The sequence below is a fragment of the Equus quagga genome, chromosome 3, assembly GCF_021613505.1.
Source record: "Equus quagga isolate Etosha38 chromosome 3, UCLA_HA_Equagga_1.0, whole genome shotgun sequence".
Lineage (NCBI taxonomy): Eukaryota > Metazoa > Chordata > Mammalia > Perissodactyla > Equidae > Equus > Equus quagga.
In genome coordinates, this window is record NC_060269.1 from 137589621 (window position 1) to 137877978 (window position 288358).

Below are 288358 nucleotides of genomic sequence, written 5' to 3' on the forward strand. Positions count from 1 at the left end.
AGCATACCTGTAGTAGGTCACAATAATGGCTGCTTTCCAATGTCTCATTCCCTGGGGAGGTGGTGCCAGACACCTTCTGCCTCCCTGAGATGTGCACAGAGCTCATCAGGTAAGTCTCTTTTCTCCAAAGGGCTGTACACCTTTCTTTATGGTGATTTTGTGTTGCTTTCTGAAACAGGTGAATTTGTGCTTGGGCCCTTTGACAACAGGTTTTTCGTTCTCTCATGTTAGATAGCTTTTCTGGGGGTATTCCTTGTCATTGTTAATAGCCAGCAAAGGCAGATATTATGACACTCATCTCGTTTGTGCTGAGTTCAGAAGCTGCTAATTGTGGGATAGTGCTCCCGTTCAGATCCCCCACTCCTCCAGTGAAAGCTCATACCTTAAGATTGCACCCAGGGGCTGGCTCCGTGGCTGAGTGGTTAAGTTTGCACGCTCTGCTGCAGCAGCCCAGGGTTCGGATCCTGGGCGTGGACATGTCACCACCTGTCAGGCCACGTTGAGGCAGTGTCCTACATCCCACAACTAGAAGGACCTGCAACTAAGATATACAACTATGTAGCAGGGGAGTTTGGGAAATAAAGCAGAAAAAAAAAAAAGATTAGCAACAGTTGTTAGCCCAGGTGCCAATCCTTAAAAAATAAAAAAGAAAAAAAAAAGGAAGATTGGCAACAGTTGTTAGCCTATGTGCCAATCTTTAACAAAAAAAAGAAAAAAAAAAAGATTGTACCCAGCCAGCTTTTATGAAGTGCCGTAGCTAAAATGTGGCATCTTTTTTGTCTCCAGAAAGGAATTTCTGCCTCTTCCACCTCAGTCAGCACTGTCCTTTATTGTGTGGGTTCTTTTTATCCAGTTTTCAGTTCTCTTTCAGGGACAATTGTTCCAAGGGTAGCTGTAAATTTCTTGTGTCTGTGGGAGGAGGTGAGTTCAGAGTTTCCTACAGTGCCACCTTCCCAGCAATCTTGAGCAAATTTCTTAACCTCCCTGTGCCTCAGTTCCCCCATCTATAAAATCAGGATAATAATAATACCTAGATCATGGAGTTGTTATGAAGATTGAATAAGATACAGAAAATGCAAAAGATATGCTTCAAACTTTGGAAGACCTCAGTAGATATTATCTAAAAAGTACTGTCATTTATCTTTTATTCCCTTAGGATAGTGCTGGATACAAGGAAAGATAGTCAATGAAATATGATCAGAGTCATGAGTAAGATCCTTACCCTGCAGAAAACTTAACTTTTCCTTAAATTTTCCCCACTGCCTTCTAGCTCTAGACTCAGAAATATTTTGTTGATCTGCAAAGCAACCAGGACCTGGTCAACCACAAACAATGACTTTTTGGTGTCCCAGACAGGACAACATGGGGGATAAAATAAATTATGTCATACTGAGATGGAAATTAAACATGATCTAGAAATCAGGAGATTCTGGTTCCTAGAGCTACTTCTTTATCACTGTGTGGGACTTTGAGGTGAAATAATTAGAACTTGATGACAGTCTGAATGCAGGGATTGATAAAGAAAGAGAAACTAAGTCATTCTCAGTTCTTCTGATTTTGGCCAAACCTGTTAATGCAATAGGCCTTGATTTTTCCATCTGTGAAACAGGGAATAGCATCACCAGCATTTCTCACTGAGTTGTTCTAAAGTTCAAATGAGCTTCTCATTTAAAGAATAGTCTTCAATGGGAAGAAGCTAACATAACTATTTAAGCTGAAAAAGCAGCAGTAGCTCTTGCAGTGTCCAAGAAGGCAGGGTCTTGTACTTCATTTTAAAGACTAGGGATGTTATCCTAACATGATGAGAAAGCACTGGAGAGCTGAATGCAGTAGAGCTGTATTATATTTGCATTTTAGAAATATTTCTCTGATTATAGTTTGGTTAAAGATTGTGGAAAGGTGAAAGTGGTAAAACCAATAAGGGGTTATTGCAGAAATCTGGGTAAGAAATAATGGGAGACTTGGCTTGGGTTGTAGCAATAGGAAAGAAGAAAATATGAATAGGAAACATGTTTGGGAGGTAAAAATCTATAGAACTTGGTGACAGACAATGAGGAGACTGTTGAAGAAAGAGAAATGAAGCTCATTCTCAGTAATTCTATCAAACAGGGTGAAGACAGTGCCACTTTTTAAGATGGGAAAACTAGAAAAAGATTGGGGTTGAAAATGATTATTCTTTTCAGAAATTAAAAGAAGACATAGAAGACAATCTTACCCACTACATGTTAGATGTGGACTCATAGATTTCATTATAAGGCAGACATGATTTTATAGAAATCATTATAGGATCCAGTCTAGGAACTAAATAGGTGAAACTAAAAGAAATGTCAAAAGAAGAATTTATCAAGTCCATTTATTCATTCAGCCAATATGTTGTACTATTCTAGGAACCTGGGCTGAAAGAGAGAAGAAAGTCCTTGCTCTTAAGAAGTTGATATTGTAGTGGGGGCAAAATATATAATAAACAAAAAACAAACAGGAAAAAATCAACTAGCAACGAGGATTCTTCAGAGCATTAAGATAAGTGGATGTAATAAGTGACAGAAGGGACAGGGTCTGTCCTTTAGAGGCAATAGAAAGAGAAGACCTCTCTGATGGAGGAGAGATTTAGGCTGAGACCTAAATAACAAAGGGACCAACCACGCTTATTTATCAAGAGAAAGGATATTCCAGGTGGAGGAAACAGCCAATGCAAAGGCCCGAAGGTAGGAAGAAGCCTCTGTTGTTCAGGCCAACATAGTGAGTGCTGGGGAGAGTGGCACAAGAAGAAGTTGGAGATGTAGGCAGTTGATGTGTGGCTTGTAAACTAAGGTTTGGAGTTGCTTTTTATTGTAGGTGTGAAGGGAAGCCATAAAAGGGATTAAACTAGTTTGCATGTTTAAAAGTGCCCTGGTTGCTGGTGAAGAATAGACTGTAGGGAGCCATGAGGAAAATGTAGTCCAAGTGAGAAACGCTTGGAGCTTGGTGATCAAGGATCACCAATAGTATAACCATTGATATAGCAAGTGAAGGGCCCACACACAGAAAAAGTTACAATGAGGAAAGGAAGTACACACAATGCAGGGGTGAGAGAGAAGGTCAGCAGGGGAAAGGCTGCCCCCATGAATTGAAGGAGGACTCCAGGGCTATAGAACAAGGGAGAGTGCCATATTCCCCACCAGGCACAGGGCAGCCAATAAAAAACAGCCCATCGGAAGAGGAAAGGAAAAAGAGAAAGAGGCAGAGAAGCTACAAAGAGTCTATTTGAATTTAAGGATGTAGTTATGTTTGGCATCACTTTAAAATATATATTTGCTTTGTTATAAGCCTTGCTAATAAGGCTTTTATTTTGAATTATCTGAAATGAGGGCTAGGTGTTGGGACACCATGATCTCTGAGGGTGTACTGTGAAGTCTCTAAAGGTCTTCACTCATCTCCAAAGAGTGAATGTGGCAAGACTTCATGAGAGATGAGAGGGAAAATAAAAAGAAGACACATCACTGGCTTTGTTGTGGGGTGGAGCTCAATGAGAGGAAGCTTGAAATAAAGAAGTAAAAGATGTTCAAGATGCATGAAAGGGGGAATATGTCAGCTCTTTGACAATGAAGGAAACAAAGACAGGCCTTAGAAAACCCAATTTTGTACGAAATGTCCAGAAAAGGAAAAGAAGAATTAGAAGGGACGCTGTGAATAGTTGAAGGAAAGTGTTAATAATGTTCAGTGAAAAACAAAATCTAAATGCAGAAGTGATACACTCAGGGAAAAGTAGCCAAACAATCAAGATAATGGGGGAAAAAAAGAGTGTGAGGTTAGAGTACTTTAAAGAGAGACTCTGAGTAGCAGTGTCCCTGGTTTCTGGAGTCCAAAGGCAAGTATGAGCCCAGATTCTGCTCCCTTTTCACTGCGTGAGACATTGAGAAGTTCCTTTAACTTTTTAAAGCATCAGTCTCCTTATCTATAGATAGGGTTGATGGGAAGAAAAAGTAACAGTATGTTTAAGAAAGTTTTGTGAACTTTAAGGAATTATAGTAGAGAAATAAGTAATTCCAAAGAAAACTTGAATAACACAAGCACACATATATAAATACAAACACATAGACACATGCACATTTTAAAGATCTCTCCAGCTGCTGAGTGGAGAACGGTTTGCACAGGAAATGAAAGTAAGGAGACCAGTTAAAAGACTGTTAAAGCCAGTGGAATAGAAAGTCCAGAATCAACCCACTGCATAATGGAAATTTGGTAAATGACTGAGTGGATGTTGTAGATCCATGAGAAAAGAGAGGACAATTAGTTATCTATTTGGAAAAAAATAAAAATGAATATGCACCTCACACAATATGCAAAAATTGGTTAAAGTAAAAGGCAATATTTAAAACTAAAAAAAATTGCATAGAATAGCATTCTCATTTTAAGGGAAAATTTTTGAATAAGACACAAAGTGAGCAACCTATAGAAAAAGGGAACGACAAATTTGGCTATTAAAATTAGAAACTTTAGTTTATCAAAAGAATCCTCAAAGAAGGGGAAAGATATAAACACACACACACATCCTTAATTTCATCCACCTCCCACCAAGAAAGCCACTATCCTGCAATTTGTTAATTATCCCCTTGCCTTTTTTACAGTTTTATCACACATACATGTGTTTCTACATAATATAGTTTTGCTTGGTTTTGAGATTTAAACAAATAGAATCATAATATGTTCTTTGGACCTATGAAAACCATGGAATTATGGTTTCCAGCTCTATTCTTGTTGATTTAGGTAGCTACTCCATTATCACAGTCGTAGTGTGTTTCATGGAATAAGTATACCACAGAATGGTTATCTATTTCTCTTTTGTTCATCCTTTGAGTTGTTTCAAGGGTTTTGCTCTTATAAACAAAGTTATTGTGAACATTCTTGGACATGCCTCCCAGTGCTCACAGACAAGATTTCTTTATTGCAAGGGTTGGTGAACACTTTCTGCAAGGAGTCAAACATTTAATATTTTAGGCTTTGCAGACAATATGGTGTCAGTTGCAATTACTCAATTCTGCCTCTCTAGTATGAAAAAAGTCATAGTTAGTATATTCCAATAAAACTTTATTCATATAAATAGGCAGTAGGGCAGATTTGGCTCAGGGGCTATAGTTTGCCAACCCTTGTTATAGATAATAATCAAAAAAAAATTAGTACTGAGGAAAAGAGCAAGCTGCAATAAAACATGTTATGATTCCATTTGTTCACATATATATAATATAATATAATGCAGAGATACATATATGTATAGCATAACTATAAAGAAAGCAAGGGGATCATCAACAAAATGCAGGGTGGTGGTTTTCTCAGGGGATGGGGAGTGAGTGCAATCAAGGACTCTTCAAAGATGGTGGCGATCTTCTGAAACTTAAACTGGGTGGTGGATATAGGGAGGTCATTTCACTATTATTTTTTAACTTGTACGTTTAAGTCCTGCAGACTCCCTGATTATACAAAATAAAATATGTATGCATGCGTGTGTGTGTGTGTATGCTTTATTTCCAAATAAAAACAAAGAATTAAAAAAGAGTCTATTACAGTGGTCCCGGGGATGGTGGTTTGGTCCAAGCTGGTGGAGACTAAGACATGGGGTCAAATCTGTGATGTATTTTGGAGGCAGAAATGACAAGACTCTGTGATTATTTGCTTGTAGGTGTTGAGGTAGGTGGTCAAGGATGACTCCCAAGGATTTGGCATGAGGACTGGGTAGACACAGCATTGTTTCTTGAAATGGGAGGACTTGGGTGGGGTGAGGCAGAGTTTAATGTTGAGTAAATTTGTGGTGCCCGTGAGATGCCTGAGAGGAGATAGCTTTGGGCAGCTGAATGTATAGATCCTATTCCGAAGACAGACCAAGACTGGAGAACTCAACAGGGAGTCGGTAGCGTGAAGATAGCATTTCATGCTGTGGGAGTAGTTGGGATAAGCGGTACTGAGCACAGAGCGGGGCTGTATGTTTAGTGGTAGCGGTAAGTGCTTAGAGTCAAATCCATAGTCTGCCACCCACCTGCCAAAATGACCTGGGAAAGTTGCTAAATCTTCTCTGACTTAATTTCTTCAATATATGAAGACAAACACAGTAAGGTGCACTACACATCCCAGCACATAGTAGGTGCTTGACAAAAGGTGGCTCTTAATTACTATTATTATATCATCAAAGTCACAGAAAATGCTGGCCCAATGAACAAGCAGGGACACATAGGAAAAGTTTCATCTTCAATTCTGCCCTTTTTCATTCTCGCTGGGGAGAAATATTCAAACTTCTACCAAAACTCTATCTTTTATTCCCAGCCTGAGGCAAGTAGAAAGCAGTGGGGAGAAACCAAGGAAGGAGAAAGGAGGGAGGGAACGCTGATTTACCAGATTATACTGCGTTTTAACACAACATAAATCTCACCGAACTTGTTTCTGCCATTGGCATCGCATCCTGCTCTCCCTCTAAGGAGTCTGCCAAAGTCCCTAAATGTCTCTGGACCACGTACAAACTTTGTTTTCCTTTCCTCTTTTCTTTACTTTTCATCGAGCTCACCCACCCACACCATTTTCCCTCCATGAAAGCCGCTATGCTCATCTGGAAAAACATGAAGCTCTCAGTTCTGTCTGTCACTGGGAAACGTTTTCAGATATTGGGTACAAAGATTGCTGAAGAAAAAAAATTGTGCTCTCTCCTACCTGCCGGAGTGGCTGCTGCTCTACCAAATTTAATGAAAGATTGCCATCAGGTGTCTAAATGCTTAAGCGACCCAAAGGTCAGAGGATGCCTCATGTGCTGTTGCACAACCTAACGCAAATCACAGACTCACAAAGCTGACAGAGAGGAAGTAACAGATATAATCATGAAACTCCTTTTCCATTGTCTTGTCAAGATTTTTACACAAATCTTCAAAAATATTAAATGATTTAAAATATTTTCTATGAGAAAACGTGAAATCAAAACCTCACCTTTTTCATAGCTCACTGCTGTATGTTGTTACAACTGAAATTCAAGCGTTATTAGCCATGATCTCTTTATTAGGAACTGTTAGGAATGATCTCTTTAATTGTAAGTGTATTAACCAAAAACATTATTCCTTTTGAGTGAAATGATATAAAATACTGAAGTGGTCTCAACTTTCAGAAAATTGCAAAGCTATAGTTCAGTTTCAAACACAATAATTCATTCATTTATTCAACCACTATTTAATGAGCAGCTACTAAGTGCTAGAGACTGTTCTAGATTCCAGAGAGAAGCAACAGAACATGATAGACAGGGTCCCTACACTCAGAGTTGTGGGAAGTTGAAGTGGGAGAGGCTGATAATAAACAAAAATATAAACCATGTGATTACAGAGTATGAGAAGTGCTTTGAGGAAAAATAAACAGAGTGGGTCAAAAGACCCAGGAGGCAGTGTTGGGGGAAGGGGCAACCCCACTAAAGAGGGGATATGGGCATCAAAACCAGAAGGATAGGAATGACCTAGTCAGGTGATGATGGTGGGGGGTGGGGAGCAGTAAAGTCTACAAGGCAGTGAGATTTGCAAATGCAAAGGCCCTGGCTGGGAAAGAACTGGCATGTTTATGAATCACAAAGGAAGCCAGTGGATGGGTGTAGAGAGGAAAGAAGCGAATGTAAGATATAAGTGCATCTGCAAAGCCTTATGGGCCATGCCAGGTTTATGTCCAAACTAATCAATTACCTTTACACCCAGGCGCTCTTCCCACGTGTGCTCAATCTGACCACAAATCTGGTGGCTTTGATTTCTCCTTTGTCAGCTGTGTCCTACAGTTGCTCAGGTTTACCTATGCAACGTTTTACAAATCCCGCTCTAAGCCCCTGGCCTAATTTAGGCCCTCAATATTTTTCACCTGGCCCATTGAAGAAGCCCGGGGCTCTGGCTTCCTGCTGCCACCCTCTCCTCCTCCAGCCTAAAGTTTTTCCACTCTACTGCAAAGTTAGCTTGTTAAGGTACCTCTGACCAAGCTACTCCACCTCAAACAGCTTCAGAAGCTCCCCACTGCTCGACACACAATTGAAGGCCTCTCACAGTCTCCCCTGAATTTACATTCCCTGCTTCACCTCCTGCGTTAGCTTCCTAGAGCTGCTGTAACGAAGTACCACAGACTGGGTTACTTCAACAACAAAAATTTACCGTCCCACGCTTCTGGAGGCTAGAAGTCCAAAATCAAGGTGTTGACATGGTTGGTCCCTTTTGAGACCTATGGGAGAAGGATCTGTTCCAGTCTTTTCTCTTTGTCTTATAGATGGGCATCTTCTCCCTGTGTCTCTTTACAACATCTTCCTTCTCTGTTTGCATCAAAATCTCTTCTTATAAGGACACCAGTCATATTGGATGAGGGCCACCCTAAGACCTTGTTTTAACTTGATTACCTCTGTCAATATCCTATTGCCAAGTAAGGTCACATTCTGAAGTACTGGGGATTAGAAATTCAACATAAAAATTTGGGGGGAAACACAATTAAACCCATAAAACATCCCATCTCCCATGTAATACTCATCCTATGCTCTGATCTCTTAACACTCAGTTCCCCAAACCATTCCAGTACTCTGACACGACTGGGTGTTCCCTCATTCTTTTCCCTCTGCATATGGAATTCCCTTCATGTCTTAATTTGGTAAAGTCTTATCCACCAAAAACGTTAATCTCAAAAGTTATGGCCTCTGTAAAGTCCCGTACCTCCCCGATACACACAATTCTATAATAGGAAGAAATGGCCTCACCCACTTGTGTTTTTCTACCAGTTTTTCTACAACTAGACATGACTTGTGATGCATTATATTAATTAGTTTGGGGCAGGTCCATCTCCCCAGATAGAGGGTAGTGAGCTGCTACATGCCCAGCATGCTTAGTCAACCATGCTGCATAGCATTGCTTTCACTGTTAGACTGTTGGTTTTCTTTTCAGAAACATTTTTGTTGGAGACCTCTGACAATGACAAATGACATTATCAAAATAATGATGGAGACAATGTGATGGATCATGTTGTCAGACTCTGCAATTTATTTTATATATGAAGTATTGACCAGCTGTGTGATTGAAGGAAAATAAAAGTATTATCCATTGGATGACTGGTTGGACTTGACAACCTTTAAGCTCTCTTCCACCCCTGGCATGTTATGACGGAACTTTCAGTTGGATTTTAATAGCTGTTTAATTGCTAGCCCATCCTATCCCCCACCCCATAAACAATACTTCATTACCCAGAATTTAAAAGTGCATTGCAATGAATACTAATCCAAAGCATTAGTCAATGAATAAACGCGTCCCATGATCAAATGAGTTTGTCTAAAGCTAAATTCCAAATCTCCTTTGTGAAGATGACAATGACATCAACATATTAAAGACTCTGACCTGACAAACCAGCAGCAGAGTTTTTAAATGTGTTCCAACATTTCTCCCAAGTATTTGATTACAGAAACTTTTATATATATAAAGATATACACACATATATAATGCATAAATTTATAAAATATTTCTTTCATATCAATGTATATACATATATTTACATACAGAATAAAATATATGTTTTGTATATAAATGCAGATAGATATATAGATGACAATATTGCAAACAAACATTTCATCTAAGAAATTAGTGTTCCATGGAAGCTACTTTAGGAAAAGTGGACCCAGTAACAATCAGTGAATCTAATAACAAAGGAGTATGTTTTATTAGACGTGGTTATTCATATTTCTATTTTAATACTAGATACTTGTATTTTTCTCCCACTCTATACACACGCAGGCTAGAGGAAATAAGACAAAACCCATTTCTCCGTCTAATTCCTCCCTAAAGACATTATAGCAGCAAGAGTCCTGAACCTACGGTAGAACTAGTGATTATAATTTTGTGGTTAGCGCTTTAGGTGACAGATTCTCTCAGTATTTGCTCACCAGACGTTGTCTGTGGTTTTGGAAGGGCTCTACATTAGATCCCTGACTCATGACGATTTTGCAAATAATGATTGTGATGATCAGCCTTATGTGTCAATTTAGCTGGCTCTAGCCTGAGCTTATTCAATCAAACACTAATTTAGGTGTTGCTCTGAAAGTATTTTTTAGATGGGATGAAAGTCCATAATCCGTTGCCTTTAAGTAAGAGACATTGTTTTAGATAATCTGGGTAGACCGGATTCAATCCATTGAAAGGCCTTAATTGCAGGTGGGGCTTCCGTGATGAAGCAGACATTGCACCTCTGGGCATCAGCTTCAGCTTGAGTCCATGAATTCCGGCAACCCCTTCCTGATGACTCACCCTATGGATTTTGGACTTGCCTAGACAGTCCACAGTTGCATAAGCTAATTCCTTACAATAAATCTGTTAATATATATCTCCTGCTGGTTCTGCTCTTCTGACTGAGCACTGATTGATACCAAGGTGATGCATTTTCTATGACCACCACCCTACACTTTTTTCTTTTCTTGGTCAGGAACCTCTTAAGGGAAGGGAGCAAATCTCGTTCATCTCGATGGTCCCAGTACCCAAAGGACCTGGCAGAGTTCAGCTCAGTAAATGTGCACTGAATGAAATAATTAATCAATACAGACTGAACCCATTGCAATGGCACATTTAAATAGGCTTTTTTTGTGCTTCTGTATGGTTTTTATAATAACCCATTGAGGTCATATTTTTTGTGGTTTTGCTGATAAAGGAAAAGAATTCTATTTTTCTCTATCCTTCTATAGAATGAAAGAGAAATATAAAAGCACCATAAACTCAAGCCTTGGCTAATTATTAGGGAAATTACATGGAGCAAGCACAGCAAACAAAATAGTTTCAAGGATAATAACACTGTGGCATTTTATAGAACTGTAGAATTTTGTAATGAAAAAGTTTCTTATCAATCTTATGATACAATCCCATAATTTTGCAAAAGAGGAGACTGATTTTTTTAAACCATTTTTATCACACGTTAAAATTCAGGTATATCATAAGAAAAAACCTAGAATTTCAATGGGGCTATATTGGTAAGGAGAAAAGAACTGTATAATTTTCACTGAGTGTATATGATAGATGTTCCACTGGGTCGTTTGCATTCCCAACAAGCATGTTCCTCCCTCAACAATAGGTCAAGTGATTATGATAAAGTGAAATAGGGTTATGATGTGTATGTGTAGGGGTGGAGAGGGGGGAAGATAAATAAATGTTCCTTGTTCAGGAGAAGAGAAATGAGGAAAATAACTCACAGTAGAGTTCTACTATATGCCAGCCTTGGTGATATAGAGAGATAATGAAGTAAGTTGTACATCTTATATCATTTAATCTTTACAATCTTGTGAGATAGGTTTTGTTGTCGATATTTTACAGAGGATGCTCAGATAGGATGAGAAATTGGGTTGATAACTAGTTAGTCAAAGAAGCAGGATTTGAATTCAGGGCTGACTCCAAGGTTGATGTCGTTTTCACTACATAAATGCTTCCCTTGCATTTCTCTCACACTTTATACTGGATAAACTCTTTAATATATGTTTGGGTTTGGGATTGTAAATAATCACACTTCTTTCCCACACTCATCTTTTAAGAAAGGAGCAAAAACATTAGATAGATGGTGGACAACTATCCCCTTTTTTATAGGTAAAAGCAGAAAGATGAAGTCAGCTTCAATGTGCAGCCAATTAGGGCTTCCTAATACGACGCCCCAAATCGAGGCATTGGGAAAACCCCCCTAAGGGAGAATGGAGGCCTGCAGATCATACACTGTTGCTCAAAACCTTTGGATGACATGCTTTTTTCCTTATTATTAGGAAAAGTTGGAACTCTATCCCATCCTTTGGAAACGAGGCTTAGGCCCTGATCCACACGGGCTAACTATGAGGAAAACCAAAGCAGAAAACACCCACGCTGTAGGCAGGCACATCCAAAGGGAGAAACGGGAAATGGATTTAGCTATGCACGTTCAGCACCCTCTTCCCAATCTCACCAGTCAGAAAGGTCACGCTGCTCCACGTGAGAGGAGTGGTGAGTGGTGGAGAAAGACCAGAGGCACACCTTCTAAACTTTTCCCTCCAGAAAGTGTGGCAGAACCCACTCCACCATCACTCCTCACCCTGCTGGTCAGGGAAATTTAAGGAGTGGGAATTGGGGCCCTTACTGATATTTTTCAACTACGTCAATCGGAATGTACCTCCCTCTCTGGATGGAGATGGGGGAGGAGTAGAAGATTAGTATTTTATTTGGGACAATCTTAATCCCACTATCACGGGGTGGTTCCCCCAGACCACTGCCTCTTTGGAAGAGCAAAGAGAGGCTGGGCTTTTCCTAAAGAAGGCTCTGAAATTGCCAAAACACCAAGATTAGTTAAACACCAAGGCCAAGTTCTATCCACGTTTGCAAATTCATTTCGTAGTCTACTTACCATCCAAAGTTTTGCCCAGTAAATTATCCTACACGGCTTATCAGAGCTATACAAAGTATATTAATTTCCTGTGGCTGCCGTAACAAATTAGCACAAACCAAGTGGCTTAAAAGAACAGAAATCTATTTCCTCATAGTTCTGGAGGATAGGAGTCTGAATCAAGGTGTTGGCAGGGCCGTACTTCCTCTGAAACGTGTAGGGGAGAGTCTTTCCTTGCTTCTTCCAGCTTCTGCTGTTTGCTGGCGAGCCTTTAAGTTCCTCGGCTTGTCACTGCCCGACTCCAATCTCTGTCTCCATCACATGGCCGTCTTCTCACTTTGTGTCTGTGTCTTCACATGGTGATCTGTGTTTTGTAATCTCTCTCTCTCCTTTTTATAAAGTCACCAGTCTTAGATGAAAGGCCCATCCTACTTCAGTATGACCTCTTCTTAACTAATTTCATCTACAACAACCTTATTTCCAAACAAGGTCACATTCTGAAGTACCAGGAGTTAGAACTTCAACATATATTTTTAAGGGACACAATTCGATCTACAACACAATCTATAATCTATACCTACATAAAGGTACTAAAACAATACAACATCAGCAACCTAAAAGAGCTCCAGATGTAAATGGTTACATCTTTACATTCCTAGTGAAAAATTAAGGTCCAGAGATTAAACCTTCTTGCCTCTTAAGTTCGTGCCCAATGACATTCCAGTCCAAAAGTCCTGAAATTAAGGTCCCAAATTTATCTCATTCTGCTGCATCTCAACCAGAACATCTCTCTGTGATGTGCTCCTCCAGAAGCTGTGCTCCTGGACTGGAGGCAATGCCCTCAGGAATTAGTTCAATACAGTTTCCTTCGTGTCTTTTTCTCTCAAAATACTGAAGAGTCAACAGGACACACAAGATTATTACAGCAATACCCCCACATTGACACAGTTTAGAGGACAAGCCAGTCCCAGCCCCGAGAGCAAAGTTAGCCCTCTCTAACCCAGCAGTGGGTACAAGCCAAGTGAAGGAGGAAATATCCAAATAAATGAGCATATCCAAGTGAAGGAGGAGAGACACTGCTACAATGGTTACTTCTAGATTTTATGCTTTCTGTCAGGTCCACCACGAACCATTTGTGGGGTCGGGAGCAAGAATACAAATGGAAGCCTTCATACCAGTGTCTAAATACTCAAAAGCTACAAATCAAGCTAACAAACTGTGTTACAAAATATGTTCTACCCTCCTATCTAGACAAAAATACAACCTGGAAGTCACATTAGAATTTAGAATTCTCAAACTCTTCCGTGTTCTTTTGCTATTGACGTTTTTAAGGACAGTTAGACCCCGAGGACATGGCTTTCTCTCCTGTACTCTGATCACAGAGCTCTTCTCCATTGCCCCCTTTACATTTTTTCACTATTTGGTTCTACCTAAGTTTTCTCGCTGCTGTTTCCAGAGCTAAACCCATTTCCTGAGTTTTGGCTCTATGTTCATCTAAAATATCTTGAACTTTGTTTATCTATTCTCCCAGGTTTTTGCACTCTTTCCCTGTTCACCTGATTCCTGAGAGAAGGCATTCCAGACACAAGCCATCTTCGGTAAACTTGTGGGCAGTGGGTTTGTAACCATCTCATGCAACTTTTTCTCCTCCTTCATTCAAAGAAGCTTTTCCAATGAATCAAGAGCACCATTAATTTCTGCTTATTAACAAAATCCACTACTCTTCTATGATTGAAGCCAGTGTCCGGACATCTGAAATATAAAACTGTTGTCCGAATCTCCATAACTGACAACCCTAGAGCCAAAGGGAATAAATGTAATAGGGGAGAGGAGAATTAATGACTCTAGGACTCCATGAGCAAGCCATATGGAACCAAGAGGTTGGCCCCTCCAGAGTCCTGTCATTGACCCTCTCTATAAATCACAGAAAAGAGGGAAAGGAGAGAGAGAAAGAGAGAAGAAACAGAAGTGTGGCAGGTAATCTATTGTTTTTTCTACCTAACAGAAATAACTTAAACACTCAAGTCTAAAATACTAATTTTTTTGTACTCCAGTGGAACTGACCTGCCCCTTGAATTTTCAAATCCTGCTCTGATGTTCTAGAGAGAACACAATAAAAGCAACAACAGTAAAGATATTGTTATACATACTGACAGGTAAGAAGTCAGCATACTGCAGATCTGTTCATTTTGAAGTGAGTTTTAACTGGAAATAAAAATACTCCTCTCCTTATAATCTCATCACTGTCTCAGTTGAGCCTGTGAGGTCAAAGTCAGCTTTAGAAGTCCATTCATTCACTCCCAGGCTCCATACTCTCAGCACAGCCCAAATGAGTTTCAACAACAAAAAGAACAATGACAAAGCTACACGATTAAAAATTCTGCATGTTGCTCTCCCCAGTCCTTACTGTCACCAAGAGGGGTAAATTCCATCCAAAGGAATTAAGATAAATTGAAGGAAGAGTCACGATTTCCCACTTACAAGATGACGTTGTCTCCATTTTACAGTTGAGAAAACCACAAGCCTTTGCATCATGTGCTGAACACACACTGATTATACCAAGACTGAGCAAAGATCTACACTGGTAGATTTCTGCCCTCAAGGATTATAGTATCTTGTGGGAGGGAGAATACTTCTAAATCATAGCCCATTGGGGTCCTTTTGATTCTGAGAATCTTTGAATCTATAAGTTAGCAATTTTTATGAACCAAGACAATTAAAAGTAGATTATATTAGAAAGTTCCATATGTGTAAGAGAAAACATTTGACTGAAGGAATGGAAAAGATTTCAGGGAGGAAATGACATTTGAAATAGGATAGAGTGGGTTGAAGTTTACACACTTTGATTCATGTAACTATTTTTCTATAACTCAACTCAATTTGCTCATGAGCCCTGATTCCTACCTTTTGGGGATTAACAGACTCAATCACGCCATTTCAAGGTTATTCCATTATTTTTTATTGAGACTCAATTTCTTCCAGTTTAACTCTTTCATTTGGTTTGAACAAATCTCCAGAGTATTTTGTCTTGTTGTTTGTTGTTTTCTTTTGTTTTCAGGATCCCTGCCCACCCTTTTCCGTTTTCTCCCTTTAGATCTGATCTAAAGTCCCAGAGGGTCCTGCCTATCTCATGGTATCACCAGGAGGAGCAGGTGTCAGGTCTGCTTTCCCCAACAGGCCTCACTGGCCTTCACTGTGGTCTAACTGTTCCACCAGGTCATAGGATGTCCTGCACCAGAATCCACTAAGGTGTGGCCAGATATACCTGCATCCTTTGGGTATGGCACTAACATGCACCATTACATTCCATGGTCCCTTTTGTGGCCTATACTCACAGACTGCCCATCCTCATCCCCACTCCAAGTCTCTCCCACTCAACCAGTCTTCTCAATGTTTCATTGCAACCTGACAGGGCCTGGGAATTTTAAACTGCTGTCTCCAGACCTCACTGAAATTTAGGGGCTCTGTGAGGCTGCCTTAAGTCCCACTCCTTCAGCATTTTTATCAGCCACAACTATGGTACTGCCCTCAAGAGGAAAGCCAACAAACACATTCTGAACTCATGTCTGCAGTTCTTTCTCTTTTTTCTCCCCTCTCCTCCCTTTGCTTCTTCCCCTTGTCTTTTCTCTCCCTGTCTCCCTCCCTCTCCTCCTCTTCCCCCTTTCTTCCTTCTCTCCTTTCTTCTCTCCCTCTTCCTCTTCCTCTCTCTGGTTCAAAAACCCTGGAGTCCAGAAGTCTTTGTTTTCCTTCCTGGGTGGCAAAACTTCTCTTAGGCTCTAAGTGATAATCTGCCTTCTCTACAAGCCATGGCTTCAATCACCTCTGACAGACAGGCAGAGGCTGTGTCTGGCTTGTGTCTGGGATGCCTTTTCATATGTAAAACCCATCTTTGGAAGAAAAGGAAAAAAATCATTTCCTCTCTCAGCACAGCCAGGCTCCTGGAAACACTGACCCTCATTGGGGGCAGGAGAGACCAGGAGAACAAACGAAACCTTTGGAGTTGTGTGGTTGTTCGGGGCTGTGTAGAGGTTAGGAAGCTTGGATTGGTGCGGGCTTCTGTGGATGACTGACCTAACAGGCTCAGCAGAAACAAGGATTAGTTATAAAACACTTTTTCATTCCAGTTAAAGCTCCCCTTAAAATAGGCAGAGCTGCAATATGTTGACTTTTTGAATACAGGTTACTTTAAAAAAAAAAAAAGCACCTTTTATCACACTTCTTAAACATTCCTTGAAGCCAGTACTTTAAAATGTAAAGGGTAAAAAGTTCCACTGGCTACAGACCACTGGCGCTTGAGGTTGGAGCCTTTAATTATTATTTTCAGGAATAAAGAAGTGGTGTTAGGCTTGCTGCCTGAAATTCTAGGTCTTTCCACCTCTTTTGAGCTATCTGTGTACAAGCTCAATGAGAGGACTGTGGAGTGGCTACCTGCTCTTTCCGTGTCACCAATCCACTCCCCTCCTTGTTCTCAATCACCACATGGCTTCAAGTTGGCCCTGACTAGTCTTTCAAAATGTCTTCAAGTCACACTATTAAAGGGCTTATTCTAGGCAGAAAAAACAAGAACAATAACAATGAGCATACAGTGTGTGGAGTGGGATAAGAGGATAGCGAGTCCTAGAGTCTGACTTAAGTTAAGATTTAGGCCATACACTGAAGAGCCATGCTTGTAGAGTTCAGATGCAATAGACAAGGAAGAACCATTAAAATGCTTAGGTTTGTGAGTAACGTAACTGAACCAAGTCTAGAAAAACACTTAATGATCTGAAACAGCCCTCCGTAGGAGCTCAGAGTAGATGTGACCTCGGGGAGAAAAGTATAATTTACAGACACAATATATGGGCAGAGGGGTACTGTGGCCTATAAAAATGCCCCTTTCCCAAATCCAGAACCAATAACTTTCACTCAAAAGACCATAGAACTATCTTTAGTGAAAATACTTACCTATATCATTAGGGCATAGACATAATCTTAAGAAGTGCAAAATACATCAAGACAATTTTTTAAAAGAGTATTAAATATAGGTCACTCACAAAACCCCCTGGTTGATCACACCAAATGCATTCAGATTGTGTGCCAGCCTGGCGTGACTTCCAAGTGGCAGCAGCTGAGATGTGCTTTAAAAATAGGTTTTCTTTAATTGGATTTGAAATCAATTAAAATCCCATTAGAAACATAATTGTAGTGATACAAATCATAAAACGGTATCTTTATAAAATAAACTAAAAAATGGGCGGCTACTTACATAATTAATACCCTGAACTGCGTAGCAAAACCTCCATCATACTTCTCAGTCACCACCTGCCCAGATGCACATAGATGCTTCACTTACTGAAGAAGGGACAACTGGAAGAGAATGTTGAATGCAAGTGTGGACACCAATAAAACATATAGATCCCCACTGGTTCTCTTCTGAGGGAGCCAAAAGCCCCATAGATATCCGAATATGGGTTAGGATATACTCTACATCTTTTCTGCCAACTAGTTAACCAGTCAGAACATACTAAACAATGGCCTCCCATCACTTACCTTTACAATTATTCAAGACCCAACTCAAATGCTGTTCTTTTGAGAAAGCTAAGCTTGACTCCCTCAGTGGCAGTTACTAATTGGCTCCTCAGAACAATTTTGACCCCTTGGCCTTTGTCACTTCAAAACTGCTTTCAGTATAGACTCTGTCCTTATTCTCAAAGTGTGGTCCTCAAACCAGCGGCATCAAAATCTACTGGGAGCTTGTTAGAAATGCAGAATCTCAAGCCCTACCCAGACCTGCTGAGTCAGAATCCACAGTGTGACAAGATGCACAGGTGGTTTGTCTAGACAGTGAAGTTTGAGAAGCAGTGCACATTTTCTTGTTCTTAAGAGATGCTTTGGGAAGAACCAAGTCTCAATAAAGATTTTTAAATAAATAAATGCTTTTTAAATTTTGAGGGTATTAACAGAATTATATTAAAAAATTCAGCACATTTTTCTATATTGGGGGCACCCTTTGCTTCTGAGTGGTAATTAAATGAGACAATTACTTATCAAGCACTTATTCAAAGCAATTGCATTTAAAGCACTTAGAGTGGCTGTCATAGAGTTGACATTAAATTTTAGTTAATATCATCATTATCTAAATTGTTAGGCCAATTGGTTTCTTTACTCACATAGGCATGATCTCTGTGTTTTGGTCAATGTATTCCAGTATAACTTGGTTGAGTTTTGCTTCCATTGTAGAGCAAGAAAATGACACAGTATTATAGAGCCATTATTTAAAAAACAGTAGGAAAGGCTATGGAAAATGTGAACTTTTTCTCTTGTAGCAGAATGACTGTGAGCCTTAATATGAGGAATATAATTATTATGATCATCACAGAGAACATTTCTTAAGTAGCCACTGGTGTCTGGAAGAATTCAGAGCCCACAGAAAACATATGTTCTATTCAGCATAGTATCACAAGAATGAAATTTTTAGGGGAGAATGAAAGAAATCTTCCTTCAACCAGAGTAAATTTCAATTTTCATCCATTTCTTCATCAATTTTACTTTTAAAACTCTCTTTAAAAGAAGATGATAAAAAAATCTCTGCGTTGAAAAAGTAGACATTTCCAGTTCTTGAACTAATACTTGAAGGGCCCATATACAAATGAAGTAGGTAGTTTAATTGTCCTTTTATCAGATTGGGGGTGAGGGCACCTGATAAGATTCTCTTCAGCAGCCTATCGACTCTTTCAACCTTGCCTCTTGAAACCTTTCTGAACACAGGAGCTGATACTGCAGGTTTTATATTTATAATGATTAATTAATTCTGCACTAAGCAATGTTCTTGACTGCAAGAACAAAATCCACTTTAGAAAGCCTAAATGACAGCTTGCCTAAAATAATTAACACCCATACTGATAGACTTGAAATGTTCTTACTCTACAGAGGCAGATCTCAGCAATTTAATTACTAGTATTTCTAATTGTTCCAGAATTATAATAAAAATAAGGAGAGTTTGACTAAGCAATGGTGTAGATGAAGAAATCAAACAAGGGCTATAAAATGAAGAAATAACATTTATATGTGGATACACCTAAATTATTACATACAACCTAGGCACAACCATCGATTTTAGTTGGTTGAACTAGGAGCATAAAGATGGCACTGATTATGGCCGAAGTTTTAGGAGGAAGCTCTGAGAACATCATTGCAGCTCTCTGGAATTATTAAACACTCCAGTGAAGTACTATGTAACTGCGACTTCTGAATGTCAGAGGTTTAGCACTTTCTTGAAGCTCCTTGGCCCTTCCTGTCAACTTTAACTATTATCTAGTTCACTGTGGGACTTAAAAATCTCCAAATTTAGGAGTTCTGACATCTGGTTCACGTGGCATAAGTAAATAAAAGAGGCAGAGGCATGTGATATTGTCTCTTGCCTTTTCCCGTGAATTTCTGAGTAGAGTTCATAAAATTACCTTACAAGTGGAAGCTCTCAACCAAAGCAAACTCAGTGCAGAGCCTGTCAGATTACGTCTCTATAAAGTGGCAGCTTTGCTGATAAGAGACTTTTGATGACATCCTCATGATTCTCATTCTTCCATCCCCCTGTTTGGTATTCCCTAAATATCTAGTCAATGGATTCTAAATATTTTCTTCTCTCCCACATGAAATACTAACTACTTGTTTAAAAATTTGCTTATAAAAAGGTAAAAGCAACAGAGGTCCTATTTTGAGTGAACATTTTTTTTCTTAAGGGCAAAATAAGTTAGACTCTTCTTTTCTTTGTAGATTTCACAAGTGTAGTCCAAAATTTCATTGACAGAATTAATTCAGAAAATCTTTGATCACATTTTTCCGTTTTTGTTATACTGCTGAAATCTTGCTGTGGCTACTAACTTCAATGCCTTCCATAGCTTGGAGAATCATCCAAATTGACAGAGCAGTTGTGTCAAGCTCCACTATCGAATGGTGTAGCCACTAGCCACTTATGAATTTCAAGTGCTTGAAATGTGACTAGTCCCCATTGAGATGTGCTGCAAGTGTAAAATATATACTAGATCTCAAAGACGCAAGCACAAGAAAAAAATGAAAGAATGTAAAACACCTCATTAGTATTTTTCTATTGATTACATGTTTAAGTAAAAATATTTTGGATATATTGGGTCCAATAAAATGTATTATTAAAATTAACTTCTCTGGCTTCTTTTTACTTTTTTTTAAATGTTGGTATTGGAAAATTTTAAATCACATATGTGTCTCATATTTTTAACTCACACTATATTTCCATTGGACAGTGTTGGTCTGCAGAGAGCAATACTCTTAACCATTTACAAAATACTCAACTGTATGTTCTTAAGGCGGAAAGAGAGTGGGCTTTGGACTCTGGGAATTATGGGTTTAGATCCTTTTTCCAGGATTTTCTATAAATGAAAGCAGAATACTTACCTCTCAGAATTATTGTAAACAGTAAACGAATAAACTCTTAAAGGGCCGAAGGCGGTGCCTGACAATCTTGAAGGAGGAAGAGCATGGACTTGTCTAACGAGACAGAATAACATCTTTGAATATGCCCCTCTTCCCAGCAGCATGGTTGTGGGTCAAGAAACCTTAAACCATGATTTTTTTCACCCAAAAACTGAAAGTGATGGTCCAGCCTTGCCAGGTCATGATGGTGACAGCATAGTGTTCAATGAGTAGAAGCCATTATTAATACAGTCTCAATAAATTTTAATTATATTCCTTTTTCTTTCTATCTTTTACTGCTTACCAGGTGCCAGCGATTGTTTTTAAGAATTTCGGATACATTTTACTATTTAATCCTCATCACTATCACCACCACAACAATAGTAATAACCACTAAAGATCACAGAGGTTTGACCAGGTGCTGAGAGAAGTGCCTTACCTGTGTTGTCTTACAACATCATGATGAATTGTGCACTCTGGTGAAGAAAGTGAGACAACAAGCATTGCAGCCATATTTTATGGATGAAGAAATTGAGGCTCAGAGACGCTAAGTAACCTCCCAAAGTCACAGGATTAGTAGGAGACAGAGCTGAGTCTACTCCATTGGTTCCAAAGTCGATCTCTTAGTCACCCCCACACTGTCTGCACCCTCTTTCCCCTCATGGCTTTATTCCTCCTCATCTTCTTCCGTCTCCTGCCTTTTCCTTTCTTCTTCTCATCCTATTCTTCCTTCCTTTATGTCTCCTGTTTTTCAATTCTCTCTTCTCTCCAACCATTTTTAAGATGCCAGCTTATATATGCAAATATTCTTTTTTTCTCCCAGCAATGTCTAGTTCAGTGCATTAAAGAATTGCGTTTTTCAACTTTCTTTTTAAGCATCTCCATCAAAATTGTCTCTGCCCCTGATGTTGTGTCTGCACTTTCATCTAGGAATTAAGGTCTGGTGTGTTCCCTTTTGGGTTACTGCCCCTCTAATATATTAATCAGTGGACCCAGGCCGCCAGAGGGTGCTTCTTGGGATTTGCAGTTGAGGACTGTCAGATATCTAGGCAAAACAGGGTCATGATCGCCCTGCTGCTAGATTCCAAACTGACAAGAATATACAAGATGCCACATTAGAAGTTGTAGGATTAAGTGCTCAACATCTCCTTGGACATTGTCTAGGCCAGCTCCCTACATTTTACAAATAAGGAAATGTGATCCCAAAGAGAGTGTTACTTGATTTTGATTTTCACACAGCTATGTAGCCAATTGTTCTTTATACTATACTAGTCTATACCCCAGACATTTATTTTTAATAAATAGCTAAAACTCTAGTATTAAATACAAAGCTCCATTTGAGAAAAGAAAATTCAGGGAAAGCAATGTAATGTTAACATTTTTGTGGCTGAATCCCATTATTACTTTTTTAATCTGTTTATCTCTATCCCTTTACCCTGTTTTAAATTGTACCCATGTCCCCATAGTCAACCCATCCTTGCCTCAAAGCTTCAGTGCAGAAGAGAGCGACCTGCCCTCTTCCCCATACTTGACCTTCCAGCATCCGATGGAAAACTAAACGCTTAGTTTCAAGAGTGCAAATCCAGCCTGCCTGCTGTTGTACAAATCAAAACAAAGATACCAAGTTTTGGTGGATTTCTCGGTTGCATCATCTCTTTCCACAGATCTAAGCCCTCAGTACATATCAGGAGTCACTGTGATATGACTGGAGCTTTACCATTTTAAAAATCACTCTGGGAAAGCATGCAAAGCTAAATGAAACTCTCTAAGCATTTCTGATCCAACCTTACTAATCATTTCTCTATCCACCTCTAGGAAAGCTTTTCAAACTTCAGAGCATCACTTCCTGTTTATCGACTCTCAATCACAGTGAGTCACTGTGCAACACCAGGGGAGGGTAATTATTTGAAAATGACTTCACAAGTAGTCTTCTCAATCAGAGAGAACATTTGCAAACTCCTCCTTGTGGCAGCGTACTCCCACCATGTTTTATGCAGTACCCCCCACCACCATTACTTGTCACATTCCAGAATCAATTATTGCTAGTATACCTACTAAGAAGGTGGCAGAAATGGTCGTTTATTGTTCTACATCTTTAGTATGCCAATGAGAAATGAACTACAAATTTAACCTTGACCAGACTGTAATAAATTTGAATGAAATAATGTTAATTTGTAGCAACCACAGCACGCGTTGACATCCCTGTAATCTCTGAGGCTGGTTACCAGTCCTTCTGATCCATATCACTAGCAGGGGAATCTAAATCTTCCCCATCTCATAGGCTCATTTGTTCTTAGGAGAGTTAGGTATATTTTCCAGTTTTGCTTTCTGGTGAGTGAACAGAAAGAAATCACCAGCATCGATATCTTCAAAAGACATCACTGGAGTATCCATCTACACCCCACAAGACTCTGGGCATCACATAATACCAGATAAGCAAATGTGGTCCTGCCCTCCAGGAGCTTAAATAGATACCCAGACTGTGGATACAATATAGGCTTCAAGCACACACTTCTGCTCCTGTGTTGCGTGCGGGCACATCACTTAGTTATAGAACATAAAAATACTGGGGTTTAACACCACTTACCTCTGCAGTCTCTATTCATGAAGCAAATCCTGTAGAAAGGCATTAAGTGCATTCCTGAGAGAGTATGTTTTCCAAATTTGTGTTGACTACCATTTTGCTTCAAGACTGAGCCATAAATTGAACTTGAATAATAACTTGGTGCCTGTCTATAGCTTCTACCTCTCACATCAATCAAACTGTGGTGCAAGGATGCAGATTTCTGAGGGATGTGGGGTGGAAGTCCCAGGGAATAAAAACTATACAATACATCAAGCATATCCTTTCTATAATATAGAGAGAATGCTTCAATTAAAAGGAAATAGATTCCCATTTCTCCTATAGCACCAGACCTAACAGACTGACTTTGAATGTGTTCCCATTGAGAGTAATCACCCTTGGATGTCTGTTGCCCTCACCTGCGTGTTAAAGGCAGCTGATTTCCCTCCTCTGAATTCTCCCTCGGTTATTTCTAGAGGTCTCCGCGTGTGTAACATGTCCTCATGAAGGGTTTTGTTGTTTTACTCCAGCCCATGGGTTGAAATCCTATTCTTCTAGAAGCTTCTTCCACTCTCACTGTCTCCAGGCTCCTCAGTGGTATCAAAGATGTCCACTCGGGTTTGGGAGGTAGGGCATCCATCCTCCCCAAATTAGGAGCTGAGGGGCTGAGGGGTGCCCAAAGACCGCTGTGATCCTCTCAGACCTCACAGAGGGGGAGGTGCCATGTTCCACCCGGAAATGAAGAGAAGCCGCACTTCCCCAGGCAGTCCACACAAATAGAGGCTGAAATAGTGCTGCTTGGACCTCAGACATCCCAGAATCCGTTCACAAATCAACAAAAACTAGTCCATGAAGCTGAACCTACCAGACACCAAGAGTTTTTCCCCTGCCGCCCTTTACCCTCTCCCTACTGCCTCTTACAAAAAATCAGATTATTAAAAATCGATGTCTGGCTCCTGAACCAGCAGATACAGCCAGGCATGGGCTTCCTCGATAATAGCAGAATTATATCTAACCCTTGTTGAGTGCCTCAATTAAGCCAGGCATTGTTCTAAGTGCCTGGGGGGTTCAAATCCCGACTCTCCCACTTCTAGCTGTGTGACTTTAGGCAAATTTCCAAACTTCCTATGCCTCAGTTTCCTCAGCTGTGAAAGAGGGATAACAATAATACTAACAACAATATCTACATCATGGGGTTGCTCTGAGAACTAAAGGATTCAGACCTAAAGTACTTGGAATCTGTATATGTCAGACATATAATAAGCACAACATAATTTTTAGTTGTTATTAACTCTCACAATAACCCTCCTAGGACTAATGTTATTCTCAGTTTGCAGATGAGGAAACCAAGGCACAGAGAAGTAATGTAACTTGTCCAAGGAACCCCAACCAGTAGGTGATGGATCTGGGAGTCAAAGGCAGAGAGTCCAGAACCATAGGTTTCAACCAGCATCCTCTGGACCTGTCAAAGGCAACAAAATTCAAATCTGCCGATTACCTATCAAGAGTCTTGCAAAATTCTCGTTTGAGCCTTCTACTTGATTTTCTCCAGTTTTCTGACAGGGGGTGGCAACAAGGAATATAAGCAAAGAGCCCCCAGACCTGAAAGCCACCAGCAGTGCCCTCTGCAAAGATGCCTTCTCCTATGGAGTGCATCCGTTATCAGATTTTAAACAACTTGTGCCACATCCCTCTAACACCTATAATCCCCAACAACCATCCTTTCAGAGTTTTTTCTCGTTTTGCTTTGTTCTCCTCCAGTGTTAATACTGCCTTCACTTCCCACTTCACTGTAGCTGGGCATCTGCTCTTCGCTGTCTCTTTTGCACTTTATTCCATCAGATAACCTATAACCAAAGCTCTGAAGCAGAAAACTTGGGCAGTGCAGCCCTCCCCCTAGTGGTGATGCAGGGAATATCCTAAAATTGCCTGGTTACAAGTGAAGTACTTTTTGTTAAAACCCACCTGCTTCCTTGAAACTTATTACAAAAAGAAGCAGCAGAGTGTGGAATGTCAAATGAGGAGAATGAAACAGGTCTCTGATGCCCCTAAAAGCTTAGGCATGCCAGTCATCTGAAAAATGAGTAGAATTAACAAGATGGAGTGGTGGGAGGGCAAGAAAACCCAAATTTACAGGGGTGGCCCTTGTGGTGAATTCGAAGTCCCTGAGGCGAAAGGGAGCAAGTCTTGTTGGGAGGGGAGTGGGAAATAAAGGAAAGCCAGTGAGGCTGGGATGCAGAGAAGACAAAGAATTAGCAGGACCGGCACATGCAAGCTCTTCCAGGCAAAGTTTAGAATTGAGGTTTTTGTCTAAAAGCAATGGGAAGCATTTAAATGTCTTTCATCAAGGAAGTGACATGATCAGACTAGAATTTTCAGTGGATTCCTCAAATCCTCTCTGGTCGTGCCTTGTCAGAGGTGAGCGCCTTCCCAATCCAGTGATTTTGTTTTCTCTGTCATCTTCATTTCATATTCTGGGTCATGGACGAGACTGAACCAATAGCAGTAGGGAGCTACTCTCTTAACAGAGGCAGTAAGAGAGATGCTTTTGCTGGGAGCAAGGGATATTTCTAAGTCAGCATTCCCTACCCAGTAGATGTCAGCTCCATCTGGAAATGGCTAAAGTTACTTATCAGAATCACAAGTTTAATAATTTCTTGGTGCTCTTCCCCTCTATGAAGGGAAAAATAATAAATGCTTCTCTGTGGTTATAATACATTTGCTCACGCATTTACTTATCTAAATGGTGTGGGAATCCCTTATTTAATATAATCAAAAGAAAAACTGGGAGCTCCCCTCCCTGCCCCTCAACCTGCTCACGCCGTGTGGAGATAGATGCAGAGACGGAAGTGATACATCCACAAGCCAAGGAACGCCAAGGATTGTCAGCAAACCACCGGAAGCTAGGGGCCAGGAATGGGACAGATTCCCCCTCCCAGCCCTCAGAAGGAACCGTTCCTGCTAACCCCTTGATTCTGGATGTCTAGGCTCCAGAACTGTGAGACAATGAATTTCCATTGTTTAAACCACCCGCTTTATAGTACTTTGTCACAGCAGCCCTAGCAAACTAATACAGATTTCGATCTCAGTCTTCCATATCTGAGGACACATCACCACTATTTCCCAAAAGAACAAGGTCAGGAAGTTAAGCGTCATCTTTAATTTGTCAGTTTTCTTCGCCACCCCCCATATTCAAACCATGAATAAGCAGCTCGTCAATGAATAACATGGCCCTCTTCCTCCCATTTCTACCACTATCCCCTCAATTATTTCTTGTCTGAACTATCGTAAAAGATTGCATTTTCCTGATTTCCTACTTAAAAACCTCCCAGTGGCTTCTATCACATTTAAAATAAAATCCAAACTCTACCCAGTGGCTCCTGGACCTAATGTGACTTTGCCCTGCCCATCTCTCTGGCCTCCTCTCTTATCTACCTCACTGCTCAGGCTTCAGCACACTGGCCTCTTTACTGTTGCTAAAAATCACCAAGCCTATTCTTACCTCAGGGCCTTTGCACCAGCTCTTCTTTTCTGCCTGGAATTCTCTTCATCCAGATATTTGCATGGCTGGCTTCTTCTTGTCTTTCACACCTCAGCTCAAATGTCCAACTCTTCAGAGAGGCACTCCCTGACTACCTAACCTGACTAATCCCTCAGGCCCTCTCTACCACATCATCATTTTATTTTCTGCTTGGTACATTCTATCACTTGCTATTTTATTTTTCATCAGTTGAAAATGTTGATTAAACTCCTACTCTGTGCTGAGAACTCTTCCAGGTACTGTGAAATATAGTAGTGAAATGACAAAGTCTTTTTTCTCAAGGAATTTACGTTCCAATGGGGCAAGACAGAAAAATCACTTATCCTTCCCTGATCTTTTTCTGGTTGATTCATTTCTTAATTGTCTGTCCAACTCACCCCTTCTCCTACTGGAACGTAGACCCTAAGACATCAGGGCGCCCTTCTACTTTGCGCATCTCAGTATCTCCAAGGCCTTAAATCGATCCGGCAATGTTTTTATTTGAATAAAAATGGCATTGCAAACTTAAATCTCAACTCCGCCATTGAGAGCACCAGTTTGCATAACTGAGTCTCAGTGAATACGGGAGTGAGGATAACTAACTTCAGGGTTATTATGTGTATAAAAGAAGATTCTGTGTGTAATATTTTATACAATGTCTCTCACGCAGGGGGGCGCACAGTAAATACTTAATGAATTAAAATTTATGAAAGTAATCAGGAGCCTTTCTTCAAAACCTAAAATTCCTGACTGGGTTCTAGGTGAATTTTTAGACTTAACTAGTACCTTAATTCCACAGACTTCTTCCCTTCCTCTGCATTCCTTTAGTCTCTTTCATGCAGGACTTGTGATTTTCTAGTTTAAAACATAGATATTCAGATACACGCTCCATCTGGAATAAACAAGATCCACTTATTTTTACAAAGAATTACATACCACCTTGTATTAATTAACTGTTTCTGTTGGTTATAGGCCATCTCTGCAACTCCACTGCAATCCTCTTGGGAGGAGGAAATGACTCACACCCATCTTTTGGCTGCCATAGAGCCCACTCATCACTGCCACACAAAACCTCCTCATCAGTTCTGGGTACCATGTTGGTCCTCAGTCACCAAATACTTGTCAGTTGAGTGGACTGATTGTGATAGTCAGCCTCTCAGATAGCTCTCAATGCTCCCCACCTCCTGATGTTCCTGAACTTGTGTCATCTCCTCCCCTTGAGTGTTGGCTTGACTTAGAGACTGCCTTCTGAAGAAAAGAATACTGCAAAAGTGATGGTATTCACTTCCAATAACAGGTTATGAAAAGACTAAGACTTCCATCTTTCTCTCTCTCCCTCTCTTCTGCTCTCTCATTAGAACTCTCATTCTGGGGAAATAAGCTGCCATGTTGGATAGCCCTAAGGAGAGGCCCACATGGCATGGAACAAATGTCTCCAGTCAACATCCAGCTAGGACCTGAGGCCTCCTCATAGCCACGTGAGTGAGCTTGTCAACAGATATTCTCAGACCTGTCAACAGCCATGTGAATGAATCTGGAAGTGAATCCTCCTCCATTTAAGCTTTGAGATGCCTGCAGCCCCAAAACATATCTTGGTGGCAGTGTTGAGAGATACCCTGAGCCAGGAGCACCCAGCTAATCCATTCCTGGATTCCTAACCCCAGAAACTCTGAGATAATGAATGAGTGTGATCTAAGCCACTAAGTTTGGGGATAACTCATTACGCAACAAGAGATAACTAATACACTGATGTAGGGCACTTGGTACTTGCTCAATAAACATTCTTTGAGTAATTAGATCAATATATTCTGACTCTTTATTGACGATTGAGACATATGGATTCAGAGATTTATAAAAACAATTTATTTTACTTCACTCTGCAATCTGAAACTACAAGAGCATATGTATAGACATGAATGATTCTTTATTCAGTTAACAATTTTTTATGACACTAGGTGTCATAAAGTGAATATGATACATTCTCTGACTCAAAAATGGGCCTTCCAAACTAGAAGGCACACACCAGTCTTCCTATCACTCATAAGTGTGCCCATATAGTGTCTCCTTTTATAGAATTCTGAGTGAAAGAAATATTAATAAATCTGATAATTATTTTCAAAAGAATATCGAGCCAGACAGATCTGTATATAAGCCCTGGCTCTCCACTGACTAACAAAGACATCTGGATGAAGTGAATAAATCTGTCCAAAGCCTCAATTTGTTCAATAGTAAAACAGGCGACATGTATCTGTCTTGTTAAGGATCTGTATGGGCCAACCCCTAGGTTTAGAATAACTACTCCAAATAAACTAAAAAATATTTATGTTCTCATTTGCCATGCTTTCAAAAACAGGATCATCAAATGGGAAACATGCAGAGGTCAACCACAAGGATCCCATAGAAAAGCAAGTGACTCATGTTGGAAGAATGGAAACCGAGATGCAGGAATTCCTGACAGCATGACCACAACGAAACCTACAAAATCAATTGGGGCATACAGATTTTTCTCCACATCCCCCAAACACATATGGAACAAGGTATGACTTACAGTTTGTGGAAAATAAACATAAAGTATGACCTTGTAAAACACATAATAAACATAAAAACTTGTAAACCTGAGAAATGGGATGGTATGAAATGGATATATATATATATATAAGAGCATAAGGGGCTTTCAAATCCAGAGCTTACCTGAAAACTTAGAAGAAAGAAGAAAAGCTAGCAAGAGGCAAAATCAGAGTTACAAAATTTATTCATCAAAATTTGTGTCTTTCAGATTCTTGGTGCCTATTTACCTTTAGTTTTCACACAATTCTAACAAATACGGAGATTTAATTTTTCAGTTTTTCCCTAGATTTACGCCCAAACACGTGATCAGACAAGCTGGAAGTACTGGGAAGCACTAGTGTGACAGAAAGACGACAAATGACCAAAAAAATAGACAAAAAGCCAAAAAAAAAATAGCAATCTGAGCCCATTTAATGAAGAGGAAGGAAGTCCTACATATGCCAATAGCATCAGTGTATGCATCTCTATTTTATAGAAGTGCATAAGTATTCTGATTAAACTGCATCTTTCCAAAGATGCTAAAAATTATGTTGTGTTTTATCACCCTAAACTTGGAAGTATGCCATAATCTTTAAAAAACATTTCTTGTTATTTGGCAATAAAAATTATATATGATGTCACCTTTTAATCATCCGTTGAATTCAAAATAAATTCTTCTAATTTAGTGACCACAGGTAAGTAAAGTATTAAATAAATGCATATAAAGGGATTACAGACACCTAGTGAATCCCGGGGGAGTGAAGTGAAGTAGACCCTAACCTTTGATTGTGGCATCCAGAAAGACAGGTATGCCTGTGCTCCACATGTACCTTGGGACATCAGACCTGGGTTCTGCAGTTGAGCATAGAACCATTTGAGAAAGAAGGTGCAACATGCGGTACCTGGTTTTTCTTTCTATGTGTAGTGATGGGAAATAGACAATCCTGGCTGACTTTTTTACAGCATCACACTGTACTTTCCTAATATAGACAGGGTCCCTCAGTCAATTTGCCCTGCATTGTCAATTGTCCCATTTGCAAGTCTTTCAACCAAGAGGTACTTTCCTACCTAGTATTTTTCTCCCTGGTGGTTCTTTAAGGGCCTCACACTGCATGGACACATTCTGTGCTGGATATTCTCTGCTTGTTCCTACAGATCCACTCTCCACTCTGCTCCGGGCCCCAGGAGGCTGACCTATAGAGCCTCAGACAGGCCTCCTTGTCCTCTGGCTTCTGGGTAGGGTAACTGGGAGGGACAGCAGCAAGATAGCGGGGCGCGGGAGGAAGGGAAGATTGGCATTTTATCCCCCTAGTTTCTTATCTGCTGGAACAATTGTTAGAAGTGATTTCTCTTTTTCTGTCTCTCTCTCTCTCTTTCTTTTTATTAACTTTATTTGCAGGTAGTAAAATCCCTTTTACCTGTTGAATGGATTTTCACCAATGTACACACCTGTGTGACCACCACCGCAATCAAGACAGAAAATGTCCCATCACCGCAAAATTTTATGTAGCCTCCCCGTGAAGTCAGTTCCCACATCCCCAGCCCCAGGCAGCCACTGATCTGATTTCTGTCACTAGAGATTACACTCATACACTGCATAACAACATTTCGATCAACGATGGACCGCATATACAACAGTGGTCCCATTAGATTAGTACCATATAGCCTAGGTGTGCAGTAGGCTATACCATGTAGACTTGTGTAAGTACACTGTATGACGTTCACACAACAATGAAACCACCTAACAATGAATTTCTCAGAATGTATCCTCATAGTTAAGGGACAAGGCATTCCTCAGAATATATTTTGTCATTAGGTGATGCATGACTGTAGTTTCACCTTGATTAGAATTTAATAGAAATGGAATTATAGAGTATGAACTCCTGTTCAACATAATTATTTTGAGATTTATCTATGTTGTTGAGTCTACCAATAATTCATTACAATTCATTGCTTTGTAGTATTCTATTGTGTGCCAATGACAACAAAGACCAACAGTGGCTACTTTCATACAGGCCTTGTCTACAACTGGTGTTCTCCCCACTTCCAATATCCTTGTTGGTTTCCCTTAGTCTGATGTCATCTTTGCAAATAGCCCCTTCCAGAAACTCTCATCAATGATCCTTTGTGGATATGACCCACCATCATCACTTGGGAAACATAATATTAAGAGTATATAAACTTTTTGTCCTCTAAAAAGTTGAATGTTTTTATAGGCATCACTCTGTCATTCTTCATTGTGTCCCACTGTGGTATAGAAATGTAGATATCAACTCTTTTTAACTGCAAAGAGAAGGGAAATGTGGAGATAGCCAGCTCCTTGCCTGAGGTAGGTGATGAAATAACAGACAGTAAAAAGGATGTGGGGATAGAAAAGCTTGGAGATCTTGACTTTCTAAACCTTCAGTGTTCCTCTAATTATTTAAAAATAGTCTATTCCTTCAGATTATAACAGATAAGTGTATTAAATGACTATTTGGAAAATGTTGGAAAAGATAAAATAAAACCCACCCATAAACCCACTTTCCTGAGATAAACATAGCCAATTTCTTCCAGTCTTTTTTTTCTGATGCTCCATGTGCAGCTGTTTTACATAAAATCAGATTCCCAGGGTAGTTTTGTGTTCTCCCTCTTTACAGCTCACTATATATTACTAGCATTTTCATTATCATTAAATATTATTTGCAGACATTATTTTTAATGGCCATATAAATCTTACATTATATAACACATGTGTTCAACTACTTTCCTATTGTTTATGATCTTTTGCTTCTAACAAGGCTCTAAATTTTGCAGAAAGCAAACCAAACTTCAATTCACTCATTGGCCATTAGGATGGTGTTTTTTGACATTTGGGGCCAGCCTAGCTCCTAAATAGAATTTAAAATCAAAGGATTTAAAATTGAGAGAAAGCTGCTTGACAGCTAATGGAGGCATTTGGGGAATATTCACTGGGCCTAACAAGGAAAATAATGGGGTTCTCAGACTCTACCTCCAGGTAACTTCTAAAGTCTGCCCTGCTAAGGTTCAATTAAGATGAAAAAGATCAGGTAAATTCATGGGAAGACATAATTCCTGCAATAACAAATGTCAAATGTTGCCATTTTAGCTGTTCTGAGTTAGTGCCTTGTTATTTCTAAGGGTTTTGAGGGTAGTATTTGTCAATGGCAGTATCACTGACTTTTCAAAGTAATTAACTTTGTATCCAAGAATAAACTTAATTGTTTAACCGCCGGTGTATTAGGCACCATGCGAGGGATGGATGTACGACTTCCTTTGGAAATAAATCTGACCCCTTCAGTCTCTGGATTTCTTTCTCCAGGAACCATGTTATTGTCTTGTAAAATTGTCCACCCCTCCCATTATCTCTTAAGCAGCAGTTAGGCTGGGGAGAAAACAGTTATATTGATATATGAAGTTGGAGGCAGATGCCAAGCTAATTGATCTGAGTAGGTTAAATGGGAGAAAATACTTCCAAGAATCAATAGAGGTGCTAATTCAGCTAATTGTTGGATAGTGTTTCTTTTTTAAGTGAGCGATTTTCCCAATTACTGTTTATCACGTTGATTTTTTTTTGTTACCCTGAGTTGATCAGTTTTAACTTTACTAAACCTTCTATGATATTGGTTTCTAAGTGTCTTTGTCCCAAAGTTTTTAATGCTAACCTGGTGGCAAGTAGTTCGCCTGGATATGCTGATCTTATAGTTCAAAAACTAGACTTGGCCTTTTACCAAGACAGCTCCAGCAAAGGTAATTTTCTGCCAATGGTATCTAAAACAAAACAAGAGTGCTTGTCTTACTAGAGTTGATGGAACAAGAAGTTGAAGCATATTATTTAAATTCACAAGGGTAACCAATGGACAAACTGAAGATTACTATCCTACTAATTAAAAAACTTGGAAGAGGAATGCAGAATGAGTGGATAATGAACTAATATCTTACTTTTCCATGGGTATCGGGAGAGGGTGTCAATACTTAGCGCTTAAGATTGATAATTCAAGACATAGTCAAGAATGGATATGAGAAGTTGACATGGGGGAAGGAATAAGAAGGCAAGAAGAGAATCTATTCTTTCTTTTCTTTAACCCTTCTGTATAACAATTTTAAAATATTAGTAACATAAACATAAAGGTGTCAGGAGTTTGGGAAGAATAGTGAAGAGATAAGAAGGAAGAAAGAATTCTAGAATCTTAGAATGTAAGGACTAAAAGAGACCTGGGAGAATAAAGTCTTCTTCCACTTACTCCCTTTATAAAAGACAGACTAAGAGACAAATGGTTGAATAATAGAAGATTTTACAAACATTGAGACTCAAAAGACAAAGCAGTGTATACTCTATTGATATGCATGATATTTTCTTGAAATAATACTTGGAAAGTTTTCCTTGCTGACCCCCACCCCCAAGCCTGCTCACTAATGCCTGAAATTCTTTTAAGATGGGACTAAGCCTTTCATTCCAAAATGAGGGATACCCCAGGGAAAAATTTTCACATTAACTCAGGGTTCTGCTTGAGCAATTTTGACCTAAACTGGAACAAAGGTTTAAATGTCTGATATTAGAAGAATACAGAGCTCTGAATGCTGAGACAGAGGAAACTCTGTCAATATGAACTCAAAAAGGGATGACCAGAGGCATCGGATACAAATATTTTACTGTTTCCTGCTGTGTCTCCTGCTGTACAGTATCTTTCTCAGGCCTCTTTCTTCCTTTCTGTGCAATGGTCCCTGGTGTTAGAGTTGGTTTTATAGCCACCATCAGCATCAGATCGGGAATTTCAAATAGTTACTGTCAGATTTTGGCTGGACTCTTTGGCAGAACCCTCTGCTGGAGATTTCGTTTGTTAAATCATGGTGGTGATGATAAACTTGAACCAACACATCAGCTCAGCTGGTGGCTAACTTGGAATAGAGACAAACTTTTCATGGTCTTTCCCAGGGAAGCTGGAGTTCACTGGTTCAAAGAATTCACACGATCATCAGGGCACCAAGAAGTGTCTTGCTGCAAGTAATGTGTTATCATCATCACCATCATCATCATCATCATCATCAACACTACACTTTGGTTGCCCTGTGACATAGAACAATTTATTTCACTTCTCAAATGATCAGCCTGCTCATCTGAAAAATGGAGACATTGAACCTTGCCCTGCTCACCTTGTACAGTAAGGAACCATAAATGTGGAGAAATAAATGAGGCAAAGATGCATAGGAAAGCCATTAGAAAGCACTAAGCAAATATGAAAATAATTAGAAATGATTCCGAAGTCACGAGCTCTTTGAGGTCAGGGACCCTGCAGAGCATGTTATGGAGGGCTGCACATCAGAGGTGTTCAAACGTGTAATATGTACATGTGACTGAGAAAACAGGGCAAAATAGACAAAAATGCAAATGACCGTATAAGTGATTTCATAAGGCAACTCACGATTAGTGAGAGGGATAGATAGTCAGTGCTATGATTTCAGAGGACACCGAGGCCTCCAGAGGGACTCTGGAGTGAAATCGTGGAGGAGAAACTTCAGCTGGGTTTTGAAAGGGAGACCAGGGTTAGCTAGCTACTGAAGAAAAGAGAAGACAGTCAAAGATAGGGGCAAAATATAATTGGTAAATGTATCAAGTGCTTGCAACACATCCAGATGCGATTTTCTGGCAGCCCTTCACATGTATCCTTCAGTCTTCCCAAAAGCTTTGTGAGGGATGAGCATAAATATGAGTATAAGTTCCCAATAATTTATCTTTTGTAGAAAAGCCATGATTCAAAGAGGTTGAATTGCCTGAGATCACACAGCTAATCATGAGGAGGCCTGTGTGACTGACTCCAAACCCCACACTGTGAATCACTCTGGAAAGTGCATACACACGGTTTGGAGAGTGTAGACCACCCCTCTCTGGACAGCAAGATTCAGTGAGCCTGAAAAGGCGTATTCGGTCCTGATATTCTAGAAGAGATGCTCCTTTTTAGCCTGAACTCTGTGAAAATGTGTCTACAATCTATCCTCATTATTTGCAGACTCTATATTTGAGAATTTGTACACTTGCTAAAATTTATTGGCCAAAATCAGTACTCATGGTGCTTTCACGGTCATTTGCAGATATGTGCAAAGTGATAAAAACTTTGAGTCGACCAACACGCATGCTCCCAGCTGAAGTCCAACAAGACAACGCTCTGCCTTCTTGCTTTAGGTTTCATCCTATAAATAAGTGTGCTTTTCAGGGTCTATTTGGTGTCATGCTTTTCACATTTTTGTGTTTTTTGTTGGTGATTTTGCCATCGAAAATGGCCCTCGAGTATAGTGCTAAAGTTCTGTCTAGTGTTCCTAAGCACAAGAAGGCTATGATGTGAGAAAATACATGTTAGATAAGCTTCGTTCAGGCAGGCATTATAGTGCTGTTGGCATGACTTCAATGTGAATGAATCAGTAATGTATATTAAATTAGGTGTCCTTAAACAGAAACACACATAAAACAAGGTTGTGTACTGATGAGTTGACAAAAACGTGATCAGAGGCTTGCAGGAACATAAGCCTGTATTTTCACTAGGAGCAATGGTTCAGTATTCTCTAACTCAGTGTTCACAGTGACTATAGAACACAACTACTGCCAATAACAAGAATCAAGTCTGTTTCCTTGAAGACATAACACGTGTGCAGTATCACTCATTAGTTACATATCACAAATTAATTTGTTGGACTTACTAACTCCTCTTGGGGATAGTGGTGAAGTTAGAGGCAGGGACAGAGATGGAGAACGGAATGGATTGAGAGTGTCCTGAACTAGATGGACAAGCATAGACCGGTTACCACAATAGTGAAGAAGACAACATCGGTCTTGCCAGCTACAGACAGCTGGGTGTATAAGGTTCTGAGTGTGAAAGACTAAAAGGAGGCAATGAGGGAGCCAGTGAGCACAGGCTTTAGCTGCTCATCATTTTGTCTTTAAAAGCACTGCCACTGTATACAGCTATGTAGCCAGTGCCCATTGTAGTCAATAGGAATTATCCGACATGACTGCCCTCGCTCTGAAAGACCTGGTTAACCTTCCAGTTAAAGCCAGGGAACTCTGCAGTCTCCTCTTCAGTGTTTTCAGTTGTGATTTTCCCACCCTAGTCTGTGCTTCTAAACCATTCCATGGGAGCAGTACCTATCAGATCAGAGAAGAATGGATAGGGTCCAGGCCCTGAGGCCTATCATTACAGGTTCAAAGGTTCTTTGAGCGTTTATGTTTTATCACAGAAACTCAGGTGAATTTTGTACTACACTCTATAATGTACCTGTGCCTATGAATGCAACAAAAAGTAACATAAAATTAGCACCTTAAGAATAATAGTTAATATGTCTATAACAGTGCCTGTGAGCCAGGCACTGTTCTCTGTGCTTTACTTTCATTGCCTTTTTTAATCCTCACAGCATAAAATAGTATGATTATTATTGTCATCATACCCATTTTACAGGTGGATAAACTAAGGCTTGGAAAAGAAAGTTACTTTGCCCAAGCTCCCTCAGCCAATCAGTGCTGGAGGCAAGGTTCAAACCAAAGCTGGCTGACTCGAGGGCTCTGCGGGATCCTTCAAGGCCCAACCACAGTTCCTCTACCTCCACAGATCTCTCCATGTCCCCTATAAGTGGCTTAGTGTCCTCTGAAGTCATAGCATTCACCATCCATACCCCTTCCGTAATCATATGTTTCTAAGGATCATATATTTCTAGTGAGATCAGGGATATCATCATTCACATTTTTACATTTTACAACCTACCAAGAGTGGAGTTTTAGTAACTCTCAATCCCAGGGTCTCAAATTTGAGGACAGATCTACATGATTAGGCCTGCCAGGGAAATTCTTGGCATTGTTTAAGCTAAGCAATAGGTTTTGCCATGTGACACAGATAGCCTTCAGCCCTCAAATGGGGGCAAAGAGAAAAAAGAGGCCAAAAGACAGTGGTGGAGAGAGAACAAAATGGAAGAAGGTAAAAAATAAAATAGCGGAGGGAAAGGAAGAGGAGTTAGAAAGAAAAATAAGTAAAAGTTATGTATGAGCCCAGGCGTGGTAGAGAGGGAACAACATGACAAAGGTGTCTATAATTGTCTACAATTGCACGTGTCCCATTGGGTTACCAATCCCACATAGATTGGGACAAACTCAAGGCTAGCAATTAGAAAATAAGAGCTCTGACCCTGTGTTCGCTAATTAGTTAGGAAATCTTGAGCCATTCAACCAACTTCTAATCAACTCACTTCACTTAATCTCAGCTTCTCTTGCTCCATTACCTCTCCTGACCAATCCTTTAGATGATTGAGAGAACAAAATAAGCTCATATTGTATGAAAACATTTTGGAGAAAAAAAATGCATTAGGAAAAATAATCCATCATACTTCTAGAGAGTATCGCGCATCAAACAGGCTCCATGTTGGGTATTACAGATCCACAGATGAGCAAGACCTAGTCTCCACCTTCAAAGAACTCACAGGCCAAGGATGAAGACAAAACATGTTAACAAATGCATTTCAAAACAGTATGACAAGTGTAATAAGAAAAACACATTCCAAGAGTAGGGAATGGCAAATTCTATCAGAGAAGGCCAGGGAAAATGTCATAGGAAGAAAACACAGGTGTGAGTATTTTTTTACGGAAAAAAAAAAAATGGAAGATGATGAAAGGTAAGACAAGAAGAAAATAAAAATGTCCAGCTTTAAACCCACCTGATTCAGTATCAGAGTAACAATGTATTTGTTAATGTTCAACTTCTTTTCCCTGCAATTTTAATCAAGTCCAAAAAGACACTTGTAAGATTAAATCACCACCCACAAGCCCTTGATTAATCCAGGGAAAATGGACTATTTCAGCCTCTGTCCCCTGAGCAGAACAGACAAGCCAATTTTGCCTTTAAAAAATCAACAGGTAGAGGCATAACAAAGGTCATATATTACGAGGCTGCAGATGGAAATTCAGCCCCAGCAGTTACATCGACACAGTTATTACTGTTATTACAGCTAACCCTCCTCATTCCGCTGACATTATTAACCAAGACAAACGTGGCCCTGCAGCTTTATTTCATGGGGTAGATCACCTATTAAACCAAGAACAATATCATTGTCTTTTGCAGCACTTCCAAAATTGCTTCCTTCCTCTGAGAGGTTTCCTGGGCTTTTTTCCCCTCACTATCAAAATAGACACCATCCATCTTGTACATGCTGTTGCACGGCCTGATTCTGCTTTGTGTATCCTCGCAATATGCATTCAGGTAAAAGACGTGCAATTGTTGTGGTCATTTGTGAAACCCTCGACATGCTCTCTGCTGATCACATTTAGGTGCTTACGGAGTTAATCCACTCCTTAAAAAGCCCAAAATTTATCATGGTACTTTTTCCTCTAAGGAAAAAGGCATGTTTCCAGATCCATTCGTCAAACTCATCCCAGAATTTGGGAGTGCTACCTTCATTTGGAGGGAGAAACCAAGTCTCAGACAGTGTAAGTGATTTGATTAAAGTTACATAGCTACATGTGACTGAACAGGGATTAAAACTGAGGTCAGAGAAACTTTATTTTACCTATTTATAGAGAGAAAATAGCTAATGTTTTAAAACAGGGTTGCAAGTCGCATTATTTGCTATGTGGTTAGTAACTAAAATTCAAACTACCCTCATTAGGCTTATGGGTTGGGCTGATTTTTGAGTGAAAACTTCCCTCACTTAATTATACCTTTCTTACCTCAATTAATTTACTGAGTAAATCATTTCCGTGTTCTATATCATGTGCTTTGATTTGTTCAATTTGATAATATTCCCTTCCTGTCAAAGGGGGAACAAATCTCCTCTAAGCACTGATGATTCTGGAACTGACAATATTGACCACTTCTGACAGAGCCCTAGGTGTACTATGTAATTACAAATAAAAACTCAGGCAGAAATAATTATGGTAATCGCTCAACGACATCCTTGGTTCTTTTGTGAACGGTAACCTCAAGAGTCAGAGTCCAGCAAGAAGCTGAGGACAATCTAATCCTTAAGAAAGTAGAAATGTCTTTTAGGTTTTGTGAAACTCTAAATGATCAAAGTTTTCCCAGGAGGTTTGCCATATGGCTTGGGCTTTTGCATGTCTTTTCTTGAATTTTCTTCTCTAATAAAACGCATCAACATATTGCTGTTGAACAACAACAAAATAGCAGGACTTGATGTTCCAGTGGCGCCAAGGTCGGAAGCCTGACCTACGAGGGCCTCTGCGGGCTGTCTCTCCCTTGGCCTCCACTCTCCCGGCCAAGCTAGCCGATGGCAGACAAGCACCATGAGTGGAGGGCAAGTCCCATTATCTCGGTGGTTCCTCTGGTCTGTGGGCAGCAGGACGGATCCTGGCTCCAGACCTGGCTCCCCAGCTCTATCCCTTTTGGCGACCAGCCACCTGGAGTCTGTTCAAATGAACAAGCTGCCTTTTCTTCCTACATATTGGTTTCTCCTCCATTTGAAAACAAAACTCTTCCCCATCTGCTTGCTTCTGGGATCGCCATAATTGCATGGAGGATAATTGGCGGCAACTCAATCTAAGGAAAACCCTGTTGATTCGAAGCACAGTCTCAATAAACGTTTGTGTTTCATCGTTTTGCTAAATGGAGCCTGTGTCCCAGCCAGCTTTGCTAACACAGGAGTGGAAATTAATGGGAGCATATGAGGAGGAGGGGAAGCACTGAGCAACGCGCCACCATGACCCTCTTTGTTTCTAAGAATCCTCTCCTGTCAGAGGATCTATTGATTTGTCTGGATCTTGTCCCCCCAGGCCATAAAGCACCAAAGTAAATGATATTAGAATGGAGCCCTAAAACCGATGGAACTGCCAAGGATGAGGGCATTTTCCTGACTCCATGCACTAAACTGTGGCCCTGGATCTGAGTCCCGAGCTAGTAAACTCCCATAAAAAAGAAAAAATCATTGCCTAAATACCTAACATTTGCTTTCTGAAATGGTCATTGCCTGCCGTGAAAGAAGCAACTCCAGTTTGTACACAATCTCAGCAATGAGCGTTCGTGCAAGAGAACATGCTTGTCATTCACACACTTGGGTTCGAGTCCTGCCTCTGACACTCACAAGCTGTGAGACCTTGAGCATGTCCTTTAATCTCAGCCTCAGGCTCTCATCTTTAACAGAAGGGTTAAGAATCATTTCTAACCCACTGGGTTGCTGTGAACAAGATCGTTCATGTAAGGATTACATGAGCATCTGATGCACAGCAAGCTCTGTAAATCTTAGCTATTATCGCTTATTACATTTAGTAACAATGTTCATTCAACAAATCTTTTCTGAGTGTTTACTATCTATCAGGCACTCCTTTATGTTCTGGAAATGCAGCATAGAAAAAGATTGACAAGTTTTGGCAATCATGAATCTTACAGAGTTGTAACGGAGATGGACAATAAATAAGGAAATAAGTTAGTAAACAAGATCACTTAAAAGAGTAACAATTTCTGTGATGAAAATAAAACAAAGTAGAAGGATAGAGCCAGACTGGGGTGGGGACTACTATTTTAGGTAGGCTATTCAGGGAAGGCCTCTCTAAAGAGGAACTGACTTGAGACTTAAATGCTTAGTCATAGGAAAGAGCTAGAGAGAAGGCTGTAGTGCGGATGGTCTTGACATGTTCAACGGAAAAAAGAAGACTGGTGAGACTGGAAAAGAGTGACCAAGGGATAAGAGGGACGTGAGATGAAGTCGAAGGATTTGGCAGGACCTTGTAGTTCAAGGTGAGTATCCTTTCTTTTGTGCACAATTATTTGAGGTATTGGTGGTGTGTGATTTATATGTTTAAATGCTCATTCTGGCTGCTTTGAGAACACTATTATGGGTAAGGGTAGGAGCAGGCCAACAGGAGGCTGGTGCCACAGCCTTGTTGAGAAATGATTAGAACTTGGACTAGGGTGGTAGCAGTGGAGATGGAGAGAGGTAGACAGCATTCAAGTCATCTTCTATCTTAGCAAGGTCAATCACCTGGCATATGCTTATTTTAACTGATCTGATTAAGCTCAAGTTCTTACTTTCAGTCCTGAGTTCACCTGTCCAGCAGTGTAAATACAGGCAATTGTGAGAATTGAAATGAGATATGTTCAAGAGACTTTTCACTACACAATGTAGGCAGGATGGGGTAGTGGAAAGCGCCCTAGGCTTTTAGTCAAAAGAACTAAGAATGAGCTGGACTCCACCACCCACTTGCTGTGTCACTTTCATCAAGTTATTCAATATCTAGCCTGAGTTACCTCATCTGTGAAATTCAGTCGGTCATACTAAACTCATAGAATTGTGAGGATAATACATGTGGAAACTGTTCTGTGAACTTCAATGTGGTATTAAAATACAAGGAAGTATTTCCAAACAGAGAGCTGGAACAGATGGTTTCTGCTTTTCTTGATGCTCAGCGCCCAACCACAAGGCCAACTGGGCCACATCTTGTTTGAGTTTCTAAATTAGTTTCCTAGGGCTGCTGTAACAAACTGCCACAAACTGGGTGGCTTAAGGAAAAAGAAATTTATTCTCTTGCAGTTCCAGGGGCTGGAAGTCCAAAATCAAGGTATTGGCAAGATCATCCTCCCTCTAAAGACTCTAGGGAATTCCTTCCTTGTCTCTTCGAACTTGTGGTAGCCCCAGATATTCTTTGGCTCACAGCAACATTAATCTTTGTCTCCATCTTCACGTAATCATCTTCCCTCTGTGTCTGTGTGTCTCTGTCTTCATATGGCATTCTCCCTATGTTTCTATTTTCTCTTCTTATAAGGACACTAGTCATATTCGATTAGGGCCCACCCTAATCGAATATGACCTCATCTTAACCCAATTACATCTGCACAAAACGTATTTTCCAAATAAGTCTAGCAGGTAACAGGGATTAGGACTCAACCCATCACTCCAAGGGACGCAACAAAGGAACTACTCAGATTTGGACTGTTCTGGTATCTTGCTAAACAGAAGAACAATGACCAGTTTAAGTTTGAGATGTCTTGGCAAGAGGGCAAAATCAAGAATCCAGAGAATAAAACCATCAGTAGATGGAATAAGATGGGACGAGTTTGATAAGTCTAAAAATTAATCTGGAGCCATCTGGTGGTCCCAAGGGGGTATGTCAAGTGGAAAGAACTAAAGAAAAGAGTGACCAGAGAATAAATGAGTATTGTTAGGAGGGAAGGAAGAGTTAAATTGGTACAACTGGGGGCAGGGGAGGCAGTTGCCACGTATAATTGATACTGCCTGGGCATTCCGTTTGCCAGGCAAAGAGTCGGTTACCCAGCAAAAACCAAAGAAAGTGATTCAAAGAAAGCAGGTTTCAAGTTCTGCAGTTCGTTAACTGAGCACAGGTGGAAGCCCTAAAGAAATTAGACTGTAAGTCATTCTGAATTTTATGTGTGTCCGATAGTGTCTCAGTCTGGCAGATAGCCATGTTCCTAGGAAGATGAGTTGGGGACTTAAAAAAAATTCTCCCTTTGTCGGTTTCCTTTTTGTTTTTTTTGTTTTAATAAAACTTCAATTTAAACCTTTCGTGAATATACACTTAAATTCACTAAACAGAGATAGTAAGCAATAATCCCAACTTATTAACATTTTTTCTTTCTTAACTGGGGGAGGAAACTCTAATCCCGGAATTAACCAGGTACATTAAAAATATTCAAATGAAGCTTCATGGGATGTCTTCTGAAAGAAATTAATTCAAGGAATATCGAATTTTATGTAGAAAGGAAAGAATCAGAATATTCTCTTTCCACAAGAAATCATAGCGACTTTCGGGGATCAAAGCAGTAGGCAAATCATTATACCAGTGCTGGTGAAATGAAATGTGGACTTTGAATCCATAAAGTGGAACTGACGGTGTTTCTGTCACACATCAAGTACTGCCATGTGAATTTCACTATATATCATTTCACCCACATAAGTCATATCAAAACACATTAGCAGACATTTATTGGCACCAACACTGTAGCAAATTCTGAGATATATATATAAATATGTTAGTGTAACTGTGTGTCTCTGTGTTTATATATTTACTTGCCTATCTTCCACACTAGACTGAAAACCCCCTCAAAGCAGGGGCTATCTTCCATCTCCGTATCTGTGGACCACTGTCTAATCAAACCCCAAAGAATGAATTTACCGAACATACAAATATCTCACTTCCCCCCTAACTCTGTGAGAGGAAACCATCTGAACTGAGGCTGAAGAAAGAATAAAAGGACATTCCATGTAGAGAAAATTAAACGAGCAAAAGCACGGAAGTAGGAAATCATGTGAAAATTAGAAGATGGCAAATTTGAAGTTAACACAAAAAATTAACTGTAGGCACAGTGGTCCCAAGCAAGTCATTCCAATGTGCCTTTCCAGACTTCAGTCTCATTTGGGGTTCAATCTAGAAATAGAAACCACCCTAGGTGTTTTAATCAGGAAGGGATTTAACACAGGGAATTGGGAGCTTACAGGATTCTTGGAGCTGCTGGCCAAGTGGGTTCTGGGTTGGACCTCCAGAAACATCTCCCAGATCAATATAGAACTTATCCACCAGGAGAACTACTATATCTGAGACTGCTGGAGCTAAGCCAGAATTAGGAAGCTGCCCTGCCTCTGCTCATCCACCAGGATTGGCTCCAAAGTGCCCAGGAAGCCAATGGTGGACAATGGAATGCTGCGGCAGAAACACCTACCTATCCTTTCCCTTGTCTGAGGAGGGCAGAAAGATGGCACCTTCTAAATATAGCACAAAATCACTCGTTGGTAAAGCCTAATTCAAATCCAGAGCCCTAGCCATAAAGAATTCCAGGAAATGTAGTTTAAAAGTTGTTTTCAGCTTTTTAACCTCTCCGACTAGAAGGAAGATAATGATTCGAGTGACTCAAAACACAGTATTCAGAAAACCTACTATAGTATTAAAGTGTGGGTGTAACAGGGATGGTTTGAGAAATTTTACCTGGTGGCTATATGCAGGATGAAGTAAACAGAGTCTGAAAACAGAGACCCCCAACATAAACAAATGAAAAGATTTATTTTATAATGTGAACCAAATATTAATCAGAGATTTATTGGTGACAAAAGTCTTTTTAAAAAATATATCTTTCCTGCTTTGGTGTGTGTGTGTGTGTGTGCGCGTGTGTGTGTGTGTTTAAGAAAACCACTTTCTGACTGATAAGGGCATTTATCAGTAGGGAACAATGAAATTCTGATAAGGAAAAAGCTTCCCTCAGCTCAGAAGGACTGCCTACAGTTGTCATCTTACGCTACGGCTTGCTGAATCCTGGAGCCATCCACAGGATTTCCTGAATTCATTTGGCATTTCAAATATCAGCTGCAGTTTTAGGTCAAGCATTGGCTTAAATTTCTGTGGGGTTTGTTCAATATGGTGCCTCGGGTTTGAGTATTGGCGAACTGTCATTGTAATTGTGCATCTAATTTGATGTGACTTCTCTATGTACCTTTCACTAAAACCTCCTGAGCAGCTTTTAGAATCCCTGATTAATTTAGGAAAAGAAAAAAGTTTCTCCATTAACGGAAAGAAATAAAGATGGCCACATCAGTAGTGAGGTCTTCAAGATCTGCCACCGCGAGAGAACAAAGTCTCCGTCATTTCACAGCTACATCCCAACTAAGCTCCTCTCCAACTCCCCATTAGGGTGACAAGGACATATGTACTCAACCTGAGCTGAGTCCCAATGCTGCTGCTTACCAGCTATGTGACCTTCTGCTAGCTACTTAACAGCTGTAACCCTCAGTTTCATCTTCTGTAAAATGGACATGATACTTATTTTGTAAGACGGTTGAGGGGACTAGTAAGATATATAATTTCTGGCATATAGTATAGTTTAAATAGATGTTAGTGCTCTCCCTCTCTCTCTCCTTTTCCTTTCTTTTTTTTTAAAGGTATACTTTTTGGTGAGGAAGTTTGGCCCTGAGCTAACATCTGTCACCAATCTTCCTCTTTTTTTTTTCTCCCCAAAGCCCCAGTATATAGTTGTATATTCTAGTTGTAAGTCCTTCTAGTTCTGCTATGTGGGATGCTGACACAGCATGGCTTGATGAGAAGTGTGTAGATCCACATCCAGGATCTGAACCAGCAAACCCTGGGCTGCCAAAGCAGAGCATTCAAACTTAACCACCATCAGGCCAGGCTCTCTCTCCTTTTCTACTTAACTGCGTGCTTAAGGAGTATATTATGGATCTCTTAGTTCCAATACCTATGTGTATATGGTACATAGTAGGTTTTCAATTACTGTTTTTTTGGAAAATTAATTAACGTTAGGATGGATGGATGGATTGTTTGCAACAGTCACTCACTATGAGCCATTGCTCGTTGATCATCTGGGCGGTACCTACATCTCTGTAACACTGGATAGTAAGTTTATAATGTAGGAACCAGACTATGCCAAGCAGTAAAGCAACAGTCATTCTCCCTCCTGACTAGAACCAAACAGGACCCTCCCTCTTATTGCCACAGGAGACTTGACTTGCATTTGAAGCCCAGGAGTAATTGTCCTTTCCAACAGGCTTATTTCACAGTCGATTATGCTGTGGCAGCCCCAGACATCCCATTTTAAACACGTATAGCATGTCCTTGGAGAGCCCAGTCGCTGCAACAAGAGGCAGTCACTCAAAATATTAAATATCACTCAATCTTCAAAGCAACTTATCATATCAACCAGCCCTGCTTGAAGTAAGACTTGCTATTATCAAAAAATAAAATAAAAATAAAAACTACGAGTCTTGAAGACACAATCAGTCAATTATCGAGCCATGGTATGCACAGCGCTGGACATCATCAAAAGAACATCTGGTGAAAGGGTCAGACATAGCCGTTTGGCTACCAATATCCAAAGAAGTACTTTACACCAAATAAATATAGGGCTCTGATTCTCCACAACTTGCAAGGACCTAGGCGTGCAGCTCCCATCGTCCTGGTGAGAGTCCCATGGCTTGCTCTCATCTCTCAGTGCCTCCAAGTGGTTATTTATCTTGGCTGCCAAGGCCATCCCTGGTACAACTGCAGAAGGAAATCCTAAGTGTTCTCTGCTTCCAACTCACCATGGACAACAGAGACAGGGTGATTTGGATAACTTCTGGGGAGTAGGCTGCTAGAAGTGGTTTTCTTTCACTCTGAGAAGTGAAATCATATGAGCCTTTGATCTTACTTTTATTTTCCTTCTCTGAAGTGAATTTTATGCCCGTGGAAAGTGCCAAACTAGCAAGCCAGGAAAATGAAGGGCTCTACTTGCCAGTGAGAAAGGTCAGAAAGGAGAAACAACCTTGCTCTTAAAGGTCATTTTTGTCCTCTCTTGTCTAGAGCTTTAGGAGAAAGCAGTGCAAGAGGCAGATTGTTTCTTGGCCCTGCTGCAGTCTAATTGGAAAGCTCAGCCAATATCCTTGCTCCACCTCAGTTTTCCTCTCTGTTGAGTGGGCAGAATCACCCAGAGTTTTCTTCTTCAGAGAGCTATTGGAGAACAAAGGTGTGTTCAGATTTGAAGTGCTTCTAAGTTTATTAGAGCATGAGAACTATAGCAACTCAGTCAATAAGAACCAAGTCAGCTTCTGGGCCACGAGGAATGTACACAGGGGAACCGTTCATCTCCACATGCTTATCATGTTCCCACCATGCTCCCCAGACTGTGCCCACCTCTGCGAGGAGCAGACAGAGGTGTAGAAATGGGATCATGCTCTCAATCAAAGATTGTCCATGAATTTTCTTGATTTCTCTGAAAACAGAAACACAGATCTACCCCCAAAAATAAAACTAAGCCAATGGATAATTGAGAAGAAAAAGAAAAAAAGTTAAACCAAAAATAACTTAGTGTAACCTAAGTATCAATTGCACCAAGTAGCTACCACCCTAGGCCTGGAAAAATAAAAGAAAAGATTGGAATCGTTAAAGCAGAACAAAGAACCATAGAGGCTGAAACTCAGACTTTCCAGGAGGGAGTGTGGCTTGGCTGGAGCTGGTGTCTCTGAGGGTACATGATGGAGTTGGTTCTGCCAGTGTTGGAAAAACATCAACATACATTCAGCTGGGGTGAAGAAGTGCACTCTGAGTAATACTGACAGGAACCAGAAGTGGAATAAAGCAAACAGGAAGAAAACAGGAAGTTGCAATTCCCTTCTCCCCTCCAGCCTTGCCTACCGTCTCCCTCCAGCACTTCCTGTTGGCAGGATTTAACAGAGAGCAGAGGGCAAAGCAGAAAGCTGATCTCTGGGGGCTGGCCCTGTGGTCCAGTGGTTAAGTTTGTGCGCTCTGCTGCAGGCAGCCCAGTGTTTTGTTGGATCGAATCCTGGGCGTGGACATGGCACTGCTCATCAAACCATGCTGAGGCAGCGTCCCACATGCCACAACTAGAAGGACCCACAACGAAGAATATACAACTATGTACCGGGGGGATTTGGGGAGAAAAAGGAAAAAAAATAAAATCTTTAAAAAAAAAAAAGAAAAAGAAAGGTGATCGCCGAGCTCCAGTGCCAGCATCACAGAGGAATAGAGAAGGATCAGTTTCGAGCGGTGAGGCAATGCCTTAGTAACTGGCACTGGGGAATAATCAAGGAAAGAGATGCGTATCATTTTGAGGTTGGTGCTATAAAGACACAGATTAGAGAATAAAGATCAGGAGAAGGAGAAAATTGGAACAAGACGTAACTAGTAAAAAAAAATATAAACTCTTGGAATTCATAAGCAAGATTTGAAGAGGAAGTAAACATAACACAGACGTAAGATTAGGATGAGACGCTCGGGGCAGGGACAGGTGCTAGTGAGCCAGAGAGATCTTAAAGGATTAAACCTCAGGGGCACAAACCTTGATGTAAATACAAATCTTATCAATTATTCAATGCATGGCCTTGGGCAACTTGCTCAAACTCTGAGTTTCACTGTCCACTCCTGCAAAATGGGGATAAAAATGCTATCTATATTGTAAGATTATTGTGAAGAGTGAGTGAGATAATTTTGTAAAAGAGCTTAGTGGAGTGGCTGGCGTAAATCAAGTACTCATTGACATTTTTTATATTTTCAAATCTATTTACACCTATTATTCCCGTCAGTGATGCTATGGAAGAAACTGTTGTTTATTCCCCAATTTCTACTTTTTCTTTCAAACATAATAGTGGAATTTTAAGCTGGACACATGACTATACAGAGTAAAGACTTCGTTTCTCATCTATCCTTGAACCTGTAACCAGTAGATTAAGTTCTGAACAGTGGGATAATAAGCCAAGTGATGCATCCAGTTTCTGGATGGTATCTTTAAAGAGAAAGGCCCCTCTCTCCTCTTCCCTTTCCACCTTCTTGCTGGCTGGAATGTAGACATGGTAGGGAGTCATCTTAGATCTTATGGATGAGGCCAACATCTTAGGGATCGCAGAGCAACAAGAAAAAAGGAGCCTGTTCACATGAAACATCACACTGCCATTATAGCAGCTCAGACTTTGTGTAAGAGAGAATAAACTCCCATTGTGTTGAAGTCACTGCACAGTCATATTACACACAACGACGTTTCAGTCAGCGACAGGTGTGCATATACAACAGTGGTCCCACAAGATTAATACCATATAGCTTAGATGTGTAGTAGGCTATCTAGTTTTGCATAAGTACGCACTATGATGTTCACACAATGACAAATCACCTAACAATGCATTTCTCAGAATGTATTCCTGGCCTTAAGCAACACATGACTGTAATTTAAAGTGAACTAGAATTCATCCCTATCTTCATGGAGCTTGCATTCTAAAATGAAAGTGTAGCTGTTATAAAGTTATATGAGCCATGATACTTTTGGTTTCAAGAGACAGAATAACCAGAAACTAAGACGTCTCGAAATAAAGTTTTGTCCCACATAAAAAGGAATCTGAGTGGTTCCATGGTTCTTCCAGCAGCTCAGTAATATCAGGGCTCTGGGTCAGCTTCTCTGTGATGCTCTTGATCTTACCCTCAGGGTCTGAAGATAGCTGCCATAGCATCAAGCATTACACCCTCACACAAAAAATATGTAAAGCAAGAAAAGTGGGGAAAGATGTGTTCCCTGTTTGTCTTTCTCTTTCTTCAGGGTAGAAACTCTTTGGCAGATGTCCTTATCAATTTTGGTCTCAGGTCCCATTGGTCAGGATTGAAACACTTGCTGATGCCTGAACAACGTGGGAGGCCAAGCAAACAAGGAACTGACATTTTCAGCCTCTGTTGGCTTTGAGCCGTGGGCTCTGCAGGAAAGGAAGAAATAGGCTGGCAGTGCTGTTAGACAGTAATCTTTTTAGGAACTCTTATTCACTTTCTGCAATTTTCATGTGGGCAGGTTAGTGCTGAAATTCTTCTCTAAATGTGCTTATTTATATCCTGACTTCTTGTTGAGTTGTCCTCTTGTATTAGAAAGGAAATAGAGTAGGGCTAATTAATTGTTGAAAAAATTGTTGGAACTACTATTTAATTCAATTCACCAGAATCTGTGTTGAGTGCTTAATACTCTTTATATCACTTAATAAAACCTGGTTTCTGAAAATCGCTGGTCATCTGCTTGTTACCTTCCAAAGCACTGCATTTTAGTAGGAATAAAAATAAAGCTGATGATAGAAGGCACTGTGAATCAATTTTCAATATGCTCAAGAATCAACATTACAGAAAGCAGACATCTTATTATCTTGGCCAAACTACATAAAGTGTTGGCTTAGCTTTTAGCTATGGCTTCAGATCGATTGTGATAATGGTCACAGAAAACACAACGAAAACCTAAAATATATCTAGCATTTTCCTGTCAAATAAACTAACCACGTCTTGGGAAATGAGACATTGGTCAAGAATTTAGATTGATTCACCAGGGCCATTCCAGGACTTATCAAAAAGTTTCAAAGTTCTAATTTGCTTAAATATTTGCTGCAGGAGTCGCGCACTCTGGCAGTTATTTGCAATGCATAAATTGCTACACATTCCACTTTGGGCTCGCCTTTAAATCTGCTGAGTTAAAGGAACTAATGTTTGGAGACTTTATTAAAACTGTCACCATCACATCCCATCACCCTCAAGCAAATGGTCAGATTGCAGATAAGGTAGAAGCTACTATGGAAGCAGTGAAGAAACTTATTGAAAGAGTTGTCCAATGAGACGAGACAGATTCCTCATCATGGAGCATGGCTCAAGGGTGGAGTCAGGTCCATGGTTTAGCCAATAGCTCAAGATCTCATGTCTTGGCTACATCTATACTTCTAGATGCATAAACTCAACATAAACATAGCCTAGAATCATTTGTTCTCAAACTGGCATAGTCATAATAATCGCCTAAGGAGCATGTTAAAAATATAGATTCTTGTATTTTATCCCAAAATGGGTATTGAGTAGATCTGGGCTAAAGTAAATGAATCTGCAGATTTAACATGTGCCCCAGGTGGTTCTGATGCAGGTAGACTGGGCCACAGACCATAATTTGAGAAACATTGGTCCAGATGCTCCTTGGTTGGCATCTACTTTTGCAACTTTAAGTTATAAAATTTAGTTCTTGCAAGTAACTGTGAAGTTGGCCTAAAAGAGGATTCCTTTAAAACAGAGATCACATAGGCCAAGTTATGCAATGGCTAGATGTCAGAAAAATCAACATGACATTACCATGCTGACCAGCATGAGACCAGTGACTTGACAGGGCAGAGCTATTAAAGCATTGCATCTCGATCCTTTAACAAGTAAACTATCAAGTATACCACACACCTAATGTAAAGAAAAAATAACTATTTTAATACTACCACAAACTGCTCTAATCAGGTTCCCTGATAGATTTATACCTACTGATATTACCGTTGTTAGTGCCGTCTAGTCAATTCCAGTTCCTAGCCACACTGTGTACAGCAGAACTGAATCTTGCCTGGTCTTTTTGTGCCGTCCTTAGTCTGTCTTAGTCTGGAAGCTCTGCTGAAACCTGCCCACCATGGATGACCCTTCTGGTATTTGAAATATCAGTGGCACAGCTTTCAGCATCACAGCAACACGCAGCCACCACAGTATGACAACCGACAGACAGGTGGTGTGGCTTCCTGATTGGGCAACAAACCTGGGCAGATATGGTGAGAGGGCTGAATCTTAAGCACTAGGCCACCAGGACTGGCTAGCAACTAGTATAACAAAGATAATCAAATGATAGACTTTAAGGATAAGTCTTCCGGATAAACACTTAGACTAATGTTAGAGACATTAGGTAAATGTTTAATGGCCAAGGACTTATACAATCTCACATCTTACCCTAATAAATATTCTTATCTTCCTATAAGGTCCCCAAGAGAGATACATGCAAAATATAGGAGCAGGATGTTTAAAATTAAAGAACCACTAAATTAATAGCAGCACAAGGTGCTTTTACCATTTTACTCTGTTACACGGCAGAACTGAAGCAAGTTTGCATTTGTCTGGAGACCTAAGCAAATAGAGAAGAGAGAAAAGAAAATGAATGAGGAGTAAATATGGAAAGTGTGCCCTGGTCTGAGTCACCTACAAAGTCACGTGCTCAGAGACATTGGAAAATAAGTAACCATGGTTGTCTAGGACGGCAGGCCCCACATCTGCTTACTATATGGAGAGAAAACACAAGGGAGAGTGACAGATGCCATTCCCACCGTTAAGGACTGTAATAGTACCTGTAACAACTGGTGTGGCTCCAAGGAGTACTTTGATCTGATCAATCACATTAGCAACTGCTTCTTTAGCAGCTAGTACAAAAGACATGGGTAGTGTCAGTGGAAGAGAAGTCCAAGTCTGCTCTGGCTATGATCCATTTGATAACTGGTTTCAACACTGAAATGGAAGGGGCAATCTGTTCCCTCGCCCCTACCCATCTTTCTAAATCTTACCCATCTTTTAGGGTTCAGCTCAAACACATTCTTCTGCCTGACACCTATGCAGGCAGTTCTTCCCCTTTGATCACATGGCACACATCTATACCATTCGTTTGCCACCTCACCCATTGACAGACCGTAAATGACGACACTTATGAGGAAGTAATCTAACCCTTTCATGAATTCATAGAATAATCAGGAGCAATCTTAGAAATGTGATTATGCCTTGTCTTCTTAACTGGAGTCTCCATTCCTTGAATATGACATTTCTGTTTTGAATATTTTTGTAGTCTTTTTGTCACCTGTAATGTATAATCCAGAAATCCCCTCGCTTACGAACATTCAATTTATAAACTTTCGTAGTAACAAAGGTTTTCACTTTGGGACAAAAGTGAAGCAATCTGCCAGCCATCAACAGATGGTTGGGTACGGTCCCCCGAGATATGATGATCAAGTCTTTCATTAATTAATTGCATGTCTGAAGCAGTATCATGTTATCAACTTACTTTTGATAAAACAGGAAAAAATGAAAATGCAAGGATATTTGAGAAAAATGTTTGAGGGTTAAAAAAATCAAAACTGTCCAATAGTAACAGTTCTTTTATAAAATTACATAAATATGCTGACAGAGATTGCTTGTTGATTATCCTAGGAATTTTGAGCAAATAAGGTAATGAACGGCCTTGTGGATCCTAACTCAGTCATAAAGTGAAGAAGATTTTGGACCATCTCACCCATGTTGTAAGTACTCAGTAAATTTGCATCTGATTTTATTTTAATTTCTCTGACTCCACAACTAAACTTTAACCTTTCCAAAGGCAGGAACCACATCAACTGCTTCTTTTACATCCCCCTCAAAAGACCAAGCATGGTGCCAAACAGCATTGTCAGCCATAGAAAGAGAACAAGTTAAAAAACCATCATCAAAATAAGCCCATAGCACATACATGTGTGTATAGTTTTGCACGCCAACCCAGACATTTTTCCTCCAAGAAAGTACCCCACAAGATGACTGGAAAGGAAAGAATGAAGTGCAGATCTTCAGACACTCGTGTGCAGGAGAGTGTGTAGCTCGGGTCAAATAGCCTGGTTTACTCAGATGGAGGCACTCAGAGGTATCTGACTTCGGATAAGTTCCCTAGCCATTCTGTGCCCCAGTTTACTCTTCGTAAAATGGGGGTGACAATAATAGCAGGACCTATCTCATATAGACACTCTGGGGCTTAAAAAAGTTAGAGATTTGAGAACGACACCCCACGGCCCAGATCTGGCTCACCACTTGTACTTACAAATAAAGTTTTATTGGAACACACACACACAAAAGAGTGAATGCATGTGAAGTGCTTAGAGGTTTGCCGGTCCCCTAGCAAAGGCTCAGTGAACATTAGCTGTTGTTTTTCTGGTATCAGAGGACAAAGACTATAGTCCTAGTTCTGCTACTGAGCTCTGTGATTTTATGTTTCCTTGTCTGAGAAATGGAAATATTTAAACTAGGTGATCTCTAGTGCTAATTCTAACTTGGATTATTCAGTAAAAAGAATACATATGGTTTTTGGAAGAAGAATATAGACAAGAGAAAAAAGAAAACCACAGAGCAGAATAAGTTGTTTGACAGAAAGGATTCTGCCTCCCTCTCCCATATCCAAAATAAAAAGCAGCTGAGAGAGGGAACAGGATATAAGAAGAGATAGCGACACTATAAAAAGCAACAAGAGGCGATATTTCACTCAGGGCTCTTTTGCTTTTATTAACTGGGAGACAAATTCACTCAAAACTTTTAATTCTTCAAATAACAGGCATCATAAACACCATTATCTGTTTGCTTGTGCCTATAACGTTGACTGTAATTCCTCAGATTAAAAGTGCAGCTTCTAATATTACAGGACAAGGACGGAGTGAGAAAGGCTTAATGCAATTCAAGATATTCAAAGGTAGAAAGCTGCAAATGAAAATTATCACAATGAGCAAGAATAAAATTATTATAAAACTGTCACATTTCTAATATTTCATATCACTTCTGACCATAAGCTCTGCAGCTATAAAAGCAATATCTTTTACTCCCCAGTGTGCAGTGGTGATGGTTCGCATTCTTCAGGGCTTATGATGTTAAAATGCCTTTAATTATGTTCCGGATAGCTATTCGTAAGGCATTCTTAAACCTCTCCAAGGTCAGCGTCTTCCTTCTCGCTGATTCTCAGATCATCACTCTATGATTCTAGCTTCACTGACACAATATTCATTTTATCTTGGGGAAAGACACAATTGCTGAATTGGTCACACTGGCATCCGGGACGGGAGCAAGAATTGTCCCGGAAGGTTCCTTTGCTGGGCACTTGATGTCTGCATTGGTCTCCTCTGCCATTCTTTAGAGGTCAGCCAAATGGAAAATTCAGACTGTTACTTAATGCAATTCAAAAGTCCGAGCGCTGCAAACAGCCAGCACCTTTTGGGGCCATTTGGAGACCCTGAGTATCAAGCAGATGGTAAAGGACAGAGTCCCTTATAGATTTGTGTTTCCGGTGACACCTTGTAATGGGGAACATGAAAGCAATGTTGACTTGCCAGTCGCAGTGCTAAGTGGGCACCTGGAAAACTGGAAACCTAAATCTCTCCATAGTTCATTCTGAATTTCAACAAATGCTGGCTATGCTGCATACACTAACAGACTTTACTCTCAAACCATTAATGTAAACACTCAGACACCAAAACCCAAAAAAGAATCAACTTCATGGACCGCTGGCCTTGTTAACAAGTAGTGAATGGGGTAAGTTATATTTCAGGAGCACTGGCTCACCAAGTTCTTGGTAAGGTCATTGCAACTTTGGAAATGTCCTTGTTTTCAGGATTTTCTCTTCATTCACACACATCCACTCACACGGACCTACACATCTGTTGCCTCTATATGAAATTTCTGAAAGGCTGAGAAAAACAAGTTGGGGCGAGGGGAATCCAAAGCCCAAAGCCATGTGGAAGGAAGACCAGTACAGAATGGGATATGAAATCATTTCCGGGAGCCACCCAGGTAATAAGGAATGACTTCATTTTCTCTTAATAATTTTTAATAATAATTTTACTGTGGTTTTTCTGCTTATTGAGAGAAATCTACATCCTTTATAGGAAATTTGGAAACTTTTTGGAAAAAACAGAGATGTTATGGAATACATTTTACTAGTTAGAGACCACCATTAATAATGTTTTGATGTATTTTTACCTCATCTTTTTTCTAAGCATTGTTGTATTGTCAATTTGTTTTACACCTGTTTGTTTCCGGCCCAGACCTAATCACAACCTTTAATTATTTTGCTTATTTACTTGTTTATTTTCTGTTACCCCATCCCCACTCCAAAACCCTCCTTCTACCCTAGAAAGTATGCTTCCAAAAGGAAAAGAGTTTTGTCCCATTCTTTGATTTCACAGAACCTGGGACCTCTTGAGCACTCAATAAATTATTGAATATACAAATTAATTGAGATCCCATTGAGCACATATCTTAGATCTTATATTTCTCTCCCAACCTTGTAACACTATAATGAGCACAGCTTGTGTATCACTGCATAATGCCCTCAGTCTCTCCACTCACTCCAAGTACTGCAGGAGTGGCTAGTTCTCTGTAGGTCTTGATGGGCTTCACGGAAGAACAGTTGGAGAATGGCTTACGAGGACTTTTGCTTCTAGCCTGAAGAGCCCCCTCATTCCACAGAGAGTGACACCCATGGCAACTCTATGCACAACCTGGAGTTGTGTACATGAGGCTACCCTTAACCAATGAAAGACAGGAGCCAGCGGATAATGTTTCCTCCCTCCATTCCTGAGGAAGATGGTTCTGAGATGTATTTTATGAGACCACCTTTGAAGGTCCTGGTAGGCCTGAGTTCCAATCAGCCATGGACAACATAGAAACACGTGCTTGATTTGGTTCTCCCTGTTTCACGCCTCTGTGTTCGGCAAGCTTGCTCCATGGAGTCCCATCCTAAAGATACTACCTGCTTACAAGCCTTCGTCTCAGATTCTGTTTCTAATAAATCAACCTAAGAAAAATAGAATTCTTATACGTTATTATAAATTATTTAAAACATCATTTTAATGGCTCTATAATATCTACTAATATGGATTACTATATTCTGTGTAATAATTTTATTACTGGAAGTTTAGGTGGTTTATAGTTTTTAATCTTGCAGATAAAGCTCTGATGATCATCTTCACATGTAAACTTTTTTCCTTATTTAGAAAAAGGAATTAGTGAGTCAAACATAAAAATTTTTTTAAGCTTTAGATCATATGGACCCGTTACTTTCCAAAAAGGACTATACTATTTTACAGTGCCACTAGCAATATATGAGCTTGTTCCTCTTATTGCAACCTTGCTGGCACTGAGATTTATCTTTATTTCTGTTTTTTGATAATTTGGGAGGTTGCATACCATTTTTCATTTTAATTTGCATTTCTTGTATTTCTTGAATTTCTGGTCCACCTTAAATATATACAATTTTTGTTTGTCAATTACACCTCAATAAAGCTGGAAAAAAATAAAAATGACTTTTTCCTGCCTGCTCATCAAAACTAGATGTTATCATTCCTTAAATTTTGACAGAAAAATTTGTGAAAATGTATTTAACAATTGTTTTAATTTTCATATTTCATTACTAGTGGGGTTGAAGACCTTCCTCACATCAAAATAATAGAAATATTCCCTTGAAAAACAATTGTTGCTGGACAATTCTGAGATGTAATCCTTCTATATGCAAAACTATTACCAAAAGAACACCTGCATGATGGATGTGTTAATTAACTTGATTGGAGAGTCATTTCACAATGTATACATATATCAAATCATCACTTGGTACGCTTGAAGTATATGACAATTTTACTTATTAATTATACCTCAAAAAAATTGGAAAAAAACAAACACCTCCGAAAAACTTTGCTCTACACATAGTCTAGTACTAAATGTGTTAATTAAATATATATATATGGGTTTAAGATTACTAGCAGCCCTCTTTTCTTCCACAGTTAGGACTGGTTTACCGAAAAGATGTGTTAGATTAAGGAATAAAAAATTAAACATATACCTAAAATATTTTCATCTACTAATCTTTGACGTGATGTCAATGCTTTCTCTTAAAGGGAAGTTCTCTCTGTTGGCTTCCCTGCCATCTTTCTTACAAAAATCATACTTATAATGCAACATTAATTTTCATTTTGGTTTCTTTAAAGTGGAGCAAGAAGTTGCAAAGTAATCTGAGTACAGAATTCTTCTAGATTCTTACAAATTTTTACAAATTTTTTACTGTTGTTTTTCCCAGGTTTAATTTAATGCTGTTTTATTAAATGACTCCTATTTATTGAAACTTGCCATCATTATTTCATGACAAACAAAAGCTCTCTTACTAAATTATTTAAACAGGATACTATTTCTAGAAATTAATCGGTTATACTAAAAAAAATCTTTAGTAAGCAAGTTTGGTAACAGACACCTGTAATTTTAGTAAGTGTACAACTTAACTGGTAGAGGTATATGTGCATGAGTACAGTTCTAGAGGCCTAAAACGACTTCTATTTCTAATAGTATGGTAGGCTAGATAATTCTAAACAAGCCTCTTGACTGAAGCAGATAAAATGGTAGATAAAACATGTATACTCAATCTTCTAAAAAACATTGCTGAGTGGGCACAAAAGGAAGTAATTCATAGATGCCAACGAAAAAGTGAAAACAGGAAGCTTGAAAGATAGGAGGATACCAAAATCAGATTATATGTAGAGGTTTCTGATAAACCCTGGGGTTCCCGAGCTTCTGCTTTGATGCTGTGAAACGTGCAGGGGACTGGACTGAAAATCTAGGATCTGCCCAAGGATGGAGCCTGTGAAGACAAACTCCATAAGGCTCAGCCCTCAAGGACTACTACATACTCAAGGTAAAAGAGATACAAGAAAAATTGCATTTATCAATTAATTGTATTTATTGATTCTATGCGAATTGAAGAGAGGAAAAATTTCATTTGAGAATTTGCTACCATTACACAATCATTATAGAAGTATACAATTCAAATGCATGCTTTCTTTTTGGTCAAAAAAAATCCCAAAGTGAAGTAAAGTGATCCTGGCTTGGTAATGTTGCCAAGTAGCATAAACAAATACAAATGTAGTTTGGAGGAATCCAGCTACAACCTAACCCTCATGAAATTCTCACAGATGAAGTGCCAAGGAAAATGAGCAGATCACAGCCAAAAATCACAAAACACAGAAGAAAACACAAAAGTGACAGCCAGCAGGAATAGAGAGATGGCAATATCAGAACTGAAATTCTTCAGTGATTGCAATGTCAGGTGCAGAGTATAAAATACACAAATTTGTTATATTTAAAGAAATAAAAGAAAAGCTTTAAAATATAAGCAGAGAAAAGAGACAATAAAGAGCAACTAAGTAGGTTTGGAAAGACCTAAATTATACTCCCAGACATGGAAAATAAATTAATTAAAATTAAACACACAATGGGTAAATTAAACAACAAATTAAAGACAACAGACAAGAATGTTAGTGAATTGAAAAATGGATCCAAATAAATTATCTAGACTGCATCCCAGAGAGGAAAGTGATTGAAACCATTAAAGAGGGTAAGAGACATAGAGGATAGAGGGATAATGTCTGGCATAAATATAACTGGTGGTCCAGAAAGAGCACATATTAGTGAGAATAGACTAATCTATGATGTAGCAACCAAGTAAGCCCCAAATTTCAGTAGCTTAACAAAATAAGTGTATTTCTCATTCACAAGTCCAACGTGGATCAGGCAACTCTTCAGGGAAACATTCTCTCCTGCAATGCCCCAGGGATCTTGTGAATCTTCCATTTCAACAAGTGGTCTCCATAGTCACTGCCAAAGGGGAAGAGAAAGCTGGAGGGTCACAGAATAAGCAGAAACTATATAGTGAATGCATGGCATTATCTTTGCCTCTGTTTGCCCTTCAGTCATCAAATGATTCACTGAAATCCACTGGGCAGACATTGTGCATGCTCCTTACTCAAAAGGAATTTTCTTTGGTTAAATCCTGATTCTTCTCTTTGGAAAAATCTTTGTCCATTGGTTTCTTGTCTATGATGCCACTCTCTGTGAAGTTACTCCTTTTTAATGACTATCCTTGGCAACATCTGAAGTGGGCTTTAGGAGTCAGTCATCCTTGTGGTCTGCACAGGTTTCACAACTGACTTTTATTTTTACGGAAAGTTGGAACCCAATGGTTGTTTTAAATCTTAAAAATCATAAGCTTTTTAAAAAATGCAGCCTCATAGTTTCTTTGTCAAGATAGGTTTCCTAAAACCTTATTAAGCTTCTAATGAATTTGCTTCCAGTCAGTTACGTGTACCAGTAATGATTCCAGAAGTACTATTAGAGACATTGTTTTCAGATATGATTTATTTCTTTGTTTCCTTGTCCCACACACCTCACATCTTGATGCAATGGCAGATATGGTCTTTCTGGAACAATGAGTGGAGTGACCAAAACTATAATGTGATTTTATCCTAGATCATTTTATCTATTGATAGGTTTTGCGAGTTGCCACTTTTAGATCTTTTGATTTTCCCAATTCTACAAAGTTCCGAGCTTCCAGAATCTCACTACTTCCTTTTATCATGCTTACTAGCTAGCCCCGTCTCTCTTGAACAAACCTCATTTTCATAATGTTATCACAGGCTGGATTTTCCAGAAAGCATATTTCAATATGGAGTTTAATGTACAGGATTTTTATTAAGGAATGTCCTTGGGATCAACGCCTGTGAAGAGGAAGGGAGGGTAGCAGGATTAAACAGAGGGAGAAATTGAGATGTGAAAAAGGTGCATAAAAGCCACAGCCTACCCCACAGGGAACTCTGAAACTAAAATGGTCCAAGAAAATTACACATGCTGGGCCAAAATGCCTGGGTGTTTATACATCTGTTTTGATTAGTCATTGGATATAAGTCACAGCACGGAAGGTTGTGACTTTGGACAAGGAGCTCATCTGCAGGCAAGGAATTCTGTGAAGAGGCTATTATCTGAAGGACCTCTGTTAATACAACTTCCAGAAACAAGGGATTAATTTTCTCTATGAAGAGGAATTTAGGCAAAACATTTCCTTGTCCATGACAGTCCACCCCTTGTGGCTCTCAACTACACTTCTTAACACATTTGAGGAGCAGCTTCTCCACAATTCTAGTAGGCCTCTCTTCCTGGGGGAAACTTAAAAGAGGAAGGTTAATGGAACAAAAGATAACTCCCACTGCTGCAGATGATCTCTGGGCCACAACTGATATTCAATGTCTCCATCCTCCACTATATAATATAATCCATGGATATCTTGGTTGTAGACCCGTTTGCTTTACTATAAACTGGGTCCTCTGGTCTGACAAAATATTATATGGGATGGACCAAAGAGTCAAAGATCTGTAAGCCCTTTAGTAGTGGTGCTGGTTGAGGTCTTCCAGGCAAAAAAGGAAAATGCATATACAGAATATGTATCCATTCCTATGAGAATCAATTTCTGGACCTTCAATGGTAGAGAGAGCCAAAAGTCAACTTGCCACCAACTGGATTATTGGTCTCCTCAAAGACTGGTGCTGTTTCAGGGGCTCATCATTGGTCTCTGTTATTGATGCATTAGAGATTCAGCAGTGGCAACAAACACTCCAGCCTTGGTGAGCCCACATTGTTGAGGGCATTCATAGCCTCTATCTCTGTCACTATGGCCATCTCATTCATGTGTCCATCATACCAGCATCGGGGTGACAGATGCTGGCCACTGTCAACAAGCCAAGTCACTTTGATTACTTGGTTGTTTAGCACGTCTTCCATGGAAGATGCTCTCTGATGGGCATTAATACGTCTTATAAAGATCTTTATACCCAGCATCCACTCCCATGTATTCACCCACATGTCTCTATCCTAGATTACCTTTTCCCTAGTCTTCTAAAATTTCCTTGCCAGATGTCTAACCAGCTGTTCAGGATAGTCATGTCTGCCCATAAATCAGCTTTTATTTTAACCTGAAGGGGTCACCCCTCTGGCCACACAAAGTTGATGACCAGGTACACCACTTGTATGTCTGTCAAACCTGGATGGGACAGGCATCCCTTTCACCCACATTCCATTGTCCATAACTCAGTGACATAGTTCCTAACTGAAAGAGAGACTTGATAAAGTAGATAATCTTTTTTGTGTGTGTGTGAGGAAGATTGGCCCTGAGCTAACAACAATTGTCAATCTTCCTCTTTTTGCTTGAGGAAGATTGTTCATTTTGTATGTGAGATGCTGCCACAGCATGGCTTGATGAGTGGTGTGTAGGTCTGTGCCCAGGATCCAAACCTGCAAAACCCAGGTGCCTGAAGAGGAGTACGTGAACTTAATCACTACCCCACTCGGCCGGCCTTTAGCTAAAGTAATCTTATTCCATGCCTGGAATGTTAAAAGCATTGCCTCTGTCACAGAGATAATAGAAAATGGGAATAAGGTAATTTCCAAATCAAGAATTGTTGAGAATTTTCCAGAACTGTTGAAAAATACCAATTTTCAGAACTAGGAATTGCAATAAATCCAAAGGGGATTAAATAAAAAGATATCCACTCCTCAATCATCATAATAATACTGAAGAACACAAAAAGAAAAAGAGAAGTTCCTAAAAAACAAATTGCCCACAAAGAAATAGAAATTAGATCAATTGATGACTTATCAATATGAAACCCAGAGAGTATTGGAACAATATCTTTAATGTTATGAGAAAAAAAAGTTGAACTATTGTTCAAGAAAGAGAGTAAAGACATTTTTAGATAAAAAATATATCAGAAGCTTAACCTAGCACAGACCCTGCCTGCAGTACTGTCTGTGGGCCATACGTTAAACAGAAAAAAAATGATCGCAGATAGAATATCTGAGACAGAATGGTGAGCAAAAACCAAGAAAAATTTAGAAATATATAGGTAAATCTAAATCAACATTTACTACTCAAAATAACTACCAGAATTTTTAATTGTTGGAGAAAAATAGGAGAGAATACAGAAAGTATGTAAACTATTTAAGGTCCTTGAATACCTGGGAGGCTGATAAAGCGGTGATGGTGGTGGTGGTGGTTAGATAAGTCTGTTAAAGGTGTTAAGGTAACAAAAAGAATACATCAAGCATATAACATCCCAACATATAAGGGGAAAAAATGAAATGAGAAAAGGATTATATAATCATATTATTTTACTTACATATAGATCAAAAAGCAGCAAAATGGAACAATATTATTTTAGGTGTACATATCAAACCATAAAGGAAATTTAGAGAGTAATTTAGAGAAAATTCAGGAAAATCGTTCCCCTGGGGACAGGACAGAAGGAATGAGGAGCAGTGAGAAGGAAGCAACAAGGAAGGGGCACACAGGTTTCTACTTTTTAAGCTGGATGTTGGGCATCCAGGTATTCATTTTATTATTATCTTTTAAAGAAATGTTTTAAATGCTCTTTTTTATGTATGATATATTTCATCAAAAAATAAATATACCCAAAAAAGGTGAATATGCAAAGTGATGTATACATTAACTCAGTTGTGGGAATCCTTTCACAACGCATCATGTTGTACATTTTGAAAATATTATGGTTTTTTAGTCAGTTATACCTCAATAAAGCTGAAAAAATTAATAATAAATAAATAAACAAGGAAACCAGCTTAAAAAAATGTGGCTACTAACTCTGAGTATTCAAAGTGCCATAAACATTAGTCAGTATGGGTTGTCACCATATATATTTTAGAGAAGGAATGAAAGTGTCTATTAATGCAATCAATTAATCCAGAAAAACATTAACCCAGCAATTTGATTCAGTAGAGGTCAGTTAAGAGTATGTCGGCTCTGGGTACATACATCTATTTGGATGTGCTCTCCCTGGGGAAGAGAGAAGACCCAGTAGAATTCAGTGCTCCTGGTTTGGTTTCTTGGAAACCACTCTGGATCTTGGATGTGGGTTTGTCTGACTGCAATGCTTGCATTAAGACTCTGTATGTGTTCACTGCATTAGTACTACATGTGTACTGAACTTCATCCTTTATGGGTTATATATCTCTTTCTATATGGCACTTTTTCCTCTGTGAAAAGCAGAAACAGGTTTTTGTTTAACAAAGAAAGATGATAGTTAATAAGCCTTGTATTTCTTCTAAAGTTGCTTGAATAGTGTCTGCTCAGCTCCCTGAAGAAACTAGGATGAAATAATGGTATGCATTTTAATAAAATATGCAAGGAATTTGAACATTAAAACTGCCATTATCAGTATTACCATTATCAGCAGAGAAGTTGTATACCTAATTCTCCATACATTATGCTAAAAAATTAAAGCATTATATCTAATACAATGTCAAAGACAATGTTAACGCAAAAATTAACTACAGAAAAGTACAAAAGTGAAAGAATGAAATTCTAAATGAATAGATTAGAAAGATGGTAGCAAGAAGATATCTTCAGCTTCTGGATTTAATACAGAGTTATCTAACGTTGAGTGTTGAATAAAGTTCGACTGTGGAAAGTCTACCTATAGTCATCTACATTTTCATAAATGATATGTAAAATGGCTGGTTGTTAAAATGCAATATTGACATTAAGTTGATAATGAATCAGCAACCAAGAAATGCCCAAGAGTGTATTCATCTAAACTATCGCAATTGGCCAGACACTGTGCTTTGTCAGAGAGACATACGAAGATATGACAACCAGGACTCCTGCCTAGCTGGGTGAGGGAAGCAAACAAGCAAAGCGATCCCGTGCTCACAGAGTGAGTCCCTGCTTCCCAGTTCTCTGTCTCACAGAAGGTGCTTACTGAAATGTCACTTGGATGATGGCCATGTGGTATCTTGGCTCAAAGTGCTTTTGGAATACCAAGTAATATTTCAGATCAATCTTTAAGGAAGAACTGGGCATTTCCAAGTGGAGAAATACTCAGCTAGCAGAGATCCATGGAAAGAAAGTTTTTTCCATCCAAAATCTAAGGTAACACAGGAGTAATGGACATGTAAGTCCTGAAAGGATCAGAGTACCTGGAACAGACAACGAGGGTGGCGATGAGACTGAAGGTAAATTGGGCCATATTATGAAAGACGTCCATCCCAAACTAAAGAGCTTTCTCCTACAGAACATACAGAGCCTTTAGAGGGCTTTCTGCAGGGGAGTGTGTAGGCAGGTTTGTTTCTAAAGGGAGGAGAGCTCCTGCGGCATCACAGGGACGGATTGGGAGAGGGGTGCCATGTTTCAGGCCCTGTGTTAGTGCCCACCTAAAGAAGACGCTGTCACTGCCTTCTAGCTGGTGGAAGCCTAGTGGGGGAAGCAGGTGAATCAGGGGGCAGATAATCACTGCACAAATGCTGTTAAGTGTTGTGACAAAGATATGCACAGAGGTGCTTTGGAAGTACACAGGAGGCTAGCTACCTCATAGTGGAAAAACCAGGGAAGGCTTCCAGAAGGAAGTCTCAGCTGAGCTGAGGCTGGGAAATCAGGAAATAAAAGCACATATGCTGTACTTTAACTCGCTGCTCAGACCACGCTATAAGGTTAAGAGACGATAGCCAATTTTTATCTGACACTGTGTATTTTGGGGAATGGCAGCATATAAATATGTAAGTAATTACTTAATAAATCAATAAAATCATAAGCACAGTGTTTAATCTTGTTAAGCACAGGAATTTTTAATTGATTTATCATGCACAGAGAGTGTTTATCAAGGGGTAGGCATCAAAGAAGCTTCAAGAGAAATTCAGAAGTGCCAGAACTGTGGCTGATAGGATTCTCACATTAGGGAAGGGGTTAGTCCCTTTGAATACTGAGGTTCCATTTCTGCCATCTCCCAGCTCTAGGAGCTTATAACCCAATTGACGAAGTAGATTTTTCAAGCCAGAAAAAATAAAAAGCTAAAACAAGGCTTACAAAAAAACAGGAATAAGTGATGTGGTACAAACTGAAACTTCCGTGGGGCTTCTGAGGGAGAAACTGGAAAACGTGGACTAAAGGATTGCAGCCAGAGGGAATAGTCTGAACAGAGGGCCTAGGAATGAGCAAAAGCGTGGCTTTCTCTCCTTCCTTCCTTCCTCCTTTCTTTCCTTCTTTCTCTCTGTCTGTCTTTCTTCCCTTCCTTCCTTTCTTTTCCCAATAGATATTTATTGAGCCTAGAATTCGTTTTTTAATCAAAAACATATTCCTTCACTGCAATTTGCTTGCAGTTCATTGAAGAGACACCAAAAAGGCGACCTACTCTGCCCTCCTTCCCTTCCTCAATCGAATTCCATCTTCTGAAGGCAGGAATGGGGCGTTAACCTACCCCCAAAAGAGATGAAAGCCAACCTAAATCATAAAGGAGTCTGGAAGTTCCTCCAGGCAGGAAAAATAGCTCACACCAAAGCAAAACACGGAGTGTGGCGTATTCAAGGAACCACAAGGATTTGATGACAGCAGAAGCTTGGAGTGTGTTGGAGAGGGGTGACGGGAAGATCAGGAGAGCAGCTCCGATAAGACTCACAGGCCAGGAGACCCACCTGGCTCTCGGTAGAAAGCAGTGGGGGATAAGGTTGGACAGGTCATGGAAGGTCCTGCTAGCTGGAGAATAACAGATGGACTTTACGTAAAAGTGGTTGCTGATAGTCCTTCAGAACTGTGTTTGCTAAGCAATTTTGCACACTTGAAAGCAATCTGGGTACATTTAGGCCTTCTAACTATAGTTTGTGTTACCTGTAATTATTATTAATTAAGGCAGAGCCTCGCGTATACGAAAGGAGTGTGGAGATCTGCAGGGTTCATTTTTGTATTTGTCAACTCTTATTTGAAAACAGCAGGTGAAATTCTGATTTGAGCAATGTTTAGCCTCAAACTATCATGCAGATTGTTTTGCTATCTATGTAATTGCAAAAGACTGCTTTGGTCGAAGCTCCTGAACACTTTTTATTGCTAATTTTGGCAATAAACCTGTTAATTAGTTAATTGTAAAACATTAGTGAATCAAGCAAAAAGAACCCATCTGTTTATAAAATTTCAAAGATCTCTTCTGGGCATAACATTTAAAAGCAAGAGCTGGCTTGCACTGTATTGCCTACTAAGTACAAACCATCTCTTTGGAATATTTGTACAGTCTCTTCTAAGGTCTAAGAAGTGATATTTTAAAGCAACCATTTGCTGTATTTGAAGGTAATTTTGTAGGTACATGGTGCTGTATACAATTTGGAAACTGAAAAATTGGTGAGATGTGCCTGACTTTTTCATCTATATCCCAAGCTGAACCTGGAAAAATTAGCCAGGCAGAAAAAAAAGCAGAAGGGCATTTCACACAGAGAAACACAGATATAAAAACAAGGAAGGAAAAAAAAAAATCAGAGGATTGCAAAACTTTCTAAAGAAAATCTGTAGTGCATCGAAGAGAAGAGCAAGAGAAAAGACTGGTGAGGTGTGCAGAGGCCAAACTGAAAATGTTAAATTTCCATAAAGAGGAAACTTCCTGCAATTTTCCCATCAAAGTTAGGGGAATCCATGGAAACTCATCCATCTAGAGAGTATGATAAAAATCTATTTTTAGGAAATAATGCCAATCATCCACTTGGAAAACTGAGAAGAGCCCTAAGGTCCTCCTTCTCTAAGTGCCTGGAGGGAAGTGCAGGAAAAGCCCAGGAACTCAAGAGTGAACTAGAGGAAAACATCACCAGACTAGGAGCCAGAGATGGGGGTTCTAGTCCCACCCTGCTGCTGATTGGCTGATGAATAAAGCCATGTAATTTATCTTTCCTGGGTAGAGACTCTTCTCTGTAAAGGGGAAAGTTGTTCAGGGACACATTTAGTTTGAGTTTTGGGGGATAGATTTATGTGGTTCCATTCACAGTCACCTCTGTGTATAGCTAAGTTATTGATAGCCAACGGGATGTAGGGATGGCTTTAGGGAACTCCTACCACGCGAAATACCAACTAATCTGATCTCCTGACAGGAAGGTGCAGGGCCAGAGGCCGTATCACGACATGAGCTAAGGCACTCATAACTGAAAGTGTGTGGGTTTGGGAAAGAAACAAGATTTGAAACGTAAGATGCTGGAAACTAGCCCATGATCTAAAATCGCAAACAGAGGATGTAATTTTGATGGACGTCTAATCTAATGGACATCTAATGGAAGTTACTGCACCTGTTATGCTCTGAATTTTTTGGTTACAATTTTGCTCCTCAATGTCAGAATGATTTCTGTTGATTTTTTATAGCTGACCTTCATAAATTTTGCTTTATGTTCCATTTATTATCTGAATTTCCTCTCAAATCTTTAATAAATAAATTTAGAGATAACAAAAGAAGATACCCTTCAGATATATCTACATCCAAATCGCTTGTTTTGGTTCTTTACACATTCCAAAACATCTTAGGTAGCTTTCTCAAATGCAATTAAAATGAGTATGGATTAGGCCTCTGGAGAGGAGAGTCAAAGGACTGGAAACCTTCAAAGATTCTGTCTCTCATTTTTATTTTCCCTTTCTGTGGACTTATTATGTCACTATGCCAGGAGTTATTTCTTCGCTATGGGGGATCTAGGCCCCAATAACTCTCATGCTCATATTTCTGCCTCTACCGTAGATTACCTAGTTGTAAGTCAAAATTCCAGTTATTTCGTTATTTTAAGACCTACTTTGCTTTGTTATTCCCACTTGGGGGTCCCAGTGGGCATCTGTTATTCAATAATCTGATTTGTTCATGAAGTGTTCAGTTAACTATTTAGAAAAACTTGAAGAAGGGGAGGTACCATAATGTGATGAAGTATGCAGGACCAAACTAAAATAGAACCACTTAGTCAGGGACAAAATGGAGACATTTAATGCAGGTACATAAAGAAATTAACCTAAGCTCACAGGAATTAACATTTTTTCTCATAAATCAGCAGAGGACACCAGCCAATCCCCAAAGGCCGGGTCTGTTCCTTGCATCTCTGGGCTTTCTTGTTCCCCTGACTCAGCTACCCTGATCCAAACAAGGAAGAAGACCACTAGGCAACCAATCAGCTGGAAAAGCCAAATCACTTCCCCATTTACGCCATAAAAATTCTCTAGTCCGTGAGCAACTCGGAACTCATTGCTTTCCTAGCCTTGAGTTTCCTGGCTTGCTGGTGGAAAGCCTTGCAATAAACTCATCTTTCTGCTTTGTTTTACTCAGTGTGCAGAGTTTGGCTTCTGACAAGTATTAAGAGCACTGAGTTAAGAATCAGGAGACCTTGCCTTCAGTACAGGCTTGACAGCTATATGACCTTTAATAATTCATTTAATCTCCTTAAGCCCCAGTTTCCTCAGCCATCAAAACTGAGGGCTCGACCAGGTAGCATTTTAGACTCCTTCCAGTTAAAACATTCTGGAATTTGATTGCCCAGACTGCTTTTGTGGGCATCCTTTTGCTTCCAGCCAAGGCAAACAGAGGCCAATGCTATTATAACCTGACAGCTGGAGAGTAAGACAAAGACGAAAAGCTTCCCTAAGTGCTCTGATCCTCCTTTTCGGTAAATAAATGAAAAGATTTCATTTTCCAGGCAAATCCTGAGTTGCAAATGCCATTTTTTCCTTCATGGGAGGTAAAAAAATTAGCATTTAAAAATATGCTAGCTTGTAACATTCCGTTTGTTTCCATAATGTCTGATTTAAGGATAAAGATCTTTTTTCAACCCTGAAAGCCGAACCTCCTAATTCATCTGGCTTACAGGATCATTTACATATCCAATGGAACGTTTATTTTATCTGACCAGAATTGAAGATGATACAACATTCTTGGCTGAGATTAAATATATATAAGGATGGAATATTGATGGCAATACATAATATAGAGAAGAACAGCCCACATGATGCACTGTGGATGATAAGAATGAAACGGCTCCTAGCTAAAGTGAAATGATAACCTCAAAAGATATAGATTAATGTCAGTAGTTTCTAAGATTGAAAAAGGAGAGGCAAGGATAAAAGAGGAATAAATTTAAGCATTTCAACAAAGGATGGAGAAATTTAAAGGATAATATTAATTTAATTATGCGTTGTAACCAGATAATATTCTATTATACAAAGATGAAAGCCATGGTCATATCAAACCATCTAGTGGAAAGATGTCAACTTGCATGCACAAGGGTTATTTTTAAAGAAGCAGATTCCAGTAGGAATCTGAATTTCATGAGTACGGTTTTAGTTTAAGCTTCTTAATTTATAATGGTGATAAACTTAGTTTGATTGCTCAGGAAAATATATCCAGATTTATGGCAACATTGAGATAACTGAATGCACTGCTTCTTTCATCCAGAATTTATTGATTTATTTTATATACATTTACTGAGTTTGCCTATGAGTCCATAATCCCAAATGGTTCAAAGGACACTTTTTTTTCAATCTTAAAAAGCACAGTCTAAAGTTCAGAGCCTAGAAGAAATTAATACACTTTTTGAGGACAACAGCTGTATCATCTTTACTTTTCTATGTCTAACAAAAAGGAGTGGCTTAACATATGCAGTTGGTAAATGTTAAAATACACTAAACATTTTAGGGAGGCAAGTATCTATAAAACTGTGAACTAAGAAAACCAAATAATATCTGACCCGTCTAGAATCATGAACTGAAAAAATTGGAAGAGATCTTAAATGTCATTGAATCTAATGTTTCCGAAGTTTGTCCCATGGAATAAAAGTCATGGATATTATTAAAACAAAAGGGGATGGGAGACTCCTTGGTCTAATAAGTTTGGAGAAAACAGAATCCAACAAGTTTTTTCACTTCTCGGAGACTTTGATCTGCTAAAATTTTCTATTTCTCTCAAAACGGGATGTAGCTAATAGCGTTTCCAACCTTATTCATTCAGGGGCACTTTTATTGAGCCATATCTTGTGAAACTGATGTTCTGATTTTGGGAAGAGCTCAACTGGACCATTTTCCTTGTTTTACCCCTTAATCCCAACCACCCTTCACCCAGAGTGAGAGAACTGTGTAACTCTGCTTAAATAATTCTGTGGGTAAGCGATGCATCCTATTTTGAGCAATTTTTTGGTTCTGTCGTTGGATAGACTTAATCGTTAGAGATCTTCTGGAATTTGAGCTGCAATCTGCTTCATAGTCCACTAGAGCAGATGTTGGCAAACAATAGTCTGCAGGGAAAATCTGACCCCTGGCCTATTTTCATATGGTCCTCAAGCTAAGAATGGTTTTTATATTTTTTAAAGACTGTGGGGAAAAAAAAAAAAAGGATAAAGAAGAATATACAACAGTGATCATACATGGCTCACCCAGCCTAAACTATTTACAATCTAGACATTTACAGGTTTGCAGACCTGTGCTCTAAAGGGTGGTCTCCAGACTATTTGATCACACACTCTGTGGTAAGCAGCCTCTAAGATAGTCCCAAAAATACCTGCATCCTTGTATTCATGCCCTTGTATAATCCTCTCCCCTTGAACACAGGCTTGACTTATCAACTTCCTTCTACTCTATTCTATTCTATTCTATTAAACAGACCTGCTTCTACTCTATTCCACTAAATAGACTATGGCAAAAGTGATGGAATGCCACTTCTGAGATTATGTTATAAAAAGACTTTGGCTTCTGACTTAGATGTTTTCTCTCCCTCTCTTGCACCTACCTGCTCTGAGGGAAGCCAGCTGCCATATTGTGAGCTACCATATAAAAAGGCAAGAAAAAGAGAAAGGCTTCCAGCCAACAGCCAGTAGGAACTAAAGCCTTCAGTCCAACATTCTGCAAGGAACTGAATCCTACCAACAACCAGGTAAGTGGGCTTGAAACAGATCCTCCCCCAGCTGAGCCTTCAAAAGCGACCACAGCCCTGGCCAACAGCTTTACTTCAAGTTCATGAGAGATCTTGAGCTAGAGGCAGCCAGCCAAATTGCACCCAGATTCCTGGCCCATAAAAACTGAGATAATAAATGTTGGCTGTTTTAAGCCGTTATTTTTGGGGGTAATGGTTACCCAGCAATAGATAACTAGTATACACTTCAATGCAACTTTTAGAGCACACAGTCCCTATATCTATCTATCTATCTATCTATCTAGCCATCCATATATTTCCTTATGAATTATAAACATGTACTACTGCAAACTTTCATTTTAAATATTAGTAAAGCTTGCATTATTTCTTAATTTTTAGGTGAAAATAAATATAGAGGGAAGCTTTAATAACGTATTATGAGTATAGACCCCCACAAGATTGGTTTGTGCATCCTTGATGTGCTCACATCTACTTTGGAGAACACTGTGATAGAGTAACAAATAACGTCATAATAATACAAACACTCCCAAAAATTGTAAACATGGAATTTTTATTTGTCTGGTCACTGTATCCTTTCAGTAGAATCAGATCTTTCGGATAAAACATTTTGTTTGTTCAGAAGTGTTAGCTCTTCATTCATGTTAATCAATGGACAGCTCATCACAGATGTCACCTTGGAAACCTGTTCTTAGGTTTGTAGGAAATTTTCAAATGTCTAAGAAAGTTTGTTCCTGTCTTAAGGGTTGCTTGGCCACTGAAGAGGAATGTTAACAGCTGTGGGAGAAGCAATTAGTGTCCATTCTATCCTGATTGACAATTCTGTAAAATACCAAGTAGCATTTTCTATGGCTTTACAAAATGGCGACCTTCTGTTTCAGAGCGCTGGGTTGCTATTGAGTTCTGGGTACAGTTATCATCATGCAGATGCCCCATGTGGCTTCCAATTAGGGAATCGAGCCTAATTTCACTTCCCAACCAGACTGAAATATAAAAGAGACAGATAAGACCTTCATAGTGAGGTATGAACAGAGATTTCAGGCAAGCCCAATGCATGAATATCAACTTTTAGGAGCATTCAATTAAAAATGCAAAGGCAGAGCTCTCAGAGAAACTGGGAGGCTCTGGATGAAAGGAAAGAGATTAGTGAGAACCCTGCGATGAATGCACTGTTTTCATACAATGCCCTAATCAGGAGGACAAGTGGCAGTTGTTATGAAGCAGTGCGATTTGGAACAATGCCTTTTCCCAGGGAAGGAGTCACTGCAAAACAAGGGCTGCAGGAGGACAATACTGACTTATACACATGAAAGAGAATAATTACTTTAAGACGTTCCACCCAACATCTGGTGAGCTTCCTTGGTCCCAAAACAAAACTACTAGAAACTGGAAAATACTGGGTTATTTTTCCTTTGGCTTCCAAACTTCCTATTTTTCTCACTATGCATTTCATATTATCCCAATTATCTAAGTTAGTGCATTAATATAGAAATACTATGCTCTTCCATTTTCCCTAATTAAGACTATTAGGAAGACATTTTATGCTCTTATTTTTTTAATGAAATTCAATTTAAAGTCACTGTATCAGATCTTATTAGCTGCTACATTATAACACATAATATTTCATTGGGGGCAAAATGCCTAAAATCAAAAATTAGATCTAAACTTCAAGAATACAAACTATGATAGTAACATAGTCATGGTCTTTTGCATATATTTCATCCTGTATAAAATCAAACTTTCCTTGTGTCAAGTTTTAATCAAGAATGTCCACAGGAAATGCTATGATAACATGGAAAATCTGGGAAGAAATTTTACCATTCCATCTTTTTAACAATAGAGTATCCAAATTAAAGGTTGCACATATTTTAAGGAGGGTATGAGAGGTAAATAAAGGAGCTGACCACATCACACTATTTTTCAAAGAAGTGAAATGGGAAATTTTCATTCAATTAATTCAGTAAGTATGTTTAAATATTAACTGTATACTGGGCATGAAGCTAATCACAACAGGATGGGATAACATATTGGAGGAAGATATCCCGTGTCTAGCACATACTAGTTGCTCAATATGAGGTTTTTGAATAAATTAATAAAGACATTACTTTCTTCCCTACAGAAACATGCAATCTATTTGAAATTGATAGACATTCTTTCCTGTAATGTATACTGTACACCTGTGAGAAAGATAATATTTTTAAGCAAACTTTGTAAACGAGGAAACTGAGATTCTGACAAATTATTTGCTCAAGGTCAAAGAACTAGAGAGAGGTGGAGCAAGGAATTCAACCCTGTATGTCTGACTCTGGAGTCCAGGCTATCAACTTGGACTTGCATCTTACAGTTGCTCATGTTTCACTCTTCTGAGAGCTGAAGACTGCCCTTAATGATCTCCTGCTAGTTCTTCAGTCCTGGACTCAATTCTTAATATGTTTTCTTCTCTTAGAAATGCTGTAGGACAACAATTCAGCCTCCTACAGGAAATCCTCCAGCCATAATTACTAAAACACAGGTAAACATGTACCCCCAAAGCTTGAGGGAAAACCATATTTCAAGTCAAACCTTGGAGGCTTAACTGGCAAGCCACTTGGCATGTACCCAGGGCTCAGAACAACCACCACTAGGACAATTGATACTCAGGGATGTTTTCCTTGTCATTGCTGGACAGGAGGGACCTTTCTCAATGATTTTCTGTCACCACGTGAAAGTGGTAAGTTCTATGAACAGTTTAATGACCAAATAAAAGATTTCCGGTAACCCCTCGGAGGGGATTCTCAATTTTGCTGTGATCCCGTGACATCTCATGGATATGCTTCAAGGACACATTGATGCTCCGATTTTCACCAGTGATCAGAATAACCTATTTCTCCTAAAACAGCTCCGAACCAGAAGGGCTCAGAGGAGACTAAGTATAAAGCATCTTGAGAAGTTGACAGTGAGTAAACTATGGGGTCTCATTTTTAGTTGATTGGGATAGAAAAATTTTTCATTTAAGGTCTAATTATAAACTTGAATAAAAGGAAGCCTATAATGAGTAAAAATGCCAGAAAATAAAAATGACAATTGGGATTCCTCAGTCAACAAGAATGAGTTGCTTCACACAGCTAAAATAGCTTGTTGCTGGATTTTTACTTTTGTTTTGTTTTTACATTTAATACTTAAAACCATAACATTCCTTCTTAACACTCTATAGCTCTCCAAGGAGGTTCAGCCACTCTTGGCCAATATGCTTCATCCATTCACCCAAAATTATATCTGACTGAGAAAACTGGCAATTCTGATTCCCCCCAACCCCCAAAATTGACAGATTGCCACATGCGACAAAGACAGAAACTTCTGGAAACACCACAAGCTCGGTCACCCCCAGCTTTTCTGTAACGTCTGATTTGTGGCATACTGATAGTCTGCACTGCATTCTGCATTGTGATGGTGATTGTTGGAGGTCAGAGATTTGCTCTTTTCAACCTCTGAGACACCTTCTCCAATCTTCGGGCCTTTGTTCACTGGACACACTAGGGAGAGATATATGATCATGCTAAGAATTAAGAAAAAGTTTTAAAACTCGGAGGGTTTTTATCAATTTACCAAAGGATTTCAGATATGTAATTTGATCGTTGTAACAATTTTTTTATAAGAACATGCATTCTACAATAAGGAAGAAATTTGGAAAAGTTCAGTGAAAAGATGATCAAGGCATTTAAACAGTAGTACTGGAAATCTACTCAGGTCTTCTGATTCTTAAGTTAATACTCTTTCCACCTCGCGCCATTAAGCTTAGTTGACTCATGGGCATACACCAAAGGCTCTCAAAATAGGCAGCAGCAGGAGCATCACCCAGCAACTGACAAGAAATGTGAATTCTCAGCCTCCCACCCGCCCAGATCTGCTGAATCAGAAACTCTGGAATGGGGCCCAGCAATCTGTGTTTTAACAAGCCCTCCAGGGGATACTGATACCCACTGATGTTTGAGCACCACTGGCATACACTTAAACATAGTAACCTAGATAATACTATGATTAACATACATACACATCAAACTTCCTAAGGACCGTGCAATCTGTTCCTAACGGTATCATAAAGTCATCCCAGATCATATCAATAGTCCTGATATTAGGCCTTCAAGAGACCTCAAAGCCATGAGAAGCAGAATGTTTAAAGCTTATCCATACAATGCAGGTGATGCGGCCTTCACTTGAAACTTCTCTTCCCTACCCTTTGGGGGGAAGGGTATCCTTCCATTTGGAGGATCCATCCTCCAATGTAGGATCCTTACCATTTGGAGATAAAGGAAATGGTTTTTATTTCTTGAAGTCAAGATCGTCCAACTATTCAATTTTGTTAGAGTAAAACATCTTTATCTTATGCAAGTCCTTTTTTGAGGGTCTTCAACTACTTCTCACCCTTCCCAGAACAGTGGTTTTATCCTATTCATGGGCAGCCAGAGTGATTACTTCTCCCCACCCCTCACCCACTCCAGGCACACTGTAAATACCAACCCTTTCAAGGGCTTTATTCCGCTATAATTTAAAGTGTGCATGTCTTGGATTTCATCAAGAAAAAAGAAGAGGTTAAGCCCCCTGTCACATGCTCCACAGCACTCTGGACTTCTCCCTTACAGTACTCATCACACTTCTAATTACTTGTTCAATGTCACTGTCTAATTACTTGCTCCCCACATGTTCTCTGTTAAGACTTTTAGAGGCCCTAAGCTCTGACAAGATAATGGTGTCTCCTTCAACACCATATGGATTTTGAACTTAAAAAAATCAAAACTTTGAAATAAATGTAAGATGTCCAACACGGTTTTGCTAGTTCCCTTCAGGACTGCATCGATGCTGTACTCCACACATCATATCCTAAGATTTTTAGAGGGTTGAGGAAGGTGGTGGCTCCTTTGCTGGTGCCCTAAGCACAGAGCTGGTTTTCATGTTGGGTAATCCAGCACCATTTCCACATAAATTTTAAGTTTCGTGAGGATCAAAGCAATATCTGCCTTGGTCATGGTGTAGTCCCAGTGCCAGCACAATGCCTGAACCAAAATATGTTCTTATCAAATTTCTGATGAAAGACTAAGAGAGTCAGTGAGTGAGTGAGTGAGTGAGTGGATGGAGAGAGAAGATGAGAATGAGGTAGAAAAGATAAAGTGACAGGGAGGAAAGGATGAGAGAAAGAAAAGAAGGAGGTTAGAGAAAAGGAAGAGAGGGAGAGAGCACAAAAGGACAGGAGGAAATAAAACTAGTTGGTTATTATCTGAATTTTGTTATAGGTTACAAAAGAGATGTATTGGTACTAAACTCCCTAGCCTATTGCTAGAGCTCAAAGAATCATCTGTTTCATTATTGCTTAATTCTAGAATAAATGTTGCCATCATCCTTTTATAGAATTATGGACTGTGTCTTTATTTACTTACACAGCACAATTTTTGAGTACATGACAGCCCATTGTTCATGTTGTCTCTGTCATGGAATTAGGGAAATGTAGCATAAGCTTTAAATTTGCAGCTGCCGCCCGATCAATGAGGATGCCCAGATAGCACTGTGATACATGAAGCTGGCTATTCAACAGTTACAGACCTTGGGACTTTTGATTTCCGTCACCCTGGAAAATGAACAGCATTTGTGCTGACAGCTTTTTTTTTTCCAATTCACCCCTTTTAATGAATTTATTCTAAAGCAAGGTACGCATTTAAATAAATTTTTCACGCCAGATCAAAACAGCAATATTAACAGTACTTGTCGCCACAAAATCCTATGCAAATTATAGGAAACTTACACATGCAATGCATTTAGCCAAAATGGGGCTTTTAGATGACATCAATCTTATAAGGTGTCAACAGACAGCAATGATACGCAGACCTTGTTTTCCACTTTTTCTTAATGAGAACAAAAGTATGCTTTGCCACAGCATTTAAATTCATCAAGTAAGCACCCAAGAACAGATTTATTGCGCAGGCTAAAGTTGAGTAAAGAAGGCCCATATGCTATGTAAAAAGCTCCTAAGTCTTTAGGTCCCCAGATCCTAGTGTGACAAGGATATTATTATCCACTAGAGTGATAAAGCCTTTTATAGAGATATTTGTCCCCTTAGCCCTGTTATTTTAATTTGTGCACAGATTTTAGCACAGGCAATTTTCCCCTGCAAGGGATTTTCACTAACAGAATCATACTGTCTTAACTCAAAATGGCCTTTGGTTCTTAGTCCACTAGGCTCAAAAGATTATTTTCTTGTGGTGGAGAGCTCTCCACACTACCCGGGAGCCCACTATTATCTGCACCGAACACCCCCATCCTCTGCATTCTTCAAGAGGCTACACAGCTGGGCCCAGCATGAAAATGACAAGCATTAGAAAGCTCCAAGAGTTTATTTTCCTCTGGCTGGGCATCTCGGCTTCTGGACTCCCGTCAATGCCGTCACAACACATGCCTTTCAGTAAAAAGTGATCTTAACAGGATTAAATGTAATTTAGAGTCAATAAGAAGTTTGCCATCGGGCAGAATTATAATAGACAGTAAGATCAGAAGGTAGGGAATCTGGAAGGGTTTCAGGGGTGCGTTCTACTGTAAAAATGAAATACAGAGAAGGAAAAAACATTTTATCCTCAGCCAAACCCTTTCGCTAGTTCCATCTTGCACGCAAATCAATTCACAGTCCATTAAAGTAATAAGAACCGTGTATTGTCATTTACGGGGAAGGAAAAAAGAGAGAGACATTTACAGGAGAATGGAAAACACAGTGTGATTTCTCCGCCAGTCTTCTTTGTTGCTATGTAAGTGGTAAATAAAATGCTTTTGGTTCTGCGTGACATGGAACCTGAACCCACAAAAGGCACACGGAGCCAAACACAGAATTATATTTGATGCAGGAAAGTTTCTAAATCATCACTCAGCAGGCAGCAGCTTTGGAAAGGCAGTCACTCTTCTAGAAGGAAGGCCTCTATCTCCCGGGCAGGGTGGATCTGGAAAAGTAATGGGGGAACTGAGCATTGAATCGGAACTCCAGTCTCGGGAAGAATGAGCTTCCATTGCAAGAAGGGTGAGCTGGTATCTTGGAGCTGCAAGTGGATGCCCTTCAGGGAATCAACTCTGTTAGTGTGGATGAAAGACATAGGAAGCAAGGTAGGCATGCAGTAAGACTAGATTGTCTGAATTATTTTCCCACTTTCACAGTCTTTGCACTCATAGAAACAGAAAATCCTAATAGTAGCTACCACTTACTGGACATTGTAATTATCACTTAGCGGACAGTGTTTTGAAGTTATTTTGCATATATCATCTCATTTAATTTTTACTACAGTCCTATAAAGTAGTTAGTTTATTCTAATTCTCGCTTTACAGATGAGGGAAATAAGAATCAGAAATGCGAGTAAGTTGCTTGAGGTCACACATTCTGTAAAGGCTGAAGCTGCGATCAGGCCCTGGGTTGCCCGACACTGTCCACGTGCTGAACCATTCCATCTGCTCAAATGGTGACTGGAAATGCAACACTTTCATCACGGGAATAATTTTGTTTTGGTCAATGTCATTGCTGGGAAGAGTAACTAGACTATTAGAAGACAGGATTCAAAAGCAAAATAGCCTAGTGAGTGCAAAATCAAAGAAAATAATTGTTGACGTGGACAGCAGAAGTCTTAGGAAAGAAAGGAAATAGACATCCACCATTGTATGAAATGACTAGCTGTGAAGTGTGGAAAATCAGCTGAAATTCCAGAGACGTGGAGGAGCTTACACTGAAATGTTACAGTGTGGCTAAAGCATGTGGCAGGGAAGCTCATGGAACATAACCAGGAGCCAGAGCCCCAGGTGCCAGCCCTGACTCTGCCACAACCTTATCAGGAAAGAATATGAAGTAGCATTTTGATGTCTGGAAGGAGACTGTCTGAGTTGCAATGCTGGCTCCACTGTTTACTAGCTCTATGGTTTAGACAACTTGCTTACGTTATTTCTGCCTTAGCTTACTCATCTGTAAAATGGGAATAATAATTGTAGCATTTACCTCACATGGTTCTTGTAAGGATTAAATGAGTCAGCCTACATCTTAAGTTTCCATTGCAAATAAGAACTGATTACCTAACATCACTGTATCAATGATTTAATAACTATTTACAAATTACTTAGATATGCCAGAGATCTTGCTAGGTACTAGGAACATTAAGATGAATAAGACCTCAAGATGTTCACCATCTACAAGGGCAAACAAACCAAAAACATTATGTATGACACAGATATAGTAAATTGGCGTTTATAGACTAGAGGTAGCAATTAACTTTTAAATATTTCAAAACTGTAACAAGTCCTTAAGAAATATTTGTTGCCATGATGTGTTGAAAGTATCACCTAGATGGAGTAATGTGTCCTCTTGCCAATTTCTATCAATGGTGCCATTGTTCCCTTACAGAGCCAGCATTGACTTATGTCTCCATTACTCCAACATCCAATGAATCATCTTCACTGCTGAAGTTACTCTTTAAAAATATTTTCTAATAATAAAAGAAAACAGAAGCTAAGTATGGAAAACTTGGGAACCAACTATAAAAAAAGAGAAGAAAACAGCTGTAATACCACAACCCAGAGAGAGAGAGAGAGAAGGAAATATCAAGACATTAACAGTGGTTATTTCTTTCCTTTTATCCTCGTAGATTACAACGTATGTCTATATCTAAGATATTCTCTGAATATATTATTAACTTGCCATGTACGTTTTTAAAACTTTTGTGTAGAACCATTTTAGATTCAAAAAAGAGTTACAAAGAGAGTACAGAGCATTTCACATATTCTTCACCCAGTTTCCCCAAACGTTAACATCTTACCATGGTGTATATACCAAAACTAAGAAGGTAACACTAGTCACTATTAATTAACTAAAGACTATTTGGATTTCCCAGTTTTTCCACTAATATCCTTTTTTTCTGTTCCAGGATCCAATGCAAGAGACAATGTTGCATTTAAGTTCCTATGTACTTTTGATACATTAATTATAATTACACATTAACTTTTCCTGTATGCACTTCCCACCTTAAATAGCGCCCTGAATGCATCACCTATGTTCTGCTCCAAGCAACTCTCTGTCTGGTTCCTACATCCTAGTTTCTTTGCCAACTTTCATCATGTTGCTTTTCAATCATCACCCTCCTGTTCAGAAATCTTCAACCTTACTCCAAGAGAAAATCAAAATGTCTTTGAAGAACATCGGAACACTCCATAGTCTACTCCCAACCTGCCCACTCTCTTCCCTAAGGTGAACTGGCCTGGGCGCTGCTCCCCACGCCCGGCAGGCTTTATGCTTTCTGCTTCTACATTTGTACTTATTTTACTTATATTTTATTATTGTCCACATTATTTCTTATATTATATTACCTTTCCTTACCCATGAAGCCATATCTGCCCATCCCAGCTATGAGAGAGCTCTCCCTCCTCTTAGCGTCTGGAAAATTCACCTGGCAGCATTTGTTATCATGTCACATCTCGGTCCTAGTTCCCCAACCAGACTATGAACTGTTTTAGAGAAGAACCGTTTTGTCTGCAGTACTGCATCTCTACTATGTATTACACAGTTTAGTTTAATAAATATGTACCGATTGGGTTGCTGGAAACCTTCAATTCTAGTGATTATAAAAATAAGGATGACTTATGGTTTCCAGTCCAATATGTAAGGAGCTTGGAGGTCGCCGCTCCCATCCTAACAAGAAGAAAAACGCCAAACAAACTGAACATGAACAACTCGTCAGAGAATTAAGGTCACGGGGAAAACCACTGCCACAAAAAATGGAGAGACAGAAAATTGGAGAGACAGTGAATCACAACTTACCAGAGCAGAAATGTCTGTGGGAACCAGAGGTAGGACCAGGGTGGGAAAAATCTAAGCTGTAACTGGCGAGTTGCTGGAGGATCAGTGTGAACAAATTTGAGAGTTCTAATAGCGTTTCACACTCATCGTGCCCAACTGCTCTAAACCTGTTACATCTGTTAGCTTATATAACTCTGCCAACAGCTGCATAAGGAGCCCATATTACAGTTAGGAAAACTGAGGCACAGGGAAGTTCAGTAAGTTGCATAATGTCACTTGGTTAATAAATGTCCGAGCCAAGATTTAAAACCATGCACATTGGCTCCAGAGCCCACATTCTTACACTATATTTGCCTCATACTGGCTACCGATAGCCACTCACGAAAGGTCACATAAGCCAGTCATGGGTCAAGTGACACTTGTGGACGCTGGGAAAATCTGAGACAACAGGCCCTGTCTGCTCTACGAGAAACACTCATTGGCTCTCACCATCGGGAGTCGCTCTTCCCATGACCCTTGCCCAGCGCGGAAGCACGTCTCCCATCTCACCTACTGCCCAGTTTATAAGGTTTATTCTCCCTCATGCTGCCATAATTCTAAAGGCATCACAAAGTGTCTCGATGTCAAAATTTCTTCTAATTTCATTCTTTAAGGCTCACCATGCTTTCTGCTCAATACTATGTCCCTCCCAGGACAACTGGAGCCCCTAAAATATTGTGATCAGTGAAGAATGCGTGTTCTCCAGGTAAGGTGTATTGCTAGTAATTAAACAGTATTAATTCCATCAGCTTTGATTTATTCTGCTCTCTCAATAATGAAGCTCAGTATTCTATTTCCTGTCTGCCTTAGCACAGAGCAATAGAATTGGTGTTTAAGGATTATCATATAAATCTACTTTTTGGTCAGTCAGTGTTGGAGAATTTATTCAATATATTTTGAATGTATTCATTATTCCCTCATTCATAAAAATAATTAAAAGCTGCAAGCCGAACACAAATTCCCAGAGCACAAAAGCCTGACAGGCACTCCGCAGTCAAATACCAAGGTGGCCAGCTTCCTGGTTTACAGGTTTCTTAATGAGAACTTGTATCTTATTCAATAAAGAATTTAGTGAACATTTCCTGCTGGTGTTCACAGGACTTATAAAACTAAAGTCCTACACATCAAAATGAAAATGGGCTATGCTTATTTTCTGTATGATTTTAACAATTCAGAAATGACTTGCTCTAAAATAAAAACTATCCAAAAGACACAATTCTTTAAAGTGATCCCAGGAAATTAATAACATGTGTTCACATTTCCCCTTAGAAAACAAACAAACAAAAAAAACCAAGGAAGGAAAGTAGAGCAAAAGAAATACGAGTCGATCCAATCTATCATTGTGATATTCAAGCTTCTCCTTAGATAAAACAGACATAAAACATGTGCTTTACAAGCCTCAGATGACCTTCAAGACATCTAAGTACAGTATCTATGGATTTTTAAGTATAATTAACAACTCCTGGTTTTCCATTCGAAGAATTCAAGTTCTGTTTCCTTGACAGGCAAAAGCCAATCAATCTTGTTCTCAAATGCTAATACATGCAATTAAAAATAACATTAATTAAAATACTACAGGGTCTGTTAGGTTTGGGGCTGGTGGATTTTTTTTCCTTCACCTTAGCCTCCTGGCAAGTCTAATTTACAGGAGTAATTAGGGAGGACCCTTGGTTTGATCCATCTCTGGGACGAAGAGCTGGCCTTTAAAACCCAGCAGAGAGCTGCAGACGGCCACCGCAGTGTGAGGAGGCCCCGGCGACGCAGCTAGAATGTTTATTTCACCTGGTAGACCAAATTTGACAGATCGTTTTATTTACAGCGCGAACATTAATTTTCTGGTTTTGGTAACAAAAATACAGTGCTCATTTGTATTGTTGTAAAACTTGTAAATATGCCCTATAGGATAAGTAATATTCAAAGCAACATCCTAATTAAAAGGAAAACTCAGTTGTCTTGCAAGATAATATAAGAGAACACATAAATTGTAAACAAGATACATGGTAAAAATGAAAAAGACAGGCTGGATAGGAGAGGAATGAAATAAGATTTGGAAATGTGCTTTTTAAACGAACACAAATTGTGAGATAATGTCTCATTGAACAATAAAAATAACAGACCAGTGGCAAAGATGTAATAGAATTTCCTATGTATACCATTTTAATCTTAATATAATTTTCCCCAGTGCATCCACGTTTATTGAACTACTACAACCGTTTCTTTCTCACTCTGTCCAAAGTTACTGAGAGAGTGTTCTTTGCTGTAAATAATTCCCTGATTATGAACATGAAAATGACCTGGAAATGGACCACAGTGTTTTTAAAAAATGACAAAGCGTCCGCACAGGGCCGAAAGCCTTCTGAGAATGGCAACACGTGTGCAGTTTCCTCAGGGAAGCAGAACGAGGGCACAGAACACCACCTTCCTCACTTCTCCTGTGTAAGGCAGCTCCACACCTTTGTTTCTTTTTTCCTCTATTCAAGAAAGGCAGGGCAGACTTCCAGGGCGCCCCAACCTACAGTATGCTGGGCAGAGAATAGAGCTGATGCCAAGGCAGTGCCAGGTGCAGTAAACAAGTCCTAATGTGACCAGAGGAAGATGCACATCAGTGTGGCCTCAGTTGCTCGGTCTGCAAAATGGGGATGATCATACTTACCGCTTAGCTTTAAACCTGATACACAAATGACTGTTCAGTAAACATTGCTTAAACATGGATGTGAGGGTCCAAATGCCACAAATATGAAAGGTTGCTGGAGTAAAGACGTGTTGTCCAGGAGGAGCCCTGGCTCTACTACTGAGGAAGCTCAGGAAAACATCCAAGTCCAATCAACCCCATATACATCTCAGACATTTTAAGTACCCGGCTCATGAGTCCTCCCCTCCTTTGCCTACACTCATGTAGGTCGATCAGTTCATGCCTTCACTGATGGACGTCATCAATGTTCTTATGGATCTTACACTTTAAAAAGTACTCAAAAGTAGAGACCATGCCCTACTTATTATTTTGCTTTTAATCTGGTGCCACTCTGGAATAGGAATCTAGTTTCTGCCAAATATCAACACTCAGATACTTTTGCTGCTATTCACAGTCTAATTTGTTTCCTTAATTTATTATTTTTCAAAAGTGCATCAGGCAATGGGAAGATGTATTTGTTCATACATAAATAAGACATGTGCCCAATCAACATCAACAAATCGATTTTATTAAATGGTTTACCAATTAATCGCTTTGGTGAATAGAACGCATAACTATATAATGTGACTAAGTTTTAATTTTGATTTTTTATACTAGATTAAATAGTAGAAAAATGATGAACCACAACAGTGGATCCACTAAGCAAACAATAGTTTATGTAACCAGAACAAATGGGCTCAGAAACAAGTATTCTTGTAATAAGTGGTCTGTTAGAGTTGCAAATCACGAGTATACTGTCTTGATAAATTTTGCGTTCTTTTTTCTAGAAAAATTCTAAGGATTTAAATTGAAGTTTCCAAGTCTATCTGATTTCTTAATATAAAAATCAATTTCAGTGGTTTTCTATTCTATTTTTCCTGAAAACTTCATTGATCCAAATGCAAATAGAGTAAGGCCATCATTAAATACATCCGCAGGCATTACATATTCAGACTTCACAATCACCATCTGTTGGTAGGAGCTGTTGATTACAAAGGCAACTTGAGTTTATCTGAGGGATCACCAAAGCAGATTTTCTTTCCAAAAGCAGAGGCCTCTTCTCCAGGTGAAATTGCCCAGCCATCATTTTTATGCATCTCCCTCCAGGCCATTCTTTTGGATGATCTTAGCGTATTCCTTGGCTGATGTGTAAGGGACTCGGGGTCTAGCTGGATCTTCAAAATCAACGTGGAAGAGACCAAACCGGCTGCTGTACCCCCTGTCCCACTCAAAGTTGTCCAGAAGAGACCACACACAATATGCTTTAAGATTGACTTTATCAAGTTGGATAGCTGAAATTAAAAAAAAAGAAAATTACCATTTCCAAGAAGGTTTTATGAGAACACAGACAAAATCTCTGATGACTAGTATGGGTCTCTTTCTCCTGCATGGGATCACAGGGGAACAGTAAAAGCCTTTTGTCAATCCCCTTTTCCAATGTTCTGTTTCAACCAAGCAGGGGATTTATTCGAGAGTTAAATTACATAATTCTAATTATTTGGTTATTCCTTCATTTAATTCATTCATTTATTTACTCAATACACATCTTTTTAATACTTCTTTTCAGACACAAACACACACACACACAGAGTTTCTCCCTATTACCACGAATTATATTCAACAAAACACTGCCCAGTTTATAAGTACAACCTTCAGATAATTCAGAAAGCCCACTGGTAGGTTGGACAAAGTGATAATAACAAAGCCGAGGAAGCCCCAGCACTTACCATGTGTCCTCATACCTAATTGAGACATGTCTTATAATTCTGGAAATAGAACCTCCAAAATGAAAAGGGTCAGCGCACAGCTCTGGCTGTGCCTATATCCTAGACTGAGGAGGTGCAAAAACGCTACGGCACCCCCTCTGCCCCACATCTAAACTCAGAGTGGTGCTTAAGCTCTCCAAGAGCCAACGCAAGGGACCACCTCCTCGACAAACGCACGAGGCCCAAACACAACATTCTATATCATTTCGTTTGTGGATGCTCCCAAAACCCATCCATGGACTCCATATTGACATGTCAAAGCGTACAGAATTCTCTAAGTAGTTTTGCACTGATTTCCATCACTTTAGTCAGGAAATTGACTCATTTTTTTCACCAATATTTTAAGTTTGGTAAAACTCTGAGGTTGTGTGAATCTCTGCATTGAGCATTTTCTTTTTTAAAACCAGAATAAGTAAACCCTATCTATGAGGTGCACTAATATCTGTTTCTCAGTGTATAAATTAAATTAAAGGGCAGATTTCCTTTACAAGAAAGACATATTCCAAAATAAGTTGGATGGAAATGAACATTCATATAATAAATCAAGTTTTAATTGTACTGGGGATTGCTTTCAACGAAAACGACTCTTCTAGTTTCAGCAAAGTAAGATCCACCTTTTAATTTTTTCTTTGGGGTAAATCTATATTTTTCAGGTCTCTTAAAAGCACTATACTCTGAGCCTGGCCTGGTGGCATAGTGGTTAGGTTCACATGCTCCACTTTGGCAGCCCACGGTTCGCGGGTTCAAATCCCAGGCACACACCTACACACTGCTCATCAAGCCATGCTGTGGCAGTGTCCCACATATGGAATAGAGGAAGATTGGCACAGATGTTAGCTCAGGGCCAATCTTCCTCACCAAAAAGAAAAGAAAAGAAAAGAAAAGAAAAGAAAAGAAAAAGCATTTCACTCATATACTGCTACCCATATGTTGGTCTCCAAAATCTTCTTGGATCTTTTTTTTGACTCTGGATATTCCATAGACAAAACGTTCCTGATGGGTTAATTGACACAAAGTCTCTTTACCTTTGTTCACGGAGGCGTGTAAAGTGCTCTTCTTAGAGAATGTTTATGAATGTCCTCGAGGCAGGAATTAAGCCAAGCTGGATTGGCTCTTTTTAATTTTTAAATAAAAGTATTCTTTTATTTTTAAATACAAGTATTGTTGGAAAATGAAATGTATAACATTCAAACACATCAAGCTTTGCAGAAATTAAATCATTTACTAGATACTCCTTGTCCTCCTACTTGTCGACATTGCCCTGTGTGTCTGCTCCCCATTCTGTCAACTACAATCTGCAAAATACTAATTTTTTATAATAATTTTTGTAAAAAACCTAATTGAAGTTCTGGATGGAATATCCCTAAGAATTAAAGCAACTAAAACCAAATACCAGGCCAAAAACCAACAATCTCCTTTAATTGCCTTGTAATTCAATCTAGGGACATGTGAGAATCTGCATATTTTCTTTCTCATTTGCAGAGCTACTGCCCAAAAGCAAGCCTGCCAGGTATAAAGCCAGACAGTTTCTGAAAACACACGCAGTCCCACCGATCATGTACAAAAGGATTGATTCATGTGCTAAACCAGGGGATAAAAATGATGCCCGGCCTGCTTGGAAGGGAACAAAAAGGAAATCTTGACAATTTCATTGTTAACTGCCGGGAGTTCCGCAGCAGGTACTAAACTGCCCAAGTGACACTGGTGGATGTCTTTGCGTTTTCATTGCAGGAACATTCAAGTAGAGAATTACCTAGTTAGGGCTGAGCAGCTAGCCTGCTGGAATCCTTCTCACCGTGCCACCACTGGGAAAAATTACAAAACTGTGCTGGAACCTGCACGCCTCTCCTCTTCCAATCTTCTCAAGAACAGAAAGAGACCATCATCACATTTCTTGTCACTGTGATTTATGAGGTCCAAAATCTTAGTAGGGAAAAAACACTTCTGCGAGTTCACTTTCTTTCTTTAACTAGAGTTTCAGGCCAAGGAAACACAGACTGACAGGAACTGTGGATGGGTACAAAACACACTAGGCTAAAAATGACACCCATCACAGAGTCAGAGTTTGGTTTTGGACTAAAAGGCCAGTGGGAAGGGTCTCACAGTGAGCAGGTTGAATATAAAGATGCAGGGAGAAAAATAGCTAAGGCTTGCTAATATGTTAGAGTCTTAGTCAGGAAATTCTAATTATAGGAACCCTATGCCAATGTTCTACTACACACACACACACACATACACACACTGCCCAGTGTTAGCCAAACTGAAAAGCTGAGGGGATAGTCCCCACTTCTGACACCAACTGCAAGTTCAAGGGATTCCCAAAACCACCCCTAGTTTCAATAATTTGCTAGGACTCAGAGAACTCACTGAAAGCTGTTATACTCACAACTATGCTTTATTACATGAAGGATACAAATTAACATCAGCTAAAAGTAGGGTACGGTCTGAGAGGTCAAATGTGAAGCTTCCATTATCTTTTCCCTTAGGAGTCAGGACAAGTTACCCACCTGGTATCAACATGTGACAATACACACAGAGTATTGCCAACCAGGGAAGCTCACCTGAGCTTCAGTGTCCAGAGTTTTTATTAGAGCTTTGTTACATTGGAATGATTGATTGATTGATTGATTGCCCATGTAAATGAACTCGGTCTCCAGATCAATGACACTGTGTGACCCAAAGCCCTCACCCTCAATCACATGGTTTGTCTTTCTGGTGTGACCAGCCTCTGCCCTAGACAAGGACATTCTGTCAGGCATGACATAGATTACCTCCCAGAAGCTGAGGGGAAAGGCCAATGCACTCTTTGGGGAAAGCCAAATTCTCTACTACATACACCTATTTTAGAAGCTCATTATTTCACAGCACTGGGCACAATCTTTCCAAGTTACTGGTTTATGATGTGTTATGATTATGCTTGTTTGTCACACTACAAGAGGCTAGAAATTGAGCACTCAACATCAATGGGATTTATATCCTCTCAGGTTATAAAAGGAGATAATCTTTGTTTTCAAGATTGCTGAGGACTTAACATAAGACATCCATGAATGTGGCCCAAGTATCAAGCTATCCCACAAACCACTAAGCCACAGACCCAAGCTGCCAGTGGAGAGGTTCAGGACAGTGCAAAAGGCAGCAGCATCATAGAAGAAAATGAGACAGAGAGAAAGCCCAGGAATGAGTGAGAAGAAAAATTAGAGACCTCTAGATTTCTGTGTTCCAGTAACGACAGATTATGTTATCGAAGCAAACCCTCCTAATGTAAACAAGTAAACAAGCTAGATAAAATTTTAGAAACAAACCTTCAAAACAATGGAAAGCTGCCAATTTTTGTAGGGAATTACCCAGCCAAAGCAGAAAGTGGAAATTGAGATTGGTAGACATGGTATCTACTTTGGAGGGAATTTCCCAATCTTAGGAAATCAGCACCTTCCTCTGTTTTCTGGGGTGAGCATAGGTGTCAAAGTTCAGAGCCAAACCAGGTGGGAAATCTAGTATGCCACCCCACACCCAGAAAATTAGGATCCCAAAAGACTGAACCCTCAGGGTAAGGGTGAGCCAGAAGCAAAGAAGTCACTGGAAAGTCTCAAGTCACCTGGTGATTCAGGAAATGTCAAGACTGGATCTTGGATTGAGGTGATTGCAAATTGGTAGTACCCCAAGCGCCTGGATGATGCACATTCGACTGCTTTCTGAAGGGAGATACCTGTATTCTAAGCCTCCAATTATTGTTACAAATATTTTTAAGTATGATAATCAGCACATAACCAAATATAACCAGACAGACTTGAAAAAATGATGACCCCCAAAAGTCACTAGAATCAACAAACAACAGAAACAAACCCACAAACATCTCAGTAATTAGAATTTTCAGACAGACTATGAAATAACCATGTTCACTATGTTTAAATCACAGAGACAAACTTGAAATATCTTCAAGGCTCAGGAACCTATAAAAAAGTGATGTGGAAGATTTGGAAAAGGAACCTCTACAGGCTTGGGTTTGAGTGCAGCAATTATATAGCTGAAAAGGCCTCTCATTTTTCATGAGTACAATGGAGACGGAAATATCTACTCCTAGAGCTGTGGTGAAGATTAAATGGGAGAGCACAAACCCCAGCACAATACCTAGCCCATGATGGGTTTCTGTTCCTTTCCTCTCTAGCCAGCCCTTAGGAGAATGCAGAATCCGAAGTAAAAATATACTTTGATGTACCCTCTCCCTCCCATCCAAACATTTTGATAAAGTAGCAATTGAGTTTAAATGGACATCTAGGACAGCATAAAAGGTGAAAAGGAACCACAAGGACCACATTCAGTCTAGAAAAGGTGAGTATAAGGATGAAGAGAGAGGGACAGACAGACTGTCTAAATCTGAAGACAGGGCTCTTTCCATCGTTTGCAGACTCCCTTCTTTCCTCCAGGGTGACATCTCCAAGTCATTTCCTGGCTTCCTGCCTCCCTTGGTCCTGAACAGCTGTCCAGAGACCCTCTAAAGTACTGAGTTTCAAGTGTCCACACTCTCAAAGCCGTGTGATGTTAACTGAGCAGGTACAACCTGGGGTTTCATTCTTGAGCAGAAAATCTTCTCCCAGCTGTGGAAAAACCTGGTAGAGTGGATCTGATTCAAAATCCATAAGTAGTACATGGCTAAGTCACTCTCATAACAAATTCAAAAGACAGGACGCAGAACAACCTCAGATTCAAGGTCATTGAAATAGATTGGGAATCGATCTGAGACAAAGACACAGGAGTTGGGGAGAGGTCTTAGGGAGTGCCTGCAACGGGTCATGGAGTATCTTATATTTTCATTAATTGATTGCCGAATATGTGGTATAAGGAAGAATCAGAATGATGTAAAGACATGGAGCCAAAGCAAATATCAAAATGATTACCAATCCACCAGGGCATTGTTTCTCAAAGTGTTGATTCTGACCCCTGAACCAGCTGGAATTACCTGGTGCATAGCTAAAAAAGTTCATTAGCCCCACCCTAGACCTATGAAAATCAGAATCTGCTGGGTTGCATTATCGGCTAAATTCACATGTTGAAGCCCCAACCTCTAGTACTTCAGCATATGACCTTATTTGGACACAAAGAGATGACTAAGTTAAAATGAAGTTGTCAAGGTGTCGTCCTAATCCAATATGACTGGCATTCTTAAAAGAAGATAGAGAGACATCAGGGTACATGTGCGCAGAGAAAAGACCAACAAGGACACAGTGAGAAACTGGCTGTCTGAAAGGCAAAAAGAGAAACTTCAAGAGAAATCAAACCTGCTAATACCTTGATCTTAGACTTCCAGCTCCCAGAGCTGTGAGAAAATAAATTTCTGTTGTTTGAGCCATCCAGTCTGTGGCATTTTGTTATGGCAGCCATAGAAAACTAATACAGGCTGAGACTTGAGAATTTCTGTTTTTAATAAACTCCAAGTGTTTTTCTTTTACTTAATCAAATTTGAGACTCGTAAGCCTAGGATAAGCTGTGACAGTCCACTACAATTTCTTAGACACAGCTTCCAACTCCAGAGGCATCCCTCTTGAGGTTTATTAATGTTGGAGAATCTCCCTCAGCCCCTCTCCTAACAGTCACAGCCAGAAGAGCTCCAGGAAGAGACGCAGCAATGTGCAGGCCAGTCACACCACCTTTCAGAAATGGATGACGACTGAGAGACTAACGTGGAGATACTGAATGCTCAGGAGTGTCAAAATACCTTCTCACCCCACTGCTTAGTTAAAGCCTAGCCTTATCCCAGTGGATCATGAGAAACCCTCTCAATTCACCATGTGTAATGGGCTTATTGGTGGCTCCCACAACAGATTTGTCCATCTAAAACCTGTGAATGTGACCTTATTTGGAAAAAGGGCCTTTGTAAATATAATTAAGTTAAGGCTCTCAAGACGGGATCATCCTGGATAATGGTGAGTCCTAAATCCAATGACAAATGTCCTTAGAAGATAAGGGGAGAAGACATACAGGGAAGGAGGGAAAGTGAAGAAAGAGGCACAGATTGGACTATGTCTACAAGCCCAGGAACGCCAAGGCAGCCACTAGAAGCTAGCAGAGAGACACGGAATAGGTTCTCCCCCAGAGTCTCCAGAAGGAACCGATCATATGGGCACCCTAATTTCAGAATTCTGGCCTCCAGAACTCTGAGAGAATAAATGGCTATTGCTTTAAGCCACCCAGTTTGTAGTAATTTGTCATGGCGGCCACAGGAAATTAATACATTATGCTCTTTTAGAGTGGTTGCCAACTGGGCTTTGAGTCCCAACCCAGCCACCTGACTTTGCCGAGGGCTTGTGAGACTCTCTTTCAGGGCCTGTCAAAGCCGAGGAGAGAGAATCTTCCCAAGGAAAGTTTGCAGCAGATTTTCTGGCAACTGCCCCACACGCTAACTTTGAAAATGTGTTTCTCTGAGTTTGGTTGAAATGCACAAGAGCACTACAATTGGAGGACAGCTTTAGCTGCATAACAGTCCCTGCAAGAGAACTGGCACACCTGCTGTTTTGCCCTTTCTTCCGAAAAATAAAATAAAACAACATCAAGAAGATCTAAACATAGAATTTGCACAATAAGCCCCCCTCTCGCCAACTCCAGGTATCAGTGGCTGGACAGCATCTGTCAAAATGCCCCAGTGATCCCAACACAGGAGGCCCCACCTGCACATGAGAACTCCTAGTAGCAAAAACTATGACTCCTCGCATCTGGCCTGGTGGTGTAGTGATTGGGTTTGGTGCGCTCAACGTTGGTGGCCCAGGTTTATGGGTTCAGATCTTGCGTGTGGACCTACACCACTTGTCAAACCATGCTGTGGTGGCAACCCACATACAAAATAGAGGAAGATGGACACAGATGTTGGCTCAGGGCTAATCTTCCTCACCAAAAAAATGCCACAAAACTATGACTCTCCGAAAAGAGAGTCTTTGAAAACCAAAGGCTAACTTTTAAATATTTTAGAGGAAGGTGCCAACTAACCCAAAGTCAGCTGTACAGATTTCGTAACTATCTATATTGTTCCTGGTACTTACATTAGACTTTGGAGGAAAAAAGCTGCGAATAGCAAGGAGTTGAAAGGGATCATGTAAAAATATCTAAATTATAAAGCTGATCTGAGGATAAGCACTTATTCAGAGTCATCTTCTATAATTTCACCATCAATATTACTTTTTGAGTTAATTCTGCTGCAGAGAGAATTTCTGGCTCTTCTTATGGGAACCAAAGTTATCAACAAGGGAAGCTCTTCCACCAGAAAAGCTTCCTTCCTTCCTTTCTTTCCCTCTGGGACTTAATTTCCTCTTTTATAAAATGAGAGTAATAGTATCTTCTTCCCAGGATTATGGAGGGTATTAAGTTAACACACATAAAGCTCTATGAATAACGCCTAGTTTATAGCACACACTCAGTATACACTACTTATTGTAACTGTTGTTATTTCTCTCAGAGTCTGGAGAGGGCAATGAATGAAACTTGTTTTATCTCTTCCTCCCATCTGGCCTCAAACAGCTTTCAGAGGGTGTAGAGTCAGCACAAAATGATCAGTGCTGAGAACGAGAGAAATCAGGGCATTGAGGGAAAGCGTAGCATCTGGGGCAGGGTTTGTGCTCTGTGGGAACGGGTCAGTTGTGGGTCACGAAAAATAAATCACTAAAGATACGGAACTTAGGGTGCTGCTGCCAGGAGTACCAGGTGCTGTTGAAGTTCCCCTGCCTCGGTGTGCTCAGACATGGGACTGCATCACTCAAGATTTCTGGGACCCTAAGATAACAAGCACCCTACATTAATCAAATAAATATATATTGTGCTAGGAATTGGGAATATGATGGTGAGCAAAATAAACAGCTCCTCTTTTTATAGAGCCTATGTGAAAGACATATCTTAATCAAATTACCACCCTGTGAGCTTTTAATTACAACCTGTGAAAAGTATTATGAAATAAAAGAAGCGGGGACCTGTGAGAAAGAACAACATATTGGCTAACATTTATTGAGCATTTAGGTACCGCTTCAAGGGTTTCAGGTATGCATTAGTTCGTACAGTAAACCTACGAGTTGGATAGTATTGTCATCGTCCCCATTTTACAAATAAGGGAATTGATGCAGAGAGTGGTTAGATAACCTTTACAAAATTCATACACCAAGTAAGTAGGAGAGTTGAGGTTGGGACGCAGGCAGGAAACAAGAGAGGCTACATGCCAAGCCATGACACTCTATTGAGTCTTGACAACGAGCTATAGTGGAAGATCTATCTTAGTCAGCAAGGGTGGGAGATTGGAGAGGATGGCGCAGTTTCCTGGAGTGAACTAGATCTGGGAGCTCAAGGATTAGCTGTAGTTATCTACTGCTATCAGCCAGAGGTCTTTCTTAGTTGTAAAGTAACAGAAGCTGACCTTGGCTGATGAAGCATAAAAGGGGTCAAGCTGCAGAACTGGGCTCAAACTAAGCTTTCAGGAACAGTGCCCAAAAGCACACCACGGAACTACTGGGTGGAAGAAACCGTCTTAACTGCTAACAACTCAATGAGCACTAAATCCTACAGTTCATGTTGCTGCCAAAACCCAATTTACCTGCAACCACAGCAGCCACCAGCATCTCAGCTACTTCTGCACCAGAAACTAAATGTTGCAGCCACTGTCATTCTCAAAAGTTGGATGCCTCTGCTGCCATTTTCACCAACACGATAGGTTCTGCCATCCTCACACTGTTCACCTTCAAATTAAATTCGTACATGGATAAGTATGATTGGTGGAGACTAGATCACATGTCTGTGCCCTTGCTCCAAAGAAAGCTGGGAAATGTCACTCCCCACCTTGGCTAGACAAAACTCATAAGTCTGGAGATTCATTCAATGTAGCAAGTGTATTCAACAAGGGCTAGGCAACCAGGAAATATGACAGATGTCTGCTTCACTAGATGAAGAAGGAGAAGAGCAATCCAAGCAAAAAGAATAGCATGTGTGAAAGAACAGACACAGGAAATTTCACAGCATTTATAAGGGACTTAAAGAAGAAAGTTCAATGGATCATAAAGAATTAGCAGGAACTCATAGAAACAGAGAGTAGGACGGTGGTTACCAAGGGCTCGGGGTGGGGGAAATGGGGAGATCTTGGTCAAAGTGTACAAACTTTCAGTAATGAGATGAATAAGTTTGGGGTATCTAATGTACAGTATGGTGACTATAGTTAAGAGCAGATCTTAAAGTGTTCTCGCCACAAAAAAGAAATGATGATTATGTGACATGATGGTGGGCGTTAGCTAATGCTACAATGGGAATCATTTCACAATATATAAGTGTATCCAATCAACACATCATACACCTTAAACTTATACAGTGTCATATGTTAATTATATCTCAAAAAAGCAGGAGAAAAAAAAAAGAAGAATTATCCAGAGAGAGCCACAAGGCAGGGGCTGAGCCATGCACTCCTTATAAAGATTTTAAGGATTTTGATCTTTGTCTCAATAGCAATGAAAAGTCATTGAAGGAGTTTAAGCAAAGGAGTGGCTTTAGCTAATCTGCATTTTTAGAAGATTACTGTGACCTCTGTGGAGAACAGATTTGAGTGTAGCAAAAATGGAATCGAGAGAGCATTTAGGAGAGATGATGGGAGCTTAGGCTGAGGTGACATAAGTGAAGATGGAGAGAATCAGATGGATTCAACAGATACTCAGATAAAGTCAACAGGATGGAACAATTCACTGGAGATCAGTGGTGAAGGAGATAAGGTAGCAAAGTTAGCACAATTTGATGGATAATGATGTCAGTCTCTGAGTTAGGGAATACTGGACATAGACAAGTTTTGGAGGAGAGTCAGGGAAGATAATAAATCAAGCTTTGGTTATGATGACATTAAGGTGCCTTTTTGACCTCCAAAGGAGGGTTGAATGGGTAGTTGGATAGAACAACAAAGAGCTCGAAGTAGAATCTGAGATGGAACTGTAAATTTTGGAGTCATCATGTAAAGACAGTAATTGAAATCATGTTTATTGAATAGAATTTAGATAACAAGAAAACAGGACTTTGGTTCAAGCCTGATGGCATTCCAACATTTAAAGATAAGCCAGAAAAGGAGACTGAGGAGGAGGGCCAGAAGTGTCCAATGTCCTTGACCTCATACAACCATAGGTGACAATTTCTCTGGGTTTAATTTGACCAAGTTCACACAGCTACAAGGGGAGAATTTGGAAATGAATCCTAAGGCTGGCTGACTCCAAAGCCTACAATCCTTCAATCAGAAATGACATGGAAATCTTGCAAATCTAAGACTGTGGTGACCTGTAAGGTCAAAATCTCTATAGGAAGCACGTTGCCATACCATGTGGAGAGTATAAAGTGAGTGGAGGTGCCGGAGGCACCTGTAACATCAATCCCTTCAGAGCTAAAATCTGGGGCTTGTAGTGTAGGGAAAATTCTCAAGGCTTCTCCACCCTTCCCTAATCCCCTTATATCTCTCCAGGAAAAATGCAGGATCAAAACCAAGAAACTTGTCCCCAGTGAGAAAGAGTAGCACTCAATTTAGGGGACAGTAATTGGTCCAAGTTTTTCTGGGGTGATAGTTTTAAAAGGGGTTAGATTATAAAGTTATAATCTACATGGGTAGTGGGCTCTCCTTCATGCACTCCTGAAGTCAGTGGTAAAATGCACAGATTCTCTCTCTTTGGAGCACACTTTGCCAACACTTATACTTTGTTCAAAGTTTCTCTTTTCCCTATTTGACAACAGGCCCAGAGTTTCCTGACTTGCTTAGACCCAGGACAGAGGCAGGCTTGGTTGGGGGGGGGGGGGGCAGTAAATGCACTCCTTCCTGCAATCTGTCACTCTGGTTCCATTCCCTAGGGTGTGTTGTGATGGTGTGGCTTTTTATCCTATCAGAAGGATAAATTCAGAAATCCTAAGATAAATTTAGGGGAAACTGTGGCCTTTTCAGACTGTTTTAACTCTGGGTTTTAGACTAAGTCTAGCCTGGCTCTAACCTAGCTCCCCAAAAATGTGCCATATGGTTCAGCCTGGCTCACTAGATTTATGAAGAGAATTGAGGGCCAAAGACCCAACCAATAATAAAGTTTTACTTTACATTCTTTGTCTTCTTAGTGTATATATCTCCACGGGAGGTGATTCAGCTAAGGCAAAATTTGGGTCATGGGTCCTCAAGTCAAATACTATATAATGACTCCAAAAATTAAATCTCCTGCTCTGGCATCTCCCTAAGCTGCAAAATCTATAAATAATTACCTACCTGACTTCTCTTCCTTTGGTGTAAATGACATTTGAAATTTAACATGTATATTTGTACACTAATATTCATGGCAGCGTTATTCACAATAGCCAAAAGAGGAAAACAACCCAAATGTCCATCAATGGATGAACGGATAAACAAAATGTTGTATATACTTACGAGGGAATATTACTCAGTATTAAAAAGGAATAAAATTTTGATATATTCTACAACATGGATGAACCTTGAAGACACCAGGCTTAGTGAAGTAAGCCAAACATAGAAGACGCATATTGTATTATTCCACTTATATGAGGTACCAAGAATGTCAAATTCAGAGACAGAAAGTAGAATAGTACTAGTTACCAGGGATGGGGGGAGGAAGAAATGGGAAGTTATTGTTTACTGGGTACAGAGTTTCAGATTGGGAAAATGAAAAGTTCTGGAGATAGATGGAAGAGATGATTGCACAATCTGGTGAATGTATTTAATGCCACTGAACTGTACACTTGAAAATGGTTAAAATGGTAAATTTTATTTAAATACTTAAAAATTATTTATTTTATTTTTTTAATTTTAAAAATTAATTTTAAAATCTAAAACTCTTTTTAAAATTTAAACATAAATAAAATTTATGAGGTACTATATAGAACACTTGATTTTTAACCCACTTCTCAAAACTGGCCCCACTCTAGCTTTTCTGTTCCCCAAAAATGGCACCATCAGCCGTGCATTCGTCACACCAAAAACCTAGAAGTCATGCTTGATTCTCCCATTTTGATACTGTCTTCCACTGCCAGTCTGCAGCTGGATCTGCCTCTCTCCACTCTTCCATCCCTCTAAACTACCACAACAGCTTCCTTACTGGTCTCCCTGCCACAACTCTTGCACACAATGTAGCCAGAATGTGTAAATCTTTGAAAAACTAATTTAGCTGATGTCCTTCCCCTGTATAACTCTCCCACTCAATGGTTTCCTATTTCACTTAGTGCAAAATTTAAAATCCTTCTATGACCTTAAAGGCCCTCCATGATCAGGCTGCCTCACTCTCTTATATCTTCTCCTTCCTGGCCCCTCCTCCCAGCCACACTGGGCTTCTTTCTCTTCTTGAAATGCGCTGAACTCTTGTCCATCTTATAGACTTTACACTGACTTTTCTTCTCCCGGATCACTTCTCTAGGTCTTCACCTCATGGCTCTTTGTTGCCATTCAGATATTAGTTCAAATTCACCTCCATATGAAGTCTTTTCTGATGCCCCAACTTAAATCACATTTCCAACCACCCCATTCTCTCTCATATTATCCTGTACTATTTTGTTTGCAGCCCTAACCATTAGGTGAACATGTCTTATTCATGTACTTACTTATTTTTTATTGTCTATCTCCCCTAGAAGACAGAAAATCCCAGGAGAAAAGGCAAGCTTCTCTGTCTATTCTCTTAAATATGCCCAACCCTGAGAACAGTATTTAGCACATAGTAGATGCTAAATAAGCACTTGTGGATGGAAGGAAGGAAGGACTGAGGGAAGGAATGAAGGAAGGGAAGAGTCATCTTAACATGATCTTACTAGGACTCTGGTCTCACTCTTCTCATGTGGGTATTAGAATCAAGTATCTCCAGATTAAACAACCAATACTTCAGTGGCCACTGACTCCAAGTCCCCACCCAGCACCCGAATCCCTGTTAGACCCCTCTGGCTCTCCATATCCTATGGGAGACCAGCCTCTGCTTCCAGACCTGACATTCCCCATCACTTTCCACTGGCCTCCCACTCTCTGACATTCCCCAGAAGCTTCTCCACTGTCTCAGCTGCTGCTACCACACCTACTTCTGATTCCCAATATTTCTTAAAGAACCCTTTATTTGGCCTTGGCTGCCTTTCTGGGGTAGTCCTCTTGAATGATTTCCCCTTCTTGAGAATTCTGGAAGCTCTCCATACTCTGGAGCAATGTCACTGCACTCTCCGGGGCACAGTACTAAGCAAAAACGGTGGCTCTTTGGCCCCAGAAATCCTTTAGGCTACCATAGCAGAGCTCTAGGAGAAAACAGCTTCCATCATATGACCTTATCCCAGGCCCAAAGTATATACTTTGGAAGAGCTATGACTTTTATAGAGATAAGAATATTGATCTACTTGTATATAGAAATAGCCCATCTCTAATAACTACCACCACCTAAGAATAGCCTTCAAAGAAAGTAGCTGATGCCCCAGATAGAAATATCAGAGCCCCAGGTTTCTAAATGTAGGTGAAAGGCTGAGCTACAGGTTCTATGGTTTAGAGGTGGAAAAATAGGCACCATAGGTAAATAAAAATGGCATAACTGCATGTGAGGGCTAAAGAAAAATGTGTAGTCTTGCTCTAAAACTGATTTAGGGCTTTAGAATTGTAATTTGTCAATCGTATGCTGAATAAATGGACTAATGTTAATACTTCCTTCTTAGCTTCTTTCTTTCATTCTTCCCTTAGATCCACAAAATAATTTATTAAGCATCTACTATATACAACGTATTGTTTTAGGAAGAGGGATTCTCATGTAGGGAGAAAAAATCTAATGCAGACTTTGCCTTCAAGGTCAACTAGACAAGTAGAAAAGCAAAGACCCCACATAAGTTTCCCTGCTATGTGCATTCACTTACCGCCTTTAACTTCCCTTTTGTAACAGGAAGAAAACAAGGAGTTAACTATTTGTTCGATGTCTGCCTTCTACTCCAGACTCTAAGCTCCATGACAGTAGGAAGCACATGGATCTTGTATTCCCAAAGCTTAGCCCAGTGCCTGGTAAAGGATAGGTGTCTAAAAATATTGCTTAAATGAGTGACTGATTACAAATAGATATAGAATACTGAACATAACGTCAGCAATAGGAGAATAGAAAAAAGCTAGCTCTCAAGAAGGCAAGATTTGTTGACCAAGATGACAAAATTTAACTCCAAATTCACCTTGTCCAAATAAAGAGAAAGAGAGATCTTCTTCCAATCTGATCAACTCGCTGCTCATTTTTGTGTGCTAGAACATTTTTATGTGATCACTTGACTCCAAGACCTTGTCTCTTGTCAGTTACTGGTATTCCTATATTTGTATATACAATAAATGTTGAATAAATTATATTAAATGTTCCCTAAAAAGCCATTCTCAGAGGAGTCAATGGCACCTTTTGTTAATGACAAAGGGAGAAGAAGCAAGTGTTAGCATTATCCTCACCACAATAACACCACAAAAACACTTCGTGCTCACATACAGTGGCCACTGTAATTACCTAGAGTCAGGAGAAACAGGAAAGTGAGCAGTAGAGAGCTGAGGAGAATGAACAATGACACCTCTTTAAAATGCTACTCTGTAAGTTTCCATATTGCTGGCACCAAGTTCAAGCCCAGGTGGGTACACCTCACCCAGACTGCCTGTCCTGGCCTATTGTACAAGTCTCACAAGTTTGCTTTTTAAGGACAAGGAAGGACACTGCTTGGTGAAGTGGCCACAAGCTGTTCAGGGGAGAGCCTTTGCTCAGCACATTACAGCCACTGAGCAAGGCTGGGCTCATTTCAGAGAGCCATATACAATAAATAATCATGCAGATTCGTTCTGATAGGGCTCTGACAGCTGCTCCGAGAGGTGGGCCCTTGCAAGCCCGTCTTTCAACAATGAACTGACCCAAAGATCCAGGAAAGCTCCAGACAGGACCATATGGCCTGGAATAAAAACGTATTTCAAACTCTGTTTATTATGCATATCTTTCAAAGGTTCACTACTCTGTGATGAAACATTGCACCTGCAAGGCTTTAATAAGCTTCCCAAGCAAGTACAATTATAAAATCACAGGCACCTGAAGAATTTGTTTTCTCTTACACTTAGCCATGCACTGCCCACCAATGACTGGTCTCATTCTTTTTAATTATATAGGTTTGCAGTATTTTGTAAGCTGCGATCAATACCTATTCAGAAAATAAAACTCCTTATAGACTTCCGAGTGAGGGCCATCAAATTTCTCTCCTCCTAAACTTTGGGGACTCCAACATTATTGTACATAGAACCCGCCAGCCTGACTGAAAAGGAAAGCAGTGATTCAATCATGCAGCCCTGCAAAGAGCATTTGACTTGAATTTAGTCTGGGCTTCATTTGTCAGCAATGGCGGGGGTGGAGGGGGCAAGAACAGTTTTCCTTCACAAGTGGGCTCTGCGACTCCACATCTGATCCAAATATTTGAGAAGTACTGTTGGTTCATTATTCACTCAACAAATATCCACTGAGCAACTATTACGTACCAGACTCCAGGCTAGGTATGGTGACTCAGAGATAAATAGAACATAGTTTCTGCCTGCAGGAGTTGATGGTCTCATTGGTAAGATAGACCCAAAAAGAACTGGTTTGGGAAAACAGAGGGACATGGGCTGTAAAAGATACTAGAGGGACAAAGAGGAGGTGACTTAGCTCTCCTGGGAAGTTCAGGGACAGCTTGTCTGAGGAACAGGCATTTGAATTGAAACTTGAAAGATAAATAAGAGTTCACTAGCTAGTCAAGTAAGGGAAGGTATGAGCCACAACAGGATTGGAACTACGTCCATGTGTCTGTTTTAATGGCCTCTCCCAAGGTCATGAGCAATGTGATACAGTTTGAGGCCCCAAGTCCTGTTTCTCTCTCTGCCTCTGATTAGCTTATGCATAAACAAGACCTGTATGTCTGAGATTGTTTATATGATCAATACGATGGGTTTGGATCATTGATGGGTTTAGAATGAGTGATCTTTATAGGTCTATTAGCACTAGAGTCTCTCCAGGGTTATTCCCAAACTAAGAGTCTGCATGAAATTTGGAATTCTTTTATTTCTCTACCCCAAAACAGTGAACAGCGGTACATCTTAGGGTTTTAGGAATGGATTTTATGTAAGATGGCTCAGTGTAATCATTATGGAGGGTGAGCGAGTGGCTGAGTCTTGCCTGCTAAGGTCTGTCTTATTCCCCTTGAACCCAAGGTCCCACATCAAAAGAGCCTTGGTTTGTATCATAGAAGATCATATGATAGTTGGCCTTCAAAATGAAGATTGTAGGACCAACAGTGGTAGATGAAGTAACAATTTTGACTATGAGTTACATGGTAGACCCAGAGACTATAAAAGAAGTAACTATTGCTTCCCATAGGTACTGAGGATGCCATCAGTAATAAAAAAGATGAGCTGCTTTGATCAGGGGTTGTTATTCAACAAGTGCACTGGGGACACAAAAGAGAGGCAGGGAGAAAGGAAGGGAGGAAGGCAGGAAGGAAAGGAAGAAAAAAACGAGAGAGGAAGCAAAGAGGAAGAGAGGAGGTGGGCAGGGAAGGCAGGGAGAAACATTTACTACAATCAACAGTATCTCTAAACTGTTTTTATCTTCAGACTGTCAACAGTGGCTCACAAAAATGTAGCCAGGGCATTATCTTGCAAGCCTTTTCAGACTCAAGAAGAATAGAAGAGGGTTACCAAAGATGGCACCTGATACTTCCCTGGCGCATAGAAAAAGAAACAGCTATGATTTCTTGCTAAAAACCATATTTTTCACAACAATCTTTAAAGATTGATGCTGTTATGTCCATTATATGGACACAGAAAATGAAGTTTAAAGAAAGTAAATGTGTTCAAGGTGATCAAGTGAACAGGTAACAGAGAAAGGACTGAAACCCAGCTGTCTGCCCCCAAAGTCCATGCTCTTTCCAAGACCCTCTCCTGCCCTTTTCATGATTCATCTTCACGAGAGTTCACTCTGCTCCTTAGGAGGTAGAGAACAGCCATTTTTTTCCTTCATTTTACTTATGTTTTGAAGGACTGTCGATCACAGCCCTGTAGGTGGCAATAGCAGATGAAGTGTCAGAGGAATTCTGGATGTGTGCCTGGCACTGAGCATGTAGCTGACAGAGGCAGGTCCAACCAGTATCTTTTTTTATTTGACCTCACTGTTTCTCATATATCAGTTAATCTTTTCTGGGTTTGAGTAATAAAAAGACAAAAATATTCCCAAGAGTAGAAAGGGAGAAAGAGTAGAGAATGTTCATGGGAGTTGAAAACCTTATATTTTACTGTGAACCGCAAGGCAGAGAAAACCAACAAAGACAGAATAGGATCAACAGAGTTTTGGTTTTTTTTGGCTTATGCCAGGACTCTACAAGCCTTTGAATGCCACTGTTTTTCTGGATAAATATTGGCTTTGTTTGTATTTTAATAAATTCACTCTTTTAGGAGTTACATCACCGAGGTCAAGAAAACCTATACATGACCTCTCCCACCCAACCTTTCTTTGACCACCATCAAAAGCAACTTTCCTGAATAAAGGATGGGTTGAATTGAGTCTGATTTTTGAGCTAATTAGACAGTAGTAATTCACATTTACTGGGTATTTCCTGGATACCAAGCACTGTTTTAAGAGTTTTATATGCATAATTAATTTGCTCTCTCCAACAACCCTGTAAGGTAAATACTCTTATTATTCCCATTTTACAAGATGAGAAAAATGAGACATAAGGAGGTTGTGTCATTTGCCCAAGGTCATGCATTTGATAATACATCTCAAGTATGGTGTCCTTTGGAAACCTCTTGTAGAGTGGAATGGGTTAGCAACTTGGAGATGCTTCTTGAAGGACAACTACATCATCATACTTTCACTGAGTATAATATTTATTCTTTCATTCAATCAACATTTATTGTTTTTGTTCCATGCCACTTGGGATACAGAAACAGGTAGGATGAGATCCTAATCCTTAAGGGTTCCTCTGTCTTATAAGGAAGAGAGATAAATAAAGGAGTAGCTATGATCTAATGTGATCAGGGCAAACAGTAGGTATCATATGGGCACACAGGAGGAGCTCCAGCTCAGTGAGGGTGTTGAGAAAAGGGAATGCCGGAGGAGGCTTCTTTATAGTAGGTATTGCTAGAGCAATCTTAAAAGGCAGGTAGAAGATAATGAGGAGGAAAAGCCAGAAAGCATAAGAAAAAGACAAGGACACATTCTGGAAACTACATCTAATATGGTGTGACACATGGCACTGATAAAGACAAAAGGGCAAGAGTGACCCTGGGAAAGTGTGTAAAAAGTCATGTCATGGGAGGCCTTGCTTGCCATGCTAAGAAATTGGAATTTTATGCTGAAGGCAATGAGAAACCACTAGGGAGTTTTAAGCAGGGGAATGAGAAGATTGAATTTGTACTTTAGAACAATCATTCTGCCAATAGACTGGAGATTAGAGGTTGGGAGGCCAGTTAGGAGGCTGCAAAAAGCCTTATATTTAAGGAAGTTGCAGTAAGGTAGGAGAGAGGGGCCAGATGCTAGAGATGTGAAAAAGAATCCAATCTTAAGGGCTAACTAATTGGGAGAAAGAGTTAAAGATGACTCCCAGTTTTATAGATTCATCAACTGGGTTAATAAGAGGAAGAATTCAATAGGAGGATCAGGTTTGGGGAATTAATGATGACAATGAACATGAGGCTTTACAGTTTACAAATGACATTGACGGATATTATTTTATTATTCCTTTAAACAACCTTATTCGATTGGTGTTCTCCTCCTCTCAGACGAGATCACTGAATAGAGAGATTAAGTGACTTGCGCAAGCTCCCTCAATAGAGGAGGGAAGAAGTGGAACTTGAACCCTTTCTAGATCCCATTCTCTATCCACTACATAATCTGATATACACAATAATAGTAGCAAAATAATAATGATGATAGCTATTATGTGTTGAATGCCCAGGCCCTCTTACAAGAACTTTATCAACTCATTTAATTTTCACGATGACCATACACAGTAGGTGTTACTGTTACCTCCATTTTATAGCCAAAGCAAATGGGGCACAAAGAGATGCCAGCAACTAACTGTATCAGTTGGGGCGAAGAGTCTACCTGTTGTCATTTCCCCTGTGGGGAGGGTCTAGCATCAAGGCAAACAGAACCACATCTTTGTGTTCCTCACTAGAGACTATGTTTCTTTCAGAGCCTGTGGACTAGGAAAATATCCAGACACAGGCCCTCATTGTTTTAACCCATATAAGAAACATGAGAGCTATTTTCCCCCCACCTCACCCCCAATTCCTTGAGTTTACAAGTGAGAATATCCTTGCTGGGCTGCTAGTGTTGCCTTCTGAAAGCTAGAGCCAGGCTTTACAGATCCAGTTTGAGTTTTCAATAGGGAACAGTGTTCTAGAAGCATTAGTGTGCTGGGCTGTGCTATCCTGGAGAGTGATAAACAGCCACAGACTTGACTACCCAATGCGTCAGGCTGTGGAAACAGCCCTCTGGAGGACACTGCTGACCAAAAGCCATTAGCCCATTACTCAGAGCCTGTTTAGTAAATGAGCTCTTTCTGAGTACTAATTGGAGCCCTGTAAAAGTAAACTTGCAGTGAGAAGCTAGCTCTCCACAGCCTGATCCCTCTCCCAGCACACTCTCCAGGTGTAGTGGAGAGGCAGGATGGTATAATGTTGCAGCCACAAGCTCTAAGCCTGGGCTGTCTAGATTCAAATCCCAGCTCTGGAATTACCAGCTGAACAGCCTTCAACAAGTTATTCTGGCCTCAGTTTCCTCATCTGGGAAATGAGGATCACAGGACTTATTTCACGGGAATTGGGGGTCTCAAACAAGGCTATACACCTTTGCCCAGCACATAGGAGCTATTCAATAAATGTTAGTTGGTATTATTTACTCCCCTTGCTTATTTTCATGGAACAACTCACCTTATTCCAAGGATATAAAAAAATGAGAGGAGAGAGAAGAAATTTACTCAGGGCATCTGTGAGTTCTGCTGTACCCCTCATTTGGCAAAGAAGATCTAGTTTATTACTAGTTTGTAATGACTTTTCATATACCTAAGCATTAATTGTCTCAATTTGATATTATGCTTCCTAGTACCATCCAAATGCACAATAGATATTTGTTGGTTGACGTCCTTGAGTAAATTTCTGTTATTCCTGATGAAAATCAATTGAAGTGAACATTGGTGCATTAACTTTATTACCCATGAATGTTTAATTCTTCAAGATTGAAAGATTCCAACCAATTTAATCTCTCTTCGCGTTTTGGTGTCAAATTGGACATACATATAGTCAGACCCATAGAACAAAATAGTAAGGAAATAAATTAGACATACATCCAGTCAGACCCATGGGACAAAATAGTAATAAAATAACTGAAGGCAAGAACTTATCCTACTCATGAGCCACAGGTAGTTTATTTTATGAGGACATCATCACAGAGTTAAAGTAGATGAACACGAAAGCCTTCATAACCTTAACTCCACTGAAGTTGGGCAATAGTTACCCTAAGAAATACTATGCAAAAGTAAGCTGAAGTTCTGCCTAAATTAACTGTAATTGTCATTGAAATTGTGTGAATTTGATCAAATAATGTCATTGTCTGCAAAATTTTGTCCGTTTTAGTATACATGAAAACAATATGTTTGGCATTATTGAAAAACATTAACCCAGTAACCATTTTATGGGTTTGAGCACTTGATGATTACTTATTGAAAATTATAGTTGTCAAGGTAAATACTGAAAATAATAGCTTCATAATGTGGTAAAAGTCAATTATTACAATTTAATCTCTTTTATTTTTTTATTTAATCTCTTTAAAAGCATAAAAATAATATGTTGATTTGTTTAAATAAAAAACATGTCACATCTTTCCTTAAGCACAGGTAACATTGAGTGGAAAAGTCAGAACTGCATACCTGTCATTCAAATAGACTGAGGCAGAGTTAAATTACTCTTCATTATCAAGTTTCTATGGAAATAACTCTGTACTTTAAAAAAAGAGAAGAAAACCCTGAAATAACTCCCTTTCTTGAGTCTGGTCATTTTCCTGATTTCACAAGCAGAAGCAAACACAATGTGACTAGCTAATTCCCAGCTGCGCAAAGATTTAAATCCATGTCTGAACACTGGACAATCAAATTATGTAGTAGAACAGTAGCCAGAAATAAACCCAGCACATAAATGCAGTTGATTCAACATTATTAACACAAACAAAATTTACACCTACAGTCCTGTGCGTTAAAAACAACTTCTCTCACATCAAATAGCAATATTTTGCTATGCCAATCAAATTAAACCACCAGAAACGTATACAAAGAAATCAATTCTGTAGCAAACCTTTGAAAAGTATGGCATTTATCATGTTCAAGACAGGTTAATTCCCGTTCTAAACAAACTTTCGCCTTCCAAGTTGGGCCTTTTGTTTTTTGTTCTTTTCTTTGTTTTGTTGGGAACGTACTCAACACAAACATTCTGTCAATTTAGCCACAAAATCCTTTTTCTCTCACCCTACGTGAATTTTAAAAAGAAAAAAAACAAAAGCAAACCAAATATAGAGATATTTATATAGACACACACACAAACAACCCTCCTAGACTCAGACAAATTTAACTGTATTGATTTTAGAGAAGAGTGAGACTAAAATCCCACAAAAGAGAGTCTGAAAATTCTGGTGAGAAACATTTATGGAAAAGCCCTGTCCCCTTGTCCCTTGTCAACAGCTTCAGAGACTAACTGTAAAATCGCCTCGGCAAATCTACTTGACTAAAGGGACAAAGCCATTTTTAATGGCCTTCGCAGCCCTCAACTCCACATACTTCTACAGATGAAAACTGATAGCCTCAGCAGAGCTCTGGTCTGAACAATGACTGCATATCCACACTACCTGAATCATATTCCTAAATTAGCAACCTCTACAGCCACCATTAGCTCACTTTGAAAGACATAGTCAAGACCAGTCTTCCAAATCATGTACCACAATAGGCTCATCTGCAAGTTATGAGCAGATGAACAATACAGATGAGGCCAAAGGAACAATGTCTCCTCGAAAGTGCATACAGAGTGGAATGGAAGGAAAAGAAATGCATAGAGTGTACGTTTTTGAGCAAAAGCAGACCTTACCAGTTACCTAGTCTGGTCTTGCAGCTTCCATCACATGAGAGTGTGGGAGTGAAAATGTGAAATGCAAAAACTTTCCCCACTGGCCAAGAAGAAATGAACGCACAGCGCCAAATGGCCACAGGGCTTCTCAGCACTGGTTCAGGTACCTGGTTATTCTTCACGAAAATAGAAACAGTCAAAACTATTCTGCCAAATTAAGAGAGGAGCTGGCTTCTCAGTTGGGGATTTGAAATTTGCGTTTAGTTAAAGCCAGTCAACTGACACTTCAAAGTAAGTTTTTTTGTTTTGTCTCAATTTTGCCATATACATCCTAATTAATTCATCATTCACATATTAAGTCAACACATATTTCCTGGGAGTTACTAAGTATCATGCACTGCCCTGGCTGCAAGTGTTCAGCAATGAACAAAGCAAAGAAGGTCCCTCGGAGGGGAATGTCAGTAAACAAGTACAGACACGTATATATCTGGTGGTGATAGATGATATAAAGAAAAATAAATTAGAGAAAGAGTTGAGATTGTCAGAAGATGCTATTTTATACAGAATGGTCAAGGAAGGCCTCACAGATAAAGTGACAGTTAAGAAGAGATTTACAATAGAAAGAGCAAATCTTAAGAATATACAATAAAAGCATTCCAGGCAGAGGAAACAGCGACTGCCAAGGCTCTCAGGTGAAAGCATTTTTGACATGTACAAGGACCAACAAGGAGGGCAGGCCAGATTTGAATGAGCAGAGGAAGAGTGGCTGAGCAGGAGTGAGAGAGGAAGTGGGGACCAGATCAGGTAGGGGCTAGTAGGCCACAACAAGGACTTTGGATCTAATTCTAAGTGAGATGGAAAGCCATTAGAGTGTTTTGAGCAAAGAAGTGACATTATCTGACTTGGCTGATGTGTGAAGAATGGACCACTAGGAAGCAAGTAGAGAGCAGATTAGAGAACCACTGTAATCAGAAGCAGCCACTTCCCATAGAGCTTGTTTCATTCAAGACCTCAGTTCATCACCCACCACCACCATCACTAAACAACACCTCCTCCCAACCCGTTGTATACGAGCAGAACCAGGAGAGAAGAGAGGTCACCTTACTACAGGTTGCAGAGCAGCAAGCTTCCATTCTTGGACCTCTCCACCATCCTCTTCTGGAATATCGAGGGGACACAAATGTCCTCTCTCACCTCTGCTAAGTCGGGGACTGGAGATCTTATATTGTCTGAAAGGTTTCGCAATGGAATCTTCAGAATGCTCAATATTGCCAAGTCACGAGACAAAGGACAGGAGCAGGATGGCAGAGGTAAGAAAGCCAGTGGTTTGGGGGCAGCCTACACTCCCACAGTTCACTGTGGCAAGGATATAGTTATTTCCTATGGGTTGATCAGATGCCAAATGATAGATGGATTAAAACATTTCCAAAAAGGTCACTCGATGAATGAGGGGACCCTGAAGCAAGAGGCCATGGGGTGAGTGGTCTGCCTGTGGTCTGGGCTGAAGCTGACTGGAAGAGGTCAAGGCTGGGCCAGGTCTCCTGGCATGTGTGAAGAAGGCTCTCTCACGAGCAGCCATGAGAGGTAACTCTTTGGGAACCTGCTACACAGAAGAATGACAGCCAGTCAGTAAAGGAAAGCAGTCTAAAGGGCTGTGAGAAAGTCTGAAGAGCTCTTTTACTCTAAAAGCTTTTTACATGATAATAATATAATTCTAGTGCTATCTCATTGAGGAATTCGCAAACATGGTTTTCCATGCATACAATTTAAATTGTGAAAAACCCCAGTGAAAATTTTCTACATTAAAAAATGCCATCATGAGAGACCCTGATTAAATGGAGCTTGTATATATTCTCCTTTTACAGAATTAAACTCAAAACAATTCAACAGAGAAAGTTTTAACAGTTCTCTCAAAAAGTCGTATTTACTTGCTCTTGGGAGTTTTCCAAACTTTTGAAATCAGGCAAAAATATCACCTTTGAAAATTGGCTATTTTTTAATCATACTCTCGTATGATTAACCCAAGAAATATCCTGGTCTGTAAAGAAGAGCAGCAGAATGGTGTTAGCCCGCCTCTACCTTTGTAACTGTGATTCCATGGGGAAGTCGCTTCATCTTTTGGAGATTATATCCTGATGAGGGAGTTGGAATGCAGAAAGTGTTCCCAATCTGTGGATTTATAGTCCTCTGGAGAGGGTTCCTCTTAATATCTCTTACCTCCCATTCTGTTGTGACTGCAAGATATCCTGGAATCCACTTGTGAACTTCTCACAGGGCTCTGTCGGTTTTGCCTACCTTGCTTCTAATTTCCCGTCAACCACTCATAAGAACATGCCAAGTTTTCTGAAGAAATTCTACTGCCCACACTCAGTGGACGTGGTTCGGATGGGATTGGCCCCATCCCCTGTATCCAGGTATGGACACGCGATCTATTTCTGGCCGGTCAATATTTTCCGAAACTGGAGTTAGCATGATCCATGAAAGGATGGACTCCTGACTCAAGTTGTCTAACCAGAGCTAAGCCCAGCATTGGCTGGAGACCCAGGGGAGGTTCTTCTCTTTGCTCTGATCTTGAACCTAAAGATGGAAGCCTGGATCTGCTAGCAACCACAAGGATAGAGTCTGGGAATTAACGAAAATCCACAGAAAAGCAGAGCCAAAATATGAAGAAGAAATAGATCTCAGCAAGCCTCTGAGTCCAAATAATTTGAAGACTATCCTTAAACCTCCAGTCACTTGAACAAATAAATTCCTTATTTCTATGAAGTTTTTTGTAACTGAAAGAGAAGTGTCTGATATACATGGCCTATAAGCGGAATAACTTATTGTCTAACACAGAGATATACAAATATTTTTATAATATATGTAGATAATGTGCCAAATAAAATATAAATCAGTGTAAAAGTTTTCTACATTTTTTGTTAGGATTTTCTCAATGAATATATAGTAAAGGTACAACTAGAAAATTTTGGCAGTCCCTTCAGGTTCTAAAACCCTATGATGTTTAAGAGCCCTTGCATTGCGTAAATCAAGGTATAAACCTGTGCATAAAATGGGACAAGGGACATTTGTCCTCAGAGATCAATCAATAAGCAGCTGTGTACCTTTGCCTGATACTGTAAAAAGCAATAACTTTGAGACTATGCTGTTACATTGAGGGTTTTGCAGATTAAAGACATGGAAATAAGGTTGTGAAAACTGAGTAAGACCAAAAGAACTTAAAAATCCAAAAGCTGTCCTTTGTTTTGATCCTTCCTTTGGTGCCAGTGGAGATTTCACAGTGGGTAGTATAAATCACCAACGTGCTAATTAAGCTGTGTTTCTCACTTTAAGGTCTTTTTGCGCTTCCCTCAAAGCGATAACAAATGGGACATCATTCTCCTTAGATCTGAGATCACAAAATGTCCACAAGCAATATACAGTTGTAGTGACACAATAGCCAGCAAAAAATAAGGCTTTCAATATCACCCACCACAAAACTTGGAATATAAAATGTGAAATTTGCGGAGGCATGACTAATGGGGTGATCTCTATTTGTCCAGCAACTGAACACCCAGTCCATGAACTGAACACATATAACACTTAGAAAACAGTCTTAGAGAAAACTGACAGATATATAGGATATTTTATCTTGCATTATGTGATTTGTAGAAGTAATCTCAACTGGAAGCACTTCAAAGGAAGGCATTAAACAAGTGTAAAATAACTAATCTAAAAGTATTTATTAAGTGTTTGCTATGTAGCCAGCCAAATCCAAGGTGACTGAGGAGGAAATAAGAATGTGAAATCTGAGGACCCTGTTGAGATTAACCTGCTAACTATGTCCTCTTCTTTCAGCCTCATCCCTCCCAGCCACTATACATGGGGCTCCCAGGCTAATTGACTCAAAGCACAGTCTGATGCATTTCACTCTCCAGCTCAAGCATCTTCAGTGGCTCCCTGTTGCCTACTAAATACATTCTGGATATCTCAGGTTGGCATAACCTAGTCCCAACCTAATCTTCCGGCCTTATCTGCCACTGTTGCCCTTTAGGTGATGTAAATACAGGTTAGCACTTTTACCTGAGAAGGAATAGCTTCTAGAATGGCGATGACAACAAGATGACGGAGAATAAGAAGAAGAGGAGGAGGAGGAAGAGGAGACTGGCATTCTTTGATTGGTTACCAGGTGCTAAGTATTAGCCATTGGGAAAAGTATTTAACATCCATAAGTCCCATCATAACCCTATGTGGTGTGTACTATTTTCATCCCCATTTTTTTCTGTTGAGGTGAGATTCACGTTCCATAAAATTAACCATTTTAAAGTGAACAGTGAACAAGCATTGAGTACATTTACAGTGTTGTGTGACCACGACATCTCACTAGTTTCAAAAGATTTTCATCACCCCAAAAGGAAACCCTATATCCACTCAGCAGTTGCTCCCCACTCTCCTCTCGACTCTGGCAATCACCAATCTGCCTTCTGCCTCTGTATCACCCATTTTAAAAATGAGAAAATTTATTCTTAAAGAGGGGAGGCTACTAGTCCAAATTCTCACAGCTGGGAATAATGGAGCTGGAATTCTGTCTCCTTCCTTAAAACACTAAGCTATGAGACTTTCGAAACACAGTTATTTGAAGAATAAGCTTACCATGAATACAGAGGTTAGAGAGAGGTTGAATGGTGCACCGCGGGGACCTAGTACCTACAAAATAGACCAGATCTCCACACCTCCCAAAGAGACCACACACAATGGACCAAGGCGGCTTCCCCAGCAGCTCTCAGTACCCCAAAGGCCCCCTGAGTTTCCTGTCTCACCAGCGTTTGTTCCCACCGTTTACATATTATGTAAATAGTGCACCTCCTATGAGCTCAGGGTACAGTATCTATCGGCCTGTACATGCCGAACTCGGTAAAATGGGCCATTTTGTGTCTCTCATGTTGAGATCCCAGTTCTTTTTGTAGTATGAGTATCATAAAATATCTTATGGAGAAGATGTAAATAATCCAAACTACAATATGATATGCACACTGCAATATTATAATGATGTAATATTGCATATTATGATAGTTTAATACAAATCTAGATAAAATAGTACATACATAAGAAATCATACAAATTGACTCTAAGAGTATAACGTTGTAAGACATCTCACTCCATCCTGGCCTAGATGAACCACTACAGTGGGGGTCTGACTTAGGCCCCTAATCCTACCCAGGCTCCCTGTATTAGGTTACTCCAGAGAAACAGAACCAACAGAGAGTGTTGCATATGTGTTTGTAGGTGTGTGTATGTGTGTGTGCACACACGCGTAGAGAGAGAGAGACTTATTTTAAGTAATTGGCTTACACGATTGTGGGGACTAGAAAGCACAAAGTCTTCGGGGCAGACTGGAGAACTAGGAAAGAGTTGATGTTGCAGCTCGAGTCCAAGGGTAATCTGGAGGCAGAATTCCTTCTTCCCCAGGGGCCCTCAGTCTTTTTCTCTTAATTCCTTCAACTGATTGGATGAGGCCCATCCACACATTGTAGAGGGTAATCTGCTGTACTCAAACTCTACTGATTTACATGTAAATTACAACTAAAAAACTACCTTCATAGCAACATCTAGACTGGTGTTTTATCAAATATCTGACCATGATAGCCTAGCCAAGTTGACACATAACATTAATCATCATACTACCTGTTATGGACTGTGTTTTCTTCCCCCCAAATTTATATGTGGAAGCTCTAACCTCCAATGTGACTATACTTGGAAATAGGGCCTTTAAGGAAGTAATTAATGTTAAATGAGGTCATAAGGGTGGGGCTCTAATCCCACAGGACTAGTGTCCTTATAAGAAGAAGGACAGACACCAGAGAGCTCTGTCTCTCTCCCCCATGTGCACAGAGGAAAGGCCATGTGAGGACACAGCAAGAAGGCAGCCACGGAAGCCAAGGTGAAAGGCCTCACCAGAAACCAACCCTGCTGCCACCTTGACTTTGGCCTTCTAGCCTCCAGAAATGTAAGAAAATAAATTTTCTGTTTAAGCCACCCAGTCTGTGGTATTTGTTATGGCGGCCACAGCAAACTAATACACTATCCCGATCTCTTCCTGATGGAGTGGCCAGGGAGCCAGTGAGAAAACACATCAGATACTGTCCATGCTCTGCTCAAAACCTTACAATGGCTCCTATTTCCATCAAAGTAGAAGCCAACGTCTTTAAAGCCTACCCCTCTACGGATCTGTTCACACAGGTCCCCTTTCTCCCTCAGTGACTTCTTCCCCTCACCCATGGTGTTCCAGCCACGCTGGCACCCTTGCTGTCAGTGGGCCATGCCAGGCCAGATCCCAGCTCAGAGATTCTGTGCTGTCTCTTCCCTCTGCCTGGAAGCTTTTCCCAAATGTCTGCACTGTTTCCACTCTCATCTCCTCCAACTCAATCCTCAAAAGACCCCTATTCGATGAGACTAATGCTGCAACCAGCCCTTCACCTCCATTCCCTACGCTCTGCTCCTAGCATCTCTGCTCCGCCTGTTCCTGCTCTAGGGAGCTCCAAGAAGTTAGTGTTATTATTATCCCCATTTCATAGATGAGGAAACTGAGGAACAGATAGTTTAATGACTTTGCCCTTGCCCATTAATCCCAAAAGCAGAGGGGGCAGGACTTGAAGCCAGGCAGCCTTACTCTAATTCCATGCTCTTAGTCATTGGACTAGACTGCCTCTAGCTGTTTCAGGGCAATCTCAGCTTTACTGAGACATAATTGACATATAACATTGTGTAACTTTAAGGGGTACATCCTAATGGTTTGATATGTTTATACTGTGAAATAATTACCACAGGAAATGCTGCTGTCTGAGTGAGCACCGTGCATCAGGCACAGCCCACAACCCACTCCAGGGCACACCTTTTGTACATTGTTTCATGTAATTATCAAACAATTCTGCAAAGTCCGCATGGTTCCCTTTATACAAATGTGGGAAAGGCCTTTTAGGAAAATTAGCTAACACAGCAAATGAGAGAATTCTAATCTTCTCTCCAAAATCTCTATCTCCACTGCTCCATGCTATTGCCAAACAGCTGGCTGTGGACGATATGGGTATTACACAAAAGTGAAGCTAAGAGGGGTTCAGAGGTAAGACTGCCATATGATTTAGGGCCTTCTCAAAGACAGAATTAGCAGAGTGTGGGTGTATACTTGTGTACAGGGTCTGATAGACATATGCTTTATAGGATTCATTCTCTGTGGCCAGGGCTAACTTTATATGGGACTTATATGAGCTGAAAGGCAATATGAAGTCTGTTACAATGCATGTAATTCCACCATAAAAAATTAATTCTTTTGAGTTATAGCTTTGCTATATTCCACTAATCCTTTTAAAATTACAACAGAGTATCTTCTAGAACTCTTTGTTTTGAGACAAAGACCAGAACTCAACAATAAAGGGATCTTTATAGACCTAGGTAATTAAAAGCCTAGAGGCATACTGGCTTAAGGTAAGGTTTGATCCAGCAGCTCAGACGATCTCACCAAGGATGCAGGATTTCTCCATCTGTCTGTTCTGATTTCCATGATATCTGCTTCAGTTTCAAGATTCCCTCAGTGTCCCTAAAGCTCCAGGCTCTCCGCTCGTGAAGGTAATGTGGCCAGAGTTTCAGACTTCCCTTTCTCACACCACATGAGAAAGACCAAAGGTCTCCTTTAATGGCTCCAATGGAAGAGAAGAAAATCATCTTTGTAGAAATGCCCACAAACATCTTTTTGCATCTTCTTATCTCTGATTGGGTAACATCCCTTTCCATGCTCCAATCAGAATGTCTCAGGGATGAGATTCTCTGATTGACTTGAAATGATTAGGGCTCCTCTCTGAAGCTAAGGATGGAGCCAGTCTTGTCAAAATTAGGTGACTGAAATGGGAACTGAATGAATTGCTGGAAAGAAATGTAGGATGATTTTAGAAGAGGTAACATACATCCACAGGAAAAGGGTAAGGTATTGAACCATCTTAGGTTTTTAATACCCTATCAGGATGATGGTATATTCACTGGTCATCAATTGTGGCACCTAGCCTGGTATAAGGCAATGAGAAGAGGAGTGTGCAGAGTATCTTAGTCTGGCTGGGTGTTGGGGGATAGGAGCATCTCATCTCCTGAAGTGGGAAATTGGTAGAGCAGGCAAATTCAAGAACTCTCATGCTGAGAGGACGGACTGCCTTGGGTCCCCCATGGAGCAGCAGAAGTTATGAGGCACAGCAAGAGGAGGAAGGCAGACAGGGACAGGAAAGAGAAAGAGGTCTTGCCTACTTGACAATTTTGCCCTCTCCGTGAGGCAGGAGCTATAGGACGGGCAGGACACAAAATGAGAAGAGATGGACTCTGCAAAAACAAGCACACACTGCAGAAATCCTCAGATGGGATGATCCTCCCGAGAATTTTGTTATGTCCTAGCTAATTAGCCAAGTAGATAATTCATTTTACTCTTGAGAATCCAGTTTTCCCTGAGGGGGGAATATATTCAAGGTCTGCAAAAAGAGAGCCCAGACTACTGTGAGTGTTACTAAATACTAAACATTCATCCTCCAGGGTGGGAGCTCAGCAAGGACAAAGCAAAGGCAAATTATCTGGCTTCAGAAGCAGCCACTCCTCTCACACTTCCCTTCATCCCCTTCCATCCCCTCCCCTAGCATTTAGACCTGGCGATATCTTATGCCATGGGAATGCAGATCCCAGAGAGAATTCCTTTTGCTACTGCCAAAATATACAGTAGGGAGAATCACACAGTATGATGTGGGCAGAACACAGGGGAACAAAAAGCATGCCCAGTGCTCAGTGAGTTGGAAGAGCAACACAGTATAAAAATGAGTGAGAGCACATAACTACAGAAATCAACAGTTTCCCCCAATACAGAACAGGGCTGACCAGAGCCATAATGAAGTGTGGCTACACCGAAGACAGGATGTAGCAAGAGAGAGAACTTCAGCCATGAAAACATGGGAAATTAGGAAGAATTTGTCAATGTACGTCCAGCACATCCAGGGACTGGATGACCAGGGCAACTAGTATAATTTTTTGTGCCTCCGTATAGGAATACCTTTATAATAGAGGTGGGGGCATCAGGCTAAAAGATTACGATGCTGTTAGTCTTTGCTGTGAGTTGACCATCTAGCCAGTTTTTAAGCTTGTCTTCTGTTTCAATGATAGCTTTTTTCTAGAAAGAGGATGTGTTAACTAATTGACACAAATATCTTAGGTCCTTGACAGTTGTATCCTAAGTGATAAATTAATAAATTGGTTTATTCAATTTATGTATCAGTGTCTTGTAAATTGCTAGATATGTCTATTCCATGAGAAACTGATATGCTCTGGGAATGCTGACAACACTTTAGCTTCTGAACAAGCAAAGCTGAAGAGCATGGTTATTGTTGGCCATAATAACGTCCTCTTTAAGGGCCTTTCCCACTGTCTGGCTGGACTCTCTAGGTGTCATCTCTTTTGCTCATGCCTTTCAAACTATGGCAGCAATGCATGGTTGTCAGCAAGGTCAATTTCATTGCAAAGGACTAGCCTCCATTCCAATTAGAAATAGAGGAGAGACCTTTATATGTAGAAATGTTGTGGTCACTTTATTTAAAGTAGCCAAAAGTCAAAACATCATCATGTAGAACTTAAGAGCTGGAGTGAGTATTCATTTCACGAGTGATGACAAAGAGTCTCAAAGAAGTCAAATGACTTCTTTATGGTCACACATTTTTGGCAAAAACAGAGCCCCGGATTCTTGGTTGAAATCTAAACTTGTGTTTCCACTGCAACACAACTGTCCCCAAAGACCCTCAAAGTTACCACCTATCCACAAAAGCCATGTCTCCACACATCTTTTGCATTCACAGTTATTTGTAAGTGAATTAAATTTGAAAATATAGCCAACCCCAGGAACGGTGTAGAAATTTGTATTGCATTTCAAAGGTGAAATGCTCTAATTAGTAACCAAAGTATAATTGCTCTATGGGTCCTCCACTTTCTTACTATAATGATCCTAAGGCTTCATATAAAATTTCTATATAGATAAAGTGAAATCTTAACTTCAGTAAGTTGGCAAGTCAATGTGAGTTCTTACTTTTACTTGGCATGCAGTAGCTACCGATAAAATCATAGGCAGGTGTTTTTTATTTTGGTATCAGGAGATTATACTGTTTTGCCTCTTGAAGAACTGACATGTATCCTTTTATTGGGTAAAGAAAATTATGCAGCTCATAGTATTTCCTTTTTTGTCCTGGCCGATAGATGACTCAGCTGTGCACACAAGGATCAATCACAGGAATTGTGCTAAAACAGTGTTTTGGTATATTCACACCCTTCACTCTGAGCCGGCCATGCTGGGCTCAGGCCATACCCAGGCAGAGCTGCCCAAGAAGAAACTATGTAGGGACCCTGAAGAGCAGAGAGTTTGGTAATCAGTCACCTATGCTACAGCTGGGATGAGCTCACTAACTAAAATCTTAGCAAGATGCAAAGCCAGGAAAACGGAACAAATAGTGTGTCAGACTAGAGAGAGAAAGTACAGACAATAAAATAGGAATGAAATACATATTGACTAGAGATAATGAAATCTAGAGAAGAAGAAAGGGCTAGCCAGGACAAAAGTCCTGTGACTTCAATGCAAGCACTCTGCCATCTTCCTTGTGAGTATATTGATTGGGTTCCCAGCCCAGCTTAGATTCCGAAAGAGTAGTCTTCCTTTAGGTTTGCACCTTTGTTACTAATTCATCTAATTCCATATGTTAATTTTGTTTTAAGTCTCCTCTATTCCTATATGAAAGCAAATAGACAGAGTATAAAATACCTATTTAAGAAATATATGATGGTTGCAGAAGCTAACTTGTAATGCACAAACTACATGTGGACAGGCTAACAACCACTTTTCTTTAAAAATATGACTCTAATCCTCACTCTAGGCAGTTATGTGCCTGGAGTGTTGAGGAACAGCAGGAAGGCAAGTGTGGTTGGAGTGGAATGAGGAAGAGACAGCAATAGGAGACGAGGGCCAAGAGTTTGAATAAGAAGGGGACTGTATATGACCCTGTCAATCAATTAAGGGTTGTCACTATTATTCTGTGTGAGATGGAAAACCATCGAAGAGCTTCAAGAAGAATATTTATATGGTCTGACTTTTATGTTTTAAAGGGATAGCTTCTTATGTTTTAAAAGGATAACTCTGGCTGCCATAAGACAGAGAATGGGAAACCAGTTAAGAGCCCAATCCATTAGTCCAGGAAAGGTGATGGTGGCTTGAACATTAGTGTTTGCAGATTAATTGAGTGAGAGGGCAAGGCAGAAAGAGAGGAGGCAAAAATGACTCCAAGATTTTGGCCTCAAGTCATTGGAATCTTGGAGTTGCCAGTGAATGAGATACTGTGCCCAGGCATCGGGCATACAGCGATGAACAAGACACGGTGGCTCTGAGAACTCACAGTCTAGAAGAGGAAACGGACAAGACAAAAAGATGTCAATAAAAGCAATTTTCATTTCTTAGACACTTACTTTGCACTAGTCACCAGAATATTGAATGAAGTATTGTACAAATATGATATAATTCAGTCCTCATAATGACTTGATGTGGTTGATCCATTAGCCCTATTTTACAGATGAGAAAACTGAAGCTCAGTGGAGTGAAATGACTTGCCGAACATCTAAGAGCTGAGAGACAGGGAAGTTGTTTGAACCCATAACTGTGTAACCTCAAACTTATGCTCTTAACTACTCTACTTTAGTCTAACTCTAGCTCAATTTAATCAGAGGAAATAAGGTAGGCAGGCTATGGGAAGCAGACCCACAAGTATGGGGAGCAGTTCACCTGTGACAGAATGATTGCATGATCACTTTTAATCCATAAAACAAGAAGGATGGACTCGATGATTTCCATGGTTCCTCTCAGCTCCAAAAGCCTATAATTTTAAAACATGGTGATGCTTCTTTTCACTAAAATGAAAGTCGTTTTTATTCCTTATGATTGAATAGCATATAACACAATTCTCTTATTTATACAAAGCTATTCCAAGCCAGGCTGAATTGAGCCTCAAGCCTTATAGTTTGCCCATTTTTGAAATAGAAAGAGCATTAAAGATAAAAAAAAAAAAAAGAAAAACCAGCAGTGAACACAGAAGGGTAAATGAGGAAAAGGAAAAGGCATATCAAGGAAATAAAAACCTTGTCATAAAATACGCAGGGAAATAAAAACGAGGTTTGGAGTATTGTCATTTTCCAGAAACCTGAAGAATTTTTACATCTTTTGTACTGAGGCATCTTGATTGTTGACTAAAAAGTTCAATGACAACTAGAAAAGTATCTTTTATGTCAACAGAAACTTTAATTTTCATAGTCTTTGGTGTTACAAATCTTGGTTTGTAATATCACACCTTCAATTTATCACAATAGCAAAATCATATGAACATATTTTCACCCAGAGAGGACATAAATCATACACAGCCGGAAAAAGATAATGCAATATATTTATGTTTGCCTTCAATTTAGGATATGTCTGTGAGATTAAAGTAAAATTTGGCCTAGATTTAAAGAATCATAAAAACAACTTCGGGTTTAATTAGGATGTACAAAAGCAGCATGTTTTTCTTCTTCATCCTCATCACTAAATTTATACTGGGCATCCATAACGTATTCATCTCTGCAGCACTAGGCAGCTATGGGAGTATGCCATTTAATTTGCTGACCTTGAAGGCAAATGAAGTTACAGGGAAATGGTACCAAAATGTTTGATTAGCAAGAACATAATAGGAAAAGCTCTAAACTCTGGTTTTTAAGCTGTGCTTCATGGAACTAGAATGTCAGAGTCCAGAGGGAAGAGCTCACCCTCTTCCCCTCTCTCTCCCTCAGTTCATCCTCCTTTGGATGCTTCATATGATGTCACTTATATAACGACATCTTAAAAATCTCATTTTAAGCTTTAAAAAATGTGTAAAACTGCATCTAAAGTTTATAATGAATGGATTCAATGTTTAAAAACATAAATAAAATTGAAGGCTTTGCCCAATATATTAAAATCATCATTATCTCTATATACTTTCTGGGGAACGCTAGAGGAAATGACATTCAGTTATTACAATGGCTATTATTTTCTTAAAACATATGCTAAACATGAAAACCACACTAGAATGTCAGAGGACATGAACAGACACCTCACAGAAAAAAATTTACATAACTAGTAAATAAGTAAAACATTGTCTTCTCCAAAATTAAAATAAATATAAATGAAAACAAGAGAAGAATACATGCAAATTTATATATATATCAAATTAGCAAACTGTATGTTGTATGTATCTGTGTGTTTTAAAGATAATACTCAGTATTGATGAGGATGTAGCAAAATGAGTATCCTAACAAGTACCAAGAAAAAAATTAATTTGTAGAAATAAATTTGACCCCCTTTGCCCATTTGGGTAAAGAGAGTCAAAAGGTACAAACTTCCAATTATAAAATAAATAAGTCATGGGATGTAATGTATGGCATCGTGACTATAGTTAATAATACTATATTGCATATTTGAAAGTTGCTGAGAGCAGATCTTAAAAGTTCCCACAAAAGAAAAAAAATTTTAAATATGTGAGGTGATGTATGCTAACTAGACTTATTTTGGTGATCATTTCACAATATATACAAATATCGAACCATTATGTTGTACATCTGAAGCTAATACAACATTCTATGTCAATTATACTTCAATTTTTTTAAAAAAGCCTTAATTTAAGCACATCCCTTTTACACAGTAAAAAGAAAAAAGTAAAAGAAGAAATCAATTTGAAAATATATATCTAAATGCTTTTAAAAGCACATACTCTTTGATTCAGTAATCTTCCACCTAGAACTATATCCTAAAGACATAAACAGAAGCTGCATAAAAAAATACCCTGCAAAGACTTATGAAGATTTTAGATAAGCTGTCAATGCGAGCATAAACATCTAACTCTCTAAATTTCCATATTCCTGTAGAACATTTCCAAATATACAATAGATAAAACCTGCATCGATTCTGGAAACCATAAAAGATTTGCTCCATTTGCCAAAAATATAAGTTTTCTAGTTTGTTGGCTGGAGAGAAAGGGCAGATGGCACCAGATTGAGGGAAGAACAGAGGGTAGATCAGTGTGGACCAGAGGACAGAGAGAACACTCATGTGGATGGTGGACACCGTCAGCAAGAAAACAGCCTAGATTCCTCCTAAATGACGAGAACAGCAATTAGACCCTTGAAAAGGCATTGCCTCTCATAAGTAGAGAACCACTCCTTAAAATTATAGAAAATGCTTCACTCTGTCCTTTTATCTCAAAAATATATGAGCATTTATTTTATTTATAAAACTAAAGTAAGTAGTCATAAAAAGAGGAAAGAACACGTGGAGAACATAAACTGCTGAATCAGAAATCACCATGATGATAGAGATCAGATAATCGGTCACAGCCGAAAATCAAAGTAGAAAGTGGAAGACATGGTTGGAAATCTGCCCAAATCTCACAGAAGAGGGAAAAAGTTATTTAAATGTAAGAGAAAAACTAAAAGACATGGATAACAGATTGAGGAAAGTCAATATGCTGTATGTAAAAATTAGAATCTCTGGTAGCGGGCATGGCATAGATGAGGCAGACCCAACAATTAAAGATATAATAGCATAAAATTTTCCTCAGCTTAAGAAAAACTATTGTTGCAAATGTCTTAGACAGCCTACATTAATGACAAGAACAAACACATATTCTTGTAAGCAACCATGCAGATGCTTGATCATCTACACAGAAACACAGTTCAGTCTACAGACTTCTCTTACACAACATCAAACCCAGAAGAAAATGGATCACACACACACACACACCACATCTTCTTTATCCATGCATACGTAGATGAACACTTAGGTTAGGATTTTACAAGTTCCACAGGAGATTCTAATGTGCAGATAACACTCAGAATCACTGAGTTAACGACTTTGATCTTCTAATATTAAACACAAATCTAGAAATTTCTATGTCTTGGCTACTGTGAATAATGCTGCAATAAACAGTGGAGTGCAGAAGCAGGACCTTGGCTAACATGCCCTGGCATTCACAGAATTCAGGATTGAAAGGTGATCACTCAGAATCACTGAGTTAAAGACTTTGATCTTCTATTATTTTATATATTATAAATATATATATATGTATAATGAAATGTTATATCAGCCATGAGAAAGAAGGACATCTTGCCATTTGCAACAACATAGATGGACCTTGAGGGCATTATGCTAAGTGAAGTAAGTCAGACAGAGAAAGAGAAACTTTGCATGATCACATTTATATGTGGAATCTAAAAAGAGCTGAACTCATAGGAACAGAGAATAGAATGGTGGTTGCCAGGGGTTGGGGGTGGCGGAAATGGGGAGGTGTTGGTCAAAGGGCACAAACTTCTAGTTACAAGAGGAAGAAGTTCTGGGGATCTAATGTACAGCATAGTGGTTATAGTTAACAATACTGCATTATATACTTGAAAGTCACTAAGAGAGTAGATCTTAAATGTTCTCACCAAAAAAAGAAAAAAGGTAATGATGTGAAGTGATGGTGGTGTTAACTAACCTACTGTGGTAATCATTTCATAATGTATACATATATCAAATCACCACATCATACACCTTAAAATTACACAATGTTATATGTCATTTACATCACAATAAAGCTTAAAAAAATAAACTAGAATGAGTGGAGGTAGAAACCAAGTGTCAGTATTTTTTAAATCTCCCCAGCTGATTCCAGTGTGCAGCCCAGATTAAGAAGCAGTGCTCCAAATCTTTGCTCTACAAGGAGCAAAAACTGGAGTATTAAAAAGAAGAAATGTAGGGCAATGTTTTCTTCCCAGTCAGAATACATAAATTTTCATTTTAATGTTTTTAATTTCCCAAATTTCTTGCTCTTCCAGCTAAGATCCTTTCAAAATACTTGCATGCCATACTAAATGGATACCTTAGGCCTTGCTGGCTGATCACTCTTAGCAACTCCAGAGCAATGGCTTGAGAAGCTTCTCTCCATCAGGTGCTCCCTCTCTACTATCTCCCTTACTCAGAACACATTAATCCAAAGTACAATCAGAAACAATAATTTTAAACTGGATTCATTTCAGGGTCAACAAATGAAAAGCAGATACACACAAAAAGATTTTGGCCAAGAGAGGAAATAACTAGATCCCCAGACTACATTGCAAAGGAATATGTTTAAAGACTGCTCAAGTATCTTGCATATTTACTAATACAATAATGAAAGCAAACCTTAAAATCTAGGGATGTAATCTACTCAGGGTCCAAGTGGCCCCAGTGTTATGTTAAGTCGCCTAAAGAAGCACATCAGTCCCTCAGGTCACTGTGATAGGAAGTGACTGCAGAAGACATAACACACATTAATGGGATCCTGACACACTTGTTTCTGAAGCGTGTGAAAGACAGAGAGGCCGTATCATGTAACAGCCAAGGTCAGAGCCTCGGCACAGGCCAGAGAATTCAAACCTAAATGTTAGGTGCATAATGTGATTTTCAAATCTAACCCCTAAAACTGCCTCAACCAGACATTTATTTACTAATGTTCTCTACGGCACTGAGGGAGGTTTCCAAGTCAAACACATTGTGATTGATTGGGGCAGACTCGACGTTAAAGAATTAAGTGTGCTTACTTATAATTCCGTGAAGTCTCCACTTTATAATTCATGTTTTTGTCATCAATGACAATCACCGAGATCCAATTCTCATGCAAAAATATTTATCTGGACAGACTTTGGTTAAATAAAGCCAACACACGTCATCCTGAGTTCAGAATTCAAATTAACTTTCAAGACCAGAAGAGAAGTGAACCAAAGAAAAGAAACTAACTTTTCATGTACTGTAATCCTTCATGTCACAAAAGCAAAGCCATTAGATCTTAATTATTTCAAAACCTAAAAGGAAATAATTACGTGAGATGGTAGAGGGGCTATTTATTGCTACAGTGGCAATCGTATTATAACACATAAATGTATTAAATCAACATGTTGTACACCTTAAATTTACACAATGTTAACGTCAAATATACTCAATTTAAAAAAAAAGCAAAATAGCAAAGGCAGAACTTAATCAGCAGGAAAAAGTAACCCTTGACTATGAAATTGTATTCCACACCACATTCTTCCAGCTGGACATAAGGTTAAGCATTACTGGTAGGTCGGTGGTATTTTGAGACCTCGTAACTTCAGACTGCTCCAATGTGGAATTTGTGAGAACTACATCAGGACCTTGGCTAACACTCCCTGAGATTCACGGGATTCAGGATTGAAAGGTGATCACATCAGACGGCAGCTGTGCCTTGTATATTTCCGTATCCCCCACAGGAGCAAGTGCAATATCAATAAATACTAGGTGATTGCACACACTTGTGGAATGACTCTCCCTCATGGGGCAGACGTCCTCTCAACAGCGTCTTTGACAGATGGGCATCTGGCATCTGCTTCCACGCCATCTATTGACAGGTATCTAATGATCTCCTGAGGACATCCATTCCCTTCCTCGGCCCCACTAATTGTTAGACAGCTCGGTCTTATGTTGAAGTGAAACTTGCTTTCATATAATGGGCCCCCACTGGCCTGAGTTCTGCCCTCTCTAACAACACAAAATGAGCCTTTTTAGTCTTCTACCTGGAGATAGTTCTTTAATAATTTTAACAAAAACTAACGGCCCTCTCTCTATATGAGATCATCCTAGGCCTTCTCTTTTGGGTATGATTTAGATTGTTAATATTATCGTTAATGCTCACTGGTGCCATGGATGGAAGATAATATTTCAGATATAAACTGAAAGTGATGCTATTACATCTTATCATCAGGAGATTTGACACTGTGAATGCAAGTAAGGCGAATTCTTAAACGGCTAAAACATATATGTTTGCTTCCATGAAGCATATTCAGCAATTTCTACCAGGCTTCTAGCTTAACTCCTCCCAAGTTCTATTTCTAAACCAGGAATCTGATCATGTCACTTCCTTGACTAATATTCTTCAATGATTTCCATGACTTTCTTTCAACCAACAAAAATTTACTAAGTTCCTATTATGTGCCAGGAACTATTCTATGTCCTGAGATGCCAGAAACGAGGAGCGGAACACAGTCCCTTCTCTCATTAAGCTTGTAGTCTAGGGAGATGTGTCAGGAAACCAGTAAACAGCTAAGAAACACAATTTCAGATAAAGTAAATAGGAAGAAAAAAAAGAAAAGGAAACAGGTAAGAAGTGATTGGAAATGGAGGCCATACGTTAGTCAGCTCCTCGGGGAAACCCTCTGAGAGGTGAAATCTAAGCTAAGACCTATGTGATGAAAATGAACAAACTATCATAAAAGTAGCAGCAAGCATTTTTTTTTGCTCTCTCCTGATGAAGTTTTTGTCATCTGCAAATTTGAAAGGCATTCCCTCAATTCTTCACCCAAATCATTGATTAAAATGTTGCATAGGACAGGGTCAAGAAGAAAGAAACTTTAGGCACTAGAGAATTTCCTGCTAGACTGTCTTGTGTAACATCGAATTACAAGGACTCTGCAAAGCAAATAACATGCTTTCAAGATCTCCAAAGCAGGGCGGGACTTCTCCCCTACTAAACTCCCATAAACAGCAGAGAGGACATTGCATGGCCTGTTGTAGGGTTGTTTTCCTCTCCAGGCAAAGCCACCTAGTGAGGACCAAAGGGACTTTAGATGACAGCATTTCAATGTATTGACACTTGTCACACCAGCCCCAGTGGGAGGCTTACAGCTTGGTACCTCAGTCCGATACAATTCCAACTTCTTTTCCCAATGCAAGCGTATATATGCCTTTCCTGCACAACTCGCCTTCCTTAGTAGTATGCTGTGGAGTTAGCAGAGGGAGCCTGGTAGAAGTCTGCACTGTATATGTTTCTACATAGAAAGGGCTTGAGGGCAATATTCTGGAAAGGAGAAACTGATAGATAAGACCTCCACACATTATCACTTGGCCCTGCCAGTGGTCCTCTGTGACCTGGAAAGAACAAAAGCCTTATATACTTTCCTTGCATTCTCCATTTGCAACTACTATCTCTAAAAAAGGTTCAATTTCCACCAGCCCCTACCTTTAGCTAGAAAAACCTCATGTAAATACTAAGCACAAATCTTCTATTTAGATTACAGTTGCTAATCTGTTAAGGGCACTAATTCATTCAAACTCTGTGTGTCCTACAGGTTTTCACACTCATAGCATCCCCTACGTACAGGACTGCTGCTTACGATTACGCAGATGTTACTTTGCACAACTCTAGAAGACAGCCTTGACTAAAGTCATTGTAGATTTGTTTAATCTTTGCGACCATTTTCCAGAAAACATAAAGTGTTTTGAGGAAAGGGAACCTTATTCTAAATGGTACAAAGACACTTTGTGGGCCAGCCGTGGGGCCTTTTCATAAACCCCTGTGTATGAGAGGCCTTTCAAATATATGAGCTACTCAAGGATATTCAGCATAGCACTGTTTGTAACAGAGAAAAAATGTTCATCATTTGGATCCCAAATGTCCATCAGCAAGAGAATGGATAAATAAATGTAGTCTGTTCCCATATCTGAATACCATAGATTCATAAAAAAAGTATCAATATGGATAAATCTTAAAGAACGTAGTGTTGATAATGACTATATACAGTATGATGCCACTTATAGAAATAGTGAAATGCACAAAACAATATACAAATAGGTTATGGGTACATACATTTGTAGCAAACTGTCTATCTAGTTCACAAGTGGATAGACATCAACTTCAGGATCAGAGTTCTCCCAGGTGAGGGTGGGAGTAAAGGAGATTTGGGAAGGGTACGAAAGGGTTTCACCTGGGTCAAGAGTATTTTGTTTCTTTTTTTCATGGAAAATATCTGTAGCAAATATTAATATTTGTTAAACCTGGGTCACAGTTTTACGGGCACCTGTATTTTTCTGTACATTTGCAATAACTTTCTTTTTAAGAGAAAGAGAAAGGAAGTTAAGCTTCATTTCCCCAAAGGAGTTACTATGTTTCTTCCCCTCTGATAATGAGATCCCTATTATTCAGAGGCTTTCCAACTTTTCTTTTTTTAGCAACGGTGTCTTCCTTTCAAATGAATATTTTCATGGATTCCTAATATATATAACCAATAAAAGCTGAGGTGCCCTGGAGCCCTGCTTTCTCACCTTCCCTCCATGCAACCTAACAGAGTCCCCAAAGAGATCTCCATGGAACCCACGGCTCCACAGAGCACAATGTGAAAGCTACCGATGTAACTAATGGCGAATCCCTTTGGACCCAGATGCCAGGCAGCTATGAGCCAGTTTTAAAGCTTTATGTCAACATCTATGGTCGGGACATTTGCATTCTCCCTTTTCCCTCCTGGTTCTTTTTATCAAGAAGCTGGATGTAATAAAATGGCCCATCTTCAATAATTGACAAAAATTAATATCTCTTGACAATTTTAAACTGGGATTTCTTAACTGTCCCCCCACCATTATTCTGAATAACAGATTTAACAGTGCTTGTGCTACCAAAAAACATTTTAAAAAATAGAAACACAAAAAAGAAGATAATTCTTTGCAAGAAGCAAATCTCCTTTAAATAAAAGGAAAACAATAAACAACCTAGGATGAATGTAGTTATACGTATTTATAAGAGAATCCAGCATCAGGAATGTCAAAAGTTAAAAAATAAGATGCATATATAAACTTCCTTCAATTAATGACCTACATAAATATTTAATATGACATTTCCGTGGCTAACAATGTATTGGTACAGAAAGCTAGTAGAGACATTTTAACTTTAATTTTGTGAATGTTCTTAAGTTTTAACATTTTATACTAACATAAATTCATTTGTTTTTGCCAAGTAATCTTTGTTATACTTGGGAAAATATCACATTTTGTTTTAAAAGCCTATTCATTAAAACATTGCACTGTGACCCTGCTAACACGCTGAAATCCAAAATCATGGTTCCCAGAAGATTCAAAATAGCCTTATAATGTAAATATGGCCTGTCAAACATGAAACATGTTTTTGTAATAGTCAGATAGGTACAGGTTTGCTGTAGCTAGAGAAACAGCGATAGCAATACCACTGAGATGCTGGCTTTTAATACATGTCTACATAATGAGAAAAAAGTGATTTTGGAGAGAAGTTACACAGAGCAGTAGTAACAGGCTACTCACCTTATTAACTGAGCAACAGCTACCTAGTGAGTTTAGTCTCAGAGAAATCACAGGGTTAGAGGAGAATGCTAACTGTTGCTTTCTGGCTCTGCACCCAGGCTCCCAACCCTCGCCTAGCACCCACTCAGACATCACCAAGGAAGACCTCTACATTTTGATGACAGCACCTAGCCAATCCTGCCTTCATACCAGGGCCAAGAGTTGCCCAGGCTTGGAAAGCAAAATTAATTCTTCACTGGCCATTTTGCCCCTTTGCCTTGCTCTTCCTTTCAAGGAAACAGTCAGCCTCCTTCTGCCACTGCTGTCCTCACTAAGTACTAGGGATGTCAGCTGGGATGTGAATGACATTACGGAAGAGAAGACTACTGAGTTGGCAGGGGGATTTCAGGGCAAGGCAGAAATTTAAGGGAAAGCAGAATGAGGCAGACACAGGAGGACTGACGAATACTAGGCCCTATAATGATCAGTTAAACCCCTAAAATCAATCTGCTTGCCTGAAAAGGCACCTTATGAACTGAGATCACAAAAAGTTTTGGAGACTATTTTTAATACGAGTCAGTTGTTAAGCCATCTTTTCAAGCGGGATGCGATATTATGTCGGGGGGAGAGACAAATGGGAGAAAATGTGGAAAGTTTAAACAAGACTTGCAAAAATGATAAATGCATGGTGAAATTTTCATCAGGAGGGTTATAGAGCCTAAACAGCCCAGTGAAAATAAGTCTAAAACATGATTGGGTAAGGATAAACGTTGATGAAACACCAAGATAGATTGATTACTAATGTCAGCTAAGATGTCCATCCCTAGAAATTCATAGAAAAAGAACAGACAACCCGCAGGGCTACAAGATTTAGTTACTCATCTGCCTAGAATCAGATAGGACAACCAGCATTAGGACCTAATGTTCAAAAATACGAGAAGCAGGCCTTGTGTAGACTCATACTATTGTTCAAGAGTGTTTAAAGATTAATCCCAGAATTTCTAACAGGCACTAAGTCAACATATTGGCTCTGAGAATGGATATAAGACCGGCATAAAGTGAATCCATCCAGCAAATGCCCGGTTTATCCACAGGGCAGAGTTTGGGTTCCAACAATATACAATCAACTCTTTATTAGTCAGATAGTCAAGAAGTGGAGTGCTCCAGCTAATCAAATATTTTTTGTTAATTGTTACCGCATGCAGAAGGATTATACATTTTTAAAGAATAAGAATAAATTAAAATACACTTAACACTGAAACTAAACTGATTATAATTTAATCTTTCTCTAATTATTCAGAATGCATTTCAAGGTCATCAAGAGAAGCATAAATTATCAGTGCTTGATGACTGTGCAGGAAGTCACAGTTTTTCTAAAATCCTGGTTAATAAATGCTGGGTAACAAAGAATTCACTGCAATAGTTATCATTCGGGGGATTTATGTGCTAGGCATTTTGCTAGGATGTGAAGTAGATCATTAATCCTTGCCAAAAATAAAATTTCACAGATGACGAACTGATATTCATAGAGTTAGAATAACGTGCCCAAAGTTACACAACATGAAATGGTGTCAGAGCCAGGTTTTGAACACAGAACTATATGTGCTTTCAGAACGTAGCCTAAACATCTTCAAAAGAAAAATGTTTTAAGAGACTAAACCAGCATAGTTTCAGCCACACACACAAATGATCTACCAATAAACGTATAAACTTAATATACACTCATTGACTCATTTTATGTGATGATCTAATTTTTGTGTTATTCCACTTATTTTCATCTATGAAACATATGTGAGCTGACTATTACTAGGAAAAAAACATGGTCATTTAAAATTTTTTAAGACTTTAGGCTTATATTTAAACCTAAATATAAATATTAAATATAGAAATGTATAAAATAAATATAAATACATTTATAAAATTTATAAATTAAATATTTAGGTTTAAACATAAACATTTAGGTGTAAATCTATAAAAGGAATGAATTCCATTTGTTAGGGAAGAAAAAGGTTATTTCCTCAACAGACATGACACATCCCTCCTCCCATCATCTACTTTTTAGTGCCAAACTCATTAATGTTTTCACCTGAAAATTGATGGCTTCTTGTTCACCTTCACTCACCAGCGCCAATTAAAATTCTTCAAAGTTCAAATGCCTTTTCTTCCTCCCCCCATGATGCTTTCGCTTGTCTCTAAAGCAGGCAATGATTCCAATAACGCAATTGCACAAACAAGGCGGGGACATGTGCTTGAACTTTAGAACGGCACAGAATCATCTCAGGCCATGATACCGTTTCATTAGCTAATCTCATTCACACACAGGAAACTTTGCTGTCACTGAGATGACCCCGTTCAAAGAGACAGGCCTCCCTCCCCCTCCTCTGCATACAGCGTTTCCAGATAAGCCTTAAGAATTACTTTCTATTCCAAAAGAAACTATTTTCATCTCTAGGACCAGGTTGATATTTTCATTGTATTGAAGAAAATGCTACCTAAACAGTACCTTGGGGTGAAAGAAGCCCTGATTAGAGTAAGCCCTGTGCTCAAAAGTTGAGAGTAGAAAAACAGACTTCCCATATACGAAGTCTGCACAAAAGTATGGCAGGAAGGTAATTCTGAAAATGTGCTGCCACTTGATCCCTCCTTCTAATTCAGGATCTCACCCAGAGACAAAAGTTTCATACTCAACTCAAATTTAAGGAAAGTGAAAATTACTGCACTGACTAACTGAATTAAATTATGCATTTATGGTGAAGCTGGAAAATCATACTTAACTGTCTTAAAACTTGATAGATTAGGTGGTGCTTGCCATGATCGCGTTTTGAAAGGTGATCTCACTGCTGGTGACCGTTGCTGCCGAGGAGTTGTTCAGCTGGGGATTTTACTCTGATGCTTTGAACTGATTTGTTCATTCAATTTCCTCCTAGAGATTTTATGCTCTCTACAGTAACTTTGTTAAAGTTGAATCTGAGGTGACCCTTCTGACTCGGAACTCCAAGGAGTAACTCTCTCAGGGGAAGAAAAGAGAGGTTCATTTTCAATATGAATGAATAGAAGAGGAGACCCTCAGATTGAAGGTCAAGAAAATGTGACCTGGAACCTGAATCAATATCAATAGAAACAGTTCATTGAAGGGCAAGATCTAATTTCATGTCCTGATAAGAAAGGTGTTCAGATTTCAAACTAAGTAGCTGGATGAGAAGAACGAAGAAAGTTTAAAAAAAAAAAAGCCTATTAATTATAATTTCTTAGACTTAATTTTATAGCCTAAGTAAGTATGAAGAGTTCTAATAAAATATGATCCTTGACGTTTCTGCCTAGGAAGGATATTTAGAGGGTCATATAATTCTTAAAATGGAAGGATCACAAAAGAATAGCTAGTTCAACCTTTTTGTTTTTCAAATGAAGAAACAGGCACAGGGAGGTGAGGCATATTTACGTAAAATGATTGAAAAACTTCAGCATATGCTTCAATTATTGACTCAACAAACCCAAATTTAGGCTTAAAATGGTATACTTGGCTCCCAAGCATAATGCCAATGCATGAAATAATAGTAAAAACAATCTATCACTTTTTCTAAAATTAAAAAAGCAAACTGGTGGTATAAATCTAATATTTCATTGAAATTACCAAGAGCAATTCAGTTTTCCTGCTAATCTCGACTCAATCTCCTATCATTCATTAAACATTTACTGAGCACTTACTGCATGCTACGTAGATAGCTCAAAACTCCAAAATTTTATTCTGGTCAGAATTTTGTCTTTAAAAAATGGTGAATAAAATCTTTGTCTACACTGTTCTGCCCATGAATCCTTATACCTTTTAATAACTTCCATTTTTTTCCCAAAAATGGTTTTCTTCCTTCCTTTCAAGGGTTATAATGGGTGTTGCCTTCAAGAATCAAAGTGCCTCTCAAATTCCATCTATTCAGTTTTCTTATTCAACAAATACTTAATTGTGAGAGGGCTGCAGTTAAGCAGGGAGCCCATGAATCAGTTATGGGACAAATTTTTAATGTTTTTATTCATGATATTGCTGATTTTTTTCTACACAGTGTCAGGTTCACTATTAAAAAAAAAATAGTGGGTGTAATTAACCAGTAATTCACCCAACTACAAGTCTGGGAAAGCTGGCAGAAAATATTTATGAGACTGTAGAGTGACTGACCAGTGTAAGCAATGTCACTTATAAATAGGTAAGATAAGAAGACCAAAGAGAGGAAGGCAATGGAACTGGTGAGATTAACACTGCTCAAGGTCTAATTATCAATGATGCCAATCCAGAAACTCATTGTTTTTGTTTTTTTTTTTAGTGAGGAAAATTGACCCTGAGCTAACATCTGCTGCCAATGTTCCTCATTTTGCTTGAGGAGGATTGTCCCTAAGCTAACATCTGTGCCAATCGCCCTCTATTTTGTATGTGGGACATCACCACAGCATGGCTTGATGAGAGGTGCACAGGTCTGAACCTGGGATCCAAACCCACAAACACCATGCCTACAAAGCAGTGTGCATAAACTTAACCACTCTGCCAACAAGCTGGCCCCCAGAAACTCATCTTTTCGGTGTACCCAGAGCTAATCACCAGTGATTAACTCACAAGATCCTTGATAACAAAAGATGATGTCACTGTATTGATTTACAATGGGGAAAATCCCTTTCCAAGCTTTGGAAATCTCATGTTAAGTTTCCTGTGTAGGAATGGCTAAAACCTAGGCACCCACTTCTTCTTATTCTTTCCATGAGCCCACAGCTGTCCAATAGAATCCTTAACACAGTTATCCAGGCAACCCCTGCCAATCACACTAAGATAAAGTTGACTAACCTTGCTCCAAAGCAGTGCTTTCTTACTCTAGGGATAACTGAGAAGCTGAGTAGTAATCAGGTTATTTTGGTGATCAGGAAATAAGAGCTAATGTAGGCAGAAGCTTGAGGGCCACTTCACCTTGGCCCTGAGGAAAACCTGAGAAGGTCACCTTCCCTCAATTCCAGTAGCCCTCTCACTTCAATATTCCAACATTGCTCTTTCCTGGAACAGATTTAAAAAAACTATCTTCTCTTTGAACTTGTTTTCATTTCTTTTGGATATACACCCAAAAGTAGAATTTCTGGATCATATGGTACTTCTATTTTTAACTTTCTTAGGAAGCTCTATACTATTTTCCATAGTGGCTGAAATGTTACATTCCTACCATCAGTGTACAAGTGTTCCCTTATTTCCACATGCCCGTCAACACTTGTTATTTCTTGTTTTCTTGATGATAACCAAGAGATATATGGACTCCCATGTTCATTGCAGCATTACTCACAATAACCAAGATATGGACACAATCTAAGCATCCAGTAGCAGAAGAATGAATAAAGAAGTTGTGAGATATATATACATATACACATATATATACATACATACACACAATGGAATATTATTCTTGAATATATATAATCTAGATTATGAGAAAAAAGGAAATTCTGCCACTTGCAACAACATGGATAGACCTTGAGGGCGTTATGCTAAGTGAAATAAGTCAGACAGATAAAGACAAATACTGTGTATATGGAATACAAAAAAAGACAAACTCATAAAAGCAGAATATAGAATGACGGTTACCAGAGGCTAGGGAGTGGAGAAGTTGGGGAGATGTTGTTTTAGAGCACAAACTGGGAACTAGTAGATAAACAAGTCCTGGAGAGCTAATGCACACCATAGTGATTATAGTCAACAAAGCTGTATCATAAACTTCAAAGTTGCTAAGAGACTAGATCTGAATTGTTCCCACCACAGAAAAGAAATTATAATTATGTCATGTAATAGAGGTGTTAGCTAACAGTACAATGGTAATCATATTGCAATATATGAATGTGTCAAATCAATATGTTGTCCACCTTAAACTTACACAATGTTATATTTCAATTATATTCCATTTAGAAAATCATTATCAAATCCTTCCTCTTTTTCCCCCTTTTTCGAGATTCCATTGAGTCAACTCTTCATGTTGGAAAAGTAGATTTTCTTCTGATAAATTATTCTTCAATTATTTTACCAGTCTCTTTTATAGCTATAAAAATAAAACTGTGCTTCTTTTGCTGCTCCATCACACAAAAACCACTGGAGGGACGGTCATAAAAAAAAATGGAGGGTAAGGGGCCAGCACCGTAACCTAGTGATTAAGTTTGGTGCTCTCCACTTTGGTGGCCCAGGTTTGGTTCCCGGGCATGGACCTACACCACTTAGTGGCCATGGTGTGGCAGTGACCCATACACAAAATAGAGGAAAATTGGCACAGGTGTTAGCTCAGGGTGAATCTTCCTTAAGAAAAGAGAAGAATATTGGCACAGATGTTAGCTCTGAGTGAATCTTCCTCAGCAAAAAGAAAATGGAGGGTAGGTTTGGTATCATTCAAATTTTTTTTTAAAGTTTTATAGTAGTCTTTTTTGTTTTTTGCATTTTATTTTTTCATTGAATATATTTGACATAACATCCTGTAAATTTAAGGTGTACAATGTGTTAATTTGATATATTTATATATTGTAATATGATTGATGTTGTAGTGATATTTAGTGACTCTATCATATTACATAACTATCCTTTCTTTTTAGCGGTTGGGATAATTTAATCTCTTAGCAAGTCTGATGATTGTAGTAAAGCATTGCTGTTGGCTTTATAATAGTCTTAAAATTCACTGGGCCTGGGGTGTTGGGGAACCTTAAGTAATTATCCCCTCAGAGCAATAGGAACTGAATTGAAAAGAAGCCCAAGGAAACGTCCATCAGTAGGGGCACAGCATAAGTATTAGAATGCTGTGGAAAGGGAAGATAAAGGATGGTTTCCAATCAGAAAGCACAATGGCACATTCTCTGGTGTGTGATTGAGCTGCTCCTCACATGGGCAACTCCATGAAACATGCTCCCATGAAGCAGATGCACCAGGTTCTACATTTCTATGTTTCTAAGAGGGTGTGTCTGCTAAATGGTGTATGTCCTTGATCATATCAATCCGTGCGTCACCTGGGTAAGCCTCGTAAAGTAGCTCAACAACAGCAATGTGTGTGTGTGTGTGTGTAGTATTTTGAGCTTTACCAAGCACTACACCAGTTACTAGGTCATACTACATGTTCTCTAAAACCCCTAAACTGATCACACCATCATAGCAGTTTGACAACATGCAGGAAAATAAAAACCACAGAATCTGAGAATTGCAGATATTGAAAGGATCTTACAGATCATTACAGATAATGAGCACCAACCCCTTCCGTTTGCAGCAGAGAACACTGAGGTGCAGATTATGTGTTTTGGCCAGAGTGATGGATTAACTTAAAAGTGTAAAGTAAATATACCACATATGAAAATAATATCTAACATTTTAAGGTGTTCTGAGCATATGTAGACATAAATTATCTCACTTTATTTTCACAACCAACTTTGGGTTAGGCAGAACAGCAATTAACATCAGTCCCATTTAACAGGTGAGGAGGTTGACATTCAGAGCTTCCTGATGATGACTTACCCAAAGGCATAACACTAGAACACAGGACTCAGTCCCTGTCTTCACTCTCTAAACCCTGCAGACTTTCTACTCTCCACAACTCAAACACGGAATGGAAGGCAAAGGTAGATTCGGCACTTGATGGAAGTCAGGGAGAAGAAATAGAGGAAGGTCATCCAGTACATCTCTGTTTAAGGCTAACTCTAATTTCTGGCTGGCTGAGTCTATGTGTGGTCTGATTATGTGTTTGGCAGTACACATATACTGGAAATTGTTTTCTTCTTGACTTTTCAAATTCCACTAGTCTGTACGCTAGCTCACACTAACAATTATGACGCACAGCTTTCAAATCTCATTCTTCCTTCTTTATTCTGACCTTGACTCTTCTTTGTCAGCTGCCATCCAGTCCAGCCTGGAGCAACAGTACCAAGTGAACCCAACATCCCATCCCACATGTACTCAAAGCTGTGAGCTCTTCATAAGCTATGAGATGAACTGTCTCATAAGGGCTAAGTTGACAGAGGTCTACTCTGAGAAGCAATAAAACAGTAGATACGGAGTGGGAATCTATATTCAGGTACTTGGGTCTCTATTCTGAGCTTGCAATGGATTTTTAATTGGTTAGTTTTTCTAAAAGGTCAGTGTATTAACCTTTGAGATCTTTCCTTAATTCTTGGGATGTTTTTAACGTACATTTAGAGAAACACAGGTGCTTAACACATTTTGTCCAGTAAATGAGGCTCTGTGATCTGCAACTGGCATAGGCAGGTGGCTGCCAGGTCTGCACTACTTTGGGAAATGGATGCATTTCTCCTTTACCAGCTCTCCACGGGAAGGGGAAGAAGAGAGGGGAGGGAGAATGCTGACAGACAACAGCAGGGTGATTCTGTGCTCAGCATCTTGTCTTAGTGGTATACCCAAGCTGCAAGATTTATAACCTTCCTGTTACAATGCATCAGCTTCAACACTTTCAGTGAAGTCTTCAATAACTTCGATGACATCTTGCTGAGGGGTTTTGTCATTAAAAGCCTAAAGCTGGTCATTAACAAACCTTCTCTGCAATCATCTACTGCTGTGCTAACTCAGGCATGGATCTGACTAGAAAGTTGGCTGGCTCAAAAACTTTCCAGAAGGCTGCATTTTTTTTTTCTATGTGGGATATATTTCTTTAGGGAAAGAAAATACAATTCCCAATCATTTAATCATTTATTTCTCATTATCCGTTGACTAACTCTTCTCTGATAGACACAACCAAAATCAACAAACGTGTGTAGAACACCTACTGTATAATAGAAATGGTGCTTGGGGCTAAAGATATAATTTTGAAAAAGATACAGCTCTAGCTCTCAGAGGGCTCACAGAACCCCCCAAAAATGAGCCATCATTTACAGAATCCTTTGTAATGTGCCCAAAAATCATACAAAAATACATAAATACAAAAAACTCTGTACTTAGGCTTTATAGGTATTATCTTGTTCATTTTTCACCACTCTTTAGAAGATAGGTATTCTTATTATTCCCATTTTAAAGATTAGATGACTGAAATGTTGTCTGTTTAAGAATTTTCTTTAAATTATTGAGCTTGTAAGTAGCAGAACCAGGTTTCAAACCCATGTCTTGTCTGACCTTTAGCAAGTTCATATACTCCAAACAAGAGGATTTGGCCAGGAAGAAGGCAAAGAACATGGCATTTTGGGTTGAGTAAAAAGCAAGAGCCAAGTGAAAGGCAGGCATATGTTAGGTAGGTACGAGGAACAGGCTCAGATCCCCTTTCGGGAGAATTTAGGTCATGGATGGAGTATTTCCCATTGGGAATAACCTTCCCTTCTTCACACACTTCCTACCTCCCCAGCAGCATTCCGATTATTGAGGTATCCATTTTTGTGTGTTTACATATGAACTTAAACTTGCCTGCTGGCTCTGGAGCAGCAAGAACTGGTATAAATTTTATGAACATAATAAAGATTCATATGATGTGAGAAAGGCTTAACTCTTTGAAGATGACTGCTTCTGGAACTTACACAAAAATTCATGTAGCAGAGAAATTCCAGCTACCCAGTTGCTTGACAGTTGTTTCTGCTGCCGATGATTTGATTTTTCACCTACTCTGGCAAGCTCTCTGGTGGAAATAATGAATAGAGGGAGGTCATGGGTGCTTTTTCCTCCACAGTATTCAACCATAAATAGCCAGAGAGTCAATGTTACAACACTCATTCAGAAGTTCCCCCAAAAGAATGATGGAGAAACCTGCAGACATGGGGGAAGAGTGTGTGGTAACTTTGAGACTTGGTGGGGAGAAATGAAAAAAAAAAACAGCTTGTGGTGATAAATGTATTCTTAAGTGTGCATTTGGTAATAGTAATAATTATTACCATTGGTTGAGGACCTACTATGTGCCCGGCAATTGCTAAGGGGCGTTTATGCAAAATAGCTTATTAAACAGAGTCTTTCCACCAATGCTGCCAGGGAAAGGGTCATCTCACTTTTATAGATGAACAAACTAAGAGTTTGGGAGGTTGAACAATTTGCCAGATGCCCCTCACTGAATAATTTTCAGAGCTGGAGTGCAAGCCTAGTTATATGTTATTTCAAGTTTTTGCTGTGTTCACTGTGTGTTGTTTTTCTCTTATCTATATCTACATTAATTAAAACACAACCTATTTAAATGCATTTAAATAATACAATGATTAAAAAGGCATTAGCTGATTTCCTTTTTTTTTCTTGAAATGACATTTTTCTCTCTTCTTTTTTCTTTCCCAAAAGGAAACAGAAACATTAGCTTTCTTTTTAGTGCTCTATTAAATGCTGTGGGATTTTGCCTGAAGAGATCAGTAAGACCTCCAGGCGGACGCCATTGATCCAACTATAGTGTCATTATGTGCCTGTCCATGGACGTGATGTTGGAGGAAAGGCTTTGTTCGTGGCAATCACAAAGCCATCATCCATCTGACTCCCTGGGTTCTGGCGGGCTCTCACCTGCAGTGCTTCCCATGAATGTCTTCCTTGGCCCGTTATTATTTTTAATTGTTCACAGGGTGCTTTATACTAGTAAAGCTCTCACCAATCCAGATCATCAGCGCTAACTTGGAAGAGTCTCAGGAAATCGATTAGTAAATTCTTCTCTGCTCCTCTCATGAGAGGCAGGATATGGAGAGCCTGAGCTTTGTCCAAGGTCATAGGACCTGTGGGCTCTTGCAGAGGCAGCATGAAGCACTTCCAAAGAATCTGTGCAAGCCCAGAGTACCAAAAGTGAGGGGAGGTTCTGTGTGGTGGGACAAGCAAGCACCCTGAGTCAGAAAGCCCTGGACTCACAGATCTTATCAAACACCAAAATAGTAGTAATAACAATAATACCGATATTCTGCCTTGTTTCAGGAAATATTACTTAGTAACTTTGTGATCTTGAGCGAATGACTGAGCCTCTTTGATACTCAGTTTTCTCATCTGTAAAATAGGAGCAATGACCTCATCTCACTGTTTTGAAAGTGAAATGAGATGATTATATCAATTAAGACTCTTTATGCACCAATTAGAATCAGATGAAGCAGAATGAGCACTTGAATTATAAGTAAAAGTAATGTCTCTCAGGAACAGGCCTGCAGCTGGGTCTGAGTAAAAACTGAATTTAGAGGCTCAAGTGCCATCCTGAGGCTCTTCCTGTTTCTTGTCCCCATGCCCTTGCTGCAGAGGCGTCTCCCCTTCTCACTGCTCCTAAGCTTACATGGCAGAACATAGCCACCAATGGCCCACAGAGTTACATCCCTCTGGCAATCCAGGCTAAGAGATAAACAATCTGTTTGGTCCAAGTTCTAAATCCCAAGGAAGAACTGAAATTGGCCCAGCTCATGTCATGTGCCTATATCTAGAAAATCAATTATCTGTTGATAAGGAGCAGTATTTTATTCTACTTACATGGCTGTCCCTGTGGTAAGCCTGAGGATAGGGGGAGGGGACTATTTCATAGAAGAAAGGGGGTTAATTATTAGAAAAGAGAGTTTCACCACAGAGCAAAGAATTGGTGTCTACTACAACAATATATGAAAAATAACTAACACTGTATCCCATCCAGAATAGATATACTTATGTATGGGGTTTTTTGGTCAATATGTAGATTTCTGCACATTCTGAAAGGCTACTTTTTTTAAAAAAGCAAAACAAACACAGCATTAGGTGTTAATTACAATGAATATAGATCATCTAATGTTAAGAATCAGAAGAAAATATAGATGCTGTGAACAATTAATGTTTTAAGTGCATGATACTTTTTCCATCAATTTAAAGGCACAATATAAATTCAACAAGTTGAAAAACAGATTTTTGTTCCTAATCCTATTTTCCCCTCTTATCCATCAGAAACTCAAACCTTCTCACATTTTCCACTCTTACTTTCAGTTATTTTTCTGTCTTTAAAGTTGTCTTAGTTTGTGGGTCCACTACCGAGTTTTTAGTGTTAAAGATCTAAGGGACTCCGTAAAGTATTTGCAACTATTTCAAAAAGCAATGAAATATCCTTATATGTTAGCAGTAAACAGAGCACCAAGCTGGGAATGAAGAAAGCCAGTTTCTATTCTTCTCTTTTCTCAAAAATATACAGAACAATTTTGGACAAGTCATTTATGGTCCCTTTATAATCTATAAATCTGCCTGATGGTAACTAGCTTACATCTCTCTCAGGTGAAGCTGGGAACATCAGTGTATTAACTATGAATAAGGTCCTTTACAGGGAGAAGTGGGGAGGAATCTCAGAAAATTAGAGATTTCCATTTCTTACCGGAACGTGTATTCCCACCGAGAGGAAGAATCTGTTTTGTGTGTAATACAAAACTACTACTTCACTTGGATCAAATTACAGGAATCCAATTGCCCTCTGCCGATAAACTCCAGGCCTGAGTAAGGGATTAAGTCAATATATTTTAGGTTTTGGAAAGAGACCACTGTGTCGCTTTCCAGAATTCCTTCTGGCTGATTTCAGTGTAATATCAATTAATTTTGGAAAGAATAATTCCAGGACCTTTCAAGCAGAATGATTAGAGAGAAGTATGTCTATCATGGTAACAGAGGACATGGAAAGTCTCATTATGCATTGGATTTTGGTGCTATGATATTATTCCTGTATAGGGAGGAGAAATTAAATTTACAAATCAAAAGTGTTCCAAGTGTTGGCAAAAAGGGGGAAATTGATGTAGAAACGTGTGTTATCAGTTAAAGATTATTTCTTCACGTTTGTTTTCAAATATGAATAGAATTCCATGGAGGAAAAGCAGTTACCAGAATAATATTGTCTTGAAACAAACTTCACAGATTCTGTATGACGAAAAAACTCCTCCTAACTGGGCTGCCTGGTTACAGCTTAAATGAAACATACATTGATCGAAAAGTGATACCACTTTAAGGTTTATTGCTCACATGCTCAATTTGGGGCCTTTAAAAATTCTGTCAATTCGTTTCTTGGTAGTTAGGATATTAAAATATGCAAATAAGCATGCTGTAGTTGGTCAATGCTAATCTTTTTGTAATAACTAATGTTCTCTCCCAACAGCCACCACTCCTTCTATTCATGTCACCTTCACCCAGGAGTCACAACATGCTGAAGACGGTCACTTTTTACTTGATGAAATTTCAGAAGGTTGAAGCTAGGCCAACATCCTCACCTTCCTCTTTCCTAAATACTTTTTCTCCTTTCTCTTAATTACATGGCTTTACACTAATTTACATGAATTTCAGCTTTCAAAATCATTGGTCTTTGCTGAATGCAAATAGACACATGGGAAAATTATATTAACTTTGCACAATTGATCTTTCATCATTTCAGATGGTACCTTTGAACAGTTCCTGAAATGTCTGTCTGAAATACTCCCAGCGCTGAGTGTCATCAAGAGATACAGGGTCAAGCTGGGGAAATCCATTCTCAGTGATGTAAATTACAGGGTTATTATAAGTATCCTGGAACAAGAGAGCAGAAGTTTTATTCCAAACAGACATTAAAAAAAAAAAAAAAAAAAAAAAAAAAAAAAAAAAAAAAGAGGGGTCATAAAATCAGGTGCATTACCCTCTATCTTCTCTAAGCTACAACTCCAAAACTAGTTTTCATCAGAATTGCACTGACCCTATTAACTTAATTTTCCACGCATTGACCTTTTATGACTAACAATGGAAAAGCAAAACTGTGCAAATGTCCATGAAGACAGTCAAATGACTCTTATTATAATGAGAAGACAGAAATATCTTTCTTCCATCAGCATCTGCTGATTGTCACTGCTCCTTAACCCCTTGGTCCCTCCAGCAGCCACACTCTCTATCCCTCCACAGAAGGGGTTCTGAAAACTGATACCTTGAAATTTTAATTTCAGCTATCTGGCTATCATCCAGAATAACAGAGACCCAAAAAGGATCCAGCTATTTCAACCCTTAATGCATCTTTTAATAATCACAGTTGTGGTACCAGTCTGAAAACCATGTCCCAGCTACTCTTATGGCCATAACTGACTTTAACAGTGCATCCTAACTTTGACCACGGTTTTGAAGCCCTTTATCAGCTGGTTACCCCTCACCAATTTAAATCCTAATCTTCTCTCCCCCGGCCAACAAATGTATATGCTATTGCCTAAAATCATTCTTTTTTCACGTTCTTATACACACATTCATATATGTCTGCCTGTCTTCCCATCTCCACCTATTTGGACATACATGGACACAAACAAATTGTGCATTTACCTTAATGTATTTCAGTAGTTTACGTATTCCCCATGGCACCACATAGACCCAATCCAGACTTATCCAAGATGGGTCTGTAAGAATTTCAGTCTCCGCATCCTGCAAAATACCCAATTCTCCTTTCTTGTTCTCCTGGTATTTGACTAAGCGAGTCGTATAATATTGCACAGCAAAGAAATCAGCAGTGCCTTTGATCATTCTCTTCTCTTCTTCTGTAAATTCTGGAAGTCTTGATGATGGATAGCCTTGCTTTTTACTCATGGAGGCAACCTGGGACTTGACAACTTCAGGATAATCACCATCAATAAATATAGGTTTAGCAATGAAATCCAAGCAGAAAGAGAGGGCTCTTTTAGCAGCTTCCTGGTCAGATACTGAGTTGGGATCTGCTGGTTCTGCCCAGCCAGCAAAAATTGATAGGGACACCATACCCTTCTGATCTTTTCGGAATAAGGAATCATAGCTGTGCCAGGATCTGGCATGAGCTTTAATCATGTTATGAGCTGCCTGGTAACCTCCAGTTCCTGAGTGAGGTACACCAGGAGGAAATATGCCAAGCTCATATCCCAGCATGGCATAAATATTAGGCTCGTTTATGGTGATCCACTGCTTCACTCTATCCCCAAACGTACTGAAGCAAAACCGGGCATATTTGTCAAAGGATTCAATGGTTGCCTCTGACAACCAACCTCCTTGGTCTTCTAAGGCCTGAGGCAAATCAAAGTGGTAGAGGGTCAGTATGGGAGTAACCCCATTAGTTAACAAATCATCAATGATCTTGTTGTAGTAGTCAATTCCTAAGAGAAAAGAAAAAGAAAGTATGAGAAGAAAAGTTACTTTAGTATGACGACAATAAATTAGGATCAGGAAAGCATCAGGAATAATTTCCCAAGAAATTTTTATTTAAAATAAGGTCTATTACTTCCTACATATAGTCAGTTAAAGGCTAGGAGGAAACATGAAAAATTCCAAGGAAGACTGGCTGATCAGAAAGTGGACATGTGATAGGTTGATACGATTGTGGAAGCTGTGTGTTGTCAAAGGGATACATTTGGGCAAGTCACCAGCACACAACATTGTGTTATTGTCACACTTATTGAAATTATTTTGTTTGTATGCTTGATTTGTCTCTTACCCCCACTAGAATACAAGCCTCATGATAGCAGGGACCTTGTCTATCTATTTCATCTCTGGATCCATAAGTTCTAGAACAGTACTAGAAATTTAGTAGATGATCCATAAATACTTGTTGAATGAATGAATGGATTTCAATGGTATTAAATATAAAGCAAAGGAATTGAACCAGATGACTGCCTAGTGCATCTCCAGACCTATCAGTCTCACAAGTCTAGGAAAGGAGATCCAGTGAGCGTGAGCAAGAGCTCATCATCTGTCCCAGAATGTGGGTTACAAGAAAAGTTAGCTAGAGGCTTGGGACACTAAGGAATACTTGTCTAGAGAGTTTACTCTAAAATTCTGACACAGTCCCTGGGAATACATGGCCACTCCTGGCTCTCAGCTCATTCTCCCAGCACTGCATGTGAGAGAGATTTCAGGATTGTGGCAGAGTTCTGAAGAATGTTAAGTTCGTTGCTCTGCCTCAGAAACCAATGCCAAGAAGATGTTGAGTCCAATCTCATAATGAATCTTTACTTTGAAGAGATTCTCCGAGGCAAGGCTGGTATGAGTACTTCATGTGATTTTATGTGCAAGAGTGTGAAGGAAAGCTAAGCCTCAAAGAGAGAAGCTGTCCTCTCTTTTGAGGGATTGTTTCCTGGATAATTATCATAAATTTATAGGTAGAATTGTGTTGCATTCAAAGTTTTCCTAGAAGTAGGGTCTCTTTCCTTTTTTTTTTTTTAACTTAGTATCCTCCAATTTAAAAAAATAATATTCAAACTTTTGCATGTGTTCATTCATCCAATCATTCATGTATTCATTCCTTAAATAAACATTTATAGAAGAGCTGCTATGTGCTGGACTTACAAACACAAGTGAGATAAACATCCTCCTTGACCTTAGGGAGCTTAAATATTGGTAGGGACTACAGAGAAAGTAATAAACAATTACAGTACAGTTACTACTAGTAAAGATAATGTACAGCTGCTCTTTAAACATATGATATAAGGAGTACCCACCCAAAATTCAGGGCATTTGGAAATCTTTTCTGAAAGCAATGTAACATAATGGCTTCAAAGGTGAACTCTGGCGCCATGCTGCCTAAAATCTATCCCAACTCCTTCACCACTATCTCCATGACCTTGGGCAAGTTACTTTCTCTCTCTCAATTATCTTTCCTCATCTGCAAAATGTGGACAATAATACAAACCTACTTCAATGATTATTGTGAGAATTTAATGAGTCGATAAACTGAATATGCTTAGAACGGTTCTTGGCATAAGGTAAGGGCTCAGTACAGGTTAGCTATCATTCTAATAATTATTATTGTTATTGTTGTCATTAGTGACATCTAAGGTGGTGCTCAAAAGATGAAGGTAGCTTATCCACATAAGGCAAGGAGGAAAGAGTAATCCAGGAAGAGAAAAAGGAGAAACAAACATGCAAAAGGCCAAAGGAGGTATAGAGATAAACAAAGGCCACCCCATTGTAAACAGTTCATTTATTCAGAGCTTGCAACAGCAAGGGAGTCAGCCATCATCACTGTGTTTAGCAGATACTCAAAGGCTGTCAGGGAAGAGGGAAAGCTTTATAGTGAACAAAGATGGGAGGGAGAAGACTTCAAATGTGTTCTGATTGGAGTAGCTGGAGGCGGACTAAGTAGAAGCAGGTGTTCTGTGCAATTGGTTTGGGGAGGATATTTGGCTTCCTCTGGTTGGTGCTGAGTTGGAAGTAAGGGGCAGGGAAGCAAAAACTAAAGAAGTTAGCAGTTGTTGACCAAGTTCTGAGTATTCTGGGGCAATGGCTTCAGAGGTTATGGATTAGCTTCCTGAATTTCTTATATGGGTCAGAGTTTTATTGTCACGTATAGTCAGGCCATTGTTTGTATATTCATTCTTTTAGAAGAGAATGGCTCTTTCTGGGAAATGAAAGTTCCATAAGAAGAGTGGATAGTTCAGCAGAAGAGGAATAAGAAAAGTGAGGGGTAAGCAGGGTAAGAAGCAGCCAAATTATGTAAGGTCATGTGTTGTCTGTAAGAGTGCATATTTTTAACAACAGCTCACTTATTTTGCAAACTGGAACACTGTGAATCGTGCCTAACAACTCCATACTTGGAAGGCTCATTTGTATGCCATTACTCACTGGTAGATAGAATAAGCTCCCTGCCCTCCCCCCCACCAAAGAAGACCATACCCTAATCCATGGAACGTGTGAATATGTTACTTTACATAACAAAAGGGACTTTGCAGATGTGATTAAGGTTAAGGATCCTGAGATGGAAAGGCTTCTCTAGATTGTTCAGGTGGGCCAAATCTAACCACACGTGAGAGTTTAGAAGGAAAGGGGGATGGCAGAAGAGTGGGTGGGAAAGATGCAACAATAGAAGAGGCTCAAGAGATGGCAGCATGACAAGGACTCAATCTATCATTACTGGCTTTGAAGATGCAAGAAGGGAACCATGAGCCCAGGAATGCAGGTGGCCTCTAGAAGCTGAAAATTTGTCCTCAACTGACAACCACCAAGGAAATGAAGACTTCAGTCCTACAACCACAAGAAACTGAATTCTGCCAACAATCTGAATGAGCCAAGAAACACTCTCCCATAATCGTTCAGAAAGAAATGCAGTCCTGGAGGTACCTCAGTGAGCCTATGTCTGACTTCTGATCTACATAACTCTAAGGTAATAAATTTGTGTTATATAAGCATCTAAGCTTGTGATAATTTGTTGCAGCAGCAATAGAAAGCTAATACGATCACCAAAATTTATAAAGCTTTCCTTTTCTCTCTCAATGAAAAAGCATTTCACCATCCCATCTCTGGGCCTCTGTAAGCCCACAGTTCCTCATTTGTAAAATGGAGCATCTAAAGATGGTATGATGGAACCACCCTAGTACTGGTATGTGTTAAAGTTTTCATAGCCAACTCCTTCCATTGGCTTTGAATATAAAAATAATATCAGCTTTCATTTATTGCATTCATACTACATGTACTTGATGTCATGCATTTTGTATTATCCTAGAGCTAAACCCAAGAGGTGGCATTTTTATTCTCAATAAACATAGGAGAAAACTGATACTCAAGAGAGAATGAGTACCAGACTTAATGTGACAATGTTTCAAATGGCACAAACAACGTTTAAACCCAGCCTGTCTCACTCCAAAGACTGAACTGTTCTCACTATGACATTCCACTTTCCACGTTTGCTAATGTTTCGGAACCAGCAACATGATGACTCTGTTCTACCAGCCTTAACAATTACCTACTTTGGAGCCAATTTATGATATCAGATTCTTTTTTTTTTTTTTCCACTTTTGGAGGAATCAATGATTTATCTCTTGTAAGCATCATTAGATATGGCACAATCATTAATGATGGCAATCAATGTAATTCAAACAACATGATACTCCTCAGTTGAATTGAAGATAAAAAAAATTAAGTAAAATTGTTCCTCACTCATCAGTATGGCAGAGCAACAAAGAATTGCATAAGTAATATTTAATATCTCATAACTGAGCATTTTACTTCTGGTTTGTACAGTTTATTTGGTGCTGTAATGAAACTTTCCCATGATGCAGTGAGGTGAGGTTTTTAAGAGCAGAGCTCCAGAGTCAGGCAGTTCAGTCAAAAGGTCATGGACAAATCACTTGGCCTTTCTATACCCGAGTTGACTCATCTGTAAAAGAGGAATATTAATAGTGCCACCTCGTGAAAACAAATCGTCAAAGGGTTCTTAAGCTTTATCAAATTGGTACAATTCAGAACAATTAGTTCTAAGCATTAATGTGTATTTTTAAATGATCACCTGTTACCTATCTAGGGATCTTGAAACTTTGAAAGACTACCTGGACTCTGCTCTGCATCTTGATATTTAGGACAGGATTGATTACTTTAAGTATTAAGACTCCCATAGCCTTCTTTTATAGTTACTACCATGTCCTCTGTTTCAGTTAAGCCCATTTCTTTGTATTTTATCTTTGAAAATATGAAGCATATTTGAGTTAAAGTTCTTTTTGGATAAAAGGGTTTTGGAAAAGAAACCCACTCAGATTAACTCAAATACTATAAAAGTGGCATAAGGTGCAGGGGGCTGGTTGGTGTGGGATGCAGTGGGCATTATTTGAAATGAGAGAGACGTCAGATACCCGCAGACAGAAAATAATTACAACTGGAACTGGAGGGAAATGAAGCTGGGAGCTGAGAAAATCTTTGTCTCTCAGGAAAGACTGGTCTCTCCCATCCCAACTTCTCTCAACACACCCACCCGTTCCTCTCCTTCTCGCAGAACCAGTTTCCTTTTGCACCCAATTTGCTATGGTCTCAAAACGGCCACCCATCTTGCCAAAGCTGATGTACTGCCCTACTACCAACCACCAACCAACTCAGCCACTCAGCTCCTCAACTCCAAACATCCCTGAGAGAGGAAGAGAATGGGGTAAGATGATCTTTTTGAGGTTACACAAACTATATGTCACAGAGTATTTCCCTCATCCAGTCAGCTGTGGCCAGGAGTGGAGCAGGACCATGTAGAACAAAGAAACGGAGAAATTCCCTTAGAAGAGGAGGTAGCTGAGACTTGCAAAGATGATGTCTCAATACAGAAAATAAACTGGAATTCTCCTAGTCAAACTACAAATGTCTTAACGTAGAATTAATTTTGATCGAGTGCCTACCATGTGTCAAATATATGATAACTCTCTAGGTTCACTCTTCTCTGGACTCACACCACCACTTCTCTCATTGCCCTAGGATCTCTCGGCACACTGCCTGTATTTGTTTCCTGTTGCTGCTGTAACAGATTTCTGCAAACTAGTGGCCTAAACCAATACAAATCTATTATCTTAGAGTTCTGGGCAGCAGACGTCCAAAATGGTTCTCACTGAGCTGAAATCAATATGTCAGCAGGGCTGTGGCCCTTCTGGAGTCTCTCAAGAAGAATCCATTTCCTTGCCTTTCCCAGCTTCTAGAGACTGCCTGCATTCCTTGGCTCATGGCTCTTTCCTCCATCTTCAAAACCAGCAGTGTAACGTCTTCTCTCCTTTCTGACCTCTGCTTGAATTCTTGTATCTTCTCCCTCTGACTCTGATCCTCTTGCCTCCCTCTTATAAGGACCCACGTGATTATATTAGGACCATCCAGATAAATCAAGCTAATCTCCCCATCTCAAGATCCTTAACTTAACCACATCTGTAAAATCACTTTTACCATGAAAGATAATATATTCAATTTCTAAAAATTAGGATATGGACATCTTTAGGGGACTATTATTCAGCCTACCACATTTAACTATCATTACTGCTAAGTGTCCTCATATTTTAAATCTTAAAGTGAACAAGAAATTCTGCATAAACATTCTTTTTTTTTAATTTCCAAGACTTGGGTCTCCTACTAATCATCTGAAATTTGCATCTGTGGCAGATATGAAAATGCACTTGAACAGCTGAGAAATACAGAAATATGTGATTTCAGCTGCCAGATCAATCTCTTCTTGTTAAACCTCGAAAACTTGACATTTGAAAGAGAAAGGCTGTGTAAGAATTCCATTTTGTAAAATATTCCTCCAGTTTGGGAACACAGGATTTACAAGTTTCCAAATGTCCTCTAATCAAGCTTTAAAATAGGGAGTTCCTTGGAAAAGATAGTGACAAGTATTTTCTTATTCTTTACATGCTCTTTGAGAAAATGTTTAAACAGAAAAAACAAATGATGGCCTTTCTAAGTTAAAACAGTTCCAATTGCTTCAACAGATCACTGCACAAGAGCGAGCAAGTGCTTATTGAAATTCTGCCTCCTGGAAGCACCTCCAGTGCCCTCTTGTTCATGGAAAGTCTGTAATATTAATCAGCTATGGCTTTACAAAAGCTGAGGCCAAACGCAGAAAGCTCAGTGTTGGGGGCATGTGATCCCCAAGTGAGATATGCAAGAGTGATTTCTCCACGTTGTTTAGAAGGCCCTCATGACTCCACTCCCATGGCCACCCACCTCCAGCTTTTCTGCTACCCTGCTCTTGGGTTACTGATCTACAGTGTGCCCCATGAACTTCTGTATCTTAAGTTGGTTTTAAATAGCTTGATGTGTTGACATATTGGTACAGGTCCATAATTCTTTATCCGAAAATCTTGGCAGCAAATGTGTTTAGAATTTGGGGATTTTAGAAAGGAAACCCAGAGTAAATACCATCTATTAAGCTTAACATCCCCCATAGGTCTGGGTCAGTGTCCCTTAATATTTCTCTAGTAAAACAGATAAATATTCTCACCAAGTGGAATAAACTGAGATGATAAAAACTTTCACATCAATTCAGGCCAGCTTTTGCTGCCAAATTAATTTTAGAACTAAACTTGCTAAAAAAGATTCAGTATTCAAAGCCTTTTGGATTTTAGAATTTCATATAAGGGCTTACGGACCTATATTATGAGTTGGTGGGTTGTTTGTTTGTTTGTTTAATTTTTCTGTTGTTTACCATCCAAATGGAAGCTCAGTGAAAATTCCAAACTTCTGGGATCACAGACTAGAAAAGTGGAAATGTTTTTATTGATGTAATGCCTCCACTTCATTTTACCAACAGGGAAGTCATAGCTCAGAGAGCACATGTCGTTTGCTGAGGTTGTAAATGGCTCTAGACTAGATACTAGGTTTTTGAAGCCAGACAGACCCAGGTCGAACTCAGCCCCAACTAAGTTTATCAGCCTGGCAAATTTACGCCCAGGTTACACCCCAGATTACCATTATTTTCCCTGTTTTGAGCACCCCCTCACTCATAGGGCTGTTAGGAGCCTTAGATCAGCAAAAGCGGGAACCACACACACCACGTGCTCGATAAAACACACCATGACTTCCCTTAGAGTGATTTTAATGATTGTCATTGACCTAATTCAGTTAAATTCAGTAAATATGTACTGAATTCCTCCCTGCCAGGCACTGGACTAGGTTTCAGGGGTGAACAAGGCAGAATTATCTGCCCATTGCACTGTAGGCAATTCAAGGGATTCTCTTATATCTATGTTATGAGTATCCAGCACAGTCCTGGACGCGCAATACACATTTGTTGAATTGAATTAAACTCAAGGGGCTCACAGTCTAGCATGGGATACAATAAGGTGAGAAATACCTTAAAAGCTTCACAAAGTCCTGTGGGAACAGAAAAAAAACTATCCTCTGTCTTGGAATAGAAGAAGACTCTAAAGAAGAGAAAACATTTGTGCTAGGCCTTAAGGGGAGAATGGACATTCAGCAGGTACAGTTGGGAGTTAAGGAAAGGCCATTCCAGGCAGGAGGGAGAATATAAGAAAATTCCTCCAAAGCTGGCAAATTGCACAGTATGTTTAATAAGCAGCAGGCTGTGTGCTTAGGGAATTGCGTGGAGGAACTGCATGGATCATACGCATGGGGGAATTCCAGCTTGTAATGCTTCAGAGGTGAGTTATGGCTAAGTAAAATAAAACCTGGAATGATATATGAAGGAGCGTAGACTGTACATTGAGGCTTGAAGTGACTGAAAAAAATTTTATCTTGCTTTGTTTTTAACAGGAGATGATGCAAGCCAATATGACTTGGGCAAAGCTTTAGAGAAATTGCTGTGGTGGCATTTTGTACAAGATTAAAGGACAGAGAAAGGAAGTGACAGTAGGTAGACCTGTCAAGGGTATATCAAAAAGTCCTTGATGAGAATAGTAAACACCTAAACTAGGGCAGGGGCAGAGAAGATGGCTAGGAAGGGAGAAGTTAAAGAGACATAAGCAGAATAGATTGTATTTAGCAGCCAATTAGATGTAGAAAGCAAAGAAAAGAGAAGATTCAAAGATTACTCTTAGTTTTTAGATCTTAGGAGTATGATGGTGCCAGAGAGAAGAGAAAGTACAGATGATGGATTAGGAAGGTAGAAAATTATGAGTTCATTTTTAAACTGAACAACAAATTAACTCATGTTCGAAGTCAAAAAATAAAACCAGCCAGTGATGTCAAGAAAGTAGACATTCAACCACCAGCAGTTAGTCACAGGGACGAATGTCTTTAGAATCAAGCAATGCACCTTCTAATCTTGTGTTGTCCCTATCTGGGGAGGCTACTCAAGGCCATATGCTATACATGGGTCCATGGGTTATGGTTCCATTTCACAATGTAAAGATTACCCCATCTTACATAAAATGAGCTTTGGAAGTGCACAATTGTCCCAAAGAATTGTTATCACAGGTTGTTCTTACTATGTAGGAAATGAGACAACTTATTCAGAAAAAACCATTAGTATCAATGAGGACTCTTCAGGCTGGCAGTATGGTGAGGCAGGCAGGAGTCTTCATTCAGGCTCCTGCAAGTGCCCATCTTGCACTTGTGAGCCCTGAGAGTAAACACTTCCTTAAACTGTGCACTGAGGCACCTCACTTGCCTCCTCTGGTCCCAACCCTAGGAGTGGCGTGAAATCTTTTCCAGGACAAAGTAGCAATAAAGGTTCTTTATTAAGAAGGCATTATGTTTTAATGCAGGGGTCACAAAACATTTTCCCATAAAGGACCAGACAGTAAATATTTGAGGCTTTGCAGTTCCTACGGTCTCTGTCTCAGCTACTTAATTCTGCCTTTGTAGTGGGAAAGCGACCATAGATGATATGTAATAAATTGGGTGTGTCTGTGTTGCAACAAAACTTTATTAACAAAAATAGGTGGGAGGCCAAATTTGGCCCTCAGGTCATTGTTGGCCAACCTTGTTGTGTGGAAGGAGCTAGCCAGACCTTAGCTTTAAATTCCAGATCCACCATTTACAAAATGTCTGGATTTGGACATACAGCTCTGTAAAACGTGATAATTACACCTTTTAGAAAACGTATGTAAAATGCTTCATTAGTAACAGACTTTCAAATAGAGCTGTAGTCTTTTTAATTCCAAGGCATGACACAAATGATAGCTAACACTTATTGAATGCTTTTATGATATACTAGCTATTGTGTAAAGCGTTTTACAAAGATTATTTCATTTAATCTTCCAATAATTCTCTGAAGTAGGGACGATTAGAGTATCCCCTTCTAGTTATGGGGAAACTGAGGCACCAAGAGATGCTTCCACAGATAGTGAGCGATGTCGCTGGCACTCAACCCCAAGTAAGTGGACTCCAGGTGCCTTGGTGCTAACCTCTGTGCTAGTTAATTAGCTCCACTAAGTCATGTCCAATTGAAAAGCTCAGAATCTTCTCAAGTTCTGCAGGGCTTTCATACTCACCACAGTGTAACACAACTGAAAATAATTAAATACACAACTGTTGGAAATTCACCTTCAGGTTAACACTCAAACAACATCTTACTTACAGAAATAAAACACTTATTCCAACTCCCTCATTGCCCAACTATTTCCCCCCTCCCAACAAAGATCTCTGGTTAAAGGAAACTGGAATATTATTGAGAAAGCTAGTGCAAACCCATTTCAAAAAATTTATCCTGTGATCACTCTAAAAACTTGCCATTGCAAAGCTACACTGCAGAATAGCATACTGGATTAATTATGCCAGACTGCAGCAATAACCTTGAATTAAAGCTGCAACCTTCTATTTTTAAGAAACACTTGCCTTTCTGGTTGATGAAACCTGTCGTCCCATCAGGTAACAGACGTGACCAGGAAAGAGAGAAGCGGTAATGAGTCAATCCAAGCTGTTTGATACATTTCAAATCTTCCTCCCACAGAGTGTAGCTGCCACAAGCTACATCGCCAGTCTGGTTCTTGAAAACTCTCTCTCCTCCCTGATGGGTGAATGTGTCCCAGACACTAGGGCCTTTTCCATCTGCATCCCAGCCTCCTGAGAAAAAGAAGAAAATGAAATGGTTACACTCTTGACATCAAGAGGCAGATGTGGAATGTAAATATTTGTCGGCAAAAGGACATACCTCGTTAACTCAATGTACCATATTTATAACTTTAAAATATGCCTTTAAAATAACATGCATGAGTGGGTTATGTGTTTAGCTGTCCTTGATCTCTGAAGCTTACTGGTGGCAAATGAAAAATTATTGCATAGTGCCGTCACATAGCAGGCTTTCATGGTTCATTATCTGAAGATGTCCCAGCTGGTAAACAGAGGCACGCCCCAGCTTATGAATGTCTGAGTTGAAAATATCTCCTCCTTGTAAACATTTCTCCTAGCCTTGACTGACATGCCTTGTCCTTGATGTGCATGATGGGGTCTTGGAAACTTATCTTTGGCCCTCTACACTTGAGCATTATTCTCCTGTTATCTGACGATGGGGATTGTGATGGCAATTATTGTGGGGAGGTGCTAGTTTCTGCCATTGCTGACATGGTAATGGTATCCTATAGTCATTCATTCATACCTCCATTAATTCAACAAATGTTATGTGTCAGGCTCTGTGCTGAGCACAGGGGATACCAGGATGAACTCTGCTGTGCTTTCTGATCTTGGAGAACTTAGTTATAGGCAATTGCAAGACAGCCACTGTAAAAGCCCTTGCAAGAAAACCAGGGAGGGGTGTTTATCCAGATGTGGGCCAGAGTCAGAGGTCTCTTACAGAAGTGACTTCTAGACAGAAACCTAAAGAAAAAGTTGGATCATCAAGGTGAATTGCTGCGAAGTAGGGAGTGAGGGGGATAGAGAAAAGAAGAGCTAGGATCCTATTAACCCAGAGGTAAGAGACAGTGTTGCACATTAGAGGAACAGAAAATAAAAATCGCATTAGATTTGGAATATCTGTTCACATAGAAATTTTGTTTCAAATAGTAGTTAGAATCCATTTTATGGTATAAAGGATTAATTTTAAAAATCTCCTAACTCCCTAATTCCTCTTCTAGGTACATACCATGGAGAAACACTAATATATTTTCACAAAGAGATTACGTATATGAGATTATTGAGAAAGAGATGTCTATAGTAACAAAATCCTGGAAACACTTTACATCCTATCAACAATAGAACGGATAATTAATTTGAAGCATATCCATAGAGAGGAAACACCAATCAACGGTTAAAGTGAATGAATCAGAGCACAGATAACCCTCTGCTATGGTCTGAATGTTTGTGTACCCCAAAATTCGTATGTTGAAATCCTAATGCCCAGTGTGATGTTATTAGGAGGTGGGGCCTTTGGGAGGTGCTTAGGTCATGGGAGTAGAACCCTCAAGAATGAGAGCAGCACTCTTATAAGGGAGACCCCACAGAGCTCCCCAGCTCCTTCGCCATGTAAGGATACAACAAGAAGTCTGTGATGGAGAAGAGGGCCTCACTTGGCCACGCTAGCACTCTGATCTCTGACTTCCAGCCTCCAGAACTGTGAGAAAAAAATGTTTGTTGTTTGTAAGCCACTCAGTTTGTGGTTGTGTTATAGCAGTCCAAATGGACTAAGACACCCTGAAAACTATAATGTTAAACAACAACACAAAATCAAGATTCAAAAGAATGTATACAAGGATGAACAAGGGAGCACAGAAGATGTTTAGGGCAGTGAAACTATTCTGTATGATACTGTTGTGGTGGATACATGTCATTATACATATGTCAAAACCCATAAACTATGAGCTTGAGTTAATAACATATCGATATTCATTCATCAATCGTAACATATATGCCACACTAATGCAAGATATTAATAGAAGAGGAAACTGAAGGAATGGGTTATATAATAACTATACTTTCTGCTCAATTTTTCTGTAAACCTAAAATTTCTCTAAAATATAAAGTCTACTAATTTAAAAAAGAATATGTATCTAATATGTTTATCATGTTTTGTGTATTTAAAAATATGTAAAACAATCCGTGGTTCTTCTGAACATATAGATATGAGGTAAACATATGGCAACACGCCTGGGAATAATAAAATTAGGCTAATGGTTACCTTTGGGGAGAAAAAGGGGGGAAATGGAACCAGAGAGGAGTATACGGTGTCTGTGATTGCATCTCATGTTTCATTTCTTAAACTGGGTAAAATGTGTGTGGAGGGACTGTTTATTATTATTGTTATTATTACTCAAAGTCCTTCTTATATGCATAAAATATTTCATAGTGATTTTTATATAAGAAAGGAGGTCACAGCTGGAGTAAAGTAGACTACGGCAATTATAGGAAGGTCTTTAAGGTCCTCATTCAGCATCTACTTACTCGTATTTTGTGCACAATTCTAACAGGATTAAATATAGTCACTAGTCCAACAAAAAGGCAGCATAAGCAATAAGTTATGGGAAGGAATCATGGAGAGATGGGAGAGACTGCTGAAAGGATAAGCTGTAACAAAGCAAACATGACCACTGATACCAAGGTAAGATACTACATACCTATACAAAGAAGTCGTGCATGTTAAAAAGTATTGTGCTCTGGAGCAATGTAACATAGTGGCAAAAAGGTTTATATATTCCAATGGCTCGCAAATTATACCTATATATATGTGGTTTAGAGGCATGGAGGAAAAAGAATTCTGGTGTTCAATCTTAGAATAAAACAGGCATGAACACTAAAACACAATTTTGGTCAAGTACGGTGCTCATAGTTTCAGATAATGTTTAATAAATGGAGAAGTTTGATCCCAGAGAACTTAGGCAGTGATGTGCTAGTAAATAGTAACTGGCTATATGTTTAAAAAAATATATATATACTTATATGTGTACACGTTTGTTATAAATTTTATTGATATAAGGGATTTGTAATATACAATTTCCAAATAATAACATGCAACGCTCTTTCTGTAAATTCCGTATGGCCAATTGATCCTCATAGAACGCTCTTTTAGATTTTTGCCAAACTTTTATTTTAGTAGCCGACCTACACTTGCAACCTGACAAATGTGTGTAGTTCTCACATGAATGTTGGCTGATATTTTTGCTAAAGTTAACAGGCAAGATGAAAGGAAAACAACCAAGATGTACCAGAATTTCACTGTTCATCAGGGACATGAGCCAGTTCTTTGCTGAAGTGGATAATAGTTTTCAAACACTGAAAGAATATTTCCTTAAATGTTTTGTCCTACTCACGATCTAACAATTACAGACATGACACACTTTTAAGTTTAGTCTGCATTACTAACATTTTCTTTAACATTTTCTTAGACCTAGACAACTAACAAAACAATAAATCAAATACTGACTTGTAGCACTTGCCGATTTCTGTGGTGTAAATACTTCCATCACAGCTAATTTCAAGCAAACAATGAGATAGCACTGAAAACAGAGCTGTGAAAAGATAAGCAGTACTACACCATTATATAGTATTTTCTACAGATACAAGAAATGTAAATCACCTCAAGGGCATAGATAATAAAATGTAATAAAATAATTAAGAATTAATGATTTGGAGTATTTGTTACCTTTGTTTTTAAGATAAAGCACCTACTTGTAAGTTTCCATAATTTAATTTTTAATAATGGCTGTGTTTAAGAATCAACTCACAAAATTGCTGAAAATTTAACAACAGGCCCTGGTGAGCCAGTACCAGCAGGCCTCACCACATCACCAATCAGAGACTTATCTAAATTTACACTGTTACCAAGTAGCAGAGCCGAGATGTGTATCCAGATCTGCCTGATCTTGAAGCCTAAGTCCTTCCACTGAACTGCACTTAGTAATAACGACTCTGAGTGATGAAGGAAGAGTCAACTGATGCCCATGCTACTCAATCTGTAAGGCTTAAGAAGGGCACACCACAATCCGTACATTTTGGGAAGCACTCCTTCTATAGTGCCAAAAACAAATTTTGACAATTTTAAAAGGTAAATGTCGGTTAACAGAAAAATGTACTTATGTGAAGTAGCTCATTCTACATGTATACTAGCTAGATGAAGCATATCTAAGCAACATTATTTCTGTGAGAAACTACAGGGGCTGGCCCGGTGGTATAGTGGTTAAGTTCGCCAGCTCTGCTTTCATGGCCCGGGTTTGCCAGTTCGGATCGTGGGTGCGGACCTACACACTGCTCATCAAGCCATGCTGTGGCGGCATCCCACGTAGCAGAACTAGAATGACTTATATCTAGGATATACAACTATGTGCTGTGGCTTTGGGGAGGAAAAAAAAATGAAAGAGGAGGATTGGCAACAGATGTTAGCTCAGGGCCAATCTTCCTCACCAAAAAAAAGTGTACCTTAAAAAAAATTAGTTTGCATCTTAAAAAAAAAAGAGAGAAACTAGAATTTGAACTGAAAATTACCACTATCATAGAAATTTTGATTAAAAAAATATATAGTGGCTGGTACTTATTGACACCTTAATGTAAATTTTGCTGAATGAATGATATTAACTCACTTGTTCATTAGGGGTTTTCTCTGGCTGCAATTTTGTCCATGTTCTAAAAGTATAACTGTCCTTTTTGATGAACAAGACTACCATGTCCAGGTGGACTACATACCCTGAGCCATCCTTTAAACAGCTACAATCGCTGGATGAAACATAGGAAATATACTTCTAAATGCACCATTGATCTGGCAGGATGTTAGGTAACCCAAAAACAAAGTGAGAGAGGAAATTCACAGGCATAAGTGAGCAGTGAAGCAGGCTTTTGTCCTGAGAGCATCTGCCAACCCAGATGAACTAAGCTTTAATTTTAATGGCCTTGTGGGACAAGGAGAAAGGAGACAAAGTCACCAAAAGTGGGAGGTTCTTATATTGTTCAGAAGGAGACCTAAGATATGGACATTTTTATCTATTACATTTTTGTATCCAGGTCAAAATTTCTAGAGTAGGCACTTAAAGAAAAAAATGGAATTTATAAAAACATCCATAGGAAGGTCTATAGCAGGTTCTCTCTAAGCATTTTACATATATCAACCCTTCCCAATGATACAGTGAAGTAACTGCCATTATTATTCCCATTTTCAGATAGGGAAACTGAGAAATGAAGAGGGTAAGTAACTTGGCCAGATTAGTACACACTAAAGCTGAAATTCTAACTCAGACAGTTGATCTCCAGAGCTGATATTCTTGACCATTATGCCAGCTGGGGAAAACTAAATAAACCAAAAAGAGGGCAGGGAAAAATCAGAAAAATAAACATAGAAAGGGCAAGAAAAATAAAAGCATAAAATAAGATGGTAGGACAAGATACAAGTTATCACTCATAACAATATAAGTCAGTGGACTAAACTCCTCAAAAGACAAAGATTGTCAGACTAGATATAAAAAAAAAAACAATCCAGCCATACGCTCTTTACTGATACGCCTAAGACATAAGAATACAGAAAAATTGAAAGTCAAAATATGGAAAAAGATATCCCTGTCCCTTTGCCCCCCCCAAAAAAGCAAAAGACCTCCAAGGAAAAACAGTATTACTGGAGATGATATGGGTCACTAAATAATGACAACACTCTTTTAAATATGTATGCACCTAAGAATCTGGTTCCAAAATATGTGTAGCAAAAATTGACACAACTAAAAACCAAAATTGACAAGTCCATCCCCATAATGGGAAATTTTAATTAACCTGGGTTCTATCAAACATTTAAAAAACAAAACCCTACTCTTGCACAAATTATTCCAGAAAATTAAAAAGGAAGAATTCCTCAACTCATTTTATGTGGCTGGAATATTCTTGATTCCAAAACCAGAAAATAGCACTACAAAAAAGGAAAAATTATAAGCCAATCTCACTCATAAATACAGTCGTAAAAGTAGGTAGAGATATGGAAGATTAAAAAAATATTTTTAATTAAATTTTTTTAATTTTAAAATTTAAATTGAACTTTAAGGATAAAAACTATAATGCCTGAGATGAAAGATACACTGAATGAGATTAATAGCAAATTGAACGTTGTAGAAGAAAAGATTAGTGCACTTGAAGACATAGCAATAGAAACTTTCCAAAATGAACCACAGAAAGAAAAAAACTCAAAACATAAACAGAGGATCAGTGACCTATGGGACAACTTTAATCTGCTTAATATACATGAGATCATAATCTCCAAAGGAGAACAAAGGGAGGGGACATAAAAAATATTTGAAGGAATAATGGATGAAAATTTTTTTAAATTGATGAAAACTATAAATCCATAGATCCAACTCAATGAACCCCAGGCACAAGACAAATGAAGAAAAATAGGCCAAACCACATCATAATCAAATTGCTCAAAACCAGTGATGAAGAGAAAAATATTAAAAGTTGCCAGAGGAAAAAGGTGTATAATTTTTCGTAAGATTTTATTTTTCCTTTTTCTCCCAAAGCCCCTCAGTGCATAGTTGTGTATTTTTAGTTGTGAGTCCTTCTACTTGTGGCAAGTGGGATGCCGCTTCAGCATGGCTTGATGAGCGGTGCCACATCCGCACCCATGATTCAAAGTGGCGAAACCCTGGGTCACTGAAGCAGAGCATGCAAACTCAACCACTCCTCTACGGGGCCGGCCCCATGATATTTTGAAGAACAAATATAATCACAGCAGATTTGTTGTCAAAAGACAATGCAAGCAGGACGACAATGGAATGACATCTTTAAAATAATGAAAGGGAAAAAAATCTGCCTAACTAGAATTCTATACCTGGAAAAAATATGTTTCAAAAATGAATGCTTATGACTTTTTCACACATACAAAAGTTCAAGGAATTCATCACCAGCAAACCCTCACTTCAAGAAATTAAGGAAAGTCCTTCAGGCAGATGGCAATGGACACCAGATGGAAGTATGGCTCTACACAAAGGAACAAAGAGCACCAGACAAAGGAAACTGTATAAGATTTTTTAAATTATTTAAATCTCTTTAATAGATAATTTATTGTTTAAAGAAAAATAATAACATATAGGTATAGGGGTCATAACATATATAGGTATAAAATTTATGACAACAGTAGCACAAAAGCCAAGAGGGAAGAAACGGAAGTAGGCCGTTGTAAGTCTTCGGTTACACAGGAAGTGGTATAATATCACTTGAAGGTAGACAGTAACAAATTAAAGATGTGTCCTATAAATCCAACAGGAAACACTAAAATGACAAAACAAAGAGTTATAGCTAATAAGCCAGCAAAGAAAATACAATGGAATCATAAAAAATAACCTGAAAAAGACAGAAAAAGAGGGAAGTGAGAATAAAAGACGGATGGAACAAACAGAAAACAAACAGCAAGATGGTAGATTTAAACCTAACCATATCAATAATATCATTAAATGAAAATGAATCTACACAACCCAACTAAAAGGCAGAGATTATCAGATTGGATAAAAACACGAAACTCAGCTCTCTACTGCCTACAAGAAATCCACTTTAAACATAAAGACAAAAGAAGGTTAAAAGTGACAGGATGAAAAAAATATACCATGCTAACACTAATCAAAGAAAACTGGAGTAGCTATATTAATACCAGTGTAGATTTCAGAGCAAGAATATTACCAGGTATAAGGAAAGTCATTTCATAACATTAAAGGAGTCAATTTATCAAGAGGACTTACAATCCTAAATGCTTATACACCTAATAACAGAGATTCAAAACACATGAAGCAAAAACTGATAGAACTGCAAAAACTAAGCAAATCCACAATTACATGAGGATATTTCAATTAAAAAGACTGACAAGACTGTAGAAAAAAGGACAAAAGACGTGAACAGTTCCTTCACAGAAGGAGAAACACATGGCTGGTAAACATTTTTAAAAATACAAGAGATCATGAAAAATCTGGGAAATGCAAATGGAAACCACAATGAGATACCATTCTACACCCACACAGTTGGCACAAATTTAAAAGTTGGGCAATATCAAGCCTTAGAGAAATTGTTGCATGGCAGGAATGTTTACACACCGCTGGTAGGAGAAAAATGTGCAAATATCTAGTAAAGTTGAGGAAACACATATACCAAAAGTCAGTAATTTACATATGAGCCTATACTCTGTTTCTACAAATGTGGACCAGTAGACATATATAGCCACGACTGCAGCAACAACAACAACAAAAACCACACTGAAATTATCTTTGTCAAGACAATGAATCAATGAATGAATAAATAAACCGTAGAATAATAACACACTGAAAGACTATGCAGGAATAAGAATGAGCTACAACTCTATAGATCAACATAAATAAATCTCTCAAATATAATATTGAGAAGGAAAAAGCAAGTTCTTAAAACAAGCGATATATTTCCAATTATATACAGTCTGCCCTCCACATGCCCAGTTCCTCATCCTTGGATTCAACCAACTGCAGATGGAAAGGCCTACATGATTACGTCTGTACTGAACGTGTACAGACTTTTTTTTCTTGTCATTATTCCCTAAACAAGACAGTATAACAACTATTTGCATAGCATTTACATTGTGGTAAGTATTATAAATGATCTAGAGATGATTTAAAGTATATGGGAGGATGCACATAGGTTATATGGAAATGCAACACCATTTTATATAAGGGACTTGAGCATCCACGGATTTTCATATATGCAGAGGTCCTGGAACCAATTCTGTGAGGATGCCAAGGGACGACTGTAATGTCCAAAACATATAAAACTAAATAATAAATTGTTTATTTATACATTCTCTTGTGCTAAAACCATAAAGAAAAGACAGGAATTAATAAATGCAAAATTCATTTTAGTAGACACCTCTGGACAGGGGGTAAAGAGACAATATTAGAGATGGGTCTTAGAAATATGACGAGTATGTGCATATCATTTTTATTTTTTATACTATACACACAAGTTATAAATATTATTTTATCTATTGTTTATCTAAAACACTAATTTCATAATACATTTCATTGTTCACAGTGAAGGCCATGTATTGAGTGCTAGCTCCCCGTCAGTCCTACACCAACAACGTACATTGGTCATCTCACTCTTTCCCTCACATAACTGTTAGAAGATGTTGTTTGTTGTTAAGGCCATGAAGTCGATCCTAGTGTCTAGCAACGCTATGTACAGCAGAGGGGAACCCTCCTTGGTCTTTTTTTTTTTTTTAAGGTAACATCGGTTTAAAGCATTATATAAATTTCAAGTGTACATTATTATATTTCGATTTCTGTGTAGATTACATCATGTTCACCACCCAAAGACTAATTACCATCCATCACCAGACACATGTGCCTAATGACCTTTATCTCTCCTCCCTCCTCCCTTCCCCTCTGGTAACCACAAATCCACTCTCTGTCTCTATGTGTTTGTTTGTTGTTCTTTTTATCTTCTATTTATGAATAAGATCATATGGTATTTGACTTTCTCCATTTGACTTATTTCACTTAGTATAATACCCTCAAAGTCCATCCAGGTTGCAAATGGCAAGATTTCATCTTTGTCTATAGTTGAGTAGTATTCTATTCTGTATATATACCACATATTCTTTATCCATTCATCCTTTGATGGGCACCTAGCTTGCGTCCAAGTCTTGGCTATTGTGAACAATGCTGCAATGAACATAGGGGTGCATGTATCTTTATGCATTCATGTTTTCATGTTCTTTGGATAAATACCCAGCAGTGGAATAGCTGGATCATATGGTAGTTCTATTCTTAAGTTTTTGAGAAATCTCCATACTGTTTTCCATAGTTGTTGCACCAATTTGCATACTCACCAGCAGTGTATGAGAATTTCTTTTTCTCCACATCCTCTCTAACACTTGTTATTTCTTGCCTTGTTATTTACAGCCATTCTGACAGGCGTGAGGTGATATCTCATTGTAGTTTTGATTAGCATTTCCCTGATAATTAGTGATATTGAACATCTTTTCAGGTACCTGTTGGCCATCTGTATACGTTCTTTGGGGAAATGTCTGTTCAGATCATTTTCCCATTTTTTAATTGGGCTGTTAGTTTTTTTGTTGTTGAGACATTTGAGTTCTTTATTTATTTTGAATATTAACCCCTTATCAGATATATGGTTTGCAAATATCTTCTCCCAATTGTTAGGCTGTCTTTTCGTTTTGTTGATGGTTTCCTTTGCTGTGCAGAAGCTTTTTAGTTTGATGTAGTCCCATTTGTTTATTTTTTCTGTTGTTTTCCTTGCCTGGTCAGACACAGTATTTGAAAAGATACTGCTAAGACCGACGTCAAAGAGCGTGTTTTCTTGTAGAAGTTTTATGGTTTCAGGTGTTACATTCAAGTCTTTAATCCATTTTGAGTTAATTTTTGTGCATGGCATAAGAATAATGGTCTACTTTCATTCTTTTGCATGTGGCTGTCCAGTTTTCCCAACACCATTTATTGAAGAGACTTTCCTTTCTCCTTTGTATGTTCTTGACTCTCTTGTCAAAAATTGGCTGTCCATAGATAAGGGTTTATTTCTGGGTTCCCAATTCTGTTCCATTGATCTATGTGTCCAGTTTTGTCCCAGTGCCATGCTGTTTTGATTACTATAGCTCTGCAGTATATTTTGAAATCAGGGAGTGTGATACCTCCAGCTTTGTTCTTTTTCTCAGGGTTCCTTTGGCTATTTGGGGTCTTTTGTTGTTCCATACAAATTTTAGGATTCTTTGTTTTATTTCTGTGAAAAATGTCATTGGAACTTTGATAGGGATTGCATTAAATCTGTAGATTGCTTTAGGAAGTATGGACATTTTAACTATGTCAATTCTCCCAATCCAAGAACACGGAATATCTTTCCATTTCTTTGTGTCTTCTTCAATTTCTTTCAACAAAGTTTTACAGTTTTCAGTGTACAGGTCTTTCAGCTCTTTGGTTAAATTTATTCCTACATATTTTATTGTTGTTGTTGCAATTGTAAGTGGGATTATATTCTTAATTTCTCTTTCTGCTACTTCATTGTTAGTGTATAAAAATGCAACTGATTTTTCTATGTTGATTTTGTATCCTGCAACTTTACTGTATTCGTTTATTATTTCTAACAGTTTTTTGGTGAATTCTTTAGGGTTTTGTATATATAAAATCTTATCATCTGCACGTGGTGACAGTTTCGCTTCTTCCTTTCCAATTTGGATCTCTTTTATTTCTTTTTCTTGCCTCACTGTTCTGGCTAGGACTTCTAATACTATGTTAAATAAGAGTGGCAAAAGTGGGCATCCTCATCTGGTTCCTGTTATTAGAGGGATAGCTTTCAGTTTTTCTCCACTGAGTATGATATCAGCTGTGGGTTTGTAATATATGGTCTTTATTACGTTGAGGTACTTTCCTTCTATACCCATTTTATTCAGAGTTTTTTTATCTGCCTGGTCTTTTTGCACCAGCCTCTCATCTTCTGGTGTTATATCAGACAATGCTTCGCTGCTATTCTTAGGGTTTAATGACCAAATTTTCAGAAGTGGGTGGCTATATTTTTCTTCTTAGCCTGTCTTAGTCTGGAAGCTCTGTTGAAACCTGTCCACCATGAGTTACCCTGTAGATATTTGAAATAGTGGTGGCATAGCTTTCAGCATCACAGCAACACACAGCCACTGTAGCAAGACAGGTGGTGTGGTTCCCTGACCGGGGAACAAACCTGGGCCATGACATTGAGAGTATGGAAACCGAATCTTAACCACTAAACCACCATTAGAAGTTGTACTATTAATTATTACTGATAAGAACAAAAGGATAAAGATTGACTAACTTTCCCAAGATCACATAGCTAATAACTGTGAATATCAAAACATGACACACCAGTCCTACCCATATGTACATCAACAGGTTAAACTCCTTCAAGTTTTTTACTTATAACATAGGTGAGCCCTGGACAAAATGAATCTTTCTTTGTGAATTGATGTTTCATTCCACCTTCATACATTTCACAAATAATCATTGCATATCCACTTTCCTTTGAGAATCTCACAACCTAGTGGATATCAGACAAACTCTTAGACTACATTAAGATAAAAGTTATATGAAGATCATGTAAAAACACTACAAGGAGGGTCAAGAAGCAAGCACTCAAGAATCACTTCTGTTATCGGGAGTTGGATAGACTTGCCCAAGAGAAAACGTTTAAGGCAGGTGTTGAAAGATGAGTAAGAGTTCTCACAGTGGCTCCAATGAGGGGAAAGCAAATGCATAATTCAGTGGCAATGGTGAGGGTGAACTGGAGAAAGAAGGAAAGAAGGGCCCAAAGACCAGTTAGCAGGTTATGGCAATATTTTTGGCAAGAAATGATAAGCTCCTGTGTTTTATTTTTTAGTGATTTGGAAGAAAATAACATTGTCTCTGAAATTCCCACCATATTATGACATAGAAGGAATTCCTGCAAAAATGTAGAATATTGATATTACCTACAAACCTAAATATCAAAGACTCCCAAAGCTGCAAAGTACAATGAAAAGAGTACAGGCGCTAAAACCAGGCATAGCTAACTTTAAGTCCTGTCTCTACCCCTTACTTGACTTCTCTGTAGGTAAAGTGGGAGGATAATAGCTACTTCATGGGGCTCTAGTAAAAATCAACTGAGTCAAAGCAAAAGTGAACGGCAGGGTACATGCAGATAGGATGTACTCAACCAGTGTTAGTTTCTTCCTCTTCTAGACTCAATGCAGTGAACACTAGCTACATTTACACAGAAAATAACCAGCTGCTTTTTTTCTTTCTTCCCTCTGTGGCCTGTTCTTGATATGCACGTGTAGGAAACATTCTGACTAGAAATATCTACAAACTTGCCCATGATTAAGAATCAAGCGTCTGGGCTGGTATGACTTAGTCTACAGGGCCCTTAGCTTCCTGACTGACAAGCCATCATTACAAATGGTGTCATGTCACTTTTACTTTTGCCTCGACAATGCCCTTTGAGAGGACATACACCTGTATAGTCCTCAGTCCTCCACGCAGAGGAAATCATGTCAAGTAAAAATAAATAAATAAGTATGTATGTGTGTGTGTGTGTGTGTGTGTGTGTATATATACTCTTCCTTCAAAACCCAAAATGACATTACCACATGACCTCTTTTCGGAAGCATTCGCTGACTCCCACCATAATCATGCCCTCTTCAGTGCACACATTGTACGATTAACACACATGTTGAGTCATCTTTAAAAATATCTTTTGCCTCCTTTACACTTTGAGCTCTCTCAAGGCAGAGTCCAGTTTTCACTTGCTTATCTGTCTCTCCAGTAGGAAGAATGGTGTACAGAAATAGTAAGTGCTGAGTAAAATGCTTTTTGTGTGGGATGCTTAGCATAAAATAGAAATATTGATGTTTGCTATCTCATTGCTTCACAGAGATATGCAGAAGTTATCTTCATGTTTGTAAGTTATTGCAAGTTATTTACTCGAAGGTGAAATATGGTAAAAATTCAAGCAATTACCATTTATAAGTTATGACACGGTGTGCTTTCAGACAAAAATATTTGTTTATTTTTACAACTAACATGCAAGTGTACCAGACATAATTATTCTATGTGAAGCTCTGAGGTTGTGGTGAGCAAAGGTTCTCTGATCTAGAAGCATTGGTCCGTGCCCAGAGATAATTCAGAAGGGACAAGAATGCCCAAAGTAACAAGAAAACGACCATACTGCATGGAAATGCACTTCGCTATCATGTCACAGGAGGATGGACGGTTCCAGAAAAGATGTCTCCAAGAAAGAAAAAAAAGGAACTGATAAAGCATCTGATGTGTTGGAACATGTCAAGAAGCAATTTACATTTCTGGCAGACAATGTGGGGAGGAATTAGTGAAAGAATCACAGAATAGGAACAACAGCAAAAAAGCCAATTATTAACTCTCAGGCAAGGCCAAAACTGTACAAGAAAAGCAGTTCAATCACAGGACGTTAGATGACTCAGTTGTGCACAATGGTTACATAAAACAGTGATCTAAAAACTGAATGGCGATTTAACAAAATTTGTTAAATAACCAAATAGGAAAAATGGAGAAGAGAAAGTTTGCTTTGTGAGTATGATGCTGTAAGCGGGCTTTAAAAAACTCACGTAACAGAAAGTTAATATGTTATATTTTAGATTAGAACATCAAATAATAGTTGTATATGCATGCTATGTAAACGCATAGAAGTAAGTACCAGAAAAAGATAGTGAAAAGACTTAAAAGTATTGGCTTTGGGAAAAATAAATAAGTAGGTAGGAGTGACATAAAAGACATTTCTTTGTTGGGTGTTATAACTCTCACAGTACTATTTGAATTTTAAACTATGCACCTATGTTACTAAGGTAAGTTTAAAATTAAGCTAGAAAAATAAAGATAACCACAAGAGAAGAGAAATTGTATGCCTAGTCCCAAACCAGTGAGCACTGGTTCACGCTTAGGGGTGGCATGACCCCAGAAGGAGGCATGTGGAAATGTGCAGGTTGCTCTTGAATGTCCCAATGACTGGGGTGCTACTGATGTCTAGTGGCAGGGCCAACAATGCGGTCCTGCCAAATGCAGGCCACACACAACCCAGAAATGGCCAGATCAAATACCGACAGCCCCTCCACTGGGAAACCCTGCACTAGATGGGAAAAAGAGTAAAGAAAAATATAATGTGGGGGAAGAGAAGAGAAGGGAAAAAAGCAAAGGGAACTATTGTATTAGAAAATATAAAATAATAATGTGGCAGAAAAATGTTGAAACATTGGTAACCATAAAAATCATAAATCCATTAAATACTCCTGTTTGAATAAAAGACAAGGTGAAGAAGAAAAAATATTTACCATGTAAATACTGATAAAAAATAAATTTAGCAAATTAATATCTTATAAAAATGAATACAAAGAAAAAGCATTAAATGAGATAAAGAGAAATATTCTCATATTAACAAAGGCTACAGTTCACCTAAACTAAATAGTAACCATGAACTTTTGTGCATTTAACAATAGAGTTTTGAAATATATAAGAAAAAACTTGCCATAAAGGCAGGGATACACTGAAAACTCCACTAATATAGTGAGAGACTCTCAGAAATTGACTAAGAGAGAATTTGATTAGCATAGTTCACAAATTTATCCTCTTATAGACAGATGGCCATGTATGACTAAACACATGTGTATATACATATGACACACACACACATACAAAAGAGAGACAGAGATTGTTACTCAACGACAGAAAATTATTCAAACAGCCCTGAAGTATTCACAAATATAGAATTCATGCAGACTACCTTCTCTGACAATTAAACAAAAAAAGAGGAAAGAAGAAAGATTAACAACAAAAGAATAAGCCAATTTCTCCACTTGGTTTTAATTCTAACTAAATCTCGTCATAAACAGAAAATAGAAGCAGAATGACTTTTAAGGAAAGATACATCTTTAAAATTCTCTTAAGAAAAGGCAAAATCTGAAAACAAACATCTTTAATGCAGCTAAATGCTTTAAAACAGACTTTTCCTCAACAGATGGAGGCTGAGGTACGGGGCTGGATTCCTATAGGAGAGAGGAAGTGAGGAGCCGGAGCAGACAGTTTCACCAGCATCTAGGATACTAGGATACATAGACCCAGCAATCTGAAGAAGCCACAGACATGGCTGTGAGAAAAAGAATCAGCTCTAAAGATCTGCCCGAATCATAGGTTGTGAAACCACCTTGAGAACTTTCCTTTTTATTACCTTGCCTTCAACCAGGTCAGCAGCCTTGGTAAACAAGGGGAAATAAGTGAGGCAGGGGGGAAAGATGATGACCACATCCCCCCTCCAGTATAGCTAGGCAAGTGAATTAACCCTAAGTCAGATTTTGAGTTTTAACTATTTCACAGATTAATTATTCTAAATACCAAAATGAGACTGTGTTTTGCCAGTGAAAGTGGCTACATGTATCAGCCACGGTCCCAGCAGGAAACAGATGGCATTCAAACTGGGTAATCAAGGAAAGTTTCATAAAAGGACCTTTTACAATGGCGTGAGCAGGGTTTGGGGAAAGCAACAAGGCATGATGCAGTACCTGGGAGCTTGCAACAGCAGGAAGTCATTAGCACCCCGGAAGGGAATAGGGACAGAATCAGTTTCCAAATCCTGTAGAGAGTAGCAGCTTACAGAGGGCTGCCTGGCAGGAGAGGAGGCCTTTAGCGGAGGGACCCAGCCAACCCACTGCAATCCAGCAGGGAAGGTACTGGAAGAATAAATACCTCAGCTTCTCTCTCTCCTCCCACCTGGACTCTATCTCCTACTAATGCTTCCCATTGATCAAGTCCAAACCAAAGCCAAAGGAAAATGCCATACATATAGGTTGGCGGCCCAAGGCCAAGAGCAGGGAAAGGTGACAGTGGGCCTGGATGAGCAAAGAGAAAATATCCAGTACACAATAAGACCTCAGGCTACCAGAGAAACAGAGCCCACCTGCGTTTTCTCCTAAAGGGAAGGGAAGAGCTACCCCCACTAAGTCAGTGTGAAGGGACACTGGGAAAAAAACAGTTACTTCATGAGTGTGCCCTGAGTGTCCTACTTGTGGACTGTGCCGGTATAATGTATAACAGAACGTGATTATAATTTAACTACTGATTTAGTATTTTAGGGAAGTGATCAATTCTTCTAGGAATAAATAGTGAGAGGGAATATTTCAGTCCTGGCTCAGGGACGCGACCTTCTGGACCTCAACCCCGTATGTGTCGCATTGTTGTTTTCTGATGATAGTCATGTCTTTAGCTACAAAGACGTCTCAGGCTCCCTCTTCATTTACTTCTGTTCTGCGTAACATATGTGACTTTTTGTCTTAACTGCTTTTGCCTCTTCTATTCTATTGCAATTATTCTTTTATCTTTCAATTAAGTCTCTTTGCATTCAGCCATTTATGCATCGAATCACTCTATCTAGTGAAAGACATTTTTCTCCGTCTTTGAAGGGAAACCTTGACTCTTCTTTTCATCCATAAGAGCATTGCATTAATCTCAGCTGGCTTCAGCTTCTGATTGCTACTATGCTAATACGAGCCACGTTTGGAAGGATGGAACAGAATACTGGAAAAAGCATCTTGATAATAATAACAGCTATCTTTGATTAAGCCCTTACGATGGGCTTGGCACTTTGGCAAGCACTTTACATGTGCAGGGAAGGAAAAAAGTTTTCCTTGACCCTCTAAGGGTCCCTGGCTGAGTCTGAAAATTAGACTGACAAAGACAGATTAACGGGAGAAAAGCATACAAATGTATTTAACATAAGTGTTACATGATGTGGGAGCATTCATAAGGAAATGAAGACCCAAAGAAATGGTTAAACCTGAGTATTTTTACGCTAGGTTTGATGAAGAGTGGCTAGTCATGGAAGAATATGATAGGTCAAGGAGTATGAGGCAAGTGCAGTAATTGGGGGATCCTTAGCAAGGCCCCCCAGTGTCCCTCTGTCTTCAGAGATGAGGAGGCTCCTTTTCCCCGGGTATAGCGAGGGCAACTCTCACAGGAGGGTTTTATGACCTGTTTCCAAGGGGAAAGTCAGAGTCACCTTCCTGTTCCTCCACTGTCTCAAACTCCTTCCAATCCCGAGGTGCCATATATTGAGATAGCGTCTCCTGAAGCCCATCATATGCTTCATACCTTCTGATTCTACCCCCCTTAAACATGAGGAATTGAAGGTTTCCTTGAGTTTAAGGATTTAGAGATTACAGCGATGGTAACTAGTAAAATTAAAACTGTTAAGTATAACTGAACAGACCATGCTCTTGACTGCATTCTGTGGCTTTTCAATTCATATTTTCCACATGCTAATTTATCTCAACGCCTTATTATCACTGTGACCTCAGAGAACTCACTCCTCCCCTCTATGCCTCAGTTTCCTTATCTGCAAAGGAATGATAATAACCCCTGGGTCTTCCTATTTGGCAGAGTGGTTGAGAACATTTATTGGATGCCTTACTGAGTTGATGCGTTTAAAATTGACTTGTCAGGGGCAGTGTGTAGTTGCTGTTGTTAGCACACAGTTTTTGTACCTACGACTCTAGGCTCTCTCCTGTAAGAAGAGACCTCAGAGTCACTAGCTCCTTTAGGAACCCACGTTGTCTTCCCGGCTCCTGGAGGACTACAGTCCTGGTTCTCTTTTCTGGCCTAGCTGACTGCCTGGCCGCATCAGCTCTCCAGGCCAGTGACCACTCAGACCTGTTGGGTGTGCCCAGAGAATCCTGCCCACACAGCGATGTGGTTTCTCGGATGCCTGCATTCGGTCGTCACTCTGGCCTCTCAGCAGCTCAAGAAGAGCATTCATCCTGTTCCAGAACTTTTGGACAGGAAGAAATGGCTCCTGGATAAAATACACTGTAAAAGCTGTCCCCTAGGAGCAAGTATTTTTCTCACTGGCCTTCTTTCTGTTTCTCTTAAAAAAATAATAATAAAGTTCTCTTATTTCATAACTATGGGATAAGGGATCAAACATCAGTGCTTAAAATGCAAAAGGTGCCCTACATTCAAACTGCTGTGGCTTAGAAGAAACATCCTTCGCAACATATAAATCCTTTAACTCTTTCCTGCCTCTGCTGCATGAAAATTACAAACAGAACCATGCTATTAATCTGTGACTTCCTAGTGACATGATGTGAGACATAAAATATCCCAAGAAACCTCGATTCCTGAGGATTTGCCTGGCCTGATTCCAGAAGCAAATGAACCCAAGAAGTTTTTTTTCTTTTGGTGAGGAGGATTGGCCCTGAGCTAACATCTGTTGCCAATCTTCCACTTTTTGCTTGAGGAAGATTGTCACTGAGATAACATTGGTGCCAGTCTTCCCCTACTTTGTATGTGGGATGCCACCACAGCATGGCTTCATGAGGAGTGTGTAGGTCTGTGCCCAGGATCCAAACCCACGAACCCCAGGCAGTCGAAGTAGGGTGAGCAAACGTAACCACCATGCCAACAGGCCAGCCCCAACCCAAGAATTTTATAAACACTAACTCAATTCTTGTTATTTTTTTATTAACCAGAAATCACAGATTTTCATTGGACAAGCAAAAAAATGGCCTCCCTAAATCCACTTTTTGAATTGGGCCAGGTAAATCAATTCTTTTTGCCAGTTAAATTCAAACCTCTTATTTTAATTAATCCCATTTTGATATATTTTCTAGAATAAATAAATAAACCTGGAATTTGTGAAAATGGGCTAATGGCATCCTTTTATGACTAATAAAAATCAGAAGCTTCAGAGTCAGCTGGATCTTTGTTTTGTCAACAAAGCTTATGGATCATATGATGCTGCAGATACTGAGGCAGGACTCAGCGACTGGATCCTACTTTCCATTTCCCAAGCGGAGTGAGAAGAGCTGGCAGTGGGTGCAGTGGAGAACTTGACCTGAAGAGACGGGGGTCATATCCAGACATTAGCACTTAAAGGATGTCTAACAGTGCAAGAACCCCTGACAACCTCTCTAAGCAGAAATATGGGTTTATTTTTTTTTTCTGTAATTAAAAAAAGAATTCTAGAACTCCCACATACTAATTCACCCTGGACAACTTAACTTCTGTGAGTCTGTGTCCTCATCTGTAAAAAGGGAATAATTATACAGGAAGTATGTAAAATGTCTGGCATGGTGGCAAATAGCAGTTGTTACAAAGGGCACCTATTGTTGTTGTTGCTATTATTCCTGTCATTCCCGAGATAACAAGCTTTTTCTATACGTGATTTTGTTTTTGTACATCTCATTAGACTTGCTAAGGTATATTTAGATTCATGCAATATATCCAAACACATTTAATGGCAGGCTATGTCATAAAGCAACTCTGCTATAGTTGCTCTTTTAGAAAAATGCTGTTCAGAATCAATGTCTCATAGACATTAAAAGCCCAACTTGAGGTATTATTGAGTCATAGTCCATTGCCTGAGGAGACTAGAACCATCCATCCCCCACAGACAGGTCTACAGCTGGTACCTACGGGTCTTGCTAAATCTGTATGTGGTCTAGGTGTTGTATACTTGAAATGGTTAATTACGAGAGTAGGGCAATCTGAAATGTCACAGCAAGTTCTTCTTGGCCCACTGTCACGTTTCATGAATTCCTGTGCTGAACCCATTTGAATGAAGCAGTGACCCAATCCAAGCAAATTGCTTCTGTGCCTCTATCTCCTGTCACCTATTTATGTCCCAATACATCTGCATTGCGTGGCTCAGTAAGATCCATTAAGTAATTGGGCAGTGTTTATGGCTAATTTTTTTCTTTTTTCTGTGAGGCTCAGATTTCTCACAACAAAGTGAGAGAAAACTATTGTGCAGACAGTGAGTAAAACACTTTTGAAAAGAAAGGATAAAGAGAAGCATAAGATATGCAATTTTGGTCTGGGAATTCTCAGAGCCACCTTGTGGGTGAGAGATAATCATTTCTTGTAGGTTTTAGGAAAAGATATAATTTACCTTTATTTGCAGACACAAAACTCCAAGAAAACATTACTTGCTGTCAATGCCTCTGGCTTTAAAAATATTTATGAGATTGAAATAGTTACCTGGAGGCAGACATTTCATTTCAATGTCATAGGTCAGGCACATTGGCTAACACCCCAGATAATATTGATGTACTTTCAAAATTTAAAATAATGTTTATACCATTTATTTATTCATTCATATATAGAGCACCCATCCTGAAGTATCTGGAACACTGAACAAGGTTTACATAAATCTGATTGTTTTTTCCTCTGGGCCATTTGGCTCAGTCTGGTAGACCATAAATATTCAATAATACTTTACAATGACAAAGCATCTTTTATGCAAACATCTCTAAGCACATTATTCACCAATATTACAATCTCCTTTTTAACCTACAGGTAAAGTCGCAGAAACTAATTGACTTTCTTCAAGGTCCCACCACAGATTGTTTATTTTGTGGATTAGAGTCCAGGTGTCCTGCTCCTTGCTATAACTAAAGGGAGAAACAAAGAAACACACACATTCTTTTGGTGCTTAAGCCGATGACCTACACTAAATATTTCTAAATTGAATCTATTAGGCAAAACGTCCTCCTTAAAGATGTTAAATGTTGTGATGCATCCAACTGAATTTTATAACTTTTGTTCCAATTTACCCAAGGCCGGTTACCATTTTCAGAGCCCCCAGAATGACCTATTTTAATTGAATCCTGTTACAAACACTTAAACTTTCACTCTTTATCAAATCAGCTTTCTAAATAGAAACTAAAGTTGGAGTAGAGAAATAAAACTTTTCACGGAAAGGTCCAGTTGAAGCAACAGCACGGCTGTACCAAAACCGTCAAGCGGAGTGAAAAACTGGGAATTACTGTGAGATTCGGGCAAGTCTCAAACAGCGCAGGTCGCCCAAGCAAAAGGAAATATTCTAAATTCTTTATTTCATCTCTTCTCACAAATGTTAAAGTAATGCAGGTTAAATATAGAAAATTAGTAAAATACCAAAAAAGTGGGAAGATTTTTTAAATCATTCACAACTGAGGGGGCTGTAAGAACACACTTCACAAACCCCCAACTTCAGGGAGTATAATTGACTGAGGGCCCCAGGTGCTGAGCCCCAAAATCCATCACGTGGATTGATGGGCTGGAGTTTGCACTGAGGCCACACTTCTCCCGGCTGATCCCAGCCAGTGCTGAGTGTGGCAAGGCAACTGTGACAAGCCTGTACCTAGAAGATGTGGGACTCTTCTGACAGACAATTTTGGATCGAAGACCTTGCTGAACTTTCCTTTGAACTATACTGCAGTCGAAATGCTTCACTCAAACTTTGTTCCTTCCTTCCCTCCCCCTTTCACTCATCAGACCTGTATCCCAGCCTCTCCTGGCCCCCTCTCCAGTTTCTGTCGTGGGCATTTCCCCTAACAAACATTTCACATGTTCAATACCATCCTGGCATCTGCTTCTTGGAGGACCCAGACTAACGTACCACCTGATGATGATGATGGTGATGGTGATGGGAATGATGATAATGATAGTGGTGGTCATGATGGTAGTGAGGATAATGATGTTAAGGGTTAACATTTATTAAGTTTTTTAAAAATTGCCAGACCCTGTGCTAAGAGACTGCCTAAAGTATTTCATGTACTATTCCCAGTAACCTCCAAAAGGTAAATAATACTCACCTGAGGGAAGTAAATCTTAAAGAAGTTAAGTAACCAAAACAAGACCATATTGCTTGTGAAAGTCAAAGTTGAACACTTGTTTTTCCTAAGCCAGTAAGCATAGAAGCACTGGTGCCAGTAGCTTGTACATTATATTACCTCTCTGTATTCACATTTTGCAGCATAATCTTCCAGTCCTTTTTCTGGATAGTTATTGCATAGTTATAATTACACTCAATAAAGGTAATAAGTAAAGTCTTTTCAATAAGAAATAGAGTTTTTACTTGAACTTTTTGCTTCCTTTAAAATTTGCACAGTTATCTATTTCACTTTGGTTGTATAGACCTGATCCAATCATTCAAATACAAATAGTTTACTTATTCAAGTAGTCTCCATATTTGTATCATATATATGAAGAGCCACTAAATTAACTCTGTGTAGTCGGGGGAATTTTTCCAAGCCATAAAAACAAACAAAGGTCAAGCAAATCAGCCAAGGCCAAGTCACTTAGACAATTGGGAGCATTAAAACATCCAAAATAACAATACCCAGTCTCCACTTTTAGAATTTATTGACACTATTAAAGAGAGCACTTAATAACAGACTAATAGGCTTTTTCTAAACAAAACAATTGGTACAATGAAAAGCACTTAAAAAGATTTATCTCTCATAAGCGTCTTTCTAAGAAAGAACACCGACTTGGAACTTGCAGCAGCTTGCTAATTCAAGAACAGAACTTTATGATGGCAGCAAATGCCATTTAGAATTATTTGAGGTTCCTTTGACTCATAAACGAATTGACTTTCCTCAAGGTCCCCCAGGAATCACCGAGTCAGACTTCAGTCTTGGCAGATTTCTGCTGATGTCTCAAAACAACTCCCTGAATACAGAGTTTTCCAGACTTTCCATGTTAAAGACTGGTTGCGGTAGCCACAAATAGTTTCTACGGTATGCCAATTGGCAGTATAAAGGGGTGTACTATCAGGAACCTCCCTAAAAGAGCCTTTCAAAATAAATATGTGATTCTAATAAGAAGAGCATGCTTGTCTTGCAATTACAAGTTTAAGACAAGTTACCAACATACTGCCTCCCAAAGAAGTTGCCCCTCTGAAACTCCCTCCTACGTGGATAGGAAAGCTTGCTGTTGTCCTCTCTGGCACTTCAATTTGTCCCATCATTGAACTTCCACTTCTACTGGAATTTGGATGGGGTCTGAGCAAGAATTGTGGTGCAACGCATATTACAACTGCTTCAATTTTGTGGAAGTTGTGAAGACCCACTTTCCAACTTTCGCCAACCCAGCAAAAACCTTTACTCTGACTTTTAAATGGACAAGAAACCAAATCCCCAAATGTTTGCTTAGCCTGGGAAAATCTGCCACCTCTGCAACTCCCTGCCTGAATATTACAACTCAGAAGGTGAAACCACACATTGTCAGCACCACTCCTCTTGGCTGTGAGTTCCACACTGCTTTTTGTTACTTTGTTTCTTGTGAGCCTTATCACATCACACTCCCCTTTGTCACTAATGAGTTGCGCAACATGGATCATGTCAGTTCATCTCTCCAGGCTCTACAAAATAAGGAATGTACATTGATGTTTTAAGAATCATGTACCCTGGAGAGGAGTCAAAAGTAGCCATGTGGGGGAGAAGCATAAAGAAGGGAGGGGGTGGCCCCACAGCCGTGGCTGTGACTGAGTGGTTGAGTTTGCACGCTCCCCTTCAGCAGCCTTAGGTTTCACGATTTGGATCCTGGGCACCAACCTAGCACCACTCATCAAGCCATGGTGAGGCGGTGTCCCACGTAGCAAAGCCAGAAGGACCTACAACTAGAATATACGACTACGTACTGGCAGGCTTTGGGGAGAAGAAGAAAACAAAACAAAACAAACAAACAAAAAATAACAAAGATCATCAACAGATGTTAGCTCAGGGCCAATCTTTAAAAAGTAAAGAAAGAAAGAAAGAAGGGAATGCTGGACAGAGAGGCACAAGCTCTCCCGCCCTTCCCTTCAACCAGAGACGCTCCATCTGTGTCTGTTTTATTAGAGTTCTGAGTTAGATTTTCCTTGAAAACCTAGTTCTGCTGCATTAAAAAAAATGTTTTAAAACCACCGGACTAGAAGTCTTCTAAAGTTCTTTCTAGTCATTCTAATATTCTGAAAGAATGTCAGTTCGAGGTGGGCTCCTTCTGTGTCTTTTGAATTCCTCTACAGCACTTAATCTGAACTTTCCAACCTTTGCTCCTGTATCTGTTTCCCTCTATAACCCTATTTCAAGCATTCTCTTCCATTATGACTTCAGCTATCAGCTATACACTGGTGACTGCCAGCAAATCCAATGTGAAATGGAGATGTGAATTTCCAGTCACCTCCCAGGGATTTCCATTTAAATACCCTAAGGGAGCCTCAAACCCAAATTGAGCCTGTTATATTTCTACTACACAAACTCCAAAGCTGCTCCTTCTCCAGTGTATTTTATTTCAATTCATAGCCTCATCAGCCAGCCAGTTACCTAAACTACAATCTCAAGTCACCTTAGTCTTCCTTCTATTTCCGTCATGCCCTGCATTGCATTCATGTACATTTCCTTTTGGTTCTCCCTCAAAGATGTCTGTTTACACTCTTTTCTCCAGTCTGTCCCCTCTACATCAATTCAGATCTTCATCATCATCTGCCTTATCTATTGCAATAGCCTAGCAACTATCCCAAGCTTCCGCGTCTCCTTCCTTCAGTTCATCCTCCACACTGCAGTCAAGTCTTCTGATGCACAACGTGATCATATTACTCCCTTTGCTTAAGAGTATTTTATGGCTGTGAAGAACATATTGCATGTGATTCTAATACCAACTCCTTATCCTGGTACCTTATGTACATCACAATACAGACCCTAGAGAACAGAGACTGTGGCAGGCTTTCTCCAAGTATGAGCCATCTGCAACACAATCATCCACAGCACCTATAAAAAATGTAAATTCCTGGGCCACATCTGTAAATGCTGGTATTATATAGCCTGGTATGAAGCCCCAAATCTACATTTTAACAAGAGCTCCAGGTGATTCTTATACAATCTAAATTATTAGAATTCTAAATCATTTCTACTGTACCAAATGTGACTATACCATTCCCCAAATACAATGGAAGTAGCCATACTTTGGTGCCTTGGCTCAAAATACTTTCTCTGCTGATATGCCCTTCCTATGCCTTTCCCTGAAAACACAAAAAATCAAACTTCTCACCCAACTTAGATGCCCATACAATCCCCCCAATATTATTCTTGAATCCCCACCCCTCCCACTCATACTTAGATAGCATTTCATTTGTTCTGCAGTTAGAGTTGTCACATCATATCATAGTCAACTATATGCCTCTCTCCTGCCCTAGACTGTTGGATTCAAATGATCATTTTATTTATCTTTTATACCCCAGGCTCTAGTATCCACAGTAAATAAATGTCTAACTGAGATGAACTACATAGTAGTAATTCCAATAAATATTCATTCAATTTAATTATTAATTCATGCCATGGGACCCAAGTACAACACAGAGACTGACCTTTTCTCAACCTTCTTGCGTAATTTCTCTCTATCCAAGAGAAAAGTCACCATCCAACAGCAAGCCAACCATATCATAGTTTTAGTATGGTTGTATCTGGTCTTTATTTGAACCACAAAGAGTATAATAGGATGACCCTGGAAGATGTTTGGCCAAGCCATATAATATCTATTCTGAGAACTCCTCAGTTCTCCCTTCATCAAATCAGTTGGGCAACAAGAATATATTGTTTGCCTACATTCACCAAGTTCCTGGCATTACAAGGAACAAGAGGATGCAAGACAGTCTCATCACCTCCATCCCCAGGTCTTGTTCTTCACACAAACACAATAGGCAATGGCCGAAGCCCCTTTGCAATGTTTCACCCTGGGAAAGAGTCTTAGTCTCCCAGATTCTGTTACGGAGTGGCTGATGCGTATCTCTAAACTGTGCCTGCAATCTAGACCTGGATAATAATTTATAAGGTATATGAGGTAATGGACCATCGAGAGAAAATGTTGCTCTTTCAAAGATCCCCAAGTATGCATCTGTATGATAGACTACAATGACTCGAAAAGATTATTGTCTTTAGAGTAAATAATGCGCTTTTTCCCCCAAGTCTCAAAGCCTGTATTTAAATGATTATTCATGGGTGTTGTGGGAGACTTTAAGCCTTAGCTTGGCAATTCCCAACATAAAAGTCAGTAATGTTTCAAACACTTTGTTTATGAGTCACCTGCCCAGAAACTCACCATTGCCTCTTACATTATGTTCCAAATTCCCAGGCCAACTCCCCAAATCTATTTATCTCATTACACACCTGAAGGGTATACAGTGACACCTACACCTATTTACAACATTGTTCCTTTGAGAATTTGTCCTCTAAATTCCCAGTCAATTGACATGTGAACACGTTTCTCCCTGCATTTGGGGACGTATGGGGAAAGATGAGAGGATGAAAATGAGAAGTGAAAGAGATCAGATATTCCCAGGAATCAGAATCCTGTTATCTTACACATACATTCCCAAAATGCCCTTCTCTACATGATTATTGCTCATTAGGGACAAACAATTATAGCCTCCACTATCAAGAAAGAGATTTTCAGGGGCTGGCCCCGTGGCCGAGTGGTTAAGTTTGCGTGCTCCGCTGCAGGCGGCCCAGTGTTTCGTTGGTTCGAATCCTGGGCGCGGACATGGCACTGCTCATCAAACCACGCTGAGGCAGCGTCCCACGTGCCACAACTAGAAGGACCCACAACGAAGAATATATAACTATGTACCTGGGGGCTTTGGGGAGAAAAAGGAAAAAAAAATAAAATCTTTAAAAAAAAAAAGAGAGAGATTTTCAGAATGTGCAGTGACTCCTACCCTCTCCTTTCCACGTAGTTGAAACATAAATATGATTATAATATTTTACATTGAATCTGAAACTGTCCAACCTCTTTAGCCTTTCAAATTTTCTCCTCTTTTAAGTACATATTGTAATTAGTATACATTTTAAATCGTTTTAAATGGATACATATCATAGGAAATATTTTCCTATTTTGAATCAACTTAAAACCAAATAAGTTTACAGTTTCAAAATATAAAATAAGCCCTTTGAGATTAAAAAAAAGGAAACCTAGCTTGTTTTTTTTCCTATTATTAAAATGTAAAGGATTTTTTAAATCTCATTTATTTTGTCAATCTGTTCTGCTTAACATTCTTCAGCCCAGTCCACTCTCAATTATCCATGCTAAGGAAGGGGGATCAGTGGCCTGGATAATCTAAAACAGCAGACAATTTTAAAAGCCCTTGTATTTGGCCTGGGCATACTTTAGAATCAAACTCTGATTATCCACACTAATGAAAGGAAGAGCAGCCACCTTGAGAAAGATCCGAAGCCAATAAGATCTGCTCAGCTGGTTTAGGGCACCTCAAGGAGGCCCACAGAGCACAGTAGAAAGAAAACAACAGGGTCCCAGCTGCTGCCAGTGACGACCACCCACGCCATCCAAAATACCAACATCCAACTACAATATCCATATGAACACCTCTCATGATATTAGTCATCTCTACAAGCATGCAGTTATGTCCAAACGCCCCCAGGTAAAAAGGCACATCATCCATGTTGTTCCAAATAGAATATAGAATAAGGTTAATATAGAATAGATAAATATATAAACATAGAATATATATTACATATAAAACAATTTATAAATATTGTTAATATAGAATAGATTGTTCATATGTGCTAGAAACTTCTTTTGGGGGTTCCCTTTACCCCACCTTACCCCCAGCCTCTTGTTACCACTACCAAGCTGACAGTAACACTCAGAACAGTAGCACAAAAGATGAAGATGAAAGAGATTGTATGCTGGAGTAGGAAAAGATCCAGCCTGGAAGTCAGGAGGCCTGGATCTTTGTTCTCTGTCAGTCTCTGCTCATGCCAAGAGTCAGGTATGCAGCCAAGCAGAGGGAACAGTGCGGGCAACAGTACATGAAGGTCATGGCACATTTAAAGAATTACATTGTGCTTCATTTTGGTCAAAGAATAAGATACAAATGAAAAAGAAGCAAGAGACAAAACTGGGGATGTAGCTGGAGAAAATTACAGAGTTTTTTCAATGTCATGCAGGAAGTTCAGAAGTTATTCTGTAGACGGTAAGAAAACAATAAAAAAATTTTTCATTGTTGAAATTTATGAACACATACAGTTTTCCCAGCACTGTTGTAAACATTTGATGTTTGTAAACACAGTTAATATTTACAACAACCCCGAGGTAGGCACTCTTACTGTTCCCATTTTACAAATGAGGAAACTGAGGCATGCAAAGTTTGGATATCTCCCAAGATCACACATCTGGTAAGAGGGGAAGTCAGGGTTCAAACTTAGTCTGTTTGATTTCAGAGCTCATGCTCTCTTAAGAAAAGGAATGATGTGGTTAGAATTTTTAAAAACCACGCTAGAAGCAATGTGCCAGAAAGATTGGAGAGTGGGGGAAGGGAAGGACACTTTAAGAAGACCAGAGCCGGTGAGTTCCAGAACTAAGGCAAAGGTAGTAGTAATGGAGAGGAGGGGTGTAATCAAGAGGTTTAGAGGAGAGAGAATAAAAAATAATTGGTTAAATAAAGGAGAGAGGAAAAGGAACAGTCTAGCAAGGGCCCCATATTTCTGGCTTGGGCACTGTGTGATGGCCTAACAATTTTTAAAGAATTGCTTAACCTTGTGCACCAGTGAACTTACCTGGAAAGCAACCCCTACCAGATGGGCAGGCCCAGGAAGGAACAGAACAAGCAATGCCTTGTTCTTTTCCAGTAGGATGCCAGCACATTTTCATCCAAATAAACAAATGTCCGAACTTAACTGATGAAATTAGCGGTGACCAAAAAAAATCATGTGCAAATATGTAGGACAATATATAGAATCCATATTCCAAACAAATTAGCAAGATGCAGCAAATTTTTTCTTGTTTTTTCAAGGTTAAAGATATTGACTCACATTTAGCTTTCCATGTGACATCTGTGGGCAACTGTAGAAAGACAGATAAGGGAGAAAGGATACTGGAAGAGGAGAAAAGAGGCAGACATGTCATAGCTTATCAAGATATTTGTGTTGTCTTAAAGAAACCCAAACCATTTACAGAACGTTCTTATTAGGGTGTAGAAACACGTACGTGTTCATAAAAGTCTGTGAAGGCATAGAAACAGACTGGAACGGGGTCTGCCCGGTGGCGCAGCCATTAAGTTCGCATGTTCCGCTACTCGGTGGCCCGGGGTTTGCTGGTTCGGATCCCAGGTGCGGACATGGCACCGCTTGGCAGGCCATGCTGTGGTAGGCGTCCCACATATAAAGTAGAGGAAGATGGGCACAGATGTTACCTCAGGGCCAGTCTTCCTCAGCAAAAAGAGGAGGATTGGCAGCAGATGTTAGCTCAGGGCTAATCTTCCTCAAAAAAAAAACAAAAAACTAAAACTAAAAAGACTGGAAGTACGTACTCAAAATTTGAAAATATCCCTCTGGCTGATTTTTTATTTAATTATTTGCTTGTTTGTATGTTTTAAATGTTCTGCAATTATCTTATTTTCATAATACAAATAAAAATGGTTTTTTCCTAAACATAGATGATAAGCATCCATTCTATATTCAGAACCTTGCCAGTACAAAAGACTAGACAAGCAGGTAGACCCTCATTGATAAGTAATCCACGTATACCAATATTGATGGCAGCAGATACCTTTTAGCACGCCCACAAAGCCAAATGAGGTACTAGAAATTGGGTACATGGAGAATCCGTGTGTTCAGAATAAAGGGAGATAAGAAATGATGAAAAGCGAAAGTGGCTTAGAGCAGCTGACCTCAGAAGCTTATGCCTAGACACGTGGTCTTTCTTACTCATAGTACCCCCCTCCACTATGGCTTTCCTCACATTGTCCAAATACTTCACTTTCTCTTGTTACATTGTCCAAAGTTCCATCAATTCCATGTTCTCTCATCCTTGTTCTAAAAAGCATTGGACTAGAAAATTTCCAGAGATTAGATGTGTTAGTGATGACCAGGAGGATATAATGGTAAGACGAAGAAGAGGCAGGCATTCCTTTGTTAACTTCAAATAATCCTACATGGTTTATGAAGAACTTCCACATATTAACGCATATTAATAAAGATTTCCAGTTCAGCATGGGGAACAGAGTACCCATATTTAATTCTTCTCCTTCTCACACTGAAATTGAAGTGACAGTAAATTACAAAAAGGAATCCACAATAGAGCTGAAACAAAGTGCCCCAAAATACCACATTTACTAAAGTATTTCTAGGTAATAGAAAGAAAATAGGACTGAATTGTCTGAGAAACTAAAGCAAAGAGTTACAACATAAACTCACACACTGAAGACGGCAGGTAAAGATTAAGAGGGGCTCCCCTAGGGAATCTGTGGGTCAACCAACACAGAGAGCAGAGCAGGCCGCAAAGCAAGCATCACGGCAATTAATTCAAGGATTATCTATCGTATTGCTGGACGGAGTGGTTCCTCTCCCCCATAAACAGAGCACATCATGTTGCCTTTACCTCATGTTGAAATCCCAAGAAATGCTTAATAAAAGTGAGAGGTGTGACTGAGAAGGATTTCCATCAAGGGTGCTGAGACAGTCAAGAAAAGCAGAACAAACTCTACAGCCCAACATGAATTTGAAGAGCAGTGGGGAGAGGAAATATAAAAGCAAAAACCAAAAACATCCTTCTTTAAAGTCCTCATTATCTGGCAGTTACTGAGGTCTAAATCTTGGTTCCCTCCTCTACACACATAGTCCTTTATGAGAAGACACTCTCAGTGTGTCTGATCCACTTACACAGAGCCCTGCTTCGTATAGAGTCAGCCCTGTTTCAGTTGAACAGAACTACCTCACTTCAAAGGAAGCCTAACTCAGTTACTGATATCAATCAACATACTCTTTCATTCATAAACATGAGGAGGCACTCAAGGATTGCCAGACGTTTCACAAAAACAAATAGCATGAAAGATAAGAAAGCAAATAAACAAATGACCCAAAGATCTCAAAATTGTACCAAAACAAAAAAAAAGAAAGAAAACTTGATTTTCTAAACTAGCATTCTTAACAAGATTTCAGGGTTGATAACATCCAGAAAACGAAACATGGCTTCCTGAAAATGAAGCAAAGAAAAAGAATGCGTTCGAAAATCTAAAAATGTGATTGCTAGAATTAAGTATTCAATAGCGAGATTGAAAAATAGTATGAACGCTAAAGTCCGAATTAGTAATCTGAAACAAAACGTGGAGGAAACCAAATTTCAAAGAAGTAAAAAATGTAGGAAGAAGTTCTCCAATATTCAGAAATGAAATTTCAAAGAGAGAGATCAGCATTAGGAATTTTGCAGATGAGAAATCTGAGGCTCAGAGAAGTTAACTGATTTCACTCTTCAGTAATCCACAAATAGAGGCAGATATATTCCAGATGTGTCCCACTCATAAACCCAAGCCTGAAATGAATCAGCACATTTAAGTGTGGTCCCAGTGGTTGTTTACACCTGGCACCCACTCTGATTGGTTAATGTGGGTACCACCCTGGTCTATATCAGTTGTTTACTCTTAATGGTCAATGAAGATGCTAGACTGTCCCATACTGGTTGTTTATGGCTGGCATCCACTCTCATTCGTCAATGCGGGTGTCAGTCTAGTCTACACTCATTGTTTACAGTTGGCATCTGATGGGTCAACGTGGATAGTATAGCAATTGATGAATACTTGAGTATCATCCCTGCCTAAGCCCATACTCTTTTGATGATGCCTACATCATTTCCTGGTACAATCAAAAAGGTGGCAATTATGAAGATTCCTGTGGATCTCAAATCTGAAACTGGGGGAACGAAATAAGGGTGGTTTCTGTCATATCAACTTTTAAGCTATGAGAAATTTCATGGATAAATGTTTGCCTCTCTTCTTCCTTTTCCCTTACACACCAAGAAATCTGTGACCATGCTTTAAATCTCTTCCCCCTCCTTCTTTCTTAAGTGGTCCAGAGAAAGGGCCGATCTATCTGGTGAGACCTGTTCTAAAAGAACACCAAGGGCAGCCAAGAAATCAAGACCCAAACTGGGATGTTTAATCCAAGGGGTTTAGCAGAAAATAGAAACCAAGATACACAGTCACACTTGGTTGAGTGGAGAAAGCAAACAGGAAGTAGTCTAAAGAAACACGGGGCCTGTGCTGACATCTACAGCAGGTGGATGAAATGTGCCTCCAGCCTAGCTTTGTGTGGACCAGTTGAGTTTTTCAAAGGTACCAGAGCAGAAACAGGCTGGATAGAATCGCCACAAACTGCACCTAAAACCAGCTAAGGCAGTTTCCCTGTTTATTCTCCCTTTTTAGTATAAAAATAACCCTAAATTTCTTAACTATAGGATTCCACCTTTGGCGCACCAAGGCAAACTGATGGCAGAAGTTTGAGGCCAGCCCCAATTTCTGCCAACATAAGTCCAAAGTCAAAGTTCAATCAAAGTCCAAACTTTATATTGGTATCCAGCGCAGCATCAAGGGTTGATAATGGCATTCATAAAACTGAGGCCTTTGCCTCCTTAAGAACCACAAACTCAGATCCCACCAGGAAGTGTTAACAGAGCAGTTTAGACTTTGCTCAGGATTTGTGGGATTTTGCAGAGCATGTTCACCCCTTAAGAGACTCCCCTGAAATCATTGGGAGTTATGAGCTCATAAGAGCTGTAGAATTGGGTCCTAAATGTCATTTTCATAGCTCCTCTGTGGCGTACTGAGAAAGTAAGCAAAACGCCACTAAGCTACCTGCTGTTTTGTGCCTCACATTCCCTCCAACCAAAAACAGAGGCAGAGGCAGCTTCCTAAAGGGTTAAAAATCATGGGAATTTTTCTGTACTTTAAAATATTGCATGAGACCCACTTCTGTAGGAACGATGATTATCTGCATTTTCTTCCCTGCCTCTTCATCTAACAAATACACTTTTATAGGTTTTACAATGTTCTTTACAATTCACCTAAAACACATAATTTTCCTCCTGCTTATACCACTGGGTTATTTATTTACTAGATTTATACTGTGCTTTCCTCCAAAAGGCTCAAGGCACCACGCAGCCGACTCCTAATAAACATTACAGTAAACTCTTCTTACAAACTATGACCAAGGAAGTAGCCAGAGGAAGCAGAAGGGATAAGGACAAGGACAGGAAGAAGAACCTTGGGTCTGGTGACATACACAACCAAGTAGTCAATGTGTCGGGAGGCCCAGGGATCAGAAGGCCCTGTCCTGCCCGCTTCGGTCAGCCCACCTGCAAAGACATTGACAGCACCTTTCATGCCAAGTAACATAGCCAAAATATCTCCATGTCTGTGTAGGGGCGAAGCATGGGTATGTAGGGGGTGGGGAGGTGGCAGAGTCTGCCAGTCATCTCTCAGGGCTCTCGAGAGGGTATCTGAAAACAAAGATAGCTACACAGACAACTGTGTTTTGAAAATCAGTGGAAAGAGATACATGGCAATGTTTTATAACAAATCGCAGAAATGTTAGATTGGTTTTTTTTTACAAATACAATTCATGCTTAGTCCTCAGTTCTGCCCAGTGTGACTTCCGATGGCTCTGCAGACTTCCAGAGGCCAGGGCCGCCCAAAAGTTCAAAGATTCTCAAAATCAAAAAATGGCAGGGTGACCTCAGCTTTTAAATCCCAAGCCACATTGATGTGACAAAGCCGAATGTTGACGCCCTGCACGTGTGATCAGCGCAACAGCGGAAGGGTAGTTAAACAGTAACTCTCCCAGAAGCAAGGAGGGAGTACATTCTAATTTGAAGTCCAAAGAAGAAACGACCCTTCCCACCAAATGGAGCAGACGGTGTAATTCTCCTGTCGTACAGAGTAAGAGAGAACCAAGCCAGGAGAAATTGTTATTTAGTTTATTGTTTATTGTCATTTAGTGGGTACTACGTGCCAGGCACTCTGTGCTTCAGTTAACATATGTTAACCCCTTGCATTCCCCAGAACAAACCTACAAAGTGGGCATGATCATTTTCCTAATTTTACAAATAAGGGAACTGAGACAAGTTCTTCGCCCAAAGTCACTTGGCTAGTAAGTGCTTGAGCTAGGAACCTTGAGGGTATTATGCAAAGCGAAATAAGTCAGAGGGAGGAAGTCAAATACTGTAGGGTCTCACTCATAAATAGAAGATAAAACAACAACGAACAAACACACAGAGACAGAGATTGGATCGGTGGTTACCAGAAGGGAAGCAGGGAGGGAGGAAGATGAAAGAGGTGATTAGGCACATGTGTGTCCTGATGGATGGTAATTAGACTTTGGGTGGCGACCGCAATGTAATTTGCGACAGCAGCTTCAGGAGATTACTACAAGAAATTCACTTAGCTTTGTTTAACCCAGGGTTTCTTAAACTTATTTAACCAAAGAAATATTTTTCTCGTAATAGTATTAGCAATCCCTAATTCCTTGCGGGGGAAAACGTAAATATTTTGGAAAAGCTAACCTAATCGTCCTGTTTTACAGAGGAAGAAACTGAGCCTCAGGGAGGATAGTGAATTCGCATGTTCATGCAAGGTAGGATGGAGAGTGGAACTCAGACTTCCGGCTCCATTCTGGGTGCGTTTACCATCTTACAATTGCTCCCCTTTGCTTCTCAGGGGCCCAGCGAATGGCCTGGCACGCCAGATAGGCTCTGCTTTGTGCAGACGGAATGGAACAGGGCACCTCTCGCAACTAACACAGGTCCTTCAATGAAGTCTCTTTGGAGGAAGTTACCCAATATTTTTCCAGCTAATAGGAGAATATCTTTTTTAGGGGGGGTGGGGCAAACATGCTCAAGAAACCAGTGATGGAAGCAGCTGGCCCAATGCAAACTGATGTCTCAGAAAAGCTGGGACTGACAGAAAATACACTGCAGCCTGGTCCTCAGTCCCTCACCAACACAGCCCTTGTGCCTAAGGAAAGGGACACGGGAATGTGAGCCTCTTCTGTGTGGAAAGCGACAGTTTCATTGGTACTGTTACAGACTCTTCAATCCTTATCCTTCTTTTCTGTTTGCCCCCTCCCTCCTACCCGTTTCCCCAGGCACACAGAGCCCACCAGAAATAATCCATCCCAGCCTTAGCAAGAGGGAAGGAGCTTCTCCTACCTTCCACTTGATAGGCTGCCGTGGCTGCCCCCCATCCAAATCCTGCAGGGAAAGCCATGCCTTCAGAAGGCGGCTGCCTGAACGCGCAGTCAGTGGGAGCGCTGTGCCCCTTAGGAGGAGGAGCCCAGCACTTATACACACAGGAAGTGAACTCTCACCCCTGACCGGAGTCTCCGAATGCAAGTGTTTGTGCAAATATGCAGGGAGTCTGATTAAAGGATTCCACTTGACTGGCCACGGCCTTGATACGAATCCAAGACACTTTGTACCAGGCAAACATTTATAGTTTCTTCTCCGAGCACTCCCTGATTTTTAACATTGTTGGACCAGCCTGAGAACTGACACAGTCCCTGCCTTGGCAGGGCCCCCAGTCATCCCATCTTTTCCCTTTTAATGTCATGAGGATGTAATTTGTAAAATTATAACTATATGTAACTAATATAACGATAGTTATAATTGACATATAAAATTTATTCTGTCAATTATTAATTATATTAGTTAATATAGTTAATTAATAATAATTAATAAAAATATAACTATTAGTAGTCAAGTATTAACCATAGTTAACACTGCTGTATTGCATATTTGAAAGTTGCTAAGACAGTAAATCTTTTTTTTTTTTGAGGAAGATTAACCCTGAGATAACACCTGCTGCCAATCCTCCTCTTTTTGCTGAGGAAGACTGGCCCTGAACTAACATCTGTGCCCATCTTCCTCTACTTTATATGTGGGATGACTACCAGAACATGGCTTGCCAAGTGGTGCCATGTCCACACCCAGGATCCGGAGGGCGAACCCCGGCCCCCAAGTGGAACCTGCACACTTAACCGCTGCGCCACCAGCCAGCCCCTAGAGTAAATCTTAAACGTTCCCATCACAAGAAAAAAAATTGTAACTATATATGGTGATGGATGTTAACTAGATGTGATATACATTGTGGCCATATATATATTGTGATCATTTCACAATGTATACAAATATCGAATCATTATGTTATACAACCGAAACTAATATAATGGCGTAATGTCAATTATACCTCAATTTTTTTTTTAAATGACGGTAGAGTGAGGAGTTAGGCAAAATCCAAGTGAGGAAAGTTACTTACCCAGTTCCCCTAAGACAGCGCTACATCATCCGGCGCTCTGTAATGACCAGAACACAAGATTGGAACGAGTTATAAGGAGGTTGAAATCCTACCCTCCCCAGTTATCCTAACCCTAAGAAGAAAGAAGAGGCTGAATATAGAAGGAAACGAGGGAAGACATTTAAACGTACATGTGTGGTGAAATAAGCATTAAAAATACAGGGCATACGATTAAATTGAGTCCCTATAGTCATTCGATTCTGAAGCAATCATAAATGGAATGAAAAAAATAAAGATTAAAATATTTTCATTATGGAACACTAGATGGCAGTATTGCAATTTTTTTAGGTTTACAAGTTGTATGACGTGTTATTAAAATTTCATTGTCCCACCAACGGCCACCTACCCCAGCAACCTCTAGCTAATTGCTACTGCTCCTCTAATGGTTTTTCTTCAGAAAAAACAAACTACTTTTTCAGTGCTCCACATTCTCTGATGTTGTTTGACCACAAATGGCAGAATCTCATTTTTTTCAGTTCCGATAAGGTTCTCTAGTATTGCAATCTCAAGTGTTTTGGTGTCAGGACCTCTTTACACTCTTAGAAATAATTGAGACCCCCCCCCCAAAGAGCTTTTTAAAATGTGGATTATATTTATGAACATTTACCTTATTCAAAATTAAAACAGATTTTTAAAAAATATTTACTGATGTCTTCGCTTAAAATAGCAATAAAATGCATGTGAACATAAATAACATTTTATAAAAAATAATTCTATAATCCAAAACAAAAAATATTTAGTGAGAAGAATGTTTTACATTTTTTCAAATCTCTTTCATGTCTGGCTTAAGAGAAGAGAGCTGGATATTCATATCTGCTTCTTCTTAAATTTGTTGCCTCTGGAAAATGCCACTGTACACTCATAGAGATGAGAAGGAAGAAGACAAAGCATGTCTTAGGATTCTTATGAAAATAGCTCTGACCTTGTGGACTCCCAAGAGGGTATCGAGGACCCCACAGGAACCCTAGCTCTCCTGGTACTCTCTCCCTGCCCCTCTTCCAGTGCCTTCCATTGCTACCCCAATCCCTCTGTATTCTTCTCACCTTCCAGAGAGCTCATTCCACTAACATTGCCTGCACTAAAGCCCTTTTGGCTGTAAGACATATGAATTTGCAGCCACTATCTTGGATAAGAAGAAATTATTTTATATTTTTATTTGCTTTATACAAAAAGCATTCTGATTTCATGGCCCTATCTAGCAAGACTGGCTGGTAATTTAATTTGTCATTATTTGGGTCCCCTGCACTCCACTTTAGGGCCATACTAGAAAATTTAGATCTTATGAAGACCAAATTTAACAAATGCCTGGTGTCTTCATTCTCCCACCTCCCAGTTTTGGTCCATACTGATTAATGCCAACATGTCCATTTTCCCATCTCCAAGCCTTCCATGGTCCCTTCACATCCACTAACTCTCTGTTTTGTGGTACAGGAATCCTCTAGTGGTGTAAATCTGAGACCTTAGTTCCAGCTCCCTCCTCAAAACCACACAGTAATCCCTTTGAGATCCTGCCACCTTCCCAGAGTGTTGCCTTCAAAGAGCATGCCAAACCACACTATTCACAAGAGCCACCAACCCCTGTCCACTTGCTAAGCTGGAGGGAAATATGAGTTACTTGCATTATGGTTTTGGCTACAGATGTGCTCTCTCTAGAAGTCCTCGGAGTGCTAGTGCTAGGAGATTATAAATTCAGTGCCCTTTGAAGCAAAAATGTATCTTGTAGAAACTCTTTTGTTAACTACAGAACAAGCTGTTATTCAATAAGGACCCTGGCATTCAAAATGTTCCTGTGTACCCATGTCAGGAGAAAAGTAAGGTTCTAAATAAGCATTTTTCTGTCTGCAGCAAAGACTCCTACGTCTTAGCCAAATCCTGTTTCCTTTCCATCTGGGCACACAATTAGACCACATTTGTCAGCCCCCTTGCAGTTAGATGTGGCCTTACAACTGTGCCCCGGCCAGCGGAATGCGGGCAGAAATAATGTACACCACTTCCAGGCTAGGTTGCTCAAATCTGCCCACACAATGATTTGTGTTTCATCTGTATGTCATCATTCTCCTTTCAACCACTGACTGGACACAGAGGCTCTCCTGGAAAACTCTGAGGCCTAGGAACTCTTTAGATGGAAGGAGCCTGGTTCCCCATGTCACCGTGTTGAGTATGGCCCAGTCACAACTCCACAAGCAACCCACTTTGGACTGTGGTATGAATGAAAAATAGTGACTTTGCCAAACCACTAAGATTGGGGAGTTGCCAATAAATATACTCTCTGAATAATGACTGTATAAAAAACAAAAAAGCCCAAGGAAAATTTCGATGACTTCGAAATACTTTTCTCCAGCAGTGGAGCCTCTCAGGTGATAGCACTTCACTGGAGGAAAAAGGAAATGGAAGGGAAAGTGAAGCAGGGCCAAGTGGGGTGAGGCACACCAAAGGGCAGATCGACCCGCAGTTGTTTGCGCAATGGATTATTCATCTTGATTTTCTGCATTTGCCAAGAAAGATCTAGTGAAATCTTGACCTAAGGATGCATATTTTACAAACGTGCCTCCAAACAGAGTCCTTGACTCCTGAGAGTCATCAAGCTATTTTTAGTATTTTAATAATTCTAATTGCAGTTGTACATTTTCTTCCTATCTGGTCTCCGAGGCTATCTAAAACGTCAATTTTATTGCTTTAGAATTATGTAAACTCATTGTGCTAATACCAGCTTCTTATGCACAAAAATGCAAAAATGAATTAGTTATACAATGCTCTCAGTTTCTTAGTAGATAGAAGCTGTCAAAACGTGAAGTCCAAAAAGTAAATCAATTATAAAAGGAATCTTTGTGAAAATTCTGACAACCATGATGTGTCTGTGTGCGTATTGGGATCCAGTGCGTAGGGACATTTATTAATCTGAGCCACTCGGGATTCAGTCAAGTCTCAGGATTCTCTTGGTAATCTGATTTTCCCTTGAGTATCTGCGTTTCCCCTTTGCAGCCTCTATGCTTCTGGAGAAGCTGCCACTGCACCCCACTAAACAGCCCACTAGCTCCAGGGATTAATTCGAGGCCATCTTCACATCTCATCTTACAGGCATGGGATGAGAGATGGGGTAGAAACGCAATCAAACAATGAGAGAGGAGAAAATCTACGTTAGTTTCTCACTCTCCCATAGGAGCTCTCTAAAAAGACGCTCTTCCTGCTACACATGAATGTAAAGTTTTTGGCAGCCACTTCATAAACATAAAGAGGACTAGCCTTGGGATATGGAGGAAAGATGAAGGAACTGAACCTTTGAGAACCAATGAATTCCCTTTACGGTTTAGGTCTCTTTGGGTTTCCTGTTGGATTGGTTGTTACAAAGGTTGGATTTCCTGTTACTTGTAACCAAAAGATTCATATACAGTACACACATTTTTCCAGGATGTGTGTATCTATATCTTTATCTATGGCTCTATTTATCTATACACATGTATATGCACATGTGTATGTATGTATAATATATATGTGTATGTGTGTCTATTTATCCATGCATGTAGTTTGCTGTAGATATATCTCAATGAGTATAGACATGGACATATGAAGGTGGATGTGTGTACATGTACATGATGCCTACGCATGTCTATGTATCATAAATCCCCTCCAAATAAAGGAAATTTACGGGATATGTTTCCCAGCTGACTTGAATCTTGGCCCATATCACCAGCCCAAAAATGAAGATATATGTGAGATAATTAACGGCAGGCTCAAGTGGGATTCAATTACATTATTTGCATTAATTTATTGAAGACCACACACCCCATAAGATTTAGCATGAAAGCAATGTAAAACAACAGCAGTGCCCCCCTCAACATCTCAAAAAGCCGCACTACTGTATAATTAAGGATTTACTATTGAGCAATTTTCAAAACAAACAAAGAAATGCTCTGCCCTTCAAGGTGTTGACAGGCTGGTACTGACAATGGCATATAAATAATCACAAAAATCGCTAAATACCACTCAAAGCTCAAGCGTTGAGCTTAGAAGCTCTAAGAATAAAAGACATCAGTAGAGGCAGAGCCCTTAGAGTGCCTTTTGGGAGCCTTCCAGCAAACACCCACAGCTGTGGGATCAGAGTCTACTGGTAGCACATTTCAGGACACTAATCACCGCGTAGCTGCCAGTGATTCCATCTACTTCATCAACGTGATTCAGATTCCCCAGAATTGCTATTGCCGCAACGTGGATTTAGCCACTCAGGTCGTCCGCCTAAAAACATCCCTCCACCAATGCAATCTAAAATCCACTTGTTCCTCTGGATTGTTTGGAGAAGTGTTAAATTGAGCTGGAATTAGGGTGCAGCAAATGAGGCCTCAGGGCACAAAATTTAAGGAGGTGCTCTCTCTCATTCCTGGCCCTGGTGTTAAATGCCAGAAAGAAAACAAGTTCAAAGGCCTTGTTACAGACCACGAACTGGTTTTATTTCCAAACCGTTTGTGGCAACGCACAGGTGTGCCATATGCCTCAGGACTAGACTGTAGCTAATCCACCTAAGTCCCATGAGTCTTTGCACGTTTGAGAGTATCTTTGATTGTTTATCTCTCTTCAGGGATTGGGTTTAGAACTTCAAAAGCATTTTCTTCCCACAGTGAATAAAGAGATGTGTTGGAGGCCCGCAATCTCAAAAGGAAGCATCAAAGTGGAATCGAGCCAAATAAAATGTAAAACCAGAGTAAACAAAAGAACTTCAGTAATCATAAAATTATTTTAAATCAACTGTATTGGAAGAGTAAGCATGGCTTTCTTCATAGCATGTGATGATCTAGGAAAATGCCCAGACCTTTCTCTCTTGGTCCTCAATCAAAGACCATGGTAGAGTCTCGATACCATACCCTTCTGTTGTGGTCCTCCTACTTCCTGCCACATGCAGCCCACCTCCCAACACTGCCGACTCTAATTCCTTGACTTGTCTTACGTTTATCAGTTTACTTTCATCCCTGCAGTCTCTTCTCTATTCAAAGTCAGTGGAAATCCTCTCAAGCCTAGAAGTTTCAAAATGGACTCCTAACATCTAGTTTTGTTCCCAGCCAACTTTATAAAATACAAATTTTTCAGAGGCTGTCCCCTGCCCCTGAAGTTCAAACGTCTCCATCTACACAAAGCCTGCGTGATCTGGCTCCTGCCTCCCTTCTGTTCACATGTGCACCAGTGTTTCTCTCATAAGCTCTTTCAACATTTTCAGCTTTTCAAGTCTACCACACTCCGTGCTCTTTCTCAATGCTGATTCTCAACAAATGATGTTTCCTCTACCTATGTATTTTTTTTCCCTTTTCTGGGCTAACTCTTACTTATCTTCCATTGACCAACTAAAGGGTACTTTTCCCTCTGGAAAGGACATATCCCCCAGGACAAGTTATGTCCCCCTGACCCATGCTCCCATTGTTCTTTGTGCACTCCTTATTATAACATGGCATTTTATTTCAAAATGTGTTTAGATGTCTGACTTCCCCAAGCAATTTATAATTTTTCTGAGAGTAGGGATTGCCTTAACCAAGCAAGCTAAGGATGAAAGGCTCATTTGGTATCTGTTTTTACCTAAATTCATCAATTCATTCACCAAATGAGTATTGAGCATTGACTATAAGCCAGGCACCATGTTAAACCCTAGGAAGAAAATGGCGAACCAATCCGACTGAGTCAGGCCCCGAACTTACGGTCAAGGTTTGAATCATCTTCCAATCTACTAATTAAACGTCCCCAACTTTGTTTTAATAGCATCGCATTTTCACCCCAAGTTACTCAGGGAAGAATCGAAGAGGAAGGAGAGATTGACCTATAGTTTTCCTAAGTGTATTGTTACCACTCATCCCCCCAACACCTTAGAGATTCACAGTAGAGAAAGGAGATGCATAAGGAGGAGGAAAGAGAACACCAAAAACTATGGGATGCTGCTTTGCTCTGTTGTGCCCATGAGGTCATTGATGGAGAAAGGAACACTCTGGGACCACTGGCTGAAGTGGGTTTGGCATTTAGGCTTAGGGAGCAGACAATAAGAATGCTACTCAGAGAACTCCATCAGAAAAGTTGTCTGCGAGCTTCTCAGTCTTAGGGTAGCTGGGTTAAAGCTCCATCGACCTAATTTGATGTCCTGCTGGTATGGGGCATCTCTCAGCCTCTGCATCAAGCCAGGGAGCCCCTCCTCCCTGTCTTCCCAAAGGCAACACTGTACCTGACTCACGTTCCTTTTATTTGGGAACCCATGCATTGAACAATGGTACACAGCACAACCCCAGGCATCAACTTACCTTTCTATTCGTAACATTCAGAGTTAAGCAATTAAAAAAGATTATTACATTCCCATTTCATGTGTAATTTTTGTGGGCTTGCATTCTTACTAAGGATTTCTTGTATTATAATATTCATATATAATAATCAAAATACATAAAGAATGAGCAATATATTAATATTATTCCTGAAATCAAGGTGATGCCATTAAAATATGCTAAGATAGTTAAAGTCAGTGGGAAAAAGCTTGGGACAAATGAGAATTTTTCCTGAAAACCTCTTTTTATAACATTCACTTCATGTGTTTAGTTTCATTGAAGAGACAGTTATTATACATGCAAATGAACAAAAAAAACCCAAAAATCTAATTATAACTGTGATAAAAGCAGGTCTAGCTTCTGATAATGACAAGAGTAGCTTGCATCAGAATTACTCTTCTGCCAATTTCAGTTGCAAACTCTAACCATAACACCAAAGACAACTTTTTGAAGGAACCGAAGAGGATGCAAAAGTAGGTAGAAACTGGAGAATAGTCAAACAGGAAAGAAGAGAAGCAAAGTAGAGTGCCATCCATTTTTAAAGGTGTTTACCCTGAGGACACTCCTCATAGAACTCAAGCAGAAAATCTCTATCCTTCCGGCCTGGAGAGCGAGAGAAGGAAGTTTGAGGGAGGAAAAGGGGCTGGAAACTCAGGGGGGAAATCCACAAAGGGAGGGAGCCACAGAAAGGAAGGAGCTAATATTTAATAAAATTGCCATGTTTTCGTTACATATATTTTTCTGGTTACCTTTTACTTATAACGCATGACCCTAATTTTCCATACAGCACCATGATATAAATTTTCCTTTATAAACACATTTTTAAGTAAAAAAAGATGAGTCCATGTAAAGTACGTAGTAATGCAGTTATTATAGAGCTACGGCAAAAATAGGAAAGGCCATATCCAAATGTCTGAAATTTGTGCAGCTCTGTCTCAGGCCGGGATTTTCACCCATTTTAAACCCATGCCCAAACAGCCATTTCTCCCTCTGGCTTACACGCACTCTCACAGGAAGGAAGATCTTGATTAGCTTTGCATTTTTGGTCATTTTTATTGGGCATGAAATTGAAATACTGAGTATTTTCAAACTACAGGTGACACCTCTTTTCTGGAATAGGGCGTGCTAGAGGCACACGGGCTTGGATGTCAAGCAGCAGGGCCCAGGTGAGGCTCAGCTTAGCTGTTTTCCAGATGTGTAAGCTTGGATGCATTTCTTGACCTCTCTGAATGACAGTTTTCCCAACTGTAATCTAGCGATCATCGTTCCTAGTTCAGAGGACTGTTGTGAGGATTAAGGGAGATGATATACAGGAAGCCCTGAGAAAAGTGCCAGACCCACAGTTGAGACCTCATCAAAAACAGTCATGGACTGCGGGGCTGGCCTGGTGCTGCGGCAGTTAAGTTCACAAGTCCCGCTTTAGTGGCCTGGGGTTCGCCAGTTCGGATCCCAGGTACAGACCTACCAACCGCTTGTCAGGCCACGCTGTGGCAGGCATCCCACATATAAAATAGAGGAAGATGGGCATGGATGTTAGCTCAGGGCCGGTCTTCCTCAGCAAAAAGAGGAAGATTGGCAACAGATGTTAGCTCAGGGCCAGTCTTCCTCAAAATAAAAAAAAAAAAACAGTCAAGGGGAAGAGATCACTATTTATTCAAAGCAGCATTTTGACTTTCAGGGTGCTGTAAGTTAGAAGCTGGGTTGGGCAGGGATTCTTTGCCACAGAACATAACTGGGGGGAGGGGCACAACTCCAGACTGAGAGAAAGTGTTAAAGCTTATGTGTTTTCTCATGGGTCATGTGGGAGCAACATTTTACCATGGCTTATGCTGGTGAATGGTGTCGCTCATGAGACACTGCTTCTCTGAAGTGGATTCTCCCATTTTTACACTTACCTGCTCTTGTTGACACAAGTGTGACATAGTAATTGAGCCAGAACAGAAGTCACATGTGTGTCTGGAAAACGTCCCCTGCTGATGCTTTCCAATGCACAGTGTAGGGCATTAGGTGCACCTCTTTTGCTGTACTTGTGGCCTTTGCCATTTGCTATTCCATCAAGTCCCGGTGCAGGCCAACAAACACTATGAAAGTTAGTATCCCAGTTGTCTAGGGGAAATGCACTGTGCTTTCCTTTACTCTCACAGTCAGAGTACTTCTGACACCAGATGTGTGGGTTTTTTCCCTCATCGAACGATGCTCTGACACTATCTGAGTGTCCTACAATTTGATTCAGTTCTGACACTATCTACCTAGAGTTAGCATCAGATCTCGTAACTTAAGGCTTCAGTCCCGCAAGACTGCCCCCACTTCAGGGGCCAGGCTGTCACCTGGTTGTCACCTGTACTTCTAACCAACAGGCCATAAATCAGGTTTCCCACAACCCCTTCATTGTTCAATAATTTGTTAGAACAGCTAACAAAACTCAGATAAATATGTATGTTTAGTAGTTTATTATATAATAAAGGATATGATAGGGGCCAGCTTCATGGCAGAATGGTTAAGTTCGCTCTGAACTTTTGACAATTATAGATGTGGACACTGAAGGTTCTCTGCCAAGACTGGATGTTCTCCACGACTGGTAAGAAAACTCTGATTAAAGATATTGAGGGGCTGGCCCCATGGCTGAGTTAATTTCTCATGCTCCACTTCGGTGGCCCAGGGTATCGCAGGTTCAGATCCTGGGCTCGGACGTAGCACCATTCATCAAGCCATGCTGAGGAAGCGTCTCACATAGTAGAACTAGAAGGACCTACAACTAGAATCTAAAGCTATGTACTGGGGGGCTTTGAGGAGAATAAGAAGAAGAAAAAGTGATTGGCAACGGATGTTAGCTCAGGGCCAATCTTAAAAAAACCCACAAAGGATACCATAAAAAATACAGATGGATAATCAGATGAAGAGATACATATAGCAAGGCCTGGAAGAGTCCCAATGGCAGCAGCTTCTGTCCCCATGGAGTTGGGGTGTGCCATCCTCCTGGCACATGGATGTGTTTACCAGCCTGGAAGCTCTCTGTACCCCATATTCTAGGGATTTTTATAGAGGCCTCATCACGTAGGCATGATTGATTATTACCTCCACTTCCAACCCCTCTACCCTCTCTGGAGAGTGGGGGACAGGGCTGAAAGTTCCAAGCTTCAGATGATGGCTTGGTCTTTCTGGTGAACAACCCTATCCAGGAGCCTACTAAGAGTCACATCCTGTTGACAAGATGCCTCTGTCACCCAGCAAATGCCAAGGGGTTTAGGAGTTCTATGTCAGACACTCCTATCACTCAGGAAACTGCAAGTTTTAGGAGCTGTGTCAGTAACTGAGGCCGGAGATCAATATATATATTTCTTATTATTTCTCATCAATGTAACTTTAAAAAACACTGAATCCTTGGGGTCACTCATTGCCATATTCCAAGCAATATTTGCTACACTCACTGCAATTAAGTTTCAGTCCAACACTACAGACGTGAAGTTCTTTACGTAGTTTGTCAAGGGGTTAACTTTATATTCTTTAGAGAGGCGATCAGAAACTATAAAAACGAGAAAAGAAACAGGGACTATTAAGAGGAGGTCTGGCTCCTTGTGTTTCAGGTATGTAGGTGCCTTCAGCTATTTCTTTCGTTAAGACGACACACCAGCGTGGGTCCCCACATCCACTTCTGGATCACTTTCCGCAGTTTGCAGCCTTTGTTTTATTTCCGCCTCTGTTATGCAGAAGGCTGGAGGTTTCAGATAAAAATAAGGACCTTATTTTATAGCATAATGGCTAATACATAAGGCAAACATTTAGTTCGGGTTGGTTTTTTTAATTTCCCTAAATCAATTGACCCCCAAATCAACAATTACTTTTTTAAAAATTAGATTGCCAATGATTGAATAGCAAACATCATTGAATTCCCCCAAATTGCCTTCATTTCCCCACAGCATGAATTTATTCCATTTTGCCTCTGGTCCGTGGAGCTGGGTCTGTGCTCATTTTTCTTTCTCACTCTCTCTTGTGGTGCCCTTTTCTCTTCCTCTCATATATATGGATATAGACTTCCAGAAACTCTAGTAACTGGAATTTTGTGGCCATAGAAGGCAGGACTTTCACCCAAGATCTTGTTCCTCCCTGGCAACCACCCATGCACATCCCCAGAAGAATAAAAAGTTTCCCCCATTTAAAAACACTATGATTCTGTATTTTACCTATTTTTTGATGCCTTAAGCAGAGCTGTCAATTTTTCCAGGCTCAGGAAAAAACATTTTTATTTGCAATATTCTCCACAAATACCCTATGTATGGCTTTTATAGTTAAAAACACATCATCCCATCCAAGCATAAATATTTTCTTGGAATGAGAAATCCAATAAAACCACAGGTCCCTGGCCTTTGTGGTTGGTATAAACAAGCTCTGCTTTTAGAGCTTTCAGTCTCAAAATGTGACAGCCACAATTTTATTTTAAAGGTTATACTTTGCAGTTTTTTTTTAAGCGCTTGCAAGATTTATTCGTATGTGGTTAAATGTTTCCACATCTCTGAAGTCACCTGCTAGGATCAGCCCCACTTTACATATGGGAAATCATTTATGGGTAGTGAATAATATTTCCTTTGTACCTAACCACAAGCTGGCTCAGCTTCACCTTCACAATTAACTGACTTTCCAAAATTATTTTCCTGGTGTGCACTGTGATTCTTTTCTTCTCTCAGAAATAGAAAACAAAATTGCCTTATCCCAAGTCCTTACTTTAGCTTTTGAATGTCAACAATGCTTTCACTCTTCTGAAATGTTGAGCTGAGCCCCCGAGGAAGTGTGGTGCCGTATAAAGTACTGTAGATATTGCAAAGGTTGCTCAACTTCTCTAGGTCTACTTCCATCTGCATATGTGTGTATTTCCTACAGCTCATGCCCCTTTGGTCTCTTATTGATATATTTCTTACAAGATATATTTCCAAAATGTAGTTATGTTTCGGTGTTGAGGTTATGATATTTATCTTCATTTATGTTTGTATTTTTACAAATGTTTGACAATAAGTATACGTTATATATCAGAAGAGGAAAAGCATTTTTTTTATTGAGAAGTAGATAAATTCTACTGACCAACAACAGACCCTGATTCTAACCGCTAATATTCTTCAAAGCAGGTTCTGTGTGCATTCCACTCCACCCCGCTGGAAGAGAGGAAAAACAGAGCTACACAGCCCGACTGTTCTCTTTTGAGCACTTGCCACAACTGTTTTGAATGGCAACATAGACGCATCGAGTAATAATGTCACAACTGGCTGCCAATCATTTGAGGCTACGTAAAGCCACCGTTCCAGAGGCTCTTGCCCTTCCGCTGCTTGGTCTGTCTTTGTTCACTTCAGCACATCTTATTTTTTTAGGAAGCAGAAATGCTTGTAGTACAGCTGTTCTTTGTGCCATATGGTATAGCAATTAACTACCCACAGTCCCTTTCCAGACCTCTTTCTTCCTTCTCTGCAGTGGTCAAGTGGAAGTAAGACCTTTATTCAGAATCATAAAACATAGCACTGAAAAGGCCCTATTCATGGAGTTTGGAGAGGAATCCTCAGTTAGACTCATAGAGTCTTTTGAACTGGAAATGATATTAAAGGTCATTTCGTAAGGAGCAATCATTTATAAATGAAGAAGAGGGCCAGAGAATTGCCTGGAAAAGCACCGTTATAAGTTGGAAAAGCCAGAACTCAAGTCCTGGTTTTTCCATTCCAAATCCTGTCTTTCTTTCCAGCATTTTCATTCCATTTGAAGATACAGTCTATTATTATTCTAGAAGGCAGAACACATTTCTACGATAGACTCCATGTACTATAAAAAGCTTTGCCCAAACTTTCTTTGATTTTTTTAGCTTTTTACAGGCACTTATCTTTACTTGGTAGTTCCACTTTCCAACAGGCATATATCTAACAATAACCAAAGGATCATGAAAATTCCACTCCTGGCCAAAGTCTCTTTGCTCCATGCATTTTTTTTTTAAATCACCTCCCCTATTCTTTCCCTCTCTCTCCCGTGCATAAAAGTAAAACTGGCAAAGGGAGAAACAAATGTGACAACACGTGTTGACATATGCCTGGCACTGGTTTTCACACTACTGGAATAAAGGAAACTCATGATATCGTGGCACATCCAAAATGAATTGGTAGCACATTGACTAGAAAGCAGTGAAGTAGGTCTCCCAGCCCCGAGGGAGATTTCAAGTGATCAGCCTGTTTTGGGTAAACATCTCTTACCCGGGTCAACATACTAGTATTCTGGCACTCCATTTTGCTGGATCAACACTATACTTAAAAACATAAACCCCAAATGCCTTTGTTTTTATTTTTCCATGATTTACATCATTCTATGAAAAGAGACAAAGAATCTACTTGGGTTAATTTACATAAATTAGAATAATACTTGCCTTTGACAGGGAGGAAAAAAGTCATGCTTTCCTAAGTCAGATCAGATTGCCTCCAGCACTTGAGTTTCCTTCTTCGGCTTGGACCTCACACTCCAGAACACAGCCTGATTCTAGAAACCTGTCCAAGATTGGATTTGGATAAGCATACGGTGCGTTTTCCAAGTTAAGAATTGACCATTTCCCTCTCTTTTTCTCTCTCTCTTCACAAATACCTAATAGGAATGCAAATAGTTCATAGATAAACTATAGATATTTCTGAGAAGCAGGAGAGGTCAGAAAAACAGACATGTAGATATGTTATTCTTTCAATAACTGTTGGCAAATGTATGAGACTTGGGTTCACGTTGCCCAGGCAGACAACTTTAACCACTTTAATTTGTCTTAAAGATTTTCCCATTCTTCATAGGGAAATTGTGTGTCTATGAGGGAGGGAGAAGGGAATCAACAAGCATAGACCAGGCGTCATTCTGTCAACTTTCCCAAGCAGACTCAGTTCACAATAATCCTGAAGGGCCAGAAGTCTTATTCTCTTTCTAAAGATTTATAAATGGAAAGTTCTCAAGGTTTGGCAACTTGCTCAATTCAAAGCTGGAGAAGAGTAGCGTAGGGATTTGTTTGACAATAAACCCTATTGGCTTTGCCCCAAATCATGACACTCAAAGCTAATCTCCAGTGTGTGAAGGTTTTAGCTCTTCGCTCCTAGGCAAGAGCACAAGCCAAGGCCGCACCCATTCTGCCTCTCTGTGAAACTGAATTCCTAAAATATAATCATTTTCCATTTGGGCAAAATCCAGACTCTTCTAAACAAATGGTGGCTGGGAAGGAGGAAACAGTCTCTGGGGTGGGATTATGTATTCACATTGCTACATGAAAGATGATGAGGCATGTGGAGTGTAGGAACTCTACCTGATTTACAGTACAAGAGTCACTGGAGACAAAAGCCCAAGTAGGCCATTCTCTCTTTTTATTGGACACCCACTGTTGCAGAAATCACCCTGTGTGGAGCTCTGACTTCTGACTTCTTGGACTATTAACACCTTCACTAAAAAACTCTACTTCCCAGAGTCAGTTGTGTTCGTATAACAAAGGCTAGCAGTCTCACTCCAGAGGTAGATTTTAAGCTTCTTGAGTACTTGGGCCCTCTCTTACCTACGTTGACATCTACGAAGAACCTGAACTTGCACTCTGGTGGTTCTCTTGAATAAGGCAGGCAAGGAGGGAAGAGAGGATTGGAGGAAAAGGGATAAGGTTTGACTAATGCAAAAAAAAAGCTGCCACTTTTCCAAGCTTTCCAAGCTCTGCCACATTTTTTAAATCCATTTCCGTGAAGCATCTCGGTCATTCTCTTTCTCATCATCATGCCTCCCTTTATCTTTTTAAAATCATAAATTAGACAGATGATCACTCACATATGGCTCAAATGTATTCCATCAGCAAAATTTAACTTCCTGTTGGTAGACAATTCCAGACCCTAAGACCTCATTATTTGTGATCTATTCGTGACGTATTCAAGTCACTCCAGGAAAATGGTTCAGCAAGCTGGATCTGATGCCCGTGGCAAGTATCACATCAGTGGGTAGATGTACCTATTGATGTAATGATGTAAAGAGAAACCAAAGAAAGAGAGAATACTGGCTGCTCTTATCAACAATCAGAAAGTTTCTCTGAGATTATTTCTGCCTGCCTTGTTTTATAAATGAGGATTTTAAGACACTTGCTGACAACCACCAAGATTAATGGGAGTAGATCCTGTAACTCATTGTCTTCTACTTGCTGTCACCATGAACAACTTGAAGGTGGCTAGAAGGTGCTCATAAAAGGATCAGAATGCTGCAAAGATCATCTTTATATCCACTGGGAAATCCATAAATTTGAACTGTTACTTTCAAATAAATCACTGTATAGATTTATATTGTGATTGCTATTATAAAACATTGTTATGGATATCCAGTCAAGCCCAGAAACAATTCTGTTGTCTTGAAAACGCTGCTTATTTTACATTTATATTGACCAAACCCCCAAAAAACTCTTGCTCTTGGAAAAATAGTAAGGTCTGATAGTACAAGGTTACACACATGTGCCCTACTCCATGCATTCAAATTCAGGTCTGTCTCTTAATAGCTGCAAATATTTGGGGCAAACTATCCTTCAATTTCCTTATCTATAAAATGGAAATGGTGCCTATTTTGGACAGTTGTTACTGATATATAATGATTATTAATGTTAGCTATTATCTTTTATGATGAAACAGACGTCTCAGATTTTTATCCATTTCTTTGTGGGAAGAAGAACAAGACAGTCTAAAGGAGAAAGAAAACAAAGAAAAGGTAAAATACCAGGGCCTACCATGAGGATCCGCAGAAAATTGTGAGCCTGGAATCAGAAGATCTGACTCTTACAAGGAGCACTTAAGAAGAGGTGGAGCTTGAGGACATCTCCTAAAATCTCTGTTTCTTAAGGTTCCCCGTCTGCCTGCCTCCACAACCATTTAAGCATCAAATGAATCCTGAGCTGAAACCTGTTATAAACTAAAAAACATGATACAAAAGTCGGTTTGGTTATTTGTCTTAGTGTTGATTTTTACCAAAATTACTCCGACAATAGTTTTTATGAAAGTCTGTTAACAATTAACTCTCCATCAACTTCCACCTCCTTAAAGTACAGTTTTGACCATGTCTCTCTGTCAGTGGCTCCTACAAGTAAAATAAAATTCCTCCTCCTGGAACTCAAGGCTTTCCTGGCTCTGTCAAAGCATCCTTTCCCAGTTTTATTTCCTCAAGTTTGGTCAAACTGAATGATTATTTATGATTTCTGTTCACAGAATGAATACTTATTTATTCCTTTTCTAATGCTGTTCCTGCCATGTAGAATGCTTTTCCCTCTCCATCTCCATCTGTCCAATTCTTCTTCATCCTTCCAGTTTCAAAAGTCACTCCTACGAAAGCCTATCTAATTTCCCTAGAGTTAACACTATTTTCTTCCTTCTCTGAACTATACCAGTGCTTTATTTATAATGTCGTGGGAAATCAAAGCTCATCTGGCGTGCCACTGCATGTTAACAGCATAGCAAATGACTTGCTCTTCCCCAGATCAACTCTGCTTTTCTCCCCCGGGAGCGGTTTGCACATGCTGGCTCTACAGTCTGAGATGCCCTCCATCTTCTCATTCTGTGGACTTCTAATCCTGCAAACCTTAATCCAAGTGCTACCTCGTCAGCCAGGACTCCCCAGGCAGAGTTAAGTAAACGCTTCCCACCACCTCATAGCGCTTCACAGACTCTGCACACTTCAAGAAGCAGTAGAAGATATAGTTCTTGACCCTTGACAACCTGTGTTTCAATCCGAGCTCAGTCACTTATCACTCTGATAATTTTGGTTAAGTCAGTTAAACTTACCCTAAATTCCAGTTTCCTCCACCAAAAATAGAGAAAGAGATTGAGAGAGAGAGAGAGAGAGTGTGTGTGTGTGTGTGTGTGTTAATGCTGGGGAGAAACTACTACAATTGCTTACAAAGTCATGAGAATTTTTAGCATGGTGAATAAAGCAAATGGCAATTTTAAGCAATAAATGTCATAAATATTTTCATATAACTATGTTAGCTCCTATCATACTATATCACAACTGCTTTTTTATTGATGTTCTCCCTGTACCATGAGCCTCTGGAAGGCAGCTATCATGGAGCATAAGAGTCTTAGAGCCTGACAAACACTATGTTTCAAATATTATGTCTGTTACTTACAATTTGTGGGTCATTGAGCAAGATCTTGCATCTCTTTGTACCTCAATTTCACTACCTGTAATGTGGAGGTATATTAGCTACATGGGAGGGTTGTTGTAAGGATCCAATGAGTATAAATAAGAGGCTCAGAAGAAAATATTGCACAGGGGAACTTCTCAATGTTTGACAGTTATTATTTATTTGTAACACCGGTAGCTAAATTGAGAACTTAGCAGATGCTAAATTGAATGAATTAATAAGTAGACTATAAAGTACTACACAGATATTAATAATTATAATAACCACTGACTTGAGATTATTTCAGCTCTAAGATCTAGTTCCCAGCTTTGTTGGGCGGGAAATCTGAGTTCATCATTTACTCCAGTCCCTGTGAACTGAACACCAGGAGGTGGATAAAAGAGATTTCATCTCTTTTTAAAATGTGCTAGAAAATATACCTGCATCCATAATCAAATTTTATTTTTATGCAATGAGATGATCTATCAAATTATCTATCATCAGGCTCCCTATATGTGTCTAAACAAAGAATATAGCATCTTACATTCTTCTGGAGAGTTTTTTCCTGAGTACCTTTATCAATCCCTACACTCAGCCAAGACATTTGTTGAGGGTCTAAAGTTTGGCATTTTTAAAGCAAGAGCTTTGGACTAACTATTCTCTAAGAGTCCTTCCAGGACTCTGAGATGCTCACTACCTTGCCGAGTTACATAGAGAGATGACAAAGAATGTCCCTTCCTTCAAAGAGCACAGAGTATTCAGAGCTGTTACTTTTTAATTAAATAAAAGGGAACTACTGATTAGAATTAGAGCCCATTGGTTCTCAGTTCAAGACTGAAAACGTGATATGTTCTTACTCTGGGCCACCGTTCTTCATTAGGACCAGAATCTTCTGATTGCCCAGTATTCCATGCATTGCAAAATCATGTATACAATTTCAACACCAGGGAAATGTCTTCACAGGAAAGACGTTCTCAATAGGCCGTCTCCTGGCTCCTTCTTGCTTATCTCCTGGATGTTCCTGACAGCCTAATGGACAGGGTCACCTTTCTGACATGTTTTGCATTTTGCAGATTCTAATGTCTTTCCCAGTGTCCACATTATCTTGAACACTTGTCTGTTCACTCACTTCAAAGATGGCAGCGTTAAAGGTGACAGTGAGTTTTGGTGTTAGCAACAGGGAAATGAAGCACCATATTATTATTTCGACTCTCATTGGAAGAGCTTTTAGGACACAATTTAGTTTTGAATTTTTGAACTGTAACAGTTACCTATTTCATAGGATTTGTGCTACTGTGTGCCTACCTTAAAATTTTCTTAAATAACAGATCTTGGCAGCTGTTTCATTTTCATCATTTTTCACTGGTATGTTAATTTTATGCCAACTATTTAAATAGTTCATATCTTTATCTTGGCTCCCGAAAACAGCCAATATTTTTAAGTGCCTGATATATATCAGGCACTGTTCTATGTCATTTAATCCTTACACAACAACCATACAAGTATTTTTGTCATTAACCCCATCTTACAGCTAAGAAAACATATGTTTAGTAAGGGTTTATAATTTTCTCAAGGACCTATAGCTAAGAAATAGACAAGCAAGATCAGAACTCAGTTTTTCTCACTTCAAATCCTGAATCTTTAATGACTATGTTTTAGCAGCTCCCCAACCAGACTGAGTATTTCTTTAGAACAGAAACAGCGTATTGCTCTGATTTTTGTATCTTTTCTTAAAATCTAGCACAGATACTCTTGCCTAGTAGCTTCTCGATAAATGTTTGCTGAGAAGAGGAAGAGGAAGAAGAAGATGAAGAACAAGGGGGTGGAGGGGCAGAGGGAGCAGGAGCGGGCCAAGGAGAGGGATTCCAAGGATGATATAGCCACTGTAATAAGGTTTCTTCTTTCTTGAAGGCATCCCCCTGCTTCTCTCAAAACCTTGGGCTCCAGCCAGCAGTGCCCACTTACTGTGTGGGCGATGAGGATAGGAGGTGGGCGGGCAAAGCATTTCTAATTTTCTGCATGGATGCCTTAGTTACTATTAAGATATTGTCAAAGGGAAGTAATTTCAAAAAAGAGAAGCTAGCCTGATTAAGAAGTTCGATTAACATTGACTTTTGAGAAAATATTAAAAGCTCAGAGGAAAAAGAAAAGATTCAGATGGAGAGCCGTTAACGGGAACCCTCAGATATCAGAATGGCAGAGGACAGCTGCTCACTGGCACAGCACAGAGCCGTTACATTGACAGTGCTTTTTATGAGAGCAATTACAACACAAGTGTGCAGTGCCAGCCTGCTCAAGGCCATGTACGCCCATGTTAGCAGTGATTCTAAGAAGCTTGGTGTCTCTCTTCAGAGCCTAGAGGTCCTCTATTTAATCACACAGCCTTCCTGCCCATCTCTTCTCTTGCTGGGTGGCTCAGGGTTTAGACCCTAATGGAGTTTAATCTAGTCCCACCCTTTGTTATCCTGTGAATTAATTTTTTCTCTTCTTAGAGATTTGCTGAGACCAAAGTAACCATCCCAATCACCTCTCATTTAAACAAGAGATTTATTACTTTTGACCAATCCTATTACCTCACGCCAAGCTCCTAGCTTGTGGAGTCCTTGGCAGACTTTCCGGATTCCTCTAAACTTCCTTCTCTTCCTGCCAGTGCTGCTCAGTAGTTGATGGTCTGGCATTTGGCCTCAGGAGTGTAGCCAAGAAAGGATATCAAGGACTAGGCCTCTGGGGGAGTCGCAGACACTGGTCCTCTGGGGACGGCTGACATATAGAGCCATACTCCTTGACCTCTGCAAATTCTACCTGTTTCCATGCCTGGGTTTTATGCCTTTGGCAGCATTTGAAAGCTGTCACTAAAACGGACTCTGGCCTCTCATTCTCTGGTTAGTCCAAATATACTCTAATTAAGTGCTCTTAACACTAACAAGTAAGGAGAAAGCTGTCAGATTGGTCATTGGCAGAACTGTAGCCAGTAGGGAATATCTAGAAAAATCTACTGCAGTTAAAATACTGGGCATCCCTGAGAGGGATGGGGACTATGAAATTGGCATTACCAGAAAACTAGAGGGTCCTTTGCATTTTTTTTCTTCCTAAATTTTCTTCAGAATAAGAAGCAAGGACCTGAGTTTCAAAATCCTACACTTTTAAAGAAAAAAGGATAGTGATATTGCCACGCTTGGAGTTTATTATGAGAAAAGGAAAGTTCTACGTTACTGTACACATGTATGTGCTCAACATCTGTGGAACATCTCACTTGGTGAGGCAGAGCAATAATGTCTTCCTCAATTTACTTAGAGAAATGTCAAACTGAAAGTGACAACAGTTTGCAACTTGCCACTTACCGCTACGAACCATGTAAAAATATACTGTGTATGTTTGAGGAATGAGGGGACAGGCCAAAAATGCATAACATGCCTTGGAATTAGACATTAGAATAAGGCCATGTTGTAATGTTACATCTGCCTGTCTCAACTCAGTAAACCCCCAAACAATTCTAAGTTAACACTTGGGGTTTCTTTTGGATATGTGTCTGTGTGTATGTGAGTGTTTTAGTCAACTGAAAATAACTTTTACTTGTTTCTTATTTCTAGAAAAATGAAGAATTATTATGGATACATTAGCAAGAATAAGGAAGCAAAAATAAAAGAAGAGAAATTCTGCTCCCATAGGTAGTTAACATTTAACATCTTAGAGTACATGCTATCAGTCAGTGTGTGACATTTCATTCTTTTAAACGTGAGAAGCCCATTTCATTACATCTTTCTTCATGGTGTTCTTCAGTAAGAAACAAAAATGACTGTTTTTAAACTCATAATATCTACAGAGTAGATCTGAGGGAGTAAAAAAATGGGACATAACATCCATATGTATATTCATGTGGATAGAGAGTCAAAGACAACATTTTAAAACTAAAGAGGACTTAAAATTAAATATGGTGAGGTGAATACTCATGTACTTTGTACTCTATCTGTGCCTTGCTTCAGTATTAAAATCAGAATGTAGGGATAAATTCACAAGGTCAAAGAGAATGGGAAAAGAGATAACCACAAACTCTGAGAAGATAGAAAGCAAATGGACAAGGAGTAACAGACTTAGCAAAACAGAGAGAAACAAAATCAGAGCTGTCAGTGGGAAACAGCCCAGAAGCAAGCTGATTCAGTCTTTGAAATTCCAAAATCTAAAAGTAAGATTGCAGATGGGGCTAAAAACTGGAGAGTTTCTTGAAAATCCGTCTAATAAGCAGCAAGCGCCAATAGTGTGCTGATATCCAGCTCCCTAGCACTACCCACTCCATTCCCCCACGCCAGCCCCGCCAAAAGCCCTGTTTGCCAATTTCCATGGTGTAAATACTCCCACTGTCGTTAATTTCAACTTGCTAATATAATGTGTTGAACACAGACTTGGGAAGAGGTGAACACAATTATCTCTAGAGAGCTGGTTCAAGCTGGCTCCAGCACACCTCTGGTTTGACTCTATTAAGCAGTAGGGGAATTATCCTTCTCCTTGTGCAACTAAAGAATGGCTACCTATTCTAGGAAGACATTCTAGAGAGAGACATAGGACTCAGGAACCTGAGGCTCAGTGACAAAGAAGGCGCAGCACTGTAAAGGGAGACTACATGGAAAACTACTTATGGTACAGCCTCGTTCTCTTCTTGGTTTCCAGAATTGCCTACTGGCTGGAGATTGGAGACCCCTTTATGAGGAAACTAAAACCCAGGAAGAAAGATGAATAGACATGGCATCTTGGAGGGTCCTCAGTGAAACAGTCCAGCCACATCACACCAAAGTGAAGTCCATAAGTGAGATGCTCCACTCGTGCTCAGAGCTTCCAGTCAGCTTTTCAATGCATCACTTTTAAAAATGGACAGAAAATCATGTTGGTGTTGGTGGTATTAGTATTGCTACTCTTAAACTATTGTTTATAATGTGGGATAGAGCACATGAATAACTGTGGGATATTCTGCCATCCTCTGTGTCCTTGAGAACCAGAATTCTTAATGTAGAAGAAAGGAGATCAAATGTAATATGGAAGGAGTTAAACCCTCATAATTAGGATCAATTGATTTGTAGCAAAGATTTTAGGGCAAATCAGTGGAGAAAGAAAAGTATCAAGACAGCTGGATACTCACATGCCAAGAATATAAACTTTTATTCATACTTTATGTTATCTATAAAAATTAACTCAAAATGGATTACAGACCCAAATGTTAGAGTTAGAACAACAAAAATTCTACAGGAAAGCATAGAAGGTAATCTTTGTGATTTGGGATTAGACAAATGCATCTTAGATATGACACAAAGCAGAATCCATAAAATAAAAAATTGACAACTTGGATCTTTCTGATAAATTTCATTAAAACTAAAATATTTTGCTCTTCAAAACATACAACTAAATAATGAAAAAGAAACACAACTCTGTAAATTTCTTAAAAACCATTGAATTGTACAATTATAATGGATGAATTTTATGATATGTAAATTATACCTCAATAAAGGTGGTAAAAATAAAGAGCAAGATCCAAAAGGCATATTTAAAAAATGAGCAAGAACGAATGGTGGTGTCTGGCAGGCACACTTGGGTGATGAATCTAGAAAGAAATATAAGGAAGTGATTATTATCCCACTTTTTCATTTTATATATATTCCAAATTCCCTTAGTGTCCACGAACCCATGGGTAAAAAAGACATCATGCTAACAGATGGCCCAAATTTCCTAATCTTGAAATTATCTGTTCCTGTGGAATTTCCTGCTTTCTGCAAAGACTTCCACAGTTAATTCAAGAAGTCCATGGGAGTGTCTCACTGGACTCATAAATGGAACTCTCAACCAGAATGATCTCATGGGATCAATTATGTTCTTCCTCTCATTGTCCAACTGCCTTTATATATATATGTATGAACTATAAAACAAATCATTTAATTTCGGCGACTCTAAAAATGAGATAAATGCTCTTACAGTGGCATTTGAAACTGATATTATACAAGATAAAGATGAATAGCAAAGTCCATTCTAATAATTTAAATTTTTAGTTTTCCTTTTCTTATAATAACATGAAGTAGAAAATAAAAAGCACCATGAATGTTCGAGAGAAAGCCTGTGGAAGAAAGGAAAAACTTCACATTTTTGTGCTTTTAATAATTTTTTCCAGATTTTCAAGAAAAGGCTTTACATCTTCATTTTGGGTTGGAATCCACGAATTATGGAGCTGGCCCTGACCTGAAGGGACCCTTTTGATTCAGACAACGGTGGTCAGGTATGACAAGTGAGATCAGATACTGCTGAGTGGAGAGGCCGCCCGATATCTTGATTTTTTCCTAAGACTCTGGGACTTATGCAAGGGCTGTTCCCCACATTTGCAGAGTGTAAGACAAGAGTAAACTTGGAGGGCCACATATGATATGGCTGGATCTTAGAAGTTGTTAAAAAGGTTAGCAAACTCTTAAGTAAAATAAAATATGTTCCACCCTCTCAGCTTGAAATAAATTTTCCTTCATAACAACTGGTAGGTGAGGTGCAGATTTAGCAGTCTAGGACTTCTCAGAATTCTGTTTCAGGATGTAGAGTCTAGGGATTGCCAACTCTCGCCCCCACTTCCCAGCTGAGACATGATCCCATTTTCTTTCCACCTCTAGCTTCCCATACTAAAAGGGCCCCATGCTAATGTGTGTAGACACCACAGTTCACACATTCAAGCTCTGTCTACACCCCCACGCACAGCCACCCCTTGCTTTCCTCTTAGATCTAAACACTGAGAGACTGAATGTACAAAAGGACAATGGTCAGATCAGATATTAAAACAGAACTTTGACCCACAACTTACCCGGAAGGCTAACCCCCTCATCTACAATAAACTACCCAGCAAGCCAGGCTGCTGTAAATCAGCGTTGCAGAAAGCCAGATTGCTATCTCCAGTGACAATCCAGCAAGCTAAACAAGAACTTCTCTAACAATCAGCCCCAAGTGGCTGGGATGTGATTAATAACTGACAGCTTCCCTAATTTTTGTCCCCGCTTCCAACTTAGGACCAACCAGAGAAAGCCCAATATGCACCTCTAACCAATCACATAGGATGCCCTGCTTCTAGTTGGCCCTTCGTCAGCCTCCCTGAGCCAATAGCCTCCAGTCAGGACACACCTGGTCTTCCCTTTTCTGCACTATGAAGCTTTCCCACTCCTCTGCCTGCCTTTGGATCTCTGCCAAGAGGCAAATGGTGGTGGCTGACTGCCTTGCTAACACAAGTTCAGAATAAATAGACTTCGCTTTTCTCATTTGGTTGGTCTTTGTCTGTTTCCACAATGCACACTGGCCACCAGCCCACCATCGGGAGGACCGGCCTGGAAGAGAGGCCTGCAAGCCCTAGAAACAAGAGCTGGCCACTCTGAGGTCCTAGGTGTCTGCAACATCTCTAGAAAGGGAGAACAGGGGATCCAGGTGGGGAAATCTCCTCAGCCTGTGATTCCTCATCTTCTGAGCAGAGGCACAGCAGAGGGGAACCACAGCAGGTCCCTCCAAAGCACAGGGCCCAGGGCAGGAGCCCTCTTCCCCAGACCTATGACAAGTACACTTTTTATACCACCCTCAGGCAGGCTTGGGGGAGATTGGATTTCTCATGAGATCAGAGATAGGTGCTTGAAGTCAAAATTAGGTTGACTTAAAGAAAATAAATAATCTTTTATACCTAGGTTTACACAAAATTCCCAAGAGTGCTTCAGAATCCACCTGAATTTTAGTGGCGGTCTCTGAACCGTCACTCCCCCGTGAACTGGGGAAGACAACAGCAATGACTGCTCCTGAGCCTGGACAATGCCCTCAGCGGACGGTCCTCCTGGTGCTTGTATGAGCTGAGTCCAGCCTAAATCCATGAGCAGAACCAGGGTGCTTCCCACTGCCTGCCACTCACGGCCAGGGGCTGCCACTCTGGAACATGGGGCTGTCTCTCCATCTCAGCCCACACTTTTGTTGATGTCTTCATATCTCTACCCCACCTGTTCCTGATGTCCATTTGGGACTTCCTTCTCAAGATTGGACTTACCAAAGCTTTCCTCATAAAACCACTGTGTTAGACCATTTTGGTGCAATCTGGGTTTAGTCCCCAAAGCCCTGAAAGACCCAAGCGTGCTAAAGAAAAAATTATTCAGGCACTTGTTAAAGATGGCATGGCAGACTTTATTAAAGAGGGAATATTGCATTTGAGGCTTCGCAGTAGGGGAGAGAAATGGACTCAACTTCAAATACAATAAGAACAACTGGAGATTTATAGCAAAGGAGCAGGCTAGGGGGCAGTGGACGGATAATTCCCAAGAAGAAACACCATCTAGGGGGACTCTTGCTAGACTAACTCGACAGGATTCTTGCTGCAGGCAGACCAGCGTGATAAGATATTGAGGGTGGGAGGTAAGGAATTGGTCAGCTACCAAGGATGGCAGATTTTTGCTAAACTGACCCTGGAGAATTCTTGCTAAAACTGCACTAAGCAGGCCATGGACAGATTGCAAGGTCGGAGCCTAGTCAAGAAGAGGCCTCAGAGGGGCCTGACTCAAGTTTGGTCAAGGAATGAGTCTGTCAAGTGGACTTTGGTCTCCTTTTTTTTAAATTTATTTTTGACAAATAAAAATTATGTATATTTAAGGTGTGGAGTGTTGTGTTTTGGTATATGTACAGGTAGTGAAATAATTACCACAGTCAAACTAATTAACATATCCATCACCTCCCACAGTTACCACTTTGAGTGTGTGTGGTGAGTAGGCTTGAGATTTACTTTCTTAGCAAATTTCAAGTATTCGATGCATTATTATTAACTCTATAGTCACCACACGGTACCTTAGATATCCAGAATTTATCCATCTGATAACTGAAAGTTTGTACCCTTTGACCAACATCTCCTCATTTCCTCCACACCCCCTCCTCTGGTAACCACCATTCTACTCTCTGCTGCTATGAATTCAACATGTTTTTTTGATCCCACATATAAGTGAAATCATGCAATATTTGTCTTTCGTTTAGTGTAATGTCCTCTAGGTTCATCCATGTTGATGCAAATGGCAGGACTTCCCTTTTTTAAGACTGAATAATGTTCCATTTATACATATATACCACATTTTCTTTTTTCTTTCTTTCTTTTTTTTTGCTGAGGAAGTTTCACCCTGAGCTAACATCCATTGCCAATCTTCCTCTTTTTTTGCTTGAGGAGATTAGCCTTGAGCTAACATTCATGCCAATCTCCCTTTATATTTTTTGTATGTGGGACACCACCACAGCATGGCTGGTGAGTGGAGCAGGTCTGCACCCAGGATCTGAAGCCGCAAACCAAAAGCAGAGTGTGGAGCTTTAACCACTCAGCCATAGGACCAGGTCCTGCACTGCATTTTCTTTATCCATTCATCTGTCAATGGACACTTAGGTTGCTTCCATATCTTGTGTACTGTGAATAATGCTGCAATGAACATGGGAATGCAGTTATCTCTTTGTGATTTTATTTCCTTTGGATGTATACCCAGAAATGTTGGCTCACATGGTGATACCATTTTTAATTTTTTGAGGAATTTTCATACTATTCTCCACAGTGGCTGCACCAATTTACATTCCCACTAACAATGCCTAGGTGTTCCCTTTTCTCCACATCTTCACCAACACTTATCTTTCGTCTTTTTGATACTAGCCATCCTAACGAGTACGAAGTGATATCTCATTGTGCTTCTAATTTGCATTTTTGTGATGATTAGTGATGTTGAGCATCTTTTCATGTACCTATTGGCCATTCATATGTCTTCTTTGGAAAATGTCTATCAAGGTCTTTTCCTCATTTTTACATCAGGTGGGTTTTATTGCTATTGCATTGTATTAATTCCTTATTTATTTTGGATATTAACCCCTTATCAGACATATGATTTGCAAATACTTTCCCCGATTCTATAAATTGTCTCTTCATTTTTTTGATTGTTTCCTTTGCTGTACAGAAACTTTTCAATTTGACATAGTCTCACTTGTTTATTTTTGCTTTTCTTGCCTGTGCTTTTGACGTCAATTGCAAAAACTCATTGCCAAGACCAATGTCCAGGAGCTTTTCTTTATGTTTTCTTCTAGCAGTTGTACAGTTTCAGGGCTTACACTTAATTTTTTAATCCATTTTGAGTTGGTTTTTGTGTATGGTGTATGATAAGGTTCGACTTCATTCTTTTGCATGTGGCTGACCAGTTCTCCTAACACCATACATTGAAGAGATTGTCCTTTTCCCATTACATATTCTTAGTGACCTTGTCAAAAATTAGTTGACTGAATGTTCATGAGTTCATTTCTGGGCTCCCTAGTCTGTTATATTGTTCCATGTGTCTGTTTTTATACCAATACGATACTGTTTTGGTTACTGTAGCTCTATAACATAATTTGAAACTGGGAAGTGTGATGTCTCCAGCTTTATTCTTCTTTCTCAGGATTACTTAGCTATTTGAGGTGTTTTATGGCTCCATATAAATTTTAGGATTTTTTCTATTTCTGTGAAAAATGCTATTAGAATTTTGATAGGGATTGCATTGAATCTGTGGATCACTCTGGGTAGAATGGACATTTTAACAATATTAATTCTTCCAATTCATGAACACAGGCTATCTTTCCATTTATTTGTGTCTTCTTCAATTTCTTTCATCAATAGTTTATAGTTTTCAGCATACAGATCTTTCACCTCATTGGTTAAGTTTATTTCTAAGTATTTTATTCTTTTATTTTTATTGTGGATTGTTTTCTTAATGTCTTTTTAGATGTTTTTTATTAGTGTATAGAGACACAACTGGTTTTTGAACGTCGATTTTTGTATCCTGCAACTTTACTGAATTCATTTATTAGTTGTAACAGCTTTTTGGTAGAGTTTTTGACATTTTCTATACAGAAGATCATGTCATCCACAAACAGAGACAATTTTATTGGCAGTGCAGGCGAGTGACAGGAGTCAGGGCCAGATCCTGACCCACAAGCAGCTGCGGGGGCCTGGGGTGTCAGCATGGATTCGTGCGGCTGCAGGGGCTAGCTTCTAGTGCACACACAGTGTGAGTACAGGTGACAGGAGTTGAGGCTAGCAGTAGGCAAGTATCTGGCTGCAGGAGCCAGCTGCCTGAGTGTGGCAGTGAAGGCCTGTGTCAGCAGTCAGGACCAGCTTCTGGTGTCTGAGCAGCTGTGGGGGCCTGGGCTGTGGTGCGCACTTGTGTGGCTGTACAGATTAGCCTTGGGCACACACACAGTGTTGGGGGCTTGCTGTGGGAGCCTGGACTGGCATTGTGCACATGCACAGCTGCAGAGGCCAAGGTTGGCTGCCTGTGGCAGAGAAAATACCAGGGCTCAGAGCCTGGGGCATCCCTGGGAGCACTGGCAAGGGGCACTCTGGCAGACAGTGGGGGCAGAAAGGGACTCAGGCAGCTGGAGTCTGCAAATGCAATAACCTGGGGAGCCCTCAGGGGTCAAATCTGCAGGGGTCCACCCTAGCTTCTCAGGCCAGCAGTGAATACTGCTGGAGTCTTCCGTGATGCAGTGCCCTAGGGTCCCTGACACCGTCCTCAGGGGTGAAATCTGCAGAGAGTCCACAGCGTCTACAAGCGCTGTTGACATCCTCAGTGGCAAAGGTTGCTGTGTTCCTCCGCAGAGCAGGCCACTGAGAGCTGCAGTCACACCCACCCTGTGACTGACATGGGTAGCCTCTGAGCTTCTTCCCTGTTTCTATCCATCTCTAGAAGTCTCAGCCATGCCAGCCTCTGGGTAGGATGAAACCAAAGCGAGTCCCTCACGCAGTGCCCAAAAGCCTGGAGAACCTGGGCGCTCCCCTCCCCCGCGTGAGGGGAAGTCTCTGGGGCCGCAGATTCCCTCTTAGCACCGAGCATGGCCAGGCTGGGGCATGGATGACGCAGGCAAAATGAAACTGTCCTTCCTCCCTTCTTGTGTGCTTATTCTCAAATTTTTGGCTCCACTGTGTTGCTGAAGCTTCTTAAGTGGACTTCTGAGCTCTCCTAGAGCTATTTTTCTTGGTAAATTAACTAATTGTTATTCTTTGTTGGGTGATGGAGCCTGGGATCTCCTACTCCGCCATCTTGGTGACATCCCCGAACATCGCTCTCTTTTCTCACTCTCTGTTCTGCCTTAGATGGTGGGCCTACGCAGAGCTATGGCTGCCAAAGGCATGCCTTTTCCCCTCACTTCTATAATGGGGCGAAAACACAGGGATTAGAGGCAGAGAGACCCGAGTTTGAATCTGGATTCCGCCACTTATATCTGTAGTATCTTTTGCAAACCTTCTGTCCTTGTTTAAATCGTTGATCCTTAGTTATATCGTTTCTTCATGCATAAAACAGGGATAATAATATCTGGTTGGAATGACTGATGTTTCTATTGGAGCTGGTTATGTTATAGTGTCTGGCATATAGTTGGTGTCTATAGATATTTACTATTTCTGCTGCTGCTGTGGTCATTGTCCATCCTTTTCCTCAGTGTTCTATTAGTTCTATCTGATTTGCTTTGATGCTTAGTTCTTGTCCAAATTTTGCTAAACAAGTGTATCAGATTGTGTTTTTATGTAGCTAAGAGAGAATTCTCAAACACAAACACACACACACACACACACACACGCATGTCAGAAAACAATCTTGCCTTGACAGGAAGAAGGATAATGATACCCAATGGGTCTTTTCCATTTCTAATTTCAGTCATTCTACGGTCCTGCAATTACTATAGCCAACTAATCAACTGAACGTAATTATGTGTAATTCCAAACATATTATGAAGTAATAAGGCCTTTATTTTTCATTATGCCCTGGATGCTTATATCATTAAAAATATAAAAACAGAATTTAATTTGGGCCCACAGAATGGAAAGTCAGAGGAATGAAAGGGAAGATAAGAAGGCCTCATTTTTAGCGCTCAAATGTATACACACCTGCATCAAATTTTAAAAGTGTATGAATAGCCTCACAGCTGCCAGAGCATCCAGGGGACTCAGTATTCAAGTCAATATCATAGGAATTTTATCCTTGAATCCTTTGAGAATACCTGTAGGTAAGTGTCAGAAATCTCTGGTGAAATGCAAATAACCCCCGAAGTGTCCAGCAAAAAGGAAACACATCTTTTCCAAGATCATTGGGACACATTCTGATTGTCCCACGGTCTGGCATATGTGTCTAACTCCATGGTTTTCTAAGTTCAGACTTGTGGGCATAAACTGAAAAATTAATTCCAGAAGTGTAATAATGAAAAGCAAATACAAGCATAGGTTTTTACAAAGTAGTTTATGATATAAGTCCTGTAGCACATCATTAAGTGAAACAACGAATGCCGCCATGTTCTGTAATCTATAACATACTGGATTAGGTAAAGTCATTATTATACCCAATGATGAAACCCACTAAAATTCTCATAATGGCCCACACAGAGCTCAGTTATGCATCTTATTCAACATCTTCAATATACAGCCTAATGCAGTAACTGCAGTATGCTTTGTAGAGAAAAAACAAACAAAATAATACATGTACTTTCAAAACGAGAACAGAAAATCTCACAATTAATTTAGAAATTATTTTAACAATTCTTTTGTGAATTAGAAGCTGAAATATGGTGATCCTAAGCCCTATCTCCAAGAATTGATGAAACCATCAGTTATTTTAAATTCTAGATGTATTATATCCCACTGTTTCCTCTGCAACCTGCTCTGATTTCAATCAGCACAACACCAAACTTTATGCTGTGTCCTTTCAGGTCTCTTTTTGTATTTGTTATTTAAATTTCTTTGGAGAGCACAGAGCATAGCTAAATGTTCATCATTCTCTAGGCAAAACCATGTATGAATGTGGATTCCAAATTTTGTCCTTTCTGTTTTACCCTATATGGACATACATTAAAATTCCAACTAGCTTCATGAGGTACTGTCATGAATAATAGAGAAAAAATTAGAAGTGTTTAAATGCAACTAGTTGAAGCTGATATTTCACGATCCAGGGAGATAACACAATGTATTTTTCTTCCCAGCTCTTTACTCTTAGGCATCTCTTATTCTCTTAGAAGTTAGAAGAATGTTGAGCTTAACATCAAAGATAGATTACTCTTAAAAAGAAACATTTATCAGAGAAAATATTAATTGGTTGCTGGAAAGTGGAGGTATGAGAATAAAGGAATCTGGGTTGAAATGAGAGATAAAAGCTAGAGAACATCACTAACGAAGAATGGAATTTCCTTTCATGCTTGTGGGAGCTTGCATGCATGTGCTCATTTTTCCCAAATATCTGAAATGTTTAGATGAGCAACAACATGCCATTAGCTTTGCCAGGTGAGTCTTACGTTTGCCTCTTTTGGTTTGTGACATGAGACTTTTTTTCCCATATTCTCCTGACAGTGTTATAATTCCGCTCAGTGTTGCAAAATGCACACACTGCTGCTCATGCTCTGACAGCTGCAGGCTGGGGATACAGACGAAGTACACCCCTACTTATGAGCTGAGTTAAAATGCAGTGAAGAGAAGCAAAATGCAAAAAGACCACTAGTATCCTGGCAGACTGTGTCGGTGTTTCAGCAGGGTTTATGTGACCCCAATCCAATACGTTGGAATTCCCAGCATTTTAACACCCAAGTCAGAGTGGAGGTGGAGGAAATGCATGCAGATGGGCAGGGCAACAACTTGTGGGAAGATCTCAGGAAGGTGGAGCAGAAAAATGAGTGTCAGCAATCCTTGCTGCTCGTTAATTTCTGAGTCTTTGCCTAATGAAACCCAAGAAAGGGATTAAGGATCAAAGAAGCAGACATAACAGGATTCAGTGAGATAAGTGACTCCTTTTCCGTCCTCCTCCTTCCCCAAACTTCAGATCACCGTCTTTCCCCCTGCCCTCTTCAACTCTCCCCAAAACACACACACACACTGACTAGGTTTTGGGAATACAAAATTATTGAAGAGACTTTTACCTTTCCAACTCATCTTTCCACTTTCCAGCATTCCTCTTATCTAAATTCAAGAACTTTCATGCTCCAAAGTTCTTACGCTCAATATCAATGACAGTAATGATAGTTAATGTTTATTGAATGTTTATTGTGTGTCAGGGACTATTTCTAGTGTCCTTTACCCTTTTAAATCACACACCAGCCAACAACCCAACAACTCTGTGATGCACATACTATTATCAGCCACATCTTATAGATAAGAAAACAGGCTTAGAGTTTTTAAGCAGCCTGTCTATGATCATATAGCGTATGTGGTATGGGGCAAAGATGTGAACCTTGATCTTCCGACTCCAGAGTGCGCACTTTCACTATATTATCACTGTTCCTTCCCCTTTTCTCCTCATCGAAACTTAATAATGTTCTATCAGCGTTATCATGAACGAGACTGAAGTTATGTAAAGCTCCTAGACAGCAGCTGGCCTGGCGATGCTGGGGCCTCTATTAATATCAGTTCTTCCTTCCCCTATTCTCAATAGTAAGTTATAATATGAATGAGCCCAGACGTCTTTTTCAACTGCTAACTGTCCATCCCCCAGAAAAACATTGCCCTAAATCTCCAAGGAACGGAAAAGATACTGAGACTTTCAAACATCCTGGGAAGTAGAAGGAGAGTTCTATGAAAGCCTCAGAATAGTCTAGATTTTAGGTTTTGGTGGAAGGTGCACACTACAGCCAAGCAGGTGACATCAAATGGTGTGGAGCTGTACTTTCCCGCTGCCCCCTAGGTGAGTGCCATTGCCACGGTGGAAGCTTAATTCACGGCTCTTATTCAGTCACGACAAGGTGCTAGATACTGGGGTTTATTAATGTACATAATTCAGTATCCGGAGTCCAGTGATTTCTCAGGATCGCTAGACAAGTCAAGAGGCAATTACTGGGCTGTATGATTACGTCCGCTTCTCATAATCTCCCTTACTGTGTCTCAGACTGATGTCAGTTCTACATGAATTAAAATAAGCACCAAAGACGCTTGTTTGGAATAGCCGAGTAAAGAGGGAGGAGTTTCTAGAACAGGAGGAAAAAACGTTAACATCTCTTGAGGTGGGGGAAAGGATAACGTGTCTAGAAATGAGGAAAAATCCAATGAGATTAGTATGTGAAAGCAAGTGGTAGAATGGTTCAAGGGTTTTGTTGCTTTAGGTGTTTTAATCCTTATCTCTTTATTTTTACAATCCATACTTACTGACCTTGGGTATAAAAGCGGCCCGAGCATTGGATCTCACACGTGTCTGGGCTGGTCCAACAAACTTGCGGCCAGTGTCCCCGGGAGGTGGTTGACAGGAAACCTGTCTGACCAAAGAATATGCTAGAGGATTTGTCTTGTGCTCAGAATAAAAAGTGCTGGAAAGGACAGTGCAGGATCTCCCTCAAATGACTTAGGCCTGTCCCTTAGACTTATGCCTGAGCCTTCTGGAAATAACAGCTTCAGAGGAAGCTAAGAAACTTTATTAAAAGGACTCAGGTATGGGGCCCCAAAACGTATGCAGGTCTTTGTAAAGAAACAACACTCCAGGTACAAGAGCTAAAGTAACACGGCTCCCCTGTATATGGGCTGTCCATGAGGGGACATCACAACAAGAAAGACTCTTCTTCTCCAATCCTATTCTGGCAAATCAAACAATATATGGCCCTTTATTAGTGGGAAGAACGCACATAGGTGAGAACGAGGGTTTGGAGGAGTTCCAACAGCACTGTCAATAAATAAATTGAGAATTGTCAATAAATAAAGGAGTCAGTACAAGCTTAGACCTGGGCACAACGGATCTCCACCCAGGCCCAGTGCTTTCACTGGGCCCCTCATGGCATAAACTCACCCTCGAGGCAGTGTCTGAAAGAACACCTGGGTCAGCAAAATTGAAAAGTTCTCTTTAAGACATCATTAAGAAAATGAAAAGACAGTCATAGATCCGGAGAAAATATGCCAACACAGGTATCAGATAAAGGGCTTGTATCCAAAATGTATTAAGAATTCCTACAGATCAATAACAAAAGACAATTTGATTGCTTTTACGTGGGCAAAAGACATGAACAAACACATCACAAAAGGAGGTACGCAAATGGCCAATTAGACATAATAAAGTTCTCAGTGTCATTCAGCATCCAGCAAACGAACATTGAAACCAAAATAAAATATTATTTCACACCCAGGAGAATGGCCAAAATAAAAAATATTGAAATTCCGAGTGTTGACGGAGATGTGGAGCAACTTGGAACTCTCATACAAAATGAGGAATTTTGGGAAGCTGTTTGGAAGTTTCTTGTAAGGTTACATTTACTCCTACCCAATGAGCCAGTAATTTCACTCCTAGGTATTTATCAAAAGGAATGAAAACATATGTCCATACAAGGAAGTGTATAAGGATGTTTACGGTAACTTTATTCATAATAGACCCAAACTAGAAACAACCAAATGGTGATCAACAACAGAAAGGATACATAAAAATATATATTATGATAAATATATTTTAAATATAAATATATATATATTCAGCAAGAAAAACAACTACAAACCACACAAAATCAAAAGGATTACTCTCAAAAACATTACATTGAGCAAAAAAGGTCAGACACAAAATAATACACACCATACTATTTCGTTTATACGAAGCAATAAAACAGACAAAATGAATCTCTGGCAACAGAAATTGGAAGAGTGGTTGCCTCTGCTGTGTGTAAGGATTGACAGGAAATGGACGGAGAAGACGTTCTGCAATGATGGAATGTTCAATATCTTGAATGAGGCGGTGGTTAAATGAGTGTATACATTGGTCAAAAGTCATCTAATTTTACACCTAAAATCTGCATATTCTTTACAGTACATTATGCCACAATAAAAAAAATGAGTTTGAGATAAGAAAGTATTATCTAAAAGAAAAAACTTTTCAAATCCAGATTTTACCTCATTAAAAACATTTTTTTCCCTAAAAATGAGTGCCTCTGTCACTCAGGAACTGATGCTCAGCACTGACAAGGTACAACGCATGTCTCTGTAAAGGAGGAAAAACTTTTCCTCTACCCTCTTATGTTTGTGACTGAGGCCTGCAAATTAAACTGACAAAAGACAAACAGGAGAAAAAAGTTTATTTGTGTAAATGCGAAAGCCAACAAAAGAAATAGTCGGCTCATTAAATGGTTGAAGTTAAAGGCTTATATACCTAACTCAGTAAGAGAAAGTTACTTTAGACCCTTACTGTCAAGGGAACACAAATTATATATTATTTTGATTATAGCAATATAATTAGTGATTCTGCTGAAATGCAGGCAAGAAAAATAAATTTTATAAAATAAACATATAGTTCATGAATTACGTCTTTATTATTTATTCATAAATTTTTCCTCTATCAACAGAACATCCAGCCATGTGCAAAAATAACAAAATCAATCATCATTAAAGTATTTTGCCAACTTGCAGTCACCCGAAATTCATAGTTTTACACATATTTTTCCATTTTGTCATCATGAAGGCACACTTTTCCAAGGTAGGAAACACTACATATTTTATTTAACGATTTGTTATTTGATTTATACCTGACAAATAACTAGACAGTGGTATTTGAGTCTCCTTTTATGCTCGTGCCTGGGGCTCTGTACTTGTAAGGAGAGAAAAGGTAAGCACTCCAATGTGCCCATGGCCCAGAGACCTGTCTCCCCAGCGTGAGAATCACTTGGTCGGGAATTTGTGGAGCAGTTTCGTGTTTGCTTTGGTAAGATGGGTCTTGTTCTCTTTGACACCAGGGTGAGGTGAGATGATACTTCTTCCTAGAGTCTTCTCATCTCCTGTGGGTAACTGTTGGCCAACGCAAACACATGCTGAGGGGAGAAGGAAATGGGACTGCGGAGAAGGGGAATTTTTCCCCCACTTTATGGCCTCTTGTGCTCCATAAAGCAAGTAAACAAATCCTTCTATATGAAGGAGGAGAATTACTTACAGAGCAAGTGAACCCCCAAAGGCCTCCCAGCCCACAATGCAGATATTATTTTCCATCTCTAGGTAGAGAGTTTCAGTTCCCACTTCTTCCTCTTCCTCCTCCAGCCTAAACGCAGTTTTTTCCCTGTGCAGAAGAAACTGGGGCCTTGGCAATGACTTCCACTCTACTCTCTCTCACCATTCTTAATTCTAGAAAGACTCAAGAGAAGCCTGGAAGTTGGTTTTTCTTCTATCTTAGTCTAGATCAAATTCCTAGGCAGGGTTTCTACCTACCAATGTTCTTTGTAACCAGGAAAAGAAATCAGAGCCAAGATTTATTTTCTCAGTTTTAAATGTAAATCATTATGGATTTTCTCCAATTTTTCCAAAATGGTATAACCTGGCCAAGAATGAGGAATAGTTTTCTCTCTTGCTATCTACTCCCTTACCCTATTGTGCCCACAAATTCATAGTGCTGGTCTATATTGTTTTTGTCTGGCAAATTCCTCATTTCTTGAGGGGTAGAACATTGCCAGAACAGAGTGGGTGCCAGAAGATGCTGGATTTACTGCGAGCTAAAGAAGTACTGCAGTACTCCTCACTTGCACATGTCCATTCAAAGCCCAAGAAAAGACCCTAGCAGTGTGTCCTCATGGCGTGTATTTCTGTGAAATTTGCAAAAGTGAAGCCATTCCTCTCCAATTTGACTTCTCCATTGCAAGTACCGTTGTGTTAAGGTGATGTTGAAATGGCTATGGGCATTTTTTTAATCTAACTACAGGAGAGCTGATTGGGATCCTTTTAGTTTGTGTTTAGTGGGATATGGTTATGTGATTTGCAGTCACTTCCACCTGCAATTAAACTTTTGCTAACTTTCCAGTGAGCAAATCCTCTTTTCGCCATTGTGCAAACTCACCCAGCATGACAACACAAAGGTCAAGGATAGAGACAGCATTGTGGTATAATGTGGTCATCATTTGTTATTGTTTTTCTCTCATTCATAGTGAGTAGTTACTTACACATCTAATCTGACATGTGTGAATTTGTATGCCTTATCCTAAGGAAGATCTCCAAAATTATATGAGGTTCTAGCCCCATAAAACCCAGATATGTCCCTAATGGGTGTTCAGTAAAGATTTGGTGCAGGAGTGAATGACCCTCCACAATCAGAAAAATTGCAATTTTTCTGGCAATTTTTCTGATACAGCACCTTCATTTTATTAAAAAATTAAAAATTCGATTTATGAATAAATTCATAAATTAAATGGCTGAATCTTTAAACACCACTTCACTATATTACGAAAAGTTTGGAAAAAGCATACACTCTAGAGTCAGAGAGAAATGAGTTTATATCCTTCCTCCTAGGAGTTTACACTTGATCAAGTTATTTAATTTCCTTTCGCCTCATTTTCCCCATCTGTAAAATGAGGATAATAATACGTACTTTGCAGAATTATTGTGAGGATGAAATGAGATGATGTGTGTACAGCACCAAATCAGAGTGCTCAGCATGCAAACTTCATTTAGAAAAGTGTTGGAGGCGTGATATAGGGGTGAGCACACAGACCCTCAATCCTAGCTCCGCAGCTAGTTCCTGATACAATCTGGGATAGATTCTCTTACCTCTCTGTGCCTCTGTGCCCTCACCATTAAAATGGTACCTATATTATAAGGTGATTATGAAGATGAAATGAGTTAATATTTCTAAAGCACTTAGAATGGTGCTTTGGCACAAGGTATGTTATATAAGTATATATTAAATTGTCAGCTATTTATTTATCGAAAATCTTTATTCCACTAGACCAGAACTGTTCCATTAGGTACATGCTATAGAAGAATAACCATAACGTTATCTCTGAAAATGTGGGAAGTTCATTCTAATTAAATCCACATTTCATTGTTCGGGTTTCTTGTAGCTGCAGATTTATAGACAACTTTTTAAAAAGCCAAAGTTTTGAATCTATGGCAACACGTTCTGCCCTGTTAGACCCCAATTATGCTACTTGGTTACTGCCTCCAAAAGTATTTTTGGTTAACAGTTAAACAAAAGGAGCTCCAACAGAAAAACTATTGTTTTCTCTGGGATCCAAGAAACTTTAATTAAAATGCCAACATGATCAAGCAGACTAAGAATGTTTTCTCATTATTCCAATTAAGAGTCAGTAAGATTTGATTAATATTATTCTGACTGCTTTGGGCTCTGGCAGATCTGTATATTTTCATTTAGTTCTTCAACTCTAGTATATCCTGTTAATTATCTCACTCTCTCTCTCTCTCTGCCTTTCTCTTCTTCAATATAATCCTTTTTTTCAAATTGCCTCAGGAGCTTTTTCCTCAAAATAGTAAGAATTATTTTAAGTGCTACAGTTAATTTTAGTCAAAACTTTAAATACCATTTTGAGCTAATTCATATCTCAGATTCTTCATTTAAAAGGAATATGTGAGTTTTTTAAAAAATGGAATTTTCCCAGGCTTAATATAATTTGCTATGTAATTCAGTGTCTACCAGAGAATTAAAATGATTATTTGTGTTCCCTAGACTCAGAGAATTAGGAAAACATTGAACTGTGCTGATTTTTTTAAACACACTGGAAATGACTTAGTAATGCTTCATTTGTGTGCAGAAAGCCCAACACATATTAAAATAGGTACACACTTCAGTGTTGGTTTCAAGGAAATGAAGGTGAGCCAGTTTGCCATGAAAGCTTGCATATTTAATACCCACCCCAAAATTACATAAATTTGGTGCCATGTTTGAAATATTTAATGAATAGAAGTCTAAAATCCAAAGTTACAACTCCCAAAGAAATGATATCTCATTCTTTTTTATATGTGCAATATTAAATTCTTGGCTTAATATATAATTCTGAGTAGGTGTGTGAAACAGTTTTCTATGGGGAAAATACCTAGTTAGTGCTCTTTTTCAGTCTGATGATTTTGCCTGGATTTTTAAATATGTTATGATACCCAGAGGTTTTGGAAATGGTCATATGTTTTGTAAAAAATATGAATAAATGTGAGACAGAATTATGCTGCAATTTCCATGAAAACCACAATTCTGAATTGAATGCCGTTTGTGTTTTTAAACATCACCTGCATAAACATGAAAATAAAATGTGAGTTTTAAAGAGAAGGGCATCTATAATTATACTCTAGTTCTTTTGTGTACTTATTTTCATGTTTGTGTGCACACACAAGGTTTTGGTTCTTTTTCTATGAAAAAAAATCCTGCCAAATTACACTGATATCAAGATATAGTAAACATGGTTGCATAAAGAGTTCCTGCTTTTTGTACTTGAGTTAATTTTTATATTTTATTTTTTGTTTTCGTGTTTCAGAATTAGAAAGAGAAAACAAAATATACTCTTTCCTATCTGCCCACAACCACGGCAGCTGACAATTCTCGCACCTGGCTCATTTCATTCTCAGGTACGAATTTATGTCCCAGGAAGCTGGCATTCTTGACAGCGATTTTATACACAAAATGCTTTTCAACTTCATTTACCCAGGCTGCATTGAGTCAAAGATGGAAAGAATTGTTATGATTTAGTCATTATAATTGCACATGTTGAAGAAGCCTTCATTTATCCGGCTCTTTATTGATGACATACGGAAAAGAATTCCAAGGGATGAAATATGTCTTTTTTAAGAATTGCAAAATTAAAGCTCTTGAATGACATTAGTGGCAAGGAAAATTCTTCCAGGAAGAGAATCAAATGCAGCATCCTGATTCCCTCTTTGATTGCAAAGGAAAAATATGATGTAATATGGTAATGCTATGATCGTTCTATTGCAAAATAGATGAGAGCCAGACACTAGCTGTGTTATATCCTAATTCTTTACTGTGCTGTGCGTTCTTTACCTCATGCTTCAGTTTTAAAGTAAAAATGAAGAAAATATACTCCTTTCTGTGTTGATGACAGACCTCAGTGAAATAATTCACGTGAAATATTTAGTTAATGCCTGATACATAGTGGATGCATAGCAAATGCTAGTTCCTATTTCAAAACCAGGTTTCAAAAACTACTTTTTTACCATCTGTAGCAATAGATGTATTTTCTCTTTAAAACTCATCCCCACTCCGATCTTTATAATGTACAACAGTATTATCTTAATAAAATATTTACCATTTTTCAATGATACCTTTTAATTTTAGTATTCATTTGTTTTTAAATTTGTAATCATCAAAAGCACTCTTTTCCTTCTATTACAAAATTATATGTTCAGATGTTTATTCACTAAAGGTGTTTTGAAATCAAGTTCCTCTCCTTTAAATATGAAGTATTTTCATCACTTGCACAATTGTTTTTGCTTAAGTAAACTCCTTGTGTTTTATCTTATCAGCAGCTTCTGCATCTACAAATGGCAATAGCATGTAAACCATTTTTCCTTAACCGTGAGTTAATGAGAACGTAAGAGTACCTAATTTAATTTTCTTTACAGATTCTTCAATTTTGTTTCTAAGAAATAAACACCCACTGCCTAGCCTCCTGAACACGCAACAATGAAGTTAAAACTCAGACTAAACATTTTGGAAAGGAAATGAAATTGTGTTTAAACTTCAAAGTTACTTGGAATTAAGAAAGTGATGTTAAGAAACAAAATTCAACTCAGTAAACTTGAAGATCTACTTGGCTCTGTTAAAAATTTCATGAATTGGGCCGCATCCCATCTGGCAAGCAGGGGGCACTCTGAGTATTTGTCCAATATGGAAGGTTTTTATAGGAAGAAGGGTGGGGCAAGGGAGCTCTTAGCCCAAAAAAAAGGGGAAGGAGGTATTTTGGGCCAGAACATCTTCTTTTTGGGCCACAAAGGGACCTGGAATGGGTTTTATCAGACGGATTTCCTCTTCTTCTTCTGAGGGATGGAGAGGGCATAAGTGACAGATGAACTTACTGGTGCTTGACCAGAAAATTCCAGACTAATCGATTAAGATTATGTTTCTGGGAGAAGTTGAAACTGCAACGAGATCAAGCATTAAATCTAGGTTTGGTATCAAGGGCTTCTGGCTCGAGTGATGCCATTTTGGGCCTGTGGTTTTTTTTTATTATCAGCTACAAGGAAAAATTGGAAGTAACGATTTGTACACAACCCAACTATATGTTGTCTATAAGAAACCTAGTTTAAATCTAAAGACATGTGTAGATTAAAAGTAAAAGGATGGAGGAAAAACTACCATGAAAGTAAAACTTTGTTACGGTTGAACTTAAATGTGCCCCTTGGCGATGACACTTAATTTTAACTACGTAAATTGCATTCAGGATGCATGAGCTCTTTCATCTAATCATAGGCTGCCAAGAATCTGTTTAGACATTCACCTGGGTTGATAAGCATATTATTGTTCCTCAGTTTGGAAAATGAAGCTTCAGACAGAATCCATTATCTGTGTGTGTTTGTTTGCCTGAGCAATTCTTTCCCAAATGCATATTAATTTTATTTTTGTTATTTTTAGCTTTGATCCATCTGAGTCCTTCTACCCTGAGTCTCTCGATAAAGAGAGCTGTAATAAAATAAATTACGGGGAACTGAGAATTGGGTTCCCAGTGTCTCAGATTGTGTAATCCTAGGAGACCTTGACCATTCCAAGAGTGTGCTTGTGCCATTCAGTGAGGGACACGGCGCAGCCATCACTGAAGACCTTCCGAATGTCTCCTCCTCATCCACAGCAAATCCCAACAAACAAAGGTCCCCAAAATGCCTGGAAATTAGTGGTCAAAAATTGGGAAAATGTATATACAATAACCCCATTGAAAAGCTAACTTGTACATATTGTATCATAGTAATGTAATCAAGGGCCCTCCAGGACCAGTTCAACTGACCCTATCTTATCAACAGAGGAATTAAGAGTTGTCTTTCAGGAAGTGGGAACCCTTGTCCAGTTCAGACCTATTAAGACCACCAACTGATCAACTGGGCCTGCACAAATGCCCAATAAGTACCTTTTTGACGTCAAGGAGCTAAAAACTCCACCCTCTGATCATGTTAACACCACCATTTTGTGAAAATGCTTCCTATAAAGAGCCATGAAGCTTGATGACACTTGCGCAGATCATCAATTACCTCACTTCTCCTTACCTCCAATCACCTGTCTCCACACTTCAGACTGTCCTGCCCTTCATCCCATAAATTGTGCCCCAAGCCCTGGATGGGAGAGACAGATCTGAGGACATATGCTCCTGTCTCCTTGCAGATTGATCTAGCAATAAAGGTGATTTCTTTACCCAAAAGCTGATGCTGTAATAATTGGCCTTTTTTATACACATTGGGCAAGAGAACCTCAGCTTTGTGAGGTCAGAGTAAGGCTCTAAGAAGGCACAAAAAAGTCCGTTCAACTTTGTTTAAGAAGGCACAAAAAAGTCCATTCAACTTTGTTTAACCCAGAGCTTTTCAATTTTATTTGAGCACAGAACCCTTTAAACAAAACATCCATAAAGATGTTTCCCTTTTTACTTTTATAGGTTTTCCCAGTTTTCTGCAATGAACAACGATCACTAGAAAAGAAAGCAACAAAAGTATGGAAAATGAAACAATTAAAGCTGCCACACTAATCTAGTAGAATACCTCCAGGCAATCTGTGAGATCCTGACATTTCTCACCACATTTTCCCATATATAAAACACAACCAAAATCACGTTCTCTGACCCATTTTATTGTTTAGAACAGCATTTCTCAATATGCCCTTTAGACCATTAGTTCCCAGAGATGTTCACAAAAAAACAATTTCAAGGTCAGAAAACTTGGGATCTACAAAATTGTGATTGGACCTCTCAAAACCTTGAATATTCCAATGTACGTTGTGCCTTCCCCAAAAGGATGAATTTGCTGTGTTTCACCAAATTTGACCATGGATCATTTTTTTGTTAGTAATATCTTGAGGGGCTTTTGTCTACCAACTACACTTTAGAGAACACTGACTTAAAAATTTTAGCTCAGAAAGTGTTCGAAGACACAGAGAAGGCAGGAATTAAAATGGTTTTCAGCAATTGACCTAAGACTGGCTGAGCTCTGAGGTCTTGTTGATAGAAAAAATACAGAGAAATTTGCCTAATAATTGTTGGAGACAGCTCAGAAATTTAGGGACTTTGTTTTTACATGTCAAGGAAAGGTAGATGATGTTTTCATAATGATGTTTATGAACTTTGTATATAACCAAAATATATTTCCCTAACTGAATGAGAGAATGTATGTGCATGTGTGCGTTTTTTTTCCTTTCATTTGGTCAACCAATCCAATGCCAATTCTGTTCCCAAAGCAGGTATAGTATGAAAGATACAAAGGAACGTAAATGAGTCGGTGACCTCTGAGAGTTTGCAGACTCACTGGGGAGGCAGCCAGGCAAATAAGCCCAACTGTGATAAATGTAGGACAATGCTATGTCTAGACATCCACGGGAGCAGAGAAAAGGGACCCAGAGCTTGCAGGCAATCATTTCAGGAAAGGCTTTCTAGAAGAGAAGATTGCTGAGCTGAGGTCCCAAACCATTTCATCCACTTCCCACTGCTGCCCCCACTTGACGATCTTACAAAGCATGGAATTGCATTCTATAAACTTGTCTTCTTTTTGTACCTCTGACAACAGTGGCAATCTCTTCAAAATTTGAATTGAAAACCATGGTTACCCAGTGGTAATAAAATAGTGTCATTAAGATAATAAATGTGACCTCCTGTACTTTATACGAACAAGAAATTGTCACTAATGAAGACAGAAAAATAGTGTTGACTCCAAGGATGAGGTGGGACTATCATTCAGATCGTCCGTGTTGAAGAAATACTGAAAATCTTCTCTTTTTGCTGACTGCAATCTCCTACTGAATTGAACCTTTGAACCATTGAATCATTAATTTTAAGAAATCGCATTTTGCCAGCCAATTACTCAGCATTTTCTGACATGATCAATGATGGTAAAGGTTTTCAGCTCATCGTATTAATCAATTAAGCACAGAATATAAACAGAAAACAACTGTCAGCTGATCTGGGTCCATTGCGGATGAAATGCTGTTTAAAACAATTAATAATGAAGTAATGCTGGAAAACAAAGGGCAAAGGCTTAATTGATTTTTCAAAAGTAAGAACATTCTAAATGCTCAATTAGTTAATAATTTGCCTACTAATTGATTTCTTCAAGGTGTCTGACTGGGAAAATTGAGAAAGCTTCTATAACTGCTATCTTTCTACAAAAAGCTCATTTCTAGGCATCCAGGAAGGTTAGGAGATCAATTTAGACTCCCACTAATAGTGTGGGAAACTTTCTCCAAGGATGAAAAAGCAACTATCAAAAACAGAGAGATCAACTAGTAAAATTCCAGAGAGTGTTCTATGAAATGAACCAATTTCTTGAAGAATATTAATAAATTAAATAGGGAAAAAATAATGAAGTGATACAAATCTCTATTAGAAATAACAGACATTTACCAAATGCAAAAGGACAAGTTTGAAACTGAGAGACTTGTGATTAAAATGCTTTTAATTGCATGTAATAAACTAAATAAAGAGAAATGAACATATGTGGATGCTAAGAATTCTAATTATTTTTATTCCCTAATTCTATCTTTTCACTGTACAGGGCAGGTTACATGACTTTCTGGTAATGGAACCTTATGAGTGGTATATAGATGGTGTGACGGAGATTATAGCTATTAAAAAAAACACCCAAAACATCCTGAGCATAGATTACAATACTAACAGTATGAATTATGGTAGCTAACATTTGTTGAACATTTACTGTGGGTAGCCACTTTTCTAAGTATTTTACCTAGATTAACTGACTTAATCCTCACAAATTCCTATGAGAAGATGTTTTTCCAGAGGGTTAGTAGTATTTCCAGAATTTGAATACAATCTGTTTGCAGAGTCCACACCAGTAACTTCCTGTTCTCCTTTATGAAACCATGCACCGTTCTAGCACTTGGAATACATTTTCTTGTTTAATCTAACAGCAACCCTATGTGTTAGGTACTATTTTATCTATATTTTGCCAACTAAGGAATTCTAATCAAGTAATCTGCTCAAGAGCCACAGGGTCAATACATAGCACCTTAGGAACCTACAGGACTAATATTACACACATGGTCTTTGGGAACCAGTACGGATGGACAGGCCAAGCTTCTGGTTCTAAGTAGCTGGTGACCTTAGATTTTTAACTGAGGGGTTTTATTCAAACTGCTTACTGCTCCTCTTCCCCCTCTCACTCCTCTCACAATTTTAATACAACCAACTGACGTCACTTCTTTTCCAGGGATACTGTGAAAATATTTTGAACAAGTACAAATTGTGTGTAAAATTATAAAGTAGAAAGATATGTGTACGAGTAAGAATATATAGGTTTATGTGTGTAAATATCCTAAGTTCATTACTATAAATTGCCCTTTATGATGATCAACAAACAAGGTTGGCTAAAAATATCAAGCATACATTAGTTGCTGAGCTAATGGCCAGAAAATAATTTCATCCTTAAGAACCATCTGTTAAGGCAGGGAGGCAGAGAAGCAAGAAGCTTGAGAGAGAGGGCAGATGGGAGTCCACCTGATAATGGGGGTAGGAGCTGGGACCCAGAGTCCAGGCTGTGGTCTCTAACTTCATAGACACCCACGGTGAGCAGCAGTTTCACCAGCTAACACCAAGTGATCCAAGGCCCCGAAGAACTGTTGCAAGTCTTTCCCCATCCCTTCCTAGCCCTTTGTTATCCCCTGGGGAAATAGTGATGCAAATAAAGTGAAGCAATAAGCACTTAATTTTAAAGAATGGGGAGCATCCACCTTCCTTCTTGGTTTATGCCTGAATAGCCTTGGGTTGGAACATTCTGCAATGAATAAAAGATAAGAGCCCTTAATTAGTGTTTTAAGATTCTAAACCAAGATCCTCCTTTTCTTTATTTTGAATTTGGACATCAGCTTTCTTACTGTCTACTGTGGTTGTGAGGATTAATCAGATAATTTATCCAATGTGCCTGGACATAGTAAGTGTTCACTGCATATTAGTCAATCTTGTTCCCTCTCTCTCTACACACGTACATACACACACACACACACACACACACACACATCCGTCAGCTCTCCTTCCCACTTACATCCTCATTGCACTAAGGAGACAGTTGCTGTACCCAAGTGTTGAATTAGTCATCCTTCCCCAGCTTAGTCTTGGTTATCCAGGTTAAATCACCAAGCTGCACATTTTTTCACCATCTCTGCTCTTCCCCTTTTATGGGTATCTATGGGTCTTCCCGGCCTAGGTGAAAACTTAAGGTCCATTTTCCTTTTGCACTTTGACTTTGCCCCTGTGCAGTCAGCCATATGCATTCTCTGAGGGTAGACATTACATGGGCTATACAGAATGAAGAATTACCCTGGCTTTGGAGTCCCAAAATTTTCTCCTGAACCTCATAATTTAAACAATAACCTTGCAATTAATTTTTTTTAGTTTATGAGTATCAGGATCTTGTTTTCTTTTTCCTCTCTCTCAAAAAAATCATAAAAGTTTGGTTTTATGTACGGAAAGTCAAGTGCCAAAGGACTTACGTCACAAATTGTGTGTCTAACACTAGACTGGAAAATAAGTAGTTAAGGAACCAGAACACAATCTGGATAACTAGATAAGGGTTTTCTTCTAAGAGACGAAAACAGCATCAACTGCTGGCACATTTTTCTAAGAAGGTGGGGCAGGCAATGTTGGGAGGTAGAGGAGGCGTGAAAGAAACCACAGGTGAGTTTAGAGAGAATCCCAGGGTAGAGAGACCTCAGCCAATGAAGCGCAGTCGCTGGTGAGTCTTACAAAGACTTCATCATGACAACCAGCAGCAGCACCAGTGTAGTGAGGCAGCATCAGAAAAGGTGGCAGGATGTGCCCAGGCAGAGGACCTGAGTCCACCCACTGAGCTTCCTTCAGCTCCAAAGAGCATGAAAAAGCATCCAGAAGCGTCTCATGATCTTGAGAGGATCAGAGATGTGCATGGGAGGGGTCATCAAACCAGAAGGGAACTTCCATCGGGACAGGGCAGGTCTTGAGTGAGTGCATTAATCTGTTACTAGCAACAGCGATGGGGAATTACGCGAAGGTTTCTTCATCGAGGATGATGAAGCATAAGGTTCACATACGGTTATTTTTTCGTTTAAAAACGTGTATTTTTATACCTGAGTTTTTTCTCTGTAAACTATTATGGCCCCCACAACAGAAAGAGTTTTATTTCAAGAGTTGTCTAAATCCCTCTAGGTTTGCTAAAATGAATTGAAAATTTTGTTGCAATGAATTGAAAAATGGGTGTGTTGACTAAGAGTGATGTCAGTTCATATAGTTTTAATATTCCACAGATAAAAGTATTTTGTGAAATACACCCATGGTCACGGTAGCACTATTGTCAATAGCCAAAAGGTGGAAACACCCCAAATGTCCATGAAGGAATAAACAAAATGAGGTATATACATGCAGTGGAATATTATTTGGCCTTAAAAAGGAAGGAATTCCTGACACACGCTACATGGATGAACCTTGAGGACATTACAATAAAAGAAAGAAGTCATTCACAAAAGGACGTATATTGTATGATTCCATTCATAGGAGGTGTCTAGAATAGTCAGATTCATAGAGACAGAAAGTAGAGTGATGGTTGCCAGGGGCTGGGGGAAGCTGGAATGGAGAGTTATTGTTTAATGGGCACAGAGTTTCAGTTTTGCAAAATGAAAAGAGTTCTGTGGATGGGTGATGGTAATGGTTACCCAATAACGCAAATATACTTAATGTCACTGAACAGTGCACTTAAAAATAGTTAAGATGGTAAATTTTGTTACATGCATTTTACTACGATTTTTTAAAAAAACATTTTTTAAGATTAAGGCAAAAAAAAACATTTTGTGGAAAGACAAGGAACTTCTGTTTGTCTGTATGCACACAGCTCCTTTACAGAAATGTTTAAAATATGACACTCTTCTGTATAAGGAATTTGTGTGCCTACCCAAATTCACATCGAAGTCTCCTGAATCCAAATCCACGCTCTCCATTAACTGTTAATGAATGTACATTTGAGTATATGTGAGCAGATAGCATATATGCAGGCACACAAATACAAGAATAGTGTGTATGGTTCTCATTAGGACACAGAATAATAAATACATCTTGCTGAGCATTTTAATGTTACACTTGATTCGTGAATTTCAGACCAATTTGTTTTTAAATAAAAAGTATTTTCAGTATCTCTGATATTCAGTAATTCTGCTAAGTCTACTTACAGACTTCATGCTTTGAAATAAATAGTAAATCAGGTTTACTAAGTATTTAAATACTAAATGGCTCATTTTCATTGTCTCTAACTCTAAACCAACAAAAATTTATTCTTGCTTGCTCCTTTAAAAGTGTATCTGAATTTCATGTGCTGCCCATTTTTATTGAAGCCCAATAAAAAATCTGTTTATTGTATATATATTTGAAATAGGAAATAGCTGTCATTAAAATTGAGAACGATTTTTGTATTATACAATATTTAGACATCATTAAAAAGAACTCACAAGTTCCAACAGACTAAAAGTTTGCATTTAAAGTCTTAAAAAAACAAACATATTATTTTACTACATTTTGAATTCATCTCAAATTTTATTGTGCTGTTGATTTAAAAAGAAATAGGATTTCTTTTTTTCTTCTCACAGTCGTACCTGGAAGGGAAGCAGCATTTTAGGTAGAAGAGCATTGACATGAGAACTGAGCATCCCAGCTCTTCGGCTGTGCAATCCTGAACAAGTAATTTCACCTTCCTTGAGCTCTTTTTTCTCCCCTATAAAGAAAGAGAGTGAGAGTAGTTGGACACAAATATCTTTCCAAGTTTTATATTTGAAGCCCTCATGCTGAAGTATGGGCTGCTACAGCACTCATCATATGGTAAACCCATGCTCTTTCCTTCAACCACGTTGAACTAAACCAGTTCAACTCAATTTATAATTATAGAGGGCTTTCAGTGATGATGATGATGATGACAGGTAAGATTTATTGAGCCCTCATTCTATGCCAGGCACTCACTGTGGTAGATTGGTTGTAAAAACAGCTCAATTTTCCAACCTAGCCCCATTTCCATGCTCTTTGTAATGTAACTTTGCATCTTCTGCTGTCACGAGTTGGAGTCTTTCTCCTCGCCCTCTGAATCCGGGCTTGCCTTGTGACATGATTTGGCCAACAGAATGCGACAGGTATAATGACGTGCCAGCCCTGAGCCTAGGCTTCCATGCTTGTTCTTGGAACTCTGCTGCCACCAGGAGAACAAGCCCAGGTGAGGCTGCCAGAAATGGAAAGAACATGTGAAGTAGAGAATTCTTCTAGTCATGACTCCAGACACATGAGAGAGCACAGCCAAGGTTTGGAAAGTTTCCCAGCTGACCTCAGCTAGTCACAGATGCATGAGTGAGCCCCTGGAACCCAGCTCAGCAGAACCATCAAGCTGAAATAACAAAGGGTTACTGTTTTAAGCCACCAAGTTTCAGTGTGGTCTGTTACACAGCATCATTGTGACAATAGATAACTGTTTCTCTGCTCTAAACATGTCATATGATTTTCTCATTTACTCCTCACAACAGCCTTACACAAGAGGTATTATTACTATCCCATTTTAGAGATAAGGAAACTGAGGCATGGAGAGATTAATTAATTTGCCCAAGATCACAAAATGACTATATTTTACATATTATAAAACAAACACCGTGAATTTTAAGATGCACCGTTAATTTACATACCAATGAGAAAGAAAGAGTGCACCATAAAATAAGATGTATCCTAATTTCAGAGTGGTCAAAACACGAAAAAAGGTGTTCATGTTTCATGTTTCGATGGTTCCCAGGGGTTAGGGAGGGAGGGAGAGAGGGAAAAATAGGTGGAGCACAGGGGATTTTTAGGGCAGCGAAATTATTCTATAAAATGTGCAACACCAAGAATAAGCCCTAATGTGAATTATGGTCTTTGGCTGATAACGATATGACAATGTAGGTTCATCAATTGTAACGAATGTATCATTATGGTGGAGGATGTTGATAATGGGCAGGGGTATATGGGAAATCTCTGTACCTTCTCAATTTTTCTGTGAACCTAAAACTACTCTAAAAAATAAAGCCTATTTGAAAAAAAAAAAACATGAAAAAGAAGAAATGCATCTTAGAATGGGTGGAATGAAGGAGTAAGTGGTGGGGGCCAGGCCTTTGCGCTGGACACATTCACTTATTTGAAATAATTTAAGGCACTCGAGTATTTAACTCGTAGTTTGGGAAGTGGGTCCACCTTTTACAGTTCTCTGGAATGGCAGATGATGTGTAAGCGACCTGCTCTTCTTAAAAATCCTTTGTTAGTGCTCTGGGATTTAAAATTTTCTCTGCCCAGTTCTGTGAACTCTGCTGTATTCCTTACAACCTAACCAACTCTTATTCTTTGCTCTATACTTCATTGCCCGCATTATTTAATTAACATTTTCTCCTAAATCCTTCTCTGGTTGGTTGGCCTTCTAAAAATTCCTCCAATTTATCTACGTCTCTTCAAAGAAATTAGATGCTCACTTGCTAAATATAGTACTAATGAGACCTAATCACTAGTGCTGAATTAGATTAATTACCTTGCTTGTTTGGAATGTGACACTCATCAATCAATTAATATTCCACATATGTGTGATTCCCCCATTGTGTTCCCCAAGACAGATTAGTCTGACCATGGACCATGGCTTTCGAAGGTAGATAGACCAAGATCAAATATTGCTTCTTTCTGCCACTCGCTATTTATATAACCTTGAACAAAGTACTTAACATCTTTGAGATCTGGTGTCTTCTTATAAAAATGTATATAAACATATCCCAGTGTATATTATTCAGGGTTTGTTCAAAGAAGCAGAATTACTGGAGGGAGATTATAGATACAGATATATAGATAAACAGATATAAATATACAGATATAGATATGATTTGTTCCAGATATTTGATCTTATAAGTTGTGGGAGCCGATTAGACCATCCAGGTGAGGCTGTTGCTTTCATGTCTGATGCTGTAGCTGAAGTCAGCAGGGCCAGCTGTCTAGAAGAGGAGGTGAACGTGAAATAGGAAAACAAGGACAAATTGGAAACTTCAAGGCTGAGGGGAATACATGAGAATGTTCTGGCACCCACATTGGTCTCTCACTGTCTCCAAGCCTCTGGCATCAATGATGAGGCTATCCTGCCGGTTAAGCTGCTCCCTTCCTCACTTTTTTAAAGACTGCATAATATTCCACCGAATGTACATACCACATTTTCTTTATTCATTCGTCTGTTGATGGACACTTGAGCTAAATGCACACCAGGCCATGAGTCAGTGAAACTAGAGGAAGAGATACAGTGGTTGCGGGAGGTGCTACAAATCTAGCTGATTCCCCATGCCAGAGGGTGACCCCACATACCCTGAGCAACGTGCGTGAGCCACAACTGTGCCAGGTGCCCTGCACTCAGTGTTGCCAAATTTAGCAAATAAAAATACAGAGTGCGTGGCTAAATTTGAATTTCTGATAAATAACCAATAATTTTTAGGTATAAATGTGTGTCAAATATTGTATACAAATACTTTTTTAATATAAATATGTCCCATGAAGTTTGGGGACATACTTATACTAAAAAATCATTTTTGTTTATCTGAAATTCATATTTAATTAGGCATTCAGTATTTTACTGCCAACCCTACCTGAGCTGGCCTTCAGAGTATAAAAAGATTGATGGCTACTTTACTTTTACCTTCCAAATCACACGCAAAAATTCACTTGTGGGCAAATCAAAACTACGGTGAGCTATCAGCTCAAACCCACTAGGATGGGCACTATCAAAAGAACAGAAAACAACAAGTGTTGGTCATGATGCAGAGAAATTGGAAGCCTTGTGCCTTATTGAGAATGTAAAATGGTACAGCTGCTGTGGAAACAGTATGGAAGTTTCTCAAAAAAATTAAAAATAGAATTGCCATATATCCAGCAATCCCACTTCTGGGTATATATCCGAAAGAATCAAAAGCAAGTTTTCAAAGAGATATTTGCACACCCATGTTCATTGTAGCACTATTCGCAATGGCCAAGAGGTGGAAACAATCCAAGTGATCATCGACTGATGAATGGATAAAGAAAAAGTGGTATATACATACAATGGAATATTACATAGCCTTAACAAAGGAGATCCTGCCACATGCCATAACATGGATGAACCTCAAGGACATTAAGCTAAGTGAAATAAGCCAGTCACAAAAGGACATGTGCTGTGTAATTCTACTCATGGGAAGTAGCTCAAGTAGTCAAATTCATAGAAATAGAAAGTAGAAAAGTAGTTGCCAAAGACTGGAGGAGGGCAAGGAGAGGTTAGTGTTTAATGGAAACAGTTTCAATTTTGCACAATTAAAAAGTTCTAGAAATCTGTTGCACAACAATGTGAATATACTTATCACTTCTGAACTGCACACTTAAAAATGTTTAAGATGGTAAATTTAGTGTTATGTATTTGTAACCACAATTAAAACTAAGATAAAATAAAATAGTGTTGTAAAAAAGTCTTTTGGAAATTCTGATCAGAAGAAATTCTGGAAGCATAGCTCCCCAGCTTAGTCAAATGAACATAACACAAATCCTCCACACAATACAACTCATACGTTTGGAGGATTGACTTAGACAATGTATTTGAAACCACTTTGTGGTTATATACACTTAGTGTCTAATTTTTAATTTCTCACAAAGTTTATACATTTTCTTATACAGCATAATTTTCTGGCCTCATGTCATCATCGTGTCACATATTGTTCTTATTTGAAAACCCCCCATCAGTCCTTTCCAATGGCACTATTTTAACCCCTAGTTCCTCTGGCAGGGCCCAGTACTGTCCACAACCAACAGCAAGTAAAAAGGTGTGCCTGAGCAAACCTGTGTGGTTCTAGAACAAACTCGCCTGTGACTTAGAATTAGGGCTCACTATAAGACTCCATGGTTGGAATGGGAAGCCCTGTTCCTCAAGAATAGGAAAATAGAATTTTCTAGTGTCTTTCACTGCAAAAGAATATTAAATGTCAAAAGAGCCCACATGCCAAAAAACAAAGATGTTTGTACGACAAGTAGAATGTGAGAACATATCAGAGAAGACAACAGGCCCTTCGCAATATGTCTGCAATGCAAAGCATCAGTCGAATTTATGAGCTCAGGAGAAAGGAAAGAGGCTGACATAGGAGTACCACAGCCTGGGATGAGGGCATAGCGGTCAGGAACAAAGGGCAAGATGAGAGTGAGAACCGCATTATAGGATGCGGCATAATTTAGGAAGAACAGAGCCCTTTCACTCCTGAGTTTCTTAATTACCTTTCTCTTCCCTACCGCATCTACTATTTTCTCTTTCTCTCTCTCTCTTACCTCTCCTAATCCTTCTCCATTTGTTAATTCTCCTATGCTTCTCTTTCCACTATCTTCCACCCCTAAGACGTAAAGAAAATCCACTCTATTGACATCACAGTGCCTTACCACTTACAAGCAAATGGTCTATAACATATCAAAATAAGGGGGAAATGATTATGAATGACCAGCAGCACAACATGACAACACAGTTATGGTCGTTCAAAGCTCTTCCCTCTAGCAGCAAGTATGCACCCATATGGGATAGAGTCCTTGGCAAAACTAGCCAGAAATAATATAGCTCAGACACTATAAATATTAAAAGATTCCGCAAAATAAGGGAATGCTTCTGTCCTCTTGCTCACTACCCTTAATCATATATTACTTCTATTATCTGGATGTGGTTCTATTATCTGCATGCAGAAGTCTTATGTTTTCAAAGAGATACATTTTTCTCCATCAGTGCACCCCGTCCGTGTTCTGAGGTGCAAGGTCCTAGCATTGACCAAGCTCTACAGATAGCTTATCCAAGTGGCTCACAAAGACCTGTACAAGATCTACATCCAACAGATTTTGGGTGCTCAATATATATTCGATGAACAAATGTTTGAATGAATAAGTGGTTTCAGGCTGCTGTGAAATTGTTGCCACTTTGTCCTCATAATTAGAGAAGGATTGCACCATGAGCTATCATAAAGTTAAATTTATTTGATTGAAGAACTGTTCTTTATTCTGAGAGTATGTCCCTCCTTCTGTACTGAAGTGGAAAAGAATTTGCTATCCTGACAGCTAATTCCAGAATTTAGCGAATAAACTGCCTTTGTTTGGGAAAATATCTTGTGACAACTTAAGAACCAAAGGGATGGCTATTAGACCAAGACTACACCTCGAAAGAGTTGAATGTTAAACTATTATACATGAAATAAGGAGAAAAATTTAATCATTTGAGAGATGAATGAGAAGCAAAATTGGGTCAGAGAAATAAGAGGAGACAGGGAGGTTAGCAAGATAAAAGATTCTCAGAGAAGCAGGTGAGGGCAGAGGCTAAAGGACTTACTTGGGGGTTAGCCCAGTGGTGCAGTTGTTAAGTTCGCACGTTCTGCCTCAGCGGCCTGGGTTCGTCAGTTCGGATCCCAGGTAGTGACCTGTGCACCACTTAGCAAGCCATGTGTGGTAGGCCTCCCACGTATAAAGTAGAGGAAGATGGGCACCGATGTTAGCTCAGGGCCAGTCTTCCTCAGCAAAAAGAGGAGGATTGGCGGCAGATGTTAGCTCAGAGCCCAGATGTTAGCACAGGGCTAATCTTGCTCAAAAAATAAAGAAAGAAATAAAGGACTTAGGATTGTTCATTCTGGTGTTCCCTTTGATATTTTCACTTCTCTGCCATGTAAACACTTTCTTTGTTTCCTTCTACTATTTCTACTGCAACCAATCCACCTACACCAGTCGCTGTCTTCAATTTTGCATCTTGCATTCACAAATGGTGTGAATAGATTATTGCTGCTGTTGTGGAAGAAGCTGGGTTTTACTTTGGGTTGATTGTGAACAAAACAGAGAAAGCACGAATTCAGAGGAAGAAGTAGCTATGACACTGCAGGCTATCTGGGAATTCAAAGAGATCTAGAATAAGGTATTGGAGTTTTCCACGTGGATTTGAGGGCTTGTTTAGGTTAGATTCATCTAGTCCTCAAGGAGCTGGGCAATTTAGCTGACATTTGGATTACACTTTGTTTGCATTTTAAAATTACCTTTCTCTAGAAAATGGTGGTAATAACCACTCTTTTTAAAAGATCTTCCCAATGCAGTCTTCCAATTAAAAAAATAATAATACTTTCCATGAATACACACACACACATGCACACAAACATTCACACACCTAGAAAATATTATGGAAGAATTATATACCAAACTGTTAACAATGATTATGTGGAAATACAGGGGACATTCACTCTCTACTTTTATGAGTTTCTGTATTGTTTGGAGTTTTCATAACTATTATGTATTACTATTGTAGCTGAAAAAAATAAGGATTTACAAAATCTTTTTGTAAAAGAAGATTTACAACTGCCTCACCAAATTGATAAGTACACCATCACAGTAAGAGATTTTTAAGACACCTCTCTCAGCAACTGATAATAAAGGGGATCAGGATTTGCTACCCAAAAATATGACACTTTGACATAAGAATTATTTTATCCTGAAGACATTTGAGTTCCTTAAATCCCTTGTATGCCTAAAAGCAGAGTTTCCCAAAAGAGCTCAGTTGTATAAATCCCTTTCTCCAGTAACTCTAATCTCCTTTTTTTGGAGAAAGAAGTCAGCACCACACCCAGACAGACAGGTCACAAACTGTCATATCTCCTATCTATTCTCCTAAGGGCCCATTATATATTTCCAAAGTCATTTGCTTTTCCATAAGTGCCCTTTCTCCTCCTTCTTTTCCCCAAGTTAAGTACATAAGCCCCCAATTCTAACTACCCCTTTGAATTACTGATCTCTGAATGCTTCCATGTGTGTGTGCAATGCACATGCAAATAAACTTGTTTGGTTTTTCTGATTAGTCTGTGTTTTGGTACTCTAATTTACAGAACCCCAGCCAATGAACCCAAGATGGGTAGAGAAAAAGATTGTTTCATCCCCTAGGATAGCTGAAGTAGGCAAAGAAAAAAAAAAAAACGACTGAACTAAAACTGTAAGGATAGAGAACATTCAAACAACACAATTAGCAAGCTTGATCTAATGGATACATGGAAAACATCGCATGTAACAACTGGGGAAGACATGGAATGCTTATAAAAATCCACATGCACTAAACCATAAAGCAAGTATCAACAAATTTTTTTGGTTTTTCTGAGGAAGATCAGCCCTGAGCTAACATCTGCTGCCAATCCTCCTCTTTTTGCTGAGGAAGACTGGCATTGAGCTAACGTCTGTGCCCATCTTCCCCCACTTTATACATGGGACACCATGCTGTGGCAGGCATAAAAAGAAGTAAATAACAAAGATAGGAAATGAAATTAATAAAATACAAAACAAATATATAGTAGCAACATTCAACTCAGCCAAAAGCAAGTTATATGAAAAGATTTATAAAAATGACAAACCACTGGAAAGGCTGCTCAGGAAAAAGAGAAAGCAAAAATCAACAATATTAGGAATCTTAAAAAGGACACAACGACAGAGGCATTAAGGATGAAAACACCTGGGTTTTAAAAACTCTTGACCAATAAATTTTAAAACTTAAGTGAGATAATAAACTCCTAGAAAATACTGAGTTACCAGAGCTGACTCAAAAAGAAATAGAAAACCTAAATAATCTTAAAACCAATAAATATAATCACCTATTTTAAATCTTTCCACAAAGAAGCACTACGTCAATTTTACAGTAATGGTCTATCAAATTTTCGTTTCAATCTTATACAATTTCTATGAAAGAATAGAAAAAGTAGGAACAATTTCCAAGTCATTTTGTGAGGCTAATATAAGCTTGACACAAATACTAGACAAGAACAACACAAGAAAGTTAAATTATAGACAAATCTGACATAAGAACGTACATACAAAAACCCCAAACAAAGTGATGGCATACAAAATGCAGGAATGAATAAAAAAATACACCATGACCAAAGTGGGTTTCTTATAGGAACAGAGTCTGGCTCAACTTTAGAAAAGCTCGTCATAAACTATTTCTGGAAATATGACAGGCTGGACAGGCAGGCAGGTAATAAAGGTCACATATTGATCCTTCCACTGAAACCAACTGAAAATTCAAGATAACAGGTTTTTAATAATAATTATTTTCAAGCGACAAAAGGCTGGATGGAAAGTGAGTAATGCTCCCACCAGAGACTTAAGGCAGGTGGATACCCAGAGAGCAATGGAGCATTGAAGCTATCCCTCAATGTAAGAACATTGGCTGAATCTTAGAAAATTCATCTTTGGTTTGTCACAGCCTGACAGGTATAGGAAACTATGCCCAGGGACATCCAGAATAAGGACACTAATAGGAAACACTCTTTCCCTAATTTGGGACCCCAAAGGGCCTCATCCTCAAAGTAAGGGTGAGCTAGACGTAAAGCTTACATTCCACACCCTCAAAAGTCTCCAAAGAAACATGCCTGTCTGAAGTCTGTCCCTGTAGCAAAGGGGAAAAACACTCCTGAGAAGTTTAAACCACAGCCAGTTCTCACATTGGTCTGCAGCCTGAGCTGGTTGAAACTGAGTGGTCTGAAAAACCTCGAGAGGAGAATTTTGTTTAAAACCAACCTGGGAATGGGCAGAATGGGCTGAAATGGTGTCAGACAGAGGGAAAGGACTTAATGGGTGATTTATAGAACCAACGGCTAGGAAAGAAACATGGAAGGAGAAGAAAACATCATGTGAGCCAGAGTTAAAGGAGGAGTTGGAGAGGAGAGAATTTGAGAGGCAAAATCTGCAAGCAGATGGGGTGTGGGATGGCAATAGATGGGAGACAGAAAAAGAGGATATTAATTACCGGTGGGGGCAAGAGCTATAACGAAGAAAACCACAGACTCATAATTTTAATACAAGATGTGGTAATTGCAAGAATTCCATTGTTGGAAGGGAGAAGAGTTCTCACCACCCTGTGGCTGGGTCCACCACACGCCAGTAGCTCAACACGTGAAAAATGAAGTTTTCATTTATGCCTGAATACGTGTAAAACCCACTCCAAGACGGCCTTATGGTCAGCAGGGAAGAAAAGGGCCTCTTGCCAATCACACAGGGAAGATGAAACTTTTTGAAGTTCAGCAGGGGAGGGAAAGATGGACTTCGAAAGGTGCTGGAAAAGGCCACTTGAAAGAGTTATTAATAATACACACAGTATTTACCTGGTAAAATATTTAGGCTTTCTAAGGGATTACAGTATTTATGCAGAGATGTATAAAATCAAAGATTTCTTTGAAAGTTGAGATTTTGTTTTCTAAAGGTTATTTAGAACATGCGGCAAGAATTTCTACTGATTGAGGAGGGAGTGAGTTCTACATCATATGCCTCTCTCTGGATAAACAAACTAGTTTTTACTTGGACATTTATTAGGGTGTAAATCTGCCTTTCCAAAGCTGGTAATTGTTCATACTCTCTCCAAATGCTTCTTGAGGATGGTGAACACAGTGAAAGACAGGAAAGGAGGGACTTCCTACTGGCAGCCACAAAATAACCAAGTGGTTTTCTCATTTGCAGCAGTGATTCTGAGGTTACTTGTCCGTCATTTCCCAGATCTTTGAGACTTTGTTGTGGTCTCCCTTCAGCCAGTGAAGAATACCCCAAGATGATTGCCTTTTCCCATTTTAAGTCTGAGGCTGCCATAAAATAGAGAAAATTAGGGGTTGCTTTCTGGACTTTCCAAATCTTAGGTGGTGCCTGTGATTTAAAGAAATCCATCATGTTTTCAAGGTCATTTTAACATAACTAAGACCTAGAGTTCACAGGTCTCTGGTTTATAATGTAGGGAGGTTTACAACAGGATGTGCAGATACACAAGGGTGATTCCAAGCACAATTCAGCCATAGGGATGCTCAAGAGAATTTCACAGGGCACAGTCCACCCAGGAGCAGGTAGCTTTAGTCCAGAATTCCCTTACAGATCTAGTCTCCAACTGGAAAGAACGTGTTGATGTGGAATACATTATTAACTTGGTAGGACACATATGCAGAAAAGCATTACAGTTAGAACAAGCCTTTGTAAATGATGCTTCCATGTTCTCCACTTTGGGAAGAAACAGTCAGAATATGAGCTGGAAACTTTATGCATCGTTCGCGACAATTTCAGTGGCCTGAGTTCCCCAGAGTGCAGAACTGCAGTTCACGTGTCCATCCTGGTCAGTAGGAGGTCTCAGGCCACTGGCAACTTCATTCGCTGAGAAGTTACTTAGTTTTTCCTTAACACATAGTTTCCCTTCTCTACTTTGTCGAGCAGTGAGGGTGGGTAAAAAAATAGGTTGATATTTGATATTTAGGATTTCATATACATATGCAAATTGTGTCGTATAATATAAGAAGCTTGACCTAAGTCTACGAACCCCAGCAAGAAACCTATTCCTAGAGAAAGTTATTTTTTTTTCCTGCTTTATCTCCCCAAACCCCCCCATACATAGTTGTATATCTTAGTTGCAGGTCCTTCTAGTTGTGGGATGTGGGACGCCGCCTCAATGCGGCCTGACAAGCGGTGCCATGTCCACACCCAGGATCTGAACCCTGGGCCGCCGCAGCGGAGCCCGCGAACTTAACCACTCGGCCACAGAGCCGGCCCCCAGAGCAAGTTATTTTTGATACTAACATCATTTGGAAAGTTTTGACCTATCCAAAGAGCAGGTATAAACAAGTTAGACACAGGCATGACCCCCTAGATAGAAAATGCATGGTCATTTTCTAAGTGAGTGAGGGACCCCCGCCCCAACCCAATGGACCTGTCTGTTGACTTGTACTGGCTTCTCTGCTTTCTAAGTATTCGAAGTGGCAAAAATGGGCAGAGCACGCACTGAGTTACTACTCTTTGGGGAAATAAAGCAGTCTGTTGTTTTTGTTGTTACTCTATTATCCCCAAGTGTGTCACTTAGTGGAATCCTTGGACTAGGGCAAGGAGCAGGGAATGAGGCCATGGGAAGCTTATTCGGGCACAGCCAGAGCCTGTGAACAGGGAGGACTAAGTAAGCTGTTGTGTGTAGGTAGTGTTGTAAGAATCAGGGTTCCAATTTGTAGGTTAGGCAGTTAGGTACCAGGGAAATGGGTGACAATGTGAAGCGATGATATTCTGTGATGGAAGAACATTTGCAGCTGGATCACATCAAGCTTTTCCCGTTTAAACACTACAATTGGCTGACTCAAGGAATAGAATTTTCCGAGGTATTAAATAATTCCTTTAAATAAACAAAGCTTATAAATAATGTAAACCTAATATCTTGGATGAGGTGTAACTGTATACGATTATTTCTTAAATCATAAATCTAAATATATTATTTAAATAGCCATTTCAAATTTGTTGAAAGACTATCACTCCATTAGACCAAATTGTTAGCATATACAGTATGAGATAGGCACAGCTTCTGCCTTAACGTGAAAATATTAGTTCTAAAGGTCTGATTGTCCCAAACATTTCTTTACTTAATACTAAATCTTCTCAAGTTGAAAAAACATTAATTTGCTAAGGAAAACAGTTATCATATCCATTTACTGACATTACTAAAAAAGATTTACACCAGAAGAATGTTGTCTGTTACTCTGAGATGACTTGCTGGACCCAGTTGTTGTTTGTTACATCAATGATTTCATAACTCAAAGAGGATCGATTAGCTCACTTTCGTGGATTCAAGTTATCTACATGATTTAATTCTTCAGTCTACTAACAATTCTTTCACTCAAGTTGGTAAACTTCAAGTTATGTAAATATCTTTCTTCTTCTCACTGTAGAGACTTTCCCACCTAGGGGATCCTGAGAAATAAAACTGTAAATCCTTTGGATTGAATGGCTCTCACATTTTTTTCACTCTTAGAACCATAAAGCTCTTTAAAATATTAATATCCATATGTTAGTTATATTATATATTATATCATCATATATTACTGATATATATGTACATATATAATCTAATTTGACTATTTCATGTTTGATTTAAGGTCACCACTATGGTATCATTCTGCTCATATTCTCTTTTGAGTTAGAAAATACACTTACTTGAAGTATTTACATTTTCTGTTTCTATACTCTTTAACATAACAATAAATTAGCCAAGAACACAAACATGATTCAATAATAAGACACATTAAGTTGGCTTTCTCTGTTGTACAAAATTATGTACTAACAGTTTTTCAGATTTAAAGTTTGTCAATTGACCAGAGCCATTATCCCCCTTTCGGTGCTCAAATTGTCTCAAGTACACTTTAAATTGGTTCCTGTGGTCCTTTGACATAACACCATTAATCTTCGAAAGCTCCTAGTTTTCTAGCACAATTAGATGCTCCAGTCTTACATTGAACCATCCAGCCCAGACACGGAGTCAACCATTTCTCCAAGAGGTCCCGTGCTCCTGGGCACTAGAATGCACCACAGAATGACATTGCTACTGGACCACATCACTGAACAGGGCTAAAAATGGCATATTTCCCCCCAGAATGGCATGAATTTTTTTTCAGCTTTATCGAGGTAAAACTGACAAATAGAAATTGTATATAATTAAGGTGTACAACTTAATGTTTTGATGTATATATATGTTGTGAAACAATCACTACAATCAAGCTGATTAACATATCCATCACCTCACAGTTACCATTTTCTTTCTTTTCTCTCTCTTTTTTTGTGTGGTGAATATGCTTAAGATGAACCCTCTTAGTAAATTTCAAGTAAACAATACAGTATTGTCAACTATAGTCACCATGCTGTACATTAGATCTCCAGAATTTATTCAATTTGCACGACAGAAAATTCGTAATCTTTGACCAACATCTCCCCATTCCTCCCTCTACCTCACCCCTGGTCACCACCACTCGCCTCTCTGCTTCTATGAAACTGACCATTTTAGATGTCACATGTAAGAGAGAGCATGCAGGATTTGTCTTTCTGTGTTTGGCTTATTTCTTTTGGCATAATGTCCTCCAGGTTCAACTATGTTGGTGCAGAAGGCAAGATTTCCTTCCTTTTTAAGGCTGAATAATATTCCCATTGTATACATATATAGAGAGAGATCTTCACTCCCATATTCATTGCCGCATTATTCATGACAGCCAAGATATGAAAACAACCGAAATGTCCATTGATAGATGAATGCAAAAAAGAAGACAAATAATTTATTTAAATAGAATGTTACACCATTAGAAAGGTTAACGCAGATTCGTGCCCTTCCACTAGGGATGAAGGAAAGAACAGATTTCTGTGGACAGCTCTCAGTCTCTGCCACAGTCCAGCGTATCTGAAAAGCTATGAGTAAAGTTATAACTGCTATGTAACTTTTCTTAAGTTTTAAACTAAATGATTCCTTAAATGGGGGAACACTGTATCCAATATTGTTTGAATAATATGAAAATAAAGGATAAGTTAAGTTAAAAATTCCTGAAATGCCTTAATTTATATTTTTTTATTAAAGCATGACCTATCTTTCTGATATGTTTATTGAATATCCCTTAGATAGTCTTCAAAACTATTTCAACTTAGTGAAAATTAAATATCAACCTGCAGATATTTGTCACAAAATGGCCTCCTTTCGTACCTATTGAAACCAACAAAACTGAAAAATATCTTAATATTTCACGCTGATTAAAATAATAATTTCCTTTAATTGGCTTTATGTGGGTAATATAATGTCAATTGTTTAGAAAACCTTAATGGCCTATCATTTCCATGTAAATTAGGTGAACCATTTTACAAACTGAATCTATTATCCAAGTAAAAGTAGCAGCAATGCCCTGATATGACAATGGAAATTGGTGATTGAGTACATCAATTCCCTGAGAGCCCTAAACTGCCAGTCTAATTTAATTTTTGTTCTGCAGCAACAAAAAATAAGTAGAATCAGTGGAATAAATCAAGAAAGGCTTAAAGATTTAATCCAGTAGTGTGGTAGATTAAATCAGGTTGCTAATTCTTTGACACCCCTCCCAGAGACAGTAGGGCCTCCTCCTCTTGAATCTGGGTGGGCTACAGGGGTGCTCAACCAATAGAATATGACAGAAGTGACATTGTGCTGATTTTCAGACCAAGAGATTGGTAGCTTCTACTTGCTGGCCTCTTGGAACACTGGTTCTTGGAGTCCTGAGCTACCATATAAGAAATCTGATGACTCTGCTGGAAAGATCATGAGGTTACATGGAAAGAGAGAACAAATCGGCTGAGCCCAGACTCCCAGCCGTCCCTGCCAAGGTACCACACATGTGGGTGAAACCCTTCTTGGACCCTCCAGAACAGACTAGCCTCCAGCTGAAAACCACCAAGTGAACCTAGCTGGTACCAAACCAAGTGGAAGAATCAACCAACCGTGCCGGATCCTGACTCCTGACCCACAGATGACGAGCACAAGTTGACTGTTTCTATAAACCCCTGAGTTTGGAATATCTGTTACACAGAAATGGAGAACCAGAAAAAGTAGATAAAGTCTTAGGTATTTAAAATGGGAACTCTACTTCTAGCAATATTGCTGGCTACATATCCTGAAAAACATCCCATTGCAAAAACTTTTAAGTACTGAATAAAACATTTTTTAAAAAATTACTTTAATGTAGAGCTAAGATCACAAGAGGATAAGAAAGTATGCAGAAGTGAGGGAGTCCAGGATGAGTCTAGACTAGTAAGCAGGGCCAGGGACAGGCCCCATGGCCCAGTGGTTAAGTGTGTGCTCCCCCCCGCATCGGCCCAGGGTTTTGTTGGTTCAGATTCTGGGCACGGACCTAGGACCACTCATCAAGCCATGCTGAGGCGGCATCCCACATGCCACAACTCGAGGGATCCACAATTAAAATATACAACTATGTAGTGAGGGGCCTTAGGGAGAAGAAAGAAAAATAAAAATCTAAAAAAAAAAGAAGAAAAGAAAAGAAAAAAGATGGCTAATTCATTAAAAAAAAAAAAAAAAAAAAAAGCAGAGCCAGAGCTGGCAGCTGTCCAAGGACATTGGCTCCAAAAAGCAAAAGCCTTGAGTTTTAATGGCTGAGAGGAAGTTTCCGGCCTTCACAAAATAGGAAATTGGAATGAAGATGCTGAATCAAGCCAAGAGCCCAAAGGGTTGTACCCCGAACAAGAGACTGAATAGAAAAGTATCCGCGGTGCAAACAGATCTAACTGGGAAACCATTTTTGGCCTTGAGTGAAGGAAAAAACTAAAAGGGCATTTCTTCTGAGAATCTGTTACCAGAAGTAGTTCTCAAACGGATTTGGGGTTCCAATTCAAAACTAGTTGCATGTTCCAAAAAAGCTGAGTAATTAGTTTAAAGTTCCAGGTCTCTAACAAAAGCAAAGGCAAACCCCCTCTAAGGAATGGACTGTGGATGATATTTAGTAGAATTTCTACAGATAAGGGAAGTGGTGGGCTGGAGCCGGCTCCCGCCAACTTTCAAGAGCCGATTGTGCACTTCTCTTCCCAACTCCCCATTCAGCAATGCCAAGTGGGTAGTTTGAAATTGGCTATGGCGGAAGTATTTACACCACAGAAATTGGCAAACACCACAAATTGAAACCTTCTTTTTAAAGGGTTAAGGGAATCAGTTCATGAGCACAGCACTAGAAAAAGCCTCCAGACATGTGTGTTCACTATTAGAAACCCCACAGCCAACCACAAGTAAAAGTCAGCAGAAATAAAAACAGCAATTAAGTCCATAAAGGCTTCACATGATTGAATTCCAAGACAGAGAATATAAAGGAAGAATTTTTCATATGCTTACAGAAAAGAGCGAATCACACACATGGGTAAAGAACAAGACATCATAAAAAGGGATTAAATAAATTTTTAAAAGAATTTAAGATTACGGAACAAGAATATAAAAGGACTTGGGGATCTTTAATTATTCAATAACCTAGTCAGATGGTGTGCTATCAGCTACAGTAAACATCTAAGAAAGAGTTTAACTCTGCGGAACTTCCACAAGCTGGAATTCTGCCGCCGCTCCTTGCCGTGTTCTAGGGAATATGCTTCTGTGGCCACATTTTTTACTCACTGTTCAAATGGAATTATCGCCATATTTGATGAATTAAAACAATTCCTGCTATTTTTTGGTAGTTCTGTATTTTATTATGAAACATATCATCCTCACAAATATTACAGACTTGAATATAATGAACATTCAGGTATGATATTGTGATATAGTAAGAAATGTATATTTGGTCTTCATCCCCAGTTCTTTGGACAGAGTTCCTAAAACCCTTGGAATTTCATGAGTGATAGGAGGGAGAGAAGTGGTTTGTTCTTATGAGACAACTCTTGGTGGGCTCCAAAATAGCTTCAGGATGGGACGTTGGTCACTAGAAAGAACAAACCTTGATTTGAAACTTGGACCTTTCAGCCCCCAGTCCCAGGAGTGAAATTGCTGGGTCCGCCAGTACATAAATGCATAGCTTTTAAGTTGGCAGTTTCTCAGAGTACATTTTATATCCTCTCTAGCAATGCCTGAGAGTTACAGTTGTTCCACATTCTTGCTTACATTTGCTGTTGTTAGTCTATTTAATTTTAGCCATTCTGGTGAAAGTATAGTGAGTGGCCTCTCATTGTGGTTTTAATTAGCATTTCCCTGATAACATAATGTTGAAGATTTTTTCATGGACCTATTGACCTTGGCCTATCTTCCTTAACAAAGTATTTGTTCAAATCTTTTGCCTAATTTTTATTGGACATCTTTTATTGTTCATCTTCTTATTATTGAATTATAAGAGCTCTTTACATACTCTGGATATACATTCTACCTATATCAAATATGTGCTTTGGGAATATTTTCTCCCAATCCATGGCTTGCTTTTTTAAATTTTCTTACTAGTATTTTTCAAAGAGCAAAAGGTTTAAATTTTTATGAAGTCCAATTTATCAGGTGTTTTTTTCTTCTATAGTTTATGATTTTTATGTCCTACCCAAAATATTTTGCCTATCCCAAGACTGGGAAGGGTTTCTCTTATGATTTTAGTTCTATAGCTTTATATTTAATGTTTCATTTATATTTATGTAAATAGCTTTATATTTTATGTTTCATTTCAAGTAAATTTTTATGTATGGTGTGAGATAAAAGTTGGGTTTTATTTCTTCCCTTATGTATATCTAGTTATTCTGGCACCATTTATTGAGAAGATTATTTTTTCTCTTTGATTACTTGGTATCTTATTGAAAATTGTTTGACCATATATGTGTGTGGACATATTTCTGAAGTCTCTATTCTATTCCATTAAGCAATTTTTACATCTTAAGGTCATTACTATGCTATCTTGATTACTGTAACATTATAGTAAATCTTCACATCAGATAATGTAAGTTTTGTAACCTGTTTCTTTTTCAAGATTTTTCTTGGCTATTCTCACGCCTTTTCATTTCTAAACGCAGTACTTTTTATATCAACTTGCTCATTTCTACAAAATAGCCATCTCGGATTTTGATTGTGATTGCACTGAAGCTAGAGGTCAATTTGGAGAGTGTTGTCACCTTAACAATACTCAGCCTTCCAATTCCTAAACATGGGATCTCTCTCAACTTACTTGGATCTTCCTTATTTCCCTCAGCAGTGCTTTCCTATTGTACAAGGCTTGCAGGTATTTTACTAAATTTATGCCTAAGTGTTTTGTTTCAGAATACTATTCAAAATCGTGCTTTACGTTTTTCTATTTCCAATTGTTCTTTGCTAGTATTTAAAAATACCATTGATTTTTTGTGTCTTGACCTTACACCCAGCCAACTTGTTAAACTCACTTGTTATATATATCTCCAAGACTTACATGATTTTAGACGCTTTTGTAAATGGTATTTTTATTTCAATTTCCAATGGTTCTTTACTGGTATAAAGATACAATCAGTTTTTGTAAATTAACTTGTATCCTGAGAATCTGCTAAAGTTACTTATTAGCTTTAGAAGTTTTTTGGCAGATTCCTTAGGACTTTGTACCTACAACTTACCATTTACATGATCATGACACGAGACTTGTATTTCTTTTCTGATTTATATGCCTTTTATTTATTTTTCTTTCCTTATTTCATGGACTAATACTTTCAGTACAATATTGAATTGAAATGGTAAGTGGATATTCTCATCTTACTCTCAGGCTTCAGATTTTGTGTCCGTGTATTCTTTACCATTAATGATGTCAAGAGTTTTGTTGTGGATGCCTTCTATCAGGTTGAGGAAGTTCACTTCTATTCCAAATTTGCTGAGATATTTTTGTCATAAAACAGTTTGAATTTCCTCGAATGTTTTTTCTACATCTAATGACGATTACTCAGTTTTTCTCTTTTGTTAATATGATGAATTTTATTGATTGATTTTTAAATGTTAAATCAACCATGGAGTCTTAGGCCATGCTGTACTGTACTTTTATATGTTGCTAGATTCAATTTGCTAATATTTCGTGGAGGATTTTCCTATCTTTGCACATGATGGATATTGGTATGTAGTTTTCTTTCTTATAATCACTTCCTATGGCTTTGGTATCATGGTAGTGCTGATTTCACAAAATCACTTAGGAAGTATTCACTTCTCTTTCCGGAAAGGTTTTTTGTAAGATTGAAAGCATTTATTTCCTAAATGCTTGATGGTATTTACCAGTGAAGAAATCTGGGTCTGGGGATTCCTTTGTGAAAAGGTATATAATTATAAATTCAATTTATTGAATTGATATGAGGTCAAGCAAGTGTTCTATTTCTCCTTGAATCAATTTTGGTAATATGTATTCAAGGAATTTTTCCATTTTGTCTTGGTTGTTCAGTTTATTGGAATAAAATTATTCATAATATTCCTTTATTTTTGTTTCAATGTCTGTATCCTTATATTAGTGTTTAGTGTTGTCTCTCTTTTTCTCTTGATCGGTCTAGGTAGAAGTTTCTCAATTTTATCAGTTTTTTTTTTTTCAAAGAAGCAACTTTTGCTTCATTGGGCTTTTTAAACTAATTTCTACTCCCATCTTTAGTATCTGTTATCTTCTCCTTACTTTGGGTTTAATTTGTTCTTCTTTTTCTAGGTTGTCAAGGTAGATGCTTAAATCATTGATTTTTAAACTTTCTATTTTCCTAATAATTATACACGTCTTTGTGAGTACTGTGTTAACTATAATCCACAAATTTCGATACGCTTTTCTTCTTTTTCATTCCATTCAAAGTATTTTCTAACTTCTTTTGTGATTTATTCATTTACTCATGGGTTGAATTTCCATGTATATGGGGATTTTCCAGATGTCTTCTATTATTGGCTTCTAATTTAATTTTGTTGTGGTCAGAGAAGATAGTATATATGAATTGTTTTTACTCACAACATTTCTGACACCAAATAAATGTGTGTGGAGTTTTTCCTGCACCAATCAATTCTCCAGTTCTCCAGATACCAGCTGAATGTCCTACCATTTGATTCACTAACTACTCAGAATTAGTGCAGATCCCACAGGTTCAGGGCTTAGTCCCACAGGACTGCCCCCACTTCAGATGCCAGTAACAAGTCCCAGATCTCCCATGTTTCTGACTGACCAGTTATAAATCACAGTTTGACACAACCCCCTCCTCAGGTTCCATAATTTGTTATAATGCTTCTGAGAACTCAGAGGAGCACTTTACTTACTATCACCAGCTTGTTATAAAGGATACACCTTAGGAACAGCCAAATAAAAGAGATGCATGGAGCAAGGTATGGGAGAAAGGGGCACGGAGCTTCCACTCCTCTCCTGGCGCAAACCCCTCTCAGCACCTCAATGTGTTCACCAATACAAAAGCTCTCTGAACCCCAACGTAGGGGTTTTATTGGAGGTTTCATTATATAGATGTGATTGATTAAATCATTGGCCATTGGTGAATAACTCAATCTTTAGCCCCCTCTCTCCTTCCCAGAGGTTGTGGTGCAGCGCTGAAAGTTCTAACCCTCTAATCATGCCTTGGTCTTGTTGGTGACCAAAAGAGCCCCCAGCCACCAGTCATCCATTAGCATACAAAAGGCACTCTGACTATTTGGAAGATTCTAAAGGTTTTAGAAGCTATGGCCAAAAACCAGGGACAAAGACCAAATATATATCTCAATTTACATTACAATGCATGATTTGAATTTATTGCAATGTATTGACACTTGCTTTATGAACCAGCTTGTGATTCATTTTAGTGAACATTTTGTGTGCACTTAAAAAGAATTTGTGTTTCACTTTTGTTCGATGAAGTCTTCCACAAATGTCCATTTGGGTAATCGTGGTTAATAGTTTCTCTTCTATATCCCTAAATAATTTCCTGTCTACTTGCTTTATTAACTAGTGGGAGCAGATATTTGACACCACCAGCTATAATTGTCTACTTTTCCTTTCACTTCTGATAGTTTTTGCTACATGTACTTTAAAACCCTGTTATTGATAGATACTTATTGAGGATTTTTATATCTTTTTGATGGCAGAATTCCTTTATTATCATTATGAACTCTCACTTTATCCCTGATAGTATTCTTTGTTCTGAAGTCTATTTTTTGTGATATTAACAGAGCTGTTCCTGCTTTCTAACCTTAAGATTGCATGTCATATCTTTTTTTCATTGTTTTTCTTTAAATTCATCTATGTCTTTATATGTAAATTAAGTTTCTTGTAGACATCATATAATTAGGTTATGCTTTTCCATCTAGTCTGACAATCTCTGTCTTTTAATTGGAATGTATTGAACAATTATGTTTAATGCAGGTATTGATATGGTTTGGCTTATTTTTACTTATTTAGTATTTGTTTTTTATTTTATTCATCTGTTCTTTACTCATTTTATCCTTCTTTTCCTGCCGTCATTTGGGATAGATTGTATTTTAGTATTCCATTTATTTCCACTATTTGCTTATTAGTGATATCTCAATGGTTTCTATAAAGTTTAGAATAAGCGTCTTTAACACAATCTAACTTCAAATATTATATTACTTCAGGTATAATGAAAGATTCTTACAACAATATACATCCATTTCCCCACTTTCAAATTTTGTGCTATTGTTGTCATACATGAGTCATATATTAATTCTGTGTATGTTCTATACTCCACAATATATTATTATTTTTACTTTAAGTAGTTAATTATATTTTAAAGAAATTTAAAAATGAGAAAAAAGTATTTCTTTCCCACATATTTACCACTTTCAGTGCTTTTTGTTTCTTCATATCAATTCAAGGTTTCACCAGATACCATTTATCTTCCCTCTAAATAATGTCATTTAATATTTCTTGTAGAACAGGTCTGTCTATAATGAGTTTTTTCAGCTTTTGTTTATCCAAAAAAAGTTTTTATTTTCCCTTCACTTTTAAAAGATATGTGCACTGAGTATACATATCTAGGCTGAAAATCTCTGTCCACCCTTTAAAGATCCCAATCCATTGTCTTCTGCCTGGCATAGTTTCTGAGAAGTCTTTGATAAATCTTGTCTTTGTTGTACTATATGGACTGTATCTCTTTTGCTTAGACTGATTGCAAGATTTTCACTTTTTCACTATTTTTCAGCAATTTGATTATGGTGTGCCTTGGTATAAGTGAGGTGATAGAGTGTTTTTATTTTTCTTTGGGTTCATTGAGTTTTTGAGGTTGTGTGTTTATACTGTTCATTACATTTGGAATTTTTCAGCCATTATTTCTTCAATATGCTTTCTGTGACACCCCTTCATAAGATTCCAATTAATGTACGTTAGATTTTTCCACTGCCACTGAGTCTATTTTCCTTTTCAGGTTATTTTTTCTCTCTGTGCTTTACCTTTTATGTATTCTGTTGCTAAATCTTAAGTTCACTGATTTTTCTTTCTGCAGTTTTTTTCTGTGAATCCCATCCAGTGAAATTTTCATTTCAGAAATTTTACTTTTCATCTCTAAATTTTCCATTTCTCTTCTCATATTCACATTTTCCTTTAATGCTTGTACATAATCATATAAGTGTTATAATGTTCTTGTCTGCTAATTCCATCATCTCTATCATATCTGCTTTTGTTGCTATTGATTGATTTTTTGACTCTTTGTGAATGACATTTTCTTGCTTTTTGGAATGTCTAGGAATTTTTAATTGTATACTGTACCTTTTGAATGTTATGTTTGTTTAGTGTTTGAACTTTGTTGTCTTCCTTAACAAGAGCTGGGTTTGTTTTGGCCTTTCAATGCTTGTTTTTAAGTTCTGATAGGAAAATTCTAGGTTAATTTATAGATTGAGCAAGACCTTTGGTGAATGGGAAATTTTTTTAGAGTCTCTCCCTACTACACTGATCAAACTTCTTTTTGAATCCGTGAGATCTATGTGTCTACAAGAATTCCCACTTTCACTTGAGCTTGTTTGTGTACATTTCTATTCCTTACAAAAAAGAGAGAAGAGGAAGAAGAAGAAGAGAAAGAGGAAAGAAGGAGAAATAACATACTTAACACTTACATGGGGGCTTACTACACGCCAGGTACTATTCTAACTCCTTTATATACAATAACTTATTCATATCCTTAAACAACTCCACATGAGATAGGTGTTACCATGCATTCACATTCCAGAGCATGGAAAAGCACAGACAGATTAAATAACTTGCCCAAGTTCACACAGCTAGTAAGGAGTGAAGGGGAAGTTTTAACCCAAACAATAAGTCATCTAAAGTCTATGCTTCTCATCACAAAATTATAGCCACTTTCCGCAAATGTCCGTGTATTAGTTTACTAAGGCTGCCATAACCAAATAACACTGACCAGGTAGCTTAAACAACAGAAATTTATTTCTTACAATTCTGACAGAGGCTAGAAGTCCAAGAACAAAGTGTCAATAGATTTGGTTTCTTCTGAGGCCTCTCTTTGGCTTGCAGATGGCCATCTTCTCACATGTCTCATATAGCTTTTACTCTGGGCACACACATACCTGGTATCTCTTTCTCTTCTTATAAGGAGATCAGTCATATGGGATTAGGGCCCCATTCTTATGACTTCACTTAACCCTCATTATTTCTTTAAAGGCCCTCTCTCCAAATATAGTCACATTGGGGTTATGAATTTTGAGGGGACACAATTCAGTTCATAACAGTCTCTAAATTTTCATATGGAAATCTAACCTCAGAAGTCTGGATTCATGATGCCAGAGTAAATCAATTAGTGCAACAAATGTAGAAATCAGTGGAAAACAAACGAACAAAAGTACCCTAATTCAGATGTTAATATTAGAGTAGCTAATGGGTAGTTATATAAAAGGTAAGAGCATAAGCATACTATGTATGTACTAATAACTTAAAATTAGATTGAGGATTCTTCAGAACCTATAACCTAGAGAAGTATCCTTGCTCTATTTACATCACTGTGCTTTTGTGAAGAGGAAAAATAATCAGCAAGTATGTATCTGACATTATATGGCTTCCTTCATCCTTCATCTTCCAGCAAGAAGCATTTCTAAATGGACACTCTTCCATGCCTAGAAAAAGAAGAAAAAAAGAGAAAGGAAAATTAATTTCATGGTCTACAAGATTTATTGCACTGAGAATTTGAGTCAAATTGTAGGCTTAAAGAATTATAATAAGGTTCATAACCCTATTATCATCCCAAGCTATTGTCCTGAAGGCTCAAATTTTGTTTTCTAAAAATCTGTGAGGTATGAGGGATATTTTCAGGAAAAAGTTTACTTTGTTTATAATTTTTTAAATGTATTTATTGTCCATATCTTAGCTCTAATCATTGTTTTGCAAGTTAGTCATTTATACATTCCCAAAATGTGCATGCCCTCAGTGCTGAGCTTAGCACTCTGATCTTTGTAAACCTCTGAATGTGTCATTTTCAGTAGAGATTTTCTTTTTAAACAAATGTATGATTTCCTGTTATGAACAAGTAATGCCAATCGCCCAAAAATGACAAGGAAAAAGAAAGTCAATGCATGTATTAAAAGCAAAGCTTGGCAATATATTATTTCAAAGTCATCTCAAGTAGCTAGTAACTAATTCTGAAATTAAGTAAATTTACATAGCCTAATGCACATTTTCATGTCTTAAAAGAGTTATATAAAGAAATTGACTCTTTGGAAAATGTCATGCTTTGGACAATCATTTAAATTAATGTTCCATAAATGAAAATTAATCTTATTTAGCAGATTAATTCATATAATTAGTTTACATACACATGATTGGAACAATAAAATGCTCTCGGTCATGTAATTGTTCATATTTAGAATATTAAGTTAATGACCTAGTTTTTAAATTTTCAAATGAATTGTCTAATAATTATTTGTTATTTACTTAGCGTATATTTTCATTGCTAAATTTGGATTTCTACTTGGAAAGCTCAAATATAGTTTGTTTAATGGAAGGAAGAAGATAAAACATTTAGGTAAATGTCAGTATAGTTGAATATGTAAATCTTGGAAATAGATGCAAAGGATTTGACTCCTTTCTGACAGCACCCTAAAGACTAAAAAAGAAAAAATATATCATCTTAAAAGCCTTATCCATGCAGAGCACAGACTTATTAGAGTTCTGTTTGAATCTGACTCTAAAATCTATGGCAATTCTATATCATTTGTCTCTGACAGTCATATCACCAGGGAAGAATTGATCTATCAGAGCTACTTTCTTTTCCTCTTCATTCTCTCTCCTATCTACTATTATTCTTTCTCCTTTTCTTCTTCTGCTTTTCCACTTTCTTTTCATTCTTTTTTTCCCTAACGCCAAAAACACTTACTTAAACCACAGCTACCACAACTGACATCCTAGAATTCATAATTAAAGGCCTTTTCTTCATAGAAATATCTATCCTAGCCATGGCAGGAAGTAATGGATTTTGGAATACATGATAGTTCTAATCCAGAGTGTTTCTGGGGCTGGCCCCATGGCAGAGTGGTTACATTCGTGTGATCCGCTGTGATGGCCCAGGGTTTCACCAGTTCGGATCCTGGGTGTGGACCTACCACCGCTCATCAGGCCATGTTGAGGCAGCATCCCACATAGCACAACCAGAATGACCTACAACTGGAATAAAACTATGTACTGGGGACTTTGGAAGAAGAAGAAGCAAAAAAATTTAAAAAGTAAAATAATAAAATAATCTAGAGTTTTTCTAACATCATGCAAGAAAATTCAAATAAGTAAAAATTAGTCGTACTTCAAGTTTATTCCATGAAAAAAATTAAATACTGAAAATATGGAGATGTCATTTTCAAGTTCATTATTTTAAGACCTTTTGAAAGGCTTTAAATGAAGCCTTTAGAAAATAATTTGATTCACTTCTCAGAAGGTAGCTCTGATAGGTTCAGCTGTGTCTTCCCAAAATTTATATGCTGACGTCATAACCCACAATACCTCAGAATGTGACCTTATTTGAAGATAGGGTCTTTACAGCATCTATCAAGTTAAGTGACATCATCAGGGCTGGCCCTAATCTAACTGGTGTCCTTAGAAAAAGGGGAAATTTGGAGACACACACCATGCACACAGGGAGAATCCTATGTGAACATCAAGGCAGAGATCGGAATGATGCCTCTACAAGTCAAGGAATACCAGGGATAGCCAGCAAACTACCAGAAGCTAGGGTATAGACAGGGAACAGATTCTTCCTCAAAACCCTTAGAAGGAACAAACCCTACCAACACCTTCACCTTGGGCTTCTAGCCACAAGAACTGTGAAACAATACATTTCTCTTATTTAAGCCTCTCAGTTTGCGGTACTTTGTTACAGCAGGCCTAGCAAACTAATACAGTAGCTAACTTCCACGTTTTTTCCATTTTGTAACTTTGGGGCTTCTAATTCTGATCATGTTTTCATTTGGCTTAAAGACTCATTACTACTAAGGGTAAAAAGAATCAGATTGACAGGAGAAGTAGAAAGTGAATCTTTATTCACAATTGGGTTGTCAAGGTCTAGCCTACCTTCAGAGTGGAAAATCTCAACAATCCAGGCATCACAGAATCAGTTCTACCACATTACAACAAACCATCTGGTATTACTGATACATTTCAGCTTTATTGTATCAAAAGAGCACAGTCTCAGAATTTTAAAACAAGATTTGCCCCAGAATGCAAGGACAGTACAACATCCAAAAATCAGTTAATTAATACATCACATCAATAGAATAAAGGACAAAAACTACATGATCTTCTCCACATAGAAAAAATCATTCGGCAAAAACCAATAATTTTTCGTGATAAAAACAATCAACAAACTAGGAATAGAGGGGAACATCCTCAACTCAATAAAAGGCACCGACAAAAAAAACACAGCTAACATCATGCTTAATGGTGAAAGTTTGAATGATCACACTCACACTTCCCAGTTTCAGAATTTAGTACAAAATTAGTGATCAAGACAAGGTGATACTGTAACAATAAACATATAAGTTTCTTGGAATAGACTAGGGAGTCCAGAAATAAACACTCACAGTTATGGTCAACTGCTTTTTGACAAGGGTGCCAAGACAATTCAATGGGCAGAATACTCCTATGAACAAGCAGGGCTAGGATAACCAGACATCCACATTAAATGACGTTGGAAGCATTCCTCATACCACATACAAAAATTAACTCAAAATGGATCATAGTCTTAAATGTAAGAGCCAAACTATAAAAGTCTTAGAATATGGGAGTAAATCTTCATGACCTTGGATTAAGCAAAGCCTTCTTAGATATAACATCAAAATTATAAGCAATAAAAGAAAAAAGGAAAATTAGACTGTATTAGTCAGGATTCTTGGAAGAAACAGAACCAACAGGATATGGATATGTACATACATACAGTGTGTACGGAGAGACAGTGAGAGAAAGAGAGAAAGAGAGAGACAGGAATTGACTTATGCAATTATCAAAACTAAGAAGTTCCAAGATCTGCAGTTGGTAAGCTAAAGACCAGGAGAGCCTATGGCGTACGTTCTAGTCCAAAAGCTGGCAAGCTTCAGAGCCAAGAAGAGCTGATGTTCCAGCTAGTGTCCAAAGGCAGGAAAGGACCACTGTCCTAGCTCAAGCAGTAAGGCAAGAAGAATTCCTTCTTACTCAAGGGAAGGTAAGCCTTTTTGTTCTATTCAGGTCTTCAACTGACCACTCACATTAGTTAGGGCAATCTGCTTTACTCAATCTAGCTATTCAAGCATTAATATCATCCAAAAACACCCTCACAGACACACCCAGAATAATGTTTGACTAAATATCTGAGCACCTCCCCATGACCCAGTCAAGTCGATATAAAATTAATCATCACAGAGATTTCATCAAAATTTAAAAATTTTGTGCTGTAAACATTACAATCAAGAAAGTAAGAGAGAATTCACAAAATGAGAGAAAATATTTGCAAATCACATATCTGATAAAAGACATATCCAGTAAAGAATTCATAACTCCATAATAAAAAGATAAATAACAAATCTAAAACGGACAAAGGATCTGAATAGACATTTTTCCAAATAAGATATACAAGTGGCCAACATGCATATGAAAAGGTGATCAACATCATTAGCCATTAGGGAAATGCAAATCAAAACCACAATGAGATGCCATCTTATATCTACTAGGGTGGCTACAATAAAAAAGAAAGGCAAGAGTTGAAGAGGATGTAAAGAAATTGGAAGCTTCATAATTGCTGGTGGGAATGCAAAACGGTTCAGTTTGGCATTCCTCAAAATTTAAATATTGGAGTTATATCACGTGACCTAACAATTCCACTCCTAAATACATCCACACAAAACCTGTACACAAATATTCATAGTGGTGTTAGACATAAGAGCAAAAAAAATGGAAATAACCCAAATTGACATCAACTAATGAATGGATAAATAAAACAAATGTACCTATACAATGAATCTTATTCAGCAATAAAAATGAGTGGAGCATTCATACATGCTACAACATAAAGGAATCTTGAAAACATGTTTAGTGAAAAAAGCCAGTCTCAAAGGCCACATATTGGGATTCCATTTATGTGAAATGTCCAGAAGAAGCAAATCTATAGCGAGAAAGTAGATTAGTGGTTGCCTAAGGCTGAGGTGGGTTGTAGGTAAGGGATTTCTTTTGGGAAGGATGAAAATGTCCTAAAATTGATTATGGTGTTGGTTGTGCAACACTGTGAATACACCAAAAGCCATTTAATTTTGCACATTAAATGTATGAATTGTATGACATGTGAATTACATCTCAACAAAGCTGTTAACAATTTAAAAATAAAATAAAATACATGTTGAAGCTATTTACAATTGGCTTGTCCCATTTACAAGGACTTGCATTACAGAAAAGGAGAGTTCTTCTCATCCAGGACCATCTCCCAGATCCTCAACACATCAAAATTTTAAACATTTTTTTGTACTTCAGTATGTCCAAGATGCTCGTCAAGATCTGTCTTGTGATCTGAAGGAGACAAAGTTCCCTGAGACAGCCTGATGCTCCTCAGGGCAGGGGGAAGTTAATCTTATCTAAATTACCAAACTTCAAAAGGGATAGTTTAACATACATTTGGAAGAGGTCACAGGATGTATCCAGGGGAGTAAAACATTAAGAATCTCTTTGTTATTTGAGAATTTTAACTTTTAAAATATTTGATATGTGTCTCTGTTGTTTAGAAGAGGACTGATAACCCTGTCCGTCTCCCCTCTGGAAATTTACAAATCCACATAGTTCACCAGATATTCTTTTTTTCCCACAATAGATTCTTTAACTATAGATATGTCTTTCCAAGGATTATCCTTTCTCACCATCATTTCCAAGGTTACTTGAGGAAAATGGACTCGGTGGGGCAGTAGGAAGGAACATCTCTACAGGAAGAAAACCATAAATTCAAGGAAGGTAAATACAATCATGGAGTCCCGAGTGGTTTTCTAGTTTATATAGTAGTTCTGGAGTTATCTGCGCTGTGTCAACAGTCAGGTCTTTGAAATTTGGTGTAACCACATGGTATCCTCTCTTTCTTCTAGTCTAGAACTGCGTGCTATAGAGAGGTGAAAACCTGAGGAATTCCTTCCACCCCTGCCTTTAGTTCTGGGCAGTAAGGGCCCTTCTCCAAGGCCCAGTGTTTCAAAAGACCACTGTGCATCACAAAACACTCCAACCGGTCCAAAGCATTAAAGAGCACTTGGACTGCTGCATTGCTGATGACCACAGCCCTGCTGCTGCCAGGGGCTAAGCAGCCTCTCCTGTGAATAACACTGTCAGGGCCCAGGGAAAGGCTTTTCCTCATCTCTTCCTTTATGTCTTTGGTGCTAGGGACAGGGAAGAAAATTTGTGATCTTAAAGCTGATGATGCTGGAGACAGACAATGCTGCAGAGTGCAGAACTGATTTCCTCTAAGAGAGTCAACAAGTTAATCTATCAGATCCTTCCTCTCAGCGTGAAGGCCATAGATACTTGCACAAGAATGTATCATCTTCTATCAGTGTTCCACTACGTGCTTCAGGAAGTACTTAAGAATTAATTAGCATAGTATTTGCAACATTGCAGATGGCTTCTGATGGACATTTTGGAATAGTAATTAACATCGCTCTGAAATTTGCATTATGTAATTTGAGACATAATATGTGTGAAGCTTGACGATAATCTTTACATTAGCAATTTGATGGACAGTGAGTACAAGGAATGTGAACAGTTTTATTTTTGCTAATATATTAAAAATGATAATTATATTTTCAAAAATGAATAAATTTCAACTCTAATAATTTTGAGTTAAAATGTTGATGTTTATTATACTTGTATTTCTATTTCAGTTTTGAATAATTGAGAATAAAAATAACTTTTTGAAAACTTAATTTTTTAATATTTTATATTTATTTCATTTTGTATGAAAATATATTGAAATGTATTCATTTTGAATACAATAGGATTGTTTAATCTTTTACATAATTGCTATTAATAGAACACAACTCAAGGGGAAAATAGTGATTATAATAACATAATTATTGACATTGCTAAAATGGAAGCAAAAAAATAAATTTCATGGAATAAATACATAATAATCTATGAGTTTTTATTTATCAGTCTTCCTCCCATCAAGACAACATCCAAACATAAACAATTAATAAATTGAGTTGTCTTTACTATTTTGCTAATAATTATATAAAAACCGTAGTTTTACCATATTTTTGAGTTTCTTATTGCAAAGGTGCATCTGTCCAGGTAGGCAATTAGAACATGTCCTACGTAATAGTTTGTGAGTTTAGTTTATAACCTCTAAATATTTAGACCTACAGAAAATAGGCCTGCATTTGTGCTTTTGCTTTAGGACCCATAAATGCTAGAGTCAAGACTATTCCCTTCTAAACTGGAAATCTCAAAGGTCATTTTGTATTTGTACCTTGTTTTGGTGGGGGTTGTAACATAGTTTTCTTCCTTTTCCGTAGCTCTCCCGCTCATTGCTCAGAGCAGACTTTCAATGAGATTTACGTGTCCACAGGCATGGTCTGCTGCACCATACAGTTACGGGGTGCAGAGGACCCAGCCAGCCAGGGGCAAGGAAGATCTATCTCTGGAATTGCTTTATATAGACCCTGGCTGCAGAGAAGTTTGCTATGGAGTCCGGTGTTGGCCAACCCACATTCATCCTGAAAATGAACTTGAAATGGTGATAGATCTTTGACAGTGACAGCAACCTGCCCACTAGGTGTTAGAGGGGCACAGTGGGAATAAGAGCTGGAACCAGCAAGTCCCATCTCTTGATGATGTCGTATGGTCTCAGCCCCATAGTCCTTTGAATTACAACTCTCATGTTCACCATATCAGTTGGAAGTACTTCAGGCCTTTACAGCCTGTGTTGTTGAAAAGTTACTATATTAGTTTGCTATAATAAATTAGCAACAAACAGTGACCAAGAACATAAATTTATCCTCTCACAGTTCTGGATGCCAGAAGTCAGAAATCAGCTTCACTGGGCCAAAACCAAGTGTCCACAGGGCCATTGGACCTCCAGAGGCTGTAGGGGAGAATCCATTCCCGGCCTCTTCCACTTTCTGGTAGCTGTTGGTATGTCTTGGCTTGTGGCCTTATCATTCCAAGAAAGGCCAGCATCTTCAATTCCCTCTCTCCTCTGTCTTCACATAGACTTCTCCTCTGTGTGTAGTAAAATCTCCCTCTTCCTCCCTCTTATAAGGATACCTGTGATTGCATTTAGGGTCCAGCTGGATAATCCAGGGTTCTCTCCCTACCTCAAGATTCTTAATGTAATCATATCTGCAAAGACTCTGCCATGTAATGTAACATTTATGGGTACCAGGGATTAGGACCTGATATTGTTGGAGGGACCATTTTTTAATCAATGACAGGTACATAGCCCTTTCTTATTATCTCATAGTGTTTCAATTCTACTTTTTCAGAGTTCTTGAGGTGGTATGAGATAATTAAAAATTATCTTTTAGGTCTATACATAATTATAGAAAATTTGCCCATAAAATGAGAACCTTAGTCTTAGACTATGCTAAGAAAAACTCCTAGCAAGTATTCTTGGAACTTCATTTTTTGCTACAGTAAGATATTTGCTTTCTGGCAGGGAAAAGCCTAGAGCCATCTAGAGAACAGGCATACAATTACTACGACATGGGAGTATCCAATCTACTAGGGAACGTCAATCAAGTCAGTTTTCAGGTGGATAAGGAATCTTACCTTCCCAATGGTTTCTGCATAATACTTGGTCTGGCTTCTCTGAATTACATGCAGCAAAAGTGGGGCAGCGTGTACAATCAGAAGCTGCTGTGTTGGGAAATCCAGATCCAGACCAATCATTTTCTCCTTCTTCTATTATCTCACTTTTGCCTATGGGTGCCACCAACTAGGATGCCTGGATGACAACAGGAATGAGAGTCCAGGGGGCCATGGAAAGACCACGTGGGAGTAGCCAGAGGTGCGAAAGGTGGAGGAAGCTGGTCTCAGACATCCAGGCAGCATTTTACATGTCAGTGTCCATGTTATAGGTTATTCAGTGCTAGTCCATTTAGGCTGCTATAAAAAATATACCATAGGCTAGGTGGCTTCATCAACAAATATTTATTTCTCACAGTTCTGGAGTGTGGGAAGTCCGAGATCCAGGCACTGCAGATTCAACGTCTGATGAGGACACACTTCCCAGTTCATAGGGAGCCATCTTCTTGCTGTGTCCTCACATGGCAGGCGGGCAGAGCTCGTTGGGGTCTCTTTCATAAGGGCATTGATCCCATTCATGAGGACTCCACCCTCATGACCTAATCACCTCCAAAGACCCCACCTCCAAACACCATCACATTGTGGGTTAGGATTTCAACATATGAATTTGGCGGAACACAAGCATTCTGTCAGGGCGTGGAGAATGAAATAGGGGTGCCAGTGTCAACAGTAGAAGTTCTGTGACCGAACAGTTTAGCAGTTCCCTCACTTTGAGCATTTGCTTTTAAAAACTTCGCTTGCCTGATTTAAGGGAAAAGAATCCCAAATGCTCAACAACTCTGATAAATCCAATAAATGAAAGACTTTTAAATGCAATGAACCTAAGTTCTCTTAGCTATTTCATTGCTGAGAATTACTCATAAGATTTTACTTAAAATCATAGTCTAAATCTATTTCTTAAATATGTATTTCAAATTATAGCTAAAGGGCTATGAATATAGTAGGCTACTACTATACATTATGGTACATGAAATTTCAAATATACACAGCTATTTTCTTAATCAAAAATGTTAACGCATGACTCTGATTCTTTTATATGTTTTAATACCTAATTTTAAACCCTTCCAGTCTCAAAATTTTAAATCTTAAGGTTGAGAGCAACCATCCTAGTTCATTGATGTTGTCACAATGACAGTGCTCTTTTTTAGGGGACTACAAATTCTTTCTCATTTTATAATATATAGCACTTCTTTATCATGTTAATTACTTATGCTCTGGATCACCATACCGAAATCTGCAGTGATCCTCCAAATTAGTACTATTTTGACCCAATAAGAGTGTGGTAGTTTTAAAATATATCCACAAAGTCTTTGATTCTCCTTCCTTTAAAATTTGAAGCTTAATTCCCTTCCTCTTGACTGAGGCTCAGCTTAGTGATTCACTTCTAACAAAAAGAACATAGAGGAATTGATGCTGTGTGAACTTCCAAGAATAGATCATAAAAGGCACGTGGCTTTCTACCTGCTCTGTCTTGGACCACTCACTCTGGGGGGTGTTAACTGACATGTTGACGTGACACTCAAGCAACACTATGGAGAGGTTCACATGGCCAGGAAATGAGGCGTCCTGCCACCGGCCAAGGGCTCCTTGAGAGAGTTGTTTTGGAAATGGATCCTCCAGCTCCTGTCAAACATGCAGATGACTGCAGATCTGGCTGACATCTTTTTTTTTCTTTTTTGAGGAAGATTAGCTGTGAGCTAACTACTGCCAATCTTCCTGTTTTTGCTAAGGAAGACTGGCCCTGAGCTAACATCCATGCCCATCTTCCTCTACTCTATACGTGGGATGCCCACCACAGCATGGCTTTTGGCAAGCAGTGCCATGTCTGCCCTGGGGATCCAAACCAGCGAACCCTGGGCTGCCGAGAAGCAGAACGTGCAAACTTAACCACTGAGCCATCGGGCTGGCCCCATGGCTGTTATCTTGACTGCACTTTCATGGGAGACTCCAAGCCAGAACCTCCCAGCTAAGTTGTTCCCAGATTTCTGACTCTCAGAGACTGTGGGAGATAACACATATTTATCATCTTTAGCCCTAAAATTTGGAGTAATTTGTTATACAACAATAACTAACTAATATAACTAGACCAAATCTTCCAATTTTCCTGGTGGAGGATCAAGGATATACCTTGCATCTTAGAACTGCATATGATGAACAAGAGAACAGTTCAAGTAAATACAGGCTGCTGAGACTTTGCCTGAAATATTATTTGACTCAGGATCAAAATGTAAGACAATTTTTATACATATTCTTATTTCAGTTACAAATAAACCAAATGTAGAACTCAGAAGCCACTGGATATATACAAATATCTATTATTTTAATGTTATATAAATTCACACTTGCCAGTTAAGAATGTTATCAAATATTAACCAGAGTATGTCAAAATAAAATACAATTACATTTTTAAAAACAGGAATTTATGTCAGATATTACATAATTATATCATACTGTTAGGCTGAACTGTGTCCCACCAAAATTCCTATGTTGAAGCCATGATCCCTGTTACCTCAGAATGTGGCTATATTTGGCAATAGGGCTTTTAAAGAGGTAATTAAGGTTAAATGAGGCCATATGGGCAGGTCCTAATCTAATCTGACTGGTGTCCTTATAAAAGAAAATTTGAACTCACAAAAGAGACACTACGGAGGTGTACACTCTGAGAAAAGCCACGTGGGGACTCAGTGAGAAGGTGGCCATCCACAAGTCAAAGAGAGGGGCCCCAGAAGAATCTAAACCTGCTGACGCCTTGATCCTGGACTTCTAGCCAGAACTGTGAGAAAATCAATTTCTGCTGTTTAAGCCACCCAGTCTGTGATATTTTGTTATGCCAGCCCTAGCAGACTATATACATACCCAAGAAAGGTCAAGAGAAAGTTCTCTATGCATTCTTAAATTTTCCAGGTTACCTGAGTCCTGCTCAAAACATTTCACATAAAATATTAATTTTAGGGTGAAATTTTAAAACACATGAAATCAAATATACAATGCTCCAAACATACAATGTCATATTTTCTAATAACTATACTTATTACTACAGAACTGGTGGGTTTCTCAATTTTGAAAATCAGATTTTGAAATATAAAGCATAACTATTATTATTATTTTGTTTGTTTGGGTTTTTTTTGGTGAGGAAGATTGGCCCTGAGCTAACATCTGTTGCTAGTCTTCCTCTTTTTGCTTGAGGAAGATTGTCACTGAGCTAACATCCGTACCAACCTTCCTCTATTTCATGTGGGATGCCACCACAGTGTGGCTTGACGAGTGGTTCTGGGTTCACGCCTGGGATTGGAACCCATGAACCCCGGCCTCTGAAGTGGAGCACGTGAACTTAATCACTACACCACTGACCTGGCCCCTAAAGCATAATTATTTTTAAAATATCCCAATTTGGAATAATTTTTGTGGGAAATAAATGAGATTCAAAAATAAGTCTTTCAGATAAACAAATACATGGACAAAGAGAACAGATTAGTGGTTACCAGAGGGGAAGGGGGTTGTGGGCTGGGCAAAAGGGGTGAAGGGGCACACAGATATGGTGACAGACAAATAACAATGTACAACTGAAATTTCACAATGCTACAAACTATTATGACCTCAATAAAAAAACATAAGTCTTTCAATCCAAAAGAAAGTTTGTTTGGTCCAACTCTCCCCTTCCTCTACCCGCTATTATCGCCATTCTGAAATCTGGGCTTCTGCTACTGGGCAAGATTTTTTCTTAAGTTGTGGTAAAATAACATAAAATAATACAATGTAAAATTTGCCATTTTAACCTAGACAAGATTTTAAAGCAACATTATTTTTGTTCCTTTTATGACCCTCACTTTAGGCCAAACCTTTTGTCAATTAATTGGCCTACGGTTTGTTCTTAGCTGCCAAAAGTTAAATTTATCACGTTTGAATTTAAAATTCTGTGAGAAAAATAGAATGTTGTTGTAAAAACAGTTTATTCCCTATATTTTTTTAGTGTCATACAGGGGCACTCAAGTATCTTACCAGGTGTTCACTCATTCTGTGTCGTATAGCTTAACTCACATCCAGTTTCTTAACACATTAAAGCTAAAGTTTTTTTGTGTGTTTTTGGGGTTGTTTTTAATACCCAGTCTGCCCAAGAACTCCCACTCCCTTTAAGACTTGCCTTGTGATCAGCAGAGGAGGAGGCCTCATGACCCTCAGCAAAGTTGAGATATCCTGGCGTTCAGCAAGGAACAGGGAGAGAAGAATTCATTATCATAAATTGGTAAACTTCAAAAGGCCATTTGAAAGGTGTATTGACATCACTCATTGGAAGAGTTTATAATACTTACTAGGTAAAACATTTAGAATCTATAAAGAGATTACAGTATTTGCCCCCAAAATAAAATATTGATGATATATAAAGGGGTCACATAATTGTCCAGGGAGCAAGTCATTAGGGATCCCTTTATTCTTTGAGATTTTTAAATTTTGCAATATGTGACACCAACTTTTGTTGATTGTAGAGTGTCCTACTTTTCCTCTTGAGTTTCCCTTTGCCATGTAAATTGTAAGCCAATTAAAAGTCTTTGCACCCAAAGCTTCCAACATGGAAAAGCAAAACCCACAAATACAGGAGTCTTCAAAGAATGGATCATTTAACCCCAATCCACGTGATATATCAGGCATTCATGTACTACATTAAGAAGTGCTCACGAAAACATTCAGGGTCTTAGGATTTAAAAATCATCTGGTTTTCCTCTTGAGGATTCTGGCTCAGTTATTTTCCGGCCTGACCACAGCCAATTACAAAGGCTCTGCCTGGCAGGCCTCACAGAGGAAAGCTGCCCTCCCCTCACCAGCCTTGGTTCACAGCCAGCGCAGGGCAGTCTCTGAAGGGAGTTGCAGTCAAGGACTCAGGCCCCCCTGGCTGGTCATGCTCTTCCGCTTATCTGCATTCCTAGCCCAAGCGCCTTATTCCTAGGTTTCTTTATCTGAGGCCTTTGGCCGAGGTCCTCTTCAGGCGCCTCTGCCAAGGCTTTCTTATGGGGCAAAGGGGAAAACCTTGAACACCCTTTCCACCACTCTCAGTATCCAGTACTTTTCCACTCCTATCCCTTCCTCCTAACCAGGGCCTATAAAAATGCCAGAGCCTTTTGTTTGGGGGTTCCCTCCACAGTGAGACAACCCCCAAGTCTGCACTGACCCACCTGACCCTGGCCCAGTGCTCCATTTCAGGAGGAAAGATGGAACAGGAGGAGTTGGCACATGCTCTAGTTTTAGCTCCTGCTTACACCATCTCAGTTAGTGATTACAGACTTAACTCTTTCATTTTGGCTGTTCCTTTAATCGGGTCCTCTGGCACTTGGCAGCTCAGCTTCCTCTTTCTCAGCTCAGATGAGCTCTTGACACCCCTGTTGGTGAAGCCAGGTGATCATATATCATAAGCACTATCATGAAATCAAATCTGAAATCCCCTACTCTTGAGTTCGTCAGGGGCAATTCTTCCCACAAAGAAGCCAGAATGGACACTGAGCAAGAGAGTATGTGAGCAAACCTGACTACGTGGTCTGTGGAGTGAGATTTCCTAATGTGGTTTTATTACTTATTGTGCAATACTATGGATCAAACACATTTATATTCTAAAATAAATACTAAAACATATTTCTCGCAGTCAAAGAATCTCATCGACTCTGCCACACATTAATATGGATACATCAGAATGTTTTTGATTTTAAGTAAAAGAAAACACAAAGTGGCCAAAGTAATAAAGAAAACATATTGGCTGTGTATTAGTGTCTAATTGGGAGACCACGAGGTAGGGCAGGCTTTAGGTGTGGTGTGACTGCAGTGTACTCAGCCCACATCTCAGTCTCGCTGCGATACTTTCACCCCTTTCTTTCTCTGTGTGCCCTTCTTATGCACAACAGGCTCTACTAACAAAACAAAATGGCTTCAGGAGCTCTAGACTTCATATCTGTGGGTCATCCCATCTGAAGCAATGGTCATCTTGGCCTTCCCAGAGTTTCCTCTCTCTGACTAACTAGCTGTGGTCGCATGCCAACTCCCGAACCAATCACTGTGGCTGGAGGAGTGCATTATTCCAACTGGCTTGGTCAAGGTCATGTGCTCTATTCCTAGAGCTAATGTATGAGGTATTATCTTTTCTTCAACCATATGAAATCCCAAATAGAAGTCAGGGACTATTGTGAAGAGGTGAATGGATACTGGGGAGGCAACTCAAAATGTCAAATAATTGTACAATAAAGAATTGACTGCTCTTTTTTATTAGGTCCAGAAATTAACATACAAAACACAAATTTTCTTACTACTCCTAGCTTAATTAGTACAAATGCATTTTGCACAGTCACTATCTTAGGGCCATATTTAAAGTAATGTACATCAAAACTCCTTTTAAGGAAATTTTTTTTTTTTTTACCATCAACAAATAGTAAAACACATCATTGTAATGACTTTCTGGAGGGGGGGAAAAAACAACTTTAAATTTTTAAAGTACTACTGGATAAGTTAACCTAAACAAGGTTACAGCAACTTCAAAAATATCTCAGTTGTTTCCATTCCTAAAAATAAATTGGTGACAAGAGATGACTTGAAACGCTCAATAGACGATAGTGTCAGTTATATACGGGTGAGCCTCTGTACAGATTTGAACAAAACAAATAGTAAGGGACATGCTTGCAGTATGTCAAAGGCAAGAAAAATCAAAAGAACAGCCTCAAGGACTCCATAATGTCTTTGTTAGCCTGCCCTCAACATTGAGTACTTTCTATAGATCTAGGCTCTAACAAATGAATCCACTAGCTGCCTCTTCCAGTTAGTGCTGAGGGCATGACATTTAGCCAATTTTAAATTGTCATTAGTATAAAATATGTAACTTAATTATTACTCTTATTCAATCTATCTAATTCAGTCATACTGAAAAGAGCAAAAAGAATTTCTACCTTACAAAAAGCTTCAAATATAACTTAGGTGTGCATAAACAAGGATGACTAATGCCATCCTTAATGGAATCTACAACATGCAGTCAAGAGGTAACCCTATTTCTTGGGCAACAGTTCATCTGCATATTTTTAAAAATCTAAATCAGATATATGGATGATTTTATCATGTGTAAAAACAGATATTTATAGAATGTCTCAATATGGTAGCAGTGGGAATACAAAGATAAACCAGACAGTCTCTGTAGATAAGGATCTCACTGTCTGCTGTTAGAGGCAAGATGTAAGCAGAAATTAGCCTTGAGAACCCAGGAGATGGAGAGACTAACTTAACCCAAATTTATAAAAAGCCACACCGTCGAGGTAACATTCGAACTAGATCTTAAAGTATGGCTAAGATTTTCATAGTTAGAAGGGAGAAGGCAGGGCATTCTAAGAAGAAAGTAAAACACAGATGAAGAAAAAGAAAAGTTTGGAATTTCTGGAGCAAAAAGGTGATTGGAGATTTCTGAACCTGGAGTTAGGCTGGAGTCTGAAAAGGAAGTCCAATGTCAAAACGTTAAGGCTTGAAAGTTGATTTCACCTGCAGTGAGAGTCGATAAAGTATTTAAGAAAGGAAATGGTATAATTGGCTTTGTTGAAAGTCCAGGTGAGAGATAATCAGGTACTGTATCAAGTCCATGACAAAGAGCTCGGGAAGGAGAGATTAGAACACAGAGGTGCCTCTGAATTTACAACTAATAATACTTGGTGAATGAATGAAGAAGAAATATTGAAGAGTAGAAAGGACACCTGATTTGAAGCCTAGAAGAGCCAGGTTGACTCCAGGTTCTGCCACTGATTTACTTTTTGATCTCATAAATTATTTCACCCTTATTTTTTATAAGATAAATATAATCATACCTACTCAATGGGTTATTGTGATGATTAGACATAACATTTATAAATCTCCTCCATATCATTAGTTTTATTATGATTATTAATCAGAGCATGAGAGAGAAGGAAGTCCTGGGATGCCTCCTAGGTTTTTGACATAGGAGATTAGACAGATGATGAGGCCATGGACTAAAAAAGTGACAGAGTAGTTCTTGGAAATCAGCATGAATTCATTTCCAGTCTCCGTTGGACTCCACATTGAGATGCCCAGGGGACACATTGAAAATATGGACCAGAAACTTGGGAAAGAGAGTCTGAGGTTTAAAATGTAGATTTTGGAGCTTGTCAGCATGTAACTGGCTTTTGAAGTAAAAGTAGTGGATGAAACTGGTCAAAGAGAGAAGAAAGAGCCAGAAAAAAGTATTCTAAGAACTGAACTCATGTGAAATGACCTTGAGCCCTGTCTAAAAAAAAAATTATCTCCAAAGTTCTTTTAGAAAAGTTCTGTCATTTGAAAACTTCCATTCTGTATTAGTATAGGCTTGCTTTTGCCTTTGGGGAATCCGGACTCTCAGTTTGGGTATTTATTGTCTAGAAAAAAGGCAAAAGTGGAGCCACAGTCCTGTTCTGGAAATTCAGGCCCATAAGAAGCTAGACTAAATTGCATAATGTAAACAGTTGTCCTTGTTAGGAGCAAAAAGATGGCTGCAGAGATGCATACAGTGTTAACTGGTCTTCGTTGCGTCTCCCAAAGATGTTCTTTCCCAGTTTAGCACAGTCTCTAGAACTTCTGGCATACGCTCTCACTTAGTGATCCTATCCAGTATCACGGCTTTAAATACAATGTAAATAAGGACGACTTTCAAAGTTTGGTTTACTGCTCAAACCTTTACCCTGAGTTCTAGACTCATATATCCCACTGCCAAATCAACACCTCCAGTTAGATGTCAAAGAGGCATCTCGAAGGCAACAAGTCCAAAACTGAACTCTTGATTCCTTCCTCACTCTGAAAAATTCTTCTCCTCCCAGTCTTTCCTATTTCAGAAAATGGCAATTCCATCTTTCCAGTGGCTCATACTAAAACCTTAGAGTCTTCCTTGACTCTAGTCTTTCTCTCACATTTCACATCCAACGCCTCAGTAAATATTATTAGCTTGAATTTCAAAATATATCTATAATATGCATAAGAAGCAGAGTTTTTGAAATGATTTAGCACCCCACAGCATAAATAACCAGAGAAATATCAATAGCTATTAACACAACACTAGTAACACCCTAACTGATCTCCTTGTATCTATTCTCACCTCCTGCGGTAGGTGACTTCTGACAAGGCTCCCAATGTTCCTACCTTCTGTTAGTCATGCCCTCATGTAATCCCTTCCCCTTGAATGTGGGATGGACCTAATGACTTACTCTTCATAAACCATAAACATTAAAAGTGATGGAATGTTACTTCCATAATTAGGTTACAAAAGACTTTTTGACTTTCATCTTGCTGAGAATTCTCTTTCTGGCTCTTCATGCTTGCTTGCTCTGATGGAGAGGACTACCTGGCAAAGAACTGGTAGCTGGCCTCTGGCCATCAGCCAAGAAGGAACCAAGGTTGTCAGTCCAACAGCCCATGAGAGACTGAACTCTGCTGACAACCACTGAGTGAGTTTGGAGTCAGATCCTGCCCTAATTGACCTTGAGATTACTGAGGCCCCAGCCAACACCTTGCCTGCAGCATCGTGAGACCTTAAAGCAGAGGCCCCAGCTAAGTCATGCCCAAATTTCTGACCCATAGAAACTAGATGATAACAAACGTGTTTTAAGTTGCTAAATTTTAAGGCAGTTTGTTATACAGCAATAGATAACTAACACATCTCACTAAAGTCTATTCCAAAATGGCAGCCAAAATGACTGGTGTAAAAATCAGATCAAGGCACCCCTCCACTTAAAATCATCCAATGGTTTCCAATCTCAAGTGGAGTAAAAGCTAAAATCCTACAACAGCCAACGTGCTCCTACCTGATCAGGCCCCTTCTTAGTTGTCTGACTTCATCTCCTGTGAGTCTTTCTCTCAGGTCTTTCCTTCACACTGGCCTCCTAGCTGTTCTTGAACATGCAAGCATGCTCCATTTTTCAGAGTATTTGCACTTGCTGTTTCGTCTGCTTGGAGGACTTTTCTCCAGATATTCACATGGTTTCTCCTTCACTCCTTTTAGCCTCTACTCAGATGTCTCCCTATCAGTGAAGCCTTCCCTGATTACCTGATAAAGTATTAACAATTTCCCCCCTGGCACTTCCTACTTGCCTTACTTTTCTCCCGATTTATAGGATCTGACCTATACCATTACTTGTATACTGGTATACTCTCCTCCCATTACTCAAATAAAAGCTCAGGGAAGGAAAGGACTGGTTTACTCACTGCTATATCCTTAGCACTAAACAGAGCTTAACACATAGTAAGCACTCAGTTTGTTGATTAAATGAATGAACTTCCAGTTCCTTAGGCGTAGACTTGCTACATTTGAAAGTTGTAAATATTTAAAGGGAGAAAAATGAGGATGGGACAGGGTTCTACTCCGAAACTATGTAGCAAACAACACATAAACAGCCACAGGAATATGAATTGCTATTAACAACCTACCATTGGTTAGGATATGCAGCAAAATCATAATTTAATGCTATTATAAGCTAGTAATTTTTCACATAAAGAAAAAAGATCTGTTCCATAATCACAGACTGTACCCCTAACCTTGGCTAATCATCTTGCAAATGCATGCGATTAGTCACAATGGGTAATGTGAAAGAGAGTGCCCGGGGCTCGAGCAGCGCCATCCATCACCAACACAGGGGACATAACTCAAATTTCATGTTCTACTAATGGCAGGTCAGTAGCATCAATTTTGTATTTGAAGGGCAATCCAAACCAAATTCCCTAAAATGCAACAAAGTGGTGATAACCACTCTCTGCTAAAACTAACATTATCTAGCAAAACAACGGATTTAACACTGAACAAATGTGTAGCATTTGGGAAAGCAATCGAATTAAAAGCATAAAAACAAATCGCGCAGGGCAATCTTGTTGGTTGTTTTGACGGAACACCTAAATGGATGGCTATTTAAGGAAACAGCATTTTATCAAAATGTCAGAAAACCTTACTCCTCTTTCATGCAACCTAACAATTTGATTCGAATTGCCCTTCAATACAAATACCATATATTGAAAATGGGTCTGAAAGTACAATATATGGCCCTGTGTGGAATCACCATGGTATCTGTCCTGTGATATAATGTTTTAAGACTGGAAGGTGAATATAAAAAAGTAAGAAGAACCTCAAAGAATATTCAGGAAGGTAAAAACCTAAGTGATTTAGGGTATCTAAATACACTAAAGATGACAGAAAGGGATTTTTCAACTGTTTGGAACACAAAAAATAATGGGATAGGCCTACTGTTTAAAGAATATAATGTTAACAGGTGATAGAACACTAAAATATTTCTATTTGGTCTCCTTCACACTGGAAAGGTCCAATTTTAAAAAAGGAATTACAGCCCAAGATAGTTGAGAAGATAGTAAAAAGGGCACATAGCCACTTTAAGTGAATTTAAGTCTCTAAGACCAAGCAAATTACATCCTCAGAAGCTGAAGGAATTTGTAGATGGAATCTCAGCACCACTATTTGGTATGAAGAAAGGAGTAGAAGCCGGGAAATTATAGGTAGCTCTATGTTGTTCTGTTTTTTTTAATGGGAAATATATCGTTTCTGTAAGTGGCAAACAGATTGTAGGCAAAATCCAAGAGTGGATGTAGTAAACACAATCATTTTAAACATCTAGAAAATAACATATTGATGGCTGTGCGTCAGTAAGGGTTTACAAACGCAAGGTCTAAACTGCACTAATTTGCACTGTTGTTTTGCTTTTGGTTTGTTGTTTGTCTGTTTTCTTTTCAGAAGGTCCAGGTTTGCTAGAAAGAGGTCCCCGAGGTTTGGAAGCAGGGAGCTGAACACGGATTTGAATCCAGGCTCTACCCCTCTCTTCCTGGGAGATCTTGGGGAACACATTTCACTCTCTCTCTCTCTCTGAGTCTTATTTACTCATAAAACAAAGAGCTGTTAAAAAGATCTTGCAGGCTAATCCAAGTAAATCACCTTGCACAGTTCCCGGCAAGTGTTACATGTTACTGGAAATCCTCCATTCCTGTAGCTGTATATTCCTTGGAGAGAGATCAGCTGTAATAACACTTCTGGTCTCTCTCCCCTCTCTTACTTACCTTATGTTGGACACAGGAGAAGGAAGTGGCCTGTCCAGCTCAGACTCTCCTCTTTTGGAGGCAGCCTAATTGAAGGACACATGTATTCTGCTCACCCTTTCTGCCAGGCAGAAAGTTTATTCGGACAGGTATAGTTCATGCAAAGGGGAGGCATATGGTTGTCCAACACTGCCATTGACTGGGTGGGTACAATGAGCTAACGTTGGAGGATGGAGAAAGCCCTGGTGGCCACAGATAAAACCACATTCTTCAGTTCAGTTTTATCAACAATGAAGCTGATATTCTGATATGTCTGACCCTTATATCTCTGTCATTGAGAGGAAAATTTAGGGTTGGAGGTGCAGAAAAAAGTGTTATCAGCCAACTAGAACCTCAGCAAGATGATGACAACAATGAGAATAAAACTAGTAAATCAGAATAATTCTTAGATATTTTATTCTTGGATCTCAGTTCCTTAAATGACAAAATCTTCTACTGCATTCTGTTGAAGAAAATGCTTAAATGTATGTTAACAAGATAGGTAATAAATTATATAATAAATATAATATAAGGGATTAATAAATTATATAATATAAGGATTGATTAATAATATTTGAGAGTTCCTTTATGCTTAAAGAAACCTAGACATTTACCTAAGAGCTTCACGTGTACTATCTTATTTTTCTCAACAGTCATATGAGGCACATACTGTATGTAATTCCTCATTTTATAAGTGAGGAAACTAGAGCTCAAAGGTTAAGTGATTTGCCCAAGGGCGTACAGTTAACAAGTAGAAAAATAAGGCTACAAACTCAGATCTGTCTAATTCCAGAGCTTATATTCTGATCCTGGGGTTGGCAAACTACAGTCCTCAGACTAAATTCAGATTGTTGTCTGTTTTTGTAAATAAAGCTTTATCGGAACAGCCATGTCCATTTGTTTATTGTCTACGGCTGTTTTGCACTAAAATGGCAGAGTTGCACAGTTGTAATAGAAACCAAATGCCCCACAAAGCAGAAAATATTTACTGTCTGCGCCTTTATAAAAAAGCTTGCAGATCTCTGCTCTAATGTAAATCATTATTCAATGTTCTTTCCATTGAACATCTTGAGGGCTCCTATCACATGCCGTAGAAATGACTCAAATCTGGTCCTTCACTTAGCACTGGGTGACGAGATAAAGCTGGGAATCTTTGAAGTGTACTCTTTTATTCAGAAATTTAACAAAAGATTCAATGGCTCCATAATCTTCTTTTCTACTTTTTCTTTTTCTCCCTAGAGCCTCAACATTGTTCTTAAATCACTGTAAATCCTTAACGTGGTATCTCGTGACTGTACCAGATTTAACCTTGTGAATCAACTAAGACAATTCCTAACCAGTGCAACTGTTAGCAACAGCTTCCAAACTGTATGTGGAGTTTTGTCCACTTTATCTTATGAGAATTTGAAAACATATGCAAAAACAGAGCAAACAGTATACTAAAATCTCATGCATCCATCACCTAGCTTCAATATTGTCATCTTCAAGGCTAATTTTATTTTATTTATAAATCCTACATCCCCAACCCCTACTAGACTGTGTGAAACAAACTGTAGACATCATATCATTTCAGCCATAAATACTAAAAGTGGTTTTTAACACAAAGGCGGGGAACATATACCAGCAGGATACCAACACATAACAACCATATACTCCTTAACATCTGCAGACCCATAATTCTGTTCAAATTCCAATCTTTTTATTAATTCTCTGCTTGTAGGCACAACAATGTATACCACATTTTCTGTTGAAAGAAGGGTCCCTTTAAGGAATGTGCTGTTCAAAATCCACTTGGAAAAGAGTTCGGAACTGTCATAGCAGTATATATCATGTGGTATCCAGGCATCTCAATTAGTCGCCCAATAGTGAATCTCCAAAGGGTCAGGAATAAGTGAGGGTCCAGGTGATAAATGAAGATGAGGACAAGAAAGAAGACAACCCTGGTCATGATGTGCCAATAAAGATAATAAATATACCACCTGTCATATTCTTGAAAGATCCTATACCAAAGTTGCTGAGACCATTATATATTTCTCAAGATTACAATGATAATATAGGTGTTGCTGTTGGAAACTGTCTTTTAAGTGTGCAGGGAGAAGTTATAATTTATCTTTTAGACAGGCCATCACAAATTGACCATTTATAAATGTTCTCGAAAGCTGGAAGTGTAATTTTACTCTATGCAAAACAACTGAAAAAGACCTTGTTGAATGCTGTCTCCTCAAATATCTCTAAACACAACCTGTGGATAAGACAAAGGTAAGTATATTGCTTACCTTATTAATGGAGAACAAAACCTCTGCAAAGTTTTGGTAATGTCCCAGCAAGGGAACAAAGTCAGAATTAATTGAGAATCAGAAGTTTACTTCAAGGTGGGTCTTTCAGTGAAAGGGGCTTGATGAGAATTGTGTAAGGATTAAGGTACAACAGTCCAGGATTGTTGAAAAGAGCAAGACAAGGATTTTTGATGCAAGGCATTCAAAGAATCTTAGAGGGCCAACTGTCTGTTGATGCTTTCTATTGAAGAATCAACGGCTCTTTTGAAAGGCATGCCAATGAAGACAATGGAAGAGTAAATTAACGGTAAGATAAACACTTAGCTGTGGAGAATGAGAAGAGTAAGCATTTTAATTCCTTAATGTTCAAGCTGTGGGTAAGGGTTGATGGTTTCAGTTCTCAATCTTCATCTTCAAATCAGAAAAGTTGTCTTCAAACAAGATAAAAATAGGTGGATAAGCTATATAATAGTAGATAGATAATCTCTCTATATACATACATGTTTTAATATAATATAGTCCATATAGTGCTTAATTAGTCTACCAGGTTTGTGATTAAGATGCCAGTAAAGAGAATCTGAATATGATTCATTAGGCATCTTTCTTCTTCTCCATTTTGGAGTTCTGCCAATCTTCTTTTTTGTGTCTCCTGAGGTGTGGCCCTACTCAATATCTTAAATCAGAGTCTTCTTACCAGTTGTGGAGAACATCCAGTCTTGGCACAGAACCTCTAGTCTCCACATCTATAATTGTTAAAAGTTCGGATGGTTAGTGAGATACATCATCAACATAGTAAAAGGTTGGGTCTTTCATCTAATTCTTTCCATCTAATGTTTGCTCATAGTTACCTAGAACCCAGAAATGACTTTTGTTTTCTTCCTCTGTGTGATGCAGCATGTATGAGATGTCTTGGATATTAACACCATTAAACACCTTCCCTGAGAGCAGCAGTTTAAGGCTTAGAGTTTAGTTCTTCTATTTCTTAGCTTTAAAGCCCATATTTCCACACCATGTTTCTGGCATCAACAGATGATGAATTACAGACACTTGGGAGGCCCTAAATCATTTTGCTATTTCAGTTAAACAAGTGGGAAAATCTGAAAAGTTAAATTTCCAGTGTCACTTCCTTAAGCGATCATATCATTACGGCTAGTGTTCACCCCTACTCAAGATAAGATTATGCAATATATATTCCACCTACTTTTGAAGTGAAGAGAAAATTCCAAGCTTTCCTTAGCTGGTTAGCATTTCAGCTTAGAATCCAACTCACTTGTAGGATGTGGTCTCTTAATCATGGGAGAACTAACACCTGAGGTGAGACTCGCTGATTCCTGAACCAACTCACCCTAAAGGCTCGAGCAAAGGAAGATCCTGGTTAATGAGAATGTCTCCCACAGCAGCACCTTTCAATTGCTTCACCTGACTAACCCAGCTTTTAGCCTTGACAATCTTCCTCCGTTAATAGACCATAACTTCCCAATTATCTGACCATCTGTTCTGTATTTATCTTGTATAACCTCTCAGTCTCCCTAATAGTCAGAGTGCACTCCCAAACCATGGACTTTTATTGATGGGATACCAAGTCTTGACTTTCCTAAAAAACATGCTCCATACAAGGAGCCACCAACTCTATTCTTTTCTTGTATAAGGAAAATACTTTTACTTATAAAATTCAAACTCAACTCAGCCCAAATTGGCATCTCAGGAAGGATATCTGATGGGAAAAGACAGTCAGATTTCAGACTTTGGACTTATTCTTGGAGATTTCTCTTTAATTTCCTCTGCCACCTAATGAAGGTGCTGCGCCCTCTTTGACATTTTCTTCCAAGATGGAATACAAGACTCATCCCTTAATTCTCCATAATGCAGCTAGAACTAGATTCAAAGATTAAAAATAAGTTACTGAGCACTAAGGGCTAGAAGATACTAACAGGGATTGAAATACCAGAAGTAACTTGCTACAAAATAATCTATATTACGCTGTAAAATTTATCTATCTACTACTGGGGGTTCCTTGCAGAAATTTGTCCCTGACTCATTCCTAGTCCCTGCCTATCTCCACATCTGCCTCAATGGAGCAAAGGTAATTTTCTCCTGACTACCTGGAAATATACTCTGATGAAAGACTGGACTCTTTGAAGACCAAATCCAAATAAGCAGTTCCCAAAGAAAGATGAAAATGCCCCTTACCACTTGCCTAAGATCTGTCAGACAAAACCTGAACAACTAAGGAGGTTCATTTTATTCATACTATTGCAATAAGGAGATCACCTAGATCGGAAGAACGTCTCAGTAGGGTAGTTTTGCCCCAGACTTTTAGAGGGAGGAGTAGACAAGTTACAGGTGGAGTAATTTACTGTTGGAATTGTTTTGCAATCAGGGGAAGTCAGTCAGCTGTATAGGAAATGTTTATCTGTGTCTAGCTGGTTTCAGAGGACACATATTTTTAATCTCAGCTAATTACTCACGAGACAAAGAATGGGAAGTTATCTAGGGGGCAAAAGGGAAGGGTGTGTGTCTGGCCTTGTTAGCAGGTTCAGGAAATAGGGGAAAACTAGATATTTGGCCTTGCCACCACTCCTTCCCCTCTTATTGAAGACAACCACAATACATTTCTTAAATAACTACATCTAGAAACAAGATGATGGAGAATGTCCAGATCGACACTGTTGTCAGTACAGGTTTGATCTTGGAGTATAAAGCTACCAGCTCAAATTTAGCCTCTGTGTGAGAAGTCAGTTGGAAGTGGAGTCATTTTGGGTCTGATGGAGCGTAACACAGTGTCGAATCATGTTTTGAAACAATGACTGCACAGCAGCATTTAAGACTCTGGACAGGATGCATCACCCAACTACAAGGCATAAGATTACTAGCAGAAGGATTAGTAATCCTTGTAACATACCTCAAAGCCAAGAGCCTATATTTCCATATCCCATAGGCCATTTGGATCAACCTTAGAGAGCCAAGTAGCCTTTTCCTTGAGTTTAGTGATCAACTGTTCTAGTTGATCTATGCTGCCTATCCAAGTGAAACAAGAAGTGTTGGCTATGGAGCAGATATCTTTCCGACTAGCTAGGAGGAAGTGCAGAGCTATGTGCTTGTCCATGACAAAGAGGCCAGTGAATTTAGGCTTATTTGCTGTGCTTCTAGGCCTGAAATGGATCATTTATTACTTCTATGTGGGTTAAGGAGAGATTTCTAACCACCTTTTCAAATTGTATAATTCTCATAGTGGGTATAATGTCCTTCATAATGTGTGTAAAGAGAAAATTGATGATTCCCCTGAGGAGTTCTAAACACCCTGTAGTTGCTCATTTTGTAGTACTTGTAGTACTCATTTTGAAGTGATCGTTTAAATCTCCAAAGGAACACATGGTCAACAGGTGGGCTGGTGATTTTGAATATCTAGAAGTCCCAGAAAAGGTTTCCAAAGATGCAGGGAAAATTGGAGTGGAGAAGGCAGGTGTAGACGCTGACCACATAAAAAGTAATATCCTTAGGGAGGGAGGGCGCAGGCAGTTTGGGGGATGTAGGAATTATTAATAATAGTTTGAATTACTGATGGGGTAAGGTCCTACAGCAGGGCAGAGTCATTGCTTGAAATTAAACAAAGTTTGTAAGGCTGGTTGAAAACTGGTGCAGGAGAAAATGGTCATCAGGAATAAAAGTGCTGCAGTGTTTTTTCCTATGCCTGATCCTAAGGAAGTGAAGTCATGGAGTTTGGCAATTTCAGAAGCATTAATTATGTTGGGAATTAAATTCCAAGCACATGCTGAGAGGTTGAAGTTGATGATGTTGGGTTAGTTGAATTACCAATAAGGATCCTTAAGGGGAAAGTCTCCCTAGGATGTGTTGAGGGGAATGACAATTGGGTGTCCATCCTGGTGGTCAGGTGGGAGATGTGTTGAGAGTGGTAGGAATAGTTGGAAAAAACTGAACAAACTGAATGAGAGAGTTTTGTCCTCTATTTGACTGGTAGGGATGAAAAGGGGAAAAGGACAGAAATAACAGAGGGGCAAAGTCATTGTAAGGTGTTGGACAATAAATGGGAAGTTGAATCAGAAGGTGATGGAAAAGAAGAGGCAGTATGACAAAGAGTAGACAAAGAAGGAAAATGGCAGAGATTCAGTAGAGAAATCCTGGAAGATCTTGTTCTGGTACCATGGGTAGAAGCTGACCACTTTGTGATGCCATCTGCCTGTTCTGTGGGTCTTGGGAAAGCAGTCTACATGCTGTTGTCTGCTTCCAGGCGCCCTTGAAAGAACCTCAGTTTAAGGTCTTCTGGTAGAGTGGACGTCTATTCAGAGCAAGTCTTGTATTTTTTTTAACTATGAAACATTAACCCAAGGTTGTACTCCTCGTAGTTTTGCGGGAGTA

General features: G+C 39.1%; 1 protein-coding gene across 1 annotated transcript; it reads right to left on the bottom strand.

Annotated features, from left to right (window-relative positions):
* Positions 1–83932: 83932 nt before the first annotated feature.
* Positions 83933–188777, bottom strand: LOC124236894 (cytosolic beta-glucosidase). The gene is made up of 5 exons (XM_046655860.1): positions 188655–188777; positions 153304–153531; positions 142633–143429; positions 141738–141861; positions 83933–84717 (listed from the first exon to the last, which is right to left on the bottom strand). Exons 1-5 carry the CDS (start codon positions 188710–188712, stop codon positions 84515–84517), a joined length of 1410 nt encoding a protein of 469 aa, XP_046511816.1. The 5' UTR covers positions 188713–188777; the 3' UTR covers positions 83933–84514.
* Positions 188778–288358: the final 99581 nt, after the last annotated feature.

Bases quoted from the DNA above. Each gene is read 5' to 3' on its own strand.
- LOC124236894 (XM_046655860.1), bottom strand. From the start codon at position 188,712: ATGGCTTTCCCTGCAGGATTTGGATGGGGGGCAGCCACGGCAGCCTAT. The intron at 153,532-188,654 runs GTAGGAGAAGCT...TCTTTTTCTCAG, and splicing joins GGCAGCCTATCAAGTGGAAG to GAGGCTGGGATGCAGATGGA. The intron at 84,718-141,737 runs GTACCATCTGAA...TTTTAATTTCAG, and splicing joins ATTTCAGGAACTGTTCAAAG to CTATCCAACTTGATAAAGTC.